At 36.8% G+C, this 288,358-nt stretch overlaps 1 protein-coding gene across 1 annotated transcript; it reads right to left on the minus strand.

Annotated features, from left to right (window-relative positions):
- Nucleotides 1-9,719: 9,719 nt before the first annotated feature.
- Nucleotides 9,720-132,498, minus strand: NECTIN3 (nectin cell adhesion molecule 3). The gene is made up of 9 exons (XM_037055514.1): nucleotides 131,870-132,498; nucleotides 93,504-93,845; nucleotides 89,293-89,589; nucleotides 86,470-86,587; nucleotides 80,757-80,908; nucleotides 61,882-62,020; nucleotides 59,456-59,540; nucleotides 11,861-11,923; nucleotides 9,720-11,024 (listed from the first exon to the last, which is right to left on the minus strand). The coding sequence occupies exons 1-9, from the start codon at nucleotides 132,027-132,029 to the stop codon at nucleotides 10,848-10,850; spliced, it is 1,533 nt and encodes a 510-aa protein (XP_036911409.1). The 5' UTR covers nucleotides 132,030-132,498; the 3' UTR covers nucleotides 9,720-10,847.
- Between the last annotated feature and the right edge of the window lie 155,860 nt (nucleotides 132,499-288,358).

Here is a 288,358-nt window from a genome sequence, read left to right on the forward strand (position 1 = left end):
CACAGGGAAAATATGGTTGCAGGAATTCACAACTGCATATCTAACCACAGACACAGCTTCTCCACTTTTTGGCTCCCACCTTCGAACTCTTGCACGAAACATTTATATGTGTGGAATATTTCTGCCCTTCTGTTTAGCTGGCCATTTCTTACCCATTCAACACTCAGCTAAAATATATTTCCAGAAAGTCTTCTTGATGAATCAAAATATGGCTCCTTTTGTTTCCTTGACTATTTTTAAAGGATTTGGCTAAGTCACAATCAAAGATCTCTCTTTAATGAGACTTTATTCCAATATATTTTTGATATTCTGGGCAGTGTGCATGTGGAAATGTAGCTATGATTCCAAAGTAATTGATGGCTGGGAATGAGCCACAGGCTATTTGAAAGTCTAATAATACAATGGGAAGGGACATATATTCTCCTTCTTACTGATTGGTTGGAGTGGAGGAGAAGACCAATGACAGCCTTGAGGATGGAAGTGACCTTTCCTGACTGCTGTATGTCGTATGTGCACCGAGATGGTTTACTGGTTCCACTTGCAGTGCCAATCGTGCAGGTCCCTTTCCAACTTCAGGTTCAGTGGCATCATGTCGTGAGCTTAAGATCAGCCATAGAGGGATAGTTGTATCACAGAATCCAGCAAATGCTGCAAATCATGTTTTTGTCTAATCCAGCAAGCAGATTTTCCAGCACTCTGCTGTGTGCATTCCTTTTTTCCTATTCATATCTATCTTGAACAGGTGCACTCCTTCCTCTTCTTTCTATAGTGTATTTATACCAGTTCAATGTATCTGTCTACTAATTGTATCCTCTAAGTCAGAGGCTGGCCAACTGAGGGTCAAATCCAGCATTAGCCTATGTCTTTATAGGGCCCATGAGCTAAAAATGGTTTTATCTTCTAAAAGGGTTAAACAAACACGTATCATGAAATTCAAATAAAAAACACAATGAGATGGCACTTTGCTCTTAAGCAGGATAGCTATGATCACCAGACACAAAGGACCACAGTCTATGATTCCATTTATAGGGAATATAAATGGAAATGTATATGAAATGTACAGGACAGGTAAATCCACAGAGACAGAAAGGGAACTGGTGGTTTCTGGGGGGTGGGGCTGGGGGTGTGGAGACGTGAGCATCTGGTGACAGTGGATTTCATTTTGGGGTGATGAAGTGGCATGCCTGATTGATTGTAGTATGGTTTCACAACTCTTTGAATATACTAAAACCCATTTATTTTTATATTCTAAAAGGGGGAATTTACAGTGCCTCAATAAAGTGGTTTATTGTATTAAAGTGGTTCCCAGACTTTGGGATTTTATTAACCAGTATATTATTCAACCAGGAAAAAAAAAGAATTCAGGGATTCATTACAGATGCCAAGCCTTTTCTTTCTTTTGTTGGTAAATAAACACACAAAAAGTTATCATTTAGCACCAAAATCATTTCATAAAAGAAAGGGCATTTTAACATCCAAAGATTAATAAAAAATGAAGAAAAGTAACTTTATTACTTTTGCTATTATTTTAAAAATATTTTTTTCAAAAGGGCCCTGTATTTTTTTCTATTTTACATTTCTCAAGTTTTCTACACTAACATCTATTATTTCATTATAAAGTTATTGCTATTAAAAAAGAAAAGGACTTCTTTATAAAAACTTACCATTTCTATAAAAGATGTTCTTTAGATCTTGAATTTGGAGTCCTGTAATTAGATATTAAATTATATATATATATGTTTTAATTACAGTTGATTTATTGATAATAATGTACATCAAAAACTTTAGTTGTTAAACACTTTATTCAAAGCAAGTCAAGAACCATACAGTTCAAAACTGCAAAAATAAAAGACAATTTCTGGTAACTTAAAAATAAAGAATATCTAAAACAACATTAACATCTACTACTTTTAACATAATCTGAGAACGAAAGGCAATCTTTGTACTTCTGTATTTGCTGCATTTGAGTTGGAACCCTCCTCCTGACTCACTTCGCTGCTTTGCAACCTTTCCAGTTTTAACAATAAAAATACAACTGGGTATTTTCCGACAAGCAATAATATGTGCTATTGATTGCCTCCTATACATCAAAATAAAAACCATTCAAATGACTAGAAGCTAATTTTCATGGAAATAAGAACATATTAGCAACACATTTCTTTTGAAAATGAGTGGATTAGTATTCTGCATTGAGTTCTACTAGAATGCATTTCTACTTGAAGACTCTTCGGATTATTCACTACACTTTTATACAGCACAGGACATTGGCAAAATGCTTTTCACCATTTATTAGGCACGACGCACAACACCCAGGTGCTGTGAAATCGCAGAATTAACTTTTGCTTGCACAGGGAGAAGCAAGGCACATGAGGCCACAGGGAGACCTCATTAGATTGGGACTTCTTGTGCCCAGAGCCAGATGCTTCTTCACAGAAGACATTATTTTGTTTCATGATGGAAATAAAAGTATAGATCTGTTGTGGGAGAATTAGTTTGGCTCTGTAAGTAAAAGGTTCAGAACTTCCATAAATAAGGTAGCAAGCACAATCTCAGTGTGAAGGGGTTAATAGCAAGACAGAGCTGGCGTACAGATTCTATTCAGAGATCACTTTTCAGAAATAAAAATAGCAATACATGAATAGAAAAAATATAATAGCTATAGAGAGTTTCTCATCTCTAAGCCAAGGGGTTTTTATAAAGTCACTTTAAAAGTAGGATCTCTCTTGAAGACAACTGTTAAACATCTTAGTTTTCCCTCCATAAAAGCCCTATGAGGTAGAGAGCACTAACTTAACATGGGTGAAACTGAGAAGCAAAGCAAAGGTTGAGACCACATGGAGAGTGAACAGGCTGGAGCAGATGTTATGTCTTAAAGTATTGGCTTAGAAATAGAAACAGAAGGTAGAGGATAAACAGGAACTTTTCTGGGTGGATGACTGGAATAATCCAGGGATCCAGTAGCAACACCAGCTACTTAACATTTTTCACAAAGGACTTGGAATTTCAAGCACACAATGAAACCTAAGATGACACATGTGCTTCTGGGTATGATGGGAATACACGCACTAATTTCTCATAAGACTAAATGAAAAAGTTGAGGCACAAATGAGCCACTATTTGGACAAGAGCAAACTAATGCATTTAGGACAAAATACTACTGCTTGTCATTAAAAATATGGTGGACACTGAGCCATCAACATGGCTTACGAGGGGAATTCAATTTAGTTGTGTTAGGGTGGATAAAAACAATACTGGTTGCTATCAGGAAGAGTATTGAAAACCAAAACAAGGGCACTTGGAAAATCATATGCGAGCCTGGATTCATAGATCCACCGTGAGCTATTAAGGACAGTGTGAATGTTTGAAGTACATTCCTGACCTCTGGAGGGGACACATAAAACATCTCCCCACAGCTGACAGGCATATTTTGTAGCAGGAGAGACGGCAGTTCTAAAGCAGTGTAGCAAATTCAATGTTCTGGGTTCCAGGGGGGCTTTCCCTCAAGATCCCCTCTAATCGACTTTCATTTCACAGTTGAATCCCAGGCCATGATAATAAATACATCCAATTTAGGCCCTAGGGGACTTGATAGTAAAAACGTCAATGTTAGTGTTTATATAAAAATCCCAGAGGGCCACTACGGATTTCCCACTCCTGGATGGAAAGTTTGCAATACCTCTGAAGGCTGCTTTTTGTTTATGGAAAATTGTTTGGGTTAGCAATTATAACCTAATAATCCTTTAAAGTCCAAGAGTAGGTCTCCTTGGGTCCAAGTGCCGACTCCTGAGTAAACCCTTTACAAGTGGCAACTGTAAACAGCAGAGCTCCAGACTGGGAGCAGCTGGGGACAGGGCCCTCCCATGTCCAGTTCACGGAAATGTTACTGTTTTCCCTCAGTGTTCATCCACATCTCTTCCCACAAAACTCAGGCATTTAGTCTACACCTCACAGCTAGAAGGGAAGGATGCAGATTATATCTAGTATGGTTTGGTACGGGGAGGCATGTAATTTGATACCCATCATGGCCTTAGCTCCCCAAAACAGATTGGAATATTCTGGGGAATGAACCAATGGAAGGAATTTTCCCCAACCAGTGGAATAAAGAGTCCTTTTAATTGTCATGGGTGGTTTCCCTTCTCCCTGTTAAACAGAATGAAATTCCACATCACGGTCTTAATTGATAACGTATGATAAAAGATGTTTAGTGTCAGCTGAATTTTTGATGGTTTCTCCACAAACTGTGACTTGAGTAGAGAATATGCTAGTATGGAAAACAGAGTAGAAATAAATGTAATATTTTCAATATTTTCACTGTCAAGTTAAAAATGACCTCCCTTTTCCTATCTCTAACCATTCCTTAAAGACAATGTTAAAACAAGTATAAAATGGCCTTGAAATAAAGGGATGTTGGCGTATGTAAGGTTTCTCTTGTACATGCTCCATGTACAAAGGTGAACTGCAAATTATTTTTTCAGCAGCAAATGTTAAGTAGCCCTCTCTCCCTCTGCCCCATTCCCCATCCCCGAGGAGGAAAAAGCCTTCACTAAAGAGAAATGCCAGTGAGGTTCTCTACTCGGCAGGTGGCTGACTTCAGAGCAGTGCATACATCTACCTCCGCCTGGTCTGAGGAATGCTTAGCAAATTGTTGCATTCCATGCATTTTAATTATTTTGGAATATGTTAATTAGTCTTAATAAGAAGTGGTTAGTTACTATTAGGAATATTCTGGTTGGAAACACCGCCCCCCCAAAGGCTGTTATTTAGCATTTGAGTCTCATCAGAACTTTTTCTGTAGTGCAACACCAGACTTTGTTAACCAGTGGCAGTTTTCAATGGTCCAATGAACGGTGATCAAGGCATGTGGGTTGGCCCCAACACTGGGGCAGTCCAGCCCTTGAAGAGGTGTGAGTCTAGTAGGCCTACTAGCCCTGGGATCCCTAGATTCTGCGTCTAAAATTTAAACGGAATGGGGTGCCTGACACTGAAGCCTGCCTGAACAGTATTGGATTGATTTCTTTAACTAACCCTTTCATTGAAGATACTATTAAATTTCTTAATGGAACGGAGTTGGGACTTTCTCAGGCATACAAGACAGGTTAACTGCTACATGTCTCTTCTAGCGCTTACTTACAAACATGGATGAGGTGGACATGGGTCTAAAACCCGATTTCAGTGTAAAGTACCACCGGGTAAGGTTTGGGAAAGAGGATCAACAGCTTTCACCACCTCTACCGACTGAAAACCTCCAAAAGCAACCTAATAATTCAAGTGCCCAAACTGGCTAAGTCTAGTTTACAACATTTTTTTTTCTCTAAAGGATGAAACACAGATACCTTTACAGGTGCAATGAGATTAATCCAGTCTCAGTCTGTGGTGGAATAGGCTTGGAAAAGCAGTTTTTAGTTAACAGAAAACTGGAAGTCCCTGCTTTCTCATAAGTTCTCTCATAAGATCCGCAAACAGCCCAAGGATGAAAGCCCTTTGTCAATTAAGCACAGGAAGAAGAGAAACACAGAACCGTGACATTTCTACTCCCCATCCTTCCTATTCTTCTGGCTTTCTACCAAAGCCCACTTTCTTTCTCGCTGTCCACTCCGGGAGTGCCACCACTCCTGGGAGTTCGACAGTCAAGGAGCAAACTACACAGAGCAGTTAACTATGTTCAGGATGACGTGTTCGAAGTCTGTGCCACTAAAGTGGAACCAACAGAAATGGAGTGGTTTTAATTATTTGGCTGGCTATTTCTGCAGCTATGGTTAACCTAATGGGTGCGAGACTCAACAAGCATTTTGAGAAATTCAAAACTCCTTAAAATGAATATATGCTCTTGCTTTCATTTTAATAAACATTTGTTATGATTTGTCCATGTTCCCTCATCAACTCTGCTTCAAAAAATTTGAGAAAACCTCGACCCTAACATCATTCCCCAACACAGGTTTGAAACACCGACGTTAAGCATGATCGTGGGCGTGCCGTGCAGGTGTCACCATGAGCCCCTCTGTCCCCACAGGGCTGCTGGAAGGGGAACAGGGGTTTGGTTCCAGTCAGGGACATGATTCACGTAAGGTGCTTGCCCTGGAACCCAGTCCGCGCTGCGCACTCAGTAACCGTGGCTGCTGCTGGCAGTAACGTGTAAAACAGGAGCAACGACTGGTCACAGCAACGTGCCTTTTCAATTCTAGGCAAAAAGGCTAAAACCCAGGTACCAAGTTTTTCATATGACAGATGATTATCACAGTAAAAGGAATGTTTTCTACTTGTACTTGGCTATATGCAAATTAGGTCTAACTGAAATTTTTATTTGACATTTCTCCCTGGGGACACTAGGCTATTTGAAATGCTGGCAAAGGGGCCGCGAACTGTTATGACACGCAACAACAGCAGAATCAGAGGCATTTTCGTTTGAAGAGACTTACGATATTCCATCCATTGCTGTCTGATTTGACTCTCACCATATTGCTGCTGAGGAAGGTGTGATCATCTCTGCTCTATGGACTGGGGCAGCTGATGCCCTGGAGAGTTTAAGTGTTGTCTAAATTTCTATGGCTCAAAGGCATGATGCTTGGAGTAGACAGAATGTGTTCTTTTGATTCTTGGTGTGATGGTCTGTCTTCCATTCCCCCAGGGAATAAGAGGTTTTTAGGGAGACTATTATATATTAAGAATAGCACTTGGAGAATAGCACAGTGCAGGGAAAGACTGAACAATGAAAAACAAAACAGTGTATTTTAGACTACCGTGGCACAGGACTTAGGAAATCATTCTCAAAGATGGATAAAGAAACTGTCATCCCTGAGTCTCTATGAGTAAACAGGGCCATAAAAAATTAATGAGGGCACCAATTAATTTAGTTTCTAGCACATTTCTTTAGCATCTACTGTGGGCATGTTACAGGGAAGTGTAACACAGATAAGAAGTTTCTTTCACATGTCCCAAAGAGCATGGACTTCTTCAAATTCAGAACACAAAAGGTCATAGACAGGGGAATCCTCACTGAAGAGAGAAAAAGAAATCACCATTAAATAATTAATCTAAATTCCTATCCCATTAGGTCCGCCCGATCCTAAGTGGCACAGAGCCTTTATCCTAGTGTGGTCTGCAAAGAACTGGTTATCATCTGCTCCTGAAGCAACAAGGCAAACCCCCGGAGCCTGGGCGGCCTCCAAAACAGGCACGAGTTTAAGATGGGGCACACACTGCCCCTCGAAATGCAAGGCCATGACCATAACCATGCTGGGACTTTCTGTTTCACTGTGCTTTAGTAAACCTGAAGAGCATCCAGTACTAGCTGAGGCTTACATCCCTAAGCCTCACTCATGGATCTTTGTGAGTCTAACTTCCAAATTTAAATAGCCATGGTCTAGTCTAGGCTCCAAATTTAGAGGCTGACAGGCTAATTTTAGAGGGTATATTTTGGTTGAGGGGGCTGGTTGATCAAACCTTTTTAAAGCTCCTTTCTATTCCACTCAGCATTTAGCGAGAACAGATGGCAGATGGGATACACCAGGGTGAGCAAGATAGCTTGTAAGGGGCCAACAGCTATAAAATCTACCTGCTCATTAAAGAAATATCATACATGAGAGGCAGGCAAAAAGGATACTGAACTACCTGGCTGTGAGGGAGGTACCTACACCCTGAAATTTCTTTTCCACAACCACATTGAGATGATGAAAAATGCAGTATTGGGTTCTTCTTGGTAAGGAAGGTACTGTACCCATGTCAAGGGGGTCCTGAAACCCAGCGCTCCCGAATCTCCTTCCCTAGTGCAAATGGAGACATCTCTATTCCCCACTGGGACGCGGGTGCACTTTCACAACACTAAGTCAACAACCTGCTTCCCAGCAGGACCCAAGAAACCACCCACTATGTGTGACATTACTAAAGCTTTCTAAAGGAGGTGATGTTCCACAGTATTTCCTCTTCTGTAACATTCAGTATTTTACAGAACTCTTCCCTGTGAAGGAGAGCTCTGACCAGAGTCATCTTTCTATTGGAAAACAATTGCAAGGATTCCTACACCTGCAGTTACACTAAATCACTGGTGGGATTCCACGTACCAAAGCAAGTATTTTCTTTCTCTATCAGCTTGCTGCAAAGGGCAGTCAATTCTAGCTCTGAGACAGCACTTTGAGACAGCAGTGAGGGTCCTTGGAATTTACCCTTTGATACCATGTAACTTTTTTAAAAGTATATTTTATTCATTATGCTATCCCGTTGTCCCAATTTTTTCTCCCCTTGTCCTCCCTCTGCCCTGCACCCCTCCATCCTCTAGCAACACCCCCACCTCCGTTCACGTCCATCGGTTGTACATATAAGCTCTTTGGCTTCTCCATTTCCTATACCGTTCTTAACCTCCACGTCTATTTCATGCTACCCATTATGCTCTATATTCCCTCTTCCTTGCCCTCCCTTCTCCCCCTCCTCTCCCCACTGACAACCCTCCATGTGATCTCCATTTCTGTGATTCTGTTCCTGTTCTCATTGTTTGCTTAGTTTTTGTTTCTTAGGTTCGGTTGTTGATAGGAATTTGTTGTCATTTTCCTGTTCATAGTTTTTGATCTTCTATTTCTTAGATAAGTCCCTATAACATTTCATGTAAGGGCTTGGTGATGATGAACTCCTTTAACTTAACCTTCTCTGATCCCATATAAGTTTTAAATTGTGAATTTCCCAGCTAAAGCATTGAGTTAGAATGTAAGCATCTTTCTCCTAGAGTCACTGGTCACCCGAGTCACGGGAGCAGTGTATTACCATCGCCAAACGACTGGATGCTTTCTCTGACAAAGCATGATGACACTCGGGCAAGAACTGGAGCCAGCACAGCCCGAATCATAAGGTATCTTGGTATCTCATTAGAAATCTGTTACTATTCTCCTGCCCCCTTGAAGCTTAGGTTGGAAATGTGTACTATTTTATAGTGTTTATATCACTCTTTCCTAATATATGAGAAGTCTTTAGGGTTTTTTTAAAAATCTGTGGCATACCTCTAATCTCCCAGAACACACAGTAAAATGATGCTTCACTATGTGTAGCATCGCACGTTTCCTTCAGATGTGAAGGGGGGGTGATCACATTTGTGCCTGTGCTCCCTCCTCTGCTCACACCACTTTAATTACGGCCTTGAGGAAAAGCTGGCAAAGTGAGAAAACTCAAGACAGACACTAGAGTTGGCACTAGAGTTGTGGAGGATACACTGGTACGTTAGTCACTACTAGCTTTTTTAGCATCTTTTTTTTTTTTAATCCTCACCTTAGGATACGTTTTTATTGACCTTAGAGAGAGAGGGAGGGAGGGAGAAAGAGAAGCATTGATGTGAGACAGAAATATCAATTAGTGGCCTCCTGTACATGCCTTGATTGGGGATCAAACCCGTAACCTAGGTATGTGCCCAGACTGGGGACTGAACCTGCAAATTTCTGGTGCATGGGATGATGCTCTAATCAACTAAGCCACCTGGCCAGGGTTTTTTGTTTGTTTGTTTGAATCTTATTTATTTATTTTTAGAGAGTGGGAAGGAAGAAAGAGGGAAACATGGATGTGCAAGAGAAATGTTGATTGGTTGCCTCTTGCACATGGACACTGGGCCCACAATCCAGGTGAGTGCTCTGAGCAGGAATCAAACTCACGACCTTTCCCTTTGTTGGGGCGACACTCGACCAACTGAACCACACTGGTCAGGGCTGGCCAGGGCCTTTTTTAGTCCTATCTTTATTCCTGTAGTTGACCCTATAAAGTAGGGGAGGGGGATCAGGGCAACATGTGGGTTTGGCACATCCGCCACATTGAAGTAACTTTTTTTTTTTTTAAGTTTTCAAATGTTCCACCTGCCTTTTAAAAACAGGAGTTATTCCACGGTGATTTTCCAGCAGGCTTTTCTGAGGTAGATGAAACATGGACACTAAGTAGTACGAAGAATGCAGAGGGTGGCTAAGGCCTGTGTGGATGGGATCAGTTTTAAAGAAACTTCGGTAGTGAAAGCTGAGCCTGCCATACACAATATCACAGAAGAGGGAAAAGGCTCAGGGCTGTCCGCCGTTTCCAAGGAGTTTAGAATTTAGCAGCTGGGAAACAGGCTAAGCTGCCTAGCAAAGAACAGAGCTGTGGGAGCAGTGACACCGCGAGAGGAGGACCACGGCTAGCACTCCACTAATCCAGACTAGGCAGCTATGTAGCCCAGGAAGGAGATATGTATCCTTCAGGGCCTTAGTGATCAAGAAGGAACATATATTACAATATCACAAGAGTCTAAAAGCAATCAAATGACTTGAAGGTTTAAACTGCCTTTTCTTGTTTTTTTTGTGTAGGGAACAAATTTTGCCTGTTTCCTCAAGCCTCTTATTTGTACACAGGTATTGTGATTATATTAAGTATGTCGGGGAAAGCCAAATCCCAACTAGACAATTAGTGAGGTGAATCTCAAACTCCTTTTTCTGCCCGTATGAGTTACGGATGAACAGGGGGCCTGAGACCCAGCGAGGTGCGCACTCCAGGGGCGGGGGTGGGGGTGGGGGCGGGGCTTTCTTTATGGAGAGTTGCTGCTGGCATCGCAGGCAGATGGTCTGCGTTTCAATGAGCATGCCATCGTAGGCCAAACGTTAGTAGCTAAACACCATCGTTACAGAAACACACAAAGCTGTAGTCAAGTTCACAGACACAGCTGGGGGTGAAGAAACACTTACGGGAGGAAAGAAATTTGCTATCGGCTCCATGTCATTCATCACGCCTTCTCATACACTTGCAGGGGGGTCGTTTTGTCTGAGAGAAAACAACATAATGACCTTCAACCTTGGGTTCTCTCCCCAGTCTAGGAACCACATTTGTCAGAGCGCCCGTGAGAAGCAGGGTAATCACACGTAATGCTCTCGCGGGTTGATGTAGACTCTCTTGGGGTTGTCGCTTCGATGTTGGCCAGGGCTCCGGTCTTGGTAGCACATCTGATTACAAAGAGGGTGCATCTGCTGAACTCCATCTTCCCCCACTGGATTCTCATCTTCATAGTCAAACCTCCTGCTATTTAGTCCATTCTAAAAATTCAAACATTAATTACATTAGCCAAACAGCTGTTTGCACTTTTCTAGCACTTTGGTAAAAAGAAGCAAGAATAGAATTCATTACAGACTGTCTCCCTGATGCACTATCCCCGAACAAACTACTGAATGGCAACCTCAAGTTCAAGAAGTTAGCATTTGCTGGTCATGTGTTGCTTTATGCCTGAACAAGGCTGGTGGCAGCTCCAAAATAGAAAATTATACACAGTTTCAAGTTTTGAAATTTGGAATTAGTATCAAGTAAGGTAAACTGGAGAAGAACAAGGCTGTGAACTTCAGGTGTCCCTCGGCATGGCTCAAGCTTGGAATGACTGCATGAGCTACATGGAGAATTAAATCAAACCACACACACACAACACACACACACACAACACACACACACACAACACACACACACACAACACACACACACACACACAACACCAAAGGAAACCTCAGGATTCAGCACTGGTGAGTTAGGAAAGAGAAACAGAGAAATGAACTGATATTTGACTATATGACTGACACGACTGAGAATAAGAAACACTATCCAAAATATTCGTTTGACCTTTCTCTCTTCCTTTCACAGCTGACCCCCTCTGCTGCTCTCTCGTGTCTGGTTCTGATCCTGCTACCTGGTTATTGGTTTTATAAAACTTGACAACTTCTAAGAGGGATAAACAAGCTCAAGGACTTGACAAAGTGATACTGCAGCTGCTTAGATATCAGAGAGGTGAAGACAGTAAAATTTCATAGAAATCAAATATTTTAGTGAGCATGATGGCTACCAGCTCCCCCGAGGTTGACGCCAACAAAAAGACCACATTACTCACAGAGTGCTCGAGACCGCCACCCACTCTTCCTTTGAAATGAGTTTGCAAAGGCAAGTGTTCAGTCTGGAGGAAGAAGAGAGAAAAAGGCACGGCCTTTGAAGCACCAAGCACATGGTGAAACACACAACCAAGACCACTAAGACCCCTATTTTTAAAAGAGCCAATCGTGTTTTGTGAAATGTCTGTCAGCCAAACAAAATATTCTGGATAAAGACGGGAAAAACAGCTACATTTCTGGAGAGCTTCTCTCTTTCCTGGCTCCAGACTTCTTCAGGAAGAAAATGCATAAAACATTTGCTGTAGCAACTCTTAGGCAAACCTGTTTACATCTTACTTCAAAGAGGACTCGGCACGAAGGGACCCTCAACTTTCCTTCGTGAAGTCTGCCACTTTGAATCACTAAAAGTAGTTTTGCGGTGCTTATGAAAGGTAATTATTTGTCTTTATTTATAGATGGTTTATATGGTTACCCTTCTCTTCCTGCTGCTACTTCTTCCCTCCCAGCCCCAGGCAGATCATAAAGGGAACTCATGGTTTTCAAACCCTAAGAAAGTTCTTTCTTAGGTGGCTTTTGACTTATAAACACAAACTTACCCTTCAGCCCCCAGGCCAAATATCACCTCTTCCAGGAAGCCTACCAGTCAGACCTTGGGGAAGATAGCCACTCCCCTCACACAGCATCTAGTATGATAATCCAAGTGTATTTGCTTGTTTCCTTCACCAGGTTGAGGATGCTGGTTGGTGTATTTCAAAAAACACCATTTCATTTAATCTTTATAGTAATTCTATAAAACCAGTATCTTTATTTTACAGATGACTGAAGCAGAAGATCAAAGTGGTTAAGGGTCTCCAGTCACACAACTGGGAAGTGGCAGATTGTGATTCAAACGTGGATTTGTCTGATGCCTAAACCTATATTCTTATACCATCTGCTTCTATCTCAGTGCCTGGAAAACAAATGTTCAATAAATATAACAAAAGAATGCCTGCAAGTCCCAGCAGGTAGGCACGTCTACCAACATGCTTTCCATTTTATTGCCTATCTTATGCTGTCCTTTTGGTCTAGAAGGTCAGCCTCTTAGTCTCCAGTAATTGAAATACTACTCATCCATCTTGGTCGAACTAAAGTCATTCCCCGCCCACCCCCAAGGCCTTTCCGTAACACCCATCCAAGTTAATTTATCTGCAGTTTTCCTATTGTTCTTGTTTATTCCCCTACTAGAGTACATATCATGATGCATTTGTTTCATAGTTCTTAATGGCTGTATTTCTCAAGCCCAGTAAACGGTAAGCCATTCTTGGCCATCCCCACACCCTGGCCTGTGGGTCTGTAATAGGAAGAAGTCAACAGTTAACCAATGAATTTATTGAATTCTAAGCTACCAATTCTTTTTTAAAATATTTTATTTATTTATCTTTAGAGGGGGAGGGTAGGAGAGAAATATCAATGTATGGTTGCCTCTCATTTGTCCCCTGCTGGGACCTGGCCTGCAACCCAGGCATGTGCCCTGACTGGGAATCAAACTGTGATCATGTGGTTCGCAGGCCCGTGCTCATCCACTGAGCTACACCAGCCAGGGCTAAGCTACCAATTCTTGATATCGCATCTCAGGGTTATCCAAACTATAAATTATTTGCAACCAACTCATCTCCTATCATATTCTGTATGATTCTAGGGTGTTCTACATGACCAGGTCATGTTGACAGGACACAAAAGTCCAAGGCAGGGCCAGTGTCATGGACAACTGACCAGTCACAGAAGTCCTAGTGCTCACAAGGGTTCCACTTTGGGGTTTAATGTTCTGTGGTTGCCATCTTAGATTTCTTAATTTCACTATGAATGGGTATTGTAAGCGGTTTAATGGGACAATGGCATATGCTTCAGGGACATGTAGCCTCAGCTCAAGGTCCTGCTCCCTGCTGCTTGACTTCCACTTGGTTCTTGGCCACCACTCACCCATTCTGGTGCCCAGCCCCAGCTCCCCTCACAAACACATTCCCCTCTTGCCCCTCTCCATGAGTGCGGCTGCCCTCTGCCACACAGGGGCCTGAGCATCTATCTGCACAGGGCAGGCTGAGGTCGGGCGTGCACGGCCCTCTGCATCAGGCCACACCTGGACGATGGCTGGAGAACACGTCTCATGAGGGCAAGTCTCTCCCTCACCCCTGATCTAGGTACCTAGTTTTGCCTTCTTGCCATTCTTAATTTTAAAACAAGGGGAACTGTGCTTTTACCTTTCCCTGAACCTCTCAAATTAGGCAGCTTATCCTAGTCTGAGGAAAATAGACGTAGGGGAAAAATACCTCAAATTAAAATTTGCACTTTGTTTTGTTTATTTTCCTCTTTTAGGTGATCCCTGCCACAGTTCCCCTTTCATTAATACAGGCAATTGAGGACCCTGCATCACTGCTGCACATAATTTGATGAAAGGCAGGCCAGTTTGGTGCCTCTCTGTAGACAGAGCAAGTGCCTTTCTCCTGCTGGTGGTGCTGTGTGGAAAGCAGGGACAGTGTCCACGCTGAAAGAGATCACATTCCTGAACTGCAGTAACTACGACAACGGAAGAGCTCAACAGAAGACTTGGTTGATATGTGTGCTGTTCTATTTTCATGCTACAAAATTCCAAATGGTAAATTAAAAATGCCCAGATAGTCAACTAGCGTTCACACTTTCCTGAACACTCTGGGTAAAGTCTGCATTTGGTCATTACCAACGAAAGGCAGCGACAGCCTTTAAGTCCTTAGAAGCCAGTATTCACAGAGGACACACTAGAAGGCACAGCATCAGGAGTAACAGTATAACCAGTATTGACTTAACAGTATGGGGGTATTGTAGAGGAAGGAAAATCGATGCTGTTTTAATACAAAGATTTCAAAGAGCCATGGCTTTATGAGTAATAATAGCATTGCTACCTTTTTCTCATAACAGGAGATGCAAAATTAGCCACAAGTGATACATTTGACAACAAAGGACAAGAAAAAAGGAGATCTTCAACCTGAACAGGAAAAAGTGGTGCCTGGACACGGCGGACAATCTTCACGTGCACTAACTGGGCCATAAGCAGAGGCCGGAGTTCCTCTTCTCCAACCAGTGCTGTAGACCTTCATCCAAAAGTTACTAGACCTCACACGAACCCGTGAATTTTTAATCTTGTAATATTATATTTGACGAAAAATGTGGCCCTGGCTGGTGTAGCTCAGTGGATTGAGCGTGGGCCTGTGAACCATATGATCACAGTTCGATTCCCAGTCAGCGCACATGCCTGGGTGGCAGGCCATGTCCCAGCAGGGGATGCATGAGAGGCAACCACACATTGGTATTTCTCTCCTTCTTTCCTTCCCTTCCCCTCTAAAGATAAATAAATAAAATCTTTAAAAAAGAGAAAAATGTATATAGACAAGAGCCCCGCACATCCTAGGGATGCCCCCAACCTCCACCCCAGGACTAAATGGCTAAGGAAAAAGGTGCTGGTCTCCACATTGTGTGGCCATTCAATTTCTCACAACATACACAAGGAACATAATTTGATCTAACAGTGGGTGGGTATATGTGTTCTCTTTCTGCTATCTCATAAACTACCTGAAATGTTGCACATTCTGATTTCTTTAAAAAATTACTGACAACAGTATATAGAAAAGTGTCTTGAATAATACCGGTACCTCACATTTAGTGCTCAATATATAGGTACTGAATTAATCTATAATATTTTAACTGATAGATTCATGCATATTATTCTATCATTCTTACATTTTTTTCCTAGAAAGCCTTGGGCTATTCTCAATCTGTACTACATATTTCAGTTTCCTGGCTTACATGTATGTACTATCTTACAGCAGTTTCTATTGAGCAACAATCTGTACTCACTTTCTTGATTTACTTAAGTATGTAGACTCTCATTGCTGGCTTCCAAGGTGCTAACACTAGTTTTCAAGTTTTATTACATGTTACCTTAATAAACATTTTACCTTCCCTGGCTCAAAAAATAAACTGAAACCTTCACTTTTTACTATATATTGTATTTTAACCTGCTTCTAAAACAGAGCTTTCAGAGTTGTTAAGGTTTATTTCAAGTTGCTGTTGTCATGAGGTGACGGGCAATCACTCTGGATGCTCTGCTTATCTGGCATTGTCCACTCGGGTCCATTATTTCCACTCTCCAATGTGAGTCCTTTGGTCTTCTATCTCATTTCATAATTTCATCTTACGAGAGAAATAAGATTATACAAACCTCTTAAATTGTGAAAGGTCCTTCACTCACCACTCAAAACCTCAGCTTAACAAGGTACCTAGTTTCATTTTTGTACGTAGCTGTCCAGTTCTCCCAACACCATTTGTTGAAGAGGCTATTTTTACTCCATTTTATGTTCCTGCCCCCTTTGTCAAATATTAACTGACCATAGAGACTTGGGTTTATTATTTCTATTCTGTTCCATTGGTCTATCTGTCTGTCCTTATGCCAGTACCAGACTGTTTTGATTACAGCAGCTTTGTACTACAGTTTGATATCAGGTGTTGCGATTCCTCCTGCTTTGTTCTCCTTGCTCAGAATTGCTGAGGCTATTCAGGGTTGTCTGTGGATACATATAAATTTTTGAAATGTCTGTTCTATATCTGTGAACTATGTCATTGGTATTTTAATAGGGATTGAGTAGAATCTATAAATTGCTCTGGGTAGTATGAACATTTTGATGATGTTAATTCTTCCAGTCCATGAACACAGTATATGCTTCCATTTGTATCTTCCTTAATTTCTTTCTTCAGTGCTGTATAGTGTTCTGAGTACAGGTTTTTTACTCCTTGGTTAGGTTTATCCCTAGGTACTCTATTTTTCTAGTTGCTGTATCAAACAGGATTTTTTTCCTAATTTCTGTTTCTGCTATTTCTTTGTTGGTATACAAAAAATGCCTAGATTCCTGAACAGTAACACCATACACAAAAACAAAGTCAAGATGGATAAGTCTTAAATATAAGGCACAACACCATAAAAGTCCTAGCGGGGAACATAGGCAGGAAAATTTCAGATATTCAAAGCAGCAATATTTTCACCAAAATGTACCTTAGAGCAAGGAACATAAAGGAAAAACAAAACAAATGGGACTTCATCAAATTAAAAAGCTTCTGCACAGCTAAAGAAAACTTCAGCAAAATAAAAAGGGAACTAACTGTACGAAAAATATATTTTCCAATGATACCTCGGACAACGGTTTGATCTCCAAAATATATAAAGAAGTCACACGACTCAACTCCAGAAAGACTAACAACCCAATTAAAAAACGGGCAAAGGATCTGAATAGATACTTCTCTGAGGAGGACATACTGAGGGTCCAGAGACATGTTCAGCATCAGAGGGTTGGAAATTAAAACCATAATAAGATAATATTTCACACTGGTCAGAGTGGCCATCACAAAAAAACAACAACAAACAAATGCTGGAGAGGTTGTAGAGAAAAGGAAACCCTAGTGCACTGTCGGCAGGAATGCAGACTGGTGCAGCCACTGTGAAAAACAGTGTGGAATTTCCTAAAAAAATTAAAAATGGAACTGACTTTTGGCCCTTATTCCACTGCTGTTATTATACCCTAAGAGCCCTAAGAACAAATTCAAAATAACCCATGCACCCCAATGTTCACAGCAGCACCCTTTACAATAGCCAAGTGCTGGAAACAGTCTATGTGCCCATCAGCAAATGAGTTAATCAAAAAGTGATGTACATCTACACAACAGAATACTATGCAGGAGAAAGAAAGAAGGAACTACTACCCTTCTTTATTGCTAAGTGAAATAAGCCAGGTGGTGAAAGACAAATACTGTATGATCTCACCTATAAGTGGAACCTAATCAACAAAACAAACAAGTGGGAAAAATATAACCAGAAACATGCAAATAAAGAACAACTGACAGTAACCAGAGGGGGTGGGAGAAGGGAATAATGGGGCAAAGAAGGGGGAGGGTCATTAAGCAATATGTATAAAGGACCCAGGAACAAAAACAATTGTGGAGGAGGAGGGAATGTGGGAGGTGGGAGTGGGTAGGTCCGGGGAGAGTAATGAGGGAAAAATGGGGACAACTGTAAGTGTACAACAATAAAAAAAGGAAAAAGAGAACAAGATATCTAAAACTCATCACTTGCTGAAGCCCCAGCCACCTTCCCTCAGTTCCTATTGTGGAGATAATCTAAGCACGCTACCACCTCAGAGCTGGTGGTACCTGGTGCCTCCTCCAATGCTACCTTCCCTATTCAAGCATTTGCTAAGCCCCCCTCTCCTCACTTTCCTCTGCTATACCAGTCGCAACCAAATATTTTAACATGCACTCACTATTTCTTACAGAACCAAAAAGTCTCAGGGTATTGATTCTATGGAGAATGCATGAATAATTAAAAATACTAATTACTCTGATTCTGCCTGACATGTTGGTCAGTTCTCTTAAAGATGGAGCAAAATATTACACATTCCCTTGTTATGCCTGTCAAGAAACTCTGAATCCTATATAACACAACATTTTTATGACACTTTACTTTTTAGTTTGCTCCTATTTGTCCTTTTGTTATTCTCTCAATTCCACGGGAGACCCAAGGAGTCACATCTGCTTATTTCCCCTACCTCAGAATTTCAGGTTAATGCCTAGGACTCACGTTGAAATTACCTTTCACTAGACTCCAAAGAAATTTCTGGAATTGCTAGGCTGTAGGACACCCAGACATTTTCTCTGGGCCGAGCCCTTGCCCCGTGACCCCCATTGTTCTCCTGGTTTATTGTCTACGATATGCTCCACACCTATTGGCACACTCTTTTCCAACTCTGCCTCCCTAAAGCTTTTAAAAGGCTTTCATCCTATTGACGCATCTTGCCCTAATGCTTTTTCCTTATACTGACAGTGGGTACATTTTTCCTTCCGCTTCCAGTAACGATGGAGAACTAATATCAGACTAGCCCTCCTGCCATAAATTACTAGAAAACTGGTCAAAATATATAAACAACACTTTTCAGAAAGTGAACCTTGTGCTGCACACCACTGGGCTCTCAGGGAATGGGAAAACATGGACACACACACATGGCAATACTCTGATAGCCCCGATGTTCTGCTGATCTGGGAAAAGGAAAACCCAAGAAGGGCACAGGGTGCTGCCAAGATGAGGAGTCAGAGCTCAGCATTCAGGCAGGCTGAGGTGTCATAATCTGTGGGACAGGGCAGTGAAGTGAAGGAGAACCCTCACTGAACATGTGAGACATTCAGTGGACAGAGACCCCACGGTGATACCTTAGAATATTCTAGAACCACTCAAACAAACCAGTGCCCAGCTTCCAATATAGATGGACTGAACATTAAAAAAATATGAAAACTAAGCCCCAAAATAATGAAAATATATGATGAAATCAGAACAGAACTTTAAGACAGCTCTTATAAATATGTTTAAGAATACAGAAGAAAATATGAACATAAGAGCTGAAAACTATGAAAAAGACCCAGAGAGAACTTCTGGAACTAAAAATATATATATATACCTGAAATGAAAAAGTGACTGCATGTCCCTAATAGACTACCCCAACATATTTCAAAATCAAATTGCTGAGAAACAATGATTAAACAAAAATCTAAGACATAGCCAGAGGAAAACATAAAACACAAAACATACTTGAAATAAAGATAAGACTTATCACTGGCTCCACAGGAAAAAAAGCCAGAAGACAATAAAAGCTGTGACTTGAAAACAGTGAATGAAACAACAAAGTCAAACTAGAATTGTATATTACCACAGAAATACTATAAAAATGAAGGTAAAAAAAAAGAAATGTTCTGACAAACAAAAGCTAAAAGAAGGTGTCATCAGACTTTTACCATAAATAATGTAACAGTAAAGTTCTTCAGACTGAAAAATATTCATTCTAAACAAAAACTCTATCAGTTTTTAAATGTTTAAAAGAGATAGCCCTGGTTGGTGTGGCTCAGTGGATTGAGCACTGGCCTGCAGACTGAAAGGTCACTGGCTTGGGGCACATGCCTAGGTTGCTGGCCACATCCTTGGTTGGGGGTGTTCGAGAGGCGGCCGATCTCTCGATGTATGTCTTGCCCATGGAGGTTTCTTTCCCTCTCTTTCTCCCTCCCTTCCTCTCTCTCTAAAAATAAATAAATAAAATCTTTTAAAAAAGGTACTTTATAGTCCAAAAAATAATAAGAATGTATTGTTGGAGTTATAACATGGATAAATATAATGTATAAGAATAATAAGGAAAAAAGAGAGGAAATTTGAACATGTTAAAGTTCTTACATGATACATAAAGTAGTATAATGTTATATTAAGATAGTGATAAGTTAAAAACGCACATGCTAAACCCCAGATAGATTACTAAAAAAGTAAAAACAAAGAGTTAATAATTCAATAGAAGAGATAAAATACTACAAACAGTTAATTTTAAAGAAGGCAGGAAAAGAGGGGAAAAGGAGCAAAGAAGTGATAGGACAAAAAGAAAACAGTAATAAGATGATGAACTTAAGTCCAAACACAGCAATAAATGTACTGAGTGAGAACAGACTAAACATAACAACTAAAGTGAGGGATTTTCAGACCGGGCAAAAGAGGCAATTCTTGACTAGATGCTATCTATGTGAAGTGCATTATATAAAGATATAGATAGGTTAAAGGTAAAAGGATTGAAAAATGCGTACCATGAAAACATAAATAATAATAAAGCTTTAAACAACTGAAGCAGCTATATTAATGTCTAACAAAGTAATTTCAGGAAAAGGAAAATTACCAGACATAAAGAATAACTTTTAAATGATGAAAAGATCGACTAATCAAGATGACTTAACATAACCTTCTTAAACATGTATGTATGTACCCCAAAATAGACTACAAAGACACATGAATAACAGAACTGAGGACAGAAATAGATGTATTCACAAATATAGATGAAATTAACACTCTTCTCTTAGTAACTGATAGAAATGTAAACTGAAAAACATTATGTGTAAGGACAACTTGAAAAACATTATTAACCAATATAACCTAATTGATATTTATAGAGTACTGTACTCAACAATGGCAGATTATACATTTGTTGTGTACATAGAATGTTCAGTAAGATAGACCATATACCAGGTAATTAAAGAAGTCTCAATATATTTCAAAGGGTTGAAACTTTATATTTTCTAATTATAATGCAGGGTCCAACAGAAGTAACACCTGCTTGAATGTGGTTGGTAGGATAATAATTTATAATTTTTATTCGAACATTTCACCTAAAATGTCGTATGGTGGGTGTGTTTGCATGTGATATTGCTATGTTATAGAATTACATGCTTTTTATGATTTTGTAATAAAAAAGGGGTGTTATTTGTGTTGGACCCTGTAGAGTTAGTGAGAAATCAATAACAAAAACATATTTAGAAAACTCCAAAGTGTTTGGAAATTAAGCAACATACTTTAAATAACTCCAAAGAAGAAATAACAAGAGAAGCTAGAAAATATTTTGAATTGAATGATAATGAAGTCAAAACATACTAAACGTTGTGGGATTTCAAAAAAGTACACAAAGAAAAACCTATAGCTTTAAATGTCTGTATTAGGAGAGAACTCAAATTAATGATCTGAGCATCTTCTTTAAGAAGGCAAGTAAGGAAGAGCAAATTAAGTCCAAAAAAGTAGAAAGGAAGAGAGTAGAAAATCAATAAATAAATGGACACACATTGCACAAAATTAATGAAGCTAAAATTTGGTTCTTTGACAAGATTAATAAAATTGGAAAACTCCTCATTAGAAAACAAAGAAAAAATGAAAACCAGTATCAAAATGAAAATGGTGACATTACTACTGCTGTCACATTGATTAAAGGGTAAATAAGATGTGTTATAGACAGCTTTGACAGCCCGGATGAAAGGGAGAACTGTCTTGAAAGACAATTAAAATCCTTCCACAGACAAACTCCAGGCCCAGGGGGAATCACAGGAAATTCTATCAAACATTTTAAGGACAAATTCTTTCTGCAAATGAAAGAAGAGAGAACACTCTGGAACTCCTTTTAGGAGACAAGCAACAGCCTGATACCTAAACCAGACAAAGATATTACAAAAAGCAAAAAACAAAAAATAAAAAAAAACAAAAGAAATCTAAAGATTCTTATTCATAATATCCCAAAACCTTAAACCCAAACAGCCCTCGACAGTTAAATGAATAAACAGATTATGATATATTCAGAAAATGGGATATTACTGAGCAATAAAAAGAACTTTATTCATGCAACAAGAATCTCAAAAACACTACAGTAAGTAAAAGAAACTGGGCACAAGAGAGCACACTGTGATTTCCATAATTTGAAGTCCTTTTAAAAGGGGATAACTAATATATTGTGATAGAAATCACATTCATGATTGCCTAAGCAGGAGTTATATGTGTGTGGGTGATGGTGGCGGTGAAGGGTATATGTGAGACATTTTACAGGTGCCAGAAATGTTGTTTGGGGTAGTGGTTACATCAGTGTGTACACTGTCAGTTCATCCAACTAAATATTTAAAATGGGACATATATATCTCAATGAAGTTTTATTTTTTAAAAAAATGGTACCTTTGCATTTTACTATGCTTATTCCACTTTGGAAAAGCATGTGTGTGGAGGCAAAGTGGAAAGAGCAGTCACTGACAGGCCGCATCTGGCACGACAGGAGTTCTCAGTAAATTACTGATAGTTTACAACAGGTTGTCCTCGATGCAGGAGTTCCTCAGCCACAGCATCCGATTGTGTATTTGTGCTCTGGTGGACTGCGTTCCAACCCTATAGAAATGATCTCACCACACTGAAGGAGCAAGACATAAAAAAATTGGCTACCGCACATAATTCCGAGTATGAAATCCTCAAGGCATAAAGGATATTACATTCCTAGCCATTAAGTACCTCTCTAACAAATTTATAAAGCATTATTAAAATTATGAACCAAAGGTCAATTTTCCTTTATACGGTTTTAAATAGTTGTAAAAGTGGCTGACCATGTTGCATGAGCAGAAATAATAAAGACTGTGTTCTAATCAAGCAATATTTATGACATTAATTAGGTATTTGTTTAATGAAATACATAATTGTTAATGTTGTCCATGATAATTACCCCTAAGGGTAAGCTATTTACATGAATGTTTCTTATTATTAAAGTAGACCCTTGACATTCACAGATTTAACATTGCTGGTTTTAACCATCCATGAGTGAGTTTAAAAAGGTTGTGAGAGGTAGTAATTTGTAATTTTGTGGAGACACAAATCTGAATCAAGACCTAGGAGGTTTTCTAATTAGATAATTATTTAGCTAGTTAATGAGCTTAGTGACTGCTCAATATCCATCTTTCAATGTGTTTTTACTATTCTCTCCTTTTAAAAAGATAGGGTTATTTAGGAATGCAGTGTTTCTCAAAACTCCATGCATGTCAGGAGGGGTGCTGTATTATTAATCAACCTTTTAAAAATGTGTAATTATTAATTTTAGTTAATTCTTAGTATCTACAATCAATCTTGATGGGCTCAGATTGCCACTACACACCATACAAGGGGGGACCCCAAAAACCCACCAGAACTATCTTCTGGAGGATGGGCCCCTAGTGGTACAGGCTTCCCCCGCTGGGTGAGTGCTCTGGGGGCCAAGCTCTATCAGCATACCACTGGCGTAAGACCCTTTCAATGCTTTGCCCATTTCATGATGGGTGATTTATGAGCTCACCTGTGCACACCTACACTGAGCTGTTCAGCAGTTTTTGACCCTCATGCCCCACCGTCCCTATTCACCGAATCTTGCCCAGAGTGACCTTTTTGTTGTTGTTTTCCAGATGAAAAAAGTCCTCAAAGGGAAACAGATTGCCAATACGAAAGATGTGGAAGAGGTGATACCAAAAAATGGCAGAAGCACTAAAAAAGTATCAAAATCAGCAAGTTAAAAAACTGATTTGAGCAGTGGAAAAGAGTCTTGATTGGGGTATTGCATCAAATGGAGAGTACTTTGAAGGTGACTGAGGTTTGAATGTGCAAGAATACACACATTTTGGGGGATCCCCTCTCATATAGGTGAGATGTATAAAATCTGTCTCACCTTATTCCCCAAGACTTGAGATTTCCTTACAATACCTCTTTCTCAGTGTTTGGGAAATAAGGTTCACCTCTGTGTTTTGTCAGTGCACTCCATCCTAAAATCCTTTGCTGCTAACCTCCTACAAGGTAGCCAGGATGGTTCCCCCAACCTCACACGGTGCTATCACAGAGCAGATGCTCAGTAAACACTTGCTGACATACTGTCCTTGCATGGGGTCTGGTCTGACTCCCACTCACTGTTAATGGTCCCCACAGAGGTCTTGGGTATTAAGAGCATACTGGGAAATGTGTGCCAGCTGGACTAAAAACCTCAGTGTCTGAATTCCTAACTGCAAGGACTGTATTATCTTCCTGCTCCCTGCCCCTTAAGATGGGTATTGTTCAACATGCTTTACAAATGCTTATATTCTTATACTATCTCCTTGAGGTAATTTTTATCATTGTTCCCATAATAAAGATATGAGAGCTAAGGCTCAGAGAAATGGATCAATGATCCCAAATTCAGAGAGCTAAGATTCATATTCATGTTTATGTAATTCCAAAGTCTGTGTCTTACACACACAGGGTTTCCTATTTTGAGTATATCTAGTCTCTTTCTAACGGGACTGAAGAGCGGGAAGATGAAGAGCATATCAAAGGACAGAGGGCAGAAAACTGAGGGGAGATACTGGTGATGCTCAGCAGTACTTTCCTCTCTAAAAAGCACTAACATGGGCCTCCCCAAATCTCGTATCTAATGCAGCAGCCAAGTCCCTTAACTCAGGGCACTGGAAAAAGATATTCTAGTAAGAACCTCTGTGTGGTTAACAATTTAGGCTATTCGTAGCAAAAGTAATTTTAAATAGTCAAAAACCTCCTAAAACCTTCAATATTGAACCTATTTTCGATTGCGAAACAAAAGGTAAGATACTAAACGTAGAACACAACTTTCCTTATGTTCCTTCCTACTGAAAGGTGAGATAATACAGGAATCATTTCCCTCAGCAATAATCTACATTTCTACTGAGGAAGAAACTAAAAGATCAAGTATGAAATACGGAAGTCTTTATCTGTTTAATGGTTATCATCCTGTAAACCAAATAAAGAATCTCCTGAACACATTAAGTTGATAATTCCATGTATTTTTCATTGGGGGTCTTAAATTTAACTGAATTGTATTATTATTATTATTTTTTACCATTTTCCCGAAAGGAAAAAAATAGGTAATGTGAATTATTTCTCTTCCTGAAGGAAGATAATCTAGTAACAGGAAAGAAAGTGAGTCAGGAAGAGAATAAACCTGCTATGGAAAGCTCATATTAACCTTCACAGACACCAATTTGTAACTATAAAATCCAAAGTAGGTAGTTTTATTTGAACTGGAGAAGTAGCTATAATCCCAGGTCAGCATGTTCCTGCACACAGGCCCTATTGTCTTATGTGACCTGCACAAAAGCATCTTAAGCTGGAATCCAAGGCCCTGAGTTAACAAGCCCAACCTGATGCATCGGTGACCAGAATAAAGAATCACAGCACCGGTGACTTGCGGAGGAAGGAATAGCAGAGGCTACAAAAGGCAAGGAATCCTTCCATGGAGCTATGTTGCTTAGCTAATGAATGAGTCAAGGATCTTTTTGTTGTAGTTGTTCCATTTATCTGTGTGTTCATTGGTGGTTTCTTGCATGTGCCCTGACCAGGGCTCGAATCCACAGCTTGGAGTATCAGGATGGTGCGCCAGCCAACTGTGTTACCCGGCCAGGAAAAGATCTTTTATATGTCTTCAACTTACCACGCAGTGCCAGTTTTGAATATTGATTCGGTGATATGCTCTTACTAGATGCTACTGTTGTATGAGGCAAGAAACGTGGCTTGCTAAAACTAAATGACAGTTAAAATAGCATTTTATCTTCATGCACACATAATTTAACTGGCCAAACAGAGCTTGCCTATTTTCTGTTAGCCCTTAGAACAGGCTAACAACTACAAATAACAGGTTATCTACTTAGCTGGGGATTTATAAATATTAATTACTGCAAGAGGCCATTTCTTCACTTGATAGTGAAAGGCATCACTCTGTAATGACACGAACATTGCCATTGTTTAAAACATAAAAACTAAATGTAAACATTGGTAAAAACAGTGGAGGGAGTAAATCAAATTTAAAACTATCAACTCAAAAACCATTTGAACTAATTAAATATTGACAGTATATACAGTGACAGTTATCTCTTTCTTGCCATGCTGGAACGGCCCAAGGCCATGGGCAACCCTGTCTGGGATTGATCATGCCTACAGAGGTCTGCTATGGAGCCACTGAAGGTGCCGCCGAAGCAGCAGCAATCCTCCCCTCAGTTCTGTGTTAGTTCAGACACAGAGTTTATGAGAAGTGTCATCATGTCTAGGGTATCTGACTTGAGATCTGATGGGGATTTTTGGCTCTGCTGTCTGTGAGACCTGAGCTTTACAGAGGTTAAACCTGTCTTCTCTAACTGGAAATTAACAGCCTGTCCTCTGAAATAACCTCATCATAATAATACTCTACTGACGGGGGTGCAAAAGAACCTGCTGGTCCCTGCTCTCCAGGAATTTACAGTTTTGTTTCATGTGGCTCTTCTTCCAGTTAAACAACAAAGGCAGCTTGAACACGACCTCCTTAAAAGTGGGAAACCTGTCACATACTTCAATTTGTTCTTTTCTATTACAGTACCCAGGACACTGTAGGTATATAAACACTGGTGATCTGATCTGCTTAGATGCCCAAATCACTACAGATCCACAGTTTTTATCTGAAACTTGTAGGGACAGGTGTGTTCTGGGGTTCAGGAATTTTCAGATTTTTAGAAAGGTGATATGTAATTATTCCACAGATTTATAAAACATCTCTGGTACAGAAACCCACAATCAAACATATAAATATTTCTCTGTGGGTATCTACAATAAGTGAAGAAATTTATGAATATAAATAATTTCATGAGAGTCAGCAGTTCAGGTCAGATTTTGGTGCAAAATGAGTTAGGAAAAACTTGAGATGCTTAGAGGTTCTTAGAAACGTAGGTAACAGATTGTAGAGCTCTAATACACATCACAGGAATGACAAGAGTTCAGAGGCTAGAACAATCAAGATAAGCTATGGAGAGGTGAAAGTTGAACAGTATTAGTGAGGATCCAGACTTTTTTGGTGGGATGGGAGAACTCACATGGTCACACAGAGGACACTGGGCTTTAGGTATGGAGGGGTCCAATCACCAAGCACCTGACTGAGAGTTCCAAGCCTCCAGAGCAACGTGGTGTAAGCAGGCTTGGTCAACATTAATCTGACTGATACTGATGATGATGAGGATGATGAGGATGATGACGATGATGATGGGTATGGCTAGGTCCTCAGGGTGCAGGAAAAACCAGCATTTTACTACCAATAGTGGGGAACAGAAAAAGGGAAATGAAGGAAGGCAGAAAACACCAATACGCCTATCGGCCTAAATCAAGGCTGTGGAAGCTGTAACTGTATACAAAAAGGAATAGGAGGAAAAAAGAATATGCATAGGCCACATTCTTCATTAAAAGTTTATGGGAGAGAGGTATATCTGATGGTGAAAAGGATAGCAGTGTGGATAACAGTAGTGATTACTACTATAGATTGAGTTGAATCACGAGAAAGATCACATTCCACTCAGGAAAACAGAACACAGATTTTTCAGAAGCATAATAAAAGGATAAAGGAATATCAGCCCAGTTGTAGGAGGGAGTATATTACAAGGGGCTGGCTAATCTTCAAGAGAGGACAAAGACCGCACAATTTCCGGGTAGTGAGTGAGCATCTTATGTTACAATCTCTGAACCAATTGTGATGTTGGGGAGGAGGAGTACAAGGGATAGGGCTGCTATGCGCCTCCCCCACAAAAAGTAAGGCTTTATGGGCCCCCATAAATGATGCAGGCAAATCAGAGTTGAATGAAAAAATTCTGATCGATAACAGGTGAAAGATCCATAAGAGATGAAAGTTGCCCAAGGCCTGAAAACGACAAGATGCAGCCAAGTGGGAAGGGTTCAATGTTATCCTGCGGAGGAAAATGCATGCGAAGATGAGGAGCAGCTGGAGGCTCAGAAATACACCTTCCCTGTTCACAGAGACGAAGCGTGCTGCATTACAGAAGTGGCACAGGCTTGGGAGAGGAGTGGTGTTTTCTTAACAGACCAGAATGGGTAACACATCAGAGTGGGCACCATCTGTGTATTCAAAGAAAAGGCACAATGCCTGCTTTTGACTGTAGCCTGGTTTTCAAAAAATGCTGCATTTATTGATATGTAAGTTGCTTGAAGGAGGGGACGGAAAGAACATACTCAATGTAAGTGGCTACAAAAGCTGCAAAAATTTTCTATTACTTTTCTTCCAAAGAAGCTGAGTGCTTCTCTAGAATCTTATTTTTAGTTTAAAAGGATTTGGGGAAACTCAGCAATGTAGGAAGAATGGCTAATGGTTCTCAGAAAGATTTGAACAGGCTTTCACAGTAAGCCTGAGTGTTCTACTGTGTTCAGAGAACACGCGAGGACTCCAACCAATGTGCATCGTACTTAGCAGATCAAAAAAGCAGGTCAACAGGAAAAATATCCTCTTGATACCAATTTGTGGGTGGAGACTTCTCTAACAGATACTATGACACCATTCAGGATGGAAAGTTTTACAGCTTAGCCTGTTCAATAATTGAAGGTAAAGACCCACTTTAATTTTCTGCTTCTGAAATCGATTTTGAATAGTATATCTTCTTATATTTAGTAAGGTTTGGGGAAATATTTTTTTTAAATGAGTACATAAGGAAGTTAAGTAATACAAACTTCTTTTCTGTGACACAGAGTCCAGGCTAACTTTAGACCCTTTAAATGTATACGAATTAGAATGTACAGCTGCAGTGGGGAACTGTGGTGCAAGGCACCAGAATAAGGAAGACAGTCAAACACACAGGGGGTAAAGATAAGCACCAAGATTATAGGGCTTAAAAGCTAACTGTAGAACTCATAAAGAAAAGTCATAAAATATGGTGAGTATTCAGGAGAAAGATGTGTAAGAGTCCAGGGTCGTCTATTTAAAACTACCATTTTAGTTGAATTTGCATTCAGTTCAAAACAAGAAGAGGAGACTTGGAATGTTAGATGGTTCATGTCAACGAAAATGTCTGAATGTTTCCCTATTTTTCGAGGTGTTGAAAAAAATCTACCTCAAGGATTTGGCTACAAATCTGTGCAATAGACCTTATGTAGGGCAAGCTAGATGACGAAGTGAGGTGTTCTGAGAAAACACATGCACTTCACATTGTAGCTAAACTTTTTTTAACTTGCTAGGAAATGACATATATATTTCAACTGTTTTTAATTTAGGAGGCTTTTTCCTTTGAGGTTCTGCCCATAAGTGCAGTGGAGTCATATAACTCCTTACACATAGCTTTCAAATGGCAATACGCACTGGTGTATGGAGCCTCCTGTTCGGTGCAGAGGCAGAGGCACCTGATGTGCTGGAAAAGGACGATGTATTGAATTGCAGCAGCTGAGCATCTTCTGGGTAGAATCCCAGAGGCTGTGGCCTCACACACCTGGGAAAGTCTAAGACCGTCTTTAATTGATGAATTCAAAGCAGCAGACGTGCTTAGCCCTTTTCAGCTGAGGAATTCTAAAATGTTAGCACAAGAGGGCTTCAGGAATTATTCAGAAACAAATACCCTCCCTTTCCACAGGAGGTGTCAGAGTTCCAGAGAGGTAAAGGGATTTCCCCCAGGACTCACTCGTGACACAGTTGGAACACAAACCCGGATCTACATTGCTGGATGCCCAGGACAGTGATCTCTCCAGTATTTGCAATAGAGTGGGGTGCCTTGAGCTGGACTGCCTGGGTTCTAATCCTGGCTCTCCTAGCTGGACGCTGGTCAAGTTATGTAATGCTCTAAGCTTCAGTTCGCTCATCTAAAAGTTGAGGATAACGCTAGCATGTGCCTCACAAGATTCTTATGAGGACTACATGAGTTAATACATATAAAGCACTTAGGAATGCCTTGAATTTATAAATGCTAAATAAATGGAAGCTCAATGTTCTCTTAGATGGTGTGCAATAAGCAACAGAAGAGCACAAACCTAGAAGCCCTTCACTACAAATAACCTTGGGGTAATCACCTAACCCCTTAAAACGTTAGTTTCTTCATTTGTAGAATAAGGAAAATGGTAATTCCTACCTGAGAAGGTGACTGTAAGGATTAAACGAGATAGTTCATGCAAAATGTTTACAACAGTGTGTGGCATACAAGTAATGCTCAATAAATAATAGGTATTTTCACAATACAATGATTCAATGAAAGCTTTCACCAACCTATTTTCTCCCTACTCACTACTTTCCACCTGTCTCTATCCCTACGCCCAGTAAGAAGAAAAGAGTAGGGAATTATGCTTCAATATTGCATAAGGAAAGGAAGAAAAGTTTCTAAAAAGAGGATTTAATTTACTATAGAAACAGCCAAATTTATCCAATGCGTCAGTGGATAAGTGCTGACACTTTGGAGCCAGGAGAAGCGGATGCATGAGCACACCTTCCACTCACCAGCATACCATTTAGGGCCTCCTGTAGCAGAGCGGTAATTCTGTTAAACGCCAAACTAGCTAATAAGTGAACTAAAAGACATGCCTTCCCTCATATGCTGGTATAAAGTATAAATTTGTTATACAATAATCATCGAAATAAAAATCTACATACCCATTAATTTTCTTTTCTTAGAAAATCATCAAATACATATGCTTCCGTGTGTATAAAAATTTGTTTTTACAAGTTAATCACTGCAGCTGAACGAATAATCCCTAATTCTTAGTTAGAGATTCTTGGTATTTTTTCTGAATCTAGTCATATGTATCCACCACTGGGGATTTTAATGAAGAAATGATATATTCATATTAGACCTTAGAAGTTAAGTAAATGGAATAATCATAAACAACTTTAAAGCACGCTATGCTAACAATTCATACAATTGTTAATTTTCTACGACAGTGCATTTTAATTAGTCTTGAGCACAATTTGCTACAAGAAAAATATGTTTGTGAAAATATCATGCTGTATTATACTTGATGACAAATTCTGTTTCATAACATCAGACATTTGGGGAGTGACATCACCAAGACGGAGAGGAAGGAGAGTCCAGTCTCCATGCCCCACTAAGAAACCCAGTCGACAGCTATCCACAAAGACAGCTCAATCAAGGAGAAGTCAGAGGTCCACTTAAGAAACTTCAGCAAAACAGTGGAACAAAACACAGGAGAATAATAGCAGGAAAAGGGAAGGAAGAACAGCTTCATTTTGCCTGCATCATCCCATCCCCCAGGCCAGCATTACTGAACAAGAGGAACTTTCCAGCTAGAAAGAGTTCCTCTTCCAGGAAAAGGAGGGTGGGGAATGGGGAAGGACTCAAGTGGCTCGTGGTTTGCAAACATGACTACCTTGGGGTGAAGACGGTAAAATCTGCAGTGATGCCATGGCAGCTGTGTTGGCTCTGATTTCTTTGGTGATTAAAGCTTCTGAGGTTGTCTGCAGAGCTGGTCAGACCCCACTGCAGCCCAGCATCCTCCTCAACAGCAGCCAGCCCAAGCCTGTACGGCCGCATGAGCACAAGACACCAGCCTAGACTTCAGTGGCTGACTCTTCCCATAACGCATGCACTTGGAGCTAGCCCCTCAAGCTGTGCACTTGTATACTGCCAGCTTATGCCCATCGCTGGTCTCCATTGTTGTGTGTGCCTGTGGCAAGATCCTGTAGTCACAGAAGTACACACTGACAGTCAAGGCCCCACACAAGCTTGCAGGCCCAGATTCAGCTCTATCTCTAGTCATTGACCTATACCACTGGACTTACATACAGGACTTACAGAACATGATTAGAATAAACAATCATGTATGCATTCCTATAATCCTAGAGCGAAAACAAAGGGAGAAAGGGGCAGAAAGGTTACTTAAATAATGGCTAATAACTTCCCAAACCTGGGGAGATGTGAACACACAATTTCATGAAGGTAATAGGTCATCCTCAACTTGTTTTCAATTCAAAACAATTCTGTCCAAATTACATTAAAATAAAGCTACCTAAAATCAATGACAAGGAGAGCGTTTTAAAATCAGCAAGAGTAGAAATTTTCTCTCCGACAATGGAATCCCTATGATGTTGTAAGTGAATTTCTCAGCAAGACTCAGTGGGCCAACCGGAAGTGCAATAATATAGTTTGAGTGCTAAAAGAAAAAAAAAACTATCAATCAAGAATATTTTATGCCACCATGTTGTCCATCAGATGTAAAGGTGAGATTAAAGATTTTCCAAAACAAAGTTCAGGGAATTCGTCACCACTAGGCCTACCTTCCAAGAAATGCTAAAATGAGTTCTTCAACCTGAAATGAAGGAAGTTAATTAGTAATATGAAACCCATAAAAATATATAACAATGGTAAAAGTAAATGTATAGTCAGATTCAGAATACTGTTACTATAATATGGCAGTGTGTTGACCACTTAATGCCAGTATAAAGGTTAAATGGATAAAAGGATAAAGTACTAAAAATAGTTCAGCTATGATAATTTCTTGGCCTTGGCTAGGTGGCTCTGTTGGTTGGAGCATTATCCCATGCACCAAAAGGCTGTGGGTTTGATTCCCGGTCAGGGCACATACGTAGGTGGAGGGTTCAGTCTCAGGTTGGTGTGCATAAGGGAGGCAACCAACTGATGTTTCCCTCTCTTCCCCTCCCTTTGTCTCTCTAAAATCAATAAACATATTCCTAGGTGACCATTAAAAATAGTTCGGCTACTGTAACTTCTTAATGTATATACAACACTATGATAACAAAAATGTAAAATCATCAGATAAGGAATGATCCAAGATGGCAGAGGAGTAAGTGGGAGACCGCTAACCTCTTCCCAGGACCAATCTGGAATTACAACTAAATTATAGAGAAATCACCCTGAATAACCAACTGAACACCAGCTGGAGAGAAGTCTTATGACCAAGGACAGACAGAAGAAACCACTTCACCACAGTGAGACTGGTAGGCAGTGTGCAGGAGGCATGAGAGGGCTGGCAGGGTTCCCACGGGTGGCAGCAGAAGTTCTGGAGGGATATTTCAGTGGGCAGGGGGTTAACCCTGAGAAGTGTGGGGTTTAAACCCCAAGCTAAGCACCCCAGCTTACAGCACCAGAGACACAAAGGAACCCAAATAATAGCAAGCTGTGAAAAGCAGCAGGGTTTCTGTCTACCCAGGAGAGACAATGGAGGCTGGAGACACAGAGAACTTCTTAAAGGGCCAATGTACAAAATTTCATTTGCAGCCACTTACCCTGGGCTACAGCAGAGGGAAGGCAGACTGGGCTAGAGATACAGGAGGAGAATCTGGGGTTTGTGGCTCTGGGGAGAGAACTAAAGGAACAGCTGCCAGAATCCATGTGCTAAGTCATACCCCATACTGAAGAAGCCATCTTTCTTAGGCAGGGCACTCCCCTCTAAGAGTGGGAAAAATATCAGCCTGAGGAAAAGTATTAGCCCACCCTCAGGAATAACTCTACCTTACTTTGTGGTACTTAAGCCAGATGTTAATTGTAACTTAAGTATATATCACTGATTGGTTTAACAAATAGTGTGGAAAATACAAAGAAGAGCCAAAATAAGAATACAAAGAAACAGACCAAAATGAAGGAATAGGAGAATTCTCTAGAAGAAGAACTAGATGAAATGGAGGATAGGAATGTATCAGATAGAGAGTTTAGAGGAATGATTATAAAGATACTCAACAGCATGAAAAAAGACATAGAAACCATAAATAATGGGCAGTCAGAAATAAAGAATGCAATATCTGAAAGAAATGATACCCCAAAAGGAATAAACAGGAGGTTACATGAAGCAGAGGATCGAGTCAGTGACTGTACACCTAGTAGAGCAGCAAAAGGAAAAAAGAACTTTTGAAAAATGAGGACAGCTTAAGAAACTTTTTGGACAACATGAAGTGTAACAACATCCACATCATCAGAATACCAGGAGGAGGAGCAAGGGATCAAGAACCTATCTGAAGAAACAATGACTGAAAACTTCCCAAACCTGGTGAAGGAAAAAGACACACAAGTCCAGGAAGCACAACGAATCCAAAGAAGCTAGACCCAAAGAGGCCTACCCTGAGGCACATCATAATTAAAATGTCAAGGCTTAACGAGAAGGAGAGAATCCTAAAAGCCTCAAGAGAAAAGCAGGTAGTTACACACAAGGGAGCACCAATTAAACTGTCATCTTATTTCTCAACAGAAACATTTCAGGCTTGAAGGAAATGGCATGAAATATTCAAAGTGATGAAAAACAAGGAACTACAATCAAAGCTACTTTACCCAGCAAAGCTGTCATTTAAAATCAAAGGAGAAATAAGGAGCTTCCCAGACAAGAAAAAGCTAAAGGAGTTGGTTAACACCAAACCAGTACTGCAACAAATGTTAAAGAGCTTGCTTTAAGAAGAAGAAGAAAAAAAGAGGAAAATAGTCTAACAATAAATGGCACCAAATACTTAACTATCAATAATAACCTTAAATGTAAATGACTTAAATGCTCCAACCAAAAGGCACAAGGTAGCTGAATGGATAAGAATACAAGATCCATATATATTCTCCTTCTAAGAGACCCATCTCAAGTTGAAAAATACACATAGACTAAATATAAAAGGATGGAAAAGGATTTATTTCATGCCAATGAAAAAGAAAAAAAAAGCTAGGGTAGCAGTGCTTATATCCAACAAAATAAGACTGTAAAATCAAGGCTATAGTAAGACACAAAGAGACAGTTTGTAATAATAAAGGGAACAGTTCAACAAGCAGACATAACCCTAGTAAACATTTATGTACCCAACATGGAAACACCAAGATATGTGAAGCAAATCTTAATGGACATAAAGGGAGAGATCAACAGACAGCACAACACAGTGCTGTTGTGTTAAACAACATACTAAATCAAATGGATTTAATTGATATCTTCAGACCATTTCATTCCAAAGCAGCAGAATATACATACTTTTCCAGTGCACATGTAATGTTTTCAAGGATCAACCACATGTTAGGACAAAAAGCAATCTCAATAAATTTAAAAACACTGAAATTGTATCAAGGATCTTCTCTGAGCACTATGCTAGAAAAGTAGAAATCAATCACAAGAACACTGAAAAACATGCAAAGACATAGAAGCTAAATAACATGTTAATAAACAATGAATGGATCAATAACTAGATCAAGCAAGAAATCAAAGATACGTCGAAACAAATGAAAATGAAGACACAACAACTGAAACAGGTGGGATACTGGAAAAGCAACTCTCAGAGGGAAATTCAGAGCAATACAGGTCTATCCTCTCACCCCCCCAAAAGAAAAAAGCTCAAATAAGCATTCTAACTTCACATTTAAAGGAATTTGACCAAGGACAACAAACAAAGCCCAAAGTGAGTAGAAGGAAGGAAATAATAAAGATCAGAGTAGAAATAAATAAATAGTAGTCTAAAAAATGATATAAAGGATGAATGAACCCAAGAGCTGAATCTTTCAAAAGATAAACAAGACTGACAAGTCTTTAACCAGACTATCAAGAACACCACAAATAAAAAAAGAGTGGATGCAAATAAATAAAATCAGAAATGAAAGAAGGAATAAAAACTAACAAAGAAATACAAAGGATTGTAAGAATATTATGAACAACTATATGCCAATGAACAGGACAACCAGGATGAAATAGATAAATTCCTAGGAACATACAAACTTCCAAAACTAAATCAAGAAGAATCAGAGAATCTGAATAGACAGATTACTCCTAGTGAAATTGAAGCAAAAATCCAAAAACTCCCAACAAACAAAAGCCCTGGACTGGATGGCTTCACAGGTGAATTTTACCAAACATTCCTAGAAGAACTAATACCTCTCCTCAAACTATTTCATAAAATTCAAGAGAAGGAAAGGCTCCCAAATTCACTTTACAAGGCCAGCATTATCCTAATTCCAAAAAGAAATAAAGACACTATAAAAAAAGAAAATCACAGGCCAATATCCCTGATAAACATAGATGCTAAAATTCTCAACAAAATATTAGCAAACTGAATATAGCAACATCAAAAGACCATACACCATGATCAAGTGGGATTTATTTGGGAATTCAGGTTGGTACATTTGCAAATCAATTAATATGATACATCACACAAACAAAATGAAGTATTAAAAAACCACATGATCATATCAACAGATGCAGAAGAATCATTTTGTAAAAATCAAGTACCCATTTATGATAAAAACTGTCAGCAATGTGGGAATAGAGGGGGCATACCTAAACATAATAAAGGCCATATATGACAAACTCACTGCCAGTATCATACTCAATGAGCTAAAACTACAAGTGTTTCCCTTAAGATCAGAAACAAGACAGGGGTGTTTGCTTTCACCTCTCTAATTCAACATAATACTGGGAGTCCTAGTCACAGCAATCAGACAAGAAAAAATAAAAGGTATCCAATTGGAAAGGAAGAAGTAAAACTGTCATTATTTGCAGATGGCATATACTGTACATAGAAAACCCCAAATATTCCACCAAGAAACTATCAGAACTGATAAATGAATTCATTAAAGTAGCGGGATACAAAATTAATATCCAGAAATCATTTGCATTTTTATATGCCCATAATGAACTATCAAAAAGGGAAATTAAAAAAAAAACCTCACAATTGCTACAAAAAGAAAAAAATACCTAGGATTATACCTAACCAAGGATGTTAAAGGCCTATCCTTGGAAATTTATACAATATTGAAGACAGAAATAAAAGAAGATACAAGTAAGTGGAAGCACATACCATTTTCATGGATAGCAAAAATTAACATCATTGAAATGTCCATACTTCCCAAAGCAATCTGTAGATTCAATGCAATTCCTGTTAAGAATCCAATGGCATATTTCATAGAAGTAGAACAAATATTTCAAAAATTTATAGGGAACTACAGAAGCCCCATATGGCAACAGCTATCATGGGAAAAAAGAGCAAAGTTGGAGAAATCACAATACCTGAAATGAAACTATAAATAAGGCCATAGTAATCAAAATAGCATGGTACTGGCATAAAAACAGACACTCAGATTAATGGAACAGAATAGGGAGCCCAAAATCTTTGGCCTACATCTTTAGAGTCAATTTATATTTGACAGAAGAAGTAAGCATACACAACGGACTAATGATTGTTTATTCAACAAAAGGTGTTGGGTAAATTGGACAGATATTCAACACTTTTTGTTAAATAAATAATCATTAGTCCAAGAAAATGAAACCAGACCATTTTCTTATACCATACACAAGAGTAAATTCAAAATGAATGCCCCGCCCTAGTGAACACCTAAGGCTCTGCCCCTTACTACCTAATAGGCCTGCTGAGACAAAAAAAAAAAAAAAAAAAAGGCCGAAATGAAACAACAGATCAAAACTCCAGGAAAGATAAAACTCAGTGACAAACAGATAGCCAACCTATCAGATGCACAGTTCAAAACACTGGTAATCAGGATGCTCACAGAATTGGTTGAGTACGGTCTCAAAACAGAGGAGAAAGTGAAGGCTTTGCAAAGTGAAATAAAGGGAAATGTATAGGGAACCAGCAGTGACAGCAAGAAAATGGATACTCAAATCAACGGTTTGGGGCAGAAGGAAAAAATAAACATTCAATCAGAACATAACGAAGTAACAAGAACTTAAAGATATAAGGAGAGGCTTAGGAACCTCCAGGACATTTTTAAACATTCCAACATCCGAATCATAGGGGTACCAGTAGGAGAAGAGGAAGAGCAAGAAATTGAAAACTTATTTGAACAAATAATGAAAGAAAACTTCTCTAATCTGACAAAGGGAATAGACTTTCCAGAAGTCTAGGAAGCCCAGAGAGTCCCAAACAAGTTGGACTCAAAGAGGAACACACCATAACACATCAACATTAAATTATCCATGATTAAAGATAAGGAGATAATTTTAAAAGCAGGAAGAACAAAGTAGACAGTTACCTACAAAGGAGTTCCCATCAGTCTGTGTCAGTTGATTTCTCAAAAGAGACCTTGTAGGCAAGAAGGGGCTGGAAAGAAGTATTCCCAGTCATGAAAGGCAAGGACCTACACCCAAGATTACGCTGCCTAGCAAAGCTGTCATTTAGAATGGAAGGGCAGATAAAGTGCTCCCCAGATAAGATCAAGTTAAAAGAGCTCATCATCACCACGCTCTTATTGTATGAAATGTTAAAGGGCCTTATCTAAAAAAAAGATAAAAAATATAAACAGTAGAATGACAAAAACCTCACAACTATCAATACCAAAGCTAAAAAACAAAAACAAAACCAAAATAAGCAAAGAGAACAGGAACTGATTCACAGAAATAAGAGATCACATGGAGGATTATCAGCAGGGGGAGAGAGGGAAAAAAGGTACAGGGAATAAGTAGCATAAATGGTAGATAAAAATAGACAGGTGAGGTTAAGAATAGTATAGAAAATGGAGAAGCCAAAGAACTTCTATGTAAGACCCATGGACATGAACTAAAGGGGGGGAATGCAGGTGGGGAGGCACTGTACAGGGTGCGGAGGAATAAAGGGAGGAAAATGAGACAAATGTAATAGCACAATCAATAAAATAAATTTTAAAAAGATAAAGAACAAAACAAGGGTGCTCATTGTCACCACTGCTATTCAAGTGTCTGGATATCTTAATCAGAGCCATTAGGCAAGAAAAACACATAAAAAGGCAACCAATTTTGAAAAGAAGAAATAATTATCTCCTTTTGCTGATGACATGGTGTTGTACACAGATCCTAAACACTCCAACAAAAAAATTATTCCAACAAATAAATTCAGTGAATTTAAAATATGAAACCGACATGTAAAAATCAGTTGCAATTCCACATCATAACAATAAACTACTTAGAAATAATTCCAGAATTCCATTTATGATAGTATCAAAAACAATAAAATACTCAGGAATAAACTTAACCAATGAAGTGAAATACTTGGGACCAGGCTACAGGCAATAGTTTGGAGGGCCTTGAATACAGGGCCAATAGAAGCTAGATGTCCTTCAAAGAGGCTTTTGGCACCTGTTTAAAGGTTAGGAAAATGCTATTGAAGCAGAAGGAAAGAGAACCTTGTTACACAGTGGAATAAAGTTTACCAGTACCACTGCCAGTGAAAATGAAGGAAAAATTACATATACAACTATATGGTAAATTTACCTGAGATTTCTAGGAAGTATGCTCTAAGTGCCAAGTCTCTTCTTTTAGAATATGATTCGATTTTTTTTCAGTAATGGTCTAATTTTTCAGATCAATTTACACTACAAAGTGTGGCTCCCTAAATTGGAGCAGAAACCTTAAGAACCTACATAGAAACATTCTAAGGATTTTGGGTACAGATGTATTAAGTCAAGATTCTGAATTTAATACACTAATTTGAGTGGCCGGTAAGTAGCTCTAACACTTTGGTGAGATGACTAAAATCCTGGCCCACGGGGGGACTCCACGAACTTAAGGTGAAATGCTAGAATTGCCTTCATATACCAGAGAAACAAGTCTCCAAAGGCTTAAGGAGAGCAAACGTTAAACTGGATTTGTCCCGTAAGACCAGTTTAGTGGCCCCCGGACCTGTGCCCACCAGACGAGTCCTGAGAACATTCTCTGTGTGAAATGCACTCATAAGAAAGCTTTGGCATCCTTGCAGAGTTCTGTGGTGGCTGTTCTCTGTGAGTCAAGAGTGACAAAGAGCTGAAGTAAGTGGAGCAAATGGCATCCTGGGGCGGCAGAGGCCAAGTAGCAACGCCTCACCAGCAGAAAGGTGGGTGTGGTGCCACACCCACAATCACTGGACACTAATTTTGTTTGAAACTCTACCTCATAAGTAGAACATATTTTATGGCATCAGACCGTGTTGGAAAAGCTTTAGAATTCACACTTATTTTACATTGCTCCCCCCACCACTCCCTGTTATTCTTACTTTCAAGATCACCAAAGATGCAAGTTCATTCTTTCTCTATTTCTGTTCTCCACAGTTGTTCCTGCCATCTCTAATTCTAGTGTTTTTCCCTTAATACTTCTAATTTCTTCATTAAAAATAACTTTTTAACATAAGAAGATATATGCCCATTGTTTGAAAAATCAGAACTGCAGAAAGTGAAGTTTTTAAAAAAAAATCACTTAAAAAGGGGGTTGATATGGGACATGGAGAAAAGCAGCAAGACATTATCTTCGAATATGAATTCATGAATGTTACGATAACTGATTTTGATAATCTAGGTCTTAAAATCTCATTTACTTATTTTGAGTCATGCCACTTTGGTTCCCTATTTATCACACCAGCACAGGGCATCAACGAATCAAAAATTCTGAATACTGATTGTATGAGTTAAACAAAAAATTTGCAATCAATTGTAATTTTGATCTAAAATAAAAGTTAAATTTAATGGAAATATAATTAAGAAAATAAAAATAACTGCAAGGAAGATGTCTGGGTTGACCAGACAATCCTTTGTAGCTGGACCTCTCTCTCTCTCACACACACACACACATACACACGAATGAAAGCAAACCATCTTAAGAGAAGTACAGGTATTTTTAGAAAAGGGGAGGTTCTAGTCTAAGTTCATTTGGCACATAATATCACAAGACATATTAAGCTAGAATTTGCTCAGGAGAGGGAGAAAAGATAAACTATACTATATAAGGAACAGTTGAAGACACTGGAAACACTCAAGTTGGTTTGAAAAATTAGTGAGAGCAAGTCAAGAGAATTTTCAATATTGAAAAGCTGTTTGTTTTAAACAGTTTCCTGAAGGGTTCTTGTAAGCATTTGAGGTGTGAAGGAAAGGTATTTAGAATATATGATCTCAATAACTGCACCTTAAGTGGCTTAAAAGAATTTTGAGTTTTAGAAATCAGAATCAGCACTAATTAAGTTGAAAAGAGGTTAGATTTCTAATTTTCTAGCAATTTTGGCTACCCAAATAGAAATATAATGAATTGTGAGGTAGTACGTTGTTTATTAAAGTGTTTTAGTTTGACGCTGGATCACTACCTTCTTGGGATATTGAAGGATATTTTGGGTGAGTGGGAGGCAAATCTGGGCTATGGGACCTCAAATGGTGTTTTCAACTGCAGGACGACTCAGAGATCTGCCACATACTCCCCTGACAACTCTATTTACACTCCTCCTATTTAAAAAATTAAGTGCTGTGGATAATGGGCAATTAGTTTATTATGGGGGAAAAAAACCAACCATCAAGAACAGGATTATTCAGTTGCAAAAAATTTTTAAAATAAAAATATAAACTGGAGCCACTTCTTGCAGAGGTAAAAACCCATATCACATATTCATTATAAATCACTGTATCTAAAAAATTGCAATGGGGACGAGGGTGAAAAGAGTACTCTGGAAACAATGTTGATGCTCCTGTCTCTAATTACATGCAGTATTTTGAGACATGAAGTATTAAGGACAGAAAATAATAAAAGTACAACAAAAATGGAAAATAAATTTAAGTATAAACTGCTTTTATACAAACTAGGCAAATACAGAAGATGACTTAGAAAATATGAAGTTATTATTAATTATAGTATCAAAATTTAATATAGTCAATCTTTTAAAATTTCAGATGGTCTAATGGATGTATAGAGACATTTTATTGTGGCTTAATTTGTATCTGAGTAGTAATGATACTGAGCATTTTTGGAGCATCTTTTCATGTGCTAATTGGCCAGCAGCATTTCTTCTTTAATGAAAAGTATATACAAAATGTTCTGCTCATTTCTGTAAAATTGGGTTGCTGTCTTCCTATTATTGAGTCATAAGAATTCATTTATTCTGGATATAATTCCTTTGTCTGATTTATGTATTTTCTAGCACTCTGTCGCTTACCTTTGTTTTCTTAATCATATCTTTCATGGCTCAAACACTTTTAACTTAAAAGTTTAACATGTAGAAAAATGAAGCTAGAACACCTTTTTATACCATACACAAGAATAAATTCAAAGTGGATTAAAACTTAAATATTAGACCTGAAACCATAAAAATACTAGAAAAAAACATAGGCAGTAGAATGTTGTTCATTGCTCATAGCAATATTTTATCAGATATATCTCCCCAAGCAAGGGAAACAAAAGAAAAAAATAAATAAATAGGATTACATCAAACTAAAAAGTTTTTACACAGCAAAGGAAACTATCAACAAAATAAAAAGACAACACACAGAATGGGAGAATATATTCACTGCTACATCTGGTAAGACGCTAATAATCAAGATTTATAAAGAACTTACAAAAACTCAACACCAAAAAAACCAAACCATCCAGTAAAAAAATGGGCAAAGAACCTGAATAAACATTTCTCCAAAGAGGACATACACACAGATGGCCAATAGACATATGAAAAGATGCTCCATGGCACTAATCACCAGAGAAATGCAAATTAAAACCACAATGAGACATTACCTCACCCCTGTCAGAATGGCTATGGTCAATAAATCAGCAAACAACAAGGGCTGACGAGGGTGTGGAACCCTTCTGCATTGTGGACAGGAGTGCAGATTGGTGTAGCTCAGCCGCTGTGGAGAGCAGTATGGACATACCTCAACAAACTAGAAATGGATCTTCCTTTTGACTCAGTGATCCCACTTCTGGGAATCTATCCAAAGAAACCCAAACAGTAATTTGAAAAAACACAAGCCTCCCTCTATTCATTGCAGCGTTATGTACAATTGGCAAAATATGGAGGCGGCCCTAATGTCCACCAGTAGATGATCAGATAAAACAATTATGGGGCACTCACACAATGGAATCCTACTTGGCTATAAAAAAGAAAATTTTAACCTTTGTGAAAGCATGGATGGATGTGGAGAACATTATGCCAAGTGAAACAGCCAGTTAGAGAAAGACAAATACCTTATGATTTCACTCATTTATGGACTGTAATGAACAAGCTGAACTAACAAGCAAAATAGAGACAGACTCATAGATAAAAAGCGGGGTAACAGCAAAGGTGGTGTGGGTTAGGGGGTAGAAAAATCAAGGAAAAAGGACTCACAGACATGGACAACAGTGTGGTGATTGCTGGGGGTAGAGAGGTGTAAGGTGGATAAATGGTAATGGAAAAAATACAGTAAAATTAAAAAAAGTAAATATGTGCTTTCAGTAACTCATTAGCTAAATAACCAATTGTATAGTTAAATATTACACTCAGAATCACATTAAAATATCTATAGAAAATACTGGTCCAATGTAACACCTATGTTATTTTTCACTCTACTTCCTATATTATTTTCCTAGAGGGAGAAGAGTAGAGACAGGACTACAAAGGGCACTTAACTCCCAGTACAGAAATGCATCCTATAAAACGCAGCAAAGGAAAACAGCTGAGTCCTTTAGGCAAGGCCATTCGGAAATATGTGTTACTGCTTGAGGCATCAGCTCCATTATCCAATGAACCTAGTTATTGGAAACATGTTTTTCATAATGAGTATTCAAATTTATGTCCTATGACCTTCACTTTTTGATACTAGCTCTGTTTCCTAACACATCAAAGAAAACCTTACACTCTCTAAATCACTGGAGTAACAGTAAATCATCATGGAGTTCCACTCTGTGGAAAAAAGCAGATAAGCAGCCATGGAATCACAAAAGGGCTAGATAAACTCTAGCTGGGTCTCCTGAAAAAGCAGCAGACTTTAACTGTGTCATCTCAAGGGATGATCCTGAAGGTGTTACACATGTATCTGTTCTGCAATCACCACACAGAGGTAAGGAATGTGAGTGTGACATGTTTGTAAGCATGGCAATGATTTTAAGTTACAGTGATTTCTGAAAAATATTTGTAAGGTAGCATCAATGATTCAAAATAAAGTACCACTGCAGACCCCCCCTTATGATGGGTTTAATTAAGTCTTCAATAACAAAATGCTGTTTAATCTGAATTATACGATTAACTTTAAAGTTACATGCCCAAGGAAACGCCATGTCACTTTGGGGCTTATTTCTTCAGAATCAGATTCCCAAATAGCAAGCAATACATTAAGAAATCATTGGGTCACCAATAAGCTAATTGCTTGCCCAGCACACAGTCCTAACTAAGCATAGATCAGTAGAGCAAACAAAGGTGGATTACTGTCCATAAAATTGAGAAGACAAACATCTTGGTCTGACAATGTATGCCAAAGGATTAACAAGATAAATTTGGAATCCTGCTACAACCACACTTAACCGGTGGTGAAAATATGTCTCTGGGAAAAGAGAGTGGTAACTGTGGCTATCATTCTAGGAACAGAAAATGTGTACTTTGGTAGCTTGGTAACTATGGAAACTCTGCTGACAAGTTACCAAGGCCGATGGGATGAAGATTGCCATACTGATATAAGAAAATGAAGTAATTTTGTGGCTCTAGGTCAAATGACTAAGGTTAACTCATCCGAGGATAAACCATGGTCGTAAAGCCCTTTTTATGTATTAATTTTTAAATTTAATTTTTGGTAGTTTAAAGATTTCTCAACCAATAATCGCCTTGAATGTAATCAAGTATTTCTAGCTGATTTCTAACTTGTCATATTAAAAAAATATGGCCTCTGCTTTATTTTTTAAATCAGTAAACTCTTTAGAAACATTTAAATTAGTTCAAACATGCTGTCTTCATTATTTAAGAAGTTTCAAACATAAACTTTCATTTTCATAAATTAATGAAAATATTCATTGTTTCATTTCATTTAAGACATATGAATAGATTCTAAAATACTCAAGAATATTAAGTATTAAATAAATCCATTATTAAATAAACTTCACTATAAAGTGATCAATTACCAGCTTCTAGCTCCTCCTAAAAATATCTTCTGCTGTTTTCTAGTTAATCCACCACTTCATGAAAGAGAATAAAAGTGAAATATTAAACAAATGATATATACACAGCAAATCCCAAGATTAGAACCCAGGCGACCCTCCACCTTTTGAAGTTCTCTAATTACAATCAAGGTCTCCAATGACACTTTGGGAACTATCACAGTAACAAGTACATTAACCATAGTTCCCATTGGTACATTTTATTCTAAATTAGCTATTCTTCTAATTAGCTTAGGAAGATTATTTTAGAGGAAGTTAAGATATAGGAGACATTTAATAATAAGAAGAAAGCACTTTGACTTGGAATAATCGGAAATGGAGAAAGAGACTTAAGAAATTGAAGAAAAGACATGGGAATAAGTCAGATGGTTAGGGAAGTCCCCAGAGAAACAGCAGTCTCAAAATTGGGGTAGGTGCACTGACATGCATAATGACACTACAGTACAGATAGAAGAAATCAGGGCCATCCTGGAAATTCTAGAATACAAGATTGCTGCACTAACGCATCAGGAGGATTTTGTTATAATCAACAGCCTGAGATAGTCTCCCCATAGTATTTTCATGTTAACAGGGGCTAGTAATGGACATTACTAAATTTAACTCTACTAAACTCTATTATAAATCTTTATTTAAAAAAATATTTATTTTTAGAGAGAGGGGAAGGGAGGGAGAAAGCGAGAGAAACATCAATGTGTGACTGCCTCTCACGCGGCCTTCACTGGGGACCTGGTCTGCAACCCAGGCTTGTGCCCCGAATAGGAATTGAAACGGGACTCTTTGGTTCCAGCCCATAGTCAGTGGACTCAGCTACACCAGCAAGGACTTAATCTATTATTTTCCGATGGGGAGTGAGGCACTGTGGCAGGACTGAAGGCCTTACTGGCTTTGCACACAGCACAGCAGGGAGGTGGCGGCCAAAACCCACTCTCCATTGAGCTCAGCCTGATTCAACCAAGGACTCCCCACTGAATGGACTTTCAAAAAATCTAAAAATAAATCACTTCAACTCACTAAATTAATGAATGCTCTAAGTTTAGACATATGGGTAATATTTACCTTAAATAATCATTTACATTATTCTCTCAAAAGTCCTCATGTGGCCTTTATTATTATTATTTTTAAAATGTCAAAAGAACTTCAGAAAAATAATTTGCCAGAACTAATACCAAGACTAAGTAGCCAAATTTAAAGTTAAATTAAATTGGTAATGTCTATGTCAAATAATTTACAAATCATGAATAAGCCTATTCTCTGAAAACAATTTAGTTGCTTTGTTCCGAACATTTACAAATAACTCAGCTCTCTGTCCACACTCTTCTGTACTTAAAAAGTTATCACTTCCAATATAGAAAATGAGTGCTTTTAATAAAGAAACCTGTTAGATCCTCTGAAATTTGGGAGAAAATTCCATTGTACTTAAGGGCTCGCTGTATTTAATTTTGATAGCTCTTTTACTTGTACTTACCCATGAGTCAGTCAGAGTCACCCCTAATCAAGACTTATACTTCCCCGACGGCAGTAAGAATTTAACATAGGTCTCAAATAAACCACTCAAGATTTAATATTTTGATTACATCTCAAGTATGAATAGTCTAAATTTAATTCTTGAAAAATCAAGGCAAAAAACAAGATTTAAGTAAATTAATGGTTAGAACTATACCTTTCTGCATAAATTCCCAAGTAGCGTTGAGACATTAAAAGTTTCCTTTCCCAATGTTTATCATTACACTGAGTTACTGCTTCATTCAGCCTTTAACATGGTTTATGAGGTGCTTTAAAATATTCTGGAGGTGATGTTAAAGAGTTGAGGTTCATTTCCAGTTATTATTAGTTGATAGTGATAAAGTCTTTGGAAATGATAACATACAGGTTAGCCCTTTGTTATATCATCTTGTTCACAATAACAACAGACTGGCTATAAAATTTCCAAGCTGTTTGGGAGAAAATACCATTATATTTAGCTTACTGTATATAAATGTTAACACGTGCAGAAGGATGAGGTGACATTGTCTGATGCTTTTCCTGTTCCTGTCAAATTCCTGAAATTACCCTCCGCAAACCTGAGGAACTGTGGTTTTATAAACAATTTCACTATAACTGAATCTCAACAGCAATTACTGAGTGATAGTCTCTGGGCAGAGCAGTTTATTAAATATTGAGAAAGGTTACAAAAGGCAGCAGTAGTCATGGCTCACATTTCTAAAGAGCTTATAATCAAGAAAATAGAAAAATAGAAGAACCACAAATATACAAATGTAAGTACAAACTTTCTTGCTCACAAAAGTTTTTTCCTCCTCAAACCAGAACAGTGCCTTACAATTGTTAAACTACTATTTTTCGGACCATAAGATGCACGTAGGTTTTAGAGGAAAATAGGAAAATAAGTTGAAGCAAAAGATGTGGTAAAATATTTAATAACATAAATAACATAATATTTCACCAAAGTAAATATAAACAGAACTCAACAGCAGCATTAACAACCATTATTCTCCCCAAATTTGGGAAGGGAGAGGACGTAAAAGTGTCTTATAGTCTAAAAAACACAGTACTTGTCTTATTCATTGCAACTGCCTATTAACTGCCTTTCATGCAAGATGAGAACTTTTTCACTTCTCAATGCTAGAAATACTCAGTCCACTCAGTCACAGTTTTCTCTAATTTGGAAGAAAAATGTTAACTCTTCTATCATATTCTTCCCTCCCTCCTTTCTCCCTGTCCCAAAGCCTGTAACTACTGGTAGTTTCTGGAAACATGTTAAAATAGTTGGATCCTGGGAGAAAAACCAGACCATCAATATTAATTAATACAAGAAGCTTAACTAATATATATGTGTATGTGTCTGTGTATATATATAATTGGAAGATGGCAGTGCTGTGTTGGAAAGATGAGTTTTGAGAAGGAATAACGGGAACCTATAAAACTCTAAGGTGTGATAGGTTCTAGAAAGCCTTAAGTAAAATACGGCATAATTAGTTACTGAAATTAAGATACTTGGAGAGCATTTCTCTAACTCTAGAACTTGATAATAAGAAGGAAAATAATATATTTCTAAACCACAAAGTTTATAATATTTGGGTTCTAGTCAAAACACAGCTTTCCATTTTTTATCTTATTTTATACATCAGTGGGCATGCACGACTCATCTTATTAAACCTTCTGCAAATTTTGATACCCAGGAGCCATGTACATACCATTCATGTTGAAATCAAAACAAAAAGTTTCATATTTACTAATGTTTAAGTGTTCATAATTTTGGCCCATAAATAAGCACATAAAAGAACGACAGTTTGCATACAGGAACAAATATAAAGGACACATGGACAAAAACTGGGGGCGGGGGCTAGAAATGGGAGAGAGCTGGGGAGGGCTGGGTGGGTGGGCTGGGATGGGAGTAGAAGACAGAAAACTGTCCTTGAACAACAATTAAAATAAAATGTAAAAAAAGAATGACAGTTTGCAGGGAAAAAATGGCCTTTTACAGACTTGAGAAGATGCTGAAACTCACTAGTAACGAGGGTACAACAATAATATATGTACATACTATTTTTTTACCTATCATATTACCAATAACCAAGCAAAACACATGTGCTATTGGTGAGGATTTGTATAAAGAGGCATTTCCAAGCATTACTCATAGAAGTGAAAGTGGTACAATATTTATACAGGACAACTTGACAATATTTATCAAAAGTACAAACACATCTACTATTTGATGAAGTAAGATCAAGATTAAAATTTTACCCAGCATGAGTGTCAGGGGACAGCTTCCTCCTGGGCAATCTCCTGAGGCCAGGTAGTGGCACTGCACCCTGAGCCCTCCCCCTACACAGGGCCACAAAGCAGTGAAGCAGGTTGCCCTGCCTGGTGATTACCTAAGATGCTGCCCCACACAATTTACAGGTGCCTTTTCTACAATAGGCCACACTACTAAGACAGGGAGTCAAAGCATCTCTACCTAATACACAGAAACAAACCCAGAAAAGCTGCCATATTGAGGAGACAATGAAATATGGCCCAAATGAAAGAAGAGAACAAAACTCCAGGAAAAGAACTAAATGAAATTAAGATAACCAACCTATTAGATGCAGAGTTCAAAACACTGGTATCAGTATGCTCAAAGAACTCACGGGGTACTGCAACAACATAGGAAAAGACCTAGGCAGAAATTAAGGTTGAACTAAAGGAAATTTTAAAAAATCTACAGAGAACAAACAAGGAAGAAAAAAGCATTCAATCAAAGCATTTCTCTGAGTGAGAAATAAAAAGAATTAAAAATAAAAACAAAGAATAGAATGAGGAGCCTCTGGGACATCTCCAAAAGTGTCAACATCTGAATCATAAGGATGTCAGAAAGAGAAGAGGAAGAGCAAGAAATTGAAAACTTATTTGAAAAAAAATGAAAGAAAACTTCCCTAATCTGGTGAAGGAATAGACATACAAGTCCAGGACACAGAGTCCCAAAGAGGTTGGATCCAAAGAGGACCACACCAAGGCACATTATAATTAAAATGCCATATTTAAGATAAAGAGAGAATCTTAAAAACAGCAAGAGAAAAGGACACAGTTACCTACAAAGGAGTTCCCATAAGACTATCAGTTGATTTCTCAAAAGAAACTCTGTAGGCAAGTAGTAGTCAAAGTGACGAAAAGCAAGGACCGACAACCTAAATTACTCTATCCAGCAAAGCTATCACTTAGAAATGAGGGCAGATAGAGTGATTCCCAGACAAAGTAAAACTAGAGTTCATCAGCACCAGGCCATTATAATATGAAATGCTAAAGGGGGTTATATAAGAAAAAGAAGATAAAAACTATGAACATTAAAATAGCAACAAAGTCACAACTATCAACAACTGAATCTAAAAAAACAAACTAAGCAAACAAGCAGAACAGGAACAGAATCATAGATAATGTAGATCAGATGGAGGGTTTTCAACTGGGATGGGCAAGGGGGAGAATGGGGAAAAAGGTACAGGGAATAAGTAGTACCAATTGGTAAGTACAAAAGAGACAGGGTGATGTTAAGAACAGTATAAAAAATGGTATAGCCAAAGAACTTATATGCATGACCCATGGACATGAACTAAGGGAAGGGACTGCTGGAGGGAATGGGGGGACCAGGTGGAGGGGGTAAAGGGGGGAAAATTGGGACAACTGTAATAGCATAATCAAAAAAATATATTTTTTAAAATTTACCCTGCAGATTATACTTGCAGAGATACAAATATCACATGTACAAAGCTGTTCACTATAACTATTCACTATAACTATAACTAAACCAATAAACTATTGGTTTATTAAAATATTTTGACATTACAAACTCTGTAATATATACACATTAGTATCCTATTCAGACATAAGAGAATGCTCTGCATCTCAATCAAGATCTCCAGTATATATAAAGAGGAAATGTCAACATATGTAACTATAAATATGTTACCTTTGTATAAATAAAAAGGTAACGTGTTTACTTGTATGAACATGTTTTCTTGTCTATCCTAGACCATATTAAAAGAAACAAAAACCTTATAAAAGTTGTTTTCTGTAGGAAGTGGTGAGGGTAGACTAAATAAGAATGAAAATGGGAGTCATATGTTAGAAAACACTTTTATACTGTTTTGTATATATTATCTCCTCAAAATAAACAACGTAGAAACACTCTTCCTCTGTAACACTCTGCCAGGAGCATTTATAAAAATGTACTAAAGAATGTGATATACGAGAGTGAATAATGGGAAAAAATCCTTTCTCCTGACAGCACACTCAGTGCAAGTGCTGCCATAACAAGTAAAACTGATTAAACATTCAGTTCTGTAATGCAGGTTCTCAACAGATCCGTATTTTCCTTTGCTAAAAGGCCACTGTCAGAGGGGAGAAAAAGCACTGCAGACAAATAAGAAACTATAGAAAAAATATAACATAAAATATAATATTGGCTAGAGTCTAATACAAAGACAACCATTGTCAGTATTTTAGAATATTTCTATAGAGTCTCTCATTCCCTCTGTTCTTTTTCATTCATAGGATATTAATATTTGATACATATTATATATGCTGAGATTAAACATACTGAAACATAGTATCTGAGACATTAATATTCTAGAATAAACACCAGAAATTTTCATAGATCATAGACTAAAGAGAATGTAAGAGAAGCTTGATTCTTTCTTAGACTTACTCATTCAAAAATTTTTATTAGATACCTACCACGTGCCAAGCGTTGTGCTGTGCCCTGGGAACACAGTCCTGTGTTGTGTAGGGTAACACAGTCCTGGCCTTCATGCTGCTTATGGTCTGCAGCAGAGGTTCTCAAATTTGGGGCCTCAAGATCACTTTATACTTTCAAATTTTGATGACCCTAAGCACTTTTATTGATATGGGTAATAGCTATCTATATTTACCATATTAATTAAAGCTAAGAAAATTTAAAGTACTTAATTTAATGAGTAATAGACCCATAATGTGTTAATATAAATAGCATCTTTGAAATGAAAAAAAAATAATGGTTTCTGAAGCAAAGGTGATAGAAATGGTCTTTTATTATTATTATTATTTTTGTACATTTTGCAAATCTTCTTAATATCTGAGTCAAAAGAAGAAAGCTTGATTTTCATATCTGTTACATCATTCAACATGTTGCAAAATGTGGTTTGGTTGAAATCTATGAAGAAAAAAGTGGCCTCACACAGATGCATGGCTGGAAAACAGAAGAGTAGTTTAATAGTATTTTCAGATATTTGAGAAAATTCCCTTTAATACTATATCAAATTTCAACAACTGGTAGTTACTTGAGGTTAGCTGCTAGCGGAAAACATATCAAAAAAACATTTCATACTCTGTGATATGGAAATGTTTGTACCTCTTTTTTTAAGAAAAAAAGGGCAAGGGAGGAAGAAAGAGAGAGAAACATCAGTGTGAGAGAGAAACATCAATTGGTTGCCTCTTGCATGCGTCCTGACCTGGTCCTCAACACTCAACCCAAGCATGTGCCCCAAATGGGAATTGAACCTGTGACCCCTCAGTTGTGAGACGATGCCCAACCAACCGAGCCATACCAGCTGAGCTACCTTGTACTGTAAGTGGGTATTTTATCCATGGATGATTTTGTTACAGTATGCATTGGTCATTTGGAAATTATTGGTTCTAAGTAATACAGATCTTTAAAACACTGATACTTTTCAGCATTCAGTATTAAAAAATCAGATTCATTAATTTCTCCATGGATGTCAATCTCATGATGGCAAATGTAAGTTTTTATAAAAATTGTAATTTTTACTTAGAAACCAAATTTTTCACTGGTAACAAATACTGTTAGTTATTTGTCTTGAGTGATATGTTTACTTCATTGATGTTTGAGAAAAATGTATGCAAAATACTCAATCTTGGATTACCATAAATTTTTAGTCATTCTTTTTAGTAGAAATGGTGTTTCACAAAAAAGGCACTTGTTCACCGAATTCAGTTATTCAAGTACTTTACACATATATCCCATTTCATCACATAGAATGTTAACACACACCTTGCATATAACAAATGTTTTAAACCACGAAAATTGACCTGTGTATTCCAACACCTGAAATACTGCCCATAAAACATTTTCAAAGTTGTTGAAAGTTAAAAATTTACCAAAATTCATCTGACAGATCATTTCTTCTGCAAATGTGGGTATTAAGGAGAAAATAGCTTACAATAGCTCAAGAGATCACAGAGCTTTTAACAATGTGGTAAGTTAGCATTATAAAAATAGTTCAAAAGCCACATTCCCTAAATGTTGCTGCTTGATTGAAATCAGTAGAGTCAAGTAATAAAATAGTACCTATTTCAAGGAATCTACTAGTTCTGACTTTCCAAAAATAAATGCTATTTCAGGCTAAAAACAGACTATTCTAAAAGATTTACATTTACATCTGGATTTTTTCCATATCAGAAACCAAACTGTATTCGTTAGATATTTTTTTCCTGAAAATGTTTCTTGGATCACTTTAGTTGGTTTAGGAAATATTACTTTCATATCAAGTACAAAATCCCTCTAATGCAAGGCTAAAACATAGCATTATTCATAGAATGCATAGTGTTGTCCAAATTTTAATACAAATAAATTTATATTGGTACCCAGCATTTCATGCTGGATTTGAAGCTCAATTAAGATAGAGCCTCCTGCAACTACCAGCACTGAGAACTCTGCTACAGGCCCCAGTCACCACAAAATAAATAAGTAATAAAAACATAACTTGTTATTTGTAGCAAATACATTACATATCTAGGGAATTCAAGAAAATAAACTAAAAAGCTATTAGAATGAGTACGAAATTTGAGAAAAGAGGCTAGATAAAAGATTTATATTAAAAAACCAAAGTATTTCTATATGCTAATAACAACCAATTAGAAAAAGCTATGGCAATAGGGTGGGGAGAAGCCCACTGAAAAGTAAAATACTTAAAATGCCTATAATAAACATAATAAAAAATATGGAAATCATACACCAAGAAAAGACTTCATACAATATCCAGAAACTATATGAGAAAAGACAAGTAAGTCTGAGTACATAAAAACCTAAACCTTCCGTATGACATTGCAATGTTGAAAAATGAGATAAATATAAGACAAAAGACTTGTCCATATGAAAGAGCTGCTACAAAATTAACAAGATCAAAAAGTTAACTGAAATTTCAAAACAATTAAGTAGGTAATTAACAGAAAACAAATAGACAATCATTAAACTCCATCAAATAATCTATATGCAGCTTTTAAATTAACTTTATCAGTTTTATCAAACTGGCAAAAAGAGAAGCTCTACTAAACAGTATCAAAGAAGGAAACAGGTCTTAATATACACACACACTCCCTCTAATATATGTGGTATACTGTTGGAGGGAAGTGAGTTTTAATCTGTATAGTGCCCCCTTACCCGTGGGGAATTTATTTCAATACCTCCAAGTGGATGCCTGAAACCACAGATAGTACCAGACCCTTTATATGAGATCTGTCTGGAAAGTGTCCAGCCATGTATTATGAAAAAGAGATTTTTACTGAAGAAGATGCAAGAAACATTGTACACAAGCCAATAATGCCTCAGTCCCCTTCAAAGTAGGCACCCTGGGACCTCAACATTTCTCTCAGTGTCTCTTCCACTGTTCAAAAAACTGCAAAATCCTTTATTAAAAACACCATCAGCTGCTCCATTGTATTTTCCTGAATCATATCAACAGTCTGAAATCACTTCCCTTTGGGAAAGCATGTGCCCCAAATAGGAATCAAACTGGTGACCCTTCCCTTTGGGAAAAGACAGAAGTTGTAGGGCACCAAATCTGGGCCGTAGAGGGGCTCAGTCACCTGGTGATTTGACACTTTGCCAAAAGACTCTACATGAGACATGGTGCATGAGAAGGCACATTATTGTGATGCAGCTGCTGATCACTAGTTGCCCACAGCTGTGGCTTTTTGTTATATCTGTCAACCAACAAAGAACACTGAGGTAGTGCTCCTTAGTAATTATTTGGCTTAGAGGGGCATACTTGTGATGGACAACACATTCCCAATCAAAAACATAGTTAACACAGTAATGCTCTTGCTGTGACTTTGCCATGCCTTCTTCGGACATGAGAACTAGCCAACTGCCATTGGAATGACTGGGCCCATTGTGATGACTGAGCTTTCAATTCCAGATTATAGTCATAGACCCAATTCATCTCTGTTTATAACCTTCTTGAGGAAATCTGGTTCATTGATAGAGGTTTGAATCAAGTCATTAGTGACTGCAACATGATATTCCTTCTGCTCTGGTAGCAGAAGCTATAGAACAAATTTTGCCACAAGACTTTCTTTCCATGCCAAGATCCTGTGTTAAATTCTCAGACATAGTAGTTTTTGAAATCCCCAGGATCAGCTTCTAGTTCTCATACTGTTGGTGGCCGATCTTTGTCGATTGCAGCCTGCACGCATTCAACATTCTCAGGTGTTCTGCTTGTTGCAGGCCTTCTAGAACATGGATCACTTTCAACATATGCTATTCTCAACCCTCTTTGAAGTGGCTGTGCCACATTTTTATCTGCCCTGCATTTGTTGCATCCTTCCGGAAAGCTTTCTGAATCCTCCAAATAGTTTCTGTGGAGGTATGTTTAAGCTTAACATAAAATTTGATGTAGATTCATTGCTGTACTTGCTCAGTCATTTTGAATGTGATGGCCACAGAGTACGCATGCTCATTCCACAGCATTTACCTCCCCCACTGACTAGTACAGTAAAGTTGTCATTGTCCACCCATGTGCATTCCAGTCCACTCTCCTTGGCTGCTACATTACATTGATGTTGTGCAAACCATTCTTGTTATAGAAACAATGGCTGGACTTTTTCCAGACAGACTTCACATGCTATGTTTTTTCCTATATGTGCCTACCTATGATAAAGTTTCCTTTATAAATCAGGCACAGAAAGAGATTAACCACAATAACTGATAACACATTATAATAATATATATAATAAAGGTTATGTAGATAGCTTTGGGGCCAATATTAAGTAAAATAAGGGTTATATAAACACAAGCACTGTGATACCACAACAGTTGATCTGATTAACTGGGATGGCTACTAAGTGACTAGTGGGTGCGTAGCTTATACAACATAGATACACAGGCAAAGGAGCAATTCATGAAGTGGGGTGGTTTGAGATTTCATCACACTACTCAGAACAACACAACCTAAAACGTATGAGTTGTTTATATCAGGGATTTTTCATTAAATATTTTTCGAGTATGTGTATCAAGGGTAAAAGAAACTGTGGAAAGCGAAATCACAGATAAGGAGGGACTACTGTACTATTTATGGGAATATAAACTGATAAAGCTAGTCTGGCTAGCAATATGGTACCTATTTAAATGTAAAAATTTTCACAGCCATTCTATTTCTTTGCATATATTTTATGGACATACGTGTACTACAAAGGATGTAAGAGTACCCTTACTTCAACAATTACGTTATGGAAAAATTGGAAACAAGCTAGGAAAATAGGTTATTTGTGGTATGTCAACATGATGAAATACTATTTCAGCCATTAAAATGGAGAGAGAGAGCAATATTTCTCAGGCATGAATGTGCATTAAAATTCACCTGGTGAGCTAGGTAAAAAAGCCACTGCCCCTAATACAGAGATTCTGAAGTTATGCTCAAGAGTCTTCATTTTTAATAACCCAAAGGATTTGATAAAGGTAGCAACATGGGCCACTCTGAAAAACAATTGTCTGTAAAAGAGGGGAAAAATAATTTCTAGAATAATATGTATTCTATGACTACATTTATGTTTTTTAAAAATTTATTTATTGATTTTAAAGAGAAAAAGAGGAAGAGGGGAAGGAAAGGAGGGACAGAGAGACAGACAGAGAGAGACAGAGACATTTCTACTAACCTATCATATATGGAAAATAAACTGGTTTTAAAGGTTCCAATGTTTAAGACAATCTAGAGAGAGAGAGACAGAACAATGTTGATTTGTTTATATCCATTTATTTATTCATTCACTGGTTGATTCTTTTATGTGTCCCAATTGGGTATCAGACCAATAACCTAGGTATGTGCCCTGACTGAGGATGAAATCCACAACCATGGCAAATCAGACAACAGTCTAACCAACTAAGTTACCTGGCCAGGGTCAAGTTTGTATTTTTTAAAAAATATTTGTAGATTTAAATATGGATGATGTAAGCATAAAAGTAAATTTGTGGAAAAAAAAGTCTGAGATCACAATGATAATCTCTGAGGAAGGAAATTATCTATTTGAGGATGGGTAAATAAGAGGACTGTCGCAGTTTACTCTATAAATTTACATTGTATTTTTTGAATCAAGAATATATTTATGAAACTAAGGGATCGTGTTCAATTTCCAGTCAGGGCACATGCCTGGGTTGCAGGCCAGTTCCTAGTGGGGGACACACGAGAGGCAACCATACACTGATATTTCTCTCCCTCTCTGCTTCCCTTCACCTCTAAAGATAAATGAATAAAATCTTTAAAAAAAGAATATATTTATGTATTAAATATGACGTTGTGAAAATGAAACATAAAAATGTAGATCATCTAAAACCCTGACGAGCTGATAGCATTCCTTAATTACATTTTCACTCCATTAGAGACATTCCTTTTTATTTCCCTCATGCTTATGCATGCCTCCATGCATTCTCTCAGCAGTACAGTAATAGTCCATAATCAGAGTATCACAATATCAGGCTTCTTCACAGTATCAGGCCTCATTCTTCTGACTAACTTATATTTAAGGGAAAATTCTCAGAGATGAGGTTTGCCCCTATTACTGCAAGAGCAATGGTTAAGCGGGGCAGACAAGTGTGGGTATGAGAAACTGCTTCCTGCTGTGGGTTCTCAGTGGTAGAACACTGATGGGTAGAACAAGAGAGTCATGGTGACATCTGGGAGCATGGCCTGGCTCACTAGGTCACTAGGCCTGGCTGTGTGGGGTGAGGGCTAAAGACTCAAGTAGTGATTAGTTTAAAACTGACATGTTATCTAGTGAACTAGAACATTAGAAGACATAAGAGTATTACCACATGCTATCATGGCACGAAACTAATTAGATAGTAGCTATGCACTTATACGTAGATTTCTCAGTAACCAGGGAACAATTCCATAAAATTTACATTTAGATATCACAACATTAACTAAAACACAAACACCCACATAATTATGGTAACATATGATATTATAATGCATGAGTCATAAACTGTCTTACTGATGGATAATGAGTTTAGCCTAAATTATTCTTGAAAGCTTTATAGAAAATTAAGAGGTAGTTCATCTCAAACTCAAGTTCTGCCTCTCCTAAGGGAAATGAAGGCAACTAGACTACCCTTAGCAGTATTTTATGGAATGTTTTACAGCTAGAAGAGGAAAACAATTACATTTTTCACCTGCTTGATTTTTATAGATACAGGTGCTCTCCTATCAATTTTCTTTCTGAAATTTCCATCACTTTTCCACAGAACTCTTCGTTTTCACCAGATTTATGCTTTTGATTATCCAAATTACTACAAGTAAAATTACTCTAATCAACAACTAATTTTATTACATGCTTCAAAAATGCCTACCTCCAAAATAAATCCACCCAAGGAAGCCTTCCCTGACTTCAGGAATATTAGAAATTGCAGTTTGTACCACAGCCAACTTAAATTTTTCAAAAAAAACCCTTCCTTTTGTCTTTATTTAGCAGCACCTACATACATAGCAATCATATTTTCTTAACTAAAACCCAGGATAAATGATTTGAGCCAAACGATTTTTTCCAACTCAGAAGCTTTTATAAATATTTAACTTGAAATATTAAATAATAATAAGCTATACAACCAACTGATTATACAGACAATAAAAGAATTAGAATTATCCTAGAAAATGACTAACAATGTTCTAAAACACACACCCAAACTGAATCTAGAAATCCTCTGATTGACTGACCCCTTTGCGGAAAGAGGAAGACAGCTATCCTTTTGCAGCAATTACAAGCTCTAGTTAAAAATTTTGTTGGCACCTCACACTACTTGTTAACATCATTTATTTGCCGAAAGAAATGTAAGGTTATACTATTTATGTGAAAACAAGAGGTCACAAAAGATGGCATGTCTTTACCTCTAAGACATTCAACGTGTGTAAAATGACAAAGCTGGTACCCATTGTCACTGGGTTCACCTGCCAGGAATGTTCCTCCCTGCCCCCGGCTGGGGCAGTAGGCTGACTATGGTCAACAAAGGAAAAAAAACTGAAAATACATCAAAAGATACATTCCCTTGAAATTTCCCAACAAATTAAATAAATTAATTGGTGAGCAAATGATTTGCCTTATTCAAGTTGAAGATACAGGGCATATTTAAGAATCAACTATTATCGAACATTCCCACAGGTAACAATAAAACCCCAATATATGGTTAGAGCCCCAATAGGTTGCATGGGTGATAGAGGAAAAACAAACAGAAAAATTTAAAGCTAAAAATAAAAGTATTCAAATATTCTGATGGTGTTCTGAATATGCTCCTGAGGTAGAGCATGTTAATCTAAGGATAAAACACGAGAAAGAACCACTGAATCAATACTTTCACATTAATTACTGTAACCTGATTGTAAAAGAAATTTTTAAAAGTTATTATAAATGTAGTTGGCAGCCCAATATTTCTATCTAGACTTTTAAATTGGAATCTAAACCTTTTGTTGCTAAATAAAGAAAACCTGAAATTTAGACCTTGAATATACTGAAAAAATTACTCCAAAGGGAAGAAGTTGTTCATGACACCCTACTCAAAGACATTCAATTTTTTTACTTTTATTTTATATAAAAATGAGTATTTTATAATACTCATTTTTAAAAATGAGAATCTCTATGTCAAAAAAAACTGTATTAACAATGTCTTCAGCCATGGCTTTAGTAAAATTGGTACTCCTAATATACTGTTAGTTTGTCTTAGCTATAGTGGCCATTCATTTTTTTTTCTTACCAATTTGTGAAGAACATTTGATCACCTAAATGTTTCAGAGAAATGATTATATATTACTATGCAATATTTAATTTATCATGACAAGATAATATTTTGAAACAAATAATATACATTGCTTAGCATTTATTTTATTTCAAGTGTACTCATGAACACACTTACCTGATATAGAAGGTCTTTTTGAGGCAAAGAGGGGTATCGTTCTTCATACACAGGAGGTGGTTTATGTGTGGGTGGAAGGTCAATCCTGCATTAAAAAGGTCAAAAAATGTGACTGCCACATTTAGCAAAAATAAAAAAGAGTAGGGAAAAAACAGGGTTATCTCTGTGTTTGAGGATATTTTCCTCATACTAACATTTATATACTAGTGTACACTACACATTTAATTTAAGTCTTACATTTCTACTAACTTATCATATATGGAAAATAAACTGGTTTTAAAGGTTCCAATGTTTAAGACAATCTAATAGATGCATATTTAAAGAAGCAATTCCAGTAAAAGCACTTTTTTTGAAAAATCTTAATAAACCAGTGATATAGTACATGACCAATTATTTATATATTGCACATTTTTAAATCTAACTGTGTCTACTAACATTTTAAAGACAGTAAACATGGGGTCTTGGCTGGTGTAGTTCAGTGGATTGAGCACAGGCTACGAACCAAAGCGTTGCTAGTTCGATTCCCAGTCAGGGCACATGCCTGGGTTGTGGGCCAGGTCTCTAGTAGGGGATGTATGAGAGGCAACCACACATTGATGTTTCTCTCCTTCTCTTTCTCTTTCCCTTCCCCTCTCTTTAAAAAATAAATAAGTAAAATCTTTTTTAAAAAGGCAGTAAACATGTAATGGAAGGCAGTTAATACTAAAGAGTCATCAAAGTAATTTAAAAGACTACATCTAAAAACAAAAAGAAAAAAAGTTTACATTGTATTGGGAAGTACTTCTAAAACTGATTTTCAAAAGTATGGCCACTCTTAAAATATTTACCATGCAAATTAGTATTTTTCAATCTACAGACCATTATACATCTTGCAACTGGAAATAGAGACCATTACAACTTCAAGAGACCCATTTTTTGCTAAAAATGACCTAATCTGTTTAAAATATGAGTTAAAAAAACTCACATTTTCATACATGTTTAACATGGTTAAATTATAATAAAAATAGAGTTAAATATATCTCGTAGGTTTCTGCATGTTAAAAAACAATTTTTTTATATTCTAACTTTTGAAGATCAAAGGTAAGTAATTTCCAGCCCTTATGATTAGTAAGTCAAACAAAAATGTTACTTATATTAAAGGATAAAGAGAATGCATATTAGAGAGGGCAAAGTAATTACAAATTCTCTGTGGTCTAATAAACTTCTCAATGTTGGCATTAGATAATATTTTAAACAGAATTCAAACAATAAATAAATGGTTACATGGATTTACTAGTCTATTAGTAAATTGTTTTTGAAATTATAGAAAATCCTGAGATAATCTGGGAACTAAGATGAAGTGAATCATATACTAGTCACTCTTGAAATACTAACGAACTTGTCTCACAGAAATTATACTGAAAGAGTACAGTCTTTTTATTTGTTAATTGCTTCCTTTCATCTAAGGAAAATTTTAGCAACTTTATAGGTCCATGGGGCTATAGGTCATTTAGGTGAGAAAACTGAAGCTCATGAAGGTCACGTGACTTCTTCATGGTCATAGCACTAATGTGATCTTGATAAGCTCAGAGTAACTCCCAGGCATCTTCCATGCAAAATGATCAGTGCTATAACTGTGACAGATTATAGGTATATACAAAGTATTTATAAACACAGAAGAAATAATTTTGAAAGCCAGCCTCATATCCTAATATAAAAGCTGTAATAACTACACAAAAAATGCCATTTATATGGACTTCAGTGTCCATAAACATTATCTTATCATGTTCTTATCACAACCATGTGACATACATAGGACAAAATTATTCTTATTTCACAGATGAAGCCACAGAGCTGTTGATGGAATTAAATGAATTGGGACAGTCTACAGCAAGGTGCAATTTCTGGTTTATAATTCTATCTCAATGATTAGGCCAAACATACTGCTTTCTCCTTAACTAAAAATGATGCCCACTTTTACAAATAACCAAAACCAAAATTCTTTAAGGAAAAAGTTTTAAAACTCTCTGTATTTGATAACTTGTCTGTTGAAAGTTACAGATGTACATAAGACAAACATATACAATCTGAAGAAGCCATTAAACTCCTACGGCCTTTTTTAAATATCTGTCTTTTAACCACTTCATCAAACCTACATTTTTTTTCAGAAGGCAGGACTGAGTATCATGTTGCCACTGGAATGGTGTCTAATGCGCTGTAGGGGAAGAGGATGTCTAATACATCTGTCTCCAGCAGCCCCTTGACAGTGTATTTACCAACACATGATTTGAGACATTCTGATGAGACCATGGTCATCGCACTAAGATCTAACAGTGCCTTTACTGTCATCCCTGTCACTTTTCCCATTAGTAGCTATAAAGACAGACATAAAGACTGGACATACTGAATATGCACAGTTGAAATAGGCAAAAAAAAAAGCTACCTACACTTTGTCCATATAGGATGGTCTCTTTTTTTGAGAAGTCAGCAGCACAGTCACAAAAACAGCAATGATGAGGAGGGCGAGGACAGCTCCAATTACAGCTCCCGCTATGGCTATGGAAGAGGTCTGCTTAAATGGAACATCTGTAAAGTAACAAAAATTAGGCTTTCAAACAATTTTAAAGAGTTCTTGAATTTGCATATCCTAATTTCTACATGTGCAAAGAAAATTTAAGTATGTCATCCAATAGCAACCTTAGGGGACCCTAAACTTGACTCACTATTGTTGTAACATTATGCTAACACCCTCATTGCTTTTAAGATGTCACCTTAGCACTCCAGCTTTGTTATTCTCAAGTTATAAAAAGAATATCCCCAGTTAGATATCAACAAATGAATCTATTCTCTATGAGCAAAGAATATCTGGAGAAAAGTAAAGAGTGAAAATTAAGTTTTTACTCTGAAAGTTGACTAAAAAATCAGTATTCTCTAACAGAGTTAACTAACAATATAGACAATTTGCCATTTTTATTCCATTTAAAAATAAAAGACATTCTATTAACCAAAAACCTTCAAGAAGGGGTAAATCACAAAAAAAAACCCAGATTTGATATCGTCAAAAAGTCACATTGTTAAAAAAATTTAAAAATAGGTTAAAATAGTAGTTATAATTTCCATTGATTCATGCAAATTTAATAAAAAGCACACTTAAGTTAGTGTTTCTGTGGAAAAATTAAATGAAAATTCTTCTTTATCTCCTGGCTACTGACACACTATATCATTTCTCAATACCAATTTCTCTCTCCCTGCTTCCACCACAAAATTTGTAAGATTTTAAAAATATATTTAGCAGTTAGCATTTCACATAATTCTTAAAAATTATCATCCTATTTTACTAACTCCCAAATAAGTAAATTTACTAATATTACTATAACTATATATTTTATGCATACATATTATGAATGACGATACCACCAATTCTTAATGTGCATTAGATAATTTTAGGTACATTAATTCCAATAACCATATTGTTACAAAGTACATGCAATACATATATTGTTTTATCTTTCTAACCAATAAGAAACATATTTAAGATACCATTCTATCAATGAAGATACTGCAGTTCTAAAGTTAAATATTCTGCTCAAGATTACTCAGTCAATGAGTAGCAACGAACACACAGTATAATAAAGCTAGGTTGGGGAGGATAGGAGCCTCCATCCTCATGCCCTTTCTGGGAAAAGAACGTTTTCCTGCAACATCTAGCAGGAGTTTCCAATCTTTCGGTGTCTCTAGGCTACACTGGAAGAGTTGTCTTGGGCCATACATTAAACACATTGTGACAGGTAATCACACAAAAAAATCTCATGTTTTAAGTAAATTTATGATTTTGTGTTGGGCTGCATTCATAGCTGTCCTGTGGGCTGAACACCCCTGAGATATATACTCTTTTGGGACCCCCTATTTGGTAATGAAGAGCTCTCAGTTTTCAGTTAAACTGACATTCATATATACTCTTAAATAATTGCAATTACTGTTAGGATCCAGACGTGACAAATTTAAATGGAATTAAAACACTATTTGTATCAAAATATTTTATCTACTTAGCATCATAGTAATTCATACAAATACATATTTAGAAATATTTTTGAACTGTCTTTTATTAAAATGTGAGTCATGTGGTACTTTAGATTACTAAAAAGAATGCTTTCTTTTCAATTGTTAAAATTTCTTTAGCAAACTAAAAAAAAATCCATGGGTTTATTAACAGGTCATTTTATTACTAGCTTCATTCTACACTAAAAATCATCTCACACTAGTGAGTGCCCAACAACCAATTTTAATAACCTTTCAAACACTGAATATAATCTGAAAATAGGAAAATATACAATTTTTAAACACTACAACCATCTCAATCGTTCAGGATGTTACCCTCACTTGCTAATACATGCCTGGTTTATCTTCCTATTGTTGTTCATTTCTCTACTCCCTACTATAGCCATTTGAATATGTGCTGGATGAGAAAAAGATTTGAAATCTATGCCAGTTAAGTATTATGCTGCCCCTGCAAATGTAAGAGTAATTTGGAATGACATAAGCATAATCTTCTATTCTACATTATCACTTTCCCCACCATGAAATTATAGCTTTGAATTCAGTCTTTAAAAGGCAAACTGAAACTAATTAAGGTTACAATATCAAGCTTATTTGACAAACATCATAAATCTTGACACTGGCACAACGTCCCCTCCCCCACCCAAGTATGCTTGCTACCTTTTTGCCCAAATATACTGAATTCAACAAAGTATTGTTTTGATGATAATGAACCTCATACTGTATTTATAGAAATACTTCTGAAATTATTTTTTTCAAAAACTTGGGTTAGTCCTGGTCAGTGTGGCTTAGTTGGTTGGGGGCTAACCTGCAAAGAGAAAGATTGAGGCTTTGATTCCTAGTCACAGAACATGCCTACGTTGTGGGCCCTGTCCCCAGTTGGGGCACATACAAGGGGCAACCAATTGATGTTTCTCTCTCGTATGTATGTTTCTCTCCCTCTTTCTCCTCTCTCTATAATCAGTACAAAGAAAAATGTTTAAAAAACCTCAGGTTAGTCTGAATATTAGTCCAAGTTAAGATTCTCATTGTACAAACTACAAATTCATCAAACTTTACTCCTCCTCCTCCAAGAAAGCCTTTCATTTAATCTTAGCAATGATGTTAAACTTTTAGTTCTTTGTAAGTACTAAAACATAATCAGACTTTTAAAAAAATTTATCTTTAGAGGAGAAGGGAAGGGGAGAAGGAAAGAAACATCAATGTGCGGTTGCCTCTCATGTGTCCCCTGCTGGGAACTGGCCTGCAACCCAAGCATGTGCCCTGACTGGGAATCGAACCGCAATCCTTTGGTTTGCAGGCTTGCGCTCAATCCACTGAGCTACGCCAGCCAGGGCTCAAAGTCAGACTTTTAATATCCTAAAGTTATTCCTAACTCTGAATCTATACTATTTTGAATATTCTGAAGTAATTCTCAAGTCTAAATAGATAGAATTTTCTAAACATTTAAATTATGGTCTACTTACCCCATTCTGTCCCATTAGTCTTACAATTTCTAGCTCCTAGATTCAACTGACAGTTGACTGCCAGGGGCATCCAACTGCAGCTCAAGGACTGCAAGCAGCCCAGGATGGCTGTGAATGCTGTCCAACACAGAATCTTAAATTTACTTAAAACATTACGAGATTTTTAAATTATATATCACAATGTATTTAATGTGTGGCCCAAGACAACTCTTCTTCCAGTGTGGTGCAGAGATGTTAAAAGGCTGGACACCCCTGAACCATGACACATCCTTTTATCATAACTTGGGCATATTTAACCTGCTTCCATTCTCTTCTGAGTATCGGAACAGACTAGAAAGTACTGAATTGCACAACTGGATGAAAAGCTATCTGTTTGCCAACTAGAAAAGTTATTACATATAGGTAGATTATGTTAAATATGTAAATGTATTTTGCAGTACACAATGCACTCCCATGTACAATGTGCACCCATGTTATTGTCCCAAACTTTCAGAAAAAAATCTTACTTTTACATTTTTAAATTCATTTTTTATACTTTATTATTTAGGTACTTCTTTTTTATACTATAAAGGAATTTTACCATTTACTTTTGAACATGTGTATACTGTTATTAGTTTCTAGTTACACTTTTAATGCATAAGCATAAACAAAAGAATTAAAAACCTTTATACAGAAATGGAATTAACACTACCCATGTATAATGTGCACCCTTTTCCCCCTTAAAAATTTGTACAAAAAGGTGCACATTATACATGGCAAAATACAGTATATAGGGTATATTTCATACTTTTACTTTTGATTCTTCTAATTGAGGAAAAGAGAATATATTAAAGGGCATTAGCAGATGATTAACACTAGTAGGAAATGCAAAGGAAGAGACAAAATTTCTTGCATTCAAATAGAAGAATTTCAGTGAAAATTTAGAATTTAACCCCAGCACTGGCATCCCTGCCCACAGAAAAAAAATCTATATAGTTTCTACATTGCAATAAAAATAACTACATTGAGAAAAAAACTAAGCAAATGTATAAAAATGTGACCTTTTTAAAGACAAAGCTAGTTTACTGAGTGAATGACATGAAGTAACATCACCATCACCCAAGGAGATAATCTACTAAATCCATGTTTACAGGCAGCTGACCTAATTCAGCGTGGACGAGAAGATGGAGAGCACTGCCTACTATACCTGCTCAGGCACCAAAAAGTAAGTTATAAAGTGTCGATGTCTTTAAACATATTTTGTATATTTTATGAAAATATAAAAACATAATTTTAAAATACTGAACAGTGAAAGACTGGTGCATGAATCTCTCATAAGAGCTTCCTGTCATCACAGCAGTCGCATTAACCCACATACATTGGAAACCCACTTCCGAAAACAGAACAAATGGCATCCCTAATACAACAAAAGTATACCACTCAAAATTAAAGATATGATGCATACATCTTATGAGAAAAATGTTCAGAATTTAGTTACATATCATACTGAAAAAATTAACAGGTGCAAGAAATAACGTGCATTAATTTTTGAAACATTAAATATCTTATAGATAACAAACTTAAGCTGGTCTTTATTACAAACAAAAAGTTATGTGAAAGCTGTCAAACACATGCTCACCTAATTCACACCTGAAACTAAGGCATGTCTATTTTAAATAAAGTACCAATCTATGCACTAAAATACTTGTAGCAATTTGCTAAAACCATTTAAAATGGGTGAGATAGATAGATACAGAAATCTACAGTCTCTTTTCACACTTACATTCAAATACCCAATTCTAACAATGAAATAGAACATTTAAGTTTTGTCCCTTTTTCCCCTTGAGTTCTTTCACCAAAACTTTGGTGATACCATCATGATTCACAGGTTAATGTGATACCCCACAAAGTTATCTTCCCACCTTTTATTTGTTACCATAACACATATGACTCTACTGTCAATTTGTTTTGCATAAATGACCTTGTCCTCTTATTTTCAATAGCCTTTGAAAATACTTATCTATTCATTATGATGAACGACATCTAAGTTTTTACATCCATCCTAACATTTATCTCACCACTTTTCAATAAAAGCTCTCTATTTGGGTCAGTTCAGTCTCCTCAGCCACTCATCCAACTGATTACCTACAGTCACCTAACACGTGTCAGGCCATAGGTAAAGTGCTAGGAATGCAGGGATGAGTTTTACAAAGTTGGGTCACAGAATCCATTTACATATTTTCCAATGAAAATGAAGTGCAGAAACAGTTATCAGTCATCTAAAAAAAGGGAAAGGACATTTAATAAAAATAAATGTACTAGTATATACAGATGGGCACTGGTCCATGTGTCAGGTGTTCACCTGTCACACAGGGATCTGCAGTATCTTATGTGAAGTATGGTGTGGGACAGTTCCAGAAAGCAATCAAGTGAACAGTTACGCCTTCACTGTTGTTCCCTCTTAGCACAGTCGCTGTCATGTCACAGATTATGATGAACGACAGCTTAGCTGAATGAACTAGTAACTTATCTAGAGTTAACTTTCAAAAATGTAGGGGAGGAATGTCATGGGTGCCCTGTGTGCCAAGTGACCATCTGATACATGGATCAAATGAGGGTATCACTGATAATCCATGTAATATATTAGTAAGCATTTATTCCTAGTAAATATCATTCTTGCAGAGAATTGGCAGAATGAAGATAAACCAATAATACAGGCACAACTAACAACAAAAAACGAAAATCGCCAATGCAGCAAATACGTTACTCTTAATACACAAACTATCAGTTACATCATGACGTAAAACCATGACAATCTAATCAGATGTGACAAGTCAACCAAAAAAATTAAACACATTAGGAGACAAAATAAAATAAAAATTTATACTCACTCTCCACAATAAACCTCGCACTAAACCCACACTATGCTGAAATAGTAGCTTATGTGAGGGGTGAGTTTACTGTGATTAGCAAGGCATCGAAAAAACAAACATCTTGAACATCAAGACAAGCTCTAAACAGTAGTTGGAATGAAAACTGTTTAAGTCCCCAACAATATACTTCCTTCCATCTGAATATACTTTCGAAAAGTAGCATTTTAATTATCACACCTATTGTAAGAACCAAATATTAAAATATATTGAACCTAAAATTATACTTTAAAATCACCGAGTCAAAAAGTATAAAACCAAGATCAAAAAAACAAATAAAGCACCTTCGGTCGTGCAGGCTTTAAAAAAAACACATTACTTTTTACATTAAAATGTTTTAGTGATAAAAATGTTAACTTTTATTATGAAGGACGCATGTCTCCCCAAATATTACTGATTTAATGAAACAAATTAATAATTTTTAAATATTCCATCAGATGTTAGAATTTCCATTTTTGAATATTTTATAATGCAAAGAACAAACTCCTGTAGTAGCACATATATTCTTTATAGACTTATACATATTAGGAGTACATACTAAATTTTAAACAATAAAGTTTTGAAGGCCACTTCAAAATAAATAAAAACTAAAATAAAATGTGAAGTTATGGTAAGGGAGATAAAAGTTGACCTAAAATACAGCAGCAGTTATTAGTTCTAAAGGGGAAAGGAGTTTCATAAAGCTGTCATTTGAACTGGACCTTGAATATGAACTGGTTTGCCAGAGTGGAAAAGGGAGGAAAGCGAATTTCAGGTAAAAGGAGCAACATGGACATAACTACGCAGAAATCAAAGCACACTGTATGGGAAAAGAACAGTTAACAGATGTAGACACTAGAGTCCTTTTTGGTATATCTAGACTTGGAACATCATATAACTGCTAATAGCAAAAGAAAAGCAGTTATTATATGCCTGTCATATAGAAGAACATACCATAACCACCCTTTAAGAAAATCTTGCCTCCCCAAATTAAATCTTAATCTCATCAAGGCTTTAGGACTCCCTGTCAATTACATAGAAAAGTAACTGCCACAATCCAAACTGGGACACTGTATGACAAGCCATTTCTTCAAGAAATTGTAAGAAAAAAAATGAGAAAATAAGGGGACTGTTACACAAAGAACACACAGATTAGAAGACATTTCAACCAATCAAAATATATGGATCATATATTCATACTAATTAAAACTGGAAAAAAAACATGATTAGAAATATGAACAGTCACTGGACACTTGATACACAATTTTTTTTGGTGTAATAATGAATCTGCAGTTACTTCTTCCTAATATTCTTTATCTTTTAGAGCTACATAATGATGAATTTACAGATGAAGGAATGGTATGAGGGATTATATAGGTAGGAGTTTAAAAGAAACAAGACTGGCCATGAATTGATAATAACTGAAATTGGTGCACGGAGATTTAATTTATTATTCTATCCTGTTTTTGTGTCATTTCCCATAATTTTTTTTTAAAGGAGGCAAAGGACTGTAGTTCTAGTTACCTTTGTCTTTTAAATTAAACCATCCCTTCAAGATTTGTTTTCCATAAGATATTTCTCATAAAGGAGACTGTAAATTTACATATCTGTCTACATAGAAATACAATCCTTATAAGCAAATGAAGACTTAAATTAATCTTGCTTCAGGATTATTTTTACTTTATAGTTATTCTATTAAAATCACTTTCACTCTGCTTCACCCCTAACACTCAGCCAGAACAAAATAAAACAGCAGGTATTAAATAAAGTAAAATAAGATATCTCAAAAGTAATCAAGTTTTATACATCTAAATTAAAGTGAATATGATAACTATTATGTTCAAGAAAAGAAATAGCTCCTAAGGGTATGTACAGCAAAAGCTTTTGTAAGCTATGTTTGGTTTTAAGCTGTTGATGAAAATTTATCACTACTCAACTCAAAAAAAAAGGAAAAGAGAAAGAAAAAAAGAAAGTACAGGTCACTGGAATATATTAGAAAAAATAGCATTTAAAAAAACAGCAAGTTGCATATTGTGTATATTATTGTAAAGATTCTTTCATGCATGAATTTTTATTGGTACAAGAAGGAAACCAAACTTAATCTAGTCAAAATGTTATTTAAAAAAATACTGCTGCTTGCTCACAAATAACAGAAAACTTAGAAAAAATAATTATAACTTTAAATATCAAAGACAGAAAATAGAAAGGTGATCACAATTAGCAACAATGGCTTTTTAAACCACAGTAGCTCATAAGCAGTAAGTGAAAAACACTAAATGCCAACTTAAAAATATTTTATTAAATGTTAATTCCATATTGAAGGTCCATCTATAAAATTTGATTTACGTCAAAGTCACAGCAAAAACATTTAAAAATGATCAGAGCTAGAGAGACAAGGTAACTCACGATGGTGGAAAATGTATTCATAATGTGTATATATAATACAGAAATTAAGTGATTAATTAAAAGCCAAGGTTATAATGGCTAACGTACCCATTTATATGTTCCCTGAACTTTAACTGTATCCTTAACCTGACAATTGTATTTGGGAAGAGAAACAGATTTTGAAATACCACAAAACGTCACCTGACTGAAGAAAAACTAGGTTGTACACACAAATTCCAGCAAATACATAATTAGGAGGACAAAGAAGGTGATACAGAGCCATAGGCTTGTTACAGAAATATGCCTCTGAAGAACTAAAAAAAAAAAACCAACACTTTTATTTAAATATTGGTTGTATGGCTATTGGGGTTAACACCTGATAAGTACCTTGGCAAAAAAAAAAAAAAAAATACTGCTACAATTTAAAATTCAATCCAAACCCAATATACCAAAAATTTGAGAAAGATACTTTTTATACAGATGATACATTTTGAATTAACTAGTAAACAGGAAAAAAAATTGATTTACAAGTCAATTCCCCATTAGAATTAAAAATAGGGTTACTTCCTTTCCTGTATTTTACATTGATTACTTCTACATATAACAATTCCTTACTTGTTCATATAGTTTGTTTTAGCAATATTTACCAAAAGCAAAATCAAATCAGAATTTTTCATATAATATTGGCATAATATTGTTCTCACTCTCTGCATTTATACATTGTACTTATTACAGTTTCTTATGCTAAATATTTAGCCAATGTTATATTTGTAAAACTTTCCAATATATGGCTACCAGAAACAATTTAGAATAAATAGAGCTTACTCTACTACCTTAATATTATATTTATCAAATAGGAACCTTTAGGCACATGGTAAAATATTAAATATTTACACTACAAAGTACTATCAAACATCACTTTTAAAGCTAACCCCTAGCCTATTAACATTTATATGTATTTTAATAAAAATAAGAGATGCAATCATCTCCACTGTATTACAGAAATATTTTAACCACTGTGAAAGAAAACCTAAACTGAATACAAAAATACAAAAACATTTCAGACTGTGAAAGAAATAAATATAAACATGACCAAGTTACTATTTTCATGTTTCTAAGTAGAATTTTCATATGAACCTATCAATTAGCTGTGCACATCACTGATCTTCAAGAATTAATTTAACAAAAGTTTATTTCATATTATTCATGTTTACAAACAAGTCTCTATGTACAGTAAACATATATAACACTCTAATAAACAACAGTGCAATGCTTCAGAAATTCTTTAAGTATTAGTATCAGATTCTCAAATTTTGAAATCTTTTAGTTTGCCAAATGTTTTAGATTAAGGACACAGGAATATATCAAATACTCACTTGCAGTTTTCCAGGTATCTTCTCCAGCCAAAACAGAATAAATAAAAAACCCTAATTGCACGATGGCCACAACATAAAAGAAAGTTCATACTAAGTAGCTTATTTTTATTTTTGAAATATAGTTCTTGAAATACATTACTAATTTCCTTCAGATATACTTAAGTTGATATTAATACAAGATTGTAAATGTGATCAGTCAAATATATTATAGCATTACAAGTTATTGTTCTGAAGATGAAATTTGTTCAAATATGCCACAAATTTAGATCAACCATAGTAAGAAAATTTAGATTCATCTTTCTTGTGGCCATATCAGAAACTGTTGATACTTAAATTAAAAAAAAAAACAAAACACTTCAATCACAGAGTATTATTAAGAAACTTTTCTCTCAATGACTTGGACCAAAGAGAGTTAATATTTGTATATTACATGGTTAACATTTAAAACCAGGTATTTTTAACAAGATATCAATGAACTGAACTGTATCCTTAACTGATATTACAGTTTTATACTAAGTGTGTAGGAAAAGAAAATAGGTTTCTAAATTTCATAAAGTACTGATAGCTAAAATAAAGGAAACCAGGTTATAATTTAGAATAAAGCCTTAACTACTTACAAAATTCTATGAACAAGATAGTTAGAGATTTGCTGTATAAACCATTTAAAAAATTTTTTAGATTTGACAAAGATCGGAAGGGGGTAGTTGGGATGGTAAAAAAGAAAAATACCTACTTTTTTTATTAACAAAATAATTTATTTAATTTATGATTCTCCTACTAACTTCCACTTCAATTCCCTGGAAAAACAGCTAAGGCAATTCTATACAGTCCTTTTTTCAAATAATCATCAACAGAAAAAACATATTCTTTGGGCTTCAACATAGTTGTCATTATTACAATTTTATAGGACTCCACAGTAGAAGCAATTTAATTACCTCATAAAGAAAATCCACACTTGAATGTTTATATAACATTTTTTTCCAAAAGATACATTTCTGGAAGGAGTATACTTAATGAATTATGTAACAAAAACAAAACAAAAACCCCCTCATGTTTCCAGTTTTAATCGGAAAATAATTTTTTAAACATATACATACATTTAGGAGGAAAAAGAGGATGGTTTGCCAATACCCATCAGCAAGTGTTAGTAATTGGTTTTATAATTTAGATTGTTCTTGTTAAATCTCAAGTTTCCAAGTTTAAACTTTTTTCTGTATAATTACCCATTGGAACAACATCAATATTAAATGGCTAAAACAACATGGTCTAGAAAATTCTTTGTATAGATTCTTGGCTGAAACATCTCATTACTAAAACTGGCATTCCAATGCTAGTTTTCCCATGTTTATCCATACACTGAATGAAATGCCCTTTCACTATACTTAACTGTATACCGTATTTTCGTTATTATTCTTATAGTTAGAACATAAAGCATCAAAACTACCACTTACTGTACCAAAATCCATGTTCACATGACTACATAAGAACTGGCCTCCAGAGATGAAAAACACTGTAATAATTATGATGTTTAAAAGGCATGTTTTATTATTCTTGCATGTAGGCTGGCCAAAAATATTGAGCAGCTACTTGTGTTCTTCCACACATGTTCACTGAGTTTCCTACCACAGTTTTAGTGCAACAAAATCTCTTTGAAAAGCCACTCTACAGTAATTATGGCAAGGCTCATTAAAATGCAGAGGTAAAGATTCCATTTGCAGAAAGAGTTAGAAAATGTGTGAAAAGAAAAGCTGTTTCATTAGAATGAATTTTTTTTGAATACTAAAAATACATATAAACATTCTTGAATTAGTCAATTATGATGTAGTATCATTTAGTGGTGACAAATTTTGAGAGTTGTGTTTAACAAACATTATAATTGGGATTACTATAATCTTAGGTAAACATTTAATACACAATACCAAGGTAGTTTCCTCTTTTTTAAAATTTTTGTACCAAAAAAGCATAACATTTATTGTTAACATTTCTTCTTACCTGTGAACTTAGACCAATAAAGTACTCTGCATTAAAATTTAAATCTTGAGACAGTAGTACAGCATTGAAAAAAAAACTGTAAAGCAGCTCAGATACATTGAACCCAGATTTTACATTTTCATCTGTCAAATTAGAATATAAAAAAGCAAGCTTGAAAATCAAGGTGAAAAAGCTTATTGTTCCTCAAGAAAATGTATGAACAATCTGAAAATGATCAACTAGTATGAATGAAACATTGTACATAGTTAAGTCACATTTAGTGGTTACTAAACATACCACTCCCTCCTGGAAATTACGGAACCATCTACATGTGAAACTAAGTCATCTTCATTTTCATCATAATGTTCATCGCTGACAAACTGCATTCCCATTTTTAGATCTTCATAATAATCCATTGGTCTTTCAAACCTACTGAGATTTTCTACATTGTTCCACTGTGTTTTTTCAGGTTCCTCTAAATAGTCTTTCCGTATTAGATTGTTCACTGGATTTTTGTTTTCTTTTTTTACACTGTCTGGGTAAGAATCAAGCTCATCTTGTTGAAGGACATCTATTTGAGATTCTTTTTGCATATCTGATGGTGGAATGTAGTTCTTGGCAAAGTAGTCTCCACGAAACGTCCGTCTTCTCCTGTAGCAGAATATTCCAGCCAAAACACTTACAAGTATTACGAAGAGAGCCCCACCCACTACACTAGCAATGATTGTGCCAATTGTGTCATCCTTAATTGTTGCCAAAGTTGATAATGGGAAGGGCAATTTTTTTACTTCTTTTGTTAGATCTTCAATGTCAGCAGTTGAGGAATGCCACTGAACTGTAGGCTGAAGGGTGGTAGTAGTAGTAGGAGGATCTAATGGAAACAGTAAAGATAGACAAGACACAGAAAGGCAAAGAATGTCAATGAGGGCTGATTTAGCAGCAAGTTGAAAAGACAGCACAGTTGATGAATATATACTCATAACAACAATAGTTTTTCATTCTTAATTTGGCTTAAGATTAGAGTGTAATGGAACTTATATAGTATATTTTTTAATTACAACTGACAATTACCAATAAAGAAAAAAGGAATAAAAAATCATCTATAGTGTAAATCCTAAATTATTCCATCCATACTTAAGTGTGATAGTGTACTCAAAGAAATGTTGTTTTTTTAAATGAAGAACATTACTTAAGTGTCCTATACACAGCTGGCTTAAGAAGTATCATACCAAAAATTAAATCAAATAATTCAAGTGTACATTTTTTAGCCAGCAGCACAAGAAAATACAGTGAAAGAATGAAAAAAGTATGTTTTCTTAATATTCATTTTACCTAATATAGTTTATTTTTATAAGCTCTGAACTTATCTATAAAAGAATGAAAAACTATAGAATCTTGTTAAGTGGTCATAGTATAAGCTGCTGGTTTAATCATTCTCTCAAAAATATTTTCCTTAAATAAAGAGAACTCTTCAGTTTTTAAAAGAGAACTTATATTGTATATACCAGTATTTAGTAATTAAAAAAATGTATTTAAACTGTATTAGCCAAATAGGCTATTATTTAATGAAACTAATAGACAAAGTATAAACAGGTAAACTATAAAATGTTATAAAATATCATTATCATGTTTACACCCAATGGGCAAAATACCTAAACATTTAGGAAATTGAGGGATTTCAACCATATCTGCAAAATTTAATGTCACATTGCTTTAGGATGGAGTCTCAAAAAGAGCAACTAATATTTTAGAGAGAACATTCTAATACTTAAATATTAGATGCAAATGATCCTGTGTACTGCCATTAGAATATAGAGAAAATAGCCATTAATATTAAAAAGCAACTAAACATAAACAGTAAAAATTAAAGATTGGTTAATCATCAATTAGGTGGTATTTGTAGGTCATATTACACAAAACTCTAAGAGTCTGAAGAAAGGATGAGATAAAAAATCTTGAATTTCTTCATTGATAAAAATAAATGACCCAAATGGTAATCTCCTGTAATTAATTTTTAAATGAGTGGTACTGATAGAGCTTTTAAAAAAATGATTGTTAGAAAAATACTAAATCTACATGGGGTAAGTTATTCTAAAATTATAAGCTAAAGAAAAATACTTACTGAAACAGGTTTCATCACGGAATGCCATATGTATAGAATGTGGTAAAAATTTAGCAAGTACAGTATAAAATTGAAAGTACAGTATAACTAATTTCCTAGAAGTGTAACCAACATAACAGGCAAACCTGTCAAGTACCTTGAAGTGAATAATAGGTATCATATTATATGTAAGTGAATCAAGGAAGTTTTCATTTATATTCGATAGTTGAGTAAACCTAATCTTTAAAAAATTTTGAAACTGCAGGATCATTTCTAGTATATAAGTAGTAAAGCCTCATATAATCCAACTTCACAGAACAAGCTATTAAAGAAATACACTAAAAATTAATCATTTGTAAGACAATTCACGTATTTTCTGAAGAGGACGGTCTAATGGAAAAGTCAAGTTTTAAGTATTGAATATCATCTTTCCAATGATTCCCAAAGAAAAAGTATTACAATAAACTAGTATCTAAAAGTTTTTGATAGCTCTTAATGAAATGTTATTTTTCTCAGTGCGTATACATGAGGCTCTCTCACCAAGTGTAGGATATACAACAACATTTTTGCCAAGTGTCCTGAAAAAAAGCCAGCAATCACTGACATACCTTTTCTACTTGCAATGCTATTTAGATACACATAGGTGGGTATCTAAGTCAGAATTAACAAATTACAGCTTTCAGGAAAATCTAACTAAAAAAAAGTGCCCCCCAAATACCTATTTACAATGGTTCTAGTAATTTTTTAGTTTATTGTCCCCCCCTCAACCAGTGCTAAAAACAGCATAGCCTGAAGACAATATGATTGCATAAAAGTGGAACCAGTGTCAACACTTTATCATTCTGTATTTTTAAGCAATGGACATTGACAATGCATATAAGATATTTATTCATATTTTAGAATTCTTCCCTTTCTCTAAGAGAATTACAATGAAAGTTAAATTCATGTAAGGAGTCAGGAAGAGTAACATTATGTAATCACTAGTAGGTACTTATTTATCATGATTTAAAATAGTTTCAAACTGTATTTTTTACCTTTGACATTACTTTTTGATATTCTTTGCTCAACGTAAGATAAATGACTATATGACAATATCAATGAACTAGTAGACCGATTTCTCCACACCTTAATGAAGAACATCTTAAGATTCTTTTTTCAAATTAATGAGTTCTGCCAAATGGGAAAACAAAATAGTCCAGTAGTGCCTCTGTAGCTATAAAGTATATTTTATCATAATAATGACTATGCTAAAAATTAAATTAATTGATTTCTTTTAGACTTTATGTGATTTGCTTAAGTAAATAAAATCTATAATTTTTTAAAGATTTTATTTATTTATCTTTAGAGAGGAAAGAAAGGAGAGAAGGAGAGAAACATCAATGTATGGTTGCCTCTCCTGAGTCCCCTGCTGGGAACCGGCCCGCAACCCAGGCATGTGCCCTGACTGGGAATCGAACCACGATCCTGTGGTTCGCAGGCCCGTGCTCAATCCACTGAGCTACACCAGCCTGGGCAAAATCTATAAATTTTAAATAAAGTTTAAGGATTGCTAAGAATGTGGGTTCTTAAGTCTTATATGTCTGGTTCCTAAAATCAGTAAAATTTGAAATTCAGGATTTGCACAGAAATGTACTTTCACTTTTAGGCATGATGGAATTTAAATGATATATAAAAATTTATATCCCTATCCTCAAAGAAAAATAAGCGATATCGGGGGAAAAAACAAAACACCAAAAGCAACAATTTCCTGAAGTCAATTTGTATGAGTCAAAGAGCCACTTTGACTCTTCACGAGGAAGAGCTGAAGTCAAATGCTGCAGTCTTGAATCAACCACCTCTTGTCAAAAATCTCATGCTTTCCAATTTGGGAAATGTGCAATAAAATTATGAACAATTACTTATAAAATATCTGTTAAAGGAATATCTTATGACTGAAAACTAAAAGCCTCTAGTCACAACATGTTCCTTTACTAAATATTTTAAATAATCACTTCGAAAATTACAAATATCAATTTTAATACTGAGGTAAAATTTTTTCCAATGAAAAAGATGAACTGTTTGATGATTTACTCTGTGTAAATCATGACCTTTCAGTATGATAAAAGCCTATTTAGAGGTTTTATTAGTCATTTTGAAAAGGCAGTATTTCACCTAGGATACTTGATATATACCAAGAAGCTCTTAGAGGATTTATTTATTTATTTTAATCCTCACTCAAGAATATATATTTACTGACTTTAGAAAAAGAAGAAAGGGTAGAAAGAGAGGGACATGGGGAGAGAGAGGGGCAGAGAGAGATAGAGATAGAGATAGAGAGAGAGAGAAAGAGAGAGAGGGAGAGAAAAACATCAATCGGTTGCCTCCTGTATGCATGCTAACCAGGGATCAAACCTCTAATTTTTTGGTGTATGGGACAACACTCCAACCAACTTAGGCACCTGATCAAGACGCTCTTAAAAGATTTAAATAAACTCAGCACAGTTTACTGCATTAAAACACTGGATAGATATGTAATGTCTAATTCCTGATGATTACTTGAAAAATATCACCTTATATATGCTGCCTTGTTATTAAGTCCTTAGTGGCAATTAACTGATTTTTCATATTTACTTAAAATGATTTCCCCTCTTAGAAGAGTAAGTACATAATCATCACTTTACACCCCAAATGACGGAAATACAGTAGTGATTCCCATCACTACTAGGATTTATATACTAGTTGGGGTAAAGAGACAAGCATATAAATAAAATAAGTAGTATGTCACATGGCAATAAGTACTGTAAAGAAAAATAAAGCAGAGAAGGAAGACAGAAAATAATAAATATGTGAGAAGAGAGAGGTCTCAATTTCACATACAACTGTGAAGGTAATATTTGAGTAAAGACCTAAAGGAAGTGAGAAAAAGATGTATGAGGATATCTGAAGAGCATTCAAAGGCAGTGCAAACAGCAAGTGCAAAGATTCTGAGGTAAAAACATGCCTATTGTTCTCATGCTGGCAAAATAGGCCAGTATGACTGAAGCCAAGTGAGCAAGGGATAAAATAAGGAATGAGGTCAAAGAGATCATCTAGGACCACAACATGTACAGAGTCTTGTAAGTCACTGTAAAGATTTCGTTTTCATTGTGGATAAAATTCGAAGTCCATAGAAGGTGTAAAGAGAGCAACGCCATGATCTGACATGTCTTTTGAAAAGATCATTCTGGCTGCTGATCTGATAACAGATTTAAAGAAAAAAGATTAAATGGCTGTTCTAGTAAGTTCAGTAAGAGTTGCTGGTGGCTTGAACCAGAATATTAGAAGTAGGGAATTGGTAAGGTTCTGTGTATATATATATATATATATGATAGCTGACATTGATTTGTTGATGGATTGAATGGAATATGAAAAAAACTGAAATCGAGGATAAATGTAAAAGATTAGGAGGAAGACTACTGGAGGAAAAGATCTGGTGGCAAGGGACAGGAAAAAGATCAGGACCTCAGTTTTGAATGTTAAGTTGTAAATGCCTATATATACTTCTACATAAATTAATAATCATTAATAGGCAGTTGGACACACAAGTCAGGACTAAAGGGAAGTAGACCCAGAATGCCAAAAGATATGAATTTAGGATATCATCACTGTTATCAGTATATATAAGAATGCCCACATGGAACCTTAATATTTAAAAGATTGCACATTGAGTCTAAGATTTACAAGTAATATTTCATACCAAATTTTGTAACACACATATGAAAAGCAAGCAGTCCTTGGGATAAGTACATTTTAAATATGCTTTAAGATTCTTTTTTTTTTTAATAAAAACCTAAGGAAGAAATGGAGACTAGTATACTAATATTTAATTTCATTTATATTTCTACCAAAGCACTATTGCTGGAAGAGATGGTTCTTGATGTACATAATTCTAAGTTTCTTGTAAGATTCACGTAAAAAAAAAGAGAGAGGAAGAGAGACTCTATTGTATGCCAGGCATTAACTAAGGTGTAAATAAAGTGAACACAAATTGTTTAACTGTGAGGACAGATAAGTACATAAATAAGCATACAACTACAAATTGTAATAAATAATGTGGGGTTACTTTTCTTAGGTTGAGTAATCATACAAGAACAGAGAATATAACAAAAGCAAGGTTACAATTTCTCTAAAATGTCTAATTGATTTAATTTTGGATTTGAACAGAAATAAAAAACTACCTATTACAGAATTACCATACAAACCTGCATTTCTCAAGGTTCTCTTCCTTTTGCCTTTAATTTTCCATGTGTTAGACATGAAGACTGCTGCATTCTTATAGAAGGAGATGCTCAAAATAGTTTACATAATTCACATAAATAAGAATTCCATTGATAATTCATTTATAGCCACACCCAGGATACAATATATTTTTAGTTCTAACTATATTTGGTGAATATTCAAATTTATACTGTCAAATTAACAAAAAACTTTCAGAGTGAAACAAGTGGAATGTGAAAAATCTTAGTGGTTTAACGACTAATAATAAAAGACATTTTAAATTTTACTTCATTAAAACATTTTCAGTAGCATTCCTACTTCACTACTGAGTAATCTAATGTGGTATATAGTAATATATTGAGTGACTATGTTATTTAATAAGCCAGGTCATCAAAGTTGATTTCCTATTTTATTTGTCAGATGCTTTTGTGCAGAAGAGCTACCAAAAATAAACAAAAGAAACCCCAGAGTTCGTTCCTAGTGTCAAGACAAAAAAACCTAGAAGGGCGCACACTACCTATAAAAGTAAGATATTTAACACTATTTAACAGTAAATTTAACTATGCATAGGCCTTAAAATGTATATAAAGTTGCTGCATAGACATTTTGACATTAAGTAAAGAAATGCCACTTTACACATGTACAGCCCTATCTGTTTACACATGTAACTGTATTTCGGATAGGGTTACTTTATTATATCTTTTAGATTATTTGGAAAATCTCAGGCTAAGGAACCTGTATCTTCACAAGTATAAATTACTACCATGATCACAGCGTTATTGTTATGACTGTCATTATAGGGATAATTAAAATAACATATTTTGCAAGTAGATGGTAACTTACCTGAAATGTAGATGACCTTTTGATCACTTCTTTGACCAAGGGAATTGGTCACTTTACAGACGTAAACACCGGAATAATTGAAAGTCAGTGGATGGACAAAATGAAGAGTATTGTCTGAAGCCAATAAACCATCAGGCCACTGTCCATCCAACCTAGAATTGAAAAAGCATGAAATTACTTTATATATCCTCAGTTTTTAGTCATTGACAGCTATTTAGTTATGATATTTTGAGATGTTAATGAAAGAACCAGCATTGTATGGGTAAAATTCACTATGAAATGATGTATGTACTAAATTGTGAATTTTTATTTTTAGTAAGTTGAACTAATAAAGTCCACTAAAAATTCTTTCAAAATAGCAATTCATGTAAGTGTACCTAGGCCAACAAAGTAAAATGAGAGGGAAGGAGAGGAAAAAAATTACGTGATTTTAAAGAATTCAAAAAACTTGAAAATTAGAAAAACATTATTTACAGAAATACTCATTTTATCAAAAGATTCAAAGTAATTATCTGTTAATGACAGACCTTCTCATGATATATCTACAATTCTCTAAATAAAAATTCATCTAGTTTAAGTACATGATATATTTTAGCCCTTTCTGTAATATATTTTTAAAAGCACCAGTTAATGCAGAATAAGTCTATAGTGTGCCCATTCCATGGTTAGTTTCTAAACCACCAAGAAGGGTCTTCTTATAAAATAGTTTCATTTGTAAGGTGGACATATGTGATGATAAAAACCAAGACACCGTTTGGTATCAATAACTCTTTTTAAATGGTGCCTATCCTAAGAAGTCCTTTCTATAGTGGTGTATTATCGCATATTGCTATCAAGCACAACGGGAATAAAATCTCACTATAAAGCCATTCACTGCAAGAGAATTCAAGTATACTGCTATAGATTATTTTTCCATTCTTGCAGTACAGAAAAAATCCACCATCAGGTCTTTATTTTCAAATTAGTTTTAAAGGCCACAGATTTTTTAGATAAGAAGATAAAAATCTAGTAAATCCAGGCACTTAATTACTATACTTTAATTTTTAAGCAGATCTTCAAAATGCTTCTTCATTCCTTCAACTCATCCATCCACTATTTACCTTACTCTCCTCTTGCTGGTGTTGCTGAGATACAAAGCTAAGTCCGATTTAATCCTTGCTTTCAATAACAGAAATACATAGCAGGAGACCAATGACTAATTACAAAGACTATAAAACCAAAGAATAAAAAAAGGCAGAATGAAGTGAATCAACACTGGAAAACAGGAGGTATAATTTCATTCTGTGATCCCAAGGGTAGGAGGTAGAAGAACAATCAGGAAAAACTTTTATACTTGCTGGTATTTAATTTAGCAATGAAGAATAAAGGTAATAGTCTAATGGTTAAAAAGCAAAAACACCCTCCTCAAAGAATTTTGGAAACATTTTTAGAACATCAACTTTAAAAAGGTGAATTCTTTTTCTAAAAATAACAATAAATATAAACTGTATGTATATTTTCAACTATCTTTACTTTGGGCCCAAAATTCCAATCCCTTTAATTCTGAGCATTATAAAACAATGTCTTATAACACTTTAAATTGTTTATTTAAATGAACCAGCCAGAAAATTCTTATCACACTGAACTCCCAATAAATGGCATTTTAAGCACCTACAACGGTCTTGTATTCATGATCTATTATTTATATTCATTGTCTCTACCCTCACAAAAGCTCTATTAAGTATCATTATGATTTCATTTAAAAAGACACCTCCAATTACAGAGACGAGGTGATAAGCCAGAATAGTATGTCTTTTAGAAATTCCAGCCGAGATGGAGGCGTAGGTAGATACAATTTTCCTCTTGGCACAACCAAAAGGACAACAACAAATTTAAAAATAAAAGTAACCAGAACTGCCAGAAAATCGAACTGCAAGAAGTCTGACAACCAAGGAGTTAAAGAAGAAACATTCATCCAAACTGGTAGGAGGAGCAGAGACAGGCAACTGGGGTTGTGAGGACTCTTCAAAAGGTGGCAACTGGAGGCTGGGGAGCACAAGGCAGCGTCTGGTGGAGCAGGCAGTCCCACATTAGTGTGCAGATAAACCAGGAAGAATAACTAGGAAGTGAGACAAACAGTGCAAGCCAGGGTTCCAGTGTGGGAAATAAAGCCTCGAAACTTCTGGAAGTAGAAATCTGTGGGGGTTGCAGCAATGGGAGAAACTCCCAACTCACAGGAGAATTCCTTGGAGAGACCCACAAGGTCCTAGAAAGTACACAAAACCACCCACCTAGGAATCAGCACCAGAAGGGCCCAATTTGCCTGTGGGTAGCAGAAAAAGTGACTGAAAGTCCGCAGAGAGCTGAGCTAGGGATATTGTTCCCTCTCTGACCCCTCCCCCCACATACAGGGCCACAATGCAGTAATGTGTGCTGCCCCACCCTGGAGAAGCCTAAGGTTCTGCACCTTACTATGTAACTGGCGCACGTAGTGTTTTACCTCCTCAATAAATAAAAAGAGGAAGTAAAACAATACAGCCCAAATGAAAGAACAGATCAAAGCCCCAGAAAAAATACAACTAAGCAATGAAGAGAGATAGCCAACCTATCAGATGCACAGTTCAAAACACTGGTAATTAGGATGCTCACAGAAATGGTTGAGTATGGTCTCAAAATAGAGGAAAAAGTGAAGGCTATGCAAAGTGAAATAAAGGAAAATGTATAGGAAATTAGCAGTGACAGGAAGAAAACTGGGAAGCAAATCAATGATTTGAAGAAGGAAGAAATAAACATTCAATCAGAACAAAATGAAGTAAGAAGAGTTCAAAAAAATGAAGAGAGGCCTAGAAACCTCTAGGACAACTTTAAACATTACAATATCCAAATGAGAGGGGTGACAGAAGAAGAAGAGCAAGAAATTGAAAACTTATTTGAAAACGTAATGAAGGAGAAATTCCCCAATCTGGCAAAGGAAACAGGCTTCCAGGAAGTCCAGGAAGCTCAAAGAGTCCTAAAGAAGTTGGACCCAAGGAAGCACACACCAAGGCACATCATAATTACATCACCCAAGATGAAAGATAAGGAGAGAATCTTAAAAGCAGCAAGGGAAAAGGAGACAGTTACCTAGGACAGTTCCCACAAGACTATCAGCTGATTTCTCAAAAGGAACCCTGCAGGCAAGAAGGGGCTGGAAAATATTCCAAGTCATGAAAGACAAGGGCCTATGTCCCATATTACTTTATCCAGCAAAGCTATCATTTAAAATGGAAGGGTAAATAAAGTACTTCCCAGATTAAGGTCAAGTTAAAGGAGTATATCATCACCAAGCCCTTATTATATAAAATGTTACATGGACTAAACTAAGAAAAAGATCAAAACTATAAATAGCAAAAATGACAACAAACTCTCAACTATGAAGAATTGAACCTAAAAAACAAAAACAAAAATGAACTAAGCAAACAACCAGAACAGGAACAGATTCACAAAAACAGAGATCACATGGAAGGTTATCAGCGGGGAGTGAGAGCACGGAGAATGGGTGAAAAGGTACAGGGAACAAAATAGACAGCTGGGAGGTTAAAAATAGTATGGGAAATAGAGAGGCCAAAGAACTTATATGTATGACCCATGAACATGATCTAAGGTAGGGGAATGATGGTGGAGGGGTGGTTCAGGGCAGAGGGCAATAAAGGGGAGAAAAAATGGGACAACTGCAATAGTATAATCAATAAAATATTATTTAAAAAAAAAGAAATCCCCTATCACACATCCTAACCAATGACTGTTTCCCACATTTAAGAACATGGAAATGAAAAGGCTTTTCCTACTTCTAAAATTGAAACTTTGCTTAAAGGCAACAGATTGACCAAATATATTGTTTCCTTACTTTTACAAAATCTAATCCCAAACAAGAGTAAAGGAATTAAAGTTATTAAATACCTATTAGGAGAAAGAAAACAGGAGGTAGAATTCATCAGATAAGATGTTTCAAAAACTTTTAGGAGAAAACAAATGGAAACAGTGTATGCTTTAAGCCACTGCTTCTTAATCAGAAGCGATTTTTGTCTCCAGAAGACAACCAGCATGTCTGAAGGCATTTTTGGTAGTAGCAATGGGGGTGCCCAAAAGAGGAGAGAAGGAAGTAGGGAGGTGAAGTACTACTAGCTTTAGAGATTTGAGGTCAGGAATGCTGCTAAGCATCCTACAATTCACAGAGCTGCCTCGAGCAAAAAAGATTTTTCCAGCCCCAAACTTCAACAGTGCCAGGCTGAAAAAAACTTCCTCTGCTTTAGGCTGAAGAAGTGCTTACAGGAGCATAATGGATGAGGGAGCAGCCAATTTGGTCCAAAGAACTCACATAGATTTGGAGTTTATCTCATTATACTGCAGAAGGCTGGAATGAGGCAAAGGGCTAGAGATAATATTAGTTCAAAGTTGAAAAAACAAAACAAGAGATTATTCCCAATTCTGTACAGAGTCCAGACATTTATGTTTAGGTAAAATAAAGATTAATTTAATACATAAACTGAATGGCCATAAAAAAAAGTCTTCTACCCATCCATAGGTAACACCAGAAGCTTCCCCAGAGAAAACAAGTCTCTATTTGATCACTCTGAGTGGAATCTGCTAATGAGTAATCCCCACTATGGAGAGTTTTCACTTAGCGTTTTAACTAAATGCATCACTATGAAGTGACTGGACAACTGAGAAAATTTGGAAATGCCTACAAAATAAAAGAAAAACAAAAAAAGAACTAGGAGGAAAAAGGGGACAATAGAGGGGGAAAGTCTGCAGAAGGAAGAGCTCCAGTACCTCTAGAAAAAAGCAAGAAGATATTATATATACACAAACTAAGAAAAGTAGGCTTTGAAAATGAACAGAGAATAAGAAAATGCTCTTAGAAAATAAAAGTATGCTTCAATATTTTTACTCAAGGGGGGAAAAATCAAGCAAATCACCTAGAAAGAATAATAATTTGAAAAATAAGAAAGGATATTTAGTAAGCAATAAATACAAGTTCTTATTAAGAGCAAATAGAAAAATGGAGAGGAAATGAATAAAAAAATAAGAAAAATTTCCACATTGATAAATATAATTCTCTAGATTTAAGGGGCCCTTAAATATTGAGAAGTCTGAATGAAAACTGTACTGTAACAGTTGAAATTTCAAGCTTAAAGAGAATTAAGGATATTTAGATAAAGCTACAAAAGTAAAAACAAGTGATTATTAGCCCTCCGTGACAATAGTTTTAGACAAAACAAAACAAAACAAGAATTCCAGTATACTGCTTAATTCTCAATAAATAATATCTACCTTTCACAGAGAGGCAAATAATAATTACAGAATTTAATTAGAAGTAACAATCTCATTGAAGTTATGAAAAATAGGGTAATGGGCACATTCATGTGTGAAGAGGTAGATACAAATTTTCATCTATCAGAACAAGAAGTGACTAGTGTTAAAAATTAATAAATCAAGAAGTAGCAGTTTAAACCTATAATGGTTAACTGCCAGAAGGAATTGCTAAAATCACTAACGTTGTCTATAAGGAACAGAACTGTGGGGGTAGGAAGGTGGGGAGAGGTGGAATAGGAAGACACTTAGAAACTATTCATTTAATTTACTTTCCAACATTACTATGTCAGGTATTACACTGCTAAAAAACAACATTATACATTTAAGAATACTTTTCACTTTTAAATAAATTCTCTTTAGAAGTATCTAATATTATTACCTGCTCCACACAGATTTGAAGGGTGGTGGATTTGCATCAGCATTACACTTGAGATTAACACCTTTTCTTCCTACAAACCAATTTCCATCGTAGCCTGTTACTGAAACCTCAGGGGCATCTGTAAAATAAATGCATGACAAAACAGATTATCGTTTGTTAATGATAAATAAAATATAAACATAAGCAGAGCATAAACAGAGCATAAACATAAACTGTAGAAGAATACAAATAATTTTTCCTTTTCTCAATATATATAACCAATATAGAAGATAGTATACAATAAATATTAGTTGACCAAATGAGTGCATAAATGAACAATGAGTACTCAAACATTAAGCAACTATGAGCACATACAATTCTATTATAAACACTGAATATAAGAATATTCACAAACCTACATTCACCAAAAGCAAAATTTAAGAGTCTATTATGAATACGTGGAGCTATATGAACAAAGAAAATATACTAAGTGCTTAATCCAATAATGAAACATGGCATTTAAGTACAAAATCAACAAATAAAACTGTTTTTAATGAAAAGTTTAATTTGAAAGGCAGTACCCCCAAAGAGGTATCAAGTCAATTACAGGGATTAGAGTCCCTATACTACAATTAATTAATAATCTATGGGCATGTAGCAATGTGACACAAACTTTCTATAATTATAACTTAAGTAAGTTATCTAAGATCTCAACTGTTCTAAAACATGAACTTGTATCCACTCAATGTGTCCAAAGCTCTTTTAGCATATGTGCAATATAGTTAGTTAAATGAGCAATTATCCAGGTCTACCAGCAATATATATTTATGTCTTCAAACTACAAAACAATACTAATCATTCACTCAACCACCATACTGTTTAGTTCCTAATAAGTGACAGGCAATGTTTTAGGTATTTGGTATACATAGACTCTGTATTCAAAAAATAATGTTTTAATAGTAATAAAAAAGATGACATTTAAAAACTATTTACTAAAACCTGTTATGAAAAAGAATAGGATGTGAAAAGAGAAGACAAGAGGAAGGGCCTAATTTAAATTGGGGATAAAGCTGGGAATGTCACGAAAGACTTCCTCAGTAACATTTACCATATTTGCCATGTATAATGCACACCCATGTTTCTGACCTGAACTTTCAGGAAAAATACGTAAATTTTTAATTTATTTATGTTTAGAAACAAAACTGATTATTGTATTCCAGGATATTATTTTGCATATGGATATCATTATTTGTTTCTAGAGTTATATTTTTAATGCATAAGCATAAAATGAATGAAATACCTGCCTCTTATAAATACCAAGAATTAAGAAACATTTTCGAAACAAAATTTGTACTAAAAAATGCTGCTGAAAGAAGAGTATAGATATCAGTGGGTTTAATTTATTTTAAAAGGAGGATGAGAAAGGTATTAAAGTGTCCCCAAAGACTACCTCCAAATTTTGAGAGATAAATTTTGGATACAATTGGGATATGTTGTGTAGGTTCCAATTAAAAAAGAAGAAAAAGTCGTAAGTATTCTAATGACATTTTTAAAGCATGTCAAAAAACCTCAATAATTATAAACTCTTATATTAGAAAAAGTATTTTTATATATTAGAATTGTATTCAAGCCAACAAAAATAATAATATACATAATACAAACTAAAGAAAATTTCAGTCATGATTAGAGAAAGAAAAAAGTATATATGAGAAAAATATTAATAGTAATTATAGTTGAGATCTAAATTTTATAAGAAAAAGGAAAAAGAGTCTATAAAATCAAGTTAGGAAAAGGAAAAATAAAATTTAATTGGCTTCTCCAGAGCAGTAAAGAGGAAATGAGGTATTTGTTTTCGGGAATACAATAGTAATAACATTCACGTAAGATTATCTTCTCATGTTTAATCCTGTAAGTGTTAGGGGAAAAAATCCTCAGAATTAACTTCAGAAACCATTACATCAAGTGTAATAAATATGTGTAATTTAAAATTCCATGCATCATATCAAAAAAAGAAAAGGAAAAACAGAACACCTTCACAAACCCGTCTACATTTATGATCTGTGCAAGGACAGAAATGACAGAACCTAAACTCTACTAATTTTATTACTAACCTGCTTAATTTTCATTTTCTTTGCTATAAACTATCTACACCGTCAGTTTTTCTCTTGCCCAAATTTTAAAATGCTACACAAAGAATATAAAGGAAAAAACATATACACACACAAATAAAATAGAGTATCCCCTAACAAAAAAATACAAGATGGGCCAGCTTTGAATCTTACCTATAATGATTATTATCCCAATGATGTGCTTAAAATATTGTTTTACCTATGTGAGAATCTTACAACATGATCAATACAACTGGTTAGAATACTGAAAGAATATAGATTTTCAAAATAATTTAAATGCATCTGGGAAGTAAAAGACTCTTGTTGAAAAATAAAAACATCACGGGTGGCATCAATAAAACTGAATAAAAGCTAACATTATTGGACTGAGGAAGTAGTCTAAGTATTGTACATTTTGAGATATAAATTTCCAAAGTTCACTTAAGTCCAGATTATTTTTAAGGTCTAAAAAAGGATAAAATTAAATAATTCTAAGTTAGAGAGTAACTTTAAAATCATTGTCCATCTTTACAAATTGATAAAAATTGTTCTGGTTAAATAAAATTTCCACAGTAAAATTTTAAATATTAAGGAAAAAATGTCAACAAGGAAAAACTAGGAATATCTAAATACTAACTATTCAGACTAAAAACAGTCTAATGCAGAATAATTTTAAAGGAAGAAAATAAAAATAAAATACATTATGTTTAAGAAGCAAATGTTACAATTTACTTACACTGTATATCTAATATGAAAGAATATCGGATGTCCTTTTCCAAGGCTGGATGTTTTACAACACAAGTAATTCGCCTTCCTCTAGCAAATCTAGTTGGAAATAGCTTGTATTGGCTGACGATTGTGGCTGTTTCATTTGGAAAGGAAGTTGTCGTGGATTCCATTTCACCAAGATCACCTTCCCAGTTGATATGTGCAACTGGTTTTCCAGTGGCTGCAATACAAATGGCTGCTACTGTTTCATTTCCTCCATCAATTAAAGAATCTGGCCCTTTAATCAGGCTCACAGTGGGTTCAACTGTTCAAATTTAAAACAAAACAGTTATATTTTAATTAAAAATATATTTATATCCTTTCAAACCACATCTACACACTTTTCAAAAATTTAGGAATAATTGCATATAAAATCTCAACACACTTAGATAATGCCAATATCAAATGGATTCTTGATTTGATGGAACATGAGAAGATCGTGAGCCAGAACAAATAAGAAGCTGAGATTTTATGTAACCATTACAAAGATGACTCTCCTGTAGAGATACACTTTTCTTTATAAAGACAGATGAGTCCTTCTCATAATTAGCATATACAAAAAAGTCCTGTGAAATCAGTCATAATTTCCATTATGAAATTAAAGATATTTTTACTTTAAAAAGTAGTTTTAATATTTAATGCTTCATTTTTGCAGCAAAAATGTTAACAGAAAATATATTTTAAAGTAAGTTACAACTATAGAACCAACACTGTTGATATGGAACAATATTTGTTGGAAAGTACGCGTCACCTATTTTTTTTTCTGGTATCAGAAAGCTCCGCAGAAGGGAAACGTAACCTTGATGTTATACACTTCCTATCTAAGGCTTTTAATTATTTTTTGTATCTCCCTTAAAAACTTTTATCTGATAAACACTACTTACTACACAGATGATCCCTAATTTTCTCCAACTTTGAAGTAAGGTTTGATTCCACAGTTTCTAACCACCTGCCTGTTACTTTTTGTCTATGTATCTTCAAACTTAATAAACCAAATGCTGAACTATCATCTCATGCTACCAATCCCTAACACATTTTTCGAAGACAAGCCCCTTTAAATTAATGGTAATATAAATGACTCAATCATCAAGGTTCAAGACCTGTTATTGTTCACACCTTCCTTGTTTCTTATATTCCATCAGTTACACAGATATGCTAGTTATTCCTTTATAATAGCTCACTTCTTCGCCCAAGCAACAGAAATTAGTTGAGTTAATTTCAAACCTTCACAGCCTCATGGCTTAGGTATTACAATTTCAGGACTTCATCTTAATTCATCAAAAACACCATACGGATCATCCTGAATGACAGCTTTTATCATATTACTACCTAAATCAGTTCTGAGTTAGTTACCCCCCTAAGCAAGGTGAGAAGGTTGTCAAAGTGGTATTTCTCAAACTTTATCGTGCACATAAATCACTTGGGGATCCTGATAAAATGTAAATTTATCACCTAGTAAGTCTGAGATGGGTCTGAAATTCTGTATTTCTAACAAGTTCCCAAGTGATATTAATTCTGCTAGTTCATGAACCACACTTTAAAACAGCAAGAACCTGAGAGAAGAGAGATGAGAAGCACAACATTGTTCACCTTCACACTTCTAGTAACATAAATCTCAAATTCCTCATCCTAACATTCAAGTTACTTCATTGTGGTCCTACTCTACCTTTCTAGCCTTTAATTCTTGTACTTTTTGAAAATCCTTTGAACAATCAACAAATTATTCAGTGGTTCACTATGAGTGAGTGATTTCTTCCCATCCCCTCAACCAGAGATACTTGAAGTTGTCACAACTGAGGGACTGCTATTAACATCTGGTGGGTAGAAGCTATGGATGCTGCTATTCAGTGTAAAAATTGAACAGGATAGTTCACCACAACAAATTCCAGCCCCAAATTTTAAAAGTGCTAACTTTGAAGAAATTCTGTCCTGATATAATTGTTTTCTGCCTCTGTTGGCTCACTTACTCTCCTTAAATTTCTTTCCTGTTTGCCTACCCCAAACTTAGCCACCATTTGAGAATTGGCAACTCATTTTTTTCCTACAAAACATTTCTAAACTCCTAATTCACCAGCCCATTGCTATTCCCTACTTAAATAACATTAATGTATGAGACTGCTATAAACCAGGAACTCTTAATAGGCTTTAAGGGATATAATGTTAAATGATAAAGTACAGAGCCCACCACATTTATAGTGGGGGAAAAACCAATATGGAATAAAACAGTATGGTAACCACTACAATAAAGATATGATCAAGATACTATGGCAAAAAAAAATCATCAAATTGTGGAGCAGGTAGATTTTTCAAGAACAGCTTCCCGAAGGAAAGCTGGTGGTTTGGTGAACAGTAGTTAAATAGAAGAATGTAGGAAGAGAGAGGTAAGAGAAAACCAAAGGCAATCCAGGCAAAAGGACAAACACATGTAAAAACATAGACAGGTGTTAACAGAACTACAAATAGTTTATTATGATTATAAAATGTGGGTTCTGGAAGAGGAGGAGCAAGAAATGAAAAGTTAAAAGTAGTAGGCATGAGGCACTTCCGCCAAGATGGAGGCATAGGTGGAAACACTGTGCCTTCTCCCACAACCAAGTTTGAATAAAACAAAGGATTGGAGAAACAAAGACACAACCAAAGGACAGAAAATTGAATTATAAGGAAGTCCGACTACATCTAACCGTTCAACGNGTAAATAGTCTTAAGTTTAAAACCATTGAGTACTGTATTAATTTAGGAGACATTCCTAAAATTTAAAGCAAAAACATTTATTCCCACAAACCCTTTCTTCCCTTTATAAACTATTTATCTAGTTTCTTCTTGCCACTAAAGTTTTTGTGACTTTTTATCTTGATGTCTTATACTTGTTTTTTTTTTCAGGTATTTATGCCTTGCCTCTGCTAATCAAAACATTTCTTAAAAGCATCAATTTCATAAACTTAAGTTATATTTTCCCACCGCTCCTATGGCACTGTCATAAACATATGAAGTCCTCAAATATTTTATTTTTTAAAGAATGTATTTATTTATTTATTTTTAGAAAGAAGGGAAGGGAGGGAGAAAGAAAGGGAGAGAAACGTCAGTGTGTGGTTGCCTCTCATGCACCCCTTTTACTGGGGACCTGGCCCGCAACCCAGGCATGTGCCCTGTCTGGGAACTGAACCAGCAACTCTTCAAAGTCCAGTGCTCAATCCACTAAGCCACACCTTTAAAGCCAAGGCTTTAATTTTATTTTTATATATTATCTCAACATGAAAATATATATAGCAAATTTGTACAAAATTGCTTTCCTGAATTCAAGAGACACTAAAATTATGACATTAAATATTAGGGGTTGTGTACTTATTTGGCCTCCAAACGCAGACAATGAGACCAAGTATGTGCAAAAGACTTATCAGGGAGTAACGTCTGGGTGAAGAGTCAAGAAAAAAAGGATTGAGTAGGGAGCTATCAGCAGACCTGACAATATCCCTGACTGGTTAAGTTGGCAGGTTTCTCCCATTAAAGGAGTCCCAATTTGGGTTGAAATATCTAAGGTGCTATCACTCCTTAACCCTTGTTCTATTATTCAAATGTACTCACAAGCATTTCGAAATTTATTTTTCACTGCAAGTGGCTCTTAATGCTAATATATTAGCTCATTCTAAATTTCACCATGAACTTTAACAGTTATCAGACAGAAAAAAAGTAAAAGATCTTTCATTAGGAATGATAAACCAAGATTCAAATATAAAAATCCACAATAGCATAAATAAAATTTGATTTAAAAAAAATGTGATGTGTCAATGACTCCAAGAAGAAAGTCATTTTAAAACTGGAAAAGCTGTTTAAAGGTGGTAATTTAATTAAAAGTTGGAAATTTTAGGAAAAATAATGAAAATAAATATGGCAAAGAAATTCAGTACTTAGTATAAATAAAAAAACACCTTTTGTGAAAAAAAGTAAAATAGCTAAGATCCACATAGCATTATATAAATAGGTAGCTAGACACAGACAAGATTTTGCTTAATTTAACAGCCTAAAATAATAGAATTTGAAAATAGAACTTAAGAAATGTATTTGAATTCTTTTATTTTAAACTGAAATTTATATATAATTTCAATCATTTTAAGTTCTTGAAAATATTTTGACTATAATCATCACAACCACCACCAAAATACATAAGTCAAACATACCTACCTAATACAGTTACAGTTGTGGAGGACTGAGCATTTCCAAGTGGGAATGTAACAGCTTTGCATATATATTTTCCAGAATCAGAAAATCCTATGTTATGTAGAGTAATTGTTGCATCATGAAGTGAATAGTTTTTAAATAATACTCTTCCCTGATATTCTCCTTGAACAGAGAATCCATACTGGGGATGATGAACTGCAATAGTCTGTGAACTTTTGCCATGTATCTTTTCCCACGAAATTTGTGTTATGGTTTCATTTACTTCAATTAAACACTTTAATGAAACATTCTTTCCCCATACTGCTGTGACATGTGGCTCCACAACAATTGGTCCAGCTAAGGCACCTATGGAAAAAAACACAGTATAGTTCTTAAAACAGAAAAATGTTATGCTAAAATATAATCATTCTCCCTCTCCTTTTGTTTTTCTCCCTCCTTTCTTCCCCTCCTATAGCTACACACTTACAGAAACATATTCATAACTGAATAACAGTACTGAATAACAGATGTTCCAGAGGCTGAATTTAAGACCCGAAGAGTGACTCTCAAATAAAGCAAATACCCATCAATATGTTGTAGTGGAAAAAAGCACTAGATACAGCCAAGACTAAGCTTGGAAGCGGATGCTTCCCCAGTCAAGCCTTCAGATGAGATTCCAGCCCTAGTGACACCTTCACTGCATTCTCATGAGACTCTGAAGCAAAGAATGCAGCTGAGCCAGGCCTGGATTCCCCATCCAAAGAAACTAAGGGGGTAGGTAATAAATTTCTGTTCTTCTAAAGCTAGTAAGTTTTAAAGTAACTTGTTACTCAGTAATAGATAACCAATACATATAGGACCTGTCAAACCAAATACAATACTGAAGTATCTCACTATGAGGGTTTCCTCTATCAAAAATCTCTATTTAAAAAACAATTTAAAATATACAAGTTCCTAGAAAACATTAATTTAAAAACAAAAATGTGATGTCAATTTTCTCCATGTCACAGATAAAGAAAAAAATGGCACAAGCGAAAGTTAAAATAAAATCACATCAAAGTTCCCCTATCATGATAATTATGTTCCAAAAAGCAATGGACCAAATCTAAGTAAGACAGATACTATTCATGAATACTAAAGTTTAGCAAGATACTGCTCACTGACAACTATATAAAAACATAAAACATGTCCTTGGAGAGTTTATAATTCACATATGTATCTTAACAAAGTAAATTCTTAAACTACAAATTAAATCAATATAAGCATTCAAAATGGGAAGTATAAATAAAGACACCTTTAAAAATTAAAGTTATATCTAAATAATATTTTAATTAGATAGAAAATTTAAAAAACATTAGGGTATCACTTAAAAGATAATCAAGAGAAATGTAAAATAGCCCTGCTGGATGGCTAAGTTGGTTGGAGAAACATACTGTACAACAGAAAAAATAAGGTTGCAGGTTTGATTCCTGGCCAATGCACATACCTAGGCTGTAGGTTTACAGATCAGTGTACATATGGGAAGAAACTGATTAATGTTTCTCTCTCACATCTATGTTTCTCTTTCTTTTACTCCCTTTCTCTTTTTCTAAAATCAATTAATATGTTCCCAGTTGAGGATTAAAAATAATTATTTTTAAATATGTTGAAACAGTTCTAAACACAACAAAGACTTTACACAATTATTATTTCCATGAACCCTTTTGAGAGAAAAATATTAATGAATAACTGAATAAAATATCACTGCATAAATAAGAAGATGGACTTCAGACAGATAGATAAGAGGGCAACACCTTTATGCCCTGGCTGGTGTGGCTCAGTGGAATGAGTGCCAGCCCGTGAACCAAAGGGGTTGCTGGTTCAGTTCCCAGCCAGGGCACATGCCTGGGTTCCCAGCCAGGTTCCCGGCCAGGGTGCACAAGAGGCACATTGATGTTTCTCTCCCTCTGTTCCTCTCTCTAAAAAACAAATAAATAAAATATATTTTAAAAAAGGGGCAACCTTTATTCGCCTCCCCCCCCCAAATGACTGAGGATACAACAAAACAAGACTAACAACTCTTAACAGCTATGGAAGGTTTTTTTAAAAAAGCATTTCCTCAGAAAAGATTCAAGTCCCCCCAAAATGTTACATCATGCTCCTAATTACTAAGCTTTTAAAACTATCCTAAGATGTAAAAAAAAATATCAACTATACTAATGTATTTTAGCAACTTATCATTAGCCTGGTACTAAACCAGAAAATATACAGACAACCAAAAAGCAATTTATAAATAATGATTAAGCCCTGGCTGGTGTAGCTCAGTGGATTGAGCATGGGCATGCGAACCACATGATCTCGGTTCGATTCCCAGTCAGGGCACATGCCTGGGTTGCAGGCCAGTTCCCAGCAGGGGACATACCAGAGGGAACCATACATTGACACTTCTCTCCTTCTCTCCTTCCCTTCCTCTCTAAAGATAAATAAATAAAATCTTTAAAAAATGATTAAAAGTTTGTATATTATGAAATAATATCCAACTCCATTTGAAGAAAAAGAAACATTGTGCAAGTAGAAAACTCCAAGAATATAAAAGTATTTTTAGGCTACTTATCAAACTGAACTCTCACACTTTTCTTGATGATGTTGTGAAGGCACTTAATAAAACTTAACATTCATTATCTGATTTCCTTTTAAAAAATCAACTGAGAAAAAGATTCCTAATAACAAAATTGATTCTTCTCAAATGACCATAACAACAGAAAAAAAAAGAGAGCATAGATATTAAAGAAAAATCAAGAAAATACAGTTTACTATCATTATCACTGTTCAGCTGACACTGAAAACTCCAATGCACGGAGATAAGAAAAACGAACAGAAAAATAAATATTAGAAAGGAACAATCATTATTTGAAAAACTTACTACCTGAGAAACTTAAAGCGGCCAAGTAAAGGGCATTAGAACCAATAAAGTGGCATGTAAAATGTATGCAAAATATAAAATCACTACAATAAGTGACAACATTTGCAAATGTACTACAGGAGAAATATTAATATTTGCAAAAATAATATTTAAAATATCCATGAATAAAGTTGTAAAGAAACTAAAAACTGAATGACTTGAATAAATAAAAGTTACATAATTTTGCCTTGGCTAGTGTGGCTCAGTTGGTTGGGCATTGCCTGTGGGCTGAAAGGTCACAGGTTCAGTCCCAGGGTAGAACACATTCCAAGGTAGCAGATTTGGTCCCCATTTGGGGCACCAACGACAGGCAACAAAATGATATTTCTCTCTCCCATCGATGTTTCTTTCCCTCTTTCTCCTTCCTTCCTCCTATCTCTAAAATATCCATAGGCACGCACACATGTAAGGATTTTTTTAAAAAGATATATATACTCCTGGAAAAATATCTACTACTATATAAATGTCAAATCTCCCCATTTTAATGCACAAATTCAATGCAATTGCAGTAAAAAACCTGATTATACTTCTTGAAACTAGGCTAAATATAATAGCTAAGAAGTATCTCAAAAAACAAAGGCCCAGGTGGAGAGAAGATAGTATTAAATTTAAAAAATAAAAAGCTTACTCTTAATATCTTAAAACAATTGAAAGTACACAACCAGACCAACATATAGAATGGCATATGGTATATAAATAATAATTACTTTGTCTGAATGGAGAAATAATAAATTTGACAAGTTAAAAGCACAAGAGCTAAATATTTAAAAACAGATTTCTTCTATTAAAACACACAAATACACAAACACACACACAGCTGAACTGAAGATTTAAAAGTAAAAAATTAGCCACATATGTGTGTATACACTGTGAGAGCCTGACATAAACATATTAATCAGGTGGTAATTATAGAATAGGTTATAATAACAAACTCTATAAGATTTATGTATGAAAAATGTCCTTTATAAGCATTTTAGAGGCATCAGCAGTTGCAGTTCTTGCTTGTAAAGAAAGAGCCATGACCATGACTCCCAGTGATGCAGACTGCCCAACTGTAGGGGCTTGGCTAGCACTGACCTGCTCCACAATGCTGACAGTAAAGATCCATGTTGGGACTAGCAAGGACACTGCCTTCCCATCCACAGCCTCTCCCCCTTATCTCTTTGTTCTTCTTCACCCTCTTCCTCCTTGTAAAAACCCCTGCCTGCACTGAGATGTTGAGATGAGTGTTGACACAAGAGTTCCTCATCTTCCAGGTTGCAGGCACATGAATAAAACAACTTTCTTTTACAATAAGGGCTATCCACCTGTGCCCCAAGGGTTGCATGTGGCTCAGGATGACTACAAATGCAGCCCAACACAAAACTGTAAATTTATTTAAAACATTATGAGACTTTTCTGCGATTACATGCCACAACGTATTTAATGTGTGGCCCAAGAGAACTCTTCTTCCAGTGTGGCCCAGAGATGCCAAAAAGTTGGATACATCAACACCCGACTCTCTAGTATTGGCTTTCGAAGTGTCAGGCAGCTCAAACTGCATTTGGTTAGTTTTTGGCAATCCAGATGGGACAAAGTGGACTAAGGCCCAGAGTGCACAGGATGACCCCATGGCAAGGACTGCAGAAATTTCCCAGCAGCTGCAGAGAGTTATCTCAGGGACTCTCCATGCTCTTCCTCTCAAGGTATCAGTCACCTTTTAATGCTTTGCTGGTGAAAGGGAATAGCTTATTAATGGGCTGATGAGCCCCAAATGGGTAAAGTCCTTGGTGTGCACAGCCAGGAGTGCTCACAGCCCATCTTTGAACCATCTGGGATTACATAAGAATCAACAGGTGCTGCATGACAGTAGGCACAGCTCAATGACTAAGAAAAATCCCAGTTTCCGGGTATGGGATTCAAGTATGGTGTTCTGGTTTATGGATTTGTGGGTTTTGAATATTCTATTTGAAAGCTCCCATCTGTCTGTTCTGTTTGGGAGCCCTGTGAGAGCTCTTGTCTGTCTAAAGTGAAACGTTGGCTATGGTTGTTCTTAGCTTGCTTTCTTATCTTTTAAGGAGTTGTTTGTTCAGACAGGGAAATCAATCCTCTGTCTTTGTCATCTAGGCACTGTGTCATTTAAAACTTGCAAAGGTCATCTGCACTAACATCCCAGTCCCTCTTTTTAGATTAATTTAGTTGGAGAGTACTCATTTGTTGGAGGTTTATCTTTGATTTAGATGTTGTTTTGTTTCTGTTTTGCAATGGGTGGCTCAGTCTCAATTCCAACAGAGAATCCATAACGTTGGATCTTAGCTGACTGGTCAACTTACAACTATAAGTCAGTGACTAATTAGAATTGTTTTGCCAAAGGTCTGATAAATGGGATAAGGTCTCTTATGTACAAATTTTCCATGTTGTTACATCATAAGAAATATATTCAGGAATTATTTCGATTGATGGTTCAAAGAGGAGGAAAAGATATCATTCCCCTCCCAGACTAAAAATTCAGAAAGGAGAAAAATGAGGAGCTAATAAGTCTTTTAGACACTCTGGATCCTCCTCCCGGAGGGTCAAGAGCTGTGGTGGTCCCAGGAACAATGGGGAAATTAATGCCAGCACCAAATCCAGTGAAAACAAGAGGAGTGATGCCCCACCTCAGTGTGAAGGGGCATTTTTAAAATCACTCAGCTAAAGTCAGCCAAGCCTGATATCTCCCCCAGCCTCTTCTCTAACTTCCTTAAAATTGTAAACAACAAAATGAAAATCTTGTCTTCTCTATGATTATTAATATTATTTATGCGTCTGTTAAAAAAATAAATAAGAACTATCACAAATGTTTTTATTTCAGTATCATGTGGTCTGGAAAAATATTTTATATTAAAGCTGGTGTAAGTTTAATTAATATCTTTTAAAGTTATTAACATAAAATATGTTTGTTTTGCCTAGGTTTGCAGGAGTAAGTTCATGCTATCTCTGTTATGGAATTGGTCAAGAAAATGACTAGAGTAATAACTGACTTTAAAATCTCAAAAAAATGTTAAGAACTAATAAATACATGTCACTAAAATGAAAAGATGTTGATAACGTTTTTCAATAATAAACATAAATACATCTAAACATCATTTTCCAAAGCCTTTGGTACCATGGGACTTGGATGTTTTGCTGTGTTAAATATTGAAAATTATGAAATATCTAAGTATTTTGAAATAACAGCACACTGAAATATTAATTGATCTGAGCGTGCCTACTTTGGCTTCTTTTTTTTTAAAGATTTATTTATTTATCTTTAGAGGGGAAGGGAGGGAGAGAGGGAGAGAAGTGTCAATGCATGGTTGCCTCTCACATGCCCCCTACTGGGGACCTGGCCTGCAACTCAGGCATGTGCCCTGACTGGGAATCAAACCACGGTCGTGTGGTTCGTATGCCCGTGCTCAATCCACTGAGCCACACCAGCCAGGGCCTACTTTGGCTTCTTATTGCAGAGAAGCTAGAATAGATTTGGATCTGTTAATGAATGTATCTTATATTCTATTTAAAGACTATTAAAAATATGAATGTATTTGCATTTGAAGAAAATCTATTTCTAAAAGTTATAAAATGTATTCATAAAAATATCAAATCTAGAAAGTGTGAATTACTTTCTTGTAGCTGTCACTAAAATCAAGGTTTCTAAGAATTACGAATTTTATAAATTGGAAAGAAATTGTACGGTTTGGTAATAGAATATATAAAATATGAAGACACTCAAAGAAAAAGAAGGAAGTAATTTGTTCTAAAGTTATTTCTCAATGAGTGAAGAAAAAAACAAACTCAAAAGGAACTGTGTAAATCACAAAAAGATTATGTAAGTCACAAGTATTTATGTATATTGCAGAAAATTTGTGCCCATTGTAGAGGTTTATGAAGAGAGGTCTTAAGAGGAAGTTATATAGTTAATCTGAATATTAAATTTAACTACATAATTGAATCTAAATATCAAAACTAAGCAAATAGAGAATTTGTTTAGTTCTTTTTCAGTCTGTTAAAAGGAAAAAAAGTTTTTCCTGTATCTGCCTAGAAAGCAAAGATTCTATTTTTTAATAGTTGTTATATTGTGCTAATAAGGTAACTGATTATTTAAAAACCTATATTTTTATCCTATAAAAGAAACTGTTTTATACTAATCATTTATTATTAGATGATTATTATAATTATTAAAATTTAATAGTAACAATTAAATTATTGTAAAATAATAAATATATTTATTATTTTATAATAAACAATCTCTTTAATAAAAACTAAAGGTTTGTTAGCCTTTATTTATGTTTGATACCTTTACTGTCAACATAAATAAATAATTTAATAGTTTCATAATGATATATAACCTTTTAGTCACATGGGCTTGTGTGATGAACTTCCCAGGATTTAAATTTTAAGAGACTTTCTTGACCTAAATTTGGCTTTGGGTCATTCCAATGGGTCCCTGGGATGCTGTGGGGCCTTTAACTTCTCCTTATGAAGAACAAACTTAAAACAAATTCATCCTATTTGGTATGCTTAAAGTACATGGTAAGCTTTGTCAAATAAGTAGTAACTATATTCTATTTGTATACACATATTTTTATTATAAAATGGATGTCCCATAGTCAGTTATTCTTCACACTGATGCATTTATAAATGTTACATCTTCAGAAAGATCCATTAAAAAGGACTCTGAATTACTCTAATTTATATATTTCTGTGACTTAATTTTCAGATCACATTTTTGAACTGGATGAAAAATACTGGATCTTTATGGAATAATGACATTTATGGAAACACTCGCAAATAATCAGGATTAAAAAATTGATTATGAGACAGAATGAACTAAGGATGACTGCACTTTTAACTTTTTATTGAAAATACTGGACAACAGTGTGGGAACTGACTATGGGAATGGAAGGGTGGGATGAGGAGAGGGTAAAGGGGGTAAACTGGGACAACTATAACAGAATAACAAACTGATTTTAAAGAAAAAGGTACTGTATAAATACTGCTTATTTTTCATCTTTTTGTTTTTCAGACATAAGTAAACTTATTTCCTTGAAGCAATTCTGTAAATAACACTTTCATAAGCAATACTGAGGCATTTGTCTTTTTCTCCCTACCTGATCACTCTGGAATTTTGAAACTCTTAATGAGTGAGTATTATTTCCATGGCAATATGTTTGTTTGAATAAATCTAATAGGAATCTGATTTCTTCATAATAGGACACATAAAGTCAGTTTTCAGTTGTGCTTTTATTATCCAAGACATTGACTGGAATGTCATGTCTCAGAGAGAGACATGCCTAGACACTGGATTACACCAGAAAACTTTAAGAAAGGAAGACTGACTTTGAAGCTGATAAGACCCTGCTTATTCATAAGGTTCATGGCAGTCTTTCCAGGTAAGAAACAAAGGTTGCTTTCCTGGGAGATACCAAGGAAGAACATCAAGACATTTTGCAGACATCAAGAACTGAAGAACTCACCCAAAGCTATAGGTATTGTAGGCAAAGCCCAAATGCAACTGCGCGGCTTGGCTTCCTTGCCCTATGGGACTAATTAAAGCTCAATCTAGAAATTTCACATAAGATTCCAGCAAAGTACATTTAAGAAAGCCTATATAATTAATCATCTGCTATTCCTGTTGTGTTTGTGCAAATCATGAGGCCAAATTGACAATTTACTTAATGTAGTAAATGAACTGGTCTTAACTTAGCTCTTTGATTAAAATACAGGTGATTTTAGAAGGAGAAATTGTGTTTCATTAGACCCTGTAATACACAGTTATGGATATTCAGTTCTAGTTCAGTTAACTGTCTTCCAAGTTTATGTTTCACTTGTGCACAGACAAGATCAGGGCAAGGACAACAGGCCAGGTGCAGGTCACCATGGTAGAAAGCCCCAGAAGCCTAGGAACAGGAACAAAGAAGAGAACTGAATAAAAAGGGCCATATAGGCAGATGGTAAAGTGGAGTGGTGATTGAATGATAAATGAGGGGGCCCAAGGACATCTTTAGATACCTCCTAACTAATCATTATTTCCCCAAAGGAACCTCACATAATATTTACAATGGGGAACAACGTGACTGACTTTTCGTAGACACAGGAGCCATGTATTCTGTATTAAACACCAAACTGACTAAAAACGAACAAACAAAACAAAACATCTTAACAGTCTTAGTCATAGCGGTAAAGAAACAATGCAGCAGCAAGCCTCCTTCCAACCTTCAGAATGCCAACTCAGAGATCTTAAGTTATTACACAGCCTCCTCCACTTGACAGAATGTCCTGCCTCTCTCCTGGATGGCATCTGTTCTGTATATTGTCCACTCAAGTAACCTTTTCTCCTGAAGGGCAGCACCTTCACCAGCAGGTCCCATGAGAACATGCATTCCAACTCCAGGTGCTTTTAACTTGTTCAGAGAGACCCAGAGGAGAATTGTTTCTTCCTGAGATCTATAAGCAAGTGTGTAAAACCATTTGGGACAGATGGGACTCCAGGTAAGCAAGCAATATGCACCTGAATGACTTGGGATCTTTCTGGGAAAATCCCAGATGATGATGAGTATATTTTTATGTGTACTCTATGACCCTGATAGGGAGCAGCTGCACATCAGCATGCACTTTGGAATCTACCAGACTTTAATCGTCATAGCTAATAAAACTGTACCTCACATACTAATACTCAGAAATTTCTGGACTCTCACTAACTTAGTAATAGCTAACTGAATTACTTTAAACCTCATATGAGCAGAACAAGGAGGAATCAACCCTTGTTGTTGCACTTACATTTGACACTTCAGCTCAGAAGGAAATAATCATCAGAAAAATCAGGCAATAGGCTCCCTGGCTTCAACACACACTGGACCATCATTCTCCTCTCTTTGAAGGAACTGGAGATTGATTTGTGTGTTTATTTTCATGGATACTACAAGAACTCGGGTCTATATTAGGAAGAATTTTAATTTAGGTTTAACTATCCTTTTCTTTGTAATGCTTGTCTTTATTGTTTTAAACCTCTTTATGACTTGCTTTTCCCATGCCAGAAAAATTGTATATGCTCAACAGGCACCACTAAGAAATATGTCTGCTTTTAACTCACAAGATTTTGTTTTACAACAGCCTCATGTTTTCCATTCTCCCACGCAATTCAGAGGGCATCAACAGCTCCATGAAAATGGAGGAAAAACTGACAGTGGAGAATTATAACAGTGATTGAAATAAACATAATATACTAATCTCGTGGTAATTATAGAATAAGCTGTACTAACAAATTCATAGAAGATTCATGTAAGAAAAGTTTCCTTATAAGTATTTTATATGCATTAGCAGTTCTGAAACAGGGTACAGGGCACATTCCCCCACAACACACAGTTGGGAGGAGAGAAGAAGTAGATGATATGGCTTAAAAACTTTTCATAACAAAGACAAATGATAACCATGTCTTTTCTGAAGGGAGGTTGTGCTGCCACCCAGGGAAGGGCCTATGTGACCTTCAGGACCTTCAGGACCTTCAGTATGGATAGTGCTGAATATGAAGTCATGTAGCGGGCCCCAGGTCTATATTTAAAATTAGAATAGCCAGCCATGAATGGGCCATGCGATTTGGAAAGGACTTAGTTATTGGAGAGCCTTAAGGAAGGAGAGCAATGATGGTAGCAGTCATGTGAAGGGAGGACTAAGCAAGCAACTATGCAGTCTGTAGTCAGGATCCTGCCATGCAGCTTGGTGTAGTAAGAAAGGAGATATGTTACTGCTCTGATCCTGTCTGCTCTAGCTGACTCAGAAGCCATCAAGGACCCTGCCTGAGAAGATACTGGACTGTTGCCTCACATACCTGGACTCTATCTGAACTCTTGGGACTTGTGCCTTTCCTGGACTTCACCATGATCCAGTGTAATACGACACATATCCTCCTAGACTATAACATGGAGGCTGATGACAACGTACCCCAGATCCTGAAGGATAGAGCCGCTGGGAGACTGCCTAGCCAGATTAAGCACCAATAAAGAGTTGGAGAATTGTGGGGGCTTTTGGCTTATAGGCTTTTGGGAAGCAAGGGAAGTATTGGGTTTCATGGGAGAAGAAGGTTCTAAACTTAAGTGCTCCTAGTATCCCCAAGATTGGAATATTATAAATAAAACCCCATTTCTTCCAATACTAATTATTGGGTCATACACCAAGGTGACATGTGAATGGGTCCCTGTCTGCTCAGTAAAAGTTTCAGTTCCTGCTTGTACAAGAAACAGCCATGACCATGAATTCCAGTGATGCAAATCACCCAGCTGCAGGAATTTGGCTGGCACTGACCAGCTCCACAATGCTGCCATTAAAGATTCATATTAGGACCAGCAAGGACAGTGCCTTCATATCAAGCCTCTCCCCCTGATCTCTTTGTTCTTGCCCCTCTTGCTCTTTATAAAAACCCCTGCGGGCACTGAGATGTTGAGATGGGTGTTGAGACAAGAGTTCCTCATCTTCCAGATTGCAGGCACCTGAATAAAAACACTTTCCTTTACATAGCACCTGCTTTCCAAGTATTGGCTTTTGAAGTGGTGGGCAGAGGAACCTGCATGCAGTTATAAAAATAACTTTTTGTATATTCTGGCAAATAACATTACTTATTCCTAGGGAAAAAAATACTGAGGATTAAGGAACTTTTAGGTTTTAGTCTGTGTTCTTAGATGTCAGAATCATTTACAATAATATTTATAACAAAAAGCAAATTAAAAAGAAAAATAAACAGAAATACCCTCCTCAGGTGGAGGTAGATAAGTGAGTGTGTTAAAAAGTATTATAGACTGAATGTTTTCAGCCCTTTAAAGTTTCTTTGTTGCAGTCCTAATCTCATCTCTAAAATGATGGTATCCAGAGGTGGTCCCTTAGTGTAATTAAATTTGTATGAGGTCATGAGGGTGAGCCTCATGTTGGCATTAGAAAAGGAATAGAACTTTCTCTCCAACTTGTTAGAACAAAGTGAAAAGGTGAGGGTCCTCACCAAGATCCAGTTCTGCCCTAATGAACAAAGAACTTAAGTAGATATTTAAAAAAACCTGTAACTTACCAATAAACAAATATTAATTTAAATATCAGGTTTTTCTTCCTCATTTTTTGTTTAGCAGGTAATGAGTGATTTTTGCTTTCTGATTTTTTCTACAAAAACATTCTGAGTTTATCCTAGCTGCAAAAGTAAATTCTGATGAAATTTTTTTCTTGATTCTACTCTTAAACCATTGAGCAAGGCTCTATATTACTATTCTAGTATTTAAATTTGGCTCGCTCTCTCAGATTCTATAAGCTTCTAATGATATAATTCCTTTTTCATATTCTAGTTAGCCAGATTTAGTTTCTTTTTTTCCCCCAATTTTTTAATTTATTTTTCAAGTACAGTTTTCTATTACTCCCTCCCCATCCCACCCCCCATCCTCCCCCCTCCCTCCCATTTCCACCCTTCTCAGTTGTTGTCCATGTATCCTTTACACATGTTCCTCTAAATCCCTTCCCTATTTCCCCTGAAATTCCCTCCCCTCTCCCCTCTGGTCACTGTCAGCCTGTTCTCTGTTTTAGTGTCTTTGGTTATATTTTGCTTGTTTGTTTGTTTTGTTGTTTAGCTTCCTGTTAAAGGTGAGATCATATGGTATTTGTCCTTCTACACCTGGCTTATTTCACTCAGCATAATGCTTTCCAGTTCCATCCATGATGCTGCAAAAGGTAGGAGCTCCTTTCTTTCTGTAGCATAAAATTCCATTGTGTAACTGTACCATAGTTTTTTGATCCATTCTTTACTGACAGGCACCTAGGTTGCTTCCAACTCTTGGCTATTGTAAATTGTGCTGCTACGAACATTGGGGTGCATAGGTTCTTTGGGATTGGTGTTTTAGGGTTCTTAGGATATAATCCTAGCAGTGGAATTGCTGGGTCAAAAGGCAAGTCCAATTTTGGTTTTCTGAGAAAATTCCATACTGTTTTCCATAATGGTTGTACCAGTCTGCAATCCCACCAACAGTGGACCAGAGTCCCCTTTTCCCCACACCCTCTCCAATATTTGTTGTTTACTGCTTTGTTTATGATAGCCATTCTCACCAGTGTAAAGTGGTATCTCATTGTGGTTTTAATTTGCATCTCTCTGATAGCAAGCGATATTGAGCATCTCTTCATGTGTCTCTGGATCCTCTGTATGTCCTCCTTGAAGAAGTGTCTGTTCAAGTCCTTTCCCCATTTTTTAATTGGGTTAGTTGTCTTCTTAGAGTGAAGTCGTGTGAGTTCTTTGTATATTTTGGAGATTAAACCTTTGTCTGACGTATCATTGGGAAATATGTTTTCCCATACAGTTGGCTGTCTTTTTATTTTAATGCTGTTTTCTTTAGCTGCGCAGAAGCGTTTTATTTTGATGAGATCCCATTTGTTTATTCTTTCCTTTATATTTCTTGCTCTAGGGGACATATCAGTAAAAATGTTGCTGCGTGAAATATCTGATATTTTCCTGACAATGTTCTCCTCTAGGACTTTAATGGTGTCACGGCTTATATTTAAGTCTTTTATTCACCTTGAATTTATTTTGGTGTATGATGTAAATTGGTGCTCGAGTTTCATTTTTTTGCATGTAGCTGTCCAGAGTTAGTTTCTATTGCTTGCAAACAGAAGTGTCTAATACACTGCTAATCCTAAACTACACCACTTCTGAAAAACATTTTCCCCAAGAATCTCAAAACCATGGAGAAACAATTTTCCATTGGGGTTCTTGGACCAAAGTCAGTATCACACTGGCTCACTACTTAAGGTCTCCAAAACACTTGTGGAAGAAAAGGGGCCACACATTAATACATATTAACCTGATAAGCTCAGGGGAGGCCTGTGTGGCAGCCTTTAGAAGCTCAGGGGCCTAAAGTAACCACAAAGGAGGGTCTGAAATTAAAACATTAACTAAAAGCAGTTCATGGTGGGCAGTCATGGTGTTGCAGGCTGATCTTTTTCCCTAACAAAGGTCAATCTTTACCTCAATTGAGGCTGCCTGTTGTCTTTTTTGCATTTATGATAACATACCTTTGGAAATTTGAGGTAACTTCCCTTTTTCTGAAACCCTTGGGCATAACCATCAGAGGTCAGACTACAAATCCCCTCATTGTTACTGTTTATCATATTAATTAACTATTAACTACCCTTTACCTACCTACACAAAAGAAGTATTTGTCTACCAAATCTATCAGCAGTAGATCTGTATAGTAGCCCCTATGTCTCCCTCCTTTGGTTGTAATGTATAAAATAAAGTGCTAAACTGCCATTCTCCAGAGCATTTCTCAATCAGTTGAGATTTTGCTTCCCACCAATTGTCATCAGTTTGGCTCAAATAAACTCAACAGAAATTCTCTAGCAGGAGTGTCCAACCCATGGCCCAGAATAGCTATGAATGCACCCCAACAAAATCATAACTTTACTTAAAACTTTATGAGGTTTGTTTTTGTCAGTGTTGGTGTATTTAATGTGTAGCCCAAGAAAACTCTTCTTCTTCCAGTGTGGCCCAGAGATGCCAAAAAGTTGGACACCCCTGCTACAGGTTTGAATGTCTTTCCTGTTGACACTTTGAACCTATTCCCTTCCCCCTACTTTCCCACACAGAGTTGACTTTGAAGAGCAGAAGTATGTCCTGTTAATTGCTCAATGTTTATTGCTAAAGACCTAAATTATCTAAAGTACACATTTCAAGCTTAGAATGTAAAGAGGCTAAGAAACAGCAAAGGGTTGAACCTTTCATATCTGACAAGACCCTAAAATATTCATAAGGTATTCCTGGCTACTGCACACTCTCAGGGCCAAGGAAAAACATGGAAATATATGATGCTGTTTTTTCTCTGAGTGTCTACATTTTACTTTCAGTTTTGTTATCATTAACTAATTAATTCAATTGAACTCAGCTTTCAGAGAAAGAAGAGAAAGGAGTGTTTATACACTACCAGTAGCTCTTACTACAACCATGAAAATACAATTTGGAGTTTTCATGTGTACTGACTAGTGCAGCAATTTTCAACCAGTGTGTGCACACTGGTGTGCCACAAGATTTTTTTAATGCATGCAATACCTTATTATTTAGTTAGAGGCACTGACGTCTTTTCCCTTAGATTGTCAAATAAAAAAATAACATCAAACAACACAATAGCCATCAGGTGTGAATGAATCAAAATTATACTTATTTTTGTCAGATCATCAAAAATATATAGTTTAGTGTGCCACAGATTTTCAGTAATTAATTTATGTGGGCCATGAGATGAAAATGGTTGAATATCACTGTAATAGTCATTCAGGCAGGATTTAGAATGCCCAAAAGATACAAATCATCTGGAAATACATGTACTTAAAAATAAGCTTGTGACAGAAAAAGAAAATATAATGATTCATGCACTCTAACTTCTATGGGTTATTTCAAAACAAAAACAAAAACATAAAGACTTGAGATTCCTATTAGAGATCACATAATGTGTTCTGAAATGGAAGTGAGAATAAATTGGCATCAATTCACTTTCTTACCTCTCCAACTCCAGCAATGAACCAAAAAGTAATAGAAGTTGTCACAAATCTATCCTTAATAGTATACATTTTGATACTTTGATACTATCTTTTACCACATCTAACTTTTAAACCTACTGGAAAGGGCAGACGTGTTGGGCATTATACATCCCAGGATCTTTCAAATGTTAGAATCTACGAAACAGGTATGCACAAATACTGTACAAATGAAACATTTGTTCTTCTCTGTGTCCAACAACAAACAATACCTCCAAAGATCTCTAAAATATGGATCCTTTCAGACTCCCCAAAATTTAGAATAAGTTTTGAAGCAACTAAGTATACGTTTTTAATAATCTAGACACCCTCAATGATTTCAGCATACTTAAACACATTTTAGATAAATCAAATTTATAACTAGCACAATCAATAATTAATTTGAATTGTTTTAAACTGATGTTTGTATGCAACTTTGAAAATGTAACGGAAGTATTTTTTAAAAAAACCCAAACACTAAAAACAGAAATAAACATAGAAGAATAGAAACTATATATACATATATGCTCTGTGTGTGTATGAACTTACACAATGTGAAAACTATGTATAAACTGCAAAATTAAATACTATTAGAGTATGGAATAATCTCTAACTTCCTGCCATGTCATAAGTGGAAAAAATATCTCTGGGATCACAGGAAGTCCTAATAATCTAAGGATAAATCTGGATCACATAGCAAAAAATGTTTTAGAGAACTGAGAGCATTCACTTATTAGCATGCATTAGGCATGTATTTTGTACCAGGCACTGCCCTAGGTGCTGGGCACAGTATCAAAAATATGTCCATGTCCTTCTGAAATTTATATTCTAAGCAGAGAAACAGAATTAGAAGAAAATAAAAAGATAAGATCATAAGAACTATAGAGGAAAATAAAGAAAGGTAACAGTAATGGTGATTACTCTAAGGTAGCATCACAGCTTTTTTATCTAAGAGTGATAAAAGAAGGGCTTTTTAAGAGAACACTGAAACAGAAACTTGAAAAAAGTGAAAGAGAAGAACCTTGCAGTGTCCCTTGACTGAAGGAAGAGGAAAAATGGCAGGTGATGAGGTCACAGGGATAGCAGGGGACCAGACCATACAGTTAAGACTTCACTTCAATCCGAAATTAGATAGGAAACCATTAGAGAGTTTTTAGCAGAAATGTGGTATTTTAATTTACCTTTTAAAAGGATCACTGTTCAAATAAACTTATACAGAAAAATAATCAATGGTACTTTATGAAACTTCATTTACAATATGTAAGTCAGATTGTATTTATTATAAGAGCTACCAGTGCTGGGTTGGAAGTGAAGACCAGAACTGACAAACTCTATGTGAGGACGAGTCCCACAAGAGTCAACAAATAACATGATGACTGATGATACTCAAAACATCTACCTTCCTCGAATATTTCCTAGTTTTCTGCAATCCTATAACACCAACTTAGACAAACTTTGTATCACAGAGCCATTTAACTCAACAAATTTTCATAAACAAATATTCTGATTCACCTAAAGCCTAGTATTTTCCTTTCTTGTCCTGACCCCTGGATCTAAGTCTACAGGACTAAAAGCCTCTAATGCATAACCTGGATCTAATTTTTGATATTAAAATGGTGCTGGGGAGTTATTCTGAAGAGAGTGGGGTTCACATTATTAAAAGGACAAGTTTTGCCTTTCATTTGGAAACAGAAGTATAAATTATATAGCTATATCCTCAGATCTTTTTTTAATGAATTACTGGGATGACGCTGGTTAATAAAACTATACAGGTTTCAGATGTACAATTCTATAATACATCACCTGTTTATTATATTGTATGGTTCATCTCTCCAAGTCAAGTCCCCTCCATCACCATTTACAACTCCCTATAGCCTCTTCTATCTCTTCCCCACACATACACTCTTTTCCCTCTGATAATCACCATACTGTTGTCTAGCCTATGAGCTTCTATTTTTCATAAAATTTTCATTAATTCACTCACCTTTTTCACCCAGATCCCCTCTAACAGCTGTCAGCCTGTATTTAGCAAGGACAGTACTAGTCCCCATGTAGGATCTAAGAGCAATATACAAAAATCAATTGTATTTCTATGTATTAGCAGTAAAAAATTGAAAAAAAAAAGTTAGCCCCAGCTGGTGTGGTTCAGTGGATTGAGCACTGGCCTGTGAACCAGAGGGTCTCCAGTTGGATTCCCAGTCAGGGCACATGCCTGAGTTGCAGGCTAGGTCCCTGGTAGGGGGCGCACAAGAGGTAACCACACACTGATGTTTCTCCCCCCCTCTCTCTCCCTCCCTTCCTTCTGTTAAAATAAATAAATAAAATCTTTTTTTAAAAAAAAAGAAAGAAAAATTTTAAACATTACTGTTCAGAATAACATCACACACAGAAAGATAAAAAATTAATATATCTGATCAAAGCTGTGAAAAACCTGTACAATTAAACCTATGAAATTTGCTGATTAATAAAGATATACTTTGTTAGAAATATAGGTTAGAAGGCTCAATATGCTTAAAATGTTAATTCTCTCTAAATTATCTGAAGGTTTAAGACAGTCCCAATCACAATCCAATCAGACATTTTATAAAATTTAACAAACTGTTTCTAAATTTCATACGAAAATGCAAACATAAAGTTTCGTGATGTTGGGTTGGCAAATAGTTCTCAGTTATGTGACCAGAAGTACAGTTAGTGAATTCCATCAAAATTTAAAGTTTCTGCTCTTCAAAATACTTTTGAGACAAGTTACTTAATGAAAAATAAAAAATCTGTGAAAAACATATTTAATGAAGGAATTATATCTGATAAAGTATTTGAATCCAAAATTCATTTAAAAAAAACTCTCAAAATTCCATAAAAAGAATATGACCAAGCCAGTAAAAAAAAAAAATAAGTAAAAGATCTGAACAGACATATCACCAAATAGCATATGCAAAGATGCTCAACATCAGTAGGGAAATGCAAATAAGGACCATAAAGTATACCTACCATGACATATCCATTAGAGTAGCTGAAGTAAAAAACACTGACATTTTGTTTTGAGTCTTTTCTTTTTTCCTTAGTGAGTCTAGACAGAGGTTTGTATATTTTATTAATCTTTAAAAAAAAACCTCTTTGTTGCATTAATTTTTTTGTATAGCCTTTCTGTTATTTATTTGGTACCAAATACAAAAATTAACTCAAAATAAATCAAAGACTTGAAAAGAAGACCTAAAACAATGAATTACATAGAAGAGAACATAGGTACTAAACTTATGAACCTTGGTCTTGGATTTTATTAATTTCACCCCAAAGGCAAGGGAAATAAAAGTAAAAATAAATGAATGGGACTACAGTAAACTAAAAAACCTTCTGCAAACCAAAAGAAACCACCAACAAAACAAAAAAAGCAACCAACCAAATGAGAGACTATCTTCAAACAGCTCTAAAAAGAGGTTAACAGTCAAAATGCATAAAGAATTCATACAACTCAACACTAAACAAACAATCCAATTAAAACATGGGAAGAGAAGCTGTTGAACAGATAATTCTCACAAGACATAAAAACAGCCAATATAAAAAGATGCTCAATTTCACTAGCCAGGGAAATGCAAATCAAAACTATAATGAGACACCACTCTCACACCTTTTAGAAGGGCTGTATCAACAAGACAAGTACTAAAAAGTGTCGGAAGAAGTTGCAAAGAAAAAAAAAACCCTCATTCATTGCTGGTGGGAATGTAAACTAGTACAGCCACTATGGAAAATAGTATGGAAGTTCCTCAAAAAGTTAAGAGGTACCATATGACCAAGCAATCCCTTTCCTCTGGGTATCTACCCCCCAAAATAGGAAAACATTTGTATGCAAAGATATATGAACCCTTATGTTCACTGCATTATTCACAGTGGCCAAGACATGGAAACCAAAGTGTCTTTTGCTTGATAATTTGCTGTGTATAATATGCACTTTTTTGTCCAAATTTTTGAGGGAAAAATAAGGATGCACATTATACATGGGCAGTACTAATTCTGTATGAACATAAATGTTTTTAATTATTTTATTTATGCTTATGCATTAAAGTGTAACTCTAGAAAGCAATAACAATATCTGTATGCAAAGTAATACCCTGCAACACAATAATTGGTTTTGTTGCTAAATATAAATTAAATAAAAAACAAATTAAAAAATTAAACTAAAGAGCCAAAGATTTTTTTTTCTGAAAGTTCGGGCCAAAACCATGGGGGTGCATTACACATGAGAATGCATTATACACAGCAAAAATACAGTATACACAATACAATACAATACTATTCAGCCTTAAGAAAAGATGAAATACTCCATTTGCAACAACATGAATGAATCTTGAGAATATCATCCTAAATGAAATAAGTCAGACAGAAAAAGCCAAGAACCATATGATTTCACTCAACAAATAAACAAACAAAAAACTCAGACACATACAACATTATGATGGTTACAAGGGAAAGGGCTTGGAGGAGGGTAGTAAAAGGTAAAGGGGATCAAGTATATAGTGACAGAAGATTTGACTTTGGGTGGTGGGCACACAATGCAATATTCAGATGATATATCATAGGTCGGTACATTTGAAATCTATTTAATTTTATTACACAATGTCACCTCAACAAATTTAATTAAAAAAGAGGGACAACTGTTAGAGAGAATGTAGAGGAACTGGAACTCTTCTACACTCCTGATTGAACTGTAAAACTATGCAACTGTATTAGAAGACACTTTGGCAGTTTCTTACACATACAATCATATTATATACTCATTTCACTGTCTTTACTTACTGGAAAAGAAAGCATGTACCTACACAAAGACTTGTTCACAAATGTTCATAGAAGCTTTATTGGTAATCGCCAAAACCTGGAACCAACCCAAAAGTCCATCAACAGGTAAATAAATAGACGGATTGTGGTATACTCAAACAATGAAATACTACTCAGCAATAAAAAGGAATAACCAACTAGGAAAAGACGAGATATTCTTCAACTTGATTAAAAATGTCTGTTTTAAAAACCTACAGCTAACATCATACTTAATGATGAAAAACTAGCTTTTCCAATAACATCAGGAACAAGGCAAGATGTCCCTTCTGTTGTACCTTTCAACATATTGCAAGTTCTTTCTTGCTAGTAAGAAAACAAAATAAAAGGTATACTGATTTGGAAGAAAAAATAAAATTCTGTTCAAAAACGACATGATTGTCTATATAGAAAATCAGAAATAATTGAAGAAAAACTCAAAATAAGCAATTATAGCAAGGTTGCAGTACACAACTGCCTTCTTGTGATAGCAATGGATGAGCAGAATCTGAAATTAAAGACAATATTGTTTGTATCTGCACCCCAAAATTAAATAAGTATAAATCTAACAAAATGTGTATAAGATCTACATGAGTAAAACTGACAGGCATTCAAAGAAATTAAAGAACTAAATAAATGTAGAGATAGTCCATATTTACAAAACAGGAAGACTCTATTGTTAAGATGTCAGTCCTTCCCAACTTGATCTACAGATTCAGTACAACCCCAGTTAAAATCTTAGACCGTTACCATGTGGATACTAACAAAATGATTCTAAAACTGTATATTGAGGGAAAAAAAGACCCAGAATAACCAATGCAATATTAAAGAAGAAGAACAAAGTCAGAGTAATAGCACTACCTGACTTCAAGACTTACTATACAGAGAGCTAAAGTAAGCAAGTCAGTGTGGCACTGGCTAAGGACAAATGGACTGATGAAACAGAGAGCTCAGGTATAGATTCAGAGAACTATAGTCAATTGATATTTGATGAAAGATTAAAAGCAATATATGAAGCAAAGAGTCTTTTAAACAAATGATACTGGAACTAGACATCCCCATGCAAAAATATAACATAGACTTTACATTCTTCAAGAAAATGAACTTGAAATTGATCACCAACCTAAATATAAAACACAAAACTCCTAAAAGTTTAACTGGAAAAAATAAAATCTAGATTACCTTGGGTATGGCAATTAATTTTTAAATACAATACTAAAGACAAGATCCATTGTGGGGGCCCGCCAGGCTGCAGGGGATCAAGGACAGAGTTCTCCACTGTGAAAATGGTGGATGAACTTGGTTTCTGGTCCCTGGAGCCGGCGGGTACCTTGACATTTTCCTAACCTTCTAGTTCCCAGCCTTGAAGGATATAACAAGATTATGGCATACGTGTCATGTTCCAAGACGGTTATGAGAACTTCTTGCCCTTTTGATAGCTTAAGGGAGTGCACGAACTTTGAAAAACAACATTGTTTCTAGTTCCTTGCAGTCTTGCTTCAGGCGTTAGCAGTTTGTATTTAAGACAGCTGTTCCTTGAATAAAGTTGCCCTTTGCCAGCAGAGCATTTGGTCCTCTCCATTCTTTTAAGTCCCTCGCCTCACCTCGCGACCACCCTTGCTGCGGCGGCCTGCGGCAATCCATGAAAGAAATAAGCAATGGGCATGACAACATCAAAATTAAAATTTCTGTTATGCAAAAGACACCACCAAAAGAATGAGAAGATAAGATACAGAATAGGAGAAAATGTTTGCCAAACACCTATCTAATAAAAGACTATTATCCAAAATATAAAAATAACTTTTAAAGCTCAACAATAAGAAAACAAACAATCCAACTGAAAAATGGACCAAACCCATAAAGATATGTTACAAAGAAGATATACAGATGGTAAATAACTATACAAAATGATGCTCAATCATATCATTAAGAAACTGCAAATTAACAATGAGAAATTACTAAACACCTATCAGAATTGTCAAAATCCAAACACTGACAACACCAAATGCTGACAAGGACATGGAACAACAAGAACTCCCATTCATTGCTGATGAGAGTGAAAAATGACACAGCCACTTTGGAAAGCAGTTCGGCAGTTTCTCACACACTAAATATACTCTTACCATAGGTCTCAGTAATTGTTTTCCTCAGTATCTGCCCTAATGTGTTGAAAATTAATGTCCACACAAAATCCTTCACACAGTATTTATAGCAACTTTATAACTGCCAAAACTTGGAAGCAACCAATTGTTACTTAGTACACAGGTAACTTTTGTTGGTACTTTTACTATAAAGGCAGGCAGAGATCAAACAACAGCTCAAGAGAAATAACTTGTGGTAAGTTGAGACAAAGAAATACTATTCAGTGCTATAACGAAATGAGCTATCAAGCCACAAAAAGACATAAAGGAACCTTAAATGCACACTGTCAAGTTAAAAAAGCCGATCTGTAAAGGCTAGGATTCCAACTATATGATATTCTGGGGGGGGGGGGGGGCTAAAAAAAAGATTAATAATTGCCAGGAGTTAGAGGAGTGAGAGAAATGAACAGATGGAAACCAGAGAATTTTTAGAGCAGTGAAACTACTCTGTATGTTACTATTATGTTGTATGCATGCCATTATACATTTGACAGGACACACCGAATATACAGCACCAAGTGTAAACTGTAATGTAAACTATGGCCTCTGGGCAATAATGATGTGTCAATGTAGGTTCAGTGACTGTAATAAAAATACCACTTCAGTAGGGGATGATTATCCATTGATTATCCTCGAAGGGGTGGGGGCAGTACTGGTGGTAGAGGGGCACCAGGGGTATATGGGAACTCCATAATTTCCATTCAACTTTGCTATGAACTAAAACTGCAATAAAAAGCTAAAGTCTATTATAAAGTTTTTAAAAATACAAATATAACCAAATACTATTCAGCAATAAAAGGAAATAAACTGATACATGCAACAACATGGGTGAATTTCAAAATAATTATGTTTGAAGACATAAAGAGTACAAAGAGTATGATTCCATTTATACAAAGCTAGAAAATGCAAACTACTTTCTGGTGACCAGATCCAAATTAGTGCTTACATGAAGGAAAAGGAGTAGGAAGTGATAAGATAGATGATTTAACAGAGGACACAAGAAAACTCTTGGGGATGATGGATAACATTCAGTACCTTCATTGTAGTGATGATTTAACAGGTCTACACTTTGTTAAAACTTATCAAATTGTTCACCTTACATATGTGTGGCTTATTACATGTCACTTATACACAGTAAAACTGTTTTACAAAAAAGGAAGAATAGGAGACTGACTGGAGAACACTTAGTACACAGGTAACTTTTGTTGGTACTTTTACTATAAAGGCAGGCAGAGATCAAACAACAGCTCAAGAGAAATGATGGGTAAAAGATATTTTTAATGGGGCATATTAAAATGATTTAAAAGAAAATTTTATGACAGAACAGACAGGCAGGGCAACCATTAAAGTGATATCTCTGAGGAAAGAGTACCGTATGGAACAGGATTAGAAGGGATACCATCAGCCATTCATTTGTGCTTCTGTTGTAGCAGGCAATCTACCAGCACACACAGGTTGGTAAATATGGCAATGAAACTTCTTTTCTTACTACAGTAGCCTCACTCCATTCATGGTTTAGCTTTCTGTGGTTTCAGTTACCTAAAAATTATTAATTAACTATTACCTAATAATTAATCAACAATTATTTAATTCTTATTGCCTAAAAATATTTTACTACTTAAAATATTGTTAATTATTAATTATTTCAGTTACCTAAAGTCAACTGAGGCCTGAAAATACTAAATAGAAAATTCTAGAAATAAATTATTCCTAAGTTTAAAATTGTGCATTGTTCTGAATAATGTGATGAAATCTTGTGCCATTCCACTCCATCTCTCCAGGACATGAATCACCCCTTTGTCCAGTATATACATTCTACATACACTACCCATAAATTTAATTGTTGTTAATCTCTTACTGCGTCTAATTTATAAATTAAATGTTATCACATAGGAAAAAACAATATATATAGGATCTGGTACAATCCATGGTCTCAGGCATCCATTGGGGTTCTTGGAACATATCTGCGGTCAATAAATGGGAACTACTGTAATAGGAGACAGTGCTATTTACCACAATCTAGGCTAGAGGATCAGGAAATCCTTTGCAAGTGGTGGCATTTAAGATGTGTTTTGAATGCTAAGATTTTCATAGGCTAGGAAGACCATTCCCAGCTAAGCAAAGACTCAATGTTAAGTCAAAATACAGAAATAAGACTGGAAAGAAGGCTTAATCCAAAATTGGTAAAGGAGGCCCTGGCTGGTGTAGCTCAGTGGATTGAGCGCAGGCCTGCGAACCATACAAAATTGGTAAAGGGCGGTAACCAAAATGACATAGTAAAAAACTAGAACTAGTGTTATATTTCCCTCTAGCACAGTGCTTAGAATTTCCTAGAACAGCACAGCTCCAGCCACTAGCCACCTATGGTTTTTAAATTAAAATGAAATAAAATTTAAAACTGAGGCTTTCATTTACACTACCTATTCAAAAGTGCTCAATTGCCACATGTGGCTAGTGACTATAATTCTGAAGAGTACAGCTTAATAGTATATTGTGTCATTACAGAAAGGTCTAGAGAGCACAATTCTAAGATGAAAGTTCAATAAAGATTAACTTCTTTTAACTACAAGTCTAGAGTTTTCTACAAATCTAAAAAAATCAGCCTCAGAGTTAATTTTTTGAAGTTTAGATTCTATAATAATGATTTATATGTGACCAACAGCAATAAAAAGTATAAATATTGCAAACTTCTACATTATCTCCCATATATTAATATTAATGTAAATTTTACCGCACTACCACATCATCTCTACTAATATTTAGATAGTGAACTCAGGCTTTAAAAATTATTTCCTAAAATATCATTTCCGCTATTTCAATTTTAAATATAGAAAATATCTTAATTTAAGCAATGTTAATAAATGTTCCATTTACTTGAATTTACTTTATATTTAAATGTATAATTCATTCTTTGAGACCAGAAGCACAAAATCTTAGATCGGGAAGAGAATTTATAGAGCATCTATCTAAACTCATTTAACAGTGACTGAAGTGATTTGCCCTCATCAGGTAGCCAGTCACAAAACATGAACAAGAAGAAGCCACCTGGCTTCAAAAAGTTATCTTTCCAACTCCATAATGCTGAGCACATTATAAAGAAATTCTGAATGTTTCACAGAAAGAAAACCTAGAAGGGCTTTAGTTGAGACATTCAAAAGCACAGAGAATTTCAAAATAAAAAGGTGGAGGGGGCTGTAGTTAAGTCAACACTACTTCCACCAGAAATGAAATGCATGGAAGAATAGAATTTTATAACAATTACTAAGAATTTGCTCATTTTATATATTCCTATTTCAACCTGTGAATTCAGCAAATTTTTAAAAACAAAATTCTTTGAATAAATTTGTTTTAATCAGTCTAATAAAATGTATTCCCCAATACTATAGTAATTATATTATCTTAGGTTTTACTGTTATTCCAGCAGTAAAATTTACAATCAACTATAAATAATTTTCAACCAAAGAAATTATTATTTAACCATACTACTGAATTTACTTCTGATTCTTTAATTTACTTTAAACTTTATTATAAGTGATACATAAAAACAGGAAGGTCTGTGATGTAAATATTCTTAGATGAGGCCATTTTAAAGAACTTGTGCTTCAAAGACAATGATGTATTATCAATTCTCATAAATAACCTTCTGTAATTCACATAAAAATTTATATACACACATAGATATACATACATGAAGGTCTGTCCAGAAGGTATACAGCTATGTAATACAAAAAATAGAGATATTTATTGAAGAAGATACAAGATTCAAGAAACACTGTACACAGGACAATGATACTTCAGTCTCCTTCAAAGTAGGCACCTTGGGACCTCACAGAGTTGTTTCATACCCCATCAACTGCCCTGTCATATTTTCCTGAATCTCAAAGATACTCTGAAATCTCTTTCCTTTCAAAGGTGATTTTAGTTTTGAGAAAACCAAGAAGTCACAGGGCACCAAATCTGGGCTGTAACAAGGCTGAGTCACCTGGGTGATTTGATGTTTTGCCACAAAGCTCTGCCCAAGATGTGATATGTGAGTGGATGCGTCATTGTGATGAAGCTACCAATCACTTAGTCGCCTATAGCTCTTGCCTTCTGAATCATCCAAATGGCTGCCACAGAGTAATGTTCAAGCTTAACATAAAATTTGATGCAGATCTGTTGCTCTACTTGCTTAGTCATTTTGAATGTGACAGCCACACAGTACACATGCTCACTTAGTGGTGCCTACCATCCCCATTGACTATTAGAGTGAAGTAAGTAGTTATGTTCACGTATGCGCATTCCAGTCCATTCTCCTTGGTTGCCATGTTATATCAATGTCATGCAAACCACCCTTGTATTAACAATGGCTGGACTTTTTCCAGACAGACCTCATATATTTACATATACATATGTGTGTATATATTTATACAACATGCATTAGTTCAAAAATCTCACACTGTTTTAAAAGAGGCACCTCTAAACAAGTACATGGAGCTTATTGTTCAGTAGTATGATACTTCTCAAGAGTCAAGAATGAGACTTAAAATTGTGAATGGTAACAGGGTTTAATAAAAAAGGAACTTTGGAGCCAGACTACCCTATGAAAAATGTCCTTATAAGTGACACACAAAGGAAAAACAGAGGAGAGACTGTGTAAAGACAAAGGCAGAGAATGGAGTTACGAAGTCACAAGCTAAAGAATATCTGTAGCCCCAGAAGCTGGAAGAATCAAGGAGGAGAAACTCCCCTAGAGCTTTCTGAAGGGAATGTGGCCCTATCCATACCTATACTCCAAAACTATAAATTTGTTGTTTTAAGCCACCAAGTTTATAGCAATTTGTTACAGTGGCACTATCAAATGATTATAGGAGGTTACTGTACTAAACATGAGAAATAAATGTCTAGAACAAAAGTAGTGACAATAAATGGAAATGGGAAAGATGTTTAAACTTACATACCACTCAAAAGTCCCAGAATCACTGTGTTAATTTAGGAGTATTTTTCTTCTGTTCAAAATCTGAAGAAAAATTTCACAGATTAGACAAAAGATAAACACAATTATAACCTTGATAGGTCTCAGATTCGTCTAGAAAAGGAAAACTCTGGACTACAAAAGTAGCTTCAAATTGTTCTCCAGGTCCAATTCTAACAATGTAACTTAAGGGAGAGGTGGAAAAAAAGTACTAGCGCTAGTACTAGTACTTTGAATTCTACGCAAGAGAATTTCAAGAGGCACAGCTTAGACCTTCTACTACACAGCTTCACTTTTGTACATGTAACGCTGTTGAGGGGAGAAGAGGAAGGGATAAAGGAGGCAGAATATTTTAAGACTATATATCTAGTAATTTTCAGCATTGTTTGGCAATTTGTCTTTTCCTCTGCATTATGGACAAAAGATGGTCAAGGCTGAACCCCCAAAATGTATGCTACAATCCATTCCTCTGTCTTTCATTAAAATTTCCATAGAAGTCATCTCAGCAGCAAATATGGGGTTGCCAAAAAGTTCACTTGTTTTTTTTTTCCAAGATGGCTCTAGTAGCACTTCGTCTTTTTTATTAGAAACAATTTTGTTAAGTTGTATTGTGACAACTGTCATAGAGAGTGCATTTAAAAAGTAAAACTTATCAAAGTTGGTGAATTTTTGTGTAGCCAATTTTAACATTAAAGATGGAAGAATATATGCAACATTTTCAACATATGCTTTATTATTTAAAGAAAGGTAAAAACACAACTGAAATGCAAAAAAAAGACTTATTCAGTGTACAGAGAAGTTGCTGTGACTGATTGAACATGTTAAAAATGGTTTGTGAAGTTTCATGCTCGAGATTTCTCGCTGGATGATGCTTCGCGATCAAATAGACCTGTTGACAGCGATCAAATCAAGACATTAATTGAGATCAATATTATACTACAATGAGAGACAGTAGACATACTCAAACTATCCAAGTGAATATACTTATTAATGAAAGTGGAAAATGTCTTTTTTATGTTACAGAAAAAACTAAATGAATGTTTTGGCCAACCCAGTATTTGTTATCCTTTGAATCTGAGTAAATTCTTCAATACAGCATTTAATATAATAAGCTAGAAAATTAGGTCCTCTATTAAGTCTCCCCCCACTCCCAATTAAACTGGTCTTTCCTCTGTCATCCCACAACACTTTGTTTATATTTCTAACTAAGACAATTTATTCTCCCTTGCTAGTGATATTTGTAAAGCACTTTATAGCAGTTTAATAAGGATTTCATTTAATTTTCACAGCAACTCTGTATATTTTACAGATGAAACATTTTAAGAGAGGTTAGTAACAGGGTTTATAACACACACACACACACACACACACACACACTTCTGTAATCCCAAATCTCCTAACAATTAAATATTACATTTATTAAGGGCAAAGACTCCAAGAGGTCTAGATAGTCCTTTCTGGGTAACAATGCTTGTGTTTTAATAAATATTCTCTTCTCTGTTTGAAAAAACTGTTTCACCTGTCTGAACTTCTTTTAGAAGATTTTATTTATTTATCTTTAGAGGGGAAGGGAAGGAGAGAGGGAGAGAAACATCAATGTATGGTTGCGTCTCACGTGTCCCCCACTGGGAACTGGCCTGCAACCCAGGTATGTGCCCTGACTGGGAATCGAACCGCAACCCTTTGGTTCACAAGACTGTGCTCAATCCACTGAGCTACACCAGCCAGGCCTACCTGTCTGAACTTGAATCTATTCTTGAAAACATAGCTGAAAATTTTCTCCTCTAATTCACTTTCCCTAACCCAAGCCTTACTTATCTTTTTTTAAGGTTGTATCATACTACTTGGCATGCTGTTACAAATGTCTTTTACATATGTATTTTTAAAAGCATTAGCCTTACTATTGGGGTTTATAAGGTTGAGGGGAGCCACTATGGTATCCTCTTTTTCAACTGTGGTATCCTTTAAACTACCTAGCACTTAGTTGGTGCTCTATCACCTGTTTCCTGTTTGATGCTCAACAGTCCCCAATCTACTTCCTGCTCCAACTTCTAAACCCTTTATTTTTTTATTACAGGCAGAGATTGACTGTTGTGAATAACTAAACATTATGATATTTTAACAGTAAATATTATACAAACCACTCCTAAAATGTAAAGCTCACAAGTCAAGTAAGTATTTTAATCATCTGACAGGAGAAAAATTTAGTGTCTAGTTTAGATGACTGTAGAGGGCAGCAGTATCCTAAAAAAAAAAATGTTTTCTTAGGAAACTTCAGATTTGTTTGTTTGTTTTTTAAACAAATGCTGTTATGATTAAAGCTTTTAGAATACAGACATTTTAGCATGCTATATACAAACTTCACCAACTACTCATATATTTAAACATTTTCACTATCAATTAAAAATACAACAAAAATGTATATATATCAATGCTTAGCTATATATAAACACAATTGAAAAAATAAGTTTGATAAACAATGCACGACTTCAAAACAGCCATAATTGCAAATTGGTTTATAAATCTAAAAGTTGAAAATGTCTTTCCACCAAAAAAAGTACAAACAACCTATCTTAAATACAGAAAAGAATGTCAATGGTCTAACCAGTTTATTTCTTGCTCAGAAGGCGTCATAACAGACGCCTTCATTAGTATTACTAAATCTAGCCTTGATATGCCTTCTGTTTTTCACAATCAGTCAAATGTAGGGGCTATCTTACCTGTACAAGATAAAAAATAAATTCTTTATCATTGTACTAGTGTACAATAAACACAAGGTAACACCTTGAAAGATAATAGGAGTTTCTTACTATTATTTTAATATTAATTTTAATTCTATAATGAACTAGGCAAATGAAACTGTATCATCAAACTCATATATATGTAATATCAGAATTGCTTAGGACTGGGAAACAACTAAAAAAGTAGATATTCAAAATAACTGAATTATTTGTATGTTAGTGAAAGTTTTTGTAGATGTTAATTTTTTACCTCCTTTAAGTTTAACAAGCAGAAACCAGAGATTTAGAGTAGCTGCTGCACCCATTATCATATGTAGACTCATAGTGTAGTGAAAAATGCTATGATGTTCCTGCTCTTTGCCATTAGTGAGGATAGAACTGTTAGCTATGTACCTTCTTCCACTTAAGTCTATTCAAAAAGAAAAAAAGTGAGGTCTTTAAAAAAAAAGTTTGCATTTAACGTAAAGAAACCAGAGTATCTCTGAGCAGATTAAAACTAGACAGTTTATTGTCTTAGTCATTATTAAACTGAACTTACAGTCATGAATGATTATCTCTAATCTAAATAAAATCAGCAGATTTCAAGTTCATAATGACAAGACACTTGTGAAATGAAAGTTAATCTACCCCACAGTAGCTATGACTAAATTGGTCATTTTAAAAAATGATGGCCTGAGATATTTTAGTAATAACAATCATGTCTGTCATGGATAACTTATAGAAATAGTTCTTTAGAAAATTAATCATCAATCAATTAATTGATTAATTGTCAATTAATCACTGACATTTCATTAATATTTTTGGTGTTTTCTCTGAATTAAAGCCATTAGGAGAATTAAACTCTTAATTGTATAAAATATTCTTAAACACTGAGTTGAGTCCTAGCTGTGTGCAGCTATTTCTATATATTTGTCTTTGGGCTTTCTCTTATCCTTGCCAGTAACAGCACTGTTATACTTTCATTACAAAATAGATGAGCCATCTTAAATTTACTCAATTTATTTCTAAAACTCAAACCCAGAGTGAGCTATCTTGTACATCAAGTGAGGTATGCTTCATAGAGCTGCATCTATCCTGGGATAAATAAAGCACAGCTGATTTTGCAATACCCAAGAATAACTGTATTCATCCTAGGTCAATTCTGCAAACACTTCAGATTCAAAATGGGTAAGACAATGGGGAGTAAACAAAACTAAAGAAAGCAAAAAAAATTTTTAGAAAAAGAAAAAGCAATGAAGAACTATCTCATCAAGCAATATATTTAAAATCTATTACCTTTTTCTAGTTTAAGTAAACATTCACACATGTGTGAATGTGTGTATTTCCACCCATCTTGGCAGATAGGAACAGGAATAACATCAAGGCAGAATAATAACAAGTGTACAAACCTCTCTAAGGATCTATTTCCTAGAGAGTGTTTGGCACAACATACTATCTGCCACAGAACAGATATTACACACATACAAAATAATTCGTTTAATCAGTGTGTAAAACAATATTTTACTGAAGAATTTCTTAGACCGTTGACAAACTAATGTACATAGTGACTTTCCATGAGGGGGCTATATGGTCAGTTTTTCCCATTCCCAAATGTATTCAACCATGGTATTTTGTTCCAAAAACATTATCTTTTGAGACTAGTATTCCACTGAAATACTTTGGCAAACATGGCTCTAAATATTGCATGAAAAAAGGAAGAGAATTTGCACACATTTCCCACTAGTGAGCACGTCACACTGTTCAACACAAAACAGGACAGGCTTCCAGAGACCAAGGATTTCAGAGATATCTAGGATGAATAGGAAATAAAACAATTCAGAAAAGCTTTTACAGTCATTTATTATAGCTATTACTCTAATTTTTTTATTTTATTTCAACGTGGGAGATAAAAATCATAAACCAAGTACTGTCTGATACCATTAGGTCAATTCCTTAAACAATTACAATGTGAGAAAGCAAATGCTAAAATCAATATAATTTTAAAAATTATTTATTCTGCGATATGTGCTATGATACATACAATGAAGCTTGAAGCAAAGTCTTTACTGCAAAGAGCACACATGACAAAATAATTTACAATTAGATACTAATTAATTGCAGTATATAATTAGTTATACAAGATATAGTATAGAAGGTTTATGGACAAAATTAATCTTAAACTGGGCACTTCAAAATCTGACTAGGTAGAGGAAGAATAATGTCCTTTTAGGCCTTATAAGGACCAGAGAAGGACAACCTACTCCAGAGAAATGATAGTTTCAACCTACACTGTCCAACATGATAGCCACCAGCCACAATTGACTACTGAACAAATGAAATATAGTTAGTCCAAATATCAATCTGTAAGTACAAAATTCATACCATATTTCAAATACTTACTATGAAAGAAAATGTATGTTAATTTTAAAATATTAATTGCATGCTAAAATGATATTCTGGTTATAACGTGTTACATAAAAATTAAGATTAATTTCCTCCATTTCTTTCCTTTTTATATTGTACAATCAGGAAAACAAAATTATGTACATGGCTCACATTTTATTTCTGTTAAACAGTGCGGTTTAAACTAAATTTGATTTTGCTGTTAAACAACTGAAATAAAGAAATTTGAAGGGAAAAAAAAAACTTGAATGTTGACTCCATGCCACCCACAGAGGGACACGTGAACAAAATAGTGGAGTATTATTTCTCTCAGAAGAGCCATCACATCTGGTCAAATCATAAATAAAAATGCTGTAAAAATAACACTTTAAAGGGAAGAATCATCTGATAATGTCTCTTAAAATACAAATGATCCAATCCCCACCCCTCTTGCGAAAATTGGTGATCCAGTAAGTCCATAGTAGGGCCTGGAATGTTGTTTTGGAAAAGAATCCTAGTAACTACAATTTGAATCCATCTGCACGTCCTACTTTTGCTGACCCTGGCTAGTTAAGGAGGATGATTTATAAGCCCCTCCTGACTTTAAAATTTTTATTTTTTCCAAAGAAACTTAGGCTTGAGAGCCAATAAGTACTAATAGGCAATGTACTTAAAATAAGAAAAAGTTTCACTTTATTTTTAATGATTAAGATTAAAGAAAACCAAATAGTTTTTTAAACTATTACACCTGTCCTATTTGTAAAGCCACAATTTACTATCTTACACCTACAAAGTAATTATCTAAAGTGTTAAAAAGCATGCTGTCAATTCTTAGCCATTTAATCTAGTTATGAGCTGGTATGTTTACACACATGCCTCAAATTCCAGTTTATGAATATCTACTCAGAATGCAATAGAGTTCTTTCCTACTCATCTCAATTAACAGAATGAATGTTGGTAGTCAATAGGGTTACAAGAAAAACAATCTCCTGGATGCTAAATATCACAGTGTAAGTACGCACTACAATATCCTTTCTAAAACAACTATGTTATTTGCACTATGTCTCAGAAGGCAGCTCTCACTAAAATTTTAGAGTAGTGACCTACACTGTAAGAAGTGAGTCACTTGTACTGCCCTGGCTGGTGTCACTCAGTGGATAAGAGCACGGGCCAGCTGCCAGCGAGCCAAAGGGCGGCTGATCCCATTCCCAGTCAGAGCACATGCCTGGGTTGCAACCCAAGTCGTTCCCCCAATAGGGGGCGTGTGAGAGTAAGTACACATTGATGTTTCTCTCCCTTTCTCCTTCACTTCCCTCCTCTAAAAATAAATAAATATGTTTTTTAAAAAGTAAGTCACTTGGAAAACACTTAAAGCTCACCCTTGATAAAGATTCATAACAATTTTATTCAAATAAATTACTAAACTATGTCAAAACCTATCATAAAATTTAAAATCTCAAGTTTTATAAATTTAGGGAAGTATATGGTTTCAAGACTTGACAGGCAATTTTAGAAAAAAATATAAAAGGTAATCAAAAGTACATTAATGATTTGAAAGATTTTGGATTTCAGTTCTTGGCACACAAAATTATCTTAAGTAGTCATTCCATTACTGATTTAAGGGTTATTTGATTTCATGTTAATAACTATGATTAATTAAGTACTGTATCTTTTGAAAAACATATAGTACTTCTTGTCAGTTTTTATGAAGAGCTTAATAGGTTACAGAATATACTACAGCAATATATTATTTACTCACTCATTTTTAAGGAGTAAATTACAAAATGTCAAAACACTCCTTTTTAGCAGGCTTCTCTTCAATAATTTCCAAATAATAGGTATTAAGCCATAAGTTTTATTCCTTAACTATATAAATATAAAATGAACATCAGAGTTGTTGAATCACTAAGTTATAGATGTAAAAATATATGTAAGCCTAAGTGACTTAAACAAGGTAAGATAATAAATACACACAAACACACAGGTAAATGCTCACCTTTTTCCAATTCCTATGGATGCTGTAGCTAAATACAAGAAAAGATGTGATCTTTTTTGCGTGCTTTTAAGTTTGTTTCCAATTATATTTGTTTAGGATGCAGAAAGATTCAAATATGCAATGCGTATTTTAGCCTCCAAACTAATACTATAAGTAACTTAGTAAAGTTTAAATGAAATTGAGACCCCCCTCTTCAAATCCACACTTTCAAAATAATCACCAACATTCTAAGTTACTTTATGAACTGCCAAATCCTAAAATCCATTCTGTATCATGAAGGGAAGTCAACTAGGTTTCATATAATTATACCGTTGATTTCACCGTACACTTATCTGAAGTAAATTTAACAAATGTCTAAAGAGAACTGACTGGGCTATACACTTAAAATAATAATGTAAAGTACAAACACAGCAAGTCAATGAATGAACTTAAAAACTCAATCATTCAAGACATCATGGTAGAATTAAAAAATGATGAATAGCAAACTGGCTGACTTTAATGCACAGTACACTAAATGCTAATATGTGAATGTTTACTATATTGCATGTACTCTGCTAAGTGTTTTATTTCATTTTTTTATTTAATCCTCACAAGAACTCTATAGGCAAGGTGATATATTTCTTTTTTAAAAGATGAGAAACTTTAGATTGACTGAGGTTAAATAATTTGCCAATCACACATCTAGTAAGTAGCAATCTTTTTTCAGAATCAAATTATGTAGTATCTAAACCAAACTGCAGAGGGGAGAAGGGAGAAAGAGAAGGGGGAGAAAGAGAAAGAGAGAGAGAGCACAAACCTATACCATATACCACAATGTCTAATCTCAATAAGAAGATCTGACTCAACTTATTCTTCTAAAGTAGGTTTTTGGTCTTTTTTCCCCCTCAGTTCACATTTATATATCATAACCTAATTGGTTAGGATCCCTCTTCTGGGCATAGTATCTCATGCAGAACTCCCTCATAAACTCCAAACTGTTCTATAATCATCATCTATTCCCTTCATGCCTACCACAATGTTATAAGATACTTTAAGCCAGGATTCTGCTTTATTCGTGTTCTATATCCCCAAGTACCTAGCATTTGCCAGGAATATAAAAAGTGCTGAAAGTGCTCTTAAAGGTTCAAAATCACATTAGATCTTTTCTATAATCTTCTAAACATCCATGTTAAGCTATAAATCTTACTGAAATTGGAAGTACTAAAATCCTACATTCAAATAGGAACTTACTAAGGTTAAATAGTATAGCTTCTCTTTCATTACACTATATTCCTGATCATATTCTCTACATCAAGGAAAATGTTGGAAAGAAAAGTGAAATAAAGTTGATCACTTATGAATTGATCATAAAGAAATACGGAATTCCAGAATTAAATGAATGAGGTTTATCAAGTCAGGTGGTATTGTAAATCTAGTCTCTTTAACCTTCACACCTAGCTATATGTTAGGCTTAAAAAAATATATATCAGAACCTGGCAGTTTGTCACCTGTAAATTCTTCAAGTAAGTCAGCTAATGTCTATTCCCAAACAGCAAATTTGATGTAATTTTTATAGCTTTCAAATATCAAGTCTATCACTTGCAAATTTTTTAGCAGTTAAATTAACATGATATGAAAATTACCTGTGGTAATAGATGATATTGTAGAAGTTGAACATACTTAAGACTATGCTAAATGTAAACCATGTATCAAAAGCACCAGCAAAAAGAAAACTGTATATTACTTCAAAAGGAAAGTATTCTATTAACAAATCATCAGATAGACATTTCTAATAAGCCTAAAAATCTTTTCAAGTCTAAAACTGACTACTCACACATCAGTACATGTCAAATCTGTAAGCAGTACTATGAATGTTAGATCAACAAACACATTACATGAAGAAAATTCTGTTTCCATACGTACTAAGCATCCATAAGTCACAAGTGTACCTAACTCAAAGACTGAATTTAAAATAGAAAAAGGTTGATGGAAAAAAACTCATCATAAGGGTTCACAAACCAGGGTGTTATAACACTATAAACCAAAAAGGAAGCTGTTAAAATGAGCAGTGCACAGTAACACAAAGCTATTGCCTGCCTCTACCACTATAGAGTTGACCCAAAACTTCAATTTACACCTCCTCTAAATCACAGTCCATTTGCCTGAATTTTTAGGACTCTAAAATATTAAGTCCCTTCTATAGTACATTATCAAGGAGATTTTTAAAACCTCTTTTTTTCTTCAAAAAGCAATCAACACTTCACTTGCACAACTGTGAATTATTACCCAAATTCTATTTCCTTGTATTAGCTATACATATTACCTAACTTCAGTCTTCCATAAGGCTTCTGCCCAGCTACTTAAGCCTTTATTGGAGATACAAATAGTATTCTGTCAGCCCTTAACACAACCTAGGTCAAGACAGTCAAACTCTTTTAACACTTTTTCCCCACCCAACTGTAATCAACGATCTTCCTTAATGGAAAGAACTACACAAATTCAACCTACAATCTTGCATCAATTCAAAGAAGTAATAAACATTAAGAATTCTGTGGTGGAACCAAACATCTGGGGAGTGGGGCTACCAAAAACAAACAAAACACTGTAGATTAAACAACATGCCGCTTATCATCGTGTACTCTGTAAATCAGAAACTCATTACAATGCTTGAAACGTAATGGTGAACTGCAGCCTATAAGGGGCACTCAATGTCTTGAAATCTTTGCCTCTCATAACCAACCACCTTGACACACCTACCCCAAAACAGGAGTCGCTTCTACACCACTGTCCAAGAAATCTGCACACATCTTTCCTTTTCAGGAGTATTGGTAAAACTTCGGGTATCTTTTAAGATTTCATTACACACTGAGATCCAACAGTAGACTCAAATACCAGTAAAAAAGTCTTGGTAACCACTCTGAGCAAACGTAAATTTTGCTTCTACACCTCCCTCATGAAGTAAGAAGCCTCGAATGAATAAGGTCCTGCAGTGTTTCAGTATTACCAAAGGACAGATAGAGCTATTCCCCAAAGGCTGGCAGCCTTGTTTTGCCAAATCATCGCCTTCTATCACCACTTTTGTCCACCTTTCTTGTATGAAAGGTATTTTTTATTCTGTCCTTAACAAGTAGATGTTTAGCTTCCAACACGTAGGAACAGAACTTACTAGCTCCCAAATGTGACAGGAAAACTGTACCATAAACACCAGGGAAGAGACAGGGAAGAGCCATGTGGTTCATGGTGATCAGAAGAGATGGGCACAGGCGACGCTATAAGGTATGTAATACATAAATCAAACAGGGCTTGCAAAAATAAAGACTGGCAGTGGGGTGCGAGAGACGTCCCACAAAGGAAGGCAGCGCCAAGCTCCATACAAAGCCATCCAGAAGCAGCCAGAGCCGAACCTGGCCGGAGGAGCTAAGAAAACTGACTGCAGGGGATGCTGCAGGGTGGGCTAATATGGTGCCTTCTCCAGGGTGGACCCGAAGACTTCATTCCGTCGGACTCTGGTCCCTAAGGGTATCTAGGCTCACGGTTCAAGTTTCACCGGGGAAAAGGGAGGCGACAAATGTGCTTCCCGGCACCTCGGACCCAGCCCTCCAGTCCCTGCTCCCGGCTTCTGGCTCGAATTAGCGAGGAAGTAACGGTCTTCGGGGCACACACGGAGATAGTCCGGGCAGAAAAGCAGCACCGCCGAACCCTGGCCGTCAGGAGGGGAGCGGGCGGCGGGAGTCGCACTCGCTGCCCCGGCCCCGGGCCTGCCCGGTTCTCGCCCCGGGCGCGGGGAAAAGTTTCCAACAAAAGTCTGCGGCGCCCGCTCGCGCAGCCAACTGCCAGACACAACCGCCTAGCCGCTGGGAAAAGCGGCCCGCGCCTTCCCGGCCACGGTGCCCGGACCCTCGGTCGCGCCTCCCTCAGCCCACGCTGGCCGCCGAAGTTCACCTACCACAGAGCCGGGAGAAGAGAAGCAGAGGGAAGAGCAGGAGCAGCAGTGGCGGCGGCGTCGGGGGCGGCAGCAGGAGACAGGATCCGGGGGGAGAAGCGGCGGAAAGTTGTGCTTTGCCGCCTACGGGACACAGCGGAGCCGGTCCCGGGGTCCGCGCCATTCCCCACCCTCCCCCCGGCCCGCTGGCTCGCTCGCCGGCCCCCACCGGCTCCCGTGGACCCGGCGCCTCAGGCTCCGGGCGGCGACAGTAGCGGCCGCGGCACGGCGGCGGCGGGAGGACCAGCGCGCGCGTCCCTAACTCTTGGTTCTTGAACCTCCGCCGCCGGCTGACACAGAGCGGAGCGCTAGCGGGTGCTTCGGCACCGCCGTCGCCGACGCCACTGCCGAAGCTGAGGCGGGAGCCGCCCGCCGCTGCCGCCGCCGCCGCCGCCACTCCCCTCCCCCCCCGGCTCCCGCCCGCCTGGAACTCCTGGGAACTCGGAACGCACCACCCCGCCCTGTGCGGGAGGGGGGGAGAGGAAGCCGACCCTCTGAGCGGGCCCAAGAACTCGCCCGCCCGCCCCACGCCAACTCCAGCTCCCGTCTGATCCCAGACTGCCTGCCGCGTCTCCTCCCACCCCGCTCCCCTACACAAGCTCCGCCCCCTTCACGCACGCACAAAAATCTCTTCTCTCCGCTTTGATAACGGGGTTTCTCCCAAAGCAGGGCTCTAAAAAGGACAAAAAAAAATCTGGAATAGATTAGTAGGCTCCGCCCCTCATTCCAGCAACCTACCCCCCTTCCAAGCGTTTCCAATGGTCTCGCCCACCCCGCCCCTCGTGGGTCCACCGCTGCCCTGGCACAGATGGAGGCGGAGGGCGGTGGCGGGACTGTCGGGCTCGTGGCTGGCCTCACCCAGGCAGTGCTCTCCCTCTGGCGGGGACTCGGGACTGGGAGGGTGTTGGAAGGGGAAGGCAAGATGGGGTTACCCTTCCGTTGCCTACTTAGGAAGCTGGACGCAGCCTGCTGGACTAGTCATCTATCTCCTCGCCACGGGCGCGAAGGGGCTGAAAGACTTTGTCCTCCTTCCTGCTTCCCGGGACAGCTTTGCTCTTCGAATTCCTCCCTTCTTTCCAGCCCCACTTCCCCCTAGCCCGCTGAGGCACGTTTGCACGGGCATTTTCCTTGCTTCTTTCACTGGGCGATCGGCTCGATGGAAGGGTCAGCGTGGCCGGGCGAGGAGAGGGACCCCAGAAGATTTGCTTTCCCTCTCTTGCGTCTCCCGGCTGCCGGGCTGTCATCTGTCCTCGCCTGGCGACTGGCAACAGGAGGCCATGGATTTCCCCCATCGGAGCGCCTCTAGTGCGGTGGTGTTTTTCTTTAGTTTTGTTTCATTTGCATGTTCGCACGTGTAATTTTATTCTCATTACTTGCTTTCCTTTGAACTTACTGCGGGAAAGCGACCTTAGGAAGTGTTCAACCTTTGCCCTTAGGAAGAGCGTCTGTGGTCCACCAGACCCTCCCTCACCCCAGAAAGGTTGCTCGCTCTGCCCTCTTCATCGCGCGCCTCGCACAGTTCTGGTGGCCTGACCTTGGAGGCAGAGCCACCGGCGGTTCTTCCGGGGTGGTGGGCAATTTGATCTGTCCTGAGGGGGAACTGAAGGCAAAGGACACAAGTCCTCAAGTCCTGACACCATTAATTTTACGTTAGATCTTGCCATCTCCACGGATAGGCACAGGCACGCTCCAATGAGAAAGTCGAGCTAGGATTTAGCCGCCTGTCTCAGCTGAACTAAATGATTGCCTGCCGCCAAGATCACACTGTCATTCCCTTTCAATCACTAGGGTCTCCCACCCTCCACCCACTGACAGTGTTTTACCCGCCTCCAAGACTACATACCATTCTACCCTTCTGCCCACCTATTTTTTTTAACTTCCACCTGCCATTCTAGTTCTTGGTTTAGAACCTCGCTTCCTCTGCCACCTTTTCTCTCTTCCACTCTACTCCTTCCTGCCTCTGCCGTTCTCCTGAAGCCTGTCTCTGGTAGCCACTCCTTTCCATCACCTATTCTCAGGGTGCACTTATGACTAAACCTTGCCCCGCGGACGCTCCAGGAAATCCTCTGAAGATGATGATCATAATTGACGAAATGTAGCTATTGTGACATTCCTAAGTTCTGCTGACACCACCAATTCCCTTGAGAAAATTTATTGTTCCTTTTTTGCTAAATTTAGAATCAACTGCTCAGCGACTAGCCAATTATCTGTTAACATAGCCACTTTATTAATACGTTGTTGATACTCAGTTAAATGTTAACCAAAAATTTAATGTCACTAGCCAATTTCATCCTCTCCTATCCCCCAGCCATTCCCTAATGGTTCTAGTCTCCAGAAAAAGTAATTTAGCCAACATTTGAAAAGGTGCCAAAGGCTTAATATGGGGGCCACTGTTTGATTACCGTGGAGACCACGAGGGATTAGCTGGTTTAGTGCTTCTCAAAAGGATGATGCGGAGATTTAAGGAATATATATCCTCCGTATTTTGAGAAATGGATTAGTGGCATGCTATGATTATATAGCATGCCACTAATATATTCTCCTCTGACCTAAAGAGAAGAGAGAGCTTGGAAGAGTAGTATTTATAGATGTTATATAAGCATTAAAAGAGCGCTGTGCTAGTGTTTTATGTGCATACAAGCATTATGTTATAATAATAATTTGTGTTGATACAGCATCTTCAGCCAGAGATGTCAAAGCACACTCCTCACAGAAGGTAGCAATTACTATTATTCCTATTTGACAGCTGGAGGAACCTAGGAACAGAGGTTAAGTGCAAAAACTACGGTCCATGTGGTGGTTTTTCTGCCAGAACCAAGTTTTTGCCTTCCATTGAGCCCCACTAACCCCTCGAGACTCTGAAGTTAAAAACAAATTTGCTGAGGTGACTCAAATTTCTACTCCCTAAGTATCCACTCTCAAATTACATTCTCCTCAAGTAAAGATGTACCCACCCCAAGCTTTCCTGTTGGAAATTATTATTAGCTACAGAAAAAGATTTTACATTATGTTGTATAGCTTTTTTTTCAAGGACTAGAATTATTGATTTTATAAAAACCTTTAACATGAGAAGATTACTTGGTTTTACACCTTTTTTAATTGTCTGACTTTAAAGACAAGTTTTATTGTTTGAGGGACAAACTGGTTGAAGGAATACTTAATTATAGCTAACTTATTAATATTTATGGTACCATTCAATAGAAAGTATGCACATATTTTCTAAGAAAAAATCTGAATAAAGAGCAACATGATCCTAATGTCAAAGATAATTTCATTTGTTTTGGGTTAAAAATACTGATGATATCCACCCCACTTTCTGCCTCAAAAGACTGTTGACCAATTACTGAGATTCATTAACTCTTAAGTAAAAACCAAAGGTTGACATGTTAACAAAGAAGTAATTATATACAATGCTGGGCATTTTACATTTACTCAAATAATCCAAATTAAAGGTTTAAAATTATTATTAGAATTTCATAGCTGACTCTGAAGCAAAGGGAGTACTTTATAGTATAGGTAGGCCATTACGTACTCTAGGGAGTTCCACTTACCATCAGCAATTTTTTTATAACCTGCTACATGAAGTATAGCTTTTCCTTGTATGAAAGAGATGAGCAGTGCTTTGTGGAATGTTTGAACTTGGCACTATATTTGATAATAAGTTGATTTTACCTGGCTGTAATCACACTCTTTTAAAGCAGAACTATGCAAATACTTTTAAAAAACAAACTACAAAACCACCAAAAAAGTCTACCAATTTACAAATCTTTACCAACCGCACATTTATCAAATGCAACTATTTCCTGCTGAAAAGATCTCTCTACCCCCATAGATTCATACTGTTTACTTCCTCATATTTCCTGAGGTTTTTGTTTAAATTTCACTGTATCTTCAAGATCTCCTGTGACCACCCCATATGAAAGAGCCACCTCATCTCAATCCCTATCCGCTCTTACCTTGCTTTATTTTCTCCAGTGCACTCAGCATTTGACCTGGTATGTATCTTTATTTATTTATTGTATGTTTTCCCTTTGCTAAAATGAAAGTTCCACAAGGATGAGTGGGGGGGCTCTTTTTTTCACTGTTGAAACCCAACCATCTAAAACAATATCTGTTATATGTTTCAGATTGTATGATTAAATGATAAGTATAAACTCAAAGCACACTCAGATGTGTCTTGAGTATATGATCATGTTGAATTTAAACTGGAAGATGATTATACTGACTATTGCCTAAGTCTCTTGATTTCATCTATTTTAGTGCTGCTATTAAGCTATTTTATTTCCTGTCCATATTTATTCCATACACTGGGTTTGTGATTTGGAGGCTGTGCTATCAATAGATGTCACTGGAGGGAAGGTGGAAGGCAAGAGTAGAGGAAAAGACACCTATTCCTTTCTATTTGCTTCCTGTTCCTATCAGTATCACCTCAGCAGTAAAAGCCCTTGACCCTGTCATCAGCTGTTGGTTCCAGCCTCCCACTCGCTGTACACTCTAAGAACCAAACTCATCATGACCCCTCAAAGGTAACAGCATCAGTCCAGCTGTATCCACTTCTCAGAGGTCCATTTCCTAGCTCAGCAGAATCCCTTGCCTGGGCTTCCGAGTTCTAATAATCCAATCTTTTCCCTTTGTTCCCACAGCTCTAAAGGTGTTAATAGATTCCTACAGCTTCGGTCTGGAGACTCCCATTCAAACCCTGGTGTAACAATACCCTATTATTAAGTTCCACAGTAACACAGTATGTTTTCTGTCTTTTTCATCAGACCTTGACTGATGCTCTATTTTTCTGTGACTAGTTCTCAAAACCTTCCCTTGTACCAGTTATTTTCTCTAAGTTAGAGTATTTAAAATCACAGAGCCAACATCAATTCATCAATTAATGTAAAGAAAAAGTAAGAAAAATGAGCAAAATTTGTTCCTTTAATTGGCAATAATCTAGATTGAGCAGAGGTGGGTTTGAAATAAGTAAATTTGGAGGAAATCATATAGATGTTTTAGTCATATATACATATGATTTATTGTTTGTGTTCCTCATCTAGATTGTGGTAAAAACCAATAGAAATTTCTAATTTTTGCGATTCATTTTTTACAGACCTTGAATGCACTTGAGAATCGTTATGAAGCTAAGAGATAAGAGGATTATTTGGGGAAAATAATAATTGGACTTGTCTCATAAACTTACAGTGAAAATAAATATATACTGCACATAGCTATCTAAATAAAGTCTAACTCCATTTATAATATATAACTCTTATAGAGCACTAGGGTTCCAAAGAATATTTGGAACTAATATTTAGGCAGAAAGAAGAGCTATGCCATAGCATTATGGTCAGTTAAATAAAAGGGAACTACAAGCAATAAATGAATGAACAAGACAAAAACTCACAGACACAGACAACTATGGTGATTACCAGGCAGAAAGGAGTGGGAGCAGGGCAGTAGTGGGTAAAGGGAGTGAAATAATATATGGTGACAGAAGATAAGGAAACTTTTGATTTTGGGTGGTAAGCACACAGTGCGATATACAGATGACATATCATAGAATTGTACATTCAAATGTATATAATTGTATTAACCAGTGTCACCTCAATAAATTGAATTTAAAAAATAAAAAAGTAAACACGAAAGTGTTCAGAAACAAGGGTAGGTTAAATTTAGGAAAGATGATTGAGCTACTATGTGCTGGAGTCTATATTAGCTAGCGGGAATGGAAAAGCCCAAGTCCGTACTTTCCAAACCATAATATTCCTGCAAATAATGGAGCATAGTACAGTACAGGAGAGAGCAGAGGGTAAGTCCCACGTATGCTTAAATGATTTGAAAGTCCTAACAGCAAAGAAAACATTTGAATAATCTTAAAGAATGAATAGGAATGTTTCCATACAGATGGGGTAAAAGCAGCAGAGGGAATAGGAGAATGATGGATGGGAGGTTACAGAGGCATGATAGAGTATGCTGTGTTTTGGAAAGTACTAGTATTTCTGTGATGCTGGCGGGTAAAACCCAAAGAATCAGGGGAAAATAGAGATGTGTAGGCAGGGTGTTTTTAAACCTTGTAAAGAAGGTCAGATTATATCTTGTAGATCATGGAAACAAAATGAAGAATTTTAAGTAGGAAATGACAAAAGTAGGTTTAGTTTGCTAGAAAAATCAGAAAATAGTGTAAAGGTGAAGATGGATGAATTGTCAGGGAATTTTGGAGAATTATAAGGGGAAATTTAGTAAGAACAGAGAGAATGAAGGTCTGAATTGAGCAGTGATAAAGTGGATGGGAAAAGGAAAATGAATTCAGGAGAACTTACTATTTTAAAACAAAATAGTTTATTCCCACATTGTTTTGAATGTGGTATAGCTAGCTAACATAGTAATGCAGACAAATAAGGGAAATACAAGAGAAAAGAGACATGAGCAAAGGAAAAAAGAAGCACTGAAAATAAAGTAAGGAAAATGTGGGTAGAGACAGAGGGATATTTGAAGAAAGAATATGGAGAAGAAAATGGAGGCAGATCAAATGACAAAGATTGCAATAATATAATTGATGGTTTTATAAACTATTGAGCAAATTTTATAATTTACTTCTACTTTATATTACAAGATTATATCATATTATTTTAATTCTTGTGGGCATGTCTCAGATTCATATAAAGTCCAGTACAGTTTCTTTTGTATTATCATTAACCAATAAATATCTGTTGAATGGAAGGGAGGGAAAAGAAAGAATAATCTTGTGGATGGTTTTGCTGTTGGATTTAGATTGAACTGATCTAAAGAAATCTGGTGTCTGTGTAGGTTCATTGCAATAAAGAGCCACTTTTCTCCCCATGGCTGTTTCAACATATCCTGCCCTAATTAATTTAATTTGTACCCTTTGGTATCTGAGCCAAAATAGGTACTAGTCAGCCACTCTACTTCTAACATCCCAGGGAGATGCATATAGGGAGGCTATCCGATGTAATGTTAAAAGCCCTGGAGCTTCACTGCCTGGGTTTCACTTCAAATTCTCTATTTTGTGACCTTGGGCAAGTTACTCAGTTTCCTAGTTTCCTCAGGGGAAAATGATTATTCCTTTCTCACGATGTTGTTTAGGATAAAATTAGTTCATGCAATGACTTTAGAGTAGATCCGATGTGTGTGTGTGTGTGTGTGTGTGTGTGCGTATAGCCCAAAGGGTGTTTATTTTTTTGTTGTTATTATTAATAGTAATGTAACCAAGCACAGGTCTGGTTGCCCACTGCTACGAGAGCCAATACTTGAAAGGGAGTTACTGTTGTAAAAGAAAAATGGTTTAATTCAGGTGCCAGCAACCTGGAAGATGGGGGAAACTCCTCTCAAAGCCCATGTTAGCATTTTAGGAATCATGGCTAGTTTACACAGGGCAACCATGGAAAGAGGGGAATTAGGAATTTCTGGCGATGTGCAGTTTCTCAGCTCTGCTCTTGGGAGGTTTCGATGTTATTTCCATGTGCATCACCATGTAGCTTCATCCTCTATCTGCAGATTCACTGTTGATATCTGGGAACAGGATGTGCAGGGAGCATTTCTGCTGGTTCGGATATGAGTAGCTAATGACTGTCCAGTTTCTTGTCATCAGGGTCATGCTTTGGTTAAGCAGGAGTTGCAATAGCTGATGTCTATAAAATACTTCTAATGAAGCTTTCAATGCATGAATCTTCTATGAGTTTGTTAGTACAGTCTATTCTACAATAACAACCTGATCAGTATATTATGTTTATTTCAATTGCTGTTACAATTCTCCATTGTCAATTATTCCTTCATATCTATGGAGTTCTTGATGTCCTCTGAGTCTTTTCAGGGAGTAAAAAACTTTACCCTGTTGTAAAGCAAAGTCTTATGAGTTAAAAGCAGATGTATTTTTTTGCAGGCATCTCTTAAGGAGGTATAATTTTTCCAGTGTGGGGAAAAACAAGCCATAAAAGCTTCAAAACAATAAAGAGAAGCATTATGCATAAAAGAATGGTTAAACCTAAATTAAATTCCTAACATGATCTTGAGTCCTTATGGTACCCATGAAAATAGACTCACAAATCAATCTCCAGCTCCCTCAAAGAGAGGGGTATGATGGTCTACTTTTTGTTGAAGCCAGGGAGTGTGTTGCCTGATTTTGGTGATGCTTATTTCCTCCTGAGCTAAGGTTTCAACGTAAGTACAACAAAAGGAGTTGGTGGTCATACCAACTTCTTAAGGCAAGTCACTTACCTAAGACAACTTTAGCTTGAGTATCCAAAGATTCCTGAATATTAGCAAGTTCGGTGGCAGTTTCATTGGCTATGGTGATTAAAGTCTTGGAGAGATTGTGAAGTACATGCTAATGTGCAGCAGCCCCTCACCAGGGTAACAGAGTACATCTAAAAAAATATTCATCACCGTCTGGGATTTTTCTGGAAAGATCTCAGGCCATTTGTGTGAAAATTGATTGCTCACCCCAGAGTCCCACTTGCCCAAAACAGTTTTACTTGTTTGTAGATCTAAAGAGTGAATAATTCTGTTTTTAACCCCGGTACAGGTTAAAAACATCTGGAGTTCCAGTGCATGTTCTGGTGGGACCTGCAAGTGAAAATGTTGACTTTCAGGAAAAAGGTTACTTGGGTGGACAATTTATAGAGCAAGTCCCATCCCAGCAGAGAGATGGGATATTCAGGCAAGTAGAAGAAGCTGAGAAAGCCATGTGATAACTTTAATCTCTGAAAGGCATTCCAAAGGCTGGAGGGAGGCTTGTTGCTTCATTTTTCTTGTTATCCTTACAACCAAGGCTTGTGTTTTTCTATTTTTATTTTTTAATCAATCTGGTGTTTGATCCAGAGTACATAGCTCCTGTGTCTACTAAAAGTCAACCAACTTGTTTTCTACTGTCAGTTGTATCTGGGGCACCTGTGGGGAAATGATAATGGGTGGGGAGGTATCTAGAGGAGCTCTGGGCCTCGTCATTCACCATTCCATTTCACCATCTGCATATGTATCTCTTTTATTTATTTGTCTTTCCCATTCCTGTTGCTAGTCACTGAAGGCTTTCCACCTTGGTGACCTTCTGCACCTAGTCTGTTGTCCTTGCTCTGATCTTGTTGTGCATAAGTGAAAAAAAAAAACTTTGAAGACAATTAACTGAAGTAGAGCTTAATATCCATAGCTGTGTATTATAGAGTTTATTGAAACTCAGTTTCTCTCCTTAATACTACCCTCTACTTATCAAAGGACCAAATCAAGACCAATTCATTTACTGCATTAAATATTGTTTCAGTTTGGTCTATTTGCATAAACACAATAGGAATAGCAATTTATCTATATAATCTCTTCAATGTACTTCGTTGGGATCTTGTAAGAAATTTCCAGATTGAGCTTCGATTAGTACCACAGGTCAGAAAAACCAAGCCACCCAGTTGCCATCAGGCTTTGACCGAAGTAACTGTAACTTTGGGTGAGTTCCTCAGTTTCTTGAGATCCTCCCAAATGTGTTGAGTTTGTTCCTTGCCAACTCCCAGAAAAGCAACTGTTGTTTCTAACCTGGAAAGACTGCCATGAATCTTATGAATAAGGAGGGTATGAAGACATTACGGTAAGGAACTTTTATCAGCTTCAAAGTCAGTCTTCATTTTGTTCAAATTTTCTGGTGTAATCTAGTGTCTAGGCATGCCTCTCTCTGAGACGTGACATTCCAGTCAAAGTCTTGGTTGATAAAACCACAATTAGAAACTAGTTTTATGTGTCCTGTTATAAAGAAATCAGATTCTTATTGGATTATGTAAACAAATATATTGCTATGCAAATTATAACATACACTCTAAGAGTTTCTAAATTCCAGAGGGACTGGGTAAGGGGAAAAATATAAATGCCTCAATATTGCTTATGGAAGTATAATTTACCATATTACTTTAAGAAAACAAGTTTCTTTATCTCTGAAAAGCAAAAAGATTAAGAATTAGTAATATTTTCGCCCTGGCTGGTGTGGCTCGGTGGATTGAGCTCGGGCCTGCGAACCAGGCGATCGTGGTTCAATTCCCAGTCAGGGCACATGCCTGGGTTGCAGGCCAGTTTCCAGCAGGGAAATCACGAAAGGCAACCATACATTGATATTTCTCTCCTTTTCTCCTTCCCTTTCCCTCTAGGGATAAATAAATAAAATCTTAAAAAAGAATTAAAAAATTTAATAATAGTTTTGATAAAACATTACAAAGCTACAGTCATCTTTAGTTCATTCTGCCCCATAATAAAATTTTGTTTATGCTGATTATTTGCCAGTATTTTTATAAATCCAGTTACTCCATTGTGTTCTAGTAGTCTTTAACCAATTCAAAAATATGATCTGGAAATTTATTCTCAGAAATATGTAATTTAGAATAAGTCAGAGCCATTTCCATGGATCTTTCTCAAGATGTATCATATTTGTAAATGCATCAGGGTAAAACAATGACTGTCTATAAATGACAAAAAATTTAAATGAAGTGGTTAAAGATCCGACTATAATGCAATTGACAATTTGTTATAAATGAAATTATATTAGAACTTTGTAATATAATTACAAGGAGATTAAGAGATTTTTATATAATTTCCAGAATAGCCATTTTAATCATAAATGTGTATACAAATAGAACATAGTTATTATTTATTTGACAAAGATTCCAATGTACTTTAAGCATATCAAATAGGCCTAATTTGTTCAAAATTTCATCTTCAGAAGGAGGATTTCAAGTCCCCATGGCATTCTAGGGACTCATTAGAATGATCCAAAGCCAGTTTTAGTTTGAGGCAAAGTCTCTTAAAATTGAAACCCTGGGAAGTTTGTCAAACACACTTGACTAAAAGAATATATAGCACCCTGGCTGGTGTAGCTCAGTGGATTGAGTGCCAGCCTAGGAACCAAAGGGCCAATGCTTTGATTCCCAGTCAGGGCATGTGCCTGGGTTGCGGGCCAGGTTCACAGTAGGGGGCATAGGAGAGGTGACTACACATTGATGTTTCGCTCCTTCTCTTTCTCCTTTTCTTCCCCTATCTCTAAAAAATAAATAAAATCTTTTAAAATATATATATATAGCATTACAAAATGATATTAAATTATTTATTTACCCAAAGTGATGATAAAGATATCAAACACAAACACAGGCCAGCAAAACTTTAAATATTACAATAAAGAATATGTGTTTCTAAGTAGTCGAGTACCTGATTAACCCAATCCAACATAACACAAAACTTTTTAAAAATAAAATCTTAGCTATCTAGGCAGATACAGAAAAACTTTTCTCTTTTAACAGACTGAAGAAGAACCAAACAAATTCCATGTTAGCTTACTGTTTATATTTATATTAATTTACCTAGTTAAATTTCTTATTCAGCTTAATTATTAATGTATAATTTCTTCTTAAGAGCTCTCCTCATAAACCTTCAGTTTACAGAGACTCTGTGCAAAATAAACAATCTTAACTTTGCATCTTAACTCACTCAAAAATAACTAAAAAAATAAATTACATTCTTCTTTTTTTGAAGAAATGTTTTCATACTTTATATCTTTTAATTCAAACCATACAATTTCTTTCCAAATTAGAATTATTAATTCTTAGAAACCTTGATTTTTAGTGACAAAAGTAACATTCTTTAGATTGATACTTTTATTAATACATTTCATACTTTTAGAAACTGTTTTTTTCCAATGTCAAATACTCACACTTTCAACAGACGTACTTCAAATAAAGTACAAGATATAGTTGTTAACAAATCCTAATTTACTTTCTGCAATAAAAAGTCAAAGTAGGCAAACTCAGATCAATTACTATTTTAGTATCTTGTTATTTCAAAATATCTCTACATTTAATCATTTTCACCATTTAATCCAGCAAAACTCCAAATATGCAAGTCACCCAAGACTGGAAAATTATGTTATGTATATTTATAATTATTTCTAAAAAACATTATCAGAGATTTTTAGCTTCTGGCCAAGATGGAGGAGTAGGTATATACACTTTACTTCCTTGCACAATCAAAAGAAGGATAACAAACAATTTAAAAACAAAAATCAATAAGAACTGCAAGAAAATAGAAGTTCATAGAAGTCTGACAACCAAGAAGTTAAAGAAAAAAACATTCATCCAGACTGGCAGGAGGGGTGAAGATGGGAATCCATGGAGGAAAGGGTCTATGACAAGATAGCAGCTGGCAGACTGGGGTCAGTGGGGCAGCAGCTTGTGGACCAGGCTGTCCCAAATTAGCATGCAGATAAAACTATGAGGAACAACAGGGGAGTGAGACAGATTGCACAACCCAGGTTTCCAGCATGGGAAAATAAAGCCTCAAAATAACCTCTGGCTATAAAAACCTGTGGAGGTTGCCGTGGTGGAAGAAACTGCCAGTCTCACAGGAGGGTCTGTTGGAGGGGCCCACAGGGTCCTAGAATGTACACAAGCCCACCCACCCAGGAATCAGCATCAGGGCAGCACCTCAAAGGGTACAATTTGTGGGAAGTGGAAGAAGTGATTGAAAGTGGGGCAAGAGCCAAGCAAGTGGCATTGTTTCCTCTCCGACCCCTCCCCCACATACAGCGCCATAGCTCAGTGAAGTGGGTTGCCCTGCCCTGGCAAATACCTAAGGCTCCACCCCTTACAACATAACAGGTATGCCTGGACAAAGAAATATGGCCCAAATGAAAGAACAGGTCAAAAACTCCGGAAAAAAGAACTAAGCAACAAGGAAATAGATAACTTATCACATGCAGAATTCAAAATACTGATAATCAGGATGCTCACAGAAATGACTGATTATGGACACAAATTAGAGGAAGAAGTGAAGGCTATACAAAGTGAAATAAAGAAAAATATACAGGGAACCAATAGTGAAGGGAAGGAAACTGGGACTCACATCAATGATATGGAACAAAATGCGGAAATGAACATTTAACTGAAACAGAATGAAATAACAAGAATTAAAGAATTCAAAACAATGAGGAGAAGCTTAGGAACCTCTGGGACATCTTTAAACATTTCAACATCTGAATCATAGGGGTGCCAGAGGAGATGAGGAAGAGCAAGAATATGAAAACTTATTTGAAAAAATAATGAAAGAACTCTTATCCAATCTGGCAAAGGAAATAGACATACAAGTCCAGGAAGCCCAGAGAATCCCTAACAACTTGGACCCAAAGAGAAGCACACCAAGACACATTATAATTAAACTGGCCAATATTACAGATAAGTAGATAATCTTAAAAGCAGCAAAAGAAAAGGAGTTACCTACAAAGAAGTTTCTGTAAGACTACCAGTTGATTTCTCAAAAGAAATCTTTCAGGAAAAAAGGGGCTGGAAAAGAGCATTCATAGTCATGAAAAGGGAGGACTACAACCTAGATTACTCTATCCAGCAAAGCTATCATTTAGAATGGAAGAGCAGGTAAAGTGCTTCCCAGATAAGGTCAACTTAGAAGAGTTCATTATCACCAAGCACTTATTATATGATATGTTAAAGGGACTTATTTAAGAAAAAGAAGATGATCAAAATTATGAACAGTAAAATGACAACAAACTTTCAGCTATCAACAAACAAAAGCAAAAGCAAACTAAGCAGACAAGTAGAACAAAAACGGAATGGCAGAAATGGAGATCATATGGTGGGTTACCAGTGGGGAGGGGAAGAATAGGGGGAAGGGAATGGGGGAGAATAAGAAACATACCATATTTTTTGGACTATAAGACACACTCTTTTCCCCAAAATTTGGGAGGAAAAGGGGAGTGCGTCTTAGAGTCTGAATGTAGCTTACTTGGCTCGATGTTGGGGGTGGTGGTGGTAGAATGGGGTTATGAAATATTTTACCATATTTTTTGCTTCAAAAATTTTCCCCTATTTTTCTCCTCTAAAACCTAAGTATGTTTTATGGTCAGTGGGTCTTATAGCCCTAAAAATATGGTAATTGGTAGCTACAAAGTAGATGGGTAGGTTAAGAATAGTATGAGAAACGGGGACGCCAAAGAATTTATATGTACGACCCATGGACATGAACTAAGGGAGGGGAGTGCTGGAGAGAATGGGGGTTGGGTGGGCAGAAATAACAGGTAGAAAAAAATGGGACAACTGTAATAGTATAATCAACAAAATATACTTAAAAAAAGTTTTATCAAAAATTTTCATTTTAGTTATACCTATTTATTAGTTATTAACAACTTTATAAGATTTTAAAGTCAATTATTACCCATGGAATTTTTGACAAATTCTGTTACAGACAAAATATGAAATTATTTCTGCAAACTGAGGAAAAACAAATATATATATATTTATATTCATAACTTTTATAATATCAATTGAATTGAAATAAGTTTTTATGTCAAATATTTTTTCTAGGCCACGTAATCCTGAAAAAAATTGGGATGGTTGTTATATTTTTTTTACCACACACATAAACATATTACTGAATAATTATAGAGAGACAAGATTTTCCTTTTTTGTCCTTGACAACTTTAAGGAGGCTGGTGGATAGGCAGGGTAATACCATGCTTGGCTGGCTTTAGTCGCTAGAGTTTAAAAATGCCCCTTTTCTTTCACTCTGGGGTGGGGCATCACCCCTGCTGTTTCCACAGGATTTGGTGCTGGTATTAATTTCCCCATTGTTCCTGGGACCACTACAGCTCCCATACCTCCAGGAGGAGAATCCGGAGTGTTTATAAGACTTATCTCATCTTCCTTCTTTCTGAATTTACTCTCTGAGAGGGGAATGAGATCTTTTCTCCCTCTTTGAACTATAAATTTAAATCCTTTCTGAGTAGAATCCTTATGGTGTAACAACATGAAATTTTGCACATAAAAGACCTTATCTCTACCAGAGCTTTGGTAAACAATTCTAATTGGTCACTGACTTGTAGCTGTGAGTTGACCTGCCAGCTAAAATGCAACTGAATGGATTCTCTAATGGGACTGAGACCAAGCTACATGTTTTAAAACAGAAACAAAAACGAATTCTAAAACTAAGACAAACACCAAACAAATGAGTGCTCTCCAACTAAATTATCTGGTTTAGTTGGAGGACTGGGACATTAGTGCAAATGACGTTCACAAATTTTAAATGGCTCAATGACCTTAAGATGACAGACAGGATTCCCTGTGCGAAAACTCCAAAGGGCAAACCAACTCCTTAAAAGATAAGAAAGTAAGCTAAGAACAACCATAGCCAAAGTTCCACTTCAGACCGACAAGAGATCTCTCAGATCTCCCAAACAGAACATACAGATGAGAGCTTTGAAACAGAATGAATATTCAAAACCCAGAAATCCATAAACCAAAATAGCAAACATGTACTCTGAATCCCTCACTGGGGAACTGGGATTTTTCTTAGTCACTGAGTTGTGCCTACTACTAAGCGATGTCTATTGATACCTACATCATCCCAGACATTCGAAGAACCCAGAGGTGAGGCTTGGTTCTGCACACCAAGGACTTTACTAAGTTTGACCTCATCAGCCCACCAATAACCTGCTTCCTTTCACTAGCAAAGCATTTAAAGGCAGCTGACCCCTTGAGATCAGGAGAGCAGGGAAGAATTCCAAAGATTTAAAAACAAAACAAAACAAAAAAACTCTTGTCAGCTGCTCGAAAATTCCTGCAGGCTGCCACAAGCAGCAAGGACCAGAGCCTTACCAGGGTCCACACTGCCCTGCCATGGTCACCAAAAACTGTAACTGAGCTCAGGTATGGCTGTTTCAAAGCCAATACTTGAGAAGCAGATGCTAATGTAAAAGAAAGTGGTTTTACTCAGGTGCCAAAAACCTGGAAGATGGGGAAACTCCTCTCAAAGCCCATGTTAGCATTTTAGGAATCATGGCTAGTTTACACAGGGCAACCATGGAAAAAAGGGAATTAAGGAATTTCTGGCGATGTGCAGTTTCTCAGCTCTGCTCTTGGGAGGTTTTGATGTTATTTCCATGTGCATCATCATGTGGTTTCATCTTCTTTCTGCATATTCAGCTGCTGATATCTGGGAACAGGATGTGCAGGGAGCATTTCTGCTGGTTTGGATATGAGTAGCTGATGACTGTCCAGTTTCTTGTCATCCGAGTCATGCCTTGATTAAGCAGGAGTTGCAACAGCTGATATCTATAAAATACTTCTAATGAAACTTTTAATACATGAATCTTCTATGAGTTTGTTAGTACAGTCTGTTCTGTAATTACCATTAGATTAGTATATTATGCTTACTTCAATCACAGTTATAGTAGTATTAGTGGTAGTGATTTTAAACATAGATTCTGTAATTTCATCAGCAAATAGGAGTGGAATTTTGTTAAGGCTTATGTTTGNTGCAGTTTCTCAGCTCTGCTCTTGGGAGGTTTTGATGTTTTTCCATGTGCATCATCATGTGGTTTCATCTCTCTGCATATTCAGCTGCTGATATCTGGGAACAGGATGTGCAGGGAGCATTTCTGCTAGTTCGGATATGAGTAGCTGATGACTGTCCAGTTTCTTGTCATCCAAGTCATGCCTTGATTAAGCAGGAGTTGCAACAGCTGATATCTATAAAATACTTCTAATGAAACTTTTAATACATGAATCTTCTATGAGTTTGTTAGTACAGTCTGTTCTGTAATTACCATTAGATTAGTATATTATGCTTACTTCAATCACAGTTATAGTAGTATTAGTGGTAGTGATTTTAAACATAGATTCTGTAATTTCATCAGCAAATAGGAGTGGAATTTTGTTAAGGCTTATGTTTGCATATCCACTGAAATCTTGAAACAAGTTCTGATAAACTCTGCCTTCCATTAACCAGATTACATGAATTTAGCATCCTTCTTTATGGTGTTGTTCCTCCAGAGGGAGGCAGAATAATGGTCCCCCAAATAGAGCCACATTCTAATCCTCCAAACCTGAATATATGTTAGGTTACATGGCAATGCAGGATTAAGTTTTCAAATGGTTATTCGGCTGACTTTAAAAAACAAGGAGAAGCCCTGGCTGGTGTAGCTCAGTGGATTGAGCACAGGCCTGCGGACCAGAGGATCTCGGTTCGATTCCCAGTCAGGGTACATGTCTGGGTTGCAGGCTGGTTCCCTGAAGGCCAACTCCCAGCAGGGGACGCACAAAAGGCAACCATACATTAATGTTCTCCCTCTCTCCTTCCCATCTAAAGATAAATAAATAAATAAATATAAATAAAATAAAATCAATAAACATATCCTCAGGTGAGGATTAAAAAAATTGGAGGACATCTAAATATTTAATAAAAAATAAAAAAATAAAAAAATTAAAAAACAAGGAGAGTATCCTGAATTATTTGTGTGGGTCCAATATAATCACAAGTGTCTTTTTTAAAAATTTATTTAATTATTTTTCAAGTACAGTTTTATGTCTATTACTCCCATCCCATCCCACCCCCATGCTCCCCCCTCCCTCCCATTTCCACCCTTCTCAGTTGTTGTCCATGTATCCTTTATATATATTCCTCTAAATCCCTCCCCTATTTCCCCTGAAATTCCCTGTCTTTGAAAGTCAAAGAGGAAGGCAGAAGAAACAGCCGGAGATGTGACTATGGAAAATGGTCAGAGGTGTAATATTAATGGTATTCAAAATAGAAGAAAGGGACAATAAGCCAAAGAATATAGCAATGTTTGGAATGGAAGAGGCAAAGACAAGGATTTTCCCCTACAATCTCCAGAAAAGGGTGTTGAAAGCCATTGAGTCTGTGCTAATTTGTTACAGCAACATGAGAAACCTAATTGTGATATAATGAGAAATACATGTTTAATCTTCATCTCTCTGGTTCCTGACACAAAGCTCCTATAACCCTTGGAATTTTGAGAGTAATAGGATGAAAGAAGTGTCTTTTCTTTATAATAAGCCCCTTTTAACCATTTCTGAATTTATGCTAATGAGATGACTCTTAGAGGCAGGGGACTGGTTGCCGAAGAACTAAACATGTGGATAGAGAACTGGAACTTTCAGCTGTACCTCCCCCAATGCTCAACAAGAAGGATAAAAAGACCGACAGGCTGGGGATGACTTGATCATCAAAGGCCAATGATTTAATCAGTCATGTGTAGATGAGAGGTTGCTTGATAAAATTTCAAAAGGGCACCTGTTATTATTATTGAAATTCATGGTATCACACTTTCCTTCAGATTCTCAAAGCTATTCAATAGTAAGTACTTATAATCATCCTAATTGAAATACAGTGACTGCTCTGTTTTCCTTTCTCCTTAGGCTCCCAGCCCTTTCCTTGCTTATTTTCCTGAAAAAATTAGAACTCTCCTAGGTTGAATTGCATCAATCATCTCTATTTAACTTATCTGTCCTTCCCTCAGCAATAATTAAATGTTCATTGACAGTAACCTCATTTTCACTTTCCCAACAAATCAGAATGTATAGATGGTTATATTCTAAGCAGCTGAGGATGGAAGAGCATAGATACAACTCACCTCTTAGAAACAGATCAAACACTCTGAGTATTGGAATTCTTAAAATCCAATTTCAGAATTAGGACCACAGCTTTAAAGACAACCGACTGCTTATGAGAATAAAAAAAAAACAAACAAAGGAGTTGACTTAGTGAATAGAACAAAACTGGGGAGCTGTTGGCCATTTGACAGGGAAATCAGTTGTATCCATCTCATGATCGAATACCCAATGCTTAGCTATTGCCATTCATTGTTTGAAATTCATTTGGAAATCCAAATGGTATAAAATATATATGAATATTTGAGTAAATAAACAGCTTTTATTGTTGTTTTCATGTTTGATTGTATAACTAGATGGCTGAACCTCAGGATTGGAAGGAATCTTTGCTTTCTAATTTTCTTTGCCCTTTTTTTTCTGCCATTTATATGTTTCATAAGAATTTCATTTATTCCTTGAATTTGGCTCTTGCTATCCATTTTGATGACTTTCTCCATGGTTACTTAAACAACTGTGAAATATACTGTTGTTATTGAAAAATATCTAGAGATTCATCCTTCTGATACAACTCACCTAGAAAAACTAATATGTCATTTCTGCCAAAACTTTTTAACAGCATGAGAGAATCCCTAAGAAACTGACCCCTTTGGATAATAGTAAAATAACCTTTCAAAACTATATATATTTTGTCCCTGGGGGGATTACTGACAATGAATGAACTACCCTTTTGAATGCCGTGATAGAAGATACGTCTCATTTATTCCACACCATTCATGTTCCATGCAGTAGAGATGTAGGAGGAAGGGACAAATAGAGGTCATTTTTTCTAATGATCCTTCAGCCTAGCATGGGAGGTAGATAGTAATTAAATCATTGTTTAACTTTTTAGTCACAATTTTATTAATGTTGTGAGAAAGTTTTAGGGTATTAGAGAGCATATATTGAGGAAGCCAAATCAATACATGGGATAAAAATAACTTTATGATGAACTGTTATTTAAGCTAAAAACCTCCAAAACACGTTAGTATAAACCCTATGAAAACCAAATCAGCGTGTGCAGGTGTGTAGGTGAGAGAGAGAGAGGGAGAGAGAGAGAGAGAGAGAGAGAGAAGTGTTCAGTGTAAAGCCCACAGTTTGGTCAGTTTAAAAAATTAGAAGAGGATCATGTGGCAGTTATTTGTGTGCAGCTCTTGGCTTCATTTCTGACTTTCTTTGTTTTCCGAAGCTGGAAGCCAGCAAACTATACTTCGCGGACTCCTTTTTTTCCAGCACATTCCTTGTTAGCTTCTGCCACTATGCATCACTGTTAGGATACTTTGAGTCAGAAACACAAAGAAGCCATTTTTCTTTCTGCTTCTGGTAGAGCCTCAGGTAGCAGCAACAAAAGTGGTAGAAGACTCTTTAGTAATTACTAAAGACTCTTAGCAACATCTATGGAAAGGCAAGTAAGTGCCTGTTTAGTACTAGCAATGGGAACAGATCTCATGTCTCCAGCATAGAAAAGAGAAGTGAAGGCTAGCAGGTTCCAGACCAGGGTGGAGAGCAGTTTCCTGATATTCAAGTAAGAGGTCAATCACTGAAATGGTCCATGGGTTTGATTTTTCTGGCTGTACACTGAAGAATACAGAACAGAAGAATGGCATAAGACCCTAGAAAGTTAGTAAAGGTCAAGGTAAAGGAGATTCTTATAGTATTTGGAACTCATCCTAAAAGTAATGGGAAGCCATTGAAAGATTCTCAGTAGACAAGTGACATGACCAACTTTTCTTTTTAGAAAAGAGTGCTCTGACTACCATCCCGAAAATGGATTGATAAGAATAAGAGTAAATTCCAAAATTAGTTAAGTAGATATAGAAATTCAAGCCAGTAATGATGATAGGTAGAAACAAAGTTAGAGTTGAAAAGAAACTGGAAGGACTTGGGGATTGGTTGGATTTTGAGAGAAAGAGCAACAAAGTCAAAGGTGATTCTAAGGTTTCTACCCTGCACCGAGTAGGTGGTGACACTATTTACCAAGATAAGATAATATTAGGAGCAAATATAACTTTGAGACTGAGGTGCAGGGGAGACAGCCAAGCAACTCTGCCAAGTACACTATTAGAGATCCAGAATAGAGCTGGTAATGTTGGTCTGGGCTGAGCAAACGAGTTTAGAGGTAATAAACGTACTGATTGATGACATTCAGGGTGTGTAAGTACTGTATTTGAGTTCACTTAGAACACAAGTAGAGCAGAAAAAGCAGAATTCTGAGAAGTGGAAGAAAAGCAGTTCTAGCAAAAGAGACTGATGAGTTGCCAGAGACAGAAAAGGGAAACTACAGAAGTAGTGTCATCGACACTGAAGGACAAAGATGTTTTTCGAAAGTAGAAATAATCAACGAGATTGAACGTGATGGTGAGAATGAGGATACTGGTAGTCTCAAAAAAGGGTGTAACACAAAACAAATGGGTAGTGTACATAGAATTTATTATATTGATATAATAACTGAATATAATGTATAATATAATATAATTTATTTCTGAGATATTGGGTAGTTCATTAAGTTTCTGGGGGGGGGGGGCTGGTTAAACCAGACTGGAGACTCACAGCCAGAAACAAACAGGGTCCACAATCACACTGTAGGGTGATCAAGGGAAGATACTGTTGCTGCAGCCACTGACACCACATTTGGCACCAAGGGGAAGTCTTGAGCTCTACATTAGACTTGCAGAGGGGGAATGGCTTTCCTCAGCCCTCTTAAGGGCCCTGGCTGGGTCTGCAAATTACACTGAGAAAGACAGATTAACAGGAGAAAAGCATACAATTTTGTTTCATAAAAGTTTACCACGACAAGGGAGCCTTCATGAGGAAATGAAGATCCAAATAATTAAACCTGATTATTTTGCCCTGCATTTGGTGAAGAGAAGACAGTCATGGAGAAATATGATAGGGCAAAGAGTATGAGGTAAATGTAATAAACTGGGGGGAAATTAGCAAGGACTGCATATTTGAATCTTTTTGGTGTCTCCTTGTCTTTGGAAATAAGGATCCTTCTCTCCCCTGGGTATAGGGACAAACCCCCACTTTTTTTAAACCCTCACCCAAGGAAAATTTTTCAGAGGAAGGGAGAGAAAGAAACATCAATGGGAACGAGAAGCATAGATTGTTTGTCCCCTCCCCGTAAGCACAAGGGTCAGGGATCAAACCCACAACCTCAGTATGTGCCCTAACTGGGAATTGAACCTGCAACTTTTTGGTTACCAGATGATACTCCAACCAACTGAGTGATACTGGCCAGGGCAGGAAAACACCTTTCATAAGAAGGTCTTGTGAGCTGCTTCAGGAGAGAAGAGCAGGGGCAAGGTCAGAATGACCTTCTTGTTTCTGCCATTTTTAAATGCTTTCAGATTAAAATATTCAGTGTGCCAAGGTACCATATCTTGGGATAGTGTGTTCTGAATGGTACCATCTATTACACTGCTGCCACTGTTACCACAGGACTCGGTTTTCCTGCAACCAACCATCAGGACCACTAAAGAGAGTTTCTTGAGTACCACTTGATTGACACACCAGTGCATCTGATCTGCCTCAGGGTGGAAATAGAAACTAAAATTAAATTAATGGAGCAATAAATGAAAGAGAAGGATATGAGAAGAACAAGCACAGGCAACTTTTTCAAGGCATATGGCTTTGAAGAAAAGTGAGAGAACAGTAGCTGGAGAGCAGTGTGTTATCCAAAGAAAGTTTTTCAAGATTTGAAGGATCTAGGAGATAGGGACAAGCTGATGATATCAAAGAGAAGGTAATTCTAATGTTAGAAGGCAACATTATTCTGGGAATACTGAATAGAGAAAATGAAAAACAAGAAATTTGAAGACTCAACATTAGAGAGGGAGATAGATATTCTTTTCGATACTGCACTAAAATGTAACCAGCTTCAGGTTAGTTGCAATGTGGAATCTGAAAGGATATCAATAAGTTTTTGTATTGTTACATTAAAACCCATTGCTTTATTGTGCACTTTGACAAATAAATAAATAAATAAATAAAAATAAACACTAGAGAGAGAGCTAGCTATTGAATTATCACTAGTTTAATCAATATAAAAAAACTCAAGGATGCCTGAAAATCTCAAGATGATTAACTAAAAACTTACTGAACTTAGAGAATTCAGTAAGGTGACTGACTACAGAATTAAAATACAGAAATTAGTAGCCTTAATATATTGAAATGAATTAGGAGATCTAGTAAAAGATGGGATCCACTTACAATAACAGTAAAAATGACAAAGTACCCATACATGAAGTTAACAAGAAATAGGTAAAAACTTTTGTGAAGAAAACTTGAAGACAGAAATCATAAAAGTAGTAGAGGAAACCATAAGAATTTTCCCTCCCATAAATTCAGAGTAGAAAAGCGCCTGATTTCTAAGTATATCACAAAAGCCAGAAGCCATACATGTAAAACTTTAATAAATTTGACTATACAATATTTTATTCATGGCCCCCAAATTGCAAATCATATTTTAAAAGCTGTCTTTACATATAATTTATATGAGACAATTTTTAAAATTGATTTAAAAGTGAAACAACATGAGAAAATAGAAAAGAGATATAAACAGAGATGTTAGAAAAGGTATATGAATGACTTAAATACTTGAAAAGATTGTCATTCTTACTTATAATAAGTAAAATGTTAATTAAAGTTATGAGATCAGCAGAAAACTTAGTGACAAACTTTTGTTGGGTGAATGCTATCACTCATATATTTTTGATAGGACTGCAGTTCCATTTGATGTCTATGGAAGATAATCTGGCAATATCTATAAAAATCATGATTATGTTTATCCTTTAACCCTGTAATTCCACTACTAGGAATTTAACCTGTAGTTATATTCTCACATATGTGAAATAATGTACAAAGCTTTTTGTTGCAATGTTTTTTTATAACAATAAAAGTTTGGAGACAAGTTAAATGTTCATTACTGTGGTCAGGGTAAATAATTTGTGAGACATTTATAATTGATGCTATTGTCACAAAAAAAGAATGAGCCAATAATTTATGAGTAATATTGACTTCAAGATATTTTTGAGTGAAGAAAGCAAGTTTTGTAACAGTGTGTATGGTATATTGCTTTTATAAAACACTTCAAGATAGTTTGCATAATTTACTTGAGCATGCATAAAATATCTTAGGCAGGACACTTGCCCCAAGAATAAGATAGGTAGCTAGGACTAGAAATGGAAAAGAGACTTTTTATCATATTCTCTTTTGTCATTTTTGAACTTTTAACTATTTACATACATTGTATACTCAAAATGGTTAAAATTCGAGAACAAAAAGCCTGTGGGATAGTGGGAAGAAATAAAATGTAGTCAATATTGTCAAGCTGCTAAATTATTAAAATAAAGTAGGCTGATGTATGAAAAAATGATTCTATTCTTATTTTAACTAATCTGGAAACTCAAACTTCTGAACTTGCCAGTCCTTTTTACACTTTTGGAAGAACACCAAGCCATTATGCATTAATGCCTCAATACACATTAAACTTATGGATGACAATCTAGATGACTTCAAGAAGATTTTTTTCATTGTTCAGACTACAGGATATCAGAAGATTACCATCTTGGACCAATCCTGAAGCTATGAATGCAGTAATGTTTCCTCCCAAGAATGTTACTTTTTACTATAAAATCCTTGACTTTTCTTTTTTCCTTTAGAACATTTCTAGGTTTTGCTTATCTTTGTTTCAAAAATCCTTGAATAAATATTTGTCATTTAATTTCTAGCAAAGCCTCTTTACTCTTTTTAAGCTTATTCAACAAGCCAATGAGTTTCCTGAAATTGTAGAAAGGAATATAACCCACAGAATAACTAGAGAGATTGGCCTTGCATAATAATAAGAAACATTTCCTCCATTTTATAAGTCAGAGAAATATGAGAGGGGGAGGTGGCATTGATCTGATGGCAAATCAAATTGAATTAAGTGAATTTTTCTGTTTGAAATTTTTTAAAAATTTAATTTTTTTAAAAGAGAATGCAAAGTACTGAGCATGGAAGGACTATGCAAGAGGATGGAATCTGAGGTGAGTAGAAGTTCAAAACGATTGTTGTGGAGTGTAGAAGACTAAGCTGGCAATAGGAATGCAGTCAAATTGAAAGACCACATAGAGGGCCAAGTAGTGGATCTTATTAGACCCAAACTATCTCCTATCTGCTCAGTTCTCCAATTAGTCTCCAACTTTCACCTGGTTGGAATGAGAGTTAAAGAAAGAGTGAAATGTTTAATTTTTTTACTTTTGTTTTCTTGCTAATAGGAAGACTGAGAAATAGATCTCTATGAGTTGGAGGGCATCCTAAGAATGGATGATTAATCTGCCTGGATATGCTAATCAGTAGGAAAAGGCATCATTTTGTTGTTTGTCATTAACTGTCACACAGAGACAAGAACTTTACAAGGATTTGGTACATAAAATCAACATAAAGTCTATTCAGTTTTCTTAACTCCTCAGAAATTTTGTAAGATTCTAACTTAAACTTCTTCAATAAAAACTATAAACAAGTTGTCAGCTTAGTGTAAATTCTTTCCTACTTATTAATCATGTTAAATACAGTATATAAATCTGTTTTGAGTGGTTTTTTAATTAAAGGAACTTTAAAAAGAATAGTATATGAAACTGAGTTTTTAACTTTTTCTACCATAGGCAGAAATGCTTCACTTCCTCACACAACCAAAACAAGGATAACAACTAACTTGAGAACAAAAACCAACCATAACTGCCAGAAAATCAAACTGCATGGAAGTCCAACAACCAAGAGTCAAAAAAATTTTCATCCAGACATGTAGGAGGGGCAGAAATGGGGACAGAGAAAATATGTGTTGGCAAGGCAAGGAGGCAGACTTTGCAAGTGATCCCACATTCGCATCCCGATAAACACAACAGAACAACTCGGGAGTGAGACAGACTGTGAAACCCAGGGTTTCAGTGTGGGAAACTAAAGACTCAAAACCTCTGGCTGTAAAAATTAGTGGGGGTTGCAAGAGAAAGTCCCAGTCTCACAGGTGAGTCCGTTGGTGAAGCCCATGGAGTCCTAGAATGTACCCAAATCCATGCACTGCGAATCAGCACAAGAAAGAGCAGAATCCATTTATGGCACAAGTGGCAAACACAAGGCCTACAGGCCAAATCCCATCCTCTACCTTGTTTTATCCAGTCTGGCACCTTGTTTCTACCCAGCAGCAGCACCAAGTTCCTTCCTAGTTTAGGAGTAGTTACATTTATACAGTCCTAAAATTACATTTGGCCCTTTGAAGGTAACTGCAAGGCTCCTGTGGCCCCTGGTAAAAATGAGTTTGCCACCCCTGACTTATAGGAATTGAGGGAAGTGATAGAAAATAGGGTGAGAGCCAAGCAAGTGGCATTGTTCCCTCTGTGACTGCTCCCCCATAGACAGCGTCAAAATCCAGTAAAGAGGGTTGCCCTGCCCTGGCGAATACCTGAGGCTCCACCTCTTACAATGTAACAGGTGCACTGAGGCAAAGTAATATGGCCCAAATGAAAGAACATATCAAAACTCCAGAAAAAGGACTAGGTGACAAGGAGATAGACAATTTATCAGATGCAGAGTTCAAAACACTGATAATTAGGATGCTCACCAAGTTGATTGAGCTGGGTTGAATAATGAAGGAAGAAACGAAGGCTATAAAAACAGAACTAAAGGAAAATATACAGGGAACCAATAATGAAGGGAAGGAAACTGGGACCCAAATCAAGAATTTGGAACAAGAGGAAGAAATAAATGTCCAACCAAATCAGAATAAAGAAACAAGAATTCAAAAAAATGAGGAGAAACAAAAATTCAAAAAAATTAGGAACTTCTGGGACAACTTTAAATGCTCCAACATCCGAGTCATAGGGGTGCCAGAAGGAGAAGGGGAAGAGCAAGAAATGGAAATTTTCTTTGAAAAAATAATGAAGGATAACTTCCCCAATTTGGTGAAGGAAATAGACTTCCAGAAATTCCAGAAAGCTCAGAGATTCCCAAAGAAATTGGACCCAAGGAGGAACACACCAAAACACATTATAATAATATTACCCAAGATTAAAGATAAGGAGAGAAATCTTAAAAACAGCAAGAGAAATGAAAACAGTTACCTACAAAGGAGTTCCCAAAAGACTATCAGCTGATTTCTCAAAAGAAACCTTGCAGGCCAGAAGGGGCTGGAAAGAAGTTTTCAAAGTCATGAAACTCAAGGACCTACATCCAAGATTACTCTATCCACCAAAGCTATCATTTAGGATGGAAGGGGAGAAAAATCACTTCCCAGATAAGGCAAAATTAAAAGAGTTCATCATCACCAAGCCCTCATTGTATGAAATATTAAAGGCACTTATCTAAGAAAACGAAGATCAAAATTATGAATAGCATAATGACAACAAACTCACAACTATCAACAACTGAACCTAAAAAACCAGAAAGGAACTAAGCAAACAAGTAGAACAGGAACAGAATCCCAGAAATGGAGATCACGTGGAGAGTTATTAGTAGGGATGGGAAGGAGGAGAATGAGGGAAAAGATACAGGAAATAAGAAGCATAATAAGTAGGCATAAAAGAAACAGGGGCAGGTGAAGAATAGTATAAGAAACAGAGACACCAAAGAACTTATATGTATGACCCACGGACATGAATTAAGGTGAGGAGAATACTGGAGGGTGGGAAGATTCAGGGAGGAGGGGGAGAAAGGGGAGAAAAATGGGGCAACTGTAACAGTATAATCAATAAAATAGCCTTAAAATTTTTTCTACCATATAAGCCAAACTTAGAACTGTATCATGAGTCATGCCAATTTATAATGTGAACCCTAAGAAGAAAGATTCATTTGATATAAACCCCAAGAAAAGATTTATCTATAGAGTCTCCAAATTTTGTGAATAATAAGAGCCTAATGGCCATTTGTGGACAATGGCTGCTCTTGTATTCTGTATTCTGAGAGCAAAACCTCAGATTGAAGACTCAGCTTCACACAGTTTGCTCCACTTCTTTACTCTTTCTGCGTCAATCACTGCAAGGAAACCCTGGTTTGTCTTTCTACCACAGAACTGAGACCTGTCCCATCTATCAGAACACATCAGAATCAGAATTGTGCAGAAATGAACAATTTGAACATATCATTTACATCAAACAAACCTAATTGAGAACCTGGGTGGGAACCATTACTATAAACTGAGGTTTCTCCTTTTTCTTGGGAGAACACAATTTAGGTTGCTGCTGCATAAATCTGTGTGTCTTGGGCTGCAGCTCGTTTTGCTTGAATAAATGTTTTTAATTCTTTACTACAGTCTAAAATTGATTTTGGTTTACAATAATTATTAACCTATTAAAAGCAGAAAGACTGTGTATATCAGCTGTTGACATATTAACCTGTTAGAAAATTGAAGGACATTAAAGTAACAACATTATATTTTAAGCTTTGCCCCCAAATATTATGCTCTTGACAATTCTGCTTACTATACTTGCTTTTTAAAAAATTCTAAATAATCCGCTTTCAAGGGTGTGAAAAAAACCCTAGCCCACACCCCAGGGCAGATCTTTGAGCCACCCACTCAAAACTCTTTCTAGTTTACTTTTGCTTTGCTTGCAGAAATAAACTTTCTCATGCAAGTTTGAGTTTTGACTCTGAATTTTTTCCTAGTCAGAACTCAAGTACCGAGGTCCACTTTTACTGTTTACAGTTAGACAATCAGATATTTTACTAATGGTTCCCCTCAATATTTCCAGTACCTACCTGGCACTCAGTTGTAATTATTAGAACACACACCTGCCTTTTCAGGAAGATTGTAGGTCTCCTTTAAATAGCCAACATGTCTTGTGAAAAACCCTCTCCATTAGGTATTGGTCTAGGAAGAGAGTTCTCAGCATGCTTGCAAATTCTCACCTCATTCAGAAACCTCTCTTCCCTTTCTTTTGTATCCTTCTTTATGAAAGACACTCGGACTGAAATACATTTATGAGAGTCAGGTGTGGGTCTCATCTGAACCAAATTCACTTCTCTAGGTAGAAGTTACAAAATACCTCAAAAGCATGTTAAAAGTTAAGATTTAGCTGCTTTCTGTTTTGAATGTGAGCCTCTATACTGGGTCTCTAAAGTAAACTAGGATGAAATGAGATATTGACCCCTTGGTCTCCATGAAGTGAGAGAGTAGAAAGCATGACTGTCTAACTGACAACCTGTCACTCCTCTCAGGGGGACTTTGGTGTCAGAAAACCAAGTTTCAAAGCTCAGTTTCCCCACTCTCTATGAGCACATCATCCAAACCCTAAATTGTCTTTAAAATGGGGATAAATAATAATACTTACTTAAAAAATCTGTGTTGAGAATCAAATGGGATGTTAATAAAACACGCCATAAATGAGAAAGCAAGTTTTAATGTGTTATTTTGTTAATCCAGCAATTTCGTTGGGAGTAGGTCCAACAAGACCTGAGCTATATTTCATAGATTTACAACAAAGTTCTAAAGTATAACCAAGATAGTGTCTAGATAAATTCCTCCCTCATATTTGTACGTTTCTTGTCTATTTTGCATTGCTTGATATGACAAAGGCATAATCAAAAAATTGTTTCAGTCTGTTTATAATATAGGGTAGACTTCCTTCCTTATACATACTGGGATTTTAAAGTCTTTCCTTATAAGTCTAAAGGAAAGTTCATCTGGACCACTGCTTTTGTCTTTACCGCTTTATTCAATAAACCCTGCTGACATCAAACAAAGAAGTATTTTTATCTGGAGTCTTCTCTCATAGTACTAAAAATGCAAATTTACTGGATGAAGCCAGTTTTAAACCAGGGAAATTAAATAGACCTCCACTTACAAATAAATATTTGCACCTTTCCATTACATTTATTTTGAAGGTATACAGATATAATAAGTGATTTTTTTATTTCATGAGATTTAGGAAACTAATTTGCCCAGAATATCTAGAATAATCATCAAATATTTTTTCAGATGTTCATAGGTAATACTGCCTTAAAGAAGCCTTCCTGAACCTCCAGTCCAAGTTAGTTCCCCTTGTTATTTCTTCACAGAGCGAATATTTGTTTGGTTTACTATCTAACTTACAAGGGTATAAGCTTCATTAAGACCCTATCTATTTTATTGACTACTATATACATACCCAGCACTTAGCTAATATATAGCTTCATTCAAAGAATATTTGTTAAAGAAACTAATGAATAACAACAAAGAACTGATAATACTTTTAATAAATATGTTTTATACTCATTCACATATTTTCCCATCTGTAAATAAGAATTACAAAAAAGGCAAGGGGAGAAAAAAACAGAAGAGGAAAAAGAACAATTTAAAAGGCATCTTTGCATTAAGATTTTTCCTTTATTTTCCTTCTTTCCTTCCTTCCTCCCCCCCTTCCTTCCTTCCTTCTTTTCCTTCTTTTTTAAATTTTATTTTTGCCATCACCATTTATCCCCCCATACTCTCTTTCACCTCCATCCACCTCCCCTCCCCCACCACCCACAATCACCACTCTGTTGTCTGTGCTTGTGAGTTCTTTCTCTCCCTCTTTCTTTTTTGTCAAATTTCAGATCCCAAACCTGAGCATCTGGTCCACATGGAGTTGTATCAGGCAATTCTTAAAAATCCTATTTAATTATCCAGTGTTTGTGGCAAGGAGAGAGACACTTTTTTCTATGTATGCAAGCAGTCCACGGTTAGAAGGAAAAGATGAATAAGGTGCATGAGAGAAAGAGAGAAGGAGATCTGGGAAGCAGATGGGAAGTGATCGCTGACTAATTCTCCCTTTTCCTGTTATCTTCTCTATTAAGCTCTCTTTGTCTGACTTGGTGAGAATGAGGGTACATCCCACCTCATACAAAGTATTCCCCATAGTCACTAACTATGAAAGGGACTGATGCTTTGGAAGCTCTCAAGTTGTTTATCTTGGTAGCTGTAGTTACTATATTGACATATAAAAAACAAGTGCATTTGAAGCAATATTTTCTTGATTTTTTTCTCTTCAGGTATATGTGTATGTGTATATGTATATCAAACATTGTGAAATAAGTAAAATTACTACTATTTTTACAAATGTTATTTTAATTATCTAAATCATAACTCTTTTTGTTACTCTCCTCGGTTTATAAGATAAACCATTTCAGATGTGTTCATCATTAATAGGATCCTGTTTAAAGTATGGTTTCTACATATTCAATGATTGTATCTCTGATTTTATTATTCCACATGGCACTGTATTTCCTGTTACACTATACGAAGATTTTAGTGTATGTGTTTGAGGCATATCTTTGTTCTTAAGAATTCCTGCTGTCTCTATCCTTCAGCTCAGGGAAGAAATAGGAGAACACATGTACCCAAAGGCCTTTTTCATGAGGCCAAAACTGACCTTAAGCCTAATGGCGATATTTTCTTAAAATATCTCAATTTTAAGTGTTCACAACTAAATCAATGCATTCCTTTGTTATTTTATCTTTGTTAATTATGTCAAAACTATATTTCAAAGTTAGAACAATATTACAAGGGACATTTGCAGAAGTCTTACTTTCTTTCCTGTTCATTCTACCCTGTTATCCCTCCCCTTGTAAGTAACTGTTTTTATTTATTTTTGCTTTGTCCTTCTATCATTTCTTTTTGAAAATATAAACATTATACCTATATACACTTATTTACTTGAATTTCTTACACAAACAGTGACATACCATAAATACCATTCTGCCCTTGTTTTTCTCACAGTATTCTGGATCTATATCATTTCTTCACACAGTTGTGCAGCGCTCCACTGTGGGGATGCGCTATAGTTTATTCCAGGCCTTAACAAACTGCAGCCTGAGGGCCAAATCCAGCCGACCATCTGTTTTTATATGAACTTAAAGCAAAAAATGAGTTTTATGTTTCTAAATGGCTGAAAATAAAATCTGAAGAAGAATAATTTGTGACACAAAAGTCAAATTTCAGTGTCCATGAATAAAGATTTATTGTAACCCAGCCATACTATTTCATTTATTGCCTACAGCTGCTATTGTGCTATGATAGTACAGTTGAGTACTGCAATAAAGATTATATGCCCACAAAGCTGAAAATTTATTATGGGGCCTTTTATAGAAAAAAGTTTGCCAACCTTGGTTTATTCAGACGATATACTATTAACAGATGTTTTGTTTATTTTCCAATTTACTTCTATTCTAAGTAAAGTCTTAAGTAGAGTAAAGTGACTTATATTACTTTGTATTTTTGCAAGTGTATCTTTACAACAGATGCCTAGAATGGAAAGCACTGTGTTAAAGGGGAAATGCAGCCCTGGCTGGTGTGATTCAGTGGATTGAGTGCCGGCTGGTGAACCAAAGGGTGGAAGATTCAATTCCCAGTCAGGGCACATGCCTGGGTTGTGGACCAGGTCCTTTGTAGGCGGTGTGCTAGAGGCAACCACACTTTGATGTTTCTCTCCCTGTCTTTCTCTCTCCTTTTCCCTCTCTCTAAAAATAAATAAATACAATCTTGTTAAAAAAGGGTAAAAGCATATGCAATTGCACTGGAATTTGGCAAATTCCTCTTTGTAGGGATTGTATGATTTTTACTTTCCTTTCAGAAATGTCTGAGAGTACCTGATTAACCACAGCCTTGCGAACAGAACATATTGTCAAATGTTAAGTTATTTTAATGCACTGGAAGATTCCATCAAAATACATCTAAACAAAAAAAAAATTCAGCTAGAGATCCACCAGTTTCAGATCAACAATGTATATTACTGGGCAGACTGTGCTGTGACTGAGTGTCTGGTGCTGGGGGTGCAAGTAGAGACTGAAAGCCATCCTGTCCACCTAAGTTTGTGCCCTAGTTCAGGTTCACTTGCATTGCTGGGGGAGAGGGCTTTTACCTTACTGGTCCAGCCAGAGAGAGTTGCCATTTTCTAGTCTAGTCAGAGGAGATGTCATTTTACAATTTATTGCTATGGAGACTGGGTGGCAGGACAGCAGTGGTGGACGGTGGGAGATTGAGGAAGGGGGTGGCTCCAAAATTTGTGACTCTTATTGTCGGGTGTTCGTTTCATCTTCCCATTTATTTTTTCTGCTCTCTCCTAATAAGCATGCTCTAGCTCAGATCCTATCTTCTCTACAAAGTCTTTCTCAGTCACTCCCACTAATCCCTCATTCATTTATTCATTCATTCACTCTGTGCCCTACAGTTTGTCACTAATCTGGTTCATTTTTTGGATGGTTTAATCTCGCCATTTCCTTTGTCCCTTTCTTTTTCCCTGAATCAGCTTTCTCCCCATCTTCCAAAGACTTTTCTCTTACATAGTGTAATGCTAGGTGCATAGCAGATGTTTAATATCCATAATATATGAGTGACAATATACACTAAAGAAATGCACCCAATTTTCCAAAATTTCATTTAGAAAACTTTTGAAGATTTTTACCAGGTAAGGTTTTGCATCTGAATGGGATCTGCTGGTCTATTCCCTCTAATTAGTAGGGGCAGAAGTCATGTCAGAGATGTGAGCCGTGAGTAAGACAAGAAGCTCAGGTCAGAGCAACCAGAGCAGCAGCAGATATCAGGAGAGAGGTGAGAGGTCAGAGCTGGGGGTCAGGATAGTTTGACTGTTGGAATGCTACATGTGGCGGAGTGACCAGTTTGTAGAGGGAGGAGGAACAATATGAGGGAGCTAGGATGGCCTCATCTGGTCATGGCTGCAGTGTAAGAAGTCAGAACTGATCATTTAGTGGGGGCAGAGGTTAGCAAACCTTTAAGATCCAGATGGTAAATATTTTAGGTTCTGCAAGCATTAAGATCTCTGTTGCAACGACTCAGCTGCTGTTGTAGTGCAAAAGCAACCACAGAGAACATGCAAATGAATGAGTGTGGCTGTGTTAGGATAAAACTGTGGAGGTTGAAATTTAAATTTTATATAATCTTCAGATGTCTTACAATTTTATTTTATTTTTTCAGTGATTTAAAAGTCATTATATTTTTGTGAGTAGATGAAAAACCCAACTATCATTTTAATATATCTACTATACACAGATATATCAATATGCATAAAAAGTGTAATGCTTTAATACCTTAAACTCATCATCATCTACCCTTAAAAACAAGAGTCAATCATAATCCACATAAAGTTAATTGGAATAGGTGAGGGAAAACATGCTACCAAATGTTAAATAACAAAGAGTTCATTGGATAAACTGCTACTTGTCTTTTGTTTTTTCAAATTAAGGTGTATATTAAGCATACTTATATCAAAGGTAAATATGATATTGGTGCTACAAATGTTGAATGTAAAGACACATCAGTGTTTCATTTTATATATCTGGGAATCAAGTTCAACTATAAAAGGAATGTGTGCCACTATTTTTAAAATAACTATATATTGATTATAAAAATGTATTATATATGACTGAGCTATACTATAAATATTAAACTTGTTGAGAGACTAGATCTTAATTGTCCCCAATACTAGATGAAGTGATAGTGTGACATCGTAGAAGTGTTAGCTAAATGTGTAGTGACAATTATAAATACAAATGTATCAAACAAATAAGTTGCACGTTTTAAACTTACACAATGTTCTGTGCCAAATATATGTCTATAAAAATAATATAAGTGTAAATTCATTCTTAGCTCACAAGCCATGCCAAAACAGGCAGTAGACTATAGTTTGTAGATCCCTGGTCTTAAAAAAAAAAGTATTTTACTGCCCTGGCTGGTGTAGCTCAGTGGATTGAGCGCAGGCCTGAGAATCAGAGGATTGCAGTTCGATTCCCAGTCAGGGCATATGCCTGGGTTGCAGGCCAGTTCCCTGCAGGCCAACTCCCAGCAGGGGACGCACGAAAGGCAACCATACATTGATGTTTCTCTCCCTCTCTCCTTCCCTTCCCCTGTAAAGATAAATAAATAAAATCTTAAAAAAAAAGTATTTTAGAGTTTCAGATTACAAAGTGATGATCAACAAAGAAGTGTAGTTCCTCTTGTACAAAACTCTGGTGTTGGAGTTACTCTACTGTATATATTTGAAGCTCTGAAATATCTGTACGGTTATCCACCTATAAAAGAAGTATAATGAAGCACACACCAATGTAATGTTTTTTGTTAATGGAACAGGAAAATATTCCATGTATACTTACTCTTCTGTACACTCCTATGATTTACACAGTGCTTACACATCTATTATTTTTACCATGTTATGTACCACTCCATCATAACACTGGATGGTTGGGAGGATGGATATTATCATTCCTATTTTATAAATAAAACTATAAGCTATTTCAGTGTAATTAAGTGAGGGGCTGAATAGTAGAATGGTCTGTAGAACATGGTCAGTTTCACAGGTGGGCTACCCGTGCAATTGCACAGGACTCTGAACTTAAAAATGCCCCATGCTTGCTTTGATGTTGTACTGTCACTGCAACTGTCATTTGAAAATTTTAATAATTCATTAACAATGGGCCCCACATTTTTATTTTGCTTTGGGCTCCTCAAATTATGTAGCCAGTCTGGCATTAAATCCAAAGGCCTTAAATCTGGCCTTGTTACTATGTTATCTATTATTGGGGACCACCCTGCCTGGTTTTAGGAGCTGAAACCCGCATGGCTAAGGATGAGTGAGTGACCTCTGGAATGTGAGCCACAGGAGACAAAGCTTGTCTCTGGTAGTGAATGCTGCCTCAGTTTCCTCTCCACCCCCAAAGCTTGGTTGGAAGTCAATGACGGGTAAGTCTCCTCATAGCAAGGAGCAACCTAAGCCAGACTCAATCACTTGGGAAGCCTTCATGGAAGGACTCGGGGCTGCAACAAAGAGTGAGCAATAGACTCTTGACCCCCTGCTATGTGACATAGCCTGAGTCTCCCTGTCCTCTGGGAGAAATGCTTCCTGGCTATAATCTACTTAAGCCTGAAAACCTGATGGGGATGAGGTATAGCTCCTTGCCTTGCTGGAGCAGAACATGGGGAAAAATCTGGCATCACAAAGAATTCCTAAAAATCCGTGAAATCTGCTTTGCTAAGAGTGCTTTCATTTATACATTAAGGGTCTGAGCAGGAAACTCTAAAGTTTCTGCAAACTCCCTTCCTGACAGACGCTGACTCAGACTAAGCCCTCAGATTTCTTTGAAATGTTATCTTCTGTTTGATCCTTGCCACCCTGTATTTTTGTGTATTACAATCCAATAAAAGGCCCTGGAGGAAGGGGCTCAAGGCCTTTTTCCTCTGAGAAACTGGCCACCTCTCCTCCCCAAGCAGATCATGTCTTGGTAGTGTTTATTTTCATCTATTTTCATCTGTTTAATTCATTACTTTGAGTTTATTCACCATCAATCATTTATTGGCTTTAGAAGACAATGAAGAAATACTTTCAAAATTCTGATGGAAATTATTTTCTACCTAGAATTCTATAAAGTGTAGGGTAGGAGAGTAACAGGAAAACATTTTCAATCAGCAAAGACTGAGAAAATTTGCCTCCAGCAATTCAGAGAGTAAACTAGGAAGTACGATGGTATGAAACCCAGGGACTAGTGGTTGCCACCCAGGATAGGAGTCCAGAGTAGTCCCTGGAAAGCTGTGCAGCAGGTCTGAAGAACAGCAGCCCCATATGAGGCAGAGAGTTAATGCAGAAACTGTCCGTGGTTGTTGTGGGACAAAGAGGAGAAGACTCATTTGATAAAGGTATGGCATGATAGGACTTCAGAAAGAAAAAATAAGGATGGTTATAATAAGAAACTCTAAGAACAAGTAAAATAATTAGGCATTCCAGGGACAAAAAAAAAAGCTGCGCAAGAAAGGAAATGTAACTATAGTACAACTATTTGATAGTACAACTGTTTCACTCTGCAGTGAACATTTATATACACTCAGAATACTCTGAACACTGGTACATTGGTTAATTGAAAGTGACGTAACTACAGTGGGCAAAATGGGGGACAGGTGGTGATGGTTATGTTGTTATAGCTAAATCCTTGTGTATCATAGAAATTGTATCTAACATTGATAAATCAAGAATGGTAATATAAGCATGCTATTTATAAAGACAGAAACTAGTAATTAAAGAGAGGTTGTCTCGGGAATAAAACCTGGGGTTAGGAAACTGTGAAGAAAAAAATGTTGATATTTATCATAACTCTTTCAGTTCTTTTTGACTTTTGTAAGCATATGCATGCATTACTTTTATGTAAGTATGATTGTCTAAAAGCCTATTTCAAAGTTAAAGTTCTATATCAGTCAATAAACTAATAGAAACTGATAGACTGACTGTTCTATATATACTCTTCTTAGTTTACTCTCTTAGACCTAGTATGAGCCCCTATTTCTTAAACTATCCTGTGTGGTTGCAGTCCATCTGTTGTAATTCTTACTTCCCCTGATGGAGGTGTTTCAAAACTTAATTAGGTAAAGCCCATAAAGAGATTTTAGGTGCCTGGATGAAAGGCTTTGTTAATGTTGAAGCTATTTTTCTAATGAGAAATTTTAGGGGACATTTAGCTATGACTTTTATTTAACTTCAAACGACAAAGAAATATAGGAGCATTAGAGATACCACTATTAACATTCCACTATAGCCTGCTTTGCTTTTTAAAAATCTATAGATATTTTGTAAAATCAAAGAAAAATTAACATTTTTACACCTTCTAGAGGTCACCAGAATGAAGGAGGAATAACATATAGATAATACAGTTAAATCAATTTTTAAATAAAACTAAATGCACTCAGAAGACATATACAAGATTAAAAGGTTTAATAATTTTTAACATATCATATCACTTTCTGGTTTCCAATGGTGTAAAGAAAGAGATAATTCTGTGATATAAAAACTTAAATAACATTTATGAGCACCTACTGTATACCAGACCTTTTTGCTAGCCTTTTCAGATACATAAGTCATACGATTTATTCCATTACCATTGTGCAAATAAGAAAATAAGTTTCAGAAATGGTAAAGGACTTGTTGAAAATTAGACAAGTAATATGGTAAATTTGTAGTTTAAACTCATGGAATTGAATTTTAAGTTTGTGCCTAGTTCAACACGCCATGAGACTTTCCATAAAGCACATGGAACAAAAATAAAAATAATGAGCGTTATACAATAATACCCACAGGATATAATGGCAGCAGTTTCAAATTGCTACCAAATTTATAAAGCTGGGAATTGGCAAGCTGCACCTGTAACATTCACAGTAAAGTCGGGTTTAGTTTGGACAAAGCAGACGTTAGAGCTAAAAAATAATTTGGGGGGATTTGAACTCAACCTTTTCTCTCGTAGCAGAATAACTTAAACCTGTAGGTAGTTGGTTCTCAATATGTAATCCCTGGACTAGTAGCATCCACATTACCTGAAAACTTACTAGAAATGAAAATTACTGGACCCCAGTCCAGACCAAGACCAGTGCTTCTCAAACCTTAGGTTTATAGGAATCACCTGGACAGCTAGTTACAATGTGCACTCCTGCTTCCCACCTGATTCATTTGGTCTGTGGTGGAAACTAGGAATTTGCATTTCTAACAGATTTCTAGGTCATGTTGATGTTACCACATTCTTCAGACAATGTTTGTATTTGAATTATAGATTACTAAATGCATACAGGTTGTCAATTAATTTTTGCTCAGAGAATGAAAAAAATGAATGAATAAATGACCTTTTCACCCTGACAGGTAATTGGGACAGGAAAGTGGTAGATTATATAGAGGATAGTTAGAACTGAAGGATCAAGGGAGATAGGTCATGCAGACAGTTCAAAGTCAAGAGGCTTGGAAGTCAGCCTTATATTTAGAAGGGATGAGGTCTGCATAATGTATGAATGTTGGGAGATAGTCAACCCATTAGCAGCTCTAGGTTGGTTTGATCTACATGTATTAGGTCTCAGACATGGCAAAGGACATGACCTTTTTTAACCAGTGTTTGCAACTAGTCTTATCCAAGAATCCACGAATCACTGGAAGGAAGAGGGAGCAGGTGGAAATTAATCTCTAATTACATATTTTACATACAGCTATATATCTTTGTATAATTATATATAATAACATATAACTTTTGTATCTAATTATACATTTTTCTCTAAGGCATTTCCAAAATGGGAGGTTTGATCAGAACCCCGGAATCACCTTATCTAAACTCTTACTTTTACTTCAGCAGAAAGCAGCAGTGCCTGAGGGCATAGAATAATAATAATAATAATTATTATTATTATTATTATAAATTAAGTTTCATGGTATAAAAATATTAAAGTAAAGATTTAAAACTTAGAAAAAGTTAAGTATAAAACATGCTTTGGTCAAAAACAGCCGCACACCCCACTATACCTTTCTAACACTTTCAATTTCTCCCCCCAATCTGGGAAGAAATGTTGATGACTTGGATGAATATGTTTGTTTTCTGTAAAAACAACAATACATTGTGTAGTTTCTTTGTAATTTGAGGGTCATATTTAACAAAAAAAATACCTCTATAGCAGAATTCAGAAATCCATTAGAAATTATTGCATCTTATTGAATAGATTTAGAACAACTTATCCTTTTCTTTCAGAAAGAAGCCAGGAGATTCATAGAATCATAGAGTGGGAAGGGACATTTAGGGAGCTCTAATACTTTATATTCAAATCAGAGGAGGAGAAAATAAACAAAGGAGGAACTCCTAAGTCTGGTTATGCATTCTAGTTAGTATAAGGTAAATGAAACTATAAACTCCACAGCCTCTGAATTACAGAGAAGTCTGTAGAAGAAAGGACGCCACTTTACTGAAGATATTTATTTTTCAATTAGTCAAGGATATTAGAAATCTTTCTAATGTTGGCTTGTAAATCCGTATTACTGTGGTTTTCTCTGGAAACAGATGCAAGAATCAAATTCCAAATGGTTTGCTTGGAAGGTGATTAGGAAACACCAGTGGGGAAATAAGGCAGGGAGATCGAGTGGGAAGGCAGCCAATCGGAGCACCTTATGGAGCAAGTTACCTCGTGGTAAAAGGAGCTGAAGGCTGCTAGAGAATTCCGGACCAAGACCGGAATAAAGTAGAACATGTGCCTCACAATTCTCCCACTGACCCCCACAGTCAGTCATTAGTTAAGGGAAGGGTAACTCTGGTCTGCCATTCCTATGGGTAGAGAGGGTGACACTCAGTCAATACTAGTGGATTTGCACGGCCCAGAGCAAAATGATCATTCAGAGTTCCTTTCTGAAAAAGCTAGAAACAGGTCTGTTTGTCTGTCTGTCTGTCTCTCTCTCTGCCATGGTGCATGTGTGTGTGCATGTGTGTTTTTGATATTTAATGTCACACTCCCGTTGGCACACGGATACTCACAGAGCAACTGCAGATCCTCACAGTGGCCTCAATCTGCCCCCAGCCCTTCCCACAACTAGATACATGAAATGTATTGTACGCATCTGCCTGACCCTGACTCTCACACAACCTGTGCCATAGGTCACTGGGTCCCGCTAGAAGGAAGGCAAAGAGACAGCAGGAAGAGAGAGTGCATATGAGTGGAGGCCCCAACCCCCTGTACACATTCTATTGTTCTATTGAACTTCACTTACAGAACACAGAGTTAAACATAATCTTACTTAGAATTTCGATATAGCAACCACAGAGAATTAAACCTCAAGCATGGGATCCTCTTCTGAGTCCAGGAGCCTATAAGACTGTGCTGGTTATACACCCAAGACCAGCTTTGATTCTGCCAGCCAGATGAATCCTCTGGCAAAGGGATGAACATGCTGGTAGCTGAAGACTAGAGTGGACTACTGTGGTCAAAAGCCAAGGGGATATGGGTGGAATATCAACACTACATGCTACAGGTACAAAAATTTAAACTATAGACACCTTTCTCTGTAATTACTTTTACCTTTCAAATGAGTTCATAGGGAAGTTTTTAAATTGGACTTGAAGAGAGTTACTTGGAAATTTTTAGATAGTCTTTTCTTTTAGCTCACTCTCATATTTCAGGGACTCATGTCATACATCCTACTTGTATGGTTTCCTAAATAGGCTCAATCATGCACTGAATGTATTTGTCCGTCTCCTATTAGGTGTCAAACACTGTGGCAGATGCTAAAGACAAAGTGATGAATGAGATGAATAGGCTCCCTGATATAATGGAAATTATATATTCCAAGTTTCACTCAAGGAATCTTCTACTGGTATTTCACTGTGATTCTCCAGGTCTTGGATGCAGTGCTAGTATTTGGAAAGAAGTGATATTCTTATTTCATGTCAATTGCAGCCCTTGAGAGTTATTCATGAAAATGCAATAGCTACGTATGCCTACATTTTAAGCCCATTTAGAATCTTTATTAGGCTATAAATTCAGAGAAAAGTCCCTAGGGTTAATTATAGATTCTGTAAAAATGGTTCTTTCTATTCCTTTTTTACAACCATAGTTCACCAGCATTGCATCCAGGATAAACACATAAACAATTATTTTTAATATGCTGTGGTTCTTAATTGGCAAAGGTTTCTTTAAGAAGCAATGACTTGTAATATCTGTACTCACACACCTAACTCAACTGGTTCACTTTCCCTTGTCAAAGCGAATTAAACCAGAAACTAAACCAGAAACTCACTCTTTCATTTGAGACTTCATCACTTATGATCTTAAAACTGCTTCTGAACATTTGGATTTTAATTTCTCTCCAGTGCTCTTTAAAATATGAAAATAGCACTATGTTGATAGCTTCTCTCTCTCTTTCTCACTCTATCTTTGGTGTGAAGAAGATTTTAAGAAATAACTCCTCCACGACAACAAGGCTTTCAGAACTGTGAAAGAAAAATCACATCATAAAACAAAATAATTCTCACTTTGTTCCTGGAAGAAAATGGCCATTGTTTCTCATCTTTGAGGTAGTTCTTGGTATGATGTATGAAATGGCAAGAATAATTGAGAAAAATAGCTGTGAGTATCACAAAAGCCAAAATGCATTTTTTCTATTACATACATAGTCATTGGCTCATACTCACTGTTGATATTGTACATTCAAAGAAGAGGTGTTTATGTTCCCAGATATAATATGGAAAACCTCTATCTCTTCTTCACCAGATTGGTAGTGATTTTAAATACCATTTTCATGTACTGGACACATACAATGTATAATATATCTTAGAACATGCCTATTTCAAATGAAACTGTTGGTCTACTATCTTTATACAACTCCCTTTAGAAGAGTACAAATAGTTTGCATTAGAAATATCAAAATAAGTTAAAGCACATAGAAATTTGCTTTGTTGCTTATTAGCATTGAACTATGTATTGATAGTTGTATATATCATTGATAAAATGATAGTTGTATTTTCATTGATAAAAATCATCAGGAAAAATAGTCTTAGATGTTTTTAAATGCCATTTTATGCACTTTAGAACTTCAATTTTGTATATTATAATATAGGAAAATAATCGTAACACATTCCACTGGTGAAAAGAAATGGCAACAATGAAGCAGTTTCCCATTTCTTCTTTCTAACATCTCTAAAGCCAAAGAAACACTTAAACAATCCTAGATGAGCCATGCTGTGTTTAAATAGATATCAAACTAACTTTAACCTGTGTTTTAATGGCTTTTTTTCTAAATCTGCCAGTGGAGAGCTTCTTGCCCCCTGAAAAATCTCCCACAATTATTTTTCAAGAGTCCCCTTGGGTGTTTTATCCTTATTCCCAATTTCTGTCAGGTATTACTAAAGGGTGTCGTCCATTTTCGTCACCGCCAACTCTGACCTGCATCTGAAGACGCCGACCAATGCCAAGGGGTCTGTTGTCTGCAGGCCACGTGGAGGTGGCCCAGGACAAGAGTTTCTGCCTCCCACAGATCACTTGCTCATCTATTGCGGGCTGCCTTAATGGGAATGGCCCTTCTTGCTTCTGGACACTACTCTCTCTTGCCAGTTATTTCTTTCTCCTACTAAGTTCGCCTTCAGTTCATATAACAGAGAGCTCTAAAAGTCAAAATTTCCACAAATAATAAAGTACCTTGTCTTGCTCCTGCCTGAAGTGTATTCTCTTCTGTGCTTTCATTCTTTGAGGTCCCAGTCTCAAAACCCGAATCATCCTTGATTCCTCATTTTCTTGCACACCCCATACCTAATCCATAAGCAAATCCTCTTGGCTCTACATTTAAATATAATCAAAATGTAACCACTTTTCACCCATCTACCTCTATCATCTTAACCCAAGTCTCCTTTGTCTCTTGCCTGGGCTATTACAATACAGTAGTTTCTCAGAAATGGCATTGCTTCCAACTTTGCCCCTAACACAGCAGCCAGAGTGATATTTTCAATATCTGCGCCATGTTTCTGTTCTAAACACTTCAATGTTTTCTATCTCAGAATGAAACCCAGTGTATTTATCTGGTTTCACACAACCCTCAGTGACCGGGCTTCTGTCTACCTAACACTTGCTCTTCTTCAGTTCCTCGCAACTAACCCACCTCTCACTCCCAACCCTATGTTCATGTTTTTCTCTCAGTTCATTTCCTGCTCTCTAAAACTGTCACATTCTCACATAGGCCTTTCCGAAACTCACTGGTTTATGAACAAAGAGCATTTTCCCCTGTTCACTTGTATCCTACTTACTTTCTAATCCTTAACTGACTTTTACATCTTAGGACTTTTTACCATCTACCACATTAAATATTTATTTGATATATTTATATATGATTTGCCAGTTCCATGAAAGTAGCAATGCAATTTGTTTTGTTCATTACTATATCCCTAGAATCTGGCAAGTAATAGGTGCTCAATAAGAATGTGTTGACTAAAAAAATGCATGTCACCCCTCCTAGAGTGAAAGGTGGCTACTAGGACAAAACTTTTGTATTTCTGGATCTTTGACTAAATATTATAATAATAGCACTGTATCTTACTGTTACTCTAAGCTATTGTATACAACAATACTACCACCAGTGATAGAAATACATATTTGGTACTGAATGAATAGCTTCAAACATTTGGCTACCTTTCAGGGAAATTTGTCTACAAGTGTAGATAGCTGTAATGAGGATACCTTAAGATATGTCATATCTAATTTGTATTCATCATAAACTTCATGTAGATAAAACGTTTTATTTATTTGTTTGTTTATTTATTTATATAACAGTTTTCTAAAATATTTTATTTCTTTTTTTAGAGGGAGGGCAAGGGAAGGAGAAAGAAAGGGAGAGAAACATTGATGTGCGAGAGAATCATCAGTTGGTTGCCTCTTGCACACTCCCAACTGGGGACCTGGCTCTCAACCCAGGCATGTGCCCTGACTAGGAATCAAGCCAATGACCTTTCAGTTCACAGGCTGACACTTGATCTGCTGAACCATGGCCATCAGGGATAGAAGAAAATTTTTAGCTATCAATCTTTAATTCAACTTGTAAGGTTTTTCTTAAAAGTTATATTTTATATATCTTGTACTTCAAAGTTAAATAATGAAGCATATATACTAAAAAGAAACATAGATGCAAAAACATTTTCTTATTCTATTGTGAAGCCCCAAAAGGAAAACTTTCAGTAAATGAACAGGACTAACTTATCTTTCGAACATAACTTACATAGTTTTACATAAGTGTAGCTGTTTTCTTGCCTTTGTCTTCAATGTCTTTCTCTTTCTAATCAAAGTAATATTTTATTCCCTATATAAATGTCAGCACATTTAAAACCTTCCTTTGGAATACTGTAATTTAAATGAGTCTATTTTAAATTATTCTTACTTATTGATTTGAGAGAGAGAGAGAGAGAGACATTGATTTGCTGTTCTACTCAGTTATGCATTCATTGGTTGCTTCTTCTTGTGCTTTGATTGGAGATTGAACCCATAACCTTGGTGTATCAGAATGACATTCTAACCAAATGACCTACATGGCCAGGGCCTAAATGAATCTATTTTAAAATGGGCCATTTGTCTGCAGGAAAGCTTGTTCAGGTCTAAAACTCTATCCAAATGCAGTTTTTTATTTTAAGTCTCATAAAAATTTGTTAATATCCTCAGAAATTCAAATTGGCTTTTTAACCAAATTGTTTCATTAATCCATGGACAATATTACTATCCTCTAAGGGCTCTTGATCAAAAAGGGGGATCTGAGAAGTATAAGAGAAAAGTAGGAGAAAGAAACAGAGCAATTAGGCCATAAATGAATAATCAATTTCTTATGTTAACTAGCATTTAAAATATCCTTTGAAGTCCTCAGAAGTTTCATGCTTGGGAAAAATATAAAGGTAAGACAAATGACATATGAATAAAGTATGATTTTTTGAGACATGACATGTAAATATAAACATTTTTAGGCAGGGGAAAACTTACTTAAAAATATCAATTCAAGTATCTGATTAGACAGCTTCATTAAACAAACACGTACTCCCAGTTATTACCAGAGCACCATTTCTGCAGTGCTTTGTTTACAGAGAAAGCCATAATTAAAATCCTCAATAGCAAAATAATTTTTTGTAATACTATTGCAATATTTTTCAGCTGGAAACTGGAAACTTGACTTCTTTTATCTAAAATAATACAATGCTCAAAGGCTGCTGAATTGCACTTATTTTGGTTAATCTTCATATCCCATGCTGAATGATTTACTCATTAAAGCTTAAAAAATACATTTGCAGGTATTTTGATGAAAATTCATTTCTACTAATGGCCCAGATTTTCCCCCCTTTTTAAATGAAGGTCATCAGACTAGGATGGTTTAAAGCTGTGGTTCTCAAATTTAGTGTGCATGTAGGTCACCTGGAAGACTCGTTAAGATTGCTGGACCCTACCCACAGGGTTTCTGATTTAGTAGGTCTGGGTGGGGCCTAAAAATCTGTATTTCCAGGAAGTTTTTAGGTGGTACATGGGCTGGAGGTCTGGGGAATTGGACTCTGAGAACAATGAGCTGCTAAGTTTAAATTAAGGTGAGTGGTTATCACACAAATAATTTTGTTTGAATTTATGTCTGTTATTTAAATGGAAAGATGTAATTTTATCACGTGAAAAAGTGCTTAAAATAGATTGCTTAGACATGATTTTTAAAATGCACCAAAATCTCTAATGTGTCTTCCCAAATCTTTCTTGGGGCTTACCAACAACTCATGTCCTCATAATTGCAGGCTTTGCAAAGTTTGAAGTGTTAGCTATAGAGGAAAAATCTGTATATTTATATTTAAAAAGCTATTTGCCCATTACTGCCATCTCCTAATACTAATCAAATTAATTAACTCAAGAAAAGTATAGATAGTGTTAAATTAAAAATCTTCTAGTTTGGATTATATTTATGAATTGTCTAATACCTTATTTACACTGAACCAGTTTGTGGAACTCTTCATTAATGCATTGAACCTAGCTTACTTTGAAATTGTCCTCTGTATAGTCTGTGTTTCTTGTTATCTCCTTTGTCTGAAAAAAATATTGTATTAGCAGTTGTACAATGACAAGCTACTATTATATGATTCACAATGGAGAGGTTCTCATTGTAAATAAATTCCTCCCCTCTTAACTTTCTTTTGTTCATTTAAATATCCAGTTTGAAGGAAGGCACTAATGAAGTAAAGACAAGGAACAAAGAAGTAGAAAATCCACTTCCAAGGTCACAGACATAAAAAGGAAATTATTCTTTCAAAAGGTTATTCTTTTAATCTGACCTAGTTACATTTGTCTGTATATAGTATTGGAACTTTTCAATTTTATGTTAGGAAATACTTTCTGTTGCTCACTTTCCCCATATTATCTTCACGTATCCCTATTGTGACTTCAGCTCTCAGCCTGTCTTCTAACCTCAGACATTCAGGAAAACATCTAAGGCGATATGTCTTATGGGGAGGAGACTGGTACATCTCCATGGACATGCTATCATTAGGGCCACCTGGAACGGAGGCCCTGACATCTTCCTCTGTTTCCCAGGGTGACTTTGTTATTTTCATCTGTCCTGACAATGTTGGATTTCATATTCACGAGGCTTCCCCCAGGCTTTACAGTCTGCAGAGGTGCTTCTGATTTATAAACCAACCCGTATCTTTTTAAGGCTGTCTTTTCTAACTAAACTGGATAAAAATTTCCATATATAAAATAGTCTGATGAAAATTCAAATGTAATATTACTAAAAAGGTCATCTATAAATATTATAAATATATATGACATCAAACCTTGAAACACATAAAGTAGATAGAATATTCCCCAAAGTTAAACCTTAGGCCGTTGTAATTATTAAGGACCAGCGAGAAGAGATGAGCTGTTCCCTTCCCATCCCACATTCCATTTTAGAGAACCTGCCCATTTCCATTCTCCAAGCTCTTCCTCAATCCCTGTGAACTGGGAGGTACACATGTAAATCTAATACTCTGGTATAGATGGTTGACTACAGAGGGATATCTAGGATTTAAAAATGTGATTTAGCATATTTAGATAGTTGGCTGAAGAAGTTAGCCTTGAGAAACAATGTAAATTAAGAGTTTCAGGACACCCTTTCTTTCACACAGAAAAATAGGAGAAAGTTTCTTACACAGAACTAGAGAAGCATAAAACAAATATACACAAAAAAGCAGGGAAAAGACAGAATTTGAGCTAGAGGTTTTTGTCAGCTTTCCAGTTCCTGCCATCCCACATATACTTTCTGTTTTCTGAAATAACTTTGCTTAGGCTAGGTCAAGTGAATTTCTTTTTCTCACAAATAAATAATGCTTTAAGAAGACAATGCTTATTATTTTTCTCTATTACAATTTAATCTTTACTGTATTTTTTCCATTACCATCTACTCCTCTTAGATCTTCCTCCCCACAACAAACACCACACTCTTGTCCATGTCCACGAGTCCTTTTTCCTTTTTGCTCAATCACTCTGTCCCTCACTCTTCCCTAGACACTGGCTGTCATCTGATGTCCATCTATGAATCTGTCCCCATTTTTCTTGTTAGTTCAGATTTTTCATTAGATTCCACATATGAATGAAATCATGTGATATTTGTCTTTCTCTGACTGGCTAATTTCACTTAGCATAATGTTCTCCACATCTATTCACATTGTCCCTAAGGGTAAAACTTTCTTCTTCTTTTTTTCGGCTGAGTAGTATTCCATTGTGTAAATGTGCCATAGCTGTTTTATCCACTCATCTATTGATGGACATTTGGCCTTCTTCCATATCCTGGCAATTGTAAATAATCTTGCAATAAACATAGGGGTGCTTATGTTCTCTTGAATCAGTGTTTGGGGTTCCTCTAGATATATTCCAAGATTTGAAGCACTGGACAAAAGGCAGATACATTTTTAACTTTGAGGCATCTCCATACTGCTTTCCAAAGTGGCTACATGAATCTGGATTTCCATGAACAGTGCAAAAGTGTTTCCCTTTCTCCACATCCTTGCCAACTCTTGTTGTTTTTTATTGATGATACCCATTCAGACAGCTATGAGGTTATATCTCACTGTGGTTTTAATGTGCATTTCTCTGATGCTTAGTGACATTGTGCATTTTTTCATGTCTTTTGGCCACCTGCATGTCCTCCTGAAAGAAGTGTTCATTCAGGTCCATTGCACATTTTTAGTTGAGTTGTTTGGTTTTTTTTTATGCTGAGTTTTGTAAGTGCTTTATAAATTTTGGATATTAATCCTTTATCAAATGTATCGGTGAAAATGTTCTCCCATTCTGTGGGTTGTCTTTTGATTTTGATGATTTCCTTTGCTGAGCAAAACTTTTAATTTGATGTAGTTCCATTTGTTTATTTTTTCTTTTGTTTCCTTTGTTTGGGGAAATATATCAAATAAAAAAATTGCTACAAGCAGTGTCCAAGATTTTGCTGCCTGTTTCCTTCTAGAATTTTTTGATTTGCGGTCTAACATTCAAGTATTTGATCCATTTTGAATACATCTTTTGTGTGGTATAGGAAGGTGGTCTCATTTCATTTTTCTGCATGTATCTGTCCAATTTGTCTAACACCACTTATTGAATGAATTATCTTTAGCCCATTGTATGTGCTTGCTTCCTCTGTCAAATATTAATTGACTACAAAAGTGTGGGCTTATTTCTGGGCTCTCTATTCTGTTCCATTGATTCATGTGTCTGTTCTTTTGCCATTACCAGACTGTTTTGATTATTATGGCCTTATAGTACAGTTTGATATTAGGTAGAGTGATTTCTCTAACTTTGTTCTTCTTTCTCAGGATTGCTATTATTATACAGGGCTTTTATTAGTTCCATATAAAATTTTCAAATATTTTCTCTAGTTCTGTGAAATATGTTATTGGAATCTTTATGAGAATTGTGTTGAATCTATAGGTTGCTTTGGGTAGCACAGGCATTATGATGATGTTAATTGTTACTATCCATGAACACAGTATGTGCTTCCACTTATTTGTGTCTTCAATTTCTTTCTTGTGTCTTATAATTTTCCAAGTACAGGTCTTTTATATCTATGGTTTGACTGGTACCTAAATATTTTATTCTTTTTGAAGCAATAGTGAATTGGATTGTTTTCTTAATTTCCTTTCTGTTAGTTTATTATTGGCATAAAAATTGTAACTGATTTTTGAATATTAATTTTGTATACTGCTACTCTGCTAAATTAATTTATCAGTTCTAATAGTTTCTTGGTGGAATCTTTGGGGTTCTCTGTGTACAGTATCATGTCATCTACAAATAAAGACAGTTTTACTTTTTTTCCAGCTTGGGTGCCTTTTTTTCTCTTTTTCTTGTCTGACTGCTGTGGCTAGCTAGTACTTCCAGTACTATGCTGAATAAGAGCAGGAAAAACAGACACCCCTGTCTTGTTCCCAATCTTAGGGGGGATGCATATAGTTTTTTCTAATCAAGTATGATTCTGGCAGTGGGTTTGTTATACATGGCCTTAATTATGTTTAGGTAAGTTCTTTCTATTACCAATTTGCTGAGAGTTTTGATCATAAATGGGTCCTAGATTTTATAAAATGTGTTTTCTGCATCTATTCATAGTATCATGTGGTTTTTATCCTTCATTTTTTATTTGCTGAATCACATTTATTGATTTGTGACTATTGTACCAATCTTTCTTTCCTGGAATAAATCCCACTTGGTCGTGGTACATGATTATTTGATGCATTGCTGGAATTGGTTTGCTAATATTTTGTTGGAGATTTTAGCATCTATGTTCACCAAAGATATTGGCCTATAATTTTATTTTTTGTAGTGTTTTTATCTGGTTTTGGAATTAGGATAATGCTGGTCTGGTAAAATGGGTTTGGGAGCCTTTCCTCCTCTTGAATTTTATGAAATAGCTTGAGAAGAAGTGTTAATTCTAGGAATGTTTGGTAAAATTCACCTGTGAAGCCATTGGATCCAGGGCTTTGTTTGCTGGGAGTTTTTTGATTAGTGCTTCAGTTTCACTAGGTGTGATCTGTCTATTCAGATTTTCTGATTCTTCCTGATTTAATTTTGGAAGATTGTATGTTTCTAGAAATTTATCTGTTTTGTCCAGATTGTCCAGGGTGTTGGAATACAGTTGTTCATAATATTTTCTTACAATGCTTTCTATTTCTCTGTTGTCAGTTGTTAGTTCTGTTCTTTCGTTTATGACTTTGGGTCCTTTCTCTTTTTTCTCTTGATGAATCTGGTTAAAAGTTTGTCAATCTTGTTTATGTTTTCAAAAAAACAACTCTTGGATTTATTGATCTTGCATGTCTTTTTTTAGACTCTACTTCATTTATTTCTGCTCTGATCTTTATTATTTCCTTCCTTGAACTCTCTTTGGGCTTTGTTTGGGATTCTTTTTCAAGTTTCTTTAAGTGTAGCTAGATTGTTTATTTGAGCTTTTCCTTAATATTTATTCTATTTGAGATATGCATGTAATGCTGTGAATATCCCTCTTAGGATTGCTTTCCCAGTGTCCCACAAATTTTGAATTTTTGTGTCTTTATTTTCATTTGTTTCAAGGTATCTTTGGAATTTTTCCTCAATCTCATTGTTGACCCATTCATTGTTTAATAACATGTTATTTAGCTTCCATGTCTTTGCATGTTTTTGTGTTCTTGTGGTTGATTTCTAGTTTCATAGCATTGTGGTTAGAGAATATGCTTGATATAATTTCAGTTTTCTTAAATTTATTGAGACTTGTTTTGTGTCCTAACATTTGGTGTATGGTAGAAAACATTCCATATGCACTTAAAAATATGTGTATTCTGTTGCTTTGGGGTAAAATGCTCTGGAGATATCAATTAAATCCATTTGAGCTAATGTGCCATTTAATGCTTCTATTTGCTTGTTGATTTTCTGCCTGGAAGATCTACCCATTTATTAAAAGCTCTTTATTTCCAACTGGAGACATGATAGAGAAACAGGGATAACAGACACGTCATGCTGTTCAACCAAAACCCTTCCCATTGAAATCGATTCTCTGTTAATAATTTAAGTAAAATGTAATGCATGCTCACTGTTAAAAAATACAATAATACAGAAAAAGATACAGATGCGTATCCCACTTCTTACTCTCTCCTGATACCATTCCTGAGGAAATAATTTTTTACTATTGTATATCCTTCCAGATTTATGTACTTACACAAATGCACATTATTGTTCATGTATGTCTATCTATCATCTATCTGTCTAGTCCTATTTTAATTTAAGTATAATACATTGTCTCTTGTTTTTCCTTCTCCATACATAGGAAACATTTGCTCAGAGTTCTCCTGTATAAACCCTTGTGGGTCTGAGGCCAGCCATGACTTGCTTTTTAGTTTCCCTTTCTTCAGGTTAAGCAATCCCAATTCCATTATGTTTTCCCTGGTAAATATTGTTAAAAAATATTTTTTCTCTTTCTCATTAAAAAAGAAACACTGGTCTCTTAATTAAATGCTCTAACAAAAAAGACTTTAATGATTGCTAATATATTTTTAATACTGGCTAGCTCTGTATCAATCTCACAGAGCGTAGAATGAGATAATTGATTCATCTAGTCTGTTCTGTGGATAAATTTTGTCTGACATTCAGTTGATTACTCTTAGCTAATAAATACTGTAGTCATGTATAGTGGAATATCATCTCAGTAAATTTTTTGTCTCTTTTCAAATTCACACTAAATAGAAACATGAGTTTCGCATTTAACATGATGTAACTATTTTAAAGACAAAGAAAGAGAACAGCTTTTTTTAAGAGATGCTCAACATTCCTCCACATTCCTCCCACAATCATCAAAATTACTCACTGCACATTAACATCTGAATACTTACAGACCTAGAAAAAGATTTTTTTAAATGTAGCTAATTAAAATACATTTTTATAGATTTATAATTCCTGAGACATCCAAATAGAAAAAATATCACCCAATGGCTTTTCCTTTAATTATTTTTAAAACCTTTGTTTATAAAATAATTTTTGAAATATACCAACATACAAAAAGTATATAAAATTTATCTAAAATATGTATTTATGTATTTATTTTTAATATATTTTATTGATTATGCCATTACAGTTGTCCCATTCCTCCCCCCTTCATTCCCCTCCACCCTGTACACTTTCTCGCACCCACATCCCCACCTTTAGTCCCACCCAGGTGAATGCCTAAAGCTCCGCCCCTCATACGTAAAATTTATCTAAAATATTTAAATAATATAAAAATAAAATCTCTGTACTCATTACCCATCATTAGAAACAGCACATTTCCATTACATCGGAGGAACCTTCCCAAGCATATCCATTTATTCTCTCTCAGAAGTAATCTTTATACCAAATTTTTATTCCCCTTATTTTTCTTTGTATTTATGTCACTTACATATTTCTTTGTGGTGGGGAGGACCTTAGCATATCGTTTAAACTATTTTTTAGCAATAAACATAGTATCAGACACAGAACAGATGCAAAATGAATTCTCATTAAAATAAATTTCTTTTTAATTTATTCTTATTGTTTATGTTATTATAGTTGCTCCTACTATTGTTTTTCTCCCTTTCCCCACTTCCACCCAGCCCCACCCTTTCCCCTTCCTAAATTAATCTCTGTTGTTGTTCATGTCCACAGGCTGTGCATAAATGTTCTTCAGTTAATCCCTTCACCATTTTTCATCCTGTTCTCCCCTTCCTTTCTGGTGGCTGTCAGTTAGTTTCACGTATCTAAGCTTCAGTTACTATTCTGTTTGATAGTTCATTGTGTTCAGTAGATTGTACATATAAGTGAGATTATATGGTATCTGTCTTTCACTGACTGGCTTAATTCACTTAGCGTAATATTCTCTAGGTCCATCCATGCTGTTGCCAAATGTAAGGGTTTATTGTATTTTCCTCCTGCATAGTATTCCATTGTATGAATGTGTCACAGTTTTTTTCTCTACTCATCTACTGATGAGTGCGTAGGTTGTTTCCAAGTCTTGGCTATTGTAAATAATTCTGCTACAAACATAGGGATTCATATATTCTTTTGTATTGGCATTTACGAATCCTTAGGATATATTCCCAGAAGTGAAATTGGTGGGTCAAAAGGGAGTTCCATTTTTAATTTTTAAGGATGCTTCATATTGTTTTCCACAGTGTATGCACCAGACCACATTCTTACCAACAGTGGTCCAAGGGTCCTTTTTCTCCATATCCTCAGCAACATTTGTTTGTTGATTTATTGATGGTAGCCATTCTGACAGATGTAATGTGGTATCTCATTGAGGTGTTTTTAAAAAGTTTTATTGTATTTTTTCCATTATTATTTATCCACCTTATACCCTCCTCCCCCTGCAATCACTACTATGTTGCCCATGTTCTTTTTGCTTGATCCCTCCACCTCCAAACCTCCCCACACTAGTTGTCAACCTGTTCTCCATCTGTGAGTCTATCTTTACTTTGCTTGTTAATTCAGTTTGTTCACTAGATCCCGTATATGAGTGAAATCATATGGTATTTTTCTTTCTCTCACTGGCTTATTTCACTTATATATTGTTCTCCAGTTCCATCCTGCCTGTCACAAAGTGTAAAATTTTCTTTGCTGTTATGACTGAATAGTATTCTATTGTGTAAATGTCCCATAGTTGTTTTATCCACTCATCTATTGATGAACATTTGGGCTGCTTCCATTTTTTTTGGCAATTGTAAATAACACTGCAATAGATGCAGAGTACTTATGTTCTTTTGAATTAGTGTTTTGGGCTCATTCATATATATTCCCAGAAGTGGGATTACTGGGATTGCAGATCCATTTGTAATTTTTTGAAATGTCTTCGTATTGCTTTCCACAGTGATTCTACCAGTCTGCATTCCCACCAACAGTAGAAAAGGGATCCCTTTTCTCCACATCTTTGCCAGCATTTTTTGTTTATTGATTTATTAATGATAGCCAGTTAGACAGGTATGAGGTGATATCTCACTATAGTTTTAATTTTCATTTCTCTGATTAGTGACATTGAACATCTTTTCATATGTCTATTGACCATCTGTATATCCTCCTGAAAGATATGTCCATTCAGTTCCTTTGCCCATTTTTATTTCAAAAATTTATATGGAACAATAAAGGCCCTGCATAGCAATAATGATCCTGAGAAAGAACAAAGGCTAAGGAATCACGCTACTTTAGAGCAAACTATACTACAAGGCCATAGTAATCAAAATGGCATGATACAGGCATAAAAACAGACACATAGATCAATGGAATAGAATAGAGAGCCCAGAAATAAACCCATACTCTTATAGTCAATTAATATTTGACAGAAGAAGTGAGCACATACTAGTTTATTCAATAAATGGTGTTGGGAAAAATGAAATGAGACCACCTTACTACACCACACACAAGAATAAATTCAAAATGGATTAAATGCTTAAATATTAAACCTGAAATCACAAAAATCCTAAAGAAAACATAAGCAGTTAACTGTTGGGTATTACTTGTAGCTATATTTTCTCTGATATATCTCCCTTGACAAGGTACACAAAGGAAAAATTAACAAATGGGTCTACATCAAACTAAAAAGTTTTTGCACAGCAATGGAGACCTTCAAAGAAATAAAAAGACAACCCACAGAATGGGAGAACATATTCGCCAGTACATCTGATAAGAGGTTAATATCCAAAATTTATAAAGAACTTAAAAACTCAATACCAAAACCAAACACACAATCCATCTAAAATCACTGAGGTTTTAATTTGCATTTCTCTGATTAGTGATGATTAGTGATGAGCATTTTTTATATGCTTATGGGCCCTCTGTTTGTCCTCTTTAAAGAATTGTCTATTCAGGTCTTTTGTTTATTTGTTAATTAGGTTGTTTTTCTTCCTGGTGTTGAGTTATACTAGTCCTTTGTATATTTTGGAGATCAAACCCTTATCAGATGTATCATTTGCAAAATTCTCTTTCATACAGTGGGTTCCCTACTTGTCTTGTTGATGGTTTCTCTAGTTGTACATTACTGTCTATGTTTTCCTCTAGGATATTTAGGTTTTGTGACTTACATTTAAGTCTTTTATCCATTTTGAGTTTACTTTTGTGTATGGTATAAGTTGGTGGTCTAGTTTTATTATTTTTTCATGTACTAGTCCAATTCTCCCAATACAATTTATTGGAGGGACTACCTTTCCTCCATTGTATGCACTTACCACCTTTGTCAAATATCAACAGATCATACTGGTGTGGGTTTATTACTGGGCTCTTTGTTCTGTTCCATTGATCTACATATATTCTTATGCCAGTACCAGGCTGTTTTTACTACAGTGGTCTTATAGTATAGTATGATATCAGGAGTTGTGATACCTCCCTCTTTTGCAAGATTGTGAAGGCTATTTGTGACCTTTTATGGTTCCATATAAATTTTTGAAATATTTATTCTAGTTCTGTGAAATATGCTGTTGGTATTTTAATAAAAGCTGTATTGTTTGTAGAGATTGCTTTGGGTAGTATGGACATTTTGATGACGTTAATTCTTCCAATCTGTGAATGTGGCGTATGCTTCCACTTATTTGTATCTTTCTCAGTTTCTTTCTTCAGTGGCCTATAGTTTTCTGACTATAGGTCTTATACCTCCTTGGTTAAATTTATTCATAGGTACCTTATTTTTTGTTGTTGTTGCAATAGTAAATGAAATTGTTTTTTTAGTTTTTCTTTCTAATAGCTCATTATTGGTATATAAAAATGTCATTGATTTCTGGGTATCAATCTTGTATCTTGCTAATTTGCTGAATCCATTTACTATGTCTAGTAGTTTTTTAGTGGAGCCTTTAGTGTGTTATGTACAATATTATGCCATCTGCAAATAATGATAATTATAGTTCCTCCTTTCAAATTTCAGTGCCTTTTATTTCTTCTTTTTGTCTGATTGCTCTAGCTAGGACTTCCAGAAATATGTTGAATAAGAGTGGTAAAAGCAAACATCTCTATCTTGTTCCTGACTTAAGGGGAACACTTTTAGTTTTTGTCAATTGAGAATAATTGTAGCTGTAGGCTTTCCATATATGGCCTTTATTATGTTGAGGAATGACTCTCTATATCCACTTTGCTGAGTGTTTTTATCATGCATGCTAGATTTTACATGCATGAGCTTTTACACTTTGCTAGTGTTTTTGCTGAGTGCTTATTGTTATACACATGTGAATTTTATCTTTCACTGTGTTTATGTAATATATCATATTTATTGATTGCTGAATATTGTACCAATCTTGAATCCCCAGGGTAAGTCCCACTTGTTCATGGTGTATGATCTTTTGGATGTATTGCTGGATCCAGTTTCTAGTACTTTGTTGAGGATTTTGGCATCTATGTTCAACAGGGATATCGGCCTATAATTTTCTTTCTTTGTTGTGTTTTACCTTGTTTTGGAATTAGAATAATACAAATTTCATAGAAAGAGCTTGGAAGTTTTCCCTCTTCTTGAAATTTTTGGATAGTTTGAGAAGAATTGGTGTTAGTTTTTTGTTTTTTGTTTTTTGTTTTTTTTTTGAATGGTTGGTAAAATTCTCCTGTAAAGTCATCTGATCCAGGGCTTTCATGTGCTGGGCATTTTTTGATTACTGCTTTGATTTAATTCATTGTTATTGGTCTATTTAGGCTTTCTAGTTCTTTTTCTAAGATTTTATTTATTTATCTTTAGAGGGGAAGGGAAGAAGAGAGGGAGAGAAATATCAATGTGTGGTTGCCTCTCATGTGTCCCCTGCTGGGAATTGGCCTGCAACCCAGGCATGTGCCCTGACTGGGAATCGAACCTTGGTTGTTTGGTTCGCAGGCCTGCGCTCAATCCACTGAGCTACACCAGCCAGGGCTAGGTTTTCTACTTCTTTGTGTTTCAGGTTTGTGAGATTGTATGTTTCTAGAAATTTGTCCATTTTTCCCAGATTGACTAATTTCTTGGCATGAATTGTTCATAGTGATATTTTACAATCTCTTTTATTTCTGAAATATCAGTTGTTATTTCTCCTCTTTCATTTCTAATTTTATTTATTTGGGTCTTCTCTCTTCTTCTTTTGATGAGTCTTATTGAAGGTTCATCAATCTTGTTCATCTTTATCAGAGAAAACCAACTACTCATTTCATTGATCATTCGTTTTGTTTTTTTTAGTCTCTATGTCAGTGATTTCAGTTCTGATCTTGATTATTTCCTTCCTTCTACTTTTTCTGGGCTTTTTTTGTTGTTGTTTTGAAGTTCGTTATAAGCATAGTGTTAGATTATTTATTCGAGATTTTTCCCGTTTCTTGAGGTAGGCCTGTAGTGCTATGAACTTTCTTCTCAGATAGATCTGTTTCCCACTGATTTGGGGTTGTTGTGTGCTCATTTTCATTTCTTTCCAAGTATTTTTTTTGTATTTTCTCCTTGATCTCACTGGTTACTCATTCATTATTTAATAGCATGATATTTAGCCTCCAAGTACTTGAGAGTTTTTGAAACTTTTTATTGAGGTTGATTTCTAATTTCATGCCATTGTGATCTAAGAAAACACTAGATATGATTTAAATTTTCTTGAATTTGTTAAGACTTGTTTTGTGACTTAACATGTGGTCTATCTTTGAGAATGATTCATGTGCACTTGAGAAGAATATATTCTACTTCTTTGGGATGAAATATTCTGTAAATACCAATTAAATGAATTTGACCTAGTGTGTCATTTAATGATGCTATATCCTTATTGATTTTTTTGTCTGTAAATCTGTCTATTGTTGACCATAGGTTGTTAAAATCCCTTATTATGAGAGTCTTGTTGTTGATTTTTTCCTTGAACTCCAGCAATATTTAAAAACTGTATATAGGTTCTCCTGTCTTGGTTGTATATATGTTTATAAGGTTTACATTTTCTTGTTGTATCAATTCCTTCAGCATTATGTAGTGACACTATTTTTCTCTTTTTATGGCCTTCATTTTGAAATCTATTTTATCAGATATTATTATTGCTACCCTAGCTTTTGTTCTGATTGCTTTTTCGATTTATGTAGAATATTTTTCTCCATCCCTTTACTCTCAGTCTGTGGAAATCTATTGCTCTGAGGTGGGTTTCTTGGAGACTGTGTGTATATCGGACATGTTTTCTTATGAATTCAGCTGCCTTATGTCTTTTGATTGGAGCATTTAATCCATTTAAGGTTATTATAGATAGATACTTATGTATTGCTATTTTTTATTTTGTACCTATTTTTCTCTTTCTATTTCTGCTTCATCTTAAAGAAGGTCCTTTGACATTTCTTGCAATCCTGTTTGTGGTAATAAACTCCTTTAACCTTTTTTTTTTTTGATCCAGAAGCTCTTTATTTGGCCTTCAATTTTAAATGATAGCTTCACTGGGGAGAGCAATCTAGGCTGCGTATTCTTAGCTTTCATTGCTCTGAATATTTCCTGCTAATCTCTTCTGGCCTGTAGTGTTTCTGTTGAGAAATAGCTGATATTCTAATGAGTATGTAACTCATTGTCTTCTCTTGCTGCCTTTACAATTCTTTGTCTTTAATCTTTGCCATTTTAATTATGATGTGTCTTGGTGTGGGTCTCTTTGGATTCATCTTGATTGGAACTATCTGTCTTCCTGAACTGTGTGCCCTTTTCCTTCCCCAGGTCGGTGAAGTTTACTGCCATTATTTCTTCAAATAAGTTCTCTATCTCTTTTTCACACTTTTCTTCTGGCACTTGTATGTGGATGTTGTTACACTTGATGTTATCCTAAAAGTCCCATAGAGCTTCCTCATTTTTCTTAAGTCTCTCTTCTTTTTGATATTCCTCTTTGGGTCGATACTGCCTTCTTATCCTCTAATGCACTGATTTAATCCTCTGCTTTATCTAACATAGTGTTGATTTCTTCAAGAGAATTCCTCATTTCAGATATTGTCATCTTCATTTCTGGCTGGTTTGTATTTATGGTTTCTACATCTTCTTTAATGTTTACTATCTCTTTATTGATGTTCTCAATGAGATCATCCATTCTTTCCCTATGTTTTTTGAGCATACAGGTAACCATTATTTTAAACTCTGAATCTGATATTTGTGTTGCTTTCATTTTATTTATATCTTTTAATTGTTTTTTGTGAGGATTTCTGTTGTTCTTTTGCTTGGGACATTTTTATTTGTCACCCCATTTGATCTCTGTGTGTTAGGTAAGTGTGCTCTGTCTCCTGAACTTGCTTTGATTGTCTTATGATGAAGGTGTCTTGCTAGGATCAGTTACACAACCCTTGGAAACACCTGACCTCTGTGGCTCAGGAGTGGTTTTATGTAGGTTCTGTGTCCCTGTTGTTGTAGTTGCATCTTAAATGCTGGTGTTTTTTTGTGGGTAGAGTTATCCCTTCAGGCTGTGTGACTATAAGAGTAACTCTTTATTTCTGTGTGTGGGGTGCTGTGCAATTGCTGCCCCTTGATGAGGCATTGTTCCCAGAAGGGCCTGGAGCCTGCAGGAATCCCCCTTTGGAGGTACTAATTGTGTGGCTAGTTGGTTTGAGCTTTGGTGTAGGCTAAACCCCACCACTGATTTTGTTGGTTCTGGGTCCAGTTGGATAGTGTTCAGATACCAGTCGTTTTCAGACATTGTGTGTTTCTAGGCCTAGGCTATCTCTCTGTAGCTTCCAGGTTGTTCAAAGCTTATGTCTGTGTTTACTGGACCTTTTTGTGCATGTGAGGGGCCAATCTGTTTAGAAGAGTCAGCTTTTTCCTGCTTGGAACTGGTGACAGCTCTCTCTAAGAGCTGAGGCTCCCTGAGGTTGCCCTTCCCCTTTTACCATTCTGCCCTTTCCTGAGGTTACCTGGTCTTCCTTCTGAGCCTTTGATAAGGGACTCTATTATGAGACCAGGCCCATTGACATAAGGCTAGCAGGTTCCCACATTTGTTGACCATGCAGTCTATAGAACATCAGTGAAAGGAGAATAGCCCCTCCTCAAAACCAACCCCTTCAGTGTTTGCCAGAGACTCCAGCACTCGCTTCTGCATGGAGGCTTGCTTCTTGTTCAGGATGGGTACTTTTAGCTTTCTCCTTTGTGAGACTTCAGAAGATAGATCAAAACAGTCTCATATTGGGGCTGGAGCCAGACCAGACTTCAGGTGGAGGCTAAGTTCTCTATCTCACTCCAAAACCTCAGTAGGAGGCTAAGCTCTCTGTCTTGTTCTCAGGCAATATCCTCAAGAAATCTCATACTTTGAAAATCCCTGAGTTTTTCTCCACCCCTACCACACAGCAGAAATGCACCCAGTGGGGAAATCTGGGACCTGACAGGGTAGTTCTGCAGAGTTTCCCCATTGGAGGTGGTGCTTTAAAACCTGTAGGAGGCAGATGGGCAATCCTTTTTCTTCCCAGGGTAGTATGGGCTGAGAGTAAATTTGCTTCACTACAAAGTATTCCAACAGCTCAACTCTTGCCTCCTAGCCAACAGCCTTTGCAGGAGACACACTCCAGATCTTAAAGCTCTATGAAGTACCTGGTTTGCTTGCAAACCAAGGTGGACAGGCCCCCAAACACCTCATTAGCAAATTTTCAATCTCTGCACCCAGTTGGTCTCAGTGGGAAAGAACCTGAAGACATACCATGCCTCGGTGCAGCTGAGACAGGTTCAGAGCACTGCCCCCCCACCCAAATATTTCCAGCTCTTCCAGGTTCCTCTCTGCAGTAGCAGCCATAGGAGTGGCTCACAGTGGGGGGCCTGGGGCTGCCTGTAAGCATGAGAAAGGGGAAACTTGTTCTCTTTCCCAAGCCAATTAGTAAGTTCTCTGTTTCGGTCTCTGTCCCATGTCTCCCCAGCAATCAGACATCCCCTTTATGCCACTGCTATCTATTGCCCTCAGAGGCCTTATTGCAGCAATGTGGTTTCTCCTGTAGTCTGAGCTCATATAGTAAACTCTTCACTCTGGAGCCAAAAACCATAGAAGTATTTCACACTGAATTTGCAATCTCTGATTTTCACAGGTGTGGTGCAATGACAGTGCTTCCTGCTGCCAGAGATCCCACAGTCCCCTCTTTCCACCTCTGTTGCTGTGGGCAGGGGAGGGGTGGGCAGGGGCCAGTGGGTTGCTGAGTAACATTAAGGCCAGCCTCACAGTCCTAAGGGGAGGGAGCTCTGCTGCTGTGATTTCAGTCTGGTCTCTTGGTTGGCAGAGTGGCTGCACAAAGGGTCCTTTCCCATCTGTGTTTCAGTTTCTCTTATCAGTCTCTATGCAGTACCCACACCACCCAGCTGAATTGCTGTCTGGGTCTCTGCATAAAACCTCCCCAAGGAATGAAATGTCTCTCAAAGTCACTGTAGCCTGTAGGCACCTCTGAAAGACCTGGGTGCTGCAACTTGATCCCTTTAACAGCTGAGCCCCTATTCTGAGCTCTCCAGATTGGCTCTGCAACAATGGGAGCACTGTGCACTGTGAGTGTGCAGCCTGGGTCTCACAGTCTCAGTGAATCCTCCCCAATTTCCCCCGACAGACAAGACACAATCTCCTCTTCCTGTCTCTGTTGATGTGGGTTGGGGATCCCTGCAGGGAACTAAGGCTCCTGGCTCCAAGGAAGGGGGAGGAGCTCCAGAGCTGCAGTTTCTGTCTTATCTGACAGCGGCAACAGGAGCCACGCAAGGGGTCTTTCTCTACTTATTAATGGCCCCTGCTGGACTCTATGAAGCCTCTTCTGTACTCCTTGGCTTTAAGCCTCCATATCAGCAAAGATTCAGTTGATTGTTCAGGTTGATTGTTGGATGTTCAGATGAAAATCTGGACTGGAGGCAGGAGCAAGGGGACTTGCTTCTACCTACTCACCCACCATCTTCAGTCCTAAAATCTTACGTATTTCTAAACATTATTATGTTATATAGTTTCCCTAGTTTTAAACTTTACACAAATTGAATCCTATTGTATGAATTTGTTTGTGGGTTCAGCAAGATAATTTCTGAGATTCATTCATTTGATGATTATGGTAGAGCTCATTGATTTCATTGATGAATAATATCTTTTGTATAAATATTTTATCATTTATTTCTTCACATACTATTGATGAATTTGGGGTTTTTCCCAGTTTTTGCTATTATTGACAATGCGTATGGACATTCTTAGATATTTTTCTAGTAAAGGAATTGCTTGGTTCCATCAAAAAAAAATTTTAACACAAAGCAAAGGTCCTTGCATATAGTGGGCCCTGAGAAATGGTGTAATGAATTGATTTCAATAATTTGATAGTTTATTTTAAAAGTCTTTTAAATATTTTCTAGCAAATATGTACTGAAAACAAATATGAAAATATATTTGCCAATGGAATGTAAGGTGAAGACTTTGTTATTGTTTAATTTGATCTGCCTGTTGCAGAAGGATGAACACCCTTTCTGAAGAAAACATGGCACAACTATAAAGGGATAACTTCCTTCCATCATGTGTGTTCCTTGCTAGGCCACCAAGCAAGCACATTTGCCCAGCTAAGCCCTCTTAAAATCTTCTGGGACAAGGACAGATAGAAACAAGTACAGTAAGACAAATATTTGTACAGCTGACTTTTCCTGTGAAGTTGGTCTCTGTATGGGTGGCAATCAATTTTCCCTTCAAGGCCCCTTCTGGTGCTTTATTTCCATTTAAAACATTCCCATCAAAAAAAGCATGTATCAAGCACTTACTTACTCATTATTTTGCAGATTTAATCAGGGTTACAAACTGGATTAGTGTAAAAGGGCTACATATTTGTTTACTGAAGAAAGCTTAATAATTCTGTTTAACCTATAGCTTTTGGTAGGGTTCTCGTAATATCAATTCTCTCCTTGCAGCTTGAATGATTTATGTGCCAACAAAGGCTTGTGCATCAAGAACACAAGAGTAACTATGATAACGTCCTTGCAATGATCTGCAGCCCCAGGGAGACATGAGCTTGCTCACCATCTTCCCCCTTTGGCAGAGAAATATAAGAGGTCAAGTACTCCCTGCCTTGGCATTAGGCAGGGAATAGAAATTGTTTTCTCATGGCAGCATTGTTGATTATGATTCGATTTTCTAGATTTCAGATTTGCTTGCCCCAACATCAGTGACCTATCTGATTTCTCTTGCTTTGCTTACCTGAATTGCTGGCTTGCAAAAACTTGGCTTATTTCTTCGGTTTCTTAATAACCATTATTTTTTATTGTCCAAGTAACAAGTGATCATTACAAATATGATTGAGGGTTTCTCCATTGACAATTGAAGTGTGCATAACTGCCTCCTGTAGTAAACTATATTTCCCAGTGTTATATTTGACTTTATTGTCTTAGATTAGCAGGTTAGATGAAAATCCAATCTCTTTTCCCCTGACACTCATCTCTGCAATCTCCATTTACTATTCCAAGGGCCAGTCCAGTTCGCTCCTGTTATGTTGCCAGTTCTATTGCTTTTATATTTGTTGCAATTAAACAATGCCTAAAATAAGTCTCATGGCTAGAAGTTCTTTTTTTAAATCCAATTCATAGAGACACCTAGCTCAAAGGTAATAGGAACCCTCTTCCTAGAAGAGTGTCTGAGATTAGCTGACTTCTTCCATCTTTTCTCTTCTTTGTAATATCTACCTGCTAAGACTTCAGAGCTATAATGAAGAGTAATTCAAGTGTTTCTCATTATAATATTTTATTTAGTAACATTTTCTGTTAGAAAAATTAGAAGTAATATATGATTACTTGATAGGATTTCCAATTAAACATGAATTTTAGCTACACAATAAATACTTCTTTGGTATAAGTAGGTCCCATGCAACTGGGACAAATTTATACTAAAAACTACTCATTGTTCATCTGAAATTCAAATTTAACTTCATGCCCTATATTTTAGTTTTCTAAATCTGGCAATGTTACCCCTTTAGATGAAGAACTTCACAATTGCCAGCAGGTGTTGTTTGCTCTTTAAAAAGTCCCTGCCTCCTTCAACGTGGAGCTGCTGCTTGTGGTTGGGGTTGAAGTCAAAGTCAGAGGCAACTGGCAGTCCAGTAAACATGAATAGTGCCATGGTGGAGGATGCGGGCAACTTTACCCGCAAGTCCCCCGTCCACCATGGATAAAAGTGAAACTACCAAGACATAATCTGCTTGGAGAGGAGAGGTGGCCAATCTCTCAGAGGAGAAAAGCCAAGAGCCCCTTCCTCAACAGCTTTTATTGGGTTGTAACACACAGGAATACAGGTGGCAAGGATCAAACAGCAGCTAACATTTCAAAGAAATCTGAGTCAGTATCTGTCAGGTAAGAGGGTTGCAGAACCCCTACTAACATACTCATTTTCTGCTTGAACTCTTATCATATGAATGAAAGCACTCTTAGCAAAGAGGATTTGCATCCTTCCCAGGACCTTAGGAACTCTTTCTTATACCTGATCACCCTGGAAGTCACTCTAGCTGGCAAAGGGATACACCACCTTCCCCATCATAGGTTTTAGGCTTAAGTGATTAGAGCCAGGAAGCGCTTCTCCCAGACAAAAATGGGGACTCAGGCTATGTCAGAATAGTGGGGGGGGGGGCGGGAACGAGGGTCCATCACTCCCTCTGTGCTGCAGCCCCCAAGTTCTTCTTTGAAGGCCTCTCAAGTGATCATGTCTGGCTTAGGTTGCCCCCTCTCCGAGGGGTCTTACCCATCTCTGACTAACCAACCAAGTGTTGGGGGCAGAGGATGAAGCAGAAGCAGCGCTGCTGCCAGAGACAAGCTTTGTCTCCTTAGTCACTCACAGTCTGGAGGTCACTCACTCAGCTTTATCCATGGATGGGGGGCAGTTACAACTCCTGAAACCAGGCAGAGCAGTTCCCAACAGTGCCTGGTGTCCAAGAGAATGAGGTGTAGGATAGATTTCATGCTCCAGTACCTTTTGCATCAGCCAGTGCTTACCATTGTTCAGTGATTCCTCAAGATTTCAGGGGAGAATCCTCTTTCTCCTCAACACCTTGCTCAGAGCTCTCCTGAGACAATGGTGTTCCATGGTAAAATTAATCCAAGGTCTTCATTGTGTAGCTTTTTAGATTCGTGGACATAATTATTCCAGGAAGACACACCCTGCCTGTGGGAAGACTCATTTGGGATAGGTTTACCTGCAAAGAGCTTCTGTTCTGTCAGCCATGTCACACAGTCCTAGCTTTTTCTGACCTTGTTATTACTTTATTTCAGTGGCTTTTTTTCTTGCTTTCCCTTGTCACTGGACTTCCTCTGTCAGGGATATCCTGATCTATTCTAATAAATTTCAATAATCTTGAATCATGGGCCAAAGTAGTTGGAACTCCTGTACTCTTATACCCAAGAAGCCACTAATATTATGCAAATAAAGTATCATAAAAAGATATTGATACTAGCAGTAGTTTCTCTTGTTAAGAAAGGGAGAAAAAAGGGCAGGAGAGGGGGAAGGGAGAGAAGAAGAGAGAGATGGGAGAAGAAAGAGAGAAAGAGAAGAGGAGAAATGAGAGGAATAAACAGGAAGTTCTACCTCCTTACTGGGCATAAAAAAAGAAAAAAAATCAATCGAGGTTCACTTGGCATGGCTAAATCATAAAATGCAGTACATTTTTAAAATTAGAGAAAAATATAGCAGCACTGATCCCCAAATCTAGCAATAACCCCTACTAATGTAATATTTTTTGCCTTCTAAATTTTTTTGTGCATATCACTGTGTGTATGTATGTGTGTGTGTTTCTGTGGGTGTGTATATAGTCACACATAAAAATGCTCTACAGAGTATTTTCGAATCTACTTTTTCTTTGTGTATTACTGAACTGTTTCTAGCTGGTTGATATGAAGGAAGAGTTCCCTCAATTGCCTCATGGAGGGTATAAGGGAATCTGATGGACAGTGAGTAATAGCTGGACAGGTAAGGATTGCCCATAGAAGTGTAATCAAAACTATTCTTTTGATTTGATTGACCATAAGAGTAGAGCTTAAATTCACTGTCATGAACTATACCCTTCTGATGCAAAAAACCACTTTGTACCTTATTATTTTGTCCTTTTTTTAATCTAGGGGTCCACACTGGTGCTTGACATGCTTCCTCAACAGCTTGGCACAGTGTGGGGCTAAAGGCCATAGGCTCTGGCTTTCTGCTAGGCTGTGCACATCACCAGCTCTCTGGGGGCCTTAGCTGCCAAGGACTCCTCCTTGAACATCTGCCACACAGTGGGGGTGGTTGTTGCCAAACAGGCTGCTCATGGGGACATACAGGGCATAATATTTAATTCTGTCTTCCATGGTTAGAATGAACACTCTATACTAGAGGTAGAGATCTTTGTCTGTTTTGTGTTTTGATGTTTTACCATTCCAGGGGAGTGCCTGGCTCTGGTAAGCACTCCATAAATAGTTGTTAAATGAATGAATCAGTTTAAAAAGAAGTTCTCAGATGGGCAAAGGAGAGACACAGGAAAGGGAGGTCAGTACTAGGGTGTTGTATCTGGGAAAACACCGTAAGTGTATTTTAATCAGAGCGTTTGAAGATGTTGCCTTCTTTGTTGACCATCTCATAGGCATGTCTTTTGGATCTTTAAGTCACATAGGTCCATCTTTGTAGCTCTTACAATCTCCAGGTTCACTCATGCAAGGGTGATACAAAAACCATTCCATAACTAAAACCTTTCCAGATTAGAGATCCCCACGCTCCAATGACAAACCATTTCACTGGTCTAGGGAATTTCTCTCAGATAATTCTTGACTTTTCAATACCGAATATGTTAACTTCAGCTGTTATAACAAAGTAGTACAGGTTATGTGGCTTAAATATCAGATATTTATCTCTCACAGTTTTAAAAGCTGGAAAGTCCAAGATCAAGGTGCTGGCAAGACAAATTTTATTCTGAAGCTTTTTTTCTTGACTTATATGCGGTTGCCATTTTATTGTGTGCTCACATGACCTCCTTCCATGTTTAGAGTGAGGGGAGTAAGACCTCTGGTGACTCTTCTTATGAGGCACTAGACCCATCATGAGAGCCCTACCTTCATGACCTTGTCTAACCCCAATTACTACCCAAAGGACCCATTTTCAAATACAAACACACTGAGAGGGCTTTGAAAAATGAGTTTTGGGGGGGCATACACATTCTGTCCATAACTCTGGATGTTAGGACCCTGAGTCCTGTAGCCCTTAGTGTGGTGAACTTTAAGGAACACTTTGTTTCAGAGCTACCAGGCCAGATAGGTGGCCAAAGACAATAATCTTTTTCCAAATCCTTGGAGAGGAAGCCAGAGAAATTACTTTTGGCAAAGGTATTGTTGATATTTTCTTTCAAATAACCAAGACTATATGATTTTAAACAAATTTAAGGAAGTTTTAAGGATATTTTATTTTAGACAATAATGAGAAACTAGAGACTCCAATTTTTTTTAGAAAACAGAAAGTCACACACACAAAAAAAACATTGCCCTCATACTAATGACAGGTATAATACAGATATAATACAGGTATAATACAGTTCCCAACTATGGGAACTGAATCTTAAAAAGTGACAAGGCTCTTTTGGGGAGGGACAGGACGCACAAATTTTTATCTGTAACAGGGCATAGCCTTCATGGAAAGAAATAAGAAGGAATCACCTAAAATGTCAACTAGTTCCTATAGGCCAAACGTGGGCTAGCACACCAGTTTAGGATCATTGGGAGCTTTATTCATAAAAGGACTTCATGGTCACTGCAAACTCTTCTTCATGGGTTCCCTGATGCTCACAAAATTACTGAGGGTCAGGGCAGAAGACTGGAGAGAACAGCTCCCAGAGCCTCAAAAACAAGAGGGGGTGTGGTTACCATGGGGACAGAAGCAGGAACGCTGAAATGGCCTTTTCACAAGGCCCAGATGAACAGACTGCCTAACACTGGTTCTGAACTAGGAGAATCAGGAACCACCCTTATTCCCCAGGCACCCAGCACCAAGCAATAGGCAACAGCAGTCTACTGCTGAGGCCCCGAGGCACGTACTTGCAAAGAAATGTCCTGAGGGGCCGGCACTGGTGAAAGCTGAGGGTGGAGCAGGAACACTGAGAAAAGCACTCAGGCCACTACCCACCCCTTCTCACCAGGTCACCACTAAGCACATACTCACTTTTGGAAGAATGTGAAGACTAGTGTGCTGAGATGATGCTAGCAACAGTAAAAGTAAAAGCTACTTTTAGATGGATTGTGTAAGGGTTGAGAAAACATGTATTTAATAGTATATCTTTTTAATCTTTCCTGCCTTACACCTGGCTCAATGCTTTTCATCTTAAAAAAATAATAATAAATCTTTGAGACTTTTGGGAAGTCCACTGCTAGCAACAATACAGCATTGAAGACCCTCCCATAGGATGGCCCAAGCAGTGTGATTGTGGCTGGGAAAGCAAAGTGTGCAGTGGAGGAGCAATGAAGTAATTTTTCTGCTGTACTCATCTCTTTGGTCTTCAGTTTACCACAAGCTGTAACACTCTGTGATTCTAAATCAGACTTTGTGAGTAGTTACTTATTTAGCTCACACAAAGAGAAGTATTTAATTTGAAGAGTCTTATACCTGCACCCATCTGTATTGCAGTTGCTTTGGTTTCATTTTGTATCTACCTTCTTGTCCTTGCACCAACATTCATGCTGGTATAGTTACACTAAGTGTTATTGCCAGGGTGAATTATAAAAAAATACACTTATTATTATTTCCAGTGGGATTTTTTTCAAATATTAAATGCTTGAAAACATCACAAACAGGCAATTTGGTTTTGTGAAAAATTCTGCTAAGAAAATCAATATAATATAGAAGATGTTAAATGTTAAGGTTATTTTTAAAAAAAGGTCTTTCCCTATATTTTTTCAGTGCATTCTCTGGCAATTCTTCTACAAGGTCTATAATCACTTGATGGGAAGACTCAAGAGTTAAAATTTTTTAGCTTTTGCTTATAGTTAATAGGTTTAATGATTGATGCATGGGGAAAGCTGTTGTTGGAGGGACTGGAAGGCATCCCAGGAAGACTGCAGGTGATTGAGACGGTATCTGAGCTATGGTGCTCCAGGGAGAGCATGTCAGCCAGGATGCAGGTGAAGAATCGCTGGTCAGTAGGTGAAGGAATGCGAGGAAAGTTGCTGGACTGAAACTATTATCTGACTGAACTGAATTCCAAATCTCTTACTTACTCTTTTCTCCTTATAAAAAATGACCACTTGAGATGAGGTGTAAGATGGTTTCTTAGGGTACATAACTGATCATCTTCTCAGATCACTGGCATCTGAATAAAGTGCCCATAAAGACTCAATCCTTGTCTCTGCTTATTGGTCTTGGTGGTGACAGGGAACATGAATGCCAGCGTTCCCAGTTTCAGGTTTACAGGAGGCTATATAATAGTTGAAGGGACAATTCAGTTTTCAAAGTTACATATACTTATAACGTCTTCTTAGAAAGCCTTCTATTTTATATTCTCTGTGTAAATGTAATTGCACAGTTAGAAAACCCAAAGTCAAATATGCTGATTACAATATAATGTCCATCACTTCATTTATGAATTGCCCAAGATTTCAACCTCGAATTTAAATACAGCACATATTCAGAAGAAAAAAATCAGTAACATTTACTTACACTACTGTTCCTCAGGATTCCAACTGGAAATACATTGATTATTGAATCAAACTTGGAGTTCAAGATTACCTCAAATGTGTACAGATATAATTTTTCTTTAGAAAAGCAACAACCACTTTATATAACTGTTTTCTACCTAAATAATGAGTTTAAAAATCTGACATTTTGGTTTATTTATAAATTATAACATACACCTGTTCTATGAAAAGTAAAAAAAAGTCTCAATTTCAATTTCCTTTATATTTTGGAGCTGAAAAAAAGATAACATAAGCAAGTAAACATTTTTTCTCTGTAAGTGATGATGATTTCAAAATTAAGATAATTTTTATTTATATTTGAGCTTTGGTGCAAGAATCTGATGATTTGTCAATATCCCAGAGAGGAGTCAGAAGGCTAAAAGGAAAAAAGGAATGTTCAGAACATTCATTCTTTCTGTGCTTCTATCTTTAGATACAAGGTTTAGCTATTTAAAAGTTGGTGTTGTTGCATACTTTGCCTTTCTCAAGTCCTCCTCAGGGCAACGTTGGTTTTAAAAAATGTTATTTCCTCTTTTCTTCTTAAGATAGTCCTGAATTTTCTCTTAAAGATACTTTGATATGTAAAAAAAAATTGAAAAAAACTGTAGCAGCACTTGGATTGACTTTCTGGGGCCAATGTGGTGGTTTAGAGCTAGCTAAAGCTAGACAAAGACCATTTGCTTCAAAAATTAGTTTGTTACATACTTTTGGATTAGTAGAACTTTAATTTTATTCTACTGTAATTTGAACATCTAGCAAATTCTATATATAATTTTCTCAGTTTTCACAGTTTTTCCCTATTTTATCACACTTTCTTTTCTGAGCATAAGAGTAATATATGTTTATTATATAAAATTCAAACATTACAGAAATATGTCTCCTGTAAGCTTTTCTAAAGACAGTGTTGTGTAGGTTGAAATAGTGTGATGAAGCTTGTGTTATGGACAAAAATAATACTTATGGAAAACGAGAATATAGTTAGAAATTCTCAGAAATTACCAAAAGATGGGTGACCCTAAAATTTACTATATCTCTTCTTATCCTTCTTAGACATCTTTCTCAATCTATTTTCTCCTTATAAATTATAATGCCACCAGTTTTGATACTGTGTAAAAAAAATAGCTCAGTTCACAAATCCAGTGTTGATAACTGCAGTTGCCCCAAAGAACTTCATATTATTTGAATTTAGATCTTGATTCATTAAAAACATCTTTATTTTACCTTCCAAATGATGAACAAATACATAGCCTAGAAAGAAGACAACATCATTGAAAAAAATTTTGTTTAATATTATGTGTTTAAAATTTACTAAAGGTTAATTAAATAATATTTAAATAAATTATATTTAATAATTGTATTATACCGCTTAGGCACAATAAAACCTTACCATCCTGAAATTTAGTTAAGCAGCAACCTGACCTACCCAAATCATAGTTTGAAACAAAAAATAAAACTAAAATAAATCACAATAATAAAGCTATTGCTCCTCATTTGTATAAGGTATTCTCAGGCTTTCTCTCAAAACCAGTTTGCTCTTATGTAACAAACATAATTTTATTTAGCTTCATAGCCTAGGATTTTGAGAAGCTTTGCTCTCTGGCTTATAACCCTCTTTCAGGTAGAAGAAATACATTAGGAGAAGCCCTGACATGCTTCTACATTTTAGACACTGGCAACAGTGAGAAGTAAGAATTTTGAGCTTGAAAACCAAGGAAAATGAATTTTAAAAATATATACATGGCAGACCTAATTATTCAGAATTTTCAGTTAAAGTTTGAGTGATAAGTCCTTGTCTGTTCCATAGTAGACCCTAAGAATTATGAAAACCTCTCTTACATATTCAACGTTTTTATAGAACAATCCATCCCCCTGATGACATTATAGTAGCTGATACCTTACTCTTCTCTGAGGGTAAAAGATCTTTTCCAACCTCTCCCAACTCTGCCTATGGTAGGTACCTACTGGTCTACTCTACTCTCCTGGAGGTTAGGAAGAAATTGTCTACACATTTTTGACCCTCTGACCTCTTGCTGACAGGTTCCAGTCCTCTTTCACCTTCCTTTTCACTTACAATCCAGGACATTGGGCTACTAATTTGACATGGTAGAAAGGATACTACCTTTTGATTCAAGAAAATACGATTTTGAATCCAGCCTTTCCATTTAAAAACTCTATAACCTGGGATGAAATACTATGAACTTCAATGTAATCATGTGTGAAATGAGAATTGGGCAATAATATCTAGGGGCATTATGAAAATTGAATATGAAAATGCCTAACCATGCATGGTATAGAATAAGTATCCAATATGACATTATAAACTAGTTACCCTCACTTTCCTCTGGTCACTCTTAACTGCTGACTTGCTGATTAGTTCATAGTCATGGGAAGCTTTGCCACCTGACTCACAGGCTTCCTTTCCTCCTTAGTGCCTGACAGCATCCATTTGGTATTTCTATGCCATAATTACTTCACTCCTTTCAGCAGCCCATTGCCAGGGACTGACTTGTGCCATAGTATCAGTCAGATCTGTTTCATCTTGATGTTTCCCAGGTCTGCTCTACATTTGAAATCTTAAATTCCATATTCTTTCTGATTATTGTCTCCTTTTCCTCCATCCACATTCTTTTCTTACATCTATATTTGCTTTCAGGAAGCATTACAATCTCTAGTCCAATAACTGCTTATCTCCCAATATGTCAAGTTTACATTGTTTTCCTATCCAGCCTACATCTAGTGAACCAAACCTTCAAACACACAGTACTCTCTTCTCTCTTGCCCGTTGTCCTTCCTCCCAAAATTCCTGATCTATGCCCAATCTAACTTTTCTGTTCATACAAGTCCTTATCAGATACATGTATTGCAAATTTTGTGTCTTAATCTATGTTTTGCCTATTCATTTTCTTAAAGTATCTTTTGATGAGTAGAAGTTTTTAATTATAAAGTCAAATTATTACATTTTCTTGTATGGTTAGTGCTTTCTCTGTCCTAAGAAATATTTGCCACTCCATAGTCATGAAAAATTTTTCATATATTTTCACTTGAAGTTTAACTTTGACATGGAGGTCAGAAATCCATCTTTACTTAATCATTGTGTATTATGTGAAGTAAGGGAAAGTTTGTGGTTTTTTCATATAGATACCCAGTTGTTTTGGCACCATCTGTTGAAAAGACTTTTCTGCTGCCATTGAATTGTTTTGGCACTTTTGTGGAAAAATCAACGGGCCAAATATGTGCATATCCTTGTGGATGCTCTATTCTATTACATCCATCTATTTGCCTATCTCCATGCCAACACCACTGTTAGAAAACACATATCTATGGATCTCTTGAGTTTGAGCAGATCTGTCCTAGAGTATCTTTCCAAGGATACTTATGAACAGTCTTTGAAAACAGAGATAATGTCTCCATCTAGAATACAAAGCAGGCTTGTTTATTGTTTATTATAACGAATAAAATAAAGATAATGTCTCTCTCCTAGGTGAAGGTCAAGCAGCCTTAGTGTCTATTATAAAAAGATTTAGGTTTCTTAAACCCAGAGCTCCTCTCTTCTAACGCACTTCATTGTGTGGGCAATTATCGGCTGACTCCCTTTGTGTAATCCTGTGAGAACTTGTGCTCTGTGAACTGGCACTAATGCTGATACTCTGGCTGTAGCTGTTGTCATGAATAATCAACTCCTTTGTCTCTGATCTTGCGGTGTTATGTCTCCTGCCAGCATCCTTGAAACTGTGGCAGTCTACAGTGTCCAGCAATACAATGTGCTTTGTCTTGGTGAATATTCCATGTGTATTTGGAAAAAATGTGATTTCTTCCATTGTTGGATATAATGGTCTACAAAATCAATGAGTTTAAGTTGGAACTTACTATTGTTCAAGTCTTCCATGTAGTTAATTTTTTAAATTTAGTTGTTTTAAGGTAGTTGTTTTATCAATGACTTGAGAAGTTTTACATTCCCATATTAATTTGTCTACTGTTTCATTCTTTCAGATTTTGCTTCATGTATTTTGAACCTCTGTTATTAGATGCACACACATGAACAATTATGCCATTTTAGTAATTTATTTTTAATTATGAAATGTCCCTCTATTTCTATAGTAATACTTCTTGACCCATTGTCTATATTGTCTGCTAATAACATAGGCACTTAAATTGCATTTAATGAACCTAACATGTAGCTTAGCCTACCTTACTTATATGTGCTCAGAACAATTATCTGAGCCTACAGTTGGGCAAAATCGTCTAACACAAAATCTATTTTATAATGAAGTGCTACATAGCTCATGTATTTTATTACGCATAGTGCTTTTACCCCATTGTAAAGCTGGAAAATTGGTAACAGTCTGTGTGGTTATTTTGAGGCCTAATGTGAATTTCAGTATTCTTTAGAGTTGCCTTTCTTTGTTCAGATCTTCCATCTCTCCACTCATTGTGTCCATGTTTTCCTTTAAATCGTTGAACATATCCTTATACCTCTTTTAAAATCCTTGTCAGGTCATTCTAACATCTTTGTAATCTCTTACTCTGTTTCTACTACTTTTTTTGTAGGGGAGTGGGTGTCATATTCTCATGCTGTCTCATATGTATTATAATTTTCAATTACATGCTTGACATTGGGAAAATATATTGCAGAGAATCTAGATTATGCTGTTTCTTCAAAGATTGTTGACCTTTTGAGGTATGAGTTAATTTACTGGCAGCTGTGTTTGCTAAATATTTAGTTTTTGTTTTAGGCTTTAATAGGATCTAGTGTAATCCTTTCTTTAGGATTGGAAAAGTTGTACTTCGAAGCATGGCCTTTATGAGAACCTCAAAAATATTCAGAGTTTTCAGCAAGGTCTCACTACTTCTGTTGGTTTTGATTGCAGTATCTCTTAGTATTGAGGAATTTTGACATCTACATTCAGTTTACATCTTTCTAACACTTGCTCTTTGCTAGGTATAATCTATTTTTTTCTTTGTGTTTATACAGCTTAAAATACAGCCAAAGACTGAAGAAAAACTCTATGCAAATTTTTTCTGTTCTATCTCTATCTAAGTCCTTGCTGTCTGGTGTTCTGATTGATTAATTCCAGCCACCTCAGGATATGAGAACCTTAATCTCTCTTCTCAACAGGGAGATTGCTTATCTGTGTATGGGCCCTACTAACAATCTGTGTTAGTTCAGAAAGTGCCCTCAGCCGGAAACCTGGGTTCACTGTAAGCTTATACCATCCATATCCTTGCCCTCTAGGATCACAGCTCTCCTATCTCTCATCCAATGCCAGGAAAAAAAATTGCAGTTGCTTCACATATTTTCTAGTGTAATAAGTATTTGCAATAGATAATATGCCAAATACTCCTTACTTTGTAATTGCTGGGACCAGGTTAGTTCTATTCTTAACTCTTAAGATTTTATTCTTAACTCTCAGATTCATTCCTTTCTTTTTATACACAAATACACCCTATACTTCCCTGCATTACTGGGAATCCTTAATTTGTTTTTTTTAACACTGCTCTCATTTTCTTGCTATGTATTATTCACATTTCTGCTGGAATAATCCTTCCAAAATATGAGCTTGATCACCCAAGTCTCTCCTTAGTATCCAATGACTCCTAATAGCCTACATGATAAATGTCAAACCCTTAATCCTGGTGTTCAAAATTCTTCATTATTTGGTCTGTGCCTATCTCTCCATCATTAACAGTCTTGTAATTTTGCCACCTGCACCTTACTATAGTGCCAAACAGAACTCCTTTGAGTTTCTAGAATTCTCTATGCCCTTCCCTTTTCTCTAGCTAGGTAACTTCTCTTTATTCTTTGGAATAGAACTTTTTCTATTCCTTGTCCCAAAGTTTCTGCTTTAGTACCACTATGGTACCTTGTGGTTATCTACAGTGTAGTGTAAAGTTGCTCTATAAGTTTTAATTCTCCTGCCTAGCTCTCATACTATACGTAGTGTAAGTTGATCAAGAAAAGAAAATTTCCTTTCATTGAGGTACTCAATAATTGTTTAGTTGAAGAATGAATAGAGATGCTCCAATATTTGTAACAATAAAGATCATGGATAGCAAAAAAATATTTTAAATTATATTTCATATACATTATTTAAGGTAGGAATGTATAGAATATTTCTTTAAAATGTTTTTGTCCAAAATAATTAACATTTTAAACATGATGTATATCCTCAGAAATGCAGAAAAACTTGTTATCCACAATGATATAAGATATGAAGCTTTGCTGTGATTTATTATTAGTTTTATGTTTTTATCAAAAGCAATGGCAACATTTTTTGCACAGAATAAAAGACAACAAAGATAAACTTAGGTTATTAAGCAAAATTGTGGAGTACTGTATGAAATATAGAACAGAATGAACTGGAACAGATTTCTCCTGAAGAGGTCTGTGAAAATTTTTCTTTACCTTAACGCATCTCCCTTGAGATACACCAGTTCTGGCCCTTTTGATCAGGGACTAGCAAGTCTAGACCTGTTAACTTCTATCGCTGTTGCATAAGTTAATAATAGTCTCCATTTGTTATCTGGTATGATCTGATGCCTTTAGTTATATCAACAAACTAAAAAGTAAAGCAACTTGCCTCAAGTGAAATAGCTTAGAGGTAGTAGATCAATATTTAACCTAAGGCCTGTGTGACTAAAGACTGAAAATAGCTCACTGAACACCATGAAGTACCACACTTCTTTCTGTTTTCATTCTTTAAACTATTTTTAACATGGATACTATCCTATTTTTGGTGATAATCATGGATCTTAAGCATAGAACCTAATGTAAGGATTATTGCTACCTGTTTTTGAATGAAGCTCTCTTACTGGTGAATAAAACCTGCACCAATAATCCAACGGTCTTATCTGTAAAATTTTATTGATAATCACTTCTCATGGGAAGAATAAAACTTCTTTGTAATAAAGGCAATGTCTGATGTTTTTAAGATAATAAAAACAAATGTCTTTAGAACTCCTTTGAGCGGCTTCAAGAGATGTGTAAATAAGGGCAAGTTGTTAGTGGTTGAAATGTGTTTTCCACAGATCTTACCAGCTTTTTAAAAAGCAATCTCACAGTAACAGTTTGTTCAGCCAAGATTAACATAGCCACACACACATTTGTAGAAAAATTCAATGCAATTACTTTGAGAAATACTGACATATTTTACATCAAAATGCCAAAAACTCAAGTTTCTTTAATACTTTCAAAAATGACATCTTTTAGAGAAAACTGTCCTTCTGTTACATCTATTACACCAGATAGTGAGTTATATAAATGGGCAAAAATAAGCAAAGCAACTAATCTCAATAGTTATAGTGCATGTCTCCTTTTCTAGTTGACATGAAGCAAGTTGTCTTAAAGGTCATTAGCCATGTTTTCTGCAGATAAATCTCACAAACTATTGCTGTTTAACTTGGAAGCACTGTAAAACATTAGAAAGCTATGACCGAAATTTTGAAACTTTCTGTAAAGCCCCAAAACTTTAGAACTTGAAGCTTTGATACGGTTTGGTTATGATTTATTTTGTAAAATTAAATAATAACTTCTAGACTTTTACTTCCTCTAACACAGTGAAACGCATACATACCCTTCTTGGTCAAGAGAAACATATCTATATATATGTGCCAGATAAGAACTCAATGTGTCTATGTGATTTTTACTTGGACTTCAGGAAAATGGGGAGAAGAACATCAGAAATATACCTACTGTTTTACTTTATTTTTTTTGTCATAAGATTAAGGATAAAATAAAAGACTATAAGGCTAAATAAGTAAATTTTAACAGAACATTTGGAGATGAATATTAGGCAAGAACTTGTTTAAATGACCATTTCAGATATTATCTGCATAAAAATTTAAACTAAAATATTATAGCAAATCAATTAAAGAATTTTAGTAGTTATGTGTGCTAATGAGTAGGAGAAGAAGCTTTCAGAATATATCAATAGATCAAAAAGACTACAACTGTCAGCGTAAAACATGGACTGAAATTTGGAGGTCTTATTCCATCATGATCTTTCAGACACAAAACTCTTCAGTTCCTGGGCCCAGGACACAGCCTCCCTTCTTCCTAAAGACCCAGAACCTATTGATTCTTTCATTCAAAATCACATATCACTCAATCCTTCATCAACACAATCATATGACTTCTGTCTATAGCAGTTATTTGTATTTCCTTGTGACTATTCCTATCATCTCAAGGTGCAATTTAATTCTTAAAAATAATCAAGGCAGAAACCACATCCTTCACTGTGTGGAATGCCCTGCCTAGCAAATTATGGGCCTTTAAAAGTCACCGAAATCTGCTAGGTAAACGTGACTGATTAAATAAATGTGTTCATCTCTGCTTTCTCCCAAATTTCTAGCAAAATTACAGTAAAAATAAAAAAGTTACTGGTTTATACAATATAAGACAATGAGAATGGGAGGGAAGACAACAGTGGACAAGAAAGATAAAAATTGGGAGAAATATGGCAAGTGGATAGAAGAAACAATTAACAGGGCAGGGGGGATAAACCTTAAAAACAAGCAGAGGGTGAAGACAAAGTGCAAACTTACACATTTGTCAAACCATGGAAAGGCTCAGACATTAGAGATACCAGTTAATGAAAAGGAGTAGTGCTGTAGTCTGAACATTTGTGTCCCCCCAAATTCTCTGTTGAAGTTCTAACCTCCCAAGGTGATGGTATTAGTGGATGGGGACACTGAAAAGGTGATTAGTACATGAGGGTGAAGAATGCACGAAGAGGATGAATGCCTTATAAAAAAGGCCCTCTGTAATTCCCTTTTCCTTTTCCACCGCGTGGGGATGCAACAGGAAGTCTGCAGTGAGAAACCTGGAAGAGAGATCTCACCAGAACCTGATGGTGCTGGCACTCTGATCTTGGACTTTCAACCTCCGGAACAGTAAGGGTAAATTGCTACTGTTTATAAATTATCCAGTCTATGATATTTTGTTACAGCATCTTGAATGAACTAAGATGATGACTAAAATGGGGACTAAAAACATATGAATTGGTTTGCAATATGAATTAGTATTAGAAAGATAGCTAAGTCCCCACCCTACCCCATGCAGCACCTGCCTCCTCTCCTGGTACCTCCAAAGAAATTAACAAGTTTGTTTCAGAAGAAATTTAATTATAAGGATAATAAACTTCTAGTTTTCAGGCACAAAAATGAATATGAGTAAATTGCCTAATTCAAAGCAGAGTAGATTAAGTGAAAATGTATATAATGAATGATGGGAACACCGCCTTCCATTCACCCTTTGCTCTAATCTCAGAAAATCAATAGTCAGTTCCTCCTAAAGCAAGAATCAGAGGGTCCTTCTCTAAGGAAATTGAAGAGCTACAGAGAAAATAACCAGAGATACTGACATTTCTTTAAAATATTTTTATTTGTTTATATTTAGAGGGGAAGGGAAGGAGAGAGGGAGAGAAATATCAATGTATGGCTGCCTCTCATGTGTCCCCTACAGGGAACTGGACTGAAACCCAGGCATGTGCCCTGACTGGGAATAGAACTGCAATCCTTTGGTTCGCAGGCCCATGTTCAATCCACTGAGCTATGCTAGCCAGGGCAGATACTGACATTTTTTAGGGCCTAGCGAAAAGGCTAGTCCACCCAATCTCCATAGAGAAGTGAGCACACTCTTAACAAACGTTTGTGCACTTGCGGAGTTTTCAATAAGCCTTAGAGTACTTCACTTTTAAATATGAATAAGCCATCAAGCATCACCTGCCAGTTGGGAAATTCTTCCAACATGAAAAAGAGCAACACAACAAAGAAAAGGAACTTGACAAAAATATAAGCAATCTAGGAATCAGAAGACACTTAAAAAATCCATGGGTCTAACTTGTGCTTTCCCCACAACCACCTGGATATGTACTTTCCCTTCTTTGACAAGAGGCTCCCTGTAAGACTTGCAATCCGGGGAGCAGCAGGTGGTGGCAGCTTCTGCTGCACTCACCACTGATTTTTTTCTCCAGGAACCTGCATGGTAGCCTTTTCTTTCCTACTTAAATAAAACTTCCTTTCATTCCCAAAAAGAAAAAGAAAAAATAAGATTCACACACTTAGAGAGGAAGTGATGCTGTTATCATATAATAAGAACTAGATGCTAAAAATAAATGATTTGAAATGAAAAGATTAGAGAATACAAATATGGTACATGAAATAAGAGAAAATTCAATATACTGGTTGGATGATATTGTCAAAGAAATATATAAGAAAATAGAATCAGAACTTCTGCCAAGATAGAGGCATAGGTGGAAACACCGTGCCTTCTCCCACAACCAAGTTTGAATACAACAAAGGTTTGGAGAAACAAAGACACAACCAAAGGACAGAAAATTGAATTATACGGAAGTCCGACTACATCTAACCGTTCAACGGGGACGGTAAGAGGGGCGGAGCCAGCAGCGAGCAGGGTCGGGCAGGACAGGTCTCCTGACCCAGGCACGCAGGCAGCCCGGAACCAGTTGGGGTGCGGGGCAGACTGACCGCGGTCGCACATTTGCACACAGTGAGACGGACCACGCAGGCCCCAGGGGGCGAGGGCTGACGGCGGTGGCGCACTCCCGTGCAGTGGGACGAAACGCGTGGGCCCGGTGACAGCAGCAGCTGCGGCACCGGTGAGGGGCAGGCGGCAGATGGGACACCATAGTCCCTCTTTGACCCCGCCCCCACATACAGCGTCACAACCCAGCGACTTAGTTGCCCTGTGCTAGTGAACATCTTAGGGCTCCAATCCTGCTATGGAACAGGCACGAACAGCCCGAAAGATGGTGCAAGAAGAACTCAAAGTCCCAGAGCCGATAACTCTAAGCCACCGAGAAATTGCCAGCCTCTCAGAAGCACAATTCAAGACACTGTTTATCAGGATGCTAACAGAACTGGTGGATTATAGTCACAAATTAGAGGAACATATGAAGGCTAAACTAATTGAAATGAAGGGAGATGTCCAGGAATCCAATAGCGATGGAAAGGAAACTGGTACTCAAATCAATGGAATGGACCAGAAGGAAGAACGAAACATCCAACCAGAAAGGAATGAAGAAATGAGAATTCAAAAAAATGAAGAGAGGCTTAGGAACCTCCAAGACATCTTTAAAATGGTACCAGAAGGGGGAAAGAAACAGCCACGAGTGGAACACTTATTTGAACAAATAATAAAGGAGAACTTCCCCAGTCTGGCAAAGGAAATAGACTTCCAGGAAATCCAGGAAGCTCAGAGAGTCCCAAAGAAGTTGGACCCAAGAAGGAACACACCAAGGCACATCATAATTACATTAGCCAAGACTAAAATGAAGGAGAGAATCCTAGAAGCAGCAAGGGATAAGGGGACAGTCACCTACAAAGGAGTACCCATCAGACTGTCAGCGGATTTCTCAAAAGAGACCTTACAGGCAAGAAGGGGCTGGAAAGAAGTATTCCAAGTCATGAAATCCAAAGACCTACAGCCAAGATTGCTTTATCCAGCAAAACTTTCATTTAGAATGGAAGGACAGATAAAGTGCTTCTCAGATAAGGTCAAGTTCAAGGAGTTCATCATCACCAAGCCCTTATTATATGAAATGCTAAAGGGACTTATCTAAGAAAAAGAAGATAAAATTATGAACAGTGAAAGGACAGCAAACTCACAGTTATTAACAACCACACCTAAAACAAAAGCAAACCAAGAGGACAGCTAGATCAGGAGTGGAACCATAGAAATGAAGAACTCATGGAGGGTTAGCAACAGGGGAGTGGGAGGAGGAGAAGGGGGGAGAAGGTACAGAAAATAGCATAGACAGTAGGTAGAAAATAGATAGGGGGAGGGCAAGAATAGTGGGGGAAATATAGGATCTAAAGAACTTGAGACACGTGGTTATAAACTAAGGGGGGAGAACGGTGGGGGAGGGAGTGTGCGGGGGGAGGGGAATGAAGGGGAGGAATAGAACAACTGTAATGGTATAATCAATAAAATATATTTAAAAAAAGAAAATAGAATCAAAAGTTAAAAGGAGAGAAAACATTACAAAAATCAAGGATCAACTTAGTAATTTTAATACTTAAGTAATAGGTGGTCCACAAAGAGAATATAGAGAAAATAGAAAGAAAAATTATGAATGGAATAATAAAAATTCCATTAATGAAGAATATGAATCTCCAGATTGAAAATGCCGTCTGAGGGACTAGGACAATTAAGTTTTTTTAAAAAAGACCAAAAGCAAGGTATTTCCTCATGAAATTGAGGGCACCAGGATAATGAAAAAAAAAAACCCTAAAATCCTCCACAGAAGAAAAAAAGTTACTCACAAATTATTAATTTAAGAATGATGTCAGATTTAAACTCTGATGAAAAGAATTTTCAATGTCATATCTATCCACAAATTGCAAAGAAATTGTGAGAACAGCATCATGTCATATTCAGACATGTAAGATCTAAATATTTTCACCTCCCATTCTCTAAATTTTAGATAGTTACTCTAAAATCAGGGGTTAATTGACAAAAAAGAGGACATGAAATCTGGAAATAAGGCAGTCCAACAGAAGTGAAAGCCGTTCCCAAGAGGATGGCAGAGGCAAGGGCCAGGATGACCGCTGTGCAATAAAACCTAGAGAGCAGCAAGTTAAGGGTGACTAGAGTGACTTCAGGAATACTGTAGAATTGATGGTTTAATAATTGGCCTGACTATGGAAATATTAAACAAGAGTCAGTTGGAAGCTAGAAGAAAAATTAACAATGAATAATAAGAAAAACTAGGGAACTTCTGGTTAAGATGGTGGCATAGGCAGACATAGCTCATCTCTTCTCATAACCACTTCAAAAGTACAACTAAAATATAGAACAACCATCACTCAGAACCATCAGAAATCAAGTTGAATGGAAGTCGGACAGCTATGGAATTAAAGAAACCACTTACATCCTGATTGCTAGGAGGGGTACCGTTGTGGAACAGGCTGATCCCTCATGCACGTGTGGTGCATAAAAGTTTGGGAAAGATATCTCAGGAACAAGGAGTCACAGCCCCATACCTAGCCACCTGGCCCCGGGTTCCAGCACCAGGAAAAGAAGTCCCCACAACTTCTGGCTCCAAAAACCAGTGGGAATTGAGTCAGTGGAAGAAAATTCTGGAGACCCAACCAGCTCCTCCTAAAGAAACCACACATGACCTCATATATTCAGACTCACTTCCTCTGAATTTCAGCACCTTGAAAGGTACCAGTGGTCTACAGGAAGAAACAGAAGTGTCTGGCATCAAGGTGAGCAGAGGCCATTGTTCCTTTTCTAAACCCTCCCTCCACAGAGCTGGCAGGCTGGTGCCATATATGGGACTACATCAAACCGGCTAACATTGACCAAACTTGGAGTTCCCCAAGAACTATGCCCTACCCAAATTATGGGCCCACACAAGCTGCTTTTCTGTATGAATGGCCGGTTTGGGTTCATTCATTTCAACCTCCTAAATCCTATCAAACAAGGAACAACAGACTTCAGTGAGCCCTAGGCCTGGAACGAGCAGCAGCCAGCCTAGATTCAGAGCTTGGCTTTGCCTGGGAATCTCCAAGCCCAGCACAAGTAGCAGCCATATGAGATTGCTTTTGTAGCTCATGCAGAGTGCCCTGAGCAAAACACAGGTTGGGTTGACCTTGGCCTGTACCATTCAGGAAACCCCAGAGCCAGTGCACCCAGTGGATAGCTACAGACCATGTCAGGGCACTACTACCCTGTCCCTGCACAGCTGATCCTCCATGGAGAGCAGAGGTTAGTGATTAGTGGTCATAGTCAGTTCTTGCCACTGACTGGCCTGGGTAAATCCCTCCATTGACCTGACAACAGCAACCAAAGCTCAACTACAAGAGGAGGGTGTACTCAGCCCTCATAAAGGGTGCACCTTGTGTAGCCAGCTTGAGTAATAGTGGAGGCTGTGTCCCTAGACCCTACAAGACACCTACTACTTTAGGCCACACTACTAAGGCATGGAGTCAAAGCAGCCCTAACTAACACAAAAAAACAAATACGGAGAGGCTGCCAAAATGAGGAGACAAAGAAACACGGCCCAAATGAAAGAACAGATCAAAACTCCATAAAAGAGCTAAACAAAGTGGAGATAAGCAATCTAGCACAAGCAGAGCTCAAAACACTTATTATAAAAGTGCTTAAGGAACTTAGTGAGAACTTCAACTTCATAAAAAAAGATCCAGTCAGAAACAAAGGGTATACTCATTGAAATAAGGAACAATTTACAGAGAATCAACAGTAGAGTGGATACAGTAGAGAATCAAATCAATGATTAGGACCATAAGAAAACAAAAACAACTAATCGAACAACAAGAAGAAAAAGAATCCCCTCACCAAAAAATGAGGATAGTATAAGCAGCCTCTGGAACAACTTCAAGAGCTCCAACATTCACATCATATGGGTGGCAGAAGCAGAAGAAAAAGAGCAAGAAATTAGAAAACTTTGAAAAATAATGTGAGAAAACTTCCTTAATTTGGTGAAGGAAATAGACATGCAAGTCCAGGAAGCACAAAGGGTCTCAAACAAGATGGTTGCAAAGATGTCCTCTCCAAGACACATCATAATTAAAATGCCAAAGGTTAAAAATAAAGAATCTTAAAAGAAGCAAGAGAAAAGAAGGTAGTTACCTACAGGGGAGTTCTCGTAAGAGTCAGCTGATTTCTCCAAAGAAACTTAGCAGGCTAAAAGAGATCAGCAAGAAATATTCAAAGTCATGAAAAGCAGGGACCTACAGCCAAGAGTGCTCTACCCAGCAAAGCTTTCATTTAGAATGGAAGGGCAGATAAAAAGCTTCCCAGACAGGCAAAAACTAAAGGAGTTCATCATCACCGAATCATTATTATGTGAAAAATTTTAGAGGGATTTATTTATGAAAAAAAGAAGAAAATTATGAACAATAAAATGGTAAAAAGTACATATCTATCAACAGTTAAATCTTGAAGATAAACTAAGAAAACATGAAGAACAGAGACAGAATCATTGATATTAATTAATAGAATCATTAATATTAATTAATGATCAAAACATTAATAGAATGTTTTGATCATTGCCTGTTGGGAACCACCCTTTCTGGTTTCAGAAGCTGTAACACTCCATGGCTAAGGCTGAGTAAAAAGACCTTGGGACTATAAGCCACTAAGGAGATAAAGCTCATCCTCCTGGCAGGGGTATAGTCTCTGCCCCCTTTACTTTACCCTGCTTGGCCCTGGGTGGACTGGTTAGCAAATGACTGGCAAGATTCCTTAAGGGAGGGACAACCTATGATAGGCACCATCATGATGGGGCAATCATGGAAAGACTTGGGGGAACTATAGAAAAGGGGCGATGGACCCTCACCCCTAGGCCTTGACATAGCCTGAGATCTCATTTTGTCTGTAAGAAGTCTCCTAATCTGTTGGCTGCCTTACTTCCCCTGCCAGACTTAAGCCTGAAACAATGCCACAGGGCAGTGCAGCCCTGGGCAGGAACAGGTGTTTCCCCAGTGCAATCAGGCCTAAGAAAGAACGCATAAAATCCTGTGAAACATGTTTTGCTAAAATGCCCTTAATTTTCTGATAAGGGTCCAAGCATAAGATCAGTATGTTTCCCAAAGTTTTATGGCCCTTTAGCTAACTGACCCTGGCTCAGAATAAGCCCTCATAGTTCTCTGAATGTTGTCTATTGTTTGATCTTTACTGCCTGGCAATGACTGATGAGCTTTACCGGCATTCCTGGGCAAATTGAACCCAATAAAAGCCCATTGAGGAACAGGCTCAAGGCCCTTCACCTTTGAGAGGTTGGCTACCTTTTCTCTCCAAGCAGATCAAATCTTGGCAGACTTATTCTCATCCTTGGCAGATGGGGGTGCTCTGTGGGTGGAGCCCTGCCCCCCAAAATTGCCAGACGGGAGGGGTTTTGGTGAAAATGGGTGAAGAGGTAAGGGGATTAATAAGTACAAATATGTCGTTACAGAAAACCCATGGAGATGTAAAGTACAGTATAAGAAATGGAGTAGCCAAAGAACTTACACACATGATTCGTGGACATGAACAATGGTGGGGAGATTGCCTAAGGGAGTGGGGGGTGCTGGGTGGATGGGGACAAAGTGAGAAAAATCAGGACAACTATAATAGCATAATCAATACAGTATAATTAAAAAAAGAAAACTAAAATTGTAAAAAAAAAAGTGAGTAAACTGTTACTTCTGGGAGAAATAGGATTTGATTAAGAAAGAAAATATAGTATGTAGTGTGTGTAAAAAACATTAATGTAGATACTAAATACTGACTTAATTATGACATTTAAAATTATATGGGTAAGGCCACTAATGTCTTCAAATATGAGGAAATTAAGAACTAATGTTTAAGTTGACAAATCAGAATAGAACAGATTAGGGTTATTTTTCAATATGAAGTTAAATGCCAGAAAAAAGAACCACAACATTGAAAGTGCCTGTTTTTGAAAAGTACAATAGGCTGGAGGCAGGGGAGTCTTGTTTCCATTAAGATACGCCTTTAAAATTATGCACATATTACTTTAATAAAAATAAAATTTAACAATTACTTTTTTGAATATCGGGGTTTACCTTACTTGCAATGGGAAAGCTCAATCCATTTTACCCTGGTGGCTAAAGTGCCCAGAGGTCTCTGGTACCTTAAAGGAGGAGTGAGAAAATGAGAGCACTTTTTCTCCTTTCACACTGGAACGCACCTTGGAGTGGAAACATAGGCTTCCCTAGTACTTGCGTACATGGCCTCAAAGATCAGCCCAGAGAGACATGTCTCTTTCCAAATATTCTATCTATTTTTTAAATTTTATTTTTCAATTACAATTGATATTCAATGATACTTCACATTAGTTTGGGGAATCTGAGGATTCCTGTTGGGATACATTCTTATTTTATGCTCCTCTGGTTTCCCTTAGGAAGGCTTTTCTCTTAACACATTCTTATCCTCTACTCCCTCAGGGAGAAGGCAGGGGTTTATTTTATAGGTGGATTTGAGGGGAGGGAAGCACTGTGCATGCCTGGCTCTGCTTCTTCCACTCAACTTGGGAGTGCTCACCTCTAGCTGCACAAACAGACACCTTCTCCTGTGCCCTGTGCCAGGCAGAGTCTACCATTTACTGGAGAGGCTCCTGTATGGGGAAGTCTGGCTGTTTATCCAGTGCTGCCCAGTAGCTGCATGTGGTTCATCTGATGAGTCCTGAGGTTCATGATTAGAAAGTCCACTCTTGCCCCATCCCTCTACTCAAGTTTTCAGTGGTAGCAAAAGGGATGTCTTGGTTCCATTAGCCAGGTATCCTGCTGTTTTTAACTTATTTAGTGGGCTGAATCTAATTCAACATAAATGCTATCAGGTCTCTATCTGTGAAGCCCTGAATTTTCTCAGTTCTCTTACTGTTTCTGTGGCCACCTTTGTGGCAGGTTTCAGTCATGATTGTGATTGAATATGATGTTTGTAGAAGCCGGAAGAATCAAAGTAGAACTTAGCTGCTTGATATAGCCACTCTTGTGCTAATCATAGGTCCTTTGAAATAATGTGGAAGAAATATATATTCTTATTTTTATTGTTTGTCTATTACAGTTGTCCCAATTTGCACTTATCCTTTTATTCAATTGGGTACTTTCTCTTTTTTTCTTGATGAATCTGGTTAAAGATTTGTCAATTTTGTTTCTTTTCAAAGACCTAACTCATGGATTCATTAATTCTTTGGATTTTTTTTTTTTTTTTTTTTTTTAGAAAGAGAGGGAGAAGAACATCCATCTGTTGCCTCTCACATACCCCTAACTAGGAACGCAGGCCTATGCCCTGCCCAAGAATCAAACCAGTGAGCTTTTGATTCACAGGCTGGTGCTCAATTCACTGAGCCACAGCAGCCAGGGCAGAAATGTATTTTTTCTGCCGTTTCCCCAGCTACAGATAGGGGAAATTTGTGGATTTAAAAGATGAAAGTGTGATAATGGAATGCCAAGCATGCTCTACCACCTAGAGATAATCAGCCCACCCAAATTCAAATATATCTCAGATATGTGATACAACTCACATGAACACTGATGAGCCTCATACACAAACGTAGGCAAATGCTGCATGTTTTTAAAAAGATAAGGTGAATCACACAACAATAAAAGAGAAATCCCACTGGAAAACAGTTCATTTTTATGCTTTCTAAAATTATAAAATACTCATTAAAAGACAGTACTTTCTTTCCTATGGTGTAAGTCACCTATGGGATTTAAAGTGTTTTGCAAGATTAATGGACAGAACCAGTTTATTTCTAAATCTCAATTCTGTTCCTGCTTCCATAATGAAAAAGTAGCCTAGAGAAAGTCTGTGATTGGGTTTCTCTGAATGTGGGTGGTGTCTCAATAATCTTTTTTTTTTTTTTTTTTTTGCTGTTAGCCTCAGCATACTTTATTTGCTCAAGATAGCCAATTTCTCTAGCCTTTTTTTTTCTTTTTTTAAATGTATTTAATTATTTCTTAAGTACAGTATTCTGTCTATTACTCCCATCCCATCCCACCCACCGTGCTCTGCCCCCACTTCCACCCTTCTCAGTTGTTGTCCATGTATCCTTTATATATGTTCCTCTAAATCCCTCCCCTATTTCCCCTGAAATTCCCTCCCGTATTCATCTACGTTTATGCCTTTTCACATGCATCGTGTTTGGCCATGCAAATCTTATTTTGCTCTGCCAAATTTATATATTCATCCCTGATTTTTAAATGTGATTATGCACACTTAATTACCTCTCAATGAAGGAATTGTACATATATTTACTATGAAATTTCCCCACTTTGTTTTCTTCTAAACTACCTTTGTGGTCTTTTATATTATCTAGTTTGTCTTTGCAATTTTGTTCATCTTCTATTTTTCTTTTCAAGGAAACAGTGACCCTTTTCTACTTTAAGCCTGGCTTACTTCCTGGGCCTAGGACCCTATAACCAATAACTTCCATCTCTTTTTGTATCTCATCTAAACAACATCTGTGTTATATTTCTTTACTATCTCCTTCTATATTTACTCTTTATCCTAGACCTATATGTTTAATAAAATTTTTTAGCCTTAAATATCAACAGAAAACTGCAAAGAACCACTACCCCACAATATACCCCTCCATTATTAGTTTATTTGCCTTTTTCATGGTCTAACATTATTTTCAAGAACATATATTGCTGATTATAAAATTAATGCATGTACAGTTCAGAAAAGTTAAACAAAGGGTTCAAATAAAAAAATCTAAAATTTAAAAATGATCATTAACATTTAGGGTATATTCTTGCATTATTTTTCTGATATTTCACTTTTTTCTGTGACAAACATGGTATCTATCATCTATTTATCATCTATCTCATCCCTATCTCTATCTCTGTATCTGTATATCTATCTATCTCTATCTATCTATCTATCTATAACTATCTGTAGCAATCTATTTATTTATCTATTTATAAAGCCCAGCCATTGTTAATATAACAAGAACAGTTTGTGCGACATCACCGTAACCTGACAGCCAAGGAGACTTCACTGTACTAGTCATTGGAGGCAAGAGATGTCATTGAGTGAGCATGTGTGCTGTGTGGCCATGGCATTCAACATGGCTGAATGAGGAGAGCAACAGATCTGCATCAAATTTTGTGTTAAGCTTGAACAATGCTCCACAGAAAGTATTCAGTGATTCAGAAGGCTTTCTGAGGATCATGCAATGAAATGCAGTGCAAATAAAAGTGTGACACAAACACTTCAAAAGTGATTGAGAATCTGCTGAAAGTGGTCTACATTCTTTAAAGCCTGGAACAATCAGAGAACCTGAGAATGTTAAACCTGTGTGGGCTGCAATCAACAAATACCAGCTGCTGACAGTGTGAGAACTAGAAGCTGATCTGATGGTTCCCAAAACTACTGTGTCCAAGATTTTCACGCAGAATCTTGGCATGAAATGTGTCATGGAAAAATTCATTCAGTGGCTTTTGCTACCAGAGTGGAAGGAAGGAACATGGTGCTGCAGTTGGTGATGACTTGATTCAAACCACTACCAATGACCCAGATATGGCACCCTGTGATTCTGGCTTTTCCCCAAATTAAAATCACCTTTGAAAAGGAAGAGATTTTATACCATCAATGAGATTCAGAAAAACATAATGGGGTAGGTGATGGCAACTCCAACAGAGGATTTTGCAGAGTGTTTTGAAGAGTGGAAGAGACGCTGGGAGGACTGTGTGAGGTCCCAGTGTACCTACTTTCTTTGAAGGGGACTGGGTCATCATTGTCCTATGTACAATGTTTCTTGCATCTTATACCTTCTTCAATAACTATCTCTATTTTCAATATGACATGGCTGGATACCTCTGGACAGAATAATATTTATATATCTTATAGTGCATGTTACAAATTTTAATGCAGTTTACTTTGCTATGTTTTCTATCTTTTATTTGAATGAAATATCTGCATAAATAGGAAACTTGACTGACTTATTTTCTAGTGTCTAGAACAGTTCTTGGTACATAGCATTCATTGAATGGGTAATTATCTGTTATATGAGTTAATATATTGATACATATTTAGGATACTTTGAGTCTTTACTATTGCAAATTATACTGCAATTAAAATTTTATATATCATTCTGTGTGACTTTCTTATAATTAATTTAGTATTAATTTATGATTACAAAATGGAATTGTAAATTAATTAACAAAGATTTAAGGTTTTTAATAAATTGCCTTATATTCTCTTGAATGATTGTACCAATGCACATTCCTATTACCTATGTACGCATGTCTATTCTAGCAGTCTTTGTAAAAATTATATTTTAGTTTTAAAAAACATTTCCAATGAGTAGGTAGAAAGTATTATCTTTATTTTTAATTGTACTTGTTTGAGAATATGTGAGCTTTGTGTAATTTCTTTTCTTATTCTACTTGTTAGGGTTTGTTGTATAACAACTCAAATGGCCTATCACGGTGAATGTTCCATGTGCTCTCAAAAATTATTTGTATTTTGCTGGTGGTGATTACTGGGAAGAGGGCAATATAAGGGGACTAAATGGTAATGGAAAAGAAGAGAAGAAAAATACAATAAAGATTAAATAAAAATGAATATAAATGAGGTCAAATTGGTTGATAGGTCTTCTATTTTCTTATTGATTTTTTTGCTGAATTCTTTCCATTACTGAGAGAGTAGTGTTGAAATCTCCAACTATAACTATGAATTCATTTGTTTCTCCTTTTGTTTATATTAGTTTTTGCTTTATGTATTTTGAAGCTGTATTTTTTTTTCAAGTACAGTTGTCTCCATTTTTCCTCCACCATTCTCCCCCACTCCCTGCCCCCACCTCCCACCCTCAATCCTTCCCCCCTTTGGCTTGCCTGGGGTTCTTTGTACATGCTCCTTGATGACCTTTCCCCTTGTTACCCCCCTTCCCCCTTATCCCCCTCCCCTCTGATTTTTGTCTGTTTGTTCTTTATTTCAATGTCTCTGGTTATATTTTGCTTGCTTGTTTGTTTCATTGATTAGGTTTCACTTATAGTTGAGATCATAAAACAAAACAAATTTAGAAATCAGCTAGCCACCTATAAGCTGTATTGTTAAGTGCATATTTATTTTGGATTATTATATGTTCTTGAATAACTGACCCATTTACTATTATTTAATGCTTCCCTTCATTTCTGACAGTATTCTTTGTTCTCATGTCTGCTTTGTCTAACATTAGTATACATACTCCAGCTTTCTGTCTTTAGTGTGTATGATATATTTTCTTCTGTCCTTTCATTTTCAATCTACTTCTGGCTTTATATTTAAAGTGGCTTTTTTGTATACAGTATATATTTGCATTGTACTCTTTTAGTCAATATGACAATTTTTCTTTTAAATTCATGTGTTTGGACTACTTACATTCAATGTAATTGTTTAGATGGTTGAACCATCTAAAAAATCTATCATTCTGTCAGTTGTTTTTTATTTAATTTTATTTAGTTTTCCTCTTGTTTTGCCTAATTTTGGACTAAGCATAATTTATGAGTCTATTTTTAACCATTATTGGCATACTTGTTATTTGTGCCTTTTCTTAAAATTTGAATGGCTGCTCTACTATTTACAGTGTCCCTCTTTAAGTAGTCAGGGTCTACATTGCAGCACTTTGCCTATAGTGTGGAGACCTTACAACAATGTATTTCTGCTTCTCCCTCTCATTGTACTAGTGCTGTTATACATTGTATTTTTGCATATACTACAGTCACACATTTAATTGCAACTGCTTTTGTATAAGGCAGTCCCTTGTGGTTTAGAGAAATTAAAAACAAGAAAATATGTTTTGTATTTCACTTATTATTTAATTTCCAGTGATCTTCATTTATTTCTTCAGACCCAAGTTTCTGACTAATGTCATAAGCCTTCTGCCTGAAGAGCTTTCTTGACATTAGGTATAGTGTAGGTCTGCTGGCCATGAATTCTCTCTGAATTTGTTTGAGGAAAGTGTTCTTTCCTTTCATTTTGATAGAAATGTCACTGGGCATAACAGTGGGTTAGTGGGGTTTTTTTTCAGCACCTTTTAAGGAAGCCACTCAGTTTTTTCCTTGTATAGTTTCTGATGAGAAGTTTATCTTTGTAATTTTTATTTTTGTTCTTCTTTATACAGTCATGCACCACTGAACAACGAGGATACATTCTGAGAAATGTGTTGTCAGGTGATTTCAGGGTTGTGCAAACATCACAGAGTGCACATACTGAAACAATTCTAGACTGTATAGCCTACTACACACCTAGGTTATATGATACAGCTGGATGTTCCTAGCCTATAAGCCTCTCCAGCATGTTACTGTACAAAACAACACAATATTAAATCAAGTGCAAGAGAAAATGATACAGTCAAAAGACGTGGTAAACATGAGATGTATGAGGCTGCTGAAGACACAACACAACACATTTTTAAGGCCTTTGATCTAAGGAGAGAAGGATTCGAGAGTGTTTTGTGCTTTTCCAGGAGACTCTCTCCTCCCCAAGACTGCCTCTCAAGGAGCCTTTCTCAGTACTCTCACCAGTGTTTTTGTGAGCACTTAGCAAGATCTGTGTAGAGAGGTCCTACGAGTAGTTACAAGTTCCCCTTGTGTCTGTAGCCCCCAGGGATTCTATATTTTATGGCTACCTCGCACTTGATCTGTAGCAATTCTTTAAACATTTTGCTTGAATTCTTATTACATGAGTCCAGCAGCTTTACCCCAGGTGAGTAAGTTCTTGCTTTTCATTTATCCTTGGAGTGCATTTTTTTTGATTTGAGATTAGTTTGTTGCCCTGCAACCTCAGCTAAATGATGGGTCCAAGCATTGCAGATTTTACAGCATTTTCTTGTATATACTCAGTGTGCAGTTACCTGGAACTTAAATACTGAACCACCACACCTTGAGCATAAAATTGAAGCAGGCGTTGACACCATAAGGACTTAGGCATGTTAGCCTATCCATCTAGTTTTTTGAGAACACTTGGATGTTGAGGTGCTCCCAAACTGAAACACCTTGTACCTTTTCTAGCATAGATGATACATCTATTTAAGGCTCTACATGTAAGAAGCTAGAAGAGTGATTCTTGACCTTTTTAGAGTAATTACAATGTAGTAAATTGGCTGGGTTTTGCATTTTTTTCTTGTTTTCACTTGCTGTTGATAGATGATTTTACTTTTTAAAAAAGACAAAAAAAAAGAAAAATGATAAAAATACAGCTGCACTCTGAATAGTGCTGAGCTGTGCTGGAAACCCTGCTGGCCAATCCAGCTGTCTTGTATCACAGCATCCATTGACCTATAATCTTAAAGGGGATTTGATCAATTCAGCATTGTTAATACGTAGTGAGACCACTGACTTTTTGGCATGTACACTTACACCATCTGGTTACACAAGTATAAAGGCTGTTGGTCACAGGATAGTGCACCTATTATTTATTGTGAAATCTAGTCTTCTCATTATAGGTGAATGAAACTCAAATTGTCAGAGTATCAAGTACAATAAAAGATTTATCTGCTTTCCTGTCCTTCCTGCCAAATACACATGACAAACACACATTTCACTTTAGGGAGAGACTCAAAAGTTCTCTGAAGTGAAAACTATTCAAAGGTCTCTAGTTTCTGGAGAAAAAACCCACAACAGCAAGGCAATTGCAGATCAGACCGATCTTCGAGGCAACAGGATACCCTTTAAAACCTTTGCGCTATGTCTCTTTTGTGTGTGTAACACCTCAGGACTATTGGAGAAGAGAAAGAGGGACTGCATAAGTACCTTTGAATCTTAGGTTTTAAAATGCCAGTTTATTTTCTATTCAGTCATTAAAAAATGTAGACCTTTAAATCCTGAACTGTAAAGTTGTTGCTGTTGTTTGTTTCGATGGGAGTGGATTGTCACCGAACGCTGTGAACGGCACTGCTTAAATAGTAGTCGCCTTTGTTCCACTTGCCCTCTCCCTTTTCTATCACACCAAGGCCCTTCCTTTGTGCCTAAAAACGCTACACAAACTCATCATTTTTATGCAGCTTTCACAGATAGATGGCCCCAGGGCCTGCTCTTTCAGCAGCAGTACGGACCTCGTGTTTGATTTTTTGCACAGCTGAAACTAGATGTGTGTTTTACTGTGTGATTTTATATACTCATATATTTTTGTTTGTCCTGTCTGACAGGAGGTGATATGCTTTTCAAATGCAGGAAACACATCTTCTCCCCTCAGAGCTCTCTACAACATCTAGTGTACTCCTCTGTTTTATAGTGTTCCTTTAAATTAGAGATAGAAATATATAAAATCAAGCTATGAAACTACTGACATTTTGAAAAATCTTACTTCCTAACTATAATTGCAAACTGACTGGAATATAGTGTGCAAAACAAGATACTGATTTTTATTGAGAATAGGGTTACGATAGGCAGTGATTTAATATATATTGATATTTAAATTCTCTTTCTATATTCTATATATATATATGCACACATATTATAAATATACACTATATATATATAGTGTTTGTTATATATATAGTGTTTGTGTCTGTGCATATAATTCAGGCTTAATTATTCTAATTCTTATAGGTAGGAAGAAATGAGCTCATAAATTAGTAAACCTGTTCAAGGTCAGAAAAGTAATATTTTGAATAGAGAATTTAAAACACAGCAGTGTCTGCCTATAAAGTCAGTGCTATAGTCAACAAGCCACTGCTCATACAGACTCACTAGTGATTATCCTGACATCTATATGGGACTCCCATGCCATGAATAATGCATCTGCTACCCCTGGGTTCAGATCTTGGCCTCCTTGTTCAAGTAGCAATTTTATAAAGAGATAAAGAGCCCGCATCAGGGTATCAGTTATTGAGAACTGTGTTTAGTAATATCTGCTAAAGATAGGAAAGTTATTATTGCATTGAGTTTTTGGAAATAAAAGTATTAGTTAGCAATAATTAATACTAATTTACTAAGTAGTTGTCTTAGCCACACATACAGCAACCTTTAACTAGTATAGAAAATGCTATTTAAAATAAGAGCGAACTATAGAAGCTTTTACATACAAGGGGAGCAGCCAGACTCGTATTGGAAGGGTGTCTTTTTATTTGGAAATGAAAGAGACGAAGGATGTGACAGATTCATTCTACATTCACGGTGTAAAACAGATTTGGAAGTGCCTGGGAAACTTGAAAAATCTTGGTGTCTGGGGCAAGGATGCAGGCATCGGTTTTTAAAGCTCTTTGGGTGATTTCAGTATGCAGAAAGTTTGAAGGACACTGGTCTAGAATCCTGCTGCTGTAAGTGAGATACTGGGTGCTTGTTGGAAATACAGAATCTCGGACCCTACTTAAGGTCTACCACAGCAAAATCTGCATTTTAACAAGACACCCCGCACCCTGACACCCCGCACCCTGCCCCCAGTGGTTTCTATGTGCCCTAAAGCTCAAGAAACCCTAGGGTAGAAACGTTTTTAACTTTAGCTTTAAATTTGAATCACCCGGGGAGCTTTTACAATACAATGATATTCTGGCCTCACTTATCAACACTGTAGCTCAGCTGGCATAAGGTGGGGCCCGGATGTTGGTATTCTATATGCTCTTCAGGTAATTCCAGTATGAAGTCAAAACTGTGAAAGAAAGGACAAAGCTGAGGGCTCAATTGCTTTGTAAAAAAAAAAAAGAATAATGTAGACACTACTCAGGTAGCATGGGAGATAGAGGTTAGGAACAATAAGAAAGGTGAAATGTAAGGGTGATTATGGTGGGTGATGTAGCAACGTGTTAGACAGATGGGCTTCGAGAGGAAAGGTTTTCCAGTGAGAAATTTCCATGGTGGCAGGAAGGGAAGTATGCGGGTTGATTGAAGGACTTTACAAACATGGATGTGTGATATCTAACTTTAGGTTGCTGGTTTTGTTATGAGGCATGATAAGAGGTAACCATGAGAAAGAACATCTAAGTTTAGTGTAAAATCCTCACAGGATTATGAAGGATTGAGGCTTGAATTCTTTAAAATATGAACTACAGGAGTAGTGATCCCACAAATGTGGAGGACTTGAAGTTGGAGGAATCTTGTCATCAGTCTTTTGGAAAACAAAGGTATATAAAGACAGTTCATCCTTTGACCGCCAGCTGCTTCTTCAGGAGTGAGTAGCATTTCTCTCACCTGAGTCTAAGAATCTAGGTCAATATCTCATTCTAGGTCCTGTTTTGCTATCTCACCTTCTCTTTGCTCATTCATGCTACCTTCTTTTGGAGTTCTAAGCTGTCTTTTTTGTTGGAAAGATTTTCAAATTCCTATGTCTAGTTATTAAGGCATCAAGGCTTTTCATTCTTTGTATTCATTCATTTATTTATTTATTTATTTATTTATTTATTTCATCGAGAGACTTGTAAATGATGAAGAAACTTTTCTGTCTTCTGAATGCAGGATGCATCCCCATTAAATAAGGAGACCAGAGCAAAACAAAGCCAAATGACAAACCTGGAACTCTCCTTCTGAAATAAAAGAGGTCATTTATCTACACCTAGTAATCTCACGGGGGAATATAAAACCGCCCCTAAGGCATCCTGGTCATTTGTATTAAGCTTGAGTACACATTCACATTTGGTGTGACTGGATCTTGAACCTAAGACATTTAGACCAAAGGAAATATTAGATACAGAGGAAGATCTCAAGTAAGTGCACAAGTAGATTCTTAAGAGAGAAAAATGCTTTATCTCATTTCATCTAATCTCTCTTATCTCCTTCCTGAGAGAAGGAAACAAGGATAAGAAGTAGGAGTTGTGGAACATTTTGTTTTAGGTGGTGATGTGTTTTTGTGCATATTCTATCCTGGATCCTAAAACACAGCAGGGCTCTTTGGGAACTTTTGCTCCAGCCCAGAGTAACAATTTGGTAAAGTGAAAACTGGTCAAGTCTAAGTGGGGACAGACAGAACAGGGTAAATATAAGGAGCAAATCAGAGATGAGTGAAGGCAAGGTGATAATACCAAGGCATCCCACCCCTAACTATCAAGTAGTATATAGTCTTCACTCTCCAAAATTTAGCAGAAAGTATCTCTGAATAACAATACAGGCTATGAATGAATCTCATGTATTTTGATACTTAACAGAGTAGAACCACATTTTTCCTTTGGGGGTCAATATGTTATAAAATGACCCAACCTAATTTTCCTTCTGTCAATCTTCATGTTAGATTACAACCAGAAAGTGTCCAAAAGATGTCTAGGAAGGCAGCTTGGGAACAAAGGAAGAAACTGAATCAGTAAGTAGAGCAGCACAATCCAAGGTCATTTGGTGTAGAGGCTGTCCTCCACATAGGGAAGAGATGCTAAAAACTGGCACCTAGGATAGATTAGTAGTCGGCAGGAGAAAGTCGGTGAGTCCAGGCTGAAATCAGAAGTTCTGGATGGCTTTGACACACCCAGAGTATCAGCGTGATGCTCGTGATAAGGACTCTTTTCTTCATGGTAAGAAAAGGGCAAATCCTACTTAGTATGTTTATTTGAGCAGGGAGCTGTGAAAATCTCCAGTGAGATTTTCAACAAAATCATTGTTTTGTAATGGGATTTAAGGAGTTAATCGTTCATTATTCTAGATATTCACTTACTTGGAAGACCTGCCCTCCAATTATCTGAGACAGCACTTTGGATAACCAAGGTGTCAGGATATAAACATTTACATTTAATCCTTTCTTAGTTAACAAATAATATGCTTCTTCCTCATCTACCCTGCTGCATGCTTCTGTCCTTATAAAGTGTATTAATATCATTATGGCAAGTTAACCTACAATTATATTTATTTCATTGCTTATAGTATGTTGATACGAGCTTCTCTCCCTTTTCTTAATCATACATTTAACCCACTTTTCTCTCTGCACATACTTCTCAAATCTAATTTCATCAAAGTGTTCCCAACCTTCTCTCTAGGCTCTCTGCTCTGTTTCTCAACTCCTATGTTGAAACTAACACCTCCAGGGGTGTCCAACCTTTTGGCATGTCTAGGCCACACTGGAAGAAGATGAGTTGTCTTGGGTCACATGTTAAATACATTGCGATATGTAATCATCAAAAAAATCTCATAATGTTTTAAGTAAATTTACAGTTTTGTGTTAGGCCACATTTACAGCCATCCTGGGCTGCATGCGGCCTGAGGGCTGCAGGTTGGACACCCCTCCTAGGGAGGATTTGTTCCTCAGTCACTGACATTGCTCAGCTCCGATTTTAACTCTTAATATGCTACCACACTTCTGTATCAACACATATGTGACTAATCAGCCACTCAACCTGCTTACTTCTCACGTTTATACAAAACACCTTTACACTTTCACTTCTTCTTTGCATCTGCATTTCATCCTCTTTAGGAAAACAATCACACAAGAGAAGCCAGAACTCCAGTTCTTGTTTTGATTTCATTGTGCTTTTTTTTTCTTTTTTGACTCATGTAATAATAAGAGAAACCATATCATGGTTATTTAATACTTGGCTCTTAACCTCTCAAACAAGGTACCAGAATCTTCTCAATAAGTTTATACCCATGTAAATATATTTGGGAGTGATACTTTTCTATGTATGTGTGCGTTTCATATGTATGAATGCACATGGTCATGTAAGTAACATGCATTTATAACAAGGTTAGAAGATTGGCAGTTGATGTCAATTTCTATCAGAGAAGAAACAAACCAGTTTCTTCTTTAGTACAAAACCACCAAAGAAAGAGTACTCTCTGGCTGTCACTTTTGGACGAGTGCTCAACTGTCCCCTTGCTTCCAGTTCTACTAGCAAACTTTTTACCATGGACCAGAAATACTCCAAAGCCACAATTTATTCTTTTTAGTACTTTTAGACTTTAGCCCAGGCCATAGACTTTTATCTTAAGCACACAAGATTTTTTCCTTCCTTTTAATTGGATGCATATAATAATTTCTTGATCTCTACTTCAAAGTCTGCTCAAATATATTTAGCAACTGTGAACGAGGCTGCACACAGTACAGGGTAAGAAGACAGATTGGTTTGGTAGCTAAGGAAGTGACAGTTGATAATATGCACTGCTTTGTGTCCTTCAGGCACTTTTCACCTAGTTTTTGTTTCTGGTAAAATGGGGTGGGTGGGCTGATGGTGAGTATTGGCCGGACTCCTACTAGACAAGTAGACAATAAATAGTACATCCTTCTTAAATCACAAAACCCCACGTTACAACTAATCTCCAGTGACACTTTCTCAGTACAACTGGATTTTGTGTTCGAGGCTCCTTTGTGCCTGAAGGATATCTAAAGATCGCTCTCTATGTCACTGCTTCTTCCCCTTCAGATGTCAGGTGGTCCACTGATTCCACCTGCTATTAGCCTCCTATGTGACCTCTGGAAATTCATTCACTTGTCTGTTTTTTCAAGCTACCATAGCTTGGGCACAACAGAATACACAAATCAATCTCTTTTTATTCTATGTACTTGCTTCTATTCATCAGTCTTTCAAAGCATCTCGGTTTCTCTTTCCTTAACTCTGCAATTATTCAGAGCCCAGGGGACCTGTTGGCTGGAAATGTTAGCTCCTGCTCCCCTTCATGAGATATGAAAAGCTTAATACATATAACCTACTAGTAAGAATCTATGTTACAATTATCTGCTATATTATGATATCTTGGCTTAGAAAAAAAATTACTTTTTAGAAACACGGGTACCTGACAAAGAAGAGTTTTGGTGAGGGATTTTAAACACTTCAACCCCAGTGCTGTTAAAGAGCTGGGGAATACCACGTGGGCTAGAGAGGAATAAAGACCCTCCAGAGTGCCTGCTGCAGTGTCCTCCTCAGGAAATTCCGCACTGCGACTCACAGGGGCTGTCAAACACGGTAACATGTCTGCGAACTTCAGTTGACAGAAAACACATCACTTAATCAGCATCCTCAGAAAGCGAATAAAGCTGACCCATGGAGAGCGATTGCTGGGCAGCTAGAGTGGTTCTTGGAGATGTTGTTAGCAAAAGCACACAGAAACCAGGAGGAACAACACAGGTAATTCTCCTCATCCTGGATGGGAAAGCGCCCTCCAATCACTCTCGGAACGCTGCCACAGTAAGCCCTTGCCTGCTTCCCTTGGCTGCTAATGATCCAGCAGACCACGTACCTGGATGCACGCTTTGCACTTTGCCATCAAAATCCTTTCCATCTCTCCCTCTCTCTCTTTTTCACCACTCCCCATTTTGACAAGTTAAACACACACACACCATAAAACTGTAGAGAGTAATAAAGCAAACGTGGATGTACTCACCTGAAATTTTAAAATGAAGGCATTTTCGCATTTTGCTTCAGACTTAAAGCACAGATAAAGCTGACTTTCTTTTCTTTCCTTACAGTCCCATTCTTCTCCCTACTCTCCTCTTAGAGGGAACCATTTTTTTTTCAGTTTGACATAATCTTCCCAGTCAGTTTTAAAAACAACTTATAAATGTACTATTCCTGGAACAAAATGCAATGTTGTTTGTATACATAAAAAATATATGTAGTAGTTTTGTATACTTCACCTAACCAATTATTTCCTTACTTTCCTCCCTTACTATACTTTTGTTACCGTCTTGCATTTTTTTCTTGCATGTTCTTTCTTTTCATTTATACTTACATCTAGTTCATTGCATTGCCTTCACATTTGTCCCTTCCCTATTTTTGTTCTTTTTTCTTCTTCTAAGACACACACAGGTGTGTGCATGTGGACATCTAAACTGTACACTGGCAAAAACGGCGTGGCTAGCCCTAGCCATCCTCTTGCTGGTGGACCTTCCCATAGATGCCTTAGAGTGATGCGACCCTCACTACTGTAGAAAGAGGTGTAAGTCCACATGAAGAAAGAGGATAAAGCCTCAAACATCTTGAATAACTCAAGTGTCTAATAACCCTCTGATGGAAAATGACCCATTTAAGGGTGATATATGAGCCCCATGAGGATTGACACTGCAGTGAATAGTTTACTAAAACTAATGTGGCTCCCTTAGTCTTCATTTGCCTCTCTTCTGGGGGTGGAAGCAGTTGGAGTTTCTTACTACAATTTGTATGGGGTGGTAAAGAATTTGGCACTTAAAAGGGTAGCTCAGGACCCACTTTCTCCCCAATAGTTTTGTGACAAGGTCTTAGACTCTTCCTAGAGAATAGTAAAATAATCCTTTTTGCTATATATACCTCCTGTTGCAATTTTCTGGTCCACTTACTGAACTCCTACTCAGATCAAAGGGCCATACGTATTGACGGACTAAATTCTTGACCTACTCCTGCCCTCTCCTAGGTTACCTGATGCTTTTGGCATGTGGTGTCTTTGCCACATGCTCCTACCTTCAGGCAGATACTGACACTACTATTTCTTTGTGCATTTTTGACTTACTTCTTCCTCTTGCAAGAGGACCGGAGAACATACTTACGCTCAGACAAGTGTTAAACACTATCTAAGTCACCTGAGTCATTCTAGGTATCCTGCTCTCCATTTTCATAAAAGTTTGACAGTGCTCAAGGTGTGCTGAAGAGAAGAGGCAGTGAAGTGAAGTCCCCTTTCCCCTCACTGTTCTGATGTCCTTTAAACATTTTTTCTATGTAGTTAGTCCTTGATTGATTCAGTTTAGCTGCATCTGCCCAAATAGATTTAACCTCATTTCCATTCAATGTATTTGTATAAAGTAGGTCCTCTGCTGTAAAGAGCTCTCTGTGCTTCAGAAATACTGAACTGTTTTTTTTTTTGTTGTTGTTGTTGCTTGAATATAGTATGAATATTTCATAGGCCCTTGGACACATCATTACCTTTGCCAGGAACATTCACAATAAATCCTTTCCCCTCCCTGACTCCCCTCCCAGTCCACCCCAAAACTTTATCTAGGTATCTCATCCTCATATGTTAAGTCTCAGCTTAGGCGTTGCTTCCTCTAAGAAATCTTCCTGGATACTCCACGTCTGAGAACCGTCTCCTCATCACTTACCACGCTGCCGTTATTGTTGCCTTGTATGCCTCCCTGACTAGATCGCATGCTCTGTGTCTGTCTTGTTCATCTTCCACCTTGAAAGCCCAGCGCAGAATCTGGTACATAGTAAAAGTCTTTGAATGAGCCGATCTTCTAAACTGAGGGAGCTCTACTTTGACTCTGTCCAACAACTTTATCAAAGCATTTAACTTTTTCCTACGGGCCCCTTTTTCTTTCCCTAGATAGTATTCTTTAGCAAATTATAAAGGAAGCAAATTTGTTTTGCTCTTAACCTGTTGATAAGTTAATGCACTGCACATCTGCTCACTTTAATCAAGGGAGGAAAGCATTTTCCACATTACCAGCTACTTGGGGTTTCTTGGCTAAAATCTTGAGTTTAATGATTATGAAACTCGCCTTGCTAAAATTCTCATCTTAGGGAATATGAAGCACCTTAAGCAGAATTCATATTTCAGTTTAAGAAAATTCAAATAATGCTTCTAATGACACATTCATCAATATTACATATGTGCAATATACAGCCTTTTTACCTTAGGAGGTCACATGGCTTTACCAACACTAATTACAGTGGAAGTAAGGTCCCACATGTAGAGAGGTAAAGAGAAGCCATCAATAGTTCCTTTTGTCATTGTGAACTAAGACAACCATAGATTTTTTTTTTATGCACTGGTGAGAAGGTATACATCAAAAGTCATATCAGTTCAAGGAATTTCTTTATTTAGGATATCCTTTGGCAATTAGTCATTGCTATATAGACTGTCTATGTATTAAGTGTTTGAAAACTTTTAAAACTTTGACTCTTGGCCCTACAGCTGAGCTGAAAAACTTCTAGAATGAGTTAAATAATTATTTGTTCCACCCCCTTCCATATGGTTCTTTGCGTGTGAGAGGAAAAAAATAACCTGGAAATTCATGTCCAACAAGTGAAGAAAAAGGGCTCTGAAATACAAAAAATGGTGTTACACTGACTCCTCCCACTTACACCTACAACGTCGCCTATTTTAACATAAACACAAGCTGCTAAAACCTACTCCCACCGGCAGCTGTGTAAAGTTACTTTCCCCCCACCTATTTCCTTGTAATAACCAAAGTCTCAGAATAATTCCTTTAAATAATTGTAGAAGAGAAAGCGAAAATTATGTGCCAATTTCCAAATCAAGAAACTTTACCTCATGTGGCAATTGAGTCCTGAAGAGGAACTGCAGGGAGCTGAGGCGCCTTCCCAGACAGTCTGCCCTTTCTCGCCCACAGGCACCCCTCCAACCCCAGCTGCTGCAGGGCAGGTCTCCTTACTGTGTGGACTGCCTCCCACGGGGTCGGCATGGTGCAAAAGTAGGGTCTGGAGTCAGACGGTATTTATTCACATGTTCTCTTTGCTGCCTTCTAACTGTGTCACCTTAATGATTTGTCACTTATATTGTACTTACCTCTCAGACTTGCTGTGAGGGCCACGTTATATAATGAAAGTAAGGTGCCCAGAACTCTGATTAGCACATAGTAGTGAATAAATGTTAGTTCCTTCCTCTCCTCTCTATTTGTGCCTTGCACTTTCTGGTTCCCTCTTGGTCTATTCTCTTCTACATTCTCACCTTCAAGGAGCAACATGTGCAACATTCTGAAAGTTCATTTATGATTCCTGTCCACACTGATTGACATCCTGCTTTATTTTCAGTTGGGGTCACCAGTTTGCTATTGTATTTTTCTAGTTACATGTGTCAACCTGTCCTAAATAGTCAGCAAAAATGTTTGTAAACTTGTGGTGTTTATTTTTATGTAGCTACCCTAGCACCTAACATTGTGAGTTGGTAATCAAGGGGCTATAAACTATGTAACTGATTATTATTTTTTTATTTTTTAAATATTTTATTTATCTTTAGAGGGGGAGGGAAGGAGAGAAATATCAGTGTATGGTTGCCTCTCGTGAGTCCCCTGCTGGGAACTGGCCTGCAACCCAGGCATGTGCCCTGACTGGGAATCGAACCGCGATCGTGTGGTTCGCAGGCCCGAGCTCAATCCACTGAGCTACACCAGCCAGGGCTGATTATTATTTTTTAGAATATACATAAATTATATAAATATATATGATTTCATAAAGGCTAATCTCCAAAAGGACAAACACAGTGTTTTATCTACTTTGGTGTTTCAAGATTCTAGTTAATTGAACAGTTATCCTTTCATTCTGTGAGCTAACCTACTTTTTAAGATAAACTATCAGCTGAGTGGTTTTTTTTACCTTACATTTTTTTTTGTAAAAATAAAAGCCAAAGCAAAACTTTCACTCTCCTATTGCATTTGAATTTCAGTGACTTTGGGTAGCTAGGCACTTCTTGTATAGTCTATTCTTAAGGATTTAGATGATTGGTTTCATTTTGGCGGCATGAGCAACAAGAATCAGGAAAGACAAGCAATAATCACATTCCTGACAAATGTGATCAAAGACAGCGAGGGAAAACAACATAGAGACAGTTTGGAGGATCTGCCAGCCAACATAATTTGAAGATGAGAGTCAGACTGAAATGTAGCTAATTCTATCTAGAAGTTCATAGAAATGTTCACAGCAAAAACAGCTGCATATTGTTAGATAAATAAAACACCCCAGTGCCTATAAGTAGTTTCTTCAATAAACTAGCATTGTGCTAGAGAAATCACTATGCATGATTAAATATATAAGTCCTTGCTGTGTTTAACCCCAGAGCACGTTATATGGAGTTGCCCAGTTGAGAAACAGCTCAAATGAATATAATAATTACAATGTAAAAGTCTCACATTGTTCTTCTTTTTCCCTTTTGGGCTAATATATTGTTTCTGATATCATCCTATCCTCTTGTTTTCTGTGCCTTGTCTCCTCAGATTGGTATTTAGCCTGGCATGAGGTGGGTTCTCTACCCGTGTTGGTTAAATGGTTCCTATTGTTTATTGAATGGTGTTTCTCCAAAAGTTCCTACCTCTAGTACCATATTTGGAAATATGACCTTATTTGGAATTGGTCATTTGCCTATGTAATCAAGTTAAATGAGGTCCCCCTGGACTAGGGTCAGTCAATGACTGGTGTATCTATAAGAAGAGAGATATTTGAAGACACAGAGGAGACACAAGGAAGAAGACATTGTAAAGACCAAGGCAGAGGTAAAGGATTGCCAGCAACCAACGAAAGGTAGAGGTGGAAAGAAGGATTCTTCCATAGAGATTTAAGAGGGAACATGGCTCTGCCAATGCCCTGATTTCAGAATTCCAGTCTCCAAAACTATGACAGAACACATTCCTGATGTTTTAAGCCACTCAGTTTGTGGCAATTTGTGACAGGAGCTCTCAAAAAGTAACACATTTTCTCAAGTCACCTGTTCTGTAAGTTGACTGAAAGATTCTTTGAGGTTTGCAAAGTGAAATTTGTGTACTTTATATAACCCAAGTCTTTTGTCAGAAAATCCCACTAGTATACTTCAAATGAAATGAAAATGTATTCCCAGCTTTGGTTACCTTAGAAAGTCTCCCAGACTGGATTTTTCATTTGACATAAGAGTCTATATTTTAAGTGAGATCTTCCCAAACATATCCTCAAATTTGGTAAAATTTTTGTACTGTATGGAAACTTCAGGTAAACTGAGAAATTTTCAGAAACTGTTTTAAAGTGTTTATATAAATAGATGGCTAATGGATATAGATTTAGCTATTATAATGTTTTAAGCAGGGTGCCTACCCAATTCTTAGTTTTTAAAATTTTATGTCTGCATGTATAGATATAGCTGTAGATATGGATATCTATCTATTCTCTCTCTCTGTATGGTTCTCTATTACGTCTATACATGCCTATGTATACTATTTTTCAGTTTCTGTCCATCTGTCAGTCTGACATATCTATCTGTCAATGAGAAGAAGGATCTATATCTCTCATATACTTGTATTCATGTAAAGGTCATTCACATATGCAGGAAATACCATGAATAAAAATCAGCCTCCTGAATACTATATAATGAGACCTTCCTCAGTTACATTCTATGAAGAAGGTATTGTACCCTTTCTGAAGCTGTCTTCCTTCAAACGCTAACTCTATTGTATATGAATAAAACCTACATGCTCAACTAAGCTGCTGTGAAGATTTAGGGAAGACATTCAAGGCCTGGTGGCACTAATGGCAGGGAGACCAGGAAGGGGTGGATGTGCTTAAACCCTGCTGGGGAAAAAGGAATGAGCCATCTGGACCTCCAGCTGAGTCCAATTGGATCCAGACAAGAGCTGCCAGCAGCAGTGGTGTGGATCTGGAGGCGAGCCATCTCTGCTCAAGGAAGTGGGCTGGCCCTGGAGCAGGAGGAAGGGAATGATCTTCTCGGGAGAAAGGACTTGGAAGACAAGTTATCTCAAAGGTCACAGTAGGGACAGACATATTATAATTATTAACATTGACTGAGGGCCAGCAAAGTGATGAGTAGTGTTGAGAACATAGAAGCATTCTTGATTACTGTCCAGGGAAGTGTTTCTTCTTGTAAAGAGGTCACTCTTTGGTGTTCTTGTCCCTTAAATTTTGACTATGCAGAAGAGTCATTTTACTTGAACCGAAAGATGAGTCTTTTTCTTTTATCAATCCCATGCTAGATATTATGTTTCCATGGAAGATTTCTTTCTGCTTCCACTGCTGCCCTCATCTCCTTACCCTTGATGACTTTGGCATCAACTCTAAAAGAAAAGACACGGACCCTGGCTCATCCACAGTTTTTAGTAGTATCTCACAATATTTTTAAATGATATGGTTTAGTAGCATTATAGCTTCATTTTGACACATTATCTAGTTATGGAATTGTGTAAGTACCTCTTTAATTCTAGAGTGGGCAAAAGGAATTACTGAATGAACTCTCATTATCCACTGTAGTTTATTCATTGGCCTTCAGAATAAGCCCTTGGTAAATCTTTGGGTAAAAATGTTATTTTTTAAGTCTAGTTTAGATGAAAGGTGACTCAAAGGGATTATGATATTTATTGACTATTCTGTTCCTTTGCAGATGAGCCTGTGGACTTAGCCACTCTGTATCAGTTTGGTAACAAGTGAGGTAGCCACTGTTGCCCTGAGCACCACGACAGAGGACCCAAAGGAAGTGTCCCACTGATGAATTTTTGTCTTTTAACTACCCTAAACCATTTATTGCTTTTTTTTGCACCAAAAGAATTGGTTTGGACACTATCTGGACAATAATAAAGCAATTATTTTCAGAAAGGTGTGTTAGACTCACTTGGAGAGGTTAATTGATTGTTTTTAAAATATTTGTGTCTAGGTCACCTCTGGAACATTTGATTCATCTGTTCTGGTGTAGACACCAGCTATGTGTAATTTTGCAAAACAGTTTCAACCCAATGCACACACGTGAATAATGGCCATTATGTTAAATATTATTCTGCCCATATCATGCATTCAGAAACCAAAAGGTTCCAATACTACCCTGGTTTTTGTGAATTCCTTTCTTCCTCAGAATGCTAAGATTGTACTCTGTACATAGTGGTGAATTGCTTAATTGAATCTGTATATGCGAGCCTGCAAACTCAAGTCCATCAAATTTTGTATCCTTGGATGCCAAACTTTTCCATAGCTATGAACGCCAAAGACTTTTATTAATTTGAGAGTCTTAACCTTGTTTTCAATTTGATTTCCTGACAATAAGCAGGATGAACTAATCTAGATTTTGTCTTCTTTGTCTCCTCCTTTACCCAATACTGAATAGTGAAAGGGTCCAGAGGGAGGTTGGTAGTAACCAGCTGAAGCAAAGGTCCACCTCACTTAGTCATTGGACATTCATCCCCTGGAGAAGAGATAGCAGACTGAGAAAGCCGGAGACAGATGCAGTAAAGGAAAAAGTGAAGTCCCTTACATAGTCTGCTGTACCTATACGCACTACACCAAGTGAAACAGCAACATAGGCTTAACAAAGGAAGAGAGGGTTAAATAGTACTGTTGCTATGTTTCATTTGGGACTGTTTTCATTGGAACATATCACAAGCCTAAATTGGAAATAAAGGCTATTAAATTTCAGTCAACCCATGAAATTATTACTGCAAACATTCATTATTTTTTGAAGCTGCCTATTGACAGTGCCTTGCCTGAAGAAAGAATTATATAGTCAAGTCACAGTGGAACACAGTCACTGAATTTCAGATTATTATTCATCATTGTGTTCATAAACCCGTGCCATTGTTTCCAGTAATACTTAATAAAATATATGTATTTTTTCAAACTTTGGGTGAGGTATGCTGTCTGATGGAAATCACAATTCTGAAAGTCAAAATGTGCCAGATAATACACAAATTATGCTAGGTTATGACAAAAAATAGAATATCTTTGTATATTAAAATGCAAGAGAGGGAATAAATAGAAAGCTCTATAGATGAACATATGTATTTTGGACATATGTACAAATTTATTTCTATTATATGAGTAGATATTTTTACTTTGTCATTCATTCATGCAAAGACATTTGTTGGGTAGCTACTCCCTCCCAGACACTGAGCTAGGCAATGACAAACCATAGCTAAGTCATGCTCCTTGTTTTCACTGACAAGTAAATCAAAGACTACTGGGTAGTGTAAGTAATTGTGCCTTCAGAATTGTACATGAACAGCTATCAGGGAACACAGAAGAGAGACGGTTAAGTGGAGCTTGGTGGTTAAAGGAGGACTTGCCACAAAGGTGTCACTTGAGCTGTTTTAAAGGGACATCTTATTCCATATTTTGCTTTGGTGTAGACAGGACAAAGGGCAAGAGGAAGTTAAAGTAATTCTGAAAAAAATTCTACATACAAAAATAGATTCCCAATATCCATTTAAGTGTTGTACAAGGTGACAGGCTTGATAGAGTTGCTACTCCTGGAGGTTGAATATCCACATACCTTTGGATTCTCTTATCTTCTCGACTACAAGATTCTACAAAATTCATTTTGAAAGTTGTTTGCTATTTTTATTTACGAGGAATGTATTTTGAGAATGACATCTTCAACAAATTATTTTTTGTTACATCTACAGAGAGATTTATCAATGGTTTTGTAGAATGAAAAAAAGATTTTCTTGATTCATTATGAATTTGGTGAAGTACCATATGCTGCGATGCAGACAGGCTGGGGAGTGGATGATTCTCCTGTGTAACAAGGTCATCATTAAGTGATCTGATACGTCGGTTCTGATTAGAACAAAGTAAACTTCAGTTTAAGCTGAGATATCCATTTACATAGGGCTCCTATTTGCCAGAATGAGACAAATACTTTCTACAGGTCAGTGTACTTCCAGAACAGAATTTGATACATTTTCAGTATAAACCAGGATAAGAGTCTTTAGATTTCTGTCTTACATTTACTGGGTCAAGAGAAACGCAGTAAATTTCTGAATTTCTTGACTTGGCAGGGAAATATTGCAAGTATTTTTGTTTGATATTTTATAAAGATAATGAAGCATATAAACATCCATTTTTCTGGAAGTAGTAAAATTCCAGAAAACATAGAAACTATGAAAAACATATTCAGATTTAATTCTTTGGATAAAAAGTATAGTCTTCAAAAGAAACAATAAACATTTGATAAGCTAATTGATTATAGTGTAGAAGAATGTTTTTCATGCAGTGTGGGTACAATTGACTACAACAATCACGTTTACTGAGTGTATATTTTGTAGATCATATATTTGTTGTAATCAAAGCCTAAGAATAAATTCAGTCATGAGATAAACTATTTTTGAGAAGTCTAGGACTTAGGCTAATTTGAAGGTTCTGTATAAAGTTTAGCTTCTGACAGTAGCCAAAGAGATGCTTATTTTTGAATTTTTTTTACAGATTATGTACACTAAATGCCTCTCTTCCTCCTATCACATTTTATAAAGTTTGGCAATAGGTTGATGTACCAGTGAAAGAATTTCTAGTGCTTTGGGTCCTATTTAAGTAAATGGTGGATTTAAGATAAACTGTAGATTCGATTTCTCTAGGCTACATTTTCCTATTCTGATCTTCTTCCTGTCTTCCTTTTTTTTTTCTTCAAGTAATTTAATAAAATATTCTTAAAAAGGTTCCATTCATTTCTTATCTGATTGGATAAAACAAACAGAATATTAGTCATCCAGTGAATGTTGAGTGTCTAACATACATGCCCCTGACGTAGTGGAGTTTCCTTAAACCAAGATTGATTTGAGAAAGGGAAAGACGTAGATAAGTGACTGAGAGAGTGGCCTGTGATTTCTATTTTTCTAAGATTTGTACTTTTCATATCTTCATTTGTCACAAAAAATCATTCAGTCTCATCTTTTATATCTACTCTTGTGCTTGCTGTTCCAACCTCATTAGACTCTTTGAAGTTCACCAAGTTTGCAGTGCACTTTGCCCCTCTGTGTCTTTACTTGTGTTGACCTCAGTCTTTAAGGCCCTTCACATCAGGATGCATCCCTTCAAGGGTCACTACCTAGGTATGGGGGGAGGATGTGGGAGGCATAACTGGGCACCAGTTCTGTCTCTTACAGCTTAACTATCTTGGGTAAGTTATTTAAGCCCTTTGAGCTTTAATTGCCTCATTTACAAATTGGGGATAATATAAGATTATTAAGTGAGAAAAAATAGGTTTTCCTCTTCCTTCTTTTTGACCTCATTATGTTAAGCTTTCACTGATGATCCTAACCAGTATCTCATAGTCAATCTGCCCTGATGTGTTATGATTCTTGTTTTGACTCAATAATAAATTACTCCCTTTTATTATAGTTGGATGTTTACATAATTATTTTCTCTAGTAAACCGAAATCCTCCTGAGGCCAAGGACAATACTCTTTTTTACTAGTGCATACTAAACATTCAGTAAAACTATGGTGGCCTTTAATAAGATGGGAGTTACATGATTCCTTTTCCTCCTCCCTCCTGCATCCTGTCTTCCAATTTTCTATACCCCAAATTATCTTTAGGCCCTTTTCTAAAATCTGGTGTTAAAAAATATATGACACTAAAGTTGTAACAGACAGTACCATAGCCTCAGCTCAGTTAGTCCACTTGTATTTAGAATTAGAGAATCAAATCATTCCTGAGTGAACCTATTATTATAGTGCTGTTACATTCAGGATACTTTGGTTTCTTGTTTACTGTCTATAAGATCAACTGCCTACAAGTAGATCTAATTAGGTACATTGTTAGGGCAACAATGAGATAAAAATCATAACTGGCCTCTTGCTTGGGCCCTACTTTATGGGGAGGCCTAGCATTGCACAGCAGTAAAGCTGCCTTCTTTGCCTTGCCTATGAACTTTCAGAAGTATAGGACAGGAGAAAAGGTGTGGGTGATGAATGTGTGTGTGTACTGTGTGTGTGTCTGTGACAGAGAGAGAGAGAGAGAGCAAGCACTGGGTGATGCTGGTGAGAGAACATTTGGCATGCTTCTACATCTGTTGGAAAAAGCCAGCCAAGCCACCTGTTGTATTTCAATTCTCCATTCCTCAGGGATCCGGCTGTTGCAGCAAAGGGTTTAAGATAGAAGAAACGCACAAGAATAGAGAAGTTATAGGTCACCCAGTTCTTTACCCCAGGGATCTCCATCAGGCCATTCTCTACTGTGTGCTCTTTAATACAATACAGAAGGTTTCTAAAACAGTACACTCTTTGTCTAAGTTGGTTTAAAACATTCTGAGGGACAAAGCTTTCCCTTTCTTCTAAAGGAGATGAAACCAAGAATCCCATTGTTTACAAGGTCAAGAAATGTGTCCCCAATTGTCAGTTGACAGAGTCACTTTCAAAACTTCCTACTATTCTCCACCTCATTTCTTTTGTGCACTGTTCTTGAATGGAGAAGGCTCTGACTTATCTTCACCCATAAAATACCCTGCAGGATGTTTTAACACACTAAAGAAAGGTTTAATCTATTTCTGTTAAATCTGGAGAAAACCTCTCACCTGCCTCCAGGAGCTACTAAACCTGGAACGCCTTCTCTTTCTCTCTTGCTTTCTGTTACCAGTTCTACCTTTCCTACAGTCTCTGCAGTCCCTAAGGTCTACCTCCACTGGTTTATTTTTGAAATGTTCCTTTTCTTTTTTTTCACATAATAAATGTATACAGTAAAAATGTAAAAACTGCTTTCCCAGTGTTCTAATTCAGTCTTTCTTTGTCAAATAGAGAAGTTCAGATGGGAACTGGTCTAACTCCCTTTTAAAATGTAATTAACTAATTAATTAATTTTTAAATTGAGGTATAACTGACATTTATCATTATATTAGCTTCAGGTGTACGGCAAAATGATTTACTATTTGTATGCATAGCAAAATGACCACCACAGGAATTCTAGTTGCCATTTGTCACCATACAGTTACATTATTTTTTCTTGTGAGGACTTTGAACATTTACATTCTTAGAAATTTTAAAATATGTAATAGGATATTATTACCTAAAGTCACCATGTTATTAATTATATCCCCATGGCTTATTTATTTTATAATTGGAATTTTTCTACACTCTGCCCCACTTCACCTATTTTGCCTACCCCCTGACCCCACTCTGGCCACCTTCTCTGAGAGACCTTCTCAGTCTCCTCTCTGTGCAGTGCTCTGAACACCCTCATTTTATATGACAGGAGCCTGATGGATACTCAGAGTGAGGAAGCACTTTACCAGGAAAAAGTAGGAAGAATTCCAGTCTCCAGAGCCTAGCTGAGCAGTGTACCAATAATGAGCCTTTTCCTCACACAGAGAGCAGAACACCATGTTGCTCCCCCTCTGTCCACATCAAAGGAAACTGCCCCAAAGCGCTACCCTTTGAGCACTTGCCATGAGGTCTCAAAGACAGTGTGGCAGGACCTGAAGGAGTTGTCAAGAATCCTGCACCTGCCTCAGCCGGTCTGGCTGGATGTGAGGTTGCCTGCTCTGAGATGTCTCCTTACCAGGTCACGGTGATTCTCTGTCTCAATGTAGAGTGGGGTTCTGATCCTCTCCCGGTGGAAATGGATTCTCAGCTAAAGTTAAATGGCTACACTAATTCTGGCCTTTGTTGGAGGAAAGAATTTACAGTTAGCTTTCATAAGCTCTTCTTAGCTCTGTCTGTAGCTAAAGCAAGAAGCCCATGTACTGTAGTGGTTACCCTGGAACCTCACAGCTTGGGTTTGAACCCCCAAGCTATCACCGATCAGCATCTAGCCTTGGGACCAATGACCTAATCTCCTTAGAACTCAGGTCTCTCGTTTATAAAATGAAGAAACTATTAATACCTGCCTCACAGAACTGACTGTAGGATCAAACAAACTGGAAATAAAAAACAGTGGTGTGCTCAAAACACTTAGTAAACATTAGCTACATTTTTTTTCCTACTGAAGGTATCCTGAGAGCAAATGGGGTCTCTTTGATAGTTCTATCATATTTCACCCGCTGTCACTGGTTATTGCTGGACTCGAGCCCTCTGTATAGCTTTACAGCCCTTGCTCAGGTACTTATGAGAAGGTAGTGAGGGTGTTTCTCATGTCAAGGACAAGGGTGATTGTGTACCACATGGAAGACACCACTGGTGCATTTGCACACCACTGCAGCATCTCGTGGGTGCAGGAGCTGCTGCTGGCTGCTGCTCATTGCTTCTGCACGTCAGTCTCTTCTGCTGCTTCCACCGCCACCACTGTGACTCCATAGTGAATTGAGGTGTGGAGGAGTGACTCTCTCCTAATTTTGGTTATCCTGTACTAGAAATTCTTCCAAAGTAGTAGTAACTTGTATTCCAATGTCTTTTAGTTTTTTTTCAAGGCTTCTATCTCCTGGGAATCCAGAGATGAGTCCCTGAGGGCTGGAGTGGCATAAATCAAGTTCGTTTTATTAGCTGAGGTTTTGGGCCTGGCTCCCCCCTTCCTTAGGAAGAATTATCTTCCAAGAGGTTACAATGTCACTTGAATACATAGAGTTTAGCAGCCAGCCTCTAGTCCATAGGAGCCCCTCAAGCACGCTTGAATCTCAGCTGTGGGACCCCACAGTACTCATTTAATCAGAAATGGGAGAATTCACATCAATAATGCCCATCTAAGCAAATTTAATCAAGATGTTAACTCATTTAAATAAGGCACAGTGTATGTGACTAGGCACCATGTGAGTCAGAGTTAAAACTTCTCCCAGACATTACAATCGGCCACACAAGGAAACTATGGGACTTAGCCTTTTGATCTTAACAGCAAAATCACATATCTGTCTCAGAGCAGCTAACACAAAAATGCAGCCTGCCTAAGGCCTGTCAGTGTTTAAACAACTGGTATGGGCTCCCATTTTTTGTTTTAACTTTCAGATCTCTCGGAGCTGCCACTTTCTACTGGGCGAGGTGTGAGAGATGCCAGGCGTAACAAGGAAGTGATTTGTCAGCTTAAGGGCTGTCACTGGTCATCAAAGAGTCTTTTTTCTTTGGTATGAGCTATAAAATCCATCTGAATCACTAAGTCAGACAGGTGATACTTGGTACATCTACAGAAACTGAAAGTTTAGGTCTATTACTGACTCTGTACATGAGGAAGAATGGAACTGATCCAGCAGCTAGACAGGTAACTCCCATTAGGGCTCTAAAAAAAGAGCTTAATGCTAAGTGGTAACCAAAATAGAAGCTAAATTTGACATGACTAGTCCCAGGCTATCGGTATTATTCTATTTTATTTCTTTTAGGATCTCACGGAAAAAAATCCTCACAAAACTCTAGGTTTACCAGAATAAGTTAATTGAAATTTTGTGATGCAGGAATGTGAATTTTATATACAATATAAAATATAGAAGTATAATGTATATGTAACAACAAGCGCCATAAGGGATTAACCCTATATATGAAGTAGTTCCTCCTTGCAAGTTTCTATAATTTAGTTCAAATAAGTATTACACATAGAAAAAGAACTTGTAATTCTATGAAATAATTCTGTGCCAGATATGTGGAATAGATACCTGATACTTAGAATGGGCTATTCCTTTTATTTGGGATGGCTGGGAGTTTCCTATGGGAAAGGGGTCTTAGCTGGACTTTGAAAGATGGGAAAAGTGAATATAGATTGATAGTAAGAGAGAAGTAATTTTTGTTAGAAAAATGAAGTAAGATAATGCTGGAGTTCTGGCAAAGATAGAGGCATTAAGTAGAAATGCTTTGCTTCCTCACACAACTAAAAGAAGGATAACAACCAATTTAAAAACAATGAACAACCAGAAGTGCCAGAAAATCAAACAGCATGGAAGTCCAACAATGGAGTTAAAGAAACATTCGACAGACCAGTAGGAGGGGCAGAAATGGGCATCAGAGCAGAGAGGACGCATGGCAACGTGGCAGACCATGTGCGTGCAGTGGGGATGGCTGAATGGGAACCTAAGGATTCAAAACCTCTAGCTATAAAATACTGTGGGGGTTGTGATTATGGGAGAAACTCCCAGTCTCAAGGGAGAGTTTGTTGGAAAGCGAGACTAGAGCAGAGCAAGCGAGCCGCATTGTTCCCTCTCTGACCCCTCCCCCATAGACGGTGCTACAAAACAGCAATGTGGATTGCTCTGCCTTGGAGAATACCGAAGGCTCCACCCCTTATAATGTACCAGGTAAACCAAGACAAAAAAGTATGGCCCAAATGAAAGAAAAGATCATAACTCCAGGAAAACAGGTAAGTGATGAGGCGATAGACAACCTATCTGATGCAGAATTCAAAACACTGTCAGAATGCTCACAGAACTGTTTGAGCTTGGTTGCACAATGAAAGAAGAAATGAAGGTTACATCAAGGGAAATGAAACAAAATATACAGAGAACCAACAGTGAAGGGAAGAAAACCAGGACTCAAATCAATGATTTGGAACAAAAGGAAGAAAGAAACATGCAACTGGAACAGAATAAAGAAACAAGAACTCAAAAAAGGAAGAGAAACGGAAGAATCTATGGGATACCTTTAAGTGCTCTAACATCTGAATTATAGAGATGCCAGAAGGAGAAGAACAGGAGCATGAAATCAAAAAACTTATTTGAACAAATAATAAATGAAAACTTTCCCAATCTGGTGAAGGAAATAGATTTTCAGGAAGTCCAGGAAAGTCAGAGTCCCAAAGAAATTTGACCCAAGGAGGAACACACTAAAGCACATCATCATTAAAGATAAAGAGAGAAACTTAAAAGCAGCAAGAGCAAAGGAGAGAGTTACCTACAAAGGAGTTCCCATAAGACTAGCAGCTGATTTTAAAAAAAAGAAACCTTGCAGGCAAAGAGGAGCTGGAAAGAAGTATTCAAAGTCATGTAAGGCAAGGACCTACATTCAAGACCACTCTGTCCAGCAAAGCTCTCATTTAGAATGGAAGGGCAGATAAAGTGCTTCCCAGACAAGGTCAAGTTAAAGGAGTTCATCATCACCAAGACCTTATTATATAAAATGTTAAAGAGACTTATCTAAGAAATAGAAGAAGATAAAAATCAATGAACAGTAAAATGAAAACAAACTCACAACTATCAACAATGAAACAAAAATGAACTAAGCAAACAACTGGAACAGGAACAGAATCACAGACATGGAGATCACATTTAGGGTTATCATTGGGGAGGGTGTTGGGGAGAAGTGGGGAAAAGGTACAGGGTAAAAGAAGCATAAATTGTAGGTACAAAATAGACAGGAAGAGGTTAACAACAGTGTGGGAAATGGAGAAGCCAAAGAAATTATATGTATGACTCATGGATATGAGCTAAGTGGGAGGAATGCTGGAGGGTGGGGTGGTCCAGGGTGGAGGGGAGATAGGGGGATGAAAAGATTGGAACAACTGTAACAGCATAATCAATAAAATGTACTTTAAGAAAAAAAAGAAAAATGAAGTGAGAAAGCCAGAGACTGGAAAATACAAAATGTCTTGAGGGGGACTGCATATAGACCATTTAGGCTGGAGCAAAGGAATGAGTTTAGAACAGCTATGGAAGAAAAGGTGGAAATGGATTTTGAGGCTCTGTTTTAAATTCTCCCGAGTGCTAGGCTAAGAATTGATTATGTTCTTGAATAGTCAAAAAGAGTGTCATTGAAACGAATATGCACAGTAGTGTTTCGGGGAGTCAGTTTTGAAATTGCATGGGATGGCTCAGGGAGGTGAGACTCAAAATAGGCAGACCAATTAAGAGGCTGGGATGATTGTGTGGGGGTGATCTTTAGTAGAATTTATAATGGCTGATAGTTATCGAGAAAGATAAACCTTGAGGGTGTGAGAATCAATGATTAAATAGAGAAATATGTAAATGAAGAGTCATAGGCCTTGGTGACTTACTCTAAAGATGAAGGAAGATGGAGAATGAGAGGTGACCTCAGGGTTTTAAGCTTGGATGACTTCTGACCACAGTGGGACCAATAACAGAGGTGGGAAATCAAGAGAGGAAAGTAGTTTCGGCTTGGGTTGTTGCTAAGATTTCCTCTATAGGAGGCCATTCTCTGTGGCATGGGCCCAGGCAGGACCCACACCCATGGATAGGTTCTCCCATGGGGAACCAGGCCTGCGTTGTACCTAGACAGCTTTGAGGCTTGCTTTTTGCTAAAATTCACTCACCCTGAATTGAGGCAGAAAACATTTACTGCATATCTTTGAATTAACTTCCTAAAATCTATACTAAACCTTCCAAGGACCAGTGTAACCAGTTCAACCACTTTTCCCTTTGCATTTGCAAATATCCTTCTTCCATGATGTGATTAGCAGCATCCTCTCCTTTGTTTTCTGTGAAAGGTAACCATCTAAAGTGAACCTGTTCATAGTAAATGAGGACTATCATGTAATGTACTCAGAAAAGCAATAAAAGATTGTCAAGGCAAGGGTCAAGGTGCTCTCCTCTTGAGAGAGTGGCCATGCCATGCCTTCTACTCCACAGGACTCAATAGTCCATGTGAATTTGTCATGTCTCATCCACAATGTCATGGAACCCATGAGCCAGGGTCTGCATCAATTCTAAATGTCCTTATTTTTTTAAGAAATAAACTTCTTCCACTTGTCTATTAAGCTTTAATTCTATTAAATCGTAAAGCCTGTAAAGGCCATTACTTAGAGCAATTGTGATTGGGTGTATGCAATGGGTTGTTTTACAGGGTAAAACATGCGGATGGGTATAGTGCTAAGTGTATTGATGACATCACTTACTACGCTCACCTCAGAATTTGTTAGAAGTTACTCTTTGCAAATATAACTTTTACATAGAATTGCATTCATTTTTCTCTGATGAATTAGTACCATCTTCAGGGGGACTTATTTTTAAAAGGGGCTAAGTAGTTAACCCCTTAAGGGAACAGGGCTTCAGCTAATTATTATCTTCTTTACTTAGAGAGTTTTGTAATAGCATTTGAAATTGGAGATTGGTAATGTTAACTGAATTCTTCTATGTCACTAAACTGGTTTGGAGTCAGATGGGACTGAATTTGTATCTCTGCTCACCACTTAATAATTTTGTGATCTTTTGTCAAAGCACATCCCTTTGTAGAATAAAACATGGTGAAGATCGAATGAGTTAATACATGTGAAGGGCTTGCCACAGTACCTGTTATATAGTAAGCTTTGAAAAATGTTAGGTGATGTAGTTTTGCATGGACTCACCAGCAATTATAAACCCCAGAACAAAATAGAGTCATATTTCCTTAAATATTCTACTCAACATGACCCAGAGCAAACCATCTTGGCATTGGGAGAATATCTCTGCCCTAGAAGAGTCCAGGAACCCAGAGGCTACCTCAGATTCCGTTCTTAGTTGGAATTATAATCAAATCCCATCAAGAGGAAATCAGCTGGTTGGTTGTTTGTAGTGTCTGGCCACACTGGGAAGGTGTTGGCTGTTGAAATGATATTGCCTCCCCACTGTGCCCTGCTGTGGTTCCTCAGAATATGTATCTGTATAGGGAAAGGATGCATTCCTAGCCAGGGTCACAGTGCCAGCAGATGGCTGGACCTCTGATATCCTGCAGCTCTTAGGTCTGCACATACATGCACTCAAATAAACATGCTCACACAGTTTGTTTCCCTCCCAAGGCAAACCAACTGTACCAGGGTGGCTGGTTCAGGCAACTTTTCCCCAGGGGCAATTTGTGTCTGAGACAATCCAGGCCTAGTTTGGAGCCTTGCTCTCTAGTCTCAAATTTATTTCTCATGGTGAATTTCTCTGAGCAGCTCATGAGATCCTAAACCGTCAGCTAACCTCAGCCATATAAGCCTTAATCAGCTAGAGATGTTTGAATAACCTGCAATCTCAAAGGGAACAGGGGTGAAATTTTCCATCCCTTTCTTTACGCAAATTACCTGAGAAATTTGCCCATTCATGTACCAGCATCCTTAAAGCTTCTTATTTCATTGGATTTAGGGTAAAACAGCTTCAGTCATGAGGGAAAATCCAAAAGGAAGCTGGTTTTACCTTTACCTCATGAAAATGGGTGTCTCTTTGTCTTACACTATTTCATTAAAAATGATTCTTTGCACAGTTAATTGATATCTTCACTTGTAGAAGCTAAGGAGTTTGGAAAAGTGCACATCCTCTCATTAGAAAAGTTGAAGTTCTGCCTCACCAGTTATCCCTCTACACTAGTCCTTTGTTCTTATTCTTATTGCCACTCCAGGATTGAGGAGCTAAATGTGTTTGCTGAGAACAATTTGAGAGAGAGAGGCAAACCTGATATTTAAAAAATCCTGTACTCAAGTCAATCACCATTCTAACTTTGGTCTATCTTATACACTCATGCACCATATAACAATGCTTTGGTCAATAATGGACTTCATATATGATGGTGGTGTACTGTATAGTCTGGGTATGTAGCTGGCTGTGCTGTCTAGGTTTGTGTAAGTCTACCCTCTGATGTTCACACACAGTGAAATTGCCCAATGATGCATTTGTCAGTACGTATCACCATTGTTAAAATAACACATGACGCTATAAGAAGATACCTTAGCCTTCTAATGACATTTTCTCATGTGACATATTGAATTTTAGGTCCATTTCAAATGACCACAATTGTTAATTTTTAATTAAAAATTTCTCAGCAGTTTGTTCCTTAAAAAAATCCTTCGGAAATTCTCATTTCTCACAGTTTGCATGAAAACCAGATAACCACCTTCTATCTGCAGCTTTAATGAAGGGAGAAAAAGCCTCATTGTTGCAGTGCGATCACTGTTAGTTTGACATCCCCATCAGAGAAAATAGCTGTCCAAACAAGGCTGTGGTTAAAGCCAGAGACTGACTTGTCAGTAACTCAAAGCCAGAAAAACTTGATTTCTAGAACTGTGATCAAACTGTCAGGGCAATGCTGCTTCCGTGGGAATCAAGACAAACCCACCTGTCTGAATTTTTCCCATGCCAATGCCAGGATGATTGCTTTAGGACACAACCGAGAACTCTAAAGGAGAGCCAACCAGCTGAAGGAAAGACATCAAACAATTGCATCACTACTACCCTTGAGGGGTTTGGTCCTGAAGACTAAGACAACTCTCTTAAATTAGCTCTAATTAAATGCTGTGACTCTGTTGTTGCACCACTCAGAAAATAAATAGCCTCATTGTGGCTTTTCCCCATGTTACTAACAGAGTAGTAGAATTGGGATTCTTCAAAAGATTAAAAGCATGAAAAGGAGAAAAAAGTGAGAAAAAATTAAGGGAAAAAATGACAAGGCTATTCTGGATCCCCTGTGGAAAAATGGATGGTGACCCTAGATAATCATTCAGTATGTGTTGACAGAATTAGTTTACGTGATCACTCAGGTGGTATGCTAGCCATATTGATTATGGTGTGATATGTATTGATTATTAAGATGATTAACAATGCCTCTCACACCACACTGGCTGACTGCATACACAGACAAGATCGAGTTATTTTGTGTAGTCTATTCCTTAGGGTGTGCGTAGGATAGAGGGCAATAGGGGAATTCACCAGCTCTAAGTTATACTGATGAAATAGAGTTATTTTAAGATTTTCTGTAAAGTGTTTCTGCACAAAGGAAATGTTTTGTGGAAGGATTCAGGCCACCATATAAGCATGTTTTTTAATTGGAAACTGGATTTACTCTACTAAACAATTTATTGGAATATTTATTTCACACTTTAGGAAGGATCCGGAGAGAAAAGCTTTGATTAACTGTGATTGTCTGCATAGGAAAAATGAGTAAAGGGACAAGAGTAAATATGCAATTAGTATGGCAGGTTTCTGAATCTTTATTAGTTTTCTAACATTTTCAGCAGTACCATTTCTCCCAATTATATTAAGCAGGACATCTAACACCAAAACTAGTCAGTTTGGTACCTTGTTATCTCTTATTGTTATTTTCATCTTTAATACAATGTGACTGTAACTAGAAAGCTAAAGATACCAATATAATCTAGGAAGTAGTTTCATTTGAGCAGAGGAGAAGAAATGAAGGCAAGACCTGTGCTGTTTTTATGTTCTCAGATGATACTCCTAAATCACTTGCAAAGTAGTCTTTGCTTGTTTTTATTTGTTTAGTTTTAGTTTTTAAATGGATGGATGCTGTACACTGTACCAGTATGGTCCCTAGATAAACAGCAGCAGCATCACCTGCAAACTTTTGACAAATTTTAATTCTCAGATCAGTCCCAGACCTACTGAATTAGAAACTCTGCAGGCAGGAGTCTGGCAATTTTCTTTAATAAGCCCCCTTCCCTGCAAAGTGAGTGTAGAGCCCAGTAAAGTTTACATACCACTGAACTACACTCTCCAACTCCCTTCTCTCTTTGCTTTTCATCCCAAAGCACACCATGCATAGAAAGAGTGCTGCTGTGACTTAGCACAAAGTGTAGTTCACTGCCTTTAACTGAACCTACTGGCTTTGTAGTTTCACTAGCACAGTGCTTCAAGCAATTGAGCTTAGCAGACATAGATAAAGGAAATATGAGTCCCCCCCCACTTTCCCTTTATTGGAAAGAAGCATGGTGTTTAAAGGTATTGTTACTGAACAAGGACCCAAGTCGGAGGAGGCAATTATTGGCCCATCCAGGGACTCCAAAAAATGTTACAGAACAGAGCCATGTGGCACCTTCTCATGGTCCATTGGCAAGAGTTCTTTCACCCTTGTTCCAGGCAAAGTGTCTCCTGCTTCCCAGGCCACGCAGCTAAAGGTAGTATCCCAAAGCCATGTGGCCCTCTTCTTCCAAAGCTGCAGGGGTCCCCACTCTGGCCAAAACCACATGGTTCTTCTCAGCAAAGCTGCGGGGAGGCGGGGGTCACCACTCTGCCAAAGTCGAGTGGCGGTTCTCGTCTAAAGCCACATGGTGATTCTCTCCACCCAAGCTGTGGCGGTTCCCACTCTGGCCAAAAGTGCGTGTTTCTCTTCCTCTCACATGGCTATGGGGGTCCTCACTCTGCCAGAAGTGTGGCTCTCTCTGCACTGCCACAGCCTCCTGGTCCTCTCCGCTACCAAAGCTGCGTGTGGCTCTCTCTCCAATGGCTGCTGTGTCTGGGTTTAAATCCCCACACCAATCCTCTGCAGCCCCATTTCTGACCCCTCCTACAATGGGCTACACTTGCCAGCACTCTCATATCCTTCCAGCTTTACTGAGCCGCCATAGTGGGTCTGGGCAGGTGTGGCCCCATGCAGGGGCCAATCTTTTCCAAGCTCTCACACAGGCACTGTAACCTGGGGGACCTTCCCCCAGTTACATCTTGGGGGGAAGTCCCTTCCATCCCCCTGGCTTAAAGCATGGCCACAGCTATTTAACATATCTATGTAGCCAGTTAAAGGTTATAGATATGTTAAATGACTGTGCCAGAGGTTAGCTGCAAAGCTGTTGCTGTACAAAATAACTCTTGATGGCCCTGCTCCATTTGTCCTTTCCCCTAACTCACGCCTGTGCAGGGGGGAAGGGGTGAGGACATCTCACAGGTCTTTCTACTATTTCCTAGACACCCTGAGTTATGGGCCCCATTCCAAATCCCTACTTGGGCACCCCCCCTCTTGGCTGCACCCTGTTACAGTATCATTTCAAGTTCTGATATGTCTTAGCAGTTGTGGGGACTGAGACAAGTTATTTCATGCCTCTAACACTTGCTTGTGTTCTTCATCTATAGGCATACATTTCTTATGGAGTTGTTCTGAGTATGAAATGAGATTTGCCTAAGACTAGAAAATATAGTGCCTTTATGTAAATTACAAAAAAGTGCCCCTTTAGGGGGACCATTTAGTAAAAAAAAAGAATTCATTTGTTAGGGCTAACAATATCCGGATGTCGTCCTATATTGGCAATGAGCACCTCATGGGGACACCTATGTCCAGGGCACAAGGATATGCAGGGTTCTTGAATGAGATAACACTTAGGAAGCAACTGGCATCTAACAGTTGCTTTTCTTTCAGTGTATTGCGTGCCATAACATATATTGCACATAAACATAATTTTTAAAAATGTATCTATTATAGTTCATGGAGGGGCATACTTGGTAATCATTTGGTTATCAGTAGAGATACTTAAACTGTCTTATGAAATCTTAAAAAAAAACATTTATTTATTTATTTTTAGAGAGGGAGAAAGAGGGAGAGAAACATCGATGTGAGAAGCATTGATTGGATGACTCTTGCACACACTCTGACTGTGCATCACACTTGCAAACCAGGTGTGTGCCTTGACCTGGAAGGGAACTGGCAACTGTTTGGTTTGCCGAACAATGCCCAACCAACGGAGCCACCCCAGTCAGGGCTGTCTCGTAAAAATTTTAAGATAGTCATTGTGTTTTGAAGCGGTGTGCCTAATACATGAACCAAGTAGAGGTTAATTGAAATAATTTAATTTAACCCTTAATGCAGTGTAGACATATCTTCTCTGGATGATTGAAATGCGAGATATAGAGAGAAAACTGGTCCCACATTTGTTGTTCAAATACCACTCATGGGTTATCTACTGCCTGATGAAATAAATTAAATAGGGACCCATATTCCAAAATAATAAATAGGTTGGATGCCTGTGAAATGTGGAGAGGATATTTCCTGCCATGATATAATGTAGGTGCTGATGACTATTGTCAAATCCTTTTTCAAGGGCAAAGGTCAACAGGAAGAAGAGCTTTGACTGCAGTAAAAACAGGATGAAGAGGGAAACACAAGAAAGGAAAGGGTGAAGTTTTCAACTTTTTCACAGTTTTACATAGGGCTCATTCTTCCTGAGATTTTTATAGTACATTTACGAACTTGAGTGTTCTCTACCCTAGGAAAGACATACAACCCACTGCCCTGTTTGTTTGTATTAGATTTTGGTATTCACCTCTAGCACAGATCATTATTACTTATTGTTAGTTCCTTGGTGTAAGGAGGTACAATCTTGCCTAACACTCATCATTATATATTAAATTGGCACAATGAAAATAATAGAACAAATAACTGACTTTAAAAGCAACAAATTCTTTAAAGGCCATACTTGTGTTCTTGTGTGCCTATACATTAGTAGGTTATAGTACTGCTACCGTAATTAAATGCCATGTGAGGAAATGTAACAAGATATCACCTGGCCAAAGTTAAATGCTAACCTAAATAGCATCATTAAAACATAACACAGGAAATAAAATTGGAAATCAGTATTAGAACACTGCTCATGTTACAAGATGTCAGTCATGCATAATGCAAGAGTGGAACTGCTTAGAGAAACTTTACATAGAGAATTTAAACTTGCTTGTGGACACGAGGAGCTGCTCTTTGAAGCATGGGCTCTGACGGGATTCTGCCTGGCTCTAACGATGTTCCAAGGGAATGTTCCCTTTCCGTCTGATGTGCATTTGTTTATAAGGTGTCGAATAGAGGAGCGTTTATACTGCATGGCAGATTGCACCTTCACCATATTCTTCATTAATCACTTTTTCATTGGCATCTTCACCGTTGCTTTATTTTTGATCTGTTTTTTGAACCCTCCGTGTGAATAAACCTACAATCACAAAATCACCCATTGATCAATGTCAGCAGACACATTCCTGCAAACACAACCTTTAACTCCTTTTCTCCCTGAACCCTCTTTCCATTTCATCTCTCCAGCAAAAGCTTGAGAAAACAGATGATCCTTGAGTTACTCCCTGAAAGTCAACACATCCAGACTTTGTTAAGTTTACGAGGCTGAACACAAAGCCCATCTCAAAGAGAATGCTTTCCCTCTGATGATCAGATTTTTAAGTAAAAAGGTCCTTATTGTGCACTGTAAGATTTCCCTCTACTCTGTGTTAAAGACTATTGACCATGTATTGATCGTTGTTGACACAGAGAAATCACCTTCTCTGAGTACATGTACCAAATACAAATATATTTATCCACATACTAACCTCCCTAATTTGGACATAATTAGGACAGGGCTTTTTAATTTGTGGAAAGTCTTAAATTACAGATGGCTGATTACTTTTGAGTACTTAAAGTAATAGCAGGAAATGACTTGACAAACTGTTGCCAAATACAGGACCTGCCAGGCCTGTCTTAATGAATAGCTGAAGATCACTGAAATTAGCACATTAATTTAATTGTATGCATGTAAATTGTTTCCACTAAGTGCATAAAAATGCTTTTCTCTTTATAATCATGTTGAAACAGCCCTTTCTAAATCATTCATGGAAGTAAAAAATGTAAACTTTTTAACACTGCACCTGTCTAAATCAAAACACTACCAAATCACATGCCTCCACATTTCACCACGCAGGCCCAGGACTCATGGTGTGTTTTTAAAAATCTCTAAGTGCACAGCTACCGAAACCCATCGCCAGGTTACCCATTTCCTTGTTTCACGTCTTTCGGGATCTCAGGGCAGCAAAGTAAGATCTCAGGCTCCAGACCAAACTCGGAAAGTGCAAATTCCGGCTCCGCCACTTCACAGCTGTGTGTCTTTGGGCACATTTCTAAATAACGCAACTTCGGTTTCTCATCTGCCCTCCAGGATTGTTGTGAGAACTAAATGGATAAAATAATGTTTGAGGAGACTTCTGTGATGACAGAAATCACCGAGGGTGGGGGCACTTCAAAACCAGGAGTTTCCCAGGTTCCTTCTCTGAGGCTTCTATGGGTTCTAAGGGGGGAGGCGGGTACCAACCACCCGGGAGATTCTTATCATTTGCGAAACACAGTTTGCGAAGCACCTGACTTATGTAGTTTTCTTTTCTCACATGCTAGGCCTGTATGTTGCATTAGTGAGCTAAGAAAAACAAAAGAAAAGGAGACTGAAGATGCAGGAACGAAAAAAGTCACTATGGCATCCCTGAAGGCTCTCCTTTCAATGCTTCCAGGGCGGAGGATTTTGCCACCCGGTAAAGAGAGCAGTTTTCTCCCTGGTTCCACAGTTGTGTTGGTTCAAAAGACAAATCTTTTATTGTGTAGGAATGTGTTTCTTTTGAAGTTCAGTCCACTGTTCTTGCTTGAATTGGGAGCAACATAGTGTAAGTCTGCTCACCCATCCATTTGACAACCTTTGTAAACATTAAAGGAGCCCTCTTATCTCTTGTTCCTCTGTTTTCAAACCAGCAATTTTTAGCAGGTGTTCCATAAGAATTTTTAAAAACATAAAATACTTGACTATTTAGTCAGGGGAACTGACCTCTTTTTCTTAAGAATGTCAAATAAAAAACAATAATAACCAACACAATAGCCATCTGGTGTAAATGAATCAAAATTATACCTACTGTTTTTGTCAGATCAGCAAAAAATGTGTTTGTGTGTGTGTGTGTGTGTGCCACAGAATTTTAGTATTTATGTGTGTGATGAGACCAACAAGGTTGAAAGTCACTGTTCCAAGATAAATATATCAAATTTCTTTCTCCACTATTGATCATAGAAGATGATTTTCTACAGTTCTCACAATTTTGGTTACCCTCCTTGGAGCCAACGTAAAGCTACCAATTTTTCTCTAAAATGTGTTTTATGACAGAATTTGATAAGACAGTCTAAATTTCGAACAGGACAGAGTACAGACAAACTGTAGTTCTATAAAGATGCTCAAAAATGATATGAAAAGAAGGGTGTACTTAAATTAAAAACAAAGTTTCTAATTCCGGTGTTTTGATTTCCTATGTGTCCTTGGATAAGTCATTTAGTGCTTCTAGACTTTGAATGACTTTGATCTGTGAAACTGGCATAGCACTATTCCTTTGCCTATTCACTCACCTCACAGGGCTGTTCAGAAGATAAAATACAAAAGAAATAATTTGAATAATTATGTGCACCTTTTGTGACCAAATCAACATAGCTATGAAGCTGTGATCAAAATAATAGTTATTTAAAATATAAACTATAACCAGAGACATGGAAATAAAGAACCAACTGACAATAACCAGAGGTGAGGGGGAGGGGGATAACAGGGCAGAGAAGGGAAGGACCCACGGACAAAGACAAGGAGGGGCTAAGGACTGAGTGTGGGAGGTTTGGGGCGGGTAGGGCAGGGGACAGTAATGGGCAGAAAACGGGGACAACTGTAATTGCATAGGAATAGAAAATAAAAAATAAAATAAAATATGATATATTTTAGAATTTAAAATAAAAAAGAAAATGGTGTGTCACCTGCAAACACCATATAAAATAACATAATTAGGTTTAATTTTTCCCTTGCTTTTATAGAAACATATCACACATTGGCTCATATCAAGCTCATGTAAATTTAGTAAAAATCTCTTAATGCTGTTTTTTAAAAAATGTAAATTGTTGCAAAGCCAAGTTGCCTCGAGTTTGCAAGCTGAAATTCTGAATCTTACTTGAAAAAAAATGCCTTTTATGCTTCCAGGACGAGGGTTTACAGCCAGGAGACCGACCTCTACTATAAAATCTTAAAAACCTGTTTACAGGCCTGAAGACACAGTTGGACACTGCCCTCACCTTTCTTGAGTTAACTAGAATTCTCTTCAGGGAGAAAAGTGCGGTTTTCAAGACTGTTATATTCCTCAATTAATTTCAGAGATGTGTCAGTAATTTCTTATTCTTTTCCCTTTGGTATGATTTCAAGGTGAAGTTTAGAGTAAACGAGAGGGCTCTCTCTCTCTTGCTTTCTTTCTCTTAAAAAAGATTGGAGCTTAGATTAATGGGAGAGGTAACCTCATCGTAACAGTAATGTAGAATTACCCTTGCTGATGTTTTAAGATAATATTTTTTGTCTATTGATATGAGTAAATAGAAAAATAATGAACATGAAGAAAAAACGAAAACTTTAAAAACACTGGGGGTCAGGGCTGGGAATATAAGACAGAAAACTGTACTTGAACAAGAATTAAATAAAAAATGATTATTGCTAGTCAGTGAAATTACAGGTGTTTTTCTCGTCGTACTTTCCTAAATTTTTAAAAATTTTCTGTAATTAGCATGTATTGCTTTTACAATTAGCAACACAGTAACAAGAAAGTAAAAGATAGAACTTTGCTGTTAGGTGAAAATTGATGTTTGTATTGGAAACAAAATTTCATGAATACGTTTTTTAGTAGTGTCAATGCCGGAAGGTGGGAAGTGGACATTCTTTTATTTTTCACCCCATTGCATTTCATCTGGGACGCAGGAGCCTCAATTAATGATGGATTTCATTGACAAAAACACACCTGGGGCAACAATCACGGGAGATTGCATTACACTGTGACAAAATCTTTAGAAATGCTTTCCTGTCTGGTCATCAAACATACCGAAACAGGTGTAAGTCCTTTTTCCTTTTTTAAAGTAATTTTCAAGCACACTTCTTACACATTGAGATACACATTGGCTATAAAAAACAAAGAGAACCCTAAAAAACCCTCTATTCCAAATAATACTAAGGGTCTCACTTCCACATTAATTTTCTGTTTTTTAATTTAAATTTAGGAAGTCGGGGCAATGGTACCTCACCACCTGACTGAAAGCTCTGGGAAAGTGGGAATGGGGTTTATCTGTCTGTTTGTTTTTAATTCATCTCTCCAACCTCAGTATCTGGCCTCAAGGCTGACACTTAGTAGGTGCCAGCAAAACCTGGTGGAAGGAAGCCCTTAAGCCAGCTGAGTAGGATACAGAATAGAGCGCTCTTCCTTTCTCCCAGGGGAAGGCTGACTGAATAAAGGGCAGTGAAACCCTAAGCGACCTGGGAAGAAGAGGACTGAGTAGATTGCCATAGTATGGGCTCATGGGGGAATTGCTGGTAGAGGATGGCTGGGGAATCCGGCAGGAATCTCCCCATATCTTTACTGAACTGTGGAAGCTTTGTACTTTGGACAATGAATAGCAAAGACCATTATTAAAGCTTTTTGGCTAGTTGCTTTTCTTTCTTGGAAAGGGATCAGGTGAAATACAAATAGCTGTAAATTCACTCTGAAATGTTTGGAAAAGGATTGGGACAGGGTCTGGGCTGACAAAATGACAAATATCAGAGTCAACAGTCCCCACATCTGCAAAAAATAGAGACAGGAACTTTGGCCAACCCCAGGGTGTCCAACCCATGGCCCATAGGCTTCGTGTGGCCCAGGATAGCTATGAATGTAGCCCAAAACAAAGTTATAAATTTACTTAAAACCTTTTTTTTGCTCATCTTTTTTTGTTAGTGTTTGTGTATTTATTGTGTGGCCCAACACCAGTCTTCTTCCAGTGTGGTCTGGAGATGTCAAAAGGTTGGACACCCCTGGCCTTACACTATGAATTACTGGCACAGAGAGCAAAGCAAGGAGGGGCCAGATCTTGGAACAAACAGCTCGGTGTGACTTCAGGTAGACTCTCCTATTATTGGGCGTAAAGTCTGTGACCTTATGATAGAGGTTAAGAATGACCTTTGGGCTTGGGGTGCAGGGAAAGGCAGATAGAGTCGAGTAACTAAAGCTGTTGGGACGTTTGGCCTGGGAAAGCTAAGAAAAGAGGTAGATGGTGTGGGGCGAATGCTAATAGGCCTTGGCTGACCTGGAACAGTAAAGCAAGGCAAATCCTTTGAAGGCAAGCTAGAAAGACAACTGAGTAACCACCACATACCTGCAATTTGCTGACATGCGTATAATTAGCGTTCCAAAATTCCTCTCCATGTAGTAAAGCTGCAGAGATTCTTATGTCTTAAATTACTGGCTGGAATGTGTGAGGATCCAAATGACTCACTATGAAAGAGTGTGTTAGGGACAGCTGAGGTCCTAACACTGGAGTTTCAAAAGAAAAATCACTTCTGTCCCTTGGTGGTGACAGAAGAAGAAGAGCCTTTAATTGAGGTGTGGGATAATCCACACGCACACCAACTTTAACAGGCTTTAGGGAGTCAGAACCTTAACTTAAATTGGTGACTCAAATGGTAGGAAAGTACCGTGAGAAACTTGGGATAGATATGAATAGGAGTTTCTGTTCCTCTCAGATCTGGACAATCTGGACAGTTCTATATTAAGGCTAGGTGTGATTTCTGTGTTTTTTAATCCTTGGAGAGATTAAAAAGCAGCATCGCTAAATTATACATATGTAAGTTCTGTTTTGTGAATCAGGCATCCTTCTGAGCTAAAGTTACCAAATACCCAATTTGCTAGTCAAGCCAATTCTGTGTTAGTGGAGAGGACTTGAAATCCAGGTTCTCTGGCCTGGACCACTTCCCTCCCTGGGGCCTGCTATAAATCTGTCCACCTTCTTCGAGTAGATCTATATAGTACCTCTAGACTAACTTTTCCAAAAGCACTGCTTCTATCACATTTTCCTCCTGTGCAATAAACTATGATGGCTTCCCATGGAGCAATGGGTCTCAAGGTGTGGTTCTTGAATCAACAGCATCAGTACTACCTAGAAAGTTGTGGGGAATGTAGATTTGGGAGCTCTACCCCAGATCTACTGAATTAGAAACTCTGGTTGTGGGAACTAGTGATGTGTTTTAATGAACCCTAATGCGTGCTCGAGTTTGCCATAGCTCTTCGACCCAACTTTCAAAGCACTCTCTCCTCTAGTCTTACACTCCGCTGCCTCTTGTGTTCGGCACTATTGATCTCACCTTGTGTTATGATTTTTTTCTCTGTGTAATCCTGATCTCACCTTCAGAATTCTAAACTTCTTGAGGTCCTGGTATGTATGGTTTTTTTTTAGATTTACTAACTTGTAAAATCATAAAGCTAAAAAAATGACACTGGGCAAACACTATCTAATCTCTTTATTTTACAAAACTTTGAACAGTACCATGTGCATAGTGGGCATTCAATTAATAATTGCTGAATGAAACAACGTGCCCACAGGGGCCGTGGAGGTGAATTAAGACTGCTGAGACCTCAGTGACATTGACTTAATTTAGATCATCTGTTCTGGCACCCTCTAAGGGTTTGAGACTGCCTGGGAAAACCTTGGATGCCTTTGCCTGCTTTTCTCCCATGGTCCTTTGCATGGGCTCTGGAATTTGCTTGCTGAACACAAGGCAGAACAGTGTTTTGAGATCCAAATTACGGAACAGTTGAATTAAGAAGAAAATAGAAACAAAAACAAAATTTATGTTGTTTTCTCACTGCTGCTTTGAGACTCAGCATGAAGTATGAGTCTGTCATACACAAGAAATCATATCTTACCTGAATATCTAAGGCATAAATAACAGTTAATTGCAGCACACAGCTGTTAATTATCAGGCTTTAGAGTATTCCAGGAGCAGTTGCTTGTGAATACCTATTTAGCTAAAGATCTCTTACTCATTAGGACACGCTCATGGAGACTGTGGAGACACTTGCCAGTTGTTGATTGGTTGCAGGTCCCGGCTGCCAGTAGTCATTGCCTTAGTGAGGAATAGGCAGCCACAGTGGAAATGGGGAATGTCTGGCTTCTGAAACCACTCTTTTTCCCTCTTACGAATGCTCATACCCAAAAGAGGAGATCCTTGACTTCCAAGGATGGCTTCATGTGATTTTTTTTCTAAATGAATCAGGCTATGGGTGTGGCAGTCATTTGTGTGTGTGTGTGTGCACCATTCTGTGTGTGCGGCAGGTAATAGATGATCGTGGTGTGCAAAATACATAAACAACTTTTATATTGCATTTTATCATCAGTGTACTATGCTTTAGGGCCCTGTTCATAGCTGTTGCTCTCAGAATGGCAAATCCTAAAAAATATCTTTATTGTTCTTTAGAGGTAGGACAAAGACAATAAAAGCCTTTTTATCTCAGATGAAAAGAAAGTCCAGCGGCAGTTGCTTCTAATAGGTTAAATTTACATGGTAATGAAAAGGAGGGAAAATAGAAAAAGAGATGCTTTTAAAATTTTCTGTGGATCAGGAAGAAAAAAAGACTATCTTTTTACTATAGGACACATTCATTAAAACAAAACTCATGTGGACTTTCCTAATTATCTTTGTGGTTGTTGTACTGGGATTTGGCTTAAATAAGAGTGACGTTACTTGTTGATTACAGTTTCACAACTGCAGGCCTGATTTTCCTGATCTTGTTATTGTCAAGTCCTCCTGTTCTCTAGTTTTTGCTGCCTTCCTCTTACCACGTCTGTAACTTGCTCACTGAGGCTTCCTAGCTCTCAATGGTCAGATCTGACCTGGGAGAGGAGGCATTTAAGGAGCTCTAATCCAACACTTTAGTTCCTCAGCATCGAGTTTGTCAGTGTTTTGGTCTATGCTGTAATTTCTAGAATCGTGTATGTCTCTTGGTCCCTGGATCTGGTATCTACTTTGTACCACAGTTATTGTATCTGGATTTTTGTCTTATTACCCAGGATCGAGTTCCTGTTTTAGGAATTTGCCAGATTTGCCCAGCATTTCTAAGAACAGGTTAAACCCAACATTTCACTCGTGAGTCCACTTTCTTTTAGCTACCAGGGTCCAGCTTCTGTACCACAGTGCTAACTAAAGCTCTATTGTACCAGCTTAGGCTGTCTGATGCTGCCTGGCTGAATTTTTGGGGGGCACTTTTTACTTCTGGATTCCTTGGCACCAGGCTATGCTTTCACATAGAGCGAACTTCTGTTATTTGATGTTTCCCTAATAAGGCCAATTTCCTGGCTGCATTATCAACTCTTACCTACTGCCATAGTCTTCAGCTACTTTGTTCTGCCCGCCAGACTGGACATTCTCCCGTCACCTGCAGCAGGCCATCTTCCCTGGGGGCAGGTCTAGTTTCAGGTCCCAGGTTTTTCCATTATGACTTGCCCAGCCTTGGTTTAACAAATTCAACAAATGTAAACTATATCCATCAAAACATTTATGTTGTAAATACTGTAGTTTAATCATTTTTACTCTGATTAGATTGTTATATTTAAATAATTATTTCTACACTATTTTATTGTGCTATGTGGAGTTTGAAAATGGTGGTCTTTCCCTATTTGTAGGTCTTTTAAATAATAAAATGAAAATGAACAGTGCTTCTAATAAAAATTCTGCACAAAATCTGTCTGAGAAGAACTTTACTTAAGGGTGCTATAATCTAACAGAAACCTGCCTCTTTCTGTCCTGAAGTACTTGCTGCTTTAAATCCTAATGTAGATACGAAGAGCTAAAGAATAGGCAAAAGCAAGAAAATGTGTGTGCACATGTGCATGTGTGCATGTTGGAAAAGTGAAGGGTGAGTAATGATAGCAAAAAGCAGCTCTGTCCATTTGAAAAATATAAAAGGGATCTCTCTTAACATAATAGCTGTCAATGATGTGAACACTTAAGGCATATCAGGCAGCATGCTAAACACTTGAATTAACTATGGGAAGCCCTCTTAAAAAGGTAGTAATTTATTTCCACTTCACATGAGAGAAAACCGAAGTTCATAGAGGTTACTTTACTAAATCCACACAAAAAATAATTGCTCGATTAGACATTTTAACCACTGTACAAAAAATAATTGCCGAATTCGACATTTTAACCACTGTATAAGTCAAAATTGGTATCCTCCAGATTACATTGTTCTCCTGTACTTCACTAAGGTGTTTCTAGATTATTCTAATATGAATGGAGGAGTAATAGAGAATATGGGAAGGAATTAACTAATATTTATTAATTATAATTTTCAGAGGATTTTTATTTACAGTGCTTAATCCTCAGAAAAAGAAAAGGTAAGTGTATTATTGTCTCTGCTTCAGAGGCAACACAGAGGCTCGGAAACAATGACTCCATGTTGCTGTAGGTAGCTGTAGTTTCTTTATCTGACTATGGACATTTGGATTTTTCCCAGGTTTTTTGGTATTGTGAACCGCATCTCTATGAACATATATAGGTACATTTCCAAAGCACATTTTGCATGACTTTTTCTTAGGTATGTACCTAAGAGTATATATATTAAAAATGAACATTGAAGGCAATTATTAAAAAAGAAAGCCATGAATGGAGGAATGAGGAGAGTGTGTCATGAACGAGTAGTTTTTAGTAAACTAGTTCTGTAAAAATGAAGTAAAAAAAAAGTCTGTAAACCTGAGGTCTCACCTTTTCCTCAAAATACAGTCACCTAATGTGACTTGTCTAGGGCCACGGAGTTGTGCAGCTGGGACTAAGCCTAAGTTTGATAATCATAGACGGTTGTTAGACCCATAGAACTCCAACACATGAACATTATTCTCACCACTCTACTTGGGTGGCCTGAGAACTACAGACTTCGCAGGTTCTGAGGAGAGATTATACACCACTGAACCTCAAGTTTGTTTTCACAGAAGAGATTTGGTTTTACTCAAGAGTGTTTATGTTGTTTCAGCCATGGGCCTGTGTGCTGCTAAGCTTGAAATGAAAAGAATGGCTTCATGGTTTAGTTTTATGAGAGAACCAAAACCATAGAGTTATGATCCAGTGCGTATAATATTGAAGGATAACAATTTAAAGTCCAATAATTCTTGCCATTTATCTTCACCAGAGGATCTCAAAGAGTTTTATGAGAAGTTATAGACTGAGAATTGGAAGAGTTGTATGCAATTTATGGTTGAAAAGGAAGTGGTAAAGTTTTCTGGAATGCTCCAAGGCTGTCATTAGAGAAGGCATGAAAAGAGTTCAGGATCATTGACTGACTCTTCAGCAGAAACCCTGGCAGAAATGAAGGTGAGCAAATGATTCAGTGAATCTGAGTGGCTTATTGCTTTGAGTGGCAATAGTCTTTTTTCCAGGGGCCCTGTGGACTGAAGGAGGATATAGAGGAGCCAGTGTGAATTGTTTCCCCTTTAAAAAACAGTGATCTTGTGGTGGTCATATTCATTATACAGTGTTTGTAATCTATTCTCTTTCTGATTAGTGTTTCTCCATCTTTAATTGGGACTTTAGGTACCATAATGATGTGAGCCAGCTGAAGTTTTTAAACAGCACAAATGTAAATGATTATACTGAGTGATATTTGGGGGAAACTCTACTTGAAGTATTTAGGTTAATAAATAAAGACATCAAACTGATATAGGATATTTTAAGACCAAATACATAATATAATAAAGCGTTGGTGATCTGTGTGCTTTCTGGAGGTTGGCCATAGGACTTTTAATTGAATTACTACAGAAAATTCAGCACAAAATATTATCAGATTTAACCACCCATTGAGAGTGCTATGTGTTACTGTTTGTTAGGCCAAATCAAAGTTTTAGCACCTTTTTTCTATACTGGTTACAGCCTAGATGGGTGATGTTTTAAAAGGAAATGATGAAATTGAAAAAAAAAAAGAGCAAGAACTTAATAAAGGGATAACATTCAAATATTTTCTTTAGAAAAATACTACTAATTTATGACTACATTATATGTACATTCCTAGCTTGCTAATAGCTAGAGAGCTTCTTTGACATTCCCATTATGAGGCTTGTAGCTAGGTTAAGGTGGAGACTGGAAGGAGAATTGTGGGGGACAGAGGGGCTCATAGAGAAAAGACCATTGTCAATATTATCCACAGTTTAGTTATGTGGCCTGCTGGCCATATCCTCCTAAAAGCTCAAAATGTAGTTAAAAAAGCAGCATGGCCAGAGGATTCAACCCGGTACTTAATAAATTCTGAGTCTATACAGCATTGTTTGGTCATAATAAATGGTTAGAAATGTCCCCTCCCCATTTTCAACCTTTTCTGGGTCCATGTGTCTGTCTCATCTTGCAAATGACATGATCTAATTCAGTGGTTCTCAAATTGCAGTCTACAGACCAGCAGCAGCACCTGGGAACCTGTTAGAAATGTACATTGTCATTTGCTCACCTAGACCAACTGCACCAGAAACACTAGGGACGGGGGCCTGCAATTCCTGTAACTTTCTCGATGTCTGATTCACAGTAGGTTTTCAATAAATGCTAACCTGAAAATTAAAGTATACTTAATTTGTTATGTGACTGCCTGTGATGTTTGCTGTCATATTTTAGTCTCTTTTTGTTACTATAGACGCAGGAATGAGTAGTTGCCCTGACAGATGATTCATTTTCTTTCCCTTTGAGACTAGCTCTTCAGCTTCTCATTTAATATGAAAGGTCATCTTCAAAGAAAATTGTTGTCTGATGCTTCAGCTGTCGAATTCTCTAAAGAGTAGCTGCGAAGCAAGTTCATGCCAAACATTTCTTTACCATTTTTAAAGAGAGGTAATTACTTCACTGTCGATAATGATTAGTGAAAAATTATTTTTTTTAGTACCTTCTGCAGGACTCTCCAGAAGTCCAGAGGCCAGGAGAATGTTGTTTTAGGACTTCTAAGTTCTCTTTGATTTTGCTTAGGCAGCAAATTCATCCAAGGGCTTTAATACTCTCAGCTTTTCTCCAAGTAATATGTGAAAATGGGGAAGAATCCATCAGAGAGAATGCTGAAGTGCAAACAGGTTTATGGAGACAAATGGGCTCAGATTGTGACATGTGAATTCATATGTATTATTCCCCCAATAATTTCTGAGGTGTGAAATCCAGGGAAATCATGGACTTCAGATTCAGGGAAACTGATGTGTTACAAATTTATTTTGCATCTTGTCAGGCAAATGACCTCTGTGAGTTGAATAGCATCCCTATATATGAACACATCTAACCTTTGGGGGGAGGTTCCTCAGGTGGGGGCGCCAAAAGGAAAGTCAGGACCTGGAGTTGGGTGTCCTGTGGGAATGAGATTTTTGATTCTGGATAAAAAAACTTGCAATCCAGGGATCACTGAGATTTTGGGGAGGCTTCATGCGGAGCAGGGTGAGGAGGCATGGATGGTCAGAGGATACTGAGGGCATACCAGGGAGACAGAAAAGTGTGATAAGGGTGCAGGAAACTGGGCACAGAGGGAGTCAGGAAGCTAAAAAGCTGTAGGACTTCCTTGGTAGAATTGTTATGTTTCTAGTGAAGAAGTGGGTGGGAGGATGCTTCCAGTACAAAATCAGCTGAGTGGCACTAACGACTGCTGAGCAGCCATTTTCTCTTTTGAATGAAGCCAGCTATTGTCACCACAGGCTCTGGATTGGTAGCTGGAATTATGGCTCTGAGTCCTGGCCAGAGCTGCTCAGCTTTGTCCTTCAAGCCTCAGAGTGTTCCTTCTTTCAGAGAGAGGGGAGAATTGGCTCCTAGACTTGAGGTCCTTGGAGGACACCTGTAAAGACTTGCATTTTGGAATCCACAATGAATAGCATCCAGGTGCCAACCTTGGAGACCGTAGGGATCAAGCGATGAGCAAGAGTCCCTGCCCTCAGGGAATTCTGAGCCCAGTGAAGGAGATAAGATGTTTAAACAGCTGATTATAATTCAATAGGGTGATTCAATACAGAATGTTACCTGAATTGCATCCACTTTTTCAGCTAAAGAGGAAGTCAGCTAAATCTTCTTAGAAGAGTGATACTGTAGCTAGGACAGGTAGTGAAGAGGAAAAGGGCATTACAGGCAAAAGGAATAGTATTTAAAGAAGTATGGGACTCTCAGGAAATGGCGAGTGATCTGTTTTCTTAGCAGCATAAGACATCTGAGGGTGTGATGGACTTGAAATTGGACAGAGGACTTTGAGGCAGATCACAAAGGACCTGTATTTTGCAGGGGAAATGGTGAGCAGAGCTTTCAACAGAAGAGTGACATGATCAAATTGGTTTTAGAAAGATCATAAGGTCATTCTAGATCCTTTGTGGAGGGAGGACAAGAGGGAGTTGAATCTCGTCCAAGTACAGTTGAGGCACGATGATGGCCTGACTCAGGGCCATTGCCAAGGTGGTGGAGAAAACAGGTTGACTTTTAGAGGCTTTTGGCCCAGCTGACTTTTTTTTTTTTTTGTCATATCCTCACCTTTTGGGGGCTGCTGCTTCTGTAGTTGCTGCTTCCATGGTTGCTTCTCATATAGGGGTCAGCTAGAACTTGAGACTACATTTTCATATTTACTACATGAAGGTGTTATCTTTCTCAAAAATTTTGCCAAACTCTCCTAACATTGTGAAATTAAACCTAATTACAAAGAATTCATATTAATATATCAGTTAATAAACTCTGTCTTTAGATATCATCTTTTGTGACAAGCAATATCCTTTTTACTTAACATATAATTTAAGTGGCTTACATCAAATCATTAATTCATTCATGAAACTTACTGATATTTGCTACGTGAAGGCACTGCTGGCTTCACCGAAGAGTAACTTAAAAAGTACTAGGTGTGCCTCTGCAGAATGTAACAGCCCTGCTTTATTCTTTACAGTTACAAACTAGGGAACTTTCTAAAAGCATTTAGTTCATTCATTCATTCACTTATCCATCTATTACTCCACCAGTTAACAAATATTTGTTAAGCATACACTTTGTGAAGGTAAAGTAATCACATGAGGAACATTTTAGTAGTGGAAATAAAAACAGAACTGAGAATTCTGAATGAACCTCAGAGTTCTCAGAAAGTCTAGAATACAAAATAACCGTAGGACTCTGGGCAACATAGTATTTAATACTAGGGTCACTTACATTATTAAAGAGTATTTTGGGTTAGGAAATGAGATTTTAGCTTCTTAGATAACTTATCCTATCTGTGCCTCCATGTTCCTGTGATAGTTACTTGAAACTTCTGATCACTGGACTGAACATTCTGGAACTGTAGTCAACAGGCCATGATAATTTCAAGAAATGAACAGTAAAAGTATTTTGCATTATCTATCTATGGGAGTTCTCCTCAGTTGCAATGAAATGAAGTAGAATGCTTTCCTATGCAGATATGATAGAAAACATTTAGTCTATTCCACTCCCTTCCCAACTGATGGATCTGTTTAAAGATTGTCCAGTTTCAGGATTCAGCTACTAGTTGTTTGTTTAAATGACAAAGGATCATCAGAGATCATCTTAAAAGTACTACAAACTCAAACATATTTTAATCTCTTTCTCTTCTAAAGCCCCTTTATTTGAAAAGCTCTTACTCGTCATCTAACCTTCTACTCTTTTGTGGGAAGAGCACTTTCTGGGAGTCAGGTGACTTGATTTATAATCCCAGCTATGCTGTTATCTAACAGTACAATTTTAGGGAGGGTTTGGCAATAAAACAGTCTGCTTCAACATCTGGCCTACCGTATGTTTTTGTAAATAAAGTTTTATTGGAACACAGCCATAATTATTCATTTACTTATTGTCTATTATGCTTTTGTACTACAATGCAGAGATGAATATTTGGGATGGAACCTATGGCTCACAGAACCTAAAATATTTACCATTTGGTCCTTTACAGAAAAAACAATTGCCCATAGCATGTTTAGCCAGGTCATTATCTTTCTTGAGACTCAGCTTCCCCACCTGTAAAATTTGGGAATTTGATGAGGTTGTTCCCAGGAACCATGTTCTTGTTAGCATTATATTCCTCTATAGCAATTCCCATAGAGCAGCCTTATCGCATATCAAATCTTATACATTGAGATATAAGCCTATTTGTATTTTCACTCATTTAATTCAGTTTATTAAGCACCTAGTACTGGTAAGCTACTGTGGAAAATTAACAAATTTAAGAGAGTACCTGCCCTGGAGAAGCTTATAATCTGATTAGAAAACCTAGTTACAAAATTTGGAAGTTAAATTACAATAAAAGATAATAAAGGACAACATACCAAATAGAAAGATAATGATTAAGGGCACTCAGAGGAGAGGAATCTGATGACTGAGATTATCAGAAAAAACTGACAGAGGAAAGTGGGATTTTTAAAGAACATTATCTTCATGGCCCCCTGCAACACTGGATCTAGTGTTCCTCTGAAGCAGAAGTGTTCAGATTTAGAGTGTATGAAACTCATTTAAGTTACTAGGGAAAAATGTAAACTCCTGGAAACCAGCTTTAGAGATTGTGATTGTAGGTCTGGGGTGCATCCCAGAAATCTGCTTGTTTAAAGAGCATCCCAAGTAATTCTCATATACACGGAGATTTATTTTTCCTTTTTCCTTTCAGAGACACTGCTTTGAAAATTTGGGGAGTTTTAAATACTGTTTCTTCCAAGGAATTCATCCTAGGTTTGGCAGAGACTTATTAAACCATGGATTTAGTGTGACTAGGAGGAACTTCATCGTCCATGGGGCAATTGCTTCAATGACTTTCTCACTTCTTTTAGAAAATTTGAGATCTCCCAAGAAGAACAACCTGAGTACTCTACTTCCTAAGGCCATTGAACTTTTTTGGATAAGGACAGAGGGGAGATCTGGGGTGAGTACAGATGTTGTGTCTATGATAGCAGAGGGTAAATCATAGGAAAGGGTCAGCCTAATGACAGCTCAAATGGTAAAGCATTTGACTCTTAGTCCTTCCATTGTAAGCTCTTTGTTCCTGCAAAGCTGGCTGAGATCAGAGAGAGTAAAATTTAAAAAAAAAAATTCTCTCAATGAGAGAGGTTGGGAATGTCTTATCTGCATTCCAAAATATCACTGACGACTTGAACATATTACCAGATACTAAAGATACAGAGGATAGATTCCACCTATGAGAGAATGACTCTCTGAAAAGAAGTTCGGAATCATCATCAGAGCCATTGAATGTGACATTTGGGATTCATGTGAGTGACATTTTAAAACACTCTGCCAGCATCTAGTCCAGAGAAGAAAGCTATATCCACTCCCCGCAAAATAAGACATCTTAAGAAAGTCATACCGACAAAGAAAAATATGAAAGGAGAAGAAGAAGGAGAAAGTGGAACCAGCTTTGCAGGAACAAAGAGTTCACAACAAACAAAAGGACCAGGAGTCAAATGCTTTATCATTTGAGTAGTCAGTAGGCTGACTCTTTCCAGTGATTTACCCTCAGCTATCATGGACACAACATCTGTACTGACCCCAGATTCCTTCTCTGGACTTATCTAAAAAAGTTCAATGGCCTTAAGAAATAGAGTATTCAGGTTGTACTTCTTGAAAGAAAGTGGATACCCACTACCCAACCATTCTTCGAATACCTTTGGTACCACCACAAAGTGAAGCAGATGAGATGGTAGATACAAAGCCAGGCCCACTCAGTGCCCAGGAAGATGATCCTGACCTTCCCAATGAGGTAGGGATGAGGCATGGGGTGGTAAAATTCTGGGCTTGCTATATTTCCACAGGAACAATGGTAACTCATATCCTAGAGTGGGTAGAATTGAGAATAAGGAGCTTGAAAAGCACACTGGGATCCTTAGGCCTAGATAGAGCATTATAGCACTGGCTCATGTCCTTTCTGCTTATGTGCATGGTCATTGAGGGCTTTTAACTTATTTCTCTAATTGCAAGACAGATTACAGAATCAGCAGGAAGAGGGTGTCTTTGTGATTCATCAGAAATACTATTTCCAGCCCTATGAGCTCACAGAATCCCAGGAACCTGGAGCCCTCTTCTGTAGTGACATCTTTGGCATGAACACCATGATGCTTTGGTTGTTTCCTAAGCTGTGTCTGCCAGACCTTCTCAAGGTCTAGGAAGCAGAAGCCTCCTAGAAGAGAGAACACCAGCTTAAGCAGGAGGTAATGCTAAGGCTCCAGACATGGCAGGCTGAAGGGTCTGGGCAAAAACAAAGTGCAGCCCCACAAAATAGTTCCTTTGTGTTTATTGTGGTTTAATAGTTTTCCCTATGTCATTTTTCTTGTTACTTGAGATCTTGTCTGTCAAAAGGAGAGTTGCTTTTATATTGAGATCCTCAAGCCTAAAGGAATAATAAAAGCAAATCAACTTTGGGCCTTTTAATATTGGTCCGGTAGTGAGATTCCTTCCTACTTTCTTCCATTAGATTGAAGTTGGACTCACTCTGAAGCAGTAGTTCTAAAATTCATGCATATTTCACTCATGTGTTCTATCATGTAATCACTTAATTTTTGCTAACTTCTCTGAGTTTAGAAGCGATACAGTTTCGTCATTTTGAGTAATGTCTCCTTATAATGACCACCAAGTCAAGACTTCTCATGCCCAGCTTCTCTCACTTGCTTTTTACCTTTGGCTAGAGATTCATTTTACATTTATTCTTCACCTTCAGGGCTTTGTTGAAATTCTGCTACTTTTTACTTGATTTGGTTATGACTGAGTGAGGGGCGAGTGTTTCTTGCGAGTGTCCTCTTAGAGGACATGACTATCACCTCCCCCATCTCTAACTGTCCTTTGGTTTTCTTTATGTCACTTGCTAGTAAGATACCTGCCTCTTCCTTCTGAATGTTTCTCTTGTGTTCTCTAGCCATCTGTATTGAAAACATAGTCACAATAGGTAATACTCCTCTTTCTGAGTCTTTAGCCAGACACAAAGAATCCTGATTTCTTTTGAGAATCCTAAAGAAAATAAAGAATAAAATACCTAGGAATAAATCTAACCAAGGATGTAAAAGACCTGTGCTTAGAAAATTGTAAGACACTGGATAAAGAAATTGAAGAAGATACAAATAAGTGGAAGTACATACTGTGCTCATGGATAAGAAGAATTAACATCATTAAAATGTCCTTACTACCCAAAGAATTCTATAGATTCAATGCAATGCCTATTAAGATTCCAATGTTGTGTTTCACAGAGCTAGAATAAATATTTTAAAAATTTATAGGGAACCACAAAAGACTCTGCATAGAAGCAGTTCCTGAGAAAGAAGAACAAAGTTGGAGGAATTATGTTACTGGGTATCAAACTATACTACAAGACCATAGTAATCAAAACAGCATGGTACCAGCATAAAAACAAAAATATAGATCAATGGTACAAACAGAACAGAGAGCTCAGAAATAAACCCACAACTTTATAGTCAGTTAATATTTGACAGAGGAAGCAAGCACATATGATGGGCTAAAGATAGTTTATTCAATAAATGGTGTTCAGAAAATTGGACAGATACACGCAGAAAAATGAAATTAGACCACCTTCTTACTCCACACACAACAGCAAATTAAAAATGGATTAAAAACTTAAACTGACACCATGAAAATTCTAGAAGAAAACATAGGTAGGAAAATCTCAGACATTGCTTATAGCAATATTTTTTCCTGATATATCTCCTTAAGCAAAGGAAATAAAAGAAAAAACTAAGCAAAAAATAAGCCAACACATCTGATAAGGGTTGACACCCAAAATTTATAAAGAACTCACAAAACTCAATACTAAATAAACAAACCAGTTAAATAGTGGGCAAAGGACCTGAATAGACACTTCTCCAAAGAGGACATACAGATGGACAATGGACATATGATAAGATGCCCAACATTACCAATCATCAGAGAAATGCAAATTAAAACCACAGTGAGATACAATCTCAAACCCGTCATAACGGCTATCATCAATAAATCAACAGACAACAAGTACCGGTGAGGACATGGAGAAAAGGGAACCCTTTTGCACTGTTGGTGAGAATAGATTGGTGTAACCACTGTGGAAAGCAGTATGGGGATACCTCAAAAAATTAAATGGCTGTGCCTTTTGATCCAGCAGTCCCACTTCTGGGTATTTTTCCAGAGAAACCCAAAACACTGATTTAAAAGAACATAAGCACTTCCATATTCATTGCATTGGTATTTATAATCACTGAGAAATGGAAGCAGCCTAAGTGCTCACCAGCAGATGAGTGAATAAAACAACTATGGCACATCTATACAACATGATGCTACTCGGTCATAAAAAAGAAGAAAATTTTACCCTTTGTGACAGCCCTGATGAAACTGGAGAACAATATATAAGTTAAATAAGCCAGTCAGAGAAAGACAAATATCATATTATTTTGCTTGTATGTGGAACCTATCTGAACAAACTGAACTAACAGGCAAAATAGAGATAGACTCAAAGAGAGCAGGGTGATAGCTAGTGGGGAATTGGAGGTTAGGGGATGGAGAGATTGAGCAAAAATGAAAAAGGACTCATGGAAATGGACGACAGTGTGTATATTGCAGGGGGAGGGAATATAAGGGGGTTAAATGGTAATGAGAAAAATACAATATTTTTTTAAAGAAAAACAAATGCATTCTTTAAAAGTTAAATATCATTTTATTTCTTCCTTGTTGTCATAGCATTCTAGGTTAATCCTCTTCCCAGTGTATAAAATAAGAATTTAATTAATTTTAAAGAAAAATTTTAAAGTGTATTTTTTAAAATTATATTTTATTGATTTGTTATTACAATTGTCTCATTTTTTCTACCCTTTATCTCCTCTGCTTCACATTCCCTTCCTCCAGCTTTCCTTTCTACTTAGTTCACATCCATGGGTTATACACATGAGTTCTTTGGCTTCTCCATTTTCTGTACTATTCTTAACCTCCCCCTATCTATCTTGTAGCTATGAATTATGCTTCTTATTCTCTACCTTTTCCTCCATTCTCTCCCTCCCCTCTGATTACCCTGTATGTGATCTACATTTCTGTGATTCTGTTCCTGTTCTAGATGTTTGCTTTGTTTGTTTTAGTTGTTATTTTTTTAGGTTCAATTTTGATAGCTGTAAGTTTGTTGTCATTTTACTGTTCATATTTTTATCATTTTCTTTTTCTTAGATAAGTCCCTTTACTATTTCATATAATAAGGGCTTGGTGATGATGAACTCTTAGTTTTACCTTATCTGGGAAGCATTTTTTCTCCCCTTCCATTCTAAATGAGAGCTTTTCTGGATAGAGCAATTTTGGAGGTAGGTCCTTGCCTTTCATGATTTGGAGTACTTCTTTCCAGTCCCTACTTGCCTACAACGTTTCTTTTGAGAAATCAGTTGGTAGTCTTATGGGAACTCGTTTGTAGGTAACTCTCTCCTTTTCTCTGTCTGCTGTTAAGATTCTCTCCTTATCTTTAATCTTGGCTAATGTAATTATGATGTGCCTTGGTGTGTGCTTCCTTGGGTCCAACTTCTTTGGGACTCTATGAACTTCCTGGATCTCTATTTTCTTTGCCAGATTGGGGAAGTTCTCCTTCATTATGTTTTCAGAAATTTTTTCAGTTTCTTGCTCTTCCTCTTCTCCTTCCAGCACCACTGTGATTCAGAGGTTGAATGTTTAAAGTTGTTGTAGAGGTTCCCCAATCTCTCCTCATTTTTTGGAATCCTTGTTTCTTCGTTTTGTTCTGATTGAATGTGTACTTCTTTCTTCTACTCTAAATTGTTGATTTGAGACCCACTTTCATTCCTTTCACTGTTAGTTCCCTGTATAGTTTTCTTTATTTCACTATGTATAGCCTTCACTTTTTCCTGTTTTGTGACCATACTCAACCACTTCTCTGAGCATTGTGATTACCAGTGTTTTGAAGTTTGCATTTGATAGGTTGGTTATCTCTTCATTGCTGAGTTCTGTTTTTGGAGATTTGATCTGTTCTTTCATTTGGGCCATACTTTCTTTGTCTTAGTACACCTGTTACATAGTAAGGGGCAGAGCCTTAGGTATTTGCCAGGGTGGAGCAATCCATATTTTGCATTGTAGTGCTGTATGTGGGGAAGGGGTCAGAGAGGAAACAATGCAGCTTGCTTGGTTCTCACCTGGCTTTCAGTCACTTCCTCCACTACCCACAAGCAAATTGGGATTTTACTGTATGGATTCCTGGGTGGGTGATTTTGTGTACATTCTAGGACCCCGTGGGTCTCTCGTACAAATTCTTCTGGGAGGATGGGAGTTTCTTCTGCTGCCATAACTCCCAGAGATTTTTCCAGCCAGAGGTTTCGAGGCTTTGTTTTTTCATGCTGGAACCATAGGTTGGGCCATCTGTCTTGCTCCTTAATTGTTTCTCCCAGTTTATCCACATGCAAATTGGCTTGACCACCCAGCCACTGGCTTGACCACCTGGTCGTCTGGGTGCCTTGCCATGTGTTCTGTCTGTCCTGGTTCCATCTCCACTCCTCTTACCAGTCTGAATGAATGTTTCTTCAGCTCTTTGGTTGTTGGACTTCCATACAATTAAACTTTCTGACAGTTCTGGTTATTTTTTATTTTTAAATTCGTTACTGTCCATTTTTTGATAGTGTGAGGAGGCAAGATGTATCTACCTGTGCCTCCACTTTGGCCTGAAGTCCCTCCTGTACCAAGTTTAAATTAATCTTATAATCTCCTGCAAGGGGGTAGACTTAAAAAGAATTTGGGAGTTTCCCTGTAGCTGTAATTACCTATTGTTTTTTGCTACTTGTCCCAGTTTCCCAGTTCATAAAAGAATAATAAACAAAAGCACAAATATAAGTAAATGTGTGAAGTATTCTCATAAGAAGAAAGTTGTATACTTTATTTTCTTCCCTCCTTTGGGCTGACTCTTGTGGTTACAACATTAGAATTGGAGAAGATGACCAATAGGTTTGTTTTGTTCCTTTCTTACCTGGATCAGGGCTTTGTATTGTTGGAAGAATGTAGCTTGGAAGGAAATAAAATGAGTTGCATCCTGGCTGGTGTGGCTCAGAGGATTGAGCACCAGCCTATGAAACAAAGTGTCACTGGTTTGATTCCCAGTCGGGGCACATGTCTAGGTTGTGGGCCAGATCTCTAGTTGGAGGTCCATGAGAGACAACCACCCAGTGATGTTTCTCTCCCTGTCTTTCTCCCTTTCCAGTCTCTAAAAATAAATAAATAAAGTATTTTAAAAAATGAGTTGCAAAAGCAGATTTAAATTTCTTTGAGGCTGCCTTGGAGGTAATTGGTAAAAACTGAGCTTGAAGAAATCTTGTGATGTGGTAAGGCTTTCAAATTAGAAGTTAAAAGTTTGCAAAATGTTATATTTAGTGCTTAGAGTAAAATGGAACAGCTTTCTAAACTCAGTAATACTTTGATACTTCTAATAGTTGAAAAAGTGATTGAATTTTTTTGTCTTAGAGAGTACGGAGTTTTAATAAAGCTAACTGACCATTATAAATGGGCTCAAGCTATTATTACATAACATTTCAAATTACTTAAACTTTATTTATGCAGCCTATAAACATATTCTCTGAATTAAATACAAGAAATATACTCCCAGGAAAGCCACAATGTACATAAAGTCCTGAAGCATAGATCTTATGATTAAAAGCTCAAAAGAAGGTAGATATTAGTGTTTCTACTGATACTTTGTTATGGTTATTATTTCTTATCATAAGATATTTCACGATGAAAAACTTAGAAAAACTTAGTTGGACTCTACTTAGCCACATCTCAACTCCATCTGTAATAGTGGTTTTCACATACAGTTTATTTACTCCAAATTAAGTGTACATGATTCAAATAGAGAAAGATCTGTACAAGCACTTAGTTTTGAAACTCTTTTGCTAATGTATCTTGGCCCCTTCCTCGTAAATGGGATAAAGGGTATCTACTTCTTCCTGGTGCATTTTCACATGAGAAAGCATAGGTCCTCAGGTTTCATATTTTGTGTTGCTTCTTCATGGTTTCAGTTATTAAATATGGTTTATTCTTAATAAACATGTTTTTAAAAATATATTTAGAAAAATAGTACAGCTGTAAAATCAAGGTGAAAGCCAAATTTAAAAAATAAAACCTCATCCTACTGATGAGAGATAAAGCTTAGAGGTCATGTTTAAAAATAGTTTCCCCTTCAAGGCAGATGAACAGATATTGTAAATGTGATGTAAACAGAATTAATTAACAAGGATAAAGAGATAACATTTGTTGTATTTAGTTTGCTTGGTTTTTCCACAGGAACTCAAAGGACTAGGTGGGTGGCAGGTATACTCACTGTTACAGGTTGATTCAGCTACGATTAAGGAGGTCAATAAAACTTTCCATGCATTTTTTTCCAGATCTCTCATTAAATTTAATATGGAATCATAATTCAAGTTCTTTGAACACATTCTCTTTAAACAGATCATTTCACCACTAACCTGCAGTCTTACCTTCTAAATGTGGTTGCGGTTGCACTGGTTCTTGCCTCCCTCTTTCCACACAGAAACACTTCCTTCTGGTCATTGTTTTTTTGTCACCGGGTCTGCACATTGCTTTCCAAATTCTAACTAACATCATCTCTGTTTCCTGGAAAATTTCAGCATGGAAAACTCTGGCTAATATAAAGCTTTACAAAGAACAAATTGAGATGTTCTATTTAGTAACTGAGTTTTGATAGAAAAAGCAGAAATTATCAAGGCTTGCCCTCAATTTTTCAGAGGAATCTGAAACACAAAGAAATTAAGTAGCTCTTTCAGGATGACATAGCTAGTCAGTGGTGAAGAGAAAATAAGTAATAACTAACTATATCAAATATTGAACTTTTTACACACTATCTATAATCTTTAAGCAATCTGCATGGGGTTGGTATTAATTCTTTCATTTTACAGGTGTGATAACTTGAATTAGAAAGGTCCCAGGAATGGTTAAGTCCTGAGTCAGAGTCCAAACCCCAGTCTGTTAGTCTCTGAAGCTTATATGCATTACATTGTATCTATCAGCGTTACAATATTATAAAATCTTTTTGTTTCCAGTCTAACTCTGCCAGGTCAACAACAGGTAATTTCTATTACTTGCCAAAGTTTAGATTTTAGACCTAATACATACATGATAAAAATAGTCCAATAAAAAGTCTAATTTAAAGAGACTACTTCTTCTAAGTATTAGGCAGTAAATAATAAAATAGTTAAATTAAGTGCCAGTGATAAAAGAAAATTGCAGTGTAATATAAACAAAGTTTTCATCATTACAACCAATTCAGTTGAGATGATTACTTAACTGAAAAGTGATCAAGAAAAAAAGAGATAGCTCATAATCGAAGCAGGGCCCTTGACTTGACAGGGTCATGAGACAAAGCACAGCAAAGACGAATCAGGTCCCATAGAAAGCTAATAGACTTAGGAATATTTCTAAACCATTTTCAGGTGAACGGTTTGGCACTTGGGCAGCAGAGAGACAGGCTCTTTTGTGTAACCTAGTGAAGCTTGAAATGAGTGAGTGTACTCGGGCTAATGAACTCCAGGCTTTAAATAGGAAATTTGAATTTTCTCACGCTTCAAAACGTTCTTTTCATTCTGGTTTGACAAGGCCTCTTTCAAGACAAAAGAACAACAACATTGGAAGATTTAAACCACTGGATTTGTGTGGTCAAGAAGTGTTGTTCTCTATTTTTTCACATTCGAGATGTGAGGACAACTGTCACACATGGGCTATAGGAGTGGTGCAAATTTTAAAAGCTATATTCTGTCAACTGTAGAGAATTATAGCCCTGCTCCCATCACAGAAACTTTATGATGGACCGTCTGAGCCCCATGGTTATCACGCTCCTGGTTGCAGGGCTTTAGGAAGTTAGTACTCGACTAACTTTCCTGTTCCCACCCCTGATGCCCTCTTACCATAGAGTAGTTAATCCTGCAGTTAGGGAGAGGCCCACGAAAGGCTACTATAATAGAGGTTTAAGTTGTCTACATGAAGGGGAAACCTCAAAACAGATAGAATCTTTAAACAAGTTAAACAATCTTTAATAAATTGGAAATTCTGAGATTCCATATACATTTATAATGTGAACTTGAATCCTTTCCTACTTGTAGTCAACATTTTACTGCTAGGATTCCTGTGAAAATACACAGCACTGGGTCATTATAATGGTAGTTCTGGTGAGCAGGATAATAGACCCATTCACAGAGAATGATGAAACAGTCAGTAACTGGAATTTTAGTAAGAACTGAAGAAATATTCCCTAATATCTGTCTCTTTACTTGGAAGAAAGTAGAATTATAATGACTGGAAAATAAGAAAAAGAACATATTCCAATCAGCATTTTGTATCAAAACTCCTATTGGCCTCAGATGGTCAATAAGATCTGCTATGTATAGCAGATAACAGATGAAAAATAAAACAGTAATTCTGTAATAACCCCTTTTCTAAAAGCTACCATTCATCCTAATTTAAAATTCAGTTTTAAGTTAAAATTATGAAACAAAGGTCTACATCTGATTATATAGGTTATCCAGGTCCATATGTTACATAATTACAGTCATCCACAGCATAACTGTAATTAGGTGTTGGTCAACAGTATATTAAATATGCAATAATGGTTCCATAAGATTATAATAAAGTTAAAAATTATTTTTGCCCAGTGACTTTGTAGTTGCTATTTTACTGGCAACTACAGTAGTTGCCAGTAAACTGTAGCTGCCAGCGGCTGCCAGTAGCTGGCAGCTAACTTATGTGAGTTGCCATTTTACTGGTAACTACAGTAGCTGCCAGTAAACTTATGTGAGTTGCCACTCACATCTTTGTAGTGATGCTGGTGTAAACTAATCTACTGAGCTGGAAGCCAGATCGAAACATACACATACAAATACAGTAGTGGGCCATGCCATTTAGGTTTGCATTAGTGACACTATGATATTCACACATCAGAATTGTCGGATGACACATTTCTCAGAAAGCATGCCCGAAGTTAAGTGGCACATGCCTACATAATAAATAGAAAATATTGGACCTTGATTTAAAAGGGAAAAAACTTAAATATAAATACTATGTCCTAATATTTTTCGTTTGCTATTGTGCAACTTGGCTATTCATCTAAATTCATTAATCCCTGGTCTCCTCAATAACAAAAAAAAAGTGCATTAATACTCTATAGGTAATTTTGAGGATTTCGTGAGACATTTTCTCTGAAAAAAGTCTAGTGGTTGTTTTATTATAGAAAGCTTTTGATATTGTAATGCTTTTTGAATTCAAAGAAAACAAAACATTACCTGCACTAAGTGCTATGCAATAGTAAGCTACTCATGTCAATCTGTTCTTTAAAGAGAACTATATTTATGGTGGTAGTCATGTGAAAAAAGCAGCCAGAGGTTTTGAGGCTTTCTTTTCCCATTCTGGAACCCTGGGTTGTGCTGTCTGTTTTACTCCTCAGTTGTTCCTCCTAGTTTAACCGCAGGGAAATGTGGGGTCACCTGCTTGACCAGCTGTCACCTTGTCGACCCGGTCCTCTAGCTCCACCTCGCCTCACGCCCCCTCCGCCCTGGCTGCCCATGTCCACCTCTCCTTCTGGTCTGAATAAATATTTCTTCTTTAACTCCTTGGTAGTCGGGCTCCCATACAGTTCAATTTTCTGGCAGTTATTGGTTATTTTTTGTTTTTAAATTTGTTGCTGTCCTTCTTCTGGTTGTGTGAAGAGGTAAAGTGTATCTACCTATGTCTCCATCTAAGTCTGATTTTCTTAATAACATTCTTTTCTATAGCCTACTTTATTGTAAGAATATTGTAAGTTGTTAATCAACCATTTACATTCTTGGTAATGTTTTTGATCATTAGACTATTAGTAGCTAAGTTTCGGGGGAGTCAAAAGCCATAAAGAACTTTGATTGTTCAAGGCTTCAGAGCTCAACCCCAATGTTATTCAAATTTCAACTCTGATATATTTTTGTAAGAATGGTGGATAAAATTAAAGAAACAATATGAAGCAAATCCTTATGTGAAAATACATGGTATTTTGTATTATAAAGAATGAAGTAAATCAATCATGATCTGACTTTAGGTTTTATACTCTAGTCAAAAATTAAACAGAATACATTTGGTGGAAAATTCTAAATGGTTATTCATAAGGTAATAGAGCAGTACAACCTAGTAATACTGTTGTAAATATGTCTGAGTTCAAGTCTTGGCTTTATCACTTAATAGCTACGTATCTCAAAGATATTATCTTTTCTGTGGTCCAGTTTGCTCATCTGAAAAATAAGAATAATTATACCTACCTCTTAAGGCATTGGTGAGAATTAAATGAGATAAGATATATAAAGTACTTAGAATGGAAATTGGCATGAGGACTGCAAACTTACCAAAAATGCATCTGTTATCATCAGATGGTCAGGATACTTTTTTGAAATACTGCTTTTGTGGGAACAAGTCATAAGATCTCAAAGGGGAGGATTGTATAAGGTACATGGGGAGTCTGACCTTAAGCATAGAGCTCCTCATCTTCACTGAATATTCTGAGCATGGCTTAGAGATCTAGTAGAATCCTCAGACCTAAAGAGATTCTGTGCGGCAGGACAAAAGTCACCTGGATAAGCAAAAACCCAGTTATTACATGACAATAGGTCACATTTCTTAGTACCTGATTGTGAAGGAATCTGATCTCTCATTCCAAGTGCTTAGCTAATAAGCACATAATAACTTCTCAGTAAATGCCTGTCAAGTAAATGAGTATATAATTCAGTGAACATAATTCAGTATATGCCAAATTAAATGTACCATTCACAGAAACATCATTTTATTTCATTTGCAAATAACTCTTTCACTGTATTTTGGCACTGAAGACAACTCTCAGATCATCACACATAGGACGAGAGCCCTCAAATGAACTGAGTGTGAAGTTTCCACTAGTTAAGTGGATGGGGCAAAGAACCAGCATCAGGATAATTTAAACAAAGTAGATTCAGGACTGCTATATCCAGTGACTAAGAAGTAATGCATTCTTCCTTTTAGTGGTCTCAGAACTTTCCTTTAAAATGCACATATGCACATGTACACACATACAAACTTGCATGGGCACATATATATATACAAATATATCACAGTTACAAATACCTCTTTATTAATTTTGGCTAAATTTCTGTACAATAATATACATCATAACTTACTAGCTTAGAAAAATAACAATCATTCATTTGGCTCAGAAATCTGTAATTTGGTCAGGGTTTGGCCGGGAAGGCTCCTCTGTGTTCCACGCAGCATAGCAGGGGTAGCTATTTTTGACTGAAGGTTTTATTTCCAAGATGGCACACTCACATAATTGACAAGTCAGTGCTGGCTCTCGTCTGGTTGCTCAACCATCATGTGGGCCAGCTTCAGTTCCTCTCCACATGGGGCCTCTTCATAGACTGTCATCTAATCACAGCATGGTGGCTGTGATCCAAGAGTGATCTCCCTGAAAGAACAAGCAGGAAGCTAGGTTTTATGAACTAGTCTCAGAAGAGATAGTGTCAGTTCCGCTTTAGTCACAGGGTACTGGAATTCAAGGGAAAGAAATAGAGAACCCCGCCTCCCCCTGGCAGGAAAGTCCATGTCACGTTGTCAGAAGGGTGTGTGGAATGGGAGATCTGTGGCCTGTCTTGAAAAAAACCAGTGAGTAGTCAGAGAAATGTTAATTCAGACATCTCTGAAGCTCTCAAAAAAGACAAGACTGTTATGGTTTGTAGGAAGCATTTTCTGGAAGAGGCATATTCAAAGGGAGGAGATATTTTTGTGGAGATTTGAAAAAGATATTTCCAATTACATGTAGGAGGTGCCCAGATACTTTTCTTTGAAGAAAGTTCCAAACAATACAAATAGGACACAAGAATAAGGGCATTAGCTGACTGGGATAATTTAGCACAGAGAGCTGAATGTCAATGATTTAACAATAAAGTTAGGAATCTTCATCTTGTCATGTTGATACCAGTGGAAGGTGATATTCTGGACAATGAAGATTTAGTTATGGCTTTTTCAATATGCATAGAGTGTGCATAGTTACATCTAATTTTTCTCTATCTGTGACTGAACAAAATTTTTCATCATGAAAACAGGCTACGAAAAGTTGTACACACCATATTGAAATTAGACAGGAAGATCTACATGTGAAGTATATGTCAACATTGTTTGTTAGTAAATATTTATTTAGCTCTCACAGGTGAAAGATGAATAATAGTCCACAGTTTTCCTTCTAGGCAGATTAGAGTTCAGCTGAGAAGAGTGTTCAGCAAATCAAAAGCCAGCAGCTGTGACCTCTCTGCCAATGCAGAGGCATTTAAATTGTTTTTTAAATGATTTTAGGAATTTACATGGAAACCCAACAAAATCAGAGTGCTAAAATCTAGACCAGCTGGCCTAGGTGACTTTTTATAGTCTTTGACTGCTTCTGTTTTATTCACAACTGAACTGCTATTGAATTGTATAAGGAAGCAACAGCATACAAGTCATAGCTTCTCTAAAAGCTAAAACTTTCTGTGTCTAGAATCTGGGGTGAGAGAGGCCATAAACAATACATTTTCTTCTCCAAAATATATTTGCTACTCTCAGCTTGCTTCCCTCCACCCAAAGAAGACTGTCAAAGCTGAGTTATAATTGAACATGGCAATTCTTTTATCCTCCTGTGGATTGTTAATTGGGAAGGCAGAAGTTTCTCTACGAAAAGAGAAGGGAGTCATAGTTGGTCTCCTACTTTACTAGTCTCTGAAAAAAATACTGTCACTTGTTATCTATGATTATATTATTTTAACTGGTCCTATATGCTTCAGTAATTTTCTTTTTGTTTAATAATTTAATCTCCTGGTAAAGAATCAGGGGCAGTTAAATGAGGATGCATTTGTGACAACTATGCATACCTTAAATCTGACCGCTCTTATCACGACAGGGAATCTCTGGTAGCTTTACTAGAATAGAAAATCCTAGACATAAGGAATTAGGAACACACAACGAAAATAGTATTTTTATTTCCTCACCTGGGCACTTGAGAGTTGAGGCAGAGACCTAGGAGTAGGATCATATAACTGCTAATATGATTTAAACCTTCTTGTCATTTACTTGTTAATATCTAAAAATGTATTGGCTGTAGAAAACAGTATGGAATTTCCTCAGAAAACTAAAAATGGATCTGCCTTTGACACAGCAATCCCACTGCTGGTATTATATCCCAAGAACCCTGAAACACCATTCCAAAAGAACATTGGAACAATTGTTCATGGCAGCACAATTTACAACAGCCAAGTGCTGGAAGCAACCTAAGTGCCCATCAGTAAGTGAGCGGATCAAAAAACAATGGTACACTTATACAATGGAATACTACATGGCAGAGAGAAAGAAGGAACTCCTACCCTTTGTGACAGCATGGATGGAACTGTAGAGCATTATGCTAAGTGAAATAAACCAGGCGGTGAAAGACAAATACCATATAATCTCACCTTTCACTGGAACGTAATCAACAAAAGAAACAAGCAAGCAGAATATAACCACAGACATAGAAATTAAGAACAATTTGACAGTAACCAGAGGGGAGGTGGGAGGGGATAATGAGGGGAAAGATTTTCAGGAACTACTATAAAGGACACATGAACAAAACCAAAGGGGAGGATGGAAGCAAGGAAGGGAGATGGAAATTTGGCTGGGGTTGTGGGGGGGCGAGTGGTTGAGGGAAAATGCAGATAACTGTAATTGAACAACAATAAGATAATTATTAAAGAATAAAAAAATAAAAATGTACTGAGTCTAGACAACTTCATGTGCAGAGTTAAAGGCATTGCCTTGATTATAGTACCTAATTTTAACACCATCTGATGTTGCCAGTGTGACTGCCAGTGTGACTGCTCATTCAGCTGGGTTATTCTTCCTGACACTAGGCAGAGATTGAAAACAAACATGTAGGTTTTTTTTTTATTCTTACCCAAGGACATTTTTTCATTGCTTTTAGAGAGAATGGAAGAGAGAGAAGCATAGATCAGTTGCCTCCTGGATGCACCAGGACAGAGGATCATAGCTCCCAGTCTGGGGATCAAATCCGCAACCCAGGCATGTGCTCTGACCAGGAATCAAACCTGCAAACCTTTGGTGATGGCACAACGCTCCCACCAACTGAGCTATACTGGCCAGGGCCAAATCTGTAGTTTTTTAATTTCGTCTCCTTGTAGTGATGACAATCTATGGAGTTGAGAATTCTACATTTCCTGTGAGTTCCACAGTTCTGTAACCTTTGACCTGGAACTGATGGAATGCATTTAATACTGTACATGGAGGCATGACCCTAAAGGAGATACTTTGATGTGTGGTGCTCTGTCTCTCTTTTTCAAGTTTACTTCCCTTTATATTCTAAGTTCCATCCTGTTTAGAATGACTATCACTGCTTTCAGAAAATTCATTGTAACATGTCTCGAGACACTACTGTGATATATATACCACATGGATAGTTTAGTTTTGCATTGTATATGCTCTTCTTTCTGAAGAAATGTTAAATGAACCTGTTACATTTTATTTTTTTTATTTTTTAATATATTTTATTGATTATATCATTATAGTTGTTCTATCCCCCCCTTCATTCCCCTCCACCCTGCACACCCCCTCCCCCACCATTCCCCTCTTTAGTTTATGACCACATGTCTCAAGTTCTTTAAATTCTGTATTTCCCCTACTATTCTTGTCCTCCCCCCTATCTATTTTCTACCTACTGTCTATGCTATTTTCTGTGCCTTCTCCCTCCTTCTCTTCCTCCCACTCCCCTGTTGCTAACCCTCCATGTGTTCTTCACTTCTATGGTTCCGCTCCTGATCTAGCTGTCTTCTTGGTTTGCTTTTGTTTTAGGTGTGGTTGTTAATAACTGTGAGTTTGCTGTCCTTTCATTATTCATATTTTTCATCTTCTTTTTCTTATATAAGTCCCTTTAACATTTCATATAATAAGGGCTTGGTGATGATGAACTTCTTGAATTTGATCTTATCTGAGAAGCACCTATCTGTCCTTCCATTCTAAATGAAAGCTTTGCTGGATAAAGCAATCTTGGATGTAGGTCTTTGGATTTCATGACTTAGAATACTTCTTTCCAGCCCCTTCTTGCCTTTAAGTTCTCCTTTGAGAAATCCGCTGACAGTCTGATGGGGACTCCTTTGTAGGTCACCTCTTATTTTACTATGAGGAGTTAAGCATAGAAAAACCCTTCAAACAGCATGACTTCTTTAGACAGGTAATAATTTATTGTTAGACATTCTGAAATGGTTTGCTTGGCAGAAATAAACATGCAATAAAATTATGCAAAAAGCACTCAGGTGAGTATTTTGATACAACAAATGACAGGAAAGTTTGGAATTTAAATATTTTGTGAATTGTAGCAACTTTAGCAATTGAAGGGAAATGAAGACAAATCAAATGGAA

The sequence above is a fragment of the Sturnira hondurensis genome, unplaced genomic scaffold, assembly GCF_014824575.4.
Source record: "Sturnira hondurensis isolate 20B ecotype Veracruz unplaced genomic scaffold, ASM1482457v3 Scaffold0000880, whole genome shotgun sequence".
NCBI lineage: Eukaryota > Metazoa > Chordata > Mammalia > Chiroptera > Phyllostomidae > Sturnira > Sturnira hondurensis.

Coding starts and splice junctions, on each gene's coding strand:
- NECTIN3 (XM_037055514.1), bottom strand. CDS start 132,029: ATGGCGCGGACCCCGGGACCGGCTCCGCTGTGTCCCGTAGGCGGCAAA. Junction 89,590..93,503: donor CACAACTGTAACTGTATTAG/GTAGGTATGTTT, acceptor AAATTTGAACAG/TTGAACCCACTGTGAGCCTG. Junction 11,025..11,860: donor GTGGCGGTCTCGAGCACTCT/GTGAGTAATGTG, acceptor TTGAATTTTTAG/AATGGACTAAATAGCAGGAG.